The 288,358-nt window shown below is 43.4% G+C and overlaps 1 protein-coding gene across 2 annotated transcripts; it reads left to right on the plus strand.

The window, feature by feature from the left end:
- The first annotated feature begins 15,755 nt into the window (after positions 1–15,755).
- Positions 15,756–174,663, plus strand: plod2 (procollagen-lysine, 2-oxoglutarate 5-dioxygenase 2). 2 transcript variants are annotated; one of them, XM_067995027.1, is made up of 20 exons: positions 15,757–16,005; positions 71,098–71,189; positions 83,312–83,448; positions 122,238–122,401; positions 129,457–129,569; positions 129,769–129,832; positions 131,699–131,796; positions 133,231–133,332; positions 143,779–143,904; positions 144,173–144,291; positions 147,657–147,761; positions 152,280–152,405; positions 153,988–154,129; positions 155,784–155,846; positions 160,551–160,664; positions 166,359–166,424; positions 167,510–167,614; positions 168,730–168,876; positions 170,996–171,121; positions 173,454–174,663. In XM_067995027.1, the coding sequence occupies exons 1-20, from the start codon at positions 15,891–15,893 to the stop codon at positions 173,607–173,609; spliced, it is 2,280 nt and encodes a 759-aa protein (XP_067851128.1). In that variant the 5' UTR covers positions 15,757–15,890; the 3' UTR covers positions 173,610–174,663. The 2 variants fall into 2 exon arrangements, with proteins under 2 accessions (XP_067851129.1, XP_067851128.1); XM_067995028.1 differs by lacking the exon at positions 155,784–155,846 and having other exon boundaries at positions 15,756–16,005.
- Positions 174,664–288,358: the final 113,695 nt, after the last annotated feature.

Below are 288,358 nucleotides of genomic sequence, written 5' to 3' on the forward strand. Positions count from 1 at the left end.
ACCAAATTGCATCACCTCACACTTAATAACATTGAATTCCAACTGCCACTTTTTAGCCCATTCTCCCATCAGATCAATATCCCTTTGCAGTTTCCTTTGGTCTTCTAAAGAATTAACTATACCTCCTATTTTGGTATCATCTCCAAATTTCAATACCACTCTCAATAGACCTAAATCCAAAACAATGATATACACAGTAAACAGAAGTCACACATCACTACCCACTTCCAGTCATTTTGAGAAACTGCTCTTAACTCTTATTCTCTGTTTTCTCTCTTTTAATCAATGTTTAATCCAGTTTGCTATCCTTCCCCTAATTCAATACCCTTTAATCTTTCCTAGTAATGTCCCATGTAGTACCTTATCAAAGGCTTTTCATGAACACCACATCCTCTGCATTTCTGCATCTACCATGTCTGTTACCCCCTCAAAGAATTCTATGAGATTTGTCAAGCACGATTGTCACTTTTGAAATCTATGCTGGCTACTTCTAACTATTTTCTATCTAGACTTTCACGCAAAAAGACCTAAGTTAAAAAAAAATTAATTCACCGTGGGTTGAGTAACATTGAATTTGAAGGGGAAAAGACAAATTTTGGCAATAAATATACACAAATAGCAAATAGTTCCTCAAGGTTTGCATTTTTCCAAAATAACCCACCTTTAAAAAAACTGCTTTCAATTCACTTTATTCGCTGAGGTGCAGAGATGCAAAGCGTCTTGGATGTATCTGAACAGTTATCAGCCAGATATGTTGGTGTGACTAGGAACACAGGATCCAGTCTGACAGGTTACCTTCTAGTCTATAATCTTTGGAATACCACAGTGCTGTTAAAAGGCAAATTTCAGCTCCAGCATGGTGTCAGAATTAATAGGGTCTGACTGTATTAAATGAAAAACATAGAGTCATAAGAAACAAAACAAATCAAGGACTAGATAAAGCTATTTGTCTTATCAGAGCTCATCCCGAAAATACCCAAACCTTACTCCATTATAAAGAAAGAAAAAAAGACTTACATTTATATAGTGCCTTTCATGACCTCAGGATATCCCAAAACACTTTATGGCCAATTAAGTGATAATGGCCAAATAATCTGTTTTAGTGATGGACTTAATATACACCCCCCCTATCACTTATGCACTGTCACTACAGTGTGTATTATCCACAGGATGCACCATATGGATGCACCATAGCAACTCACCAAGCTCACTTGGACAGTCTCTCCCAGCCATGTGACCTCTACCGCTGAGAAGGACAACAGCAGCAATATCATGGGAACACCTTCACCTCCAACTTCCCATTCAAGCCACACACCATCTTGACTTGGATTATATCACCATTCCTGGGTCAAAATACTGCAATTCCCTACCTAACACCATGATGGGAGCACTATCAGCACAAGACTGTAGTGGTTCAAGTACCAGACCCACCATCACCCTCACAGGGGAACTAGGGATAGGCAATAAATGGACTGTGACACCCATATCCTGAGAACAATTTTTTAAAAAGCTCCTAGGGTATACACGTTGTGAATCTATTGCAACAGCACCAGGAAAACAATCCAGCCCACAGTAAATTTGCATCCTCGGCCATTGCCACCCTCCGCTCAACCCAGACCTTGGTCCTGCATGCTTACTCCCAATCCAGACCCAACTCTCTCTCACTTCCAAGCCCCAGCCCTGATACCCAGTTTATAACTAATTTGCTCTTTTTGCAGCAGCTCCCAATTGATCTTTCCCCTCTCTACCACGCTAGTGAACCCAAACTTCTTTCCACCTAGTCCCAGTACATACCTTCAATGTCTTGCTATGTACTGTGGCCTTTTAAGTAAGTAAAATATACAAATTGATTAAACCAATAAAGGATTCTGCATGATAGCCTTAACAGAAGGTGTGTGAGACATATAGAAGAGAAGACAGAGGAAAAAAGAAGTGTACAGAAAGAGAGAGACAGAAAGAGTGAGGAAAAGAGTCAGAAACAAAAAGAAATACAGGGACAGCAAAGTTTTTACTTTTTAGGGCTTTTGTAATCCAAGATTGAATGAAAAGGAATAACTTTATTGAGGTTAAAAAACAACATTATGTGCAGCAGAACATAACAGTTCAACAAACTCCATCTGGTTGGAGCAGCCTGTTTAAATTTGGTTAATTAATTGACACATTGTTAGATACTGATTGTTAATGGAATATCTTTAACTTATACAATCAAACTGATATATAACATTGACATTTAATGGGCAGGGTGTCTCCGACTGCTTAACCATGTTTAGACCTCTAGAATGCACCTGAATAACCATGGCATATCACCATGTGGTATCCGTCGGTTCCCGAGAAGCTTTCTGTAACCCCCTTGGGCATTGCAGAGGATTGAACATATTGTCTGCCTAATTTTGATCATTTCTATTTGAACATTCCAGGATATTGATTTTAGTATGGAGAGACTGTCCATTTATTTTATTAGTCGCATCTTCTTCTTATGGCGCACCTATAGTTTTTCTAGTGGGATTGGGCAAATCTGTACAAAACAGACACTGGAGTAAAGATTGCCAGGCAGGGTGTCACTGACTACAGTTGTAGTACATGTATGGGCAACCATGGAGTTTGACCACACGGTCTCCATTAGTTCACTAGAAGCTTTCCCCAACCAGTAATCACAACGTGGCATTAGAATCATAGAATCTTACAGCACAGAACAAGCTGTCCAATTTAGTCCCACACCCCAGCAGTTTCCCCATAACCCTGCAAATTACATGCACATGCCCAGTTGCTTTTTGAAAGTTCCTATGGAATCTGATTTCACTCCCTTTCAGGTAGAGGGTTCCAGATCTTAACTGCACTATCGATCCAAATTTGGCATTGTCATTGGAATTACCCACCATCGATTCTGATTTGAACAAACTACGCCTTGTTTTTCATTGGTCTGTACAAAAAAGTTCAAAGTTCCAGAATGAATAATATATTAATTTCCAGAAGCAAGTCTCTCTAACCCTTTCAAAGAATTCAGTCACGGGGTAGCAGTGGGACACTGAAATTTTAGGTTAATGAATCTTTTTGCATGTGGCACAGGATGGTTTGGACAGACATTTGTCTGTTTTAAAGGATTATGGCCCAGGTAAATGTTATAGTGCTCTGGTCAGAACGAGGGGACACAGGTTCAAACTAGTATAAGGTAAATTTTCTCAAACATAATTAGATAACAGAACTGACAACTGATGCCACGTTTTATACCCAAAACCCCTTGAGGAAGAGTCCCTGTTAGAAATGAAATTTCCCTTTATCAGATCAGATTCAGCAGTGCTCACAAGATTTTAGACCTGAGGCCAATGTGTCAGTCTGGAGTCTATGCTTCCAGTCACACCCACATACTTGACTGATATCTTTGAAGATGATCAAACTCAAAAGCTTTAAATTACTGGATCACAATAATTAAAGTGTATTTTTTTTTGGGAGGCTTTTTTTTCCTCCAAATTATAGTTATTTAAATTTCAGGGCATTTAACCAGCATCAAGAGCGAAGCCTACAATTTTATAACTATCAGAGATCCGAGATGTAACCGCTATTCTGGCTGAATTGTGCTAGTTATTATGGGACAATTACAATCAAAGCACATGCTCACAAAACTTATGTTTCAATAGAATATTTTTCACAGAGAAATTGAAAATTGCCTAAATGTCTTCTGTCATGATATAAACATGGAAAGAGTACAATGCATGTACTAGATAGTGATCAGTCTAACCTTGATATCTATTATGTGGAAACAATAATGTTGGTCAAAGTATTTGTGCATTTATTTTCAATCCGGAAGGAGGGGTGGATAATTTGCAAATGTATCGATATATCCTGTAATTTCCATGTTGTGTACTTTGACAGAAGTGAAATACTACAGAATGACAGAAAAGTATATTGAAATATAGTGAGCCTTCATTCACTGACAGTTAAGATGAGCTGTTTGTTTCTAATTTCTGACTCACTTTCAAGGTGAAAAATTCAGAAATATTCCATTTAAAAATGTATTATCTCTGATTTTAAGCTTCACCATAAATTAGTAGACATAATCGATCAGAACATAAGAACATAAGAAATATAAGCAGGAGTAGGTCATACGGCCCTTCGAGCCTGCTTCGCCATTCAATAAGATCATGGCTGATCTTCGACCTCAACTCCACTTTCCCGCCCAATCCCCATATCCCTCGATTCCCTTAGAGTCCAAAAATCTATTGATCTCAGTCTTGAATATAATCAACGACTGAGCACCCACAGCCCTCTGGGGAGAGAATTCCAAAGATTCACTACCCTCTGAGTGAAGAAATTCCTCCTCATCTCAGTCCTAAATCGCCCATCCTTTATCCTGAGACTATACCGCCCTAGTTCTAGATTCTCCAGCCAGGGAAAACATCCTCTCCACATCTACCCTGTCTAGCCCTCTAAGAATTTTATACGTTTCAATTAGATCACCTCTCATTCTACTAAGCTCCAGAGAATATAGGCCCATTCTACTCAATCTCTCCACATAGGACAACCCTCTCATCCCGGGAATCAATCTAGTGAACATTCATTGCACCGCCTCTAAAGCAAGTATATCCTTCCTTAGGTAAGGAGACCAAAACTGTACACAGGTGTGGTCTTACCAAAGCCCTGTACAATTGTAACAAGACTTCCTTACTCTTGTACTCCAACCCCCTTGCAATATACAAACATATGAATTAAGAGCAGGAGTAGGCCATTCGGCCCCTCAAGCCTGCTCTGCCATTTGATAAGATCATGGCTGATCTGATTGTGACCTCAACCCTACTTTCCCATCTACCTGCTATAACCTTTGACTCCCTTGTTAATCAGGAATTTATTTAACTCTGCCTTAAAAATATTCAATGACCCTGCCTCCACCGCTCTCTGGGGAATGGAGCTCCACAGACTCACGACCTTCTGAGAGAAAAAATTTCTCCTCATCACCATCTTAAATGGGAGACCCTTTATTTTTAAACTGTGGCCCCTAGTTCTAGTCTCTCCCACAAGGGGAAACATCCCCTCAGCATCTACCCCTTCTAGTCCCCTCAGGATCTTATATGTTTCAATAAGATCACCTTTCATTCTTCTAAACTCCAGTGTATACAGGCCCAACTTGTCCAACCTTTCCTCATAAGATAACCCCCTCATCCCAGGAATCAGTCAAGTGAACCTTTTCTGAACCGCCTCTGAAGCAATTATGTCCTTTCTTAAATAAGGAGACCAAAATTGCACACAGTATTCTGGATGTGGTCTCACCAATGCCCTGTACAACTGTAGCAAAACATCTCCACTTTTCCATTCCATTCCCCTTGCAATAAATTACAACATTCCATTTGCCTTCCTAATCACTTGCTGTACCTGCATACTAACTTTTTGTGATTCATGTACTAGGACACCCAGATCCCTCTATACCTCAGAGTTCTGCAATCTCTCTCCATTTAAATAATATACTGCTTTTCTATTCCTTCTGCCAAAGTGGACAAGTTCACATTTTCCCACATTATACTCCATCTGCCAAATTTTTGCCCATTCACTTAACCTATCTATATCCCTTTGCAGACTCCTTGGGCTCGAATTTAGCAGGCCTGCGGGTTCCCAGCGGGTGGTCCTCCGGGAGCGTCGAAAACGCGGACGGGTAATTGTTCGCGTCCCCCACGCGATCGCGGGATAATTGGACCCATTAAGGCCTGCTTCCGGGTTCTGCGCTCCCCAGCTGCGTGCCGGCCGGCTGCGCATGCGCAGTACCGTCGACGCGATGTAGGAGCTCCAGTTAAAGGGGCAGTCTCCCAAAGCCCCTCCTGCTGCAAGCAAGAGGTCTGGGAGAATGGCTCAACCAAGGGGAAAGGCTGCGCCCCGTTTTTCAGATCTGGCACTGCAGCTGATGCTGGAGGGTGTGAGGAGGAGGAGGGAAACACTCTTCCCTGAGGATGGGCGCAAGTTCCCTGCCGCCGCAACCAGGAAGGCATGGGCAGAGGTGGCGGCGGAGGTGAGCAGCAGGGGCAACACCCCAAGGACTTGGGAGCAGTGCCGCAAGCGCTTCAATGACCTGACTAGGTCTGGCAAGGTGAGTACACCAACGCACCCTCCCACATCCCGTCCCCACCATCACGCCAAGCAGATCACAACCCCCTCCTGCACAGCCACCACTGCGCTCCATCAGCAATCCTCACAGCCACTCATTCACCATCCTCGCCGTGCACGCAAGTACCCACCGTCCCTGACCCCACCCGAACACTACCACACACCCCAATCCCCATGCAATGGGATGGGCACGTGGCCCACACTTCCTCCCATCCGTTCCGCGCCACGCTCAACCCAACCACACCGATGCTCGATGCGTCTCACGATGCAAGACGCACCCACTCACACATCTGTGTTTTGCCTTCACAGGAGAAGAGGAGCAAGAACAACCGCGAAAGGGCACGCACCGGAGGTGGGCCGCCGCAAGTGGTGGAGCTCACCGACGCAGAGGTGGAGGCGCTCGACCTCGCCCGCACGCGACATTGCCTGTCGGTGGCCGATGGCGAGTGTGTCGCTGCCGAAATGGGCGGTAAGGGAAAGCTGACACTCAACACCCATGATCGCGAGTGACCGTATCATCACCTGCCATCAGGCGCACTGTCAAGTTGGTCCACATGCCTCAAAGTGCCCTCTGTTCTCTTGCAGGTGCGTCTTTGGATCAAGCGAGCATGGAGGGCGATTCCTCAGAGGACATGGCGGTCTCTGAGGGTGCATCGTCACATCAGAGCCAACCATCCACCAGCGCAGAGACACGCACCTCGGTGGGTCCCCCTCGCCAACTAGTTGGGGTAGCACTTGGTGAGTCACTGCGCACGAGTGAGCATGAGCAGACCCTGGTGGCAGGGGCAGCCGCGGAGGGTCCGCGACGGAGGGAGCACTCATCTCCAGGCTCTGCTCAGCTGGACCCAGATGCTGAACCCAGGGGGCCACCAGAGAAAAGGAGAGTCGTCGAGGGCCACCAGCTAATTGCTGAGGTGCTGGCAGAGGTGCCGCGCGCATTGTCCACAATAGCGCAGGCGATGGAGGAGTCCACCTCCTGCATGTGGGCATTGGTGGCGCAGGCACAGGAGGGTACCGGCGACACAGTGTCGCGGGTAGGTGCGGGACTGTCTGCGGTGGAGGACAGGCTGGCCTCCCTCGAGCGTCACGCACAGCTCCACTTCGAGTCCTTGCAGGCCCTCACAACGTCTGTACGGATTCAGGGTGAGCAACATTCCGACGCCACCAACAGGCTGAGGGATACACTAGGGGTGGCCTTGCAAGGCCTCACACATGCCATCCAAACTGCCGTCCAGCAGGGTGGAAGGGGTGATGTGGGCCGAGGCCAAGAGAGGGATGATGGTGACCGGGGACATGGAAGCGGGGACGCCTCTCAAGGCGTCCCCACGTCCCACCCGTCGCCCACCTCTCAACCAGCACCCGCAATGGTGCCTCCTCTCCAGGTGGCCGAGTCTGCCCCTGCCCCGGTGCAGGAGGAGCAGTCTGTGGAGGTGCCCTCACGGGCACCGAAACCCAGGGGCCGTCCGCCAAAAGCATCTACCCGGTCAAGGCAAGAAGACGAGCAACCTGCCACTACCTCTGCTGGAGCCACAGGGGTAGCACCACGTAGGGGTTCCCGGAGAAGAATTCCAAAGGCCTTATAATCACAAAGGGAATACACCAGGGTGTTTATTATTTTGTACTTTGTTTCTTAAATGATGTCACATTCCACATATTAAATAGTCTATTCTCACCACTCCTGCCACCTCTCGTCCATTCTTCCGCGGCTTGTGCAGTAGTTGCGTTCCGTGGAGGCCATCATGACGGCGAACACCTGCTGCCACCCATTGGGCACACTGCTGTGGGTGCAGGATTACTGGCAGCACTCTTCAGTGGAGGGGGCTGGTATGGCCGCTCGCATGTGCAGGTGAGGAGATGCGAGCGCCTCGCAGTGTCTGACTCTAGGAGAACCGTTGACGTATGAGTGCGTCCCTGGCCCGGCGACCATCCCGGTGAGTCGCGGCTCGGCGCATGGGTCGTCCAACATCCTCGGGCGCGTCCTCCTCCTCCTCCTCCGCCTCCTCCTCCTCCTCCTCCTCCTCCTCCTCCTCCTCGCCCTCGCCTTCCTCAATGTGGGTGGCGGGTGTGGATGGGGCCTCCTCCAGCGGCACCCCTCTCTGTTGGGCCATGTTGTGCAGGGCACAGCAGACAACTATGATTCGTCCCACTCTGAATGGTGTGTATTGGAGCGCTCCCCCAGAACGATCAAGGCACCTGAAGCGCATCTTGAGAAGCCCTATGGTCTGCTCAATTGTAGACCTGGTAGCAGTGTGGCTGTCATTGTACCGACGCTCCGGCTCGGTGATGGGGTTCCTCAGAGGTGTCATGAGCCACGTGTGGAGGGGATACCCCTTGTCGCCGAGGAGCCAGCCGTTGCCGGCGTTGGGTGCCTGCAGGATGGGCGGGACGGCGGACTCCCTGAGGACGAAGGCATCGTGGCAGCTGCCGGGGTATCTGGCGCACACGTGTAGGAATCTCTGGCGGTGGTCACAGATGAGCTGGGCGTTCATGGAGTGATACCCCTTCCTGTTGATGAGCAGCCCTGGCTCATGCGGAGGTGCCCGTATTGCGATGTGGGTGCAGTCGATTACACCCTGCACCCGTGGGAAGCCGGCCATGGCATGGAATCCAACCGCCCTCTCCATCTGGCTGCGCTCGTCCATGGCGAAGTTGATGTAGTGGGAGGCCCTGCGGAACAACCCATCGGTGACCTGCCTTATGCACTTGTGTGCAGAGGACTGACAGACCCCGGTGATGTCCCCGGTGGCACCCTGGAAGGAACCAGATGCGAAGAAGTTGAGGGCAGTGGTGACTTTGACGGCGACAGGTAAGAAGATGCTGCTTGGTCCATCAGGGAGCAGCTCGTCGTTAAGGAGGCTGCAGATGTCGGCGACTACCTGGCGATTGACTCTGAGCCTCCGTATGCACTGCTCCTCGGAGAGGTCCATGAAGCTGAGCCTCGCTCTGTACACCCTGTGCGGAGGGTAGTGCCTCCTGCGACGCATCTCTCTCTGCGGTTGCCCTCCCTCCTGCTGTGCAGGTGGGTGTGCCGCAGCACCGTGTTGGGGGGCCCCACCTCTCCGAGGCGGACGGCGTGGACTGTGAGGCTGCTGGGGCTGGTCATCCTGTTCGTCCTCCGACGATGTCAACGCACCACCCATCTGGCAGGTGTTGGTGTGAGGGGTTGTGCAGGGTAGGTGGGTGGGTCCTCGGACTGGGGCTGCGGTTTCGTGTCGGTCTGTCCTCTGGCTTGGCGGGGGTTGGTGGAGGGCAGGGGTTGCCCTATGTGACGCGGTGGCCTCCTGCGTGGGTGAGGGCGCTCCCCCGTGGAGCGCACCTTGGCACCTGGCACAGGCTGCTGGCTGCAACACGCCTGGTTTGAAGGGTCCTGTTTCCCCCAGTGTGGGAAACTGACTGCTTTGACCGTAAAATCCCACACTTCCTCTTTTGACAGCTGCTTCAGCTCATTAACTGACCACAACGAGCAAGTTAAGTGCTCTCAAGTGGAACCCCGCTGGCTTTAATTGCCTGCGGGATTCCCACCAGCGGGGCTTGCGCGCGCAGCCCCGCACGTCAGCGCGGTACCCGGAAGTGGCCGGGATTTCGTCCGAATCCGGTCACGTGATCGGAGATCGGGATTTTCGGGGCCCCCCCGCTGGAAACCCGCCGGAAACCCGACCCTAAAATCGAGCCCCTTGTGTCCTCTTCACAACTTACTTTCCTACCTACCTTTGTGTCATCAGCAAATTTAGCAACCATACATTCGGTCCCTTCATCCAAGTCATTGATATAGATTATAAATGTTGAGGCCCAAGCATTGATCCCTGGGCACTTTATTTGTTATATCTTGCCAACCTGAAAATGACCCATTTATGCCTACTCTCTGTTTCCTGTTAGCTAACCAATCCTTTATCCATGCTAATATGTTACCCCCTACACCATGAGCTCTTATTTTGTGTAATAGCCTTTGATGTGGCACCTAGTCAAAAGCCTTCTGGAAATCCAAGTACACCACATCCAAAGGATCCCCTTTATCCACGTTGCTTGTTACTTCCTCAAAGAACTCTAATAAATTAGTCAAACACAAATTCCCTTTCACAAAGCCGTGTTGACTCTGTCTGATTGCATTGAGATTTTCTAAGTGCCCTGCTATAACCTCCTTAATAATAGATTCCGGCATTTTCCCTATGACAGATGTTAAGATAACTGGCCTGTAGTTTCCTGCTATCTGTTTCCCTCCTTTCTTAATAGAGGAGTTACATTTGCAATTTTCCAATCTGATGGGACTCTTCCAGAATCTAGGGAATTTTGGAAAATTAATACCAATGCACCTATTATCTCTGCAGCCACTTCTTTTAAGACCCTAGGATGAAGTCTGTCAGGATTTGGGAACTCGTCAACTTTTAGTTCTAATATTTTTTTCAGAACCCTTTCCCTGGTAATTGTAAATGTTTTAAGTTCCTCCCTCCCTTTCACCTCTTAATTCACAATTATTTCTGGCATGTTATTTGTAACCTCCATAGTGAAGTCAGATGCAAAATATCTGTTCAATTCATCCGCCATTTCTTTATTCTCCATTATTAATTCCCCAGACTCACTCCCTAGAGGACCAATGCTCACCTTACTTAGTCTTTTCCTTTTTAAATACCTGTCGATACTCTTACTATCTGTTTTTATATTTCTAGCTAGCTTTCTCTCATACTCTAATTTCTCCCTCCTTATTATCCTTTTAGTCATTCTTTGCTATTTTTTATATTCTGTCCAATCTTATGACCTGCCACTAATCTTTGTGAAATTGTATGCTTTTTCTTTCAATTTGATACTATCTTTAACTTCCTTAGTTAGCCATTGATGGTACGTCCTTCCCCTAGAGTCTTTTTTTCTCACTGGAATGTATCTTTGCTGAGTGTAATGAAAAATCTCATTAAATGTCTGCTACTACATCTCTACTGACGTATCCCTTAACCTAATTTCCCAGTTCACTTTAGCCAGCTCTGTCTTCATGCCCTCATGATTGCCCTTATTTAAGTTTAAAACACTAGTCTTAGACTTACTCTTCTCTCCCCCAAACTGAATGCGAAATTCAATCATATTGTGAACATACCATTTGCCTTCCTAATTGCTTGTTGTACCTGCATGCTAACTTTCTGTTTTTCATGCACAAGGACACTCAAATCTCTCTGAACACCAACATTTAATAGTTTCTCACGATTTAAAAAATATTCTGTTTTTCGATTCTTCCTCCCGAAGTGAATAACCTCATATTTCCCCACATTGTACTCCATCTGCCACCTTCATGCCCACTCACTTAACCTGTCTATGTCCCTTTGTAGACCCTTTGTGTCCTCCTCACAGCTTACTTTCTCACCTAGCTTGGGAAGAAGTGCATGCAGAGATCAGCTGTGCTTGTCCTTCACTCATAATGTGCATGTTCAATTGGCAAAATCAACATCACAGAAAGCTCCCACCAGAAAGAGTCAGGAGCTTCATCACAATATTAAAGTGAATGTTAAAATGGCATCATGTAGCTATCCATGCTATTTCCTACAATAATCCCATTATTTATGATTTCAGGAGAACGAGCAATGGAGGGTCCCATGCATGTAGTGGGTGTGAGAAGGGTTGCTCACCTTGGTGCTCCAGGGTATCCACTCTATCACTCATCAGTTCAGCACACTTATAATAAATCTGACGGAAAAAAGGATAAGAGCTGAAGTGGCCTTCACAATTACGGGAAACTCCATTCCTCTGATAGAATTTGGCTTCAGGTCAGATTGCAGCATGTAGCACAACCCTGCCACTGCTAGATAAGTACATGAGGGAGCAAGGAATAGAAGGCTATGATGAGAGGGTGAGATGAAGTAAATAGAGTGGGAGGAGGCTCATGTAGAATATAAACACCGGCCTAGACTGATTGGGCTGAATGGCCTGTTTCAATGCTTTATATTCTCTGTAATTCTATGTAAAACAGAGGATCGGGTGCTGCATCACTCCATGACTTGACCCAGGTCTATATCGTGCCTCCACATTGGGTTTCCTTTCGCTTCCATTTGCCTGGTCCTTCTTTCCTCCTCCTCCTTTCAGCCCTACCAAAAGCTGCCATCAGTTTGAAACGCCTTTTGAATCTTTCTCAAGGCTGTAAAAAATCCCCCCTCCCCATTCTCTTAAGTGCCTTTAAGTAGTCACATACCTTTAAAGTTTACCTACACTGCGATTTTCCTTGGCCCCCCCATTTGGCTAGCTCTCTGCACAGGGCCCAAACCTGTTCTGGGAACTGTGAATACTTATAGGAAGAAATGAGCTAATGCAGAAAAATTTGCTTACAGTCAGCACACTACACTTTTTGCTTGATTTGCACTGGAACTTGGCCAGGACCAAAATATCTACCCCAATGACTCCAAGACCAACAAGTTAATAAGATTGATTCTTTATTGACTTATTTGAACGTAGTTTGCAACATAGGATAATTTAGAAAAAATTATGGTGATTCTTAAAAAATAATCTTGTTACCTGATGTATACATAAAGTTAGAAAACTAGATGATTCATACTTGCCAGAAACAAATTGTAGATTCCATGATTTGAAATAGCAGCTTTCTGTCAACAATCCTGAACTTTTAATTTATTAACTAATTTCACAATTGGTTGTCAAATTTCCTGTACTTGCTGATTGATCTGCATACCTTGGCATTACATTTACAACCCAGTGAGCTAGTTACCAAAACAAAACTAGCCAACATAAAATTCAACATTACACAAAGGGTTTTTTGCACACAGGATCTCTTTGGCTGATGTCACTGGAGCAGGTCTTTAATTGAAGAAATGAAGGAACCCTACAATTTGAATTATTATGAAAATGGATCGCTGAAGGAAAGAAATCTCTAGAACACAACTAGTATATTGTTAGTACTTACCCAGTAAATTACCTTCTCTCCAAAGTGAATTTTATGAAACATTACACATTAACTGGAGCGCTTCACAAGGCAATAACACATTGAGGGACCATTGGGCAGCATCATTTGAACCCCACAGTCTGCTGCATTCTTAAAACACACTCCATTTGGTATTTTTTCTTATAACCGATGTAATTTCAGTTTGTGGGAAATCATTTTATACTGTTTTTGGTCAGATTGATTTTTGCCAACAGCAATTGTCATTGAAGATTGTGATAGATGATAGACTCCCATGGAGATGCAAGGATTCCCATGCATGGAATAAAATCCAATATCACTAGAGTTCAAACCCATGGTGATTTGAATTGAAATGTCATTACCGCCATGGGTTTGAACTCTAGAGATATTGGATTTTATTCCATGCATGCTACAGGAAAACAGCATATCCCATATTTATCATAAGGTTAGCCAGTTATGATATGGATTAGGAAAGATAGTTAAAGATAGAGGAAGATAGTTAAAAGTTATTGAAAATGAAATAAGAAGTGAAACATAATGGCAGGGAAAGTTTTTTAAAAAGGTGAGTGACTAAGAAATGTTGGTATTCAGAGGGATTTGGGTGTCCTTTTACACGAAACACAGAAAGTTAACATCCAGGTACAGCAAGCAATTAGGAAGGCAAATGGTATGTTAGCCTTTACTGCAAGGGGGTTGGAGTATATGAGTAAGGAGGTCTTGCTGCAATTATATAGGGCTCTGGTGAGACCACACCTGGAGTACTGTGTACAGTTTTGGTCTCATTACCTAAGGAAGGATATACTTGCCTTAGACGGGGTGCAACGAAGGTTCACCAGATTGATTCCTGGGATGAGAAGGTTGACCTATTAGGAGAGGTTGAGTAGAAACGGCCCATATTCTCTGGAGAATTAGAAGAATGAGAGGTGATCTCATTGAAATGTATAAAATTCTTAGAGGGCTTGACAGGGTAGATGCTGAGAGGCTGTTTCCCCTGGCTGGAGAGTCCAGAACTAGAGGTCATAGTCTCAGGATAAGGGGTCGGCCATTAAGGACCGAGATAAGGAAACGTTTCTTCACTCAGGGTTGTGAGTTTTTGGAATTCTCTACCCCAGAGGGCTGTGGATGCTCAGTCGTTGAGTATATTCAAGACTGAGAGCGCTAGATTTTTGGACACTAAGGGAATCAAGGGATAGGGGGATAGGACGAGAAAGTGGAGTTGAGGTTGAAGATCAGCCATGATCTTATTGAATGGCAGTGCAGGCTCAAGGGGATGTATGGCCTACTCCTGTTCCTATTTCTTACATTCTTATGAGAGGGAAAAGAGAGAGAAAAAAAACAGAAGGAAAAAACAGCAACAAAAAACAGAAACAAGTCCTCTCTGAATTACGATTGTTGGAGAGTGCTGTCCATGGGAAATCTCTAACTTGTTCACTAGCACCTCCATGAAAATGTTCTAGGTCATTCTGTGCTGCTAGCGATTACCAGGGTCAAGACACCTAGCTTTGTCTTCAACTGCACCCTATTATCATTCTAGCAACATACCCGCCCCCCCAAAAGGCAAAGGAGAATTACAAGAGAAGCAACAACCATAAGAGGAAAGTGATATATTCTTTAGCAAGAGGTGCAATCGCGGCTCTATTATCGCAGCTACGTAAGCATGGAGTCACATTTTTGCTGCTTGCATTGCTATGAAATTTGGGAATATACACTCAAATGTAAGCACAGAACACTGGTTACTGGCCTCAGACTGTATGTGCAATGTTTATTGACTAAAGGTAGTTATCCCTTTAAAGATAAAAATGTGAATGGCAATGCAGTTGGTTGCCAGGGTTTATTTTTAACTTTGCAAATGTCCTATTATGGTGCAACGTTTGTGCATCAAATCTCGTGCAAGAATACCTCTCTGTGCATTTGCCCATGCTGTGCTATATTTTTGGCATTGGGCCATTGACCAAGAGAATGCTGCATTGATGTCAAAAAATGCACTATAAAAACAATACGAGAGAACCAGTTGAAAAAAAAAACAGAAAAAGACGAGGTCTGTCATCAAATGAAAAAAAAAGGAAGGACAGGTTAAAAGTTCCTGAGGACAAAGTATTTGTTGGGGGGAAATTCATCACTATTTTGGGGACTGGAGAGGATCAACAAGGTGTTCCCCCCCCCCCCCCATCACTTTAGTTTCAATGATATCATAGCCAAATAATTTGCTGACGATTTTGCAATGCCATTATGTTATCGAATGCAATTACATCACTGCGATGGCAGTTCTGTCATCGTCCCATAACTTGAGTGTCAAAGAAAACTTTAAAATAAAAATAGAAACTGAAAATGCCGGGGGAGAGGGGAACACAGCAGATCAGTCAGTACCTGCAAAGAGAAAAGACAGGTTATGACATTTCGAGTGTGTACTCTTCATCAGAACTGTGCATTTCCAAAAAAGAAAAGCTCCCATGCATTTCAACAGAGATAAGAGACTCATCAGTTATTTATTTGAAAGCTTTCTTTATTGCCCCCTGCCTCTCCTAAACCACTGACTGGCAGCTCCACCTATGTTTAATTTAGATTTAAAGCAAAGGTTTTTTTTAAAATAAAAGAAGAGATTTAGAGTGAGTGGAAGTTATTTAAAGTGCATGGTGCAAGCCCTTCTGGCAGTGAGTAGGTGGGACTGTCAGTCAGTCAGTCAGTATGCTCCTCCTTCAGTACTTCCAGCAGCAGCTCGCTGTGAAAAGCGAGACACATGGAGATTGGTGCGCAAACTCCCCGCTACAAACACAACAACTTCCAAACTTTGTGCTCTCTTTGGGTAAAGTTGGGACGCGCGTGCCCGCTGGTCTCGCGAGAGCGCGCGCTGGGCTGTCCGCCCGCCTCTGTCTGTGTCTGTGTCTGTCTGTCTGTCTCTCAGTCGGTGGAGCTGATGGAGATGGCGATGTACCGCCTCGGGCGCCTTATTCTTCCCTTCTTACTGAGACTTCTAATAACGCTCTTTCCAGTAAACTCCTCAGCTTCAGAACAACCGGCCATCACTAACGGTGAGCAACAATATATATGTATTATTTTCTTATTATTTTCTAAAAAAGGTGAACGAATGAATTTTTTAAAGAAGAGATTTGTGACCCCCCCCCCCAAACTCCTTCATACAATTTTGCTTAAATCCAAGCTGGATATTTGTGTGAATTCGTAAAGTTAATTTGGTTTGGATTTTTAAAATTTTGGAATCAATGTGCTATTGATTAATTAATTATGATTAATTTCTACATTTTTATAAGTTAAGTTTCACAGAATTGATTGATTATGATTGATTTCTCATTTTTATAAGTTGGTCAGAAAACTAGGATGAGCTAAAGTTTGCCTGCCAGTTTTGTTTTTTTTTTCCCTTTCTGCCAAAACGAAGTTTAAATGTTATATTTGTTATTTCCACGGTTGTGTTTTGATGAGTTATTTACAGGGATCTCTCCTTCCCAGAACTGACTTAAGGCTCTGTCCGTTTTTTTTAAACCAGATAAATAAGATCCCTAATTTACAAACTAGTTTCCAGCTGTACGTTTTAATGTTAAAGGTCGGGGCGGGCGGGATTTGTATGTTGGAATGATGCACTGCTTTACACCTGAAATAAAAAGCTCCCAAAGTTATGAATTTGCAAGTTAATTCCTTGTGGATTGTGGCAAAATCTACTCTATTCATTAATTTTCATCCTGGTCAGATGTTGCTTTTACAAGACGAGACAGAGTGTTTACTTTAGACACAAAAACTGTCCCGATTTATTTTTTTGGAAAAGATGGACAATTGAGCTGTCTCCATGAGAAGCAGCACATAATTCTGCTGCTAAATGTAGTGCTTCTCAAATTTTCCAAATCTTTATTCGTATACTTATTTGAAAACAATCTTGGCATTTTCATCACCTATGTCAGTAAAGCAAAATTTTCTGCTCCATATTTGCAAGAGCAAAGTATCTTTAAATGAACCCAGTGAACTTGTTGACCTCACAAAAGTATCTGCTCCTTCCCCCTCCCCAGGAAATGCTTTTGGGGTAAATCTTTTATTATTGGTATTTAAATGGCATGTAGACTTTAGATCAAGCCCAGAGCTGCCTTTAGAAGTTGTAAAAAAGAAGCTGTTTCACTGCTCGTGATGTCAAAGCACACAAACTGTAGTATTTACCCCCCCCCAAAAAAAGTGATATAACTTCCTGTTTTAAGCATTGATTTATTTATGTCATGGAATGGTAGGATATGGATTTGTATTTATCATTTCCTGCATGATATGCTCCTGACCTCGGCTGTGTACCTTGGGATCGGCGATGAGCAAAAGTGAATTAGTGTGTAGCTTTTATAATTGTCCTGATGTGTTCCTTTTAATTGAGGAATGATATACAAATGGGATGTTTGTGTTCAAAGAACTACTAGCTGATTTTGATCCTCGATCCATAATATGTTATTGCTGTAAGAGTGATTTTAACTTCTCTGCATATTTTAAGTATAATTTTTTTTGATTTAAGAATAAAAAAAACATATATTTATATAGTGCCTTTCACATCCTCGGGACGTCCCAAAGCACTTCACAGCCAATGAATTATTTTGAACTGTAGTCACTGTTGTAATTTAAGCAAATGTGGCAGCCAATTTATGCACAGCAAGGACCCACAAATAATGTTTTTTTTATAGTGGTTTTGGTTGAGGAATAAATGCATAGAATGTAACGATTAAATGAAAGCTCAAGTAAGGAGAAGTGTGGGAGGTGGTGAAGAGGAAAGATGATAAGGTGTCTGTAGGAAGGGATGGTGAGGAAAAGGTAAAGATATGTGGGCAGCTAAAGAGTAGAACGGGTGCTATGGATGAGAAGGAGGGTCTCTGTTTTCTTTTTCCACACATCATCCATATAATGAATCTTGCTCTTCTATTGCCTTTATTTCTGACTCCTAAGTATGAGTGATATTCTCGCTCTGATTGTGTACCCCACCAAATTCCACTTGTCTGGATAGATGCCAGAGCATTAAAATGCAAAGTGTCCAGTCTCTATAAAATGGTGCTATAAAAACTGTAATTTGCTATTCAAGCAAGTTGTGCAAACAAGTGTGCAGTGGGTTTGGACATTATTATGCTTTCACCTTTTAAGGTCTAAATTCAGCCCAGAATAATGGGATAAAAATATTGAGACTTGTAGCTCCGTGTGGATTGCCTTTATCTAGCTCCTTGTAGGTGTCATTTCACGGTAGAAATTTGTCTATAATTTGGTACTGAAGCATCAGTTTCACTCAGATGTGGCAGATGACATGTTTTTGCAACAGGGAACAGGTGTAAGGTACATAATTCAGATAGTATCAAAGGAGTATTCTGCATCTACCTTGTATTATACCTGATTTGGGAGTATTTGATGCTGATATTGAATAGAAAAAAAATGTTGAGATAAATGGAAATGTGATCTATTATGGAAACTAAATCAAAACCGTTCAAAAACAACTTGCATTCATACAGTGGCTTTATTGTAGAAAAACATTCCAAGGTGCTCCACAGGGGTGTAATCTGGAAAAAAAATGGATCCGAACCAAAGAAGGAGCTATTATGAAGGGTGACCCAAAGCTTGGTGAAAGAGATGGGTTTTAAGAAGAGTATTAAAGGAGGAGAGGGAGATGGGTAGGTTTAGGGAGGGAACTCCGCAAGCGTGGTGTTGACCGGAGGTCACCGGTTACGGGGGTTATTATCTTAGTACAAAGAAGAGAAGAGTCAATTGTCTCTTAACTCTCAATTCGATTTATTAATGTTGTTAGATCATATACATATAGCTTATATGTCTGGTTAGATATAGACATGCAGTTTGCACCAGGTTATACAGTTTTATATCCAAACTGGGATCTAAACGCACACGCACTAGGTTTCTCTGACACTCCCTGAGTGGTCACAGAATATAAAGGATAATATCCGAAAAGGAGATCTGATGCTGGCCAGGCGTTCTGTTCTCTCTCTCTTTCGACGTCGTCTCTATGTCCCTGACATAGGTTCTTCCACTTTTGCGATGGTTGGTCTCCGGAGTCTTCGCTGTGGCTCCACATCCCAGGTTCTTCATTCTTATTCTGAATCTTATCTCTTCAAGCTGTGCTGTCTCTCTCTCCCTTTGATTTAGGCTTGCTCGCTTAGTCTGTGTCTTCTCCTCATTGGCTCTGTCCCAAGGACTTAGGTCGCATTACCTCATTACTCCTTTTCTAAATAAGGACTTGTGTCTTATCACATCTCCTTTGTCTTTCACAAAACTTAGCTAATTCAAACCGGTTCCAGCCAGCTCAGGCCAGCGACTGAACTCAGGTTACTTCAGTTCAAAAGTTGCTTTTGCCTGTGTGTCAGCAATTCAAAATAAACTCAGTAGTTTCTGCAGCCCCTGGCCAACAGTGGGACCTAGATAGCTGAAGGCATGGCCGCCAATGGTGTTGGGACGTAAGAGAGGTCGGAGGAACAGAGAGTTTGGGGTGGGGGGGAATTTGGTGGAGGTTGTCAGGCTGGAGAAAGTTACAGGGAGAGGGGGGGGGCTGGTGAGGCCATGAACAGATTTAAACAGGAGGATGAGAATTATAAATTTGAAGTGTTGACGGACCAGGGGCCAGTGTAGATTGTCTAGAACTTGATGATGGGTGAGCGGGATTTGGGCAGCTCGATGGATCTTTCGAGAATGCCAAGAGAGGCCCAGAGGGTAGCTGTGGGCTTATTCAAGACAGATTCAAGCCTGGGATGACGGCAGGAAGGCAGAGTAGTAGTGACGTCCAATAGACAACAAGTTCAGTCTAGTATGCCGTTTAGGAGTTATGTAGCCCTTAGTTGCTGATTGGTTTATTATCCATAATTCAGTTACTCAGTACAGCCTCTCTGAAACAAAACAGCAGCGTGCCTAGGATTGTTGATCATGTTGTGACTGCGGCCTGATGTGTAATTTAATCCAAAATTCACATTTAACACTTCCAGAGCTTCTGTTCATGGAAACCAGGTAATCGGAGAACCATACTTATATTCTGATCTCTTATTTGCATTTAAAAGACCCAGCAAAAAAAAATCCCCCAAAATCTTCTTGTGGTCAACAGAGAATCTAACCTGTGTCACCATGAAATAATAGATACATTTTAAGAGGAAAAAAAAACATTAAATAAACTATTGAGGGAAACACTCCCTTTGGCTTTTTGCAATCAAATCAGGAAAAACTGGGCCAATGCTTTTGTGCTGTAGTGTTTATAGGATACAAATGTGGAGTCAGCCAGATATGGCTATGCAAAAATATGGATGGGGGTATAAGGTCAGTAAAATGACATCAGTGTAAAAGCATGACGAGGGGGAAACAAATACATGTGAAATGTAAGTAGGCAACAGGCTGAAGCAGTGGACGTGGCCAGACTCCCATCAGTAGGAAGATATATTTACTGGGACAGTGCAAAAATCTTTTTAAAACCAGTGCATGTATTTTCACTGGATTTGCGTGGTTTTCTCAAAAGAAAGAAAAAAAGAAAGACTTGTATTTATACAGTGCCTTTCACGACCTCAGGACACCCCAAAGCGGTTTACAGTCAATTAAATATTTTTGAAGTGTAATCACTGTTGCAATGTAGGAAACATGACAATTTGTGCACAGCAAGCTCCCACAAACAGCAGTGTGATAATGACCAGATAATCTGTTTTTAGTGATGTTGGTTGAGGGATAAATATCGGCAAACTAGTGTCTTTTCAAAATAGTGTCATGGATCTTTTATGTCCACCTGAGGGGGCCTCGGTTTAACATCGCATCTGAAAAACGGCAATCAGTGCAGCACTCCCTCGGTACTGCATAGGAAGTATCAGCTTAGATTTTGTGCACGTGTCTCTGGAGTGGAATTGAACCCAAAGCCTTGTGACTCAGAGGTGAGAATGCAACCAACTGAACCACAGCTGACAATGTGTGGGGTATATTTGTATGGGCTAGCCAGAATGCTTTGGATGGTGCGTTGGACCCGACGAGCTTAAGTTTGATTTATGAAATATTGTTTCACTAATGCTTTCCAAAAAATGAATCCTCATTTATTTTTTCGATCAACTTGAACCCTGAATTGAGAACAAAAGATAAAGTAAGCTATATTTTTTTTTAATCCACAAACGAGCTATAAAGAATTAGAAAGCATTGTTTAAAACACCAGTTAAGATGATTATTGGAGGGGATGAATCTGACTAAAGTAAGCAAGAATAGTATTCTTAAATATCCTTGAGCTCCATAGTAGCTCCGTATTTAGTGGTAATTCAAGGGTTAAATGTTGCCACCCAGATACTAAGAACATAAGAAATAGAAATAGGAGCAGGAGCAGGCCATACGGCCCCTTGAGCCTGCTCCGCCATTCAGTAAGTTCATGGCTGATCTACCTCAACTCCACTTTCCCGCCCTATTCCCATATCCCTTGATTGCCTTAGTGTTCAAAATCTAACAATCTCAGTCTTGAATATACTCAATGACTGAGCATCCACAGCCCTCTGGGGTAGAGAACTCTAAAGATTCACAACCGTCTGAGTGAAGAAATATTTCCTTATCTCGGTCCTTATCTTGAGACTATGACCCCTTGTTCTAGACTCTTCAGCCACGTGAAACAGCCTCTCAGCATCTACCCTGTCAAGCCTGCTCAGAATTTCATACGTTTCAATGAGATCACCTCTCATTTTTCTAAACTCCAGAGAACATAGGCCCATTCTACTCAATCTCTCCTCGTAGAACAACCCTCCTCATCCCAGGAATCAATCTAGTAAACCTTTGTTGCACCCCCTCTAAGGCATGTATATCCTTCCTTAGGTAAGGAGACCAAAACTGTACACAGTACTCCAGGTGTGGTCTCACCAGAGCCCTATATAATTGCAGTAAGACCACCTTACTCTTATAGTTCAACCCCCTTGCTTTAAAGGCTAACATACCATTTCCCTTCCTAATTGCTTGCTGTACTTGCATGCTAACTTTCTGTGACTCATGTACAAGGACACCCAAATCCGTCTGACTACCAACATTTCTTAGTCTCTCACCTTTTAAAAAAATATTCTGCTTTTCCATTCTTCCTACCGAAGTGGATAATTTCACATTCTCCCAAATTATACCCCATCTGCCACCTTCTCGCCCACTCACTTAACCTGTCTATATCCCTTTGCAACCTCTTGGCACCTTATCGAATGCATGTTGAAAATCCAAATATACTACATCCACTGGTTCCCCCTTATCTACCCTGTTAGTTACACCCTCAAAAAACTCTATAGATTTGTCAAACACGATTTCCCTTTCATAAAACCGTGTTGACTCTAACCATATTATAATTTTCTAAGTGCCCTGTTACTATGTGCTTAATACCTACTACTGATGTCAGGCTAACTGGCCTGTAGTTCCCTGTTTTCTCCCTCCTTTCTTGAATAGCGGGGTTACATGTGCTACCATCCAATCCACGGGGATTGTTCTAGAATCTAGGGAATTTTGGAAGATCCTAACCAATGCATCCACTATCTCTGCAGCCACCTCTTTTAAAACCCAGGGATGCAGGCCATCAGGTCCAGGGGATTTGTCGGCTTTTAGTCCCATTAATTTCTCCAGTACTTTTTCTTTACTAATCTTAGTTGCTTTAAGTTCCTCGCTGTACTATATGCCCTTTGTGAGTTTAAAAGTATCTCTTGTGAATGGGCAGTTGACTTTGATTACAAACGAGTATAGAGGAGAGCAAATCGTGTGTAGATTTCCCAGGCAAGGACAATAACTTGGTTTTGGCTGAGTGGCAATGTGTGAAGCAGCTTCATCTCACCAAAAGTATTCTCATCAACTTCTGCTACATGTTCAGTGGATACCTGGAATCACCATTTCCGGCTGTGAGGGTGTTATAGGAAACAATTAATATAATTACAGCAATCTTGTTTGAGGCACCTGGAAGGATTTTGCTGTCTACAATATCAGATTGCGTACAGGAGTGAACGGATACACTAACTGAAGAGTGAAAGAATCATTCATTTTCCAAAAATCCCAAACTAGTTATTACCGAACAGTGCTTATGTCTGATTACTGGGTTTCCAAATGGTGGACATTGATGTAAAGACACCGAGACTCGTTCTTCATGTTCTTGTTGCTCTGGCTTTACTCACAACACCTTCAAATTGAGTAAGAAATAAAGAACGTCTTTGCATTTATATAGGGTCTTGCATATCCCCAGGATATCCCAAAACACCTCGCAACCAATTAGTTACTTTTAAAGTGTAATCACTGTTTATATAGGCAAACATGCCAGCCACACAATTTGCACACAGCAAGGTCTTGCACACAGCAATGATTTAAATGACCAGATAATCCATTTTGATGTCTCACCTATGTTAATGTGGAGGCAGGTTTCAACGGATGAATTCTTGGGGACCATATTTATGGTCGCTAACCCTCACTGTGACATTTGCATGATCTTAAAACCTGACTTGGTTGTAGATTCGATGAGACAGTTAGAGCAACTAGAACCACCATAATGTATTTGCCATTCTCGATCAATGCTTTAAATGTTCAGATTGCTTTGAAGTAGCCCTCCAATGCGCACCACACAAACATATGAAAATGATGGAACAGGAAAAGACCAACTGGTCCACCTTACCTGTCCCGTACAGTTGTGATGCCTTATGCATCATGATACAGACACTCCCTATCCACCGCCATCTGCTGGAAGAGTCAAAATAACTGAGAAAAACCCAGGCCAATTAGAGAAAAAAAAATCTGAAAAATTCCTCTCCCAGCCATTTGGGCGATCAGAACTAGGCCAGGAGAGCACATTGACCTTGATTTTATATTACAGGAACCTACCTCTTGTACAAGGGGATCTCCGCCAGGAACAGGTCCAGCTCTCTCTTGAAGGAATACAGCGTGTCAGCATTCACCGCATGAGCTGACAACCTATTCCACATGTCCATTATTCTCTGGGAAAAGGACTGCCTAACATTCAAGCTAGTTCTGTCCTTGCGCAACTTGTAAGTGTGATCCCTGGTCCTCCCTAACCTATTAAATTGACATAATTGGTCCATGTAAATACAATCTAGTCTCTTCGTTATTTTATAAACCTCAATCAGATCACCCCCGAGAAGGGAAATGTCGGAGAAATTGTTTCAGCTGAATGCTAAACCTTTTACTTTTTATCCTTGAGTGTTGCTGCATGTAATAATGTAGCAATTTGACACAACATCAAAGATGCCTGAACATAAACAATGTTAAGAATGGAAAGTGTAATTCTGTGTTGAATCTTGCATTTAATGCATTTTGAGTTTTGTGTTGAGTACCACAGACCATGATTTACAAATGGTGAATTTACTTCAAAGTACGTGTCGGAATCACTGGTTGTTTCACCCACATCATAGCCTCAAAATTCTTCTTAATATATGCTCTCTAGCCTTTTATTAGCTTTTTCAGGATGTACAGTCCTCTTTCAGTGAACATTATGAGCTTGGAGATTTAGTAATGATTTTTTTTGCAGTACCTTTTAACATTGGCAAAAACATTTTTGGACATGTCAGACTTTTCAGTACAGTACTTACAAAGATTTCTAGGCTTGCCTCAGTTGCACAGCTTTTCTTACATTAGTACAGCATATAAAATGTTTTGCAACTAATTCACATGCTCCAGAAGTTTCTTTTGTGGCATCCATGAGAGGAATTTCAGAAAATAATAGAAAATAAAAATGAAAACCTCGTTAGGAGTTACATCATTTCTGCCTTAACTTTTAAGTATTCATTTTGATTCAATAATTTTTCTTAGCAGTTAATAAATGAAATATGCTGTCATGCAGCTACAGATGTTATTTTGAACAGTTCGCTGTTTCTAGTTAGTGTGCCAAGGACTGTCTGTTCAGTTGTACATGGCTTTGTTTCATGACATTACACAGTTCATACCAAATGCTAATGTTATGGCCGTTAAGTATGGAAACGTTCATGGAAATTGTGCCCCATCACAGTCCAAACTCAAAATAAGAACAATAAGCAAAAGCTTGCACTGCCTTTAGCTGCACTGGAGTTTTATCACAAAGGATGGATTGCAACTATAAATGTATCGTTTAACCATTTAACTTGTGGGATATGATAGATAGCTTACTCAGCGCTGGTAATAATTCAGTCACGACTTTGTTGCATGTGTTTTGGGGGCTGTCTTGTGGATAAAATTATGTCTGACAGGTCGTCATTATGCATTGTATATGCTTTAAATATTCTTTGGTGTCCATTGTTAGCAATCGTCGTATTTGATATCCAATTTCTTTTTATGCTCCCTCCTTGTTGTCGGTTCCTTTCTTTTCATTTGCTTTTCTTTTTGCTATTTTCAGTTCTACTTTTTGTTTGGCATTTTCCTGCTACCTTTTTTTTCCTAACTTTTGGAAAAGTTCTTTCTAAAATGAATGAAGGACAGGTCAGTTTGTCAGGATGTTTGTGCTGCACTGAAAAATTTAACATTGCATTTTTTTTTTACTTAACATTCAGATTTCAGATATCTGTGGTTAGTGACACAACTGTTGTCACTGGCATTATGGTACACCCCTCTGCTTATGAACAGTGCAAGATCCTTTACCAGCTAGTGACCTTTTTAAGAGTCATAAAGCACATAAGGTAGCCATTCAGCTCATCGTGCCTGTGCTGGCTCTTTGAGCTATCCAATTAGTCCCACTCCCCTGCTCTTTCCCCATAGCCGTGCAAATTTTTCCCCTTCAAGTATTTATCCAATTCTCTTTTGAATGTTACTATTAAATCTGCTTCCACCCTTTCAGGCAGTGCATTCCTAGATCACAACATCTCGCTGCGTACATTTTTTTCACTTCTGGCTCTTTTGCTGATCATCTTAAATCTGTGTCCTCTGGTTACTGGCCCTTCTACCACTGGAAGCATTTTCTCCTTAATTACTGTAGCAAAACTATTCATGATTTTTGAACACCTATCAATCTCCTCTTAACTTTCTCTGTTCTAAGGAGAACAACCCCGGCTTCTCCAGTCTCTCCACATAACTAAAATCCCTCATCCCTGGAAGCAGTCTAGTAAATCTCTTCTGCACCCTTTCTAAGGCCTTGACATCCTTCCTAAAGTTTGGTGCCCAGAATTGAACACAATACTCGAGCTGAGGCCTAACCAGTGTTTTATAAAGGTTTAGCATAACTTCCTTGCTTTTGTACTCTATGCCTCTGTTTATAAAGCCAAGGATCCCACATGCTTTTTTAACCGCCTTCTCAACTTGTCCTGAGACCATCAACAATTTGTGTACTTATACCCCCAGGTCTCTCTGTTCCTGCTCTCCATTCTATGATTCTAAGTATGTATCCAATTCCCTTTTTGAAAGTTGCTATTGAATCTGCTTCCACCACCCTTTCAGGCAGTGCATTCCAGATCATAACAACTCGCAGCATTTAAAAAAAAATTCTCCTCATCTCCCCTCTGGTTCTTTTGCTAATTACCTTAAATTACCTATATAGGTTAGATATGTGACTGTGAAACGCTTTGGGATGTCCAGAGGTTGTGAACAGTGCTATATAAATGCGAATATTTTTTCTTTTTTTTAATTTCTTGTTTTTTTGTGAACAGGTTCAAAGGTGTGTCACATGTTTGAAAACATTACCTTGAACACAGAGATAGACTCCTCAGTGGGAAAGTTAACTTTCGTACCAACATGTGAAATTGCTTTTTTTAATTTCAAAATATACTTTATTTCATTGAACTGTGTGTATCTTTAAATTCTATGTAAATATCACAAATCCAAACCAGTACAATTCAAACCAATACATTACAGATCGTGCACAAAGTGATCTCAATATTACAATTTAAATACAGTATTTCTTATGATTTATGGTGTACAATACAAGGTGGGGCAGCCTTACACGGTGGCTTTTCCCCATTGGGCCTTTGCGTAGGGCGCACCACGCTTCAGTCCGTCCCGTAGCACCTACTGCTGGACTTTGGAGTCGGCACACTGAAATTGCTCACCTCTGTTCTACAAATTCCCTACTTCAGGGGCATTGTCGTGCAGCCTGAGCCCTGGCAACGGAAGCCCAGGCAACTCACTCCTATTTATGTTTCATGTTTCTTTTTTGCTGGTTTGTCCTATTTGTATTTTGTGGCCCTGGAGGTTTGGAAAGGGCTACTTATAACGCTGTTGCCTAATTGGCAAATAAATTCCTAAATTAGTACACCAAGATGTGTTAGTTTCAGCAGTTTGAAATATACGCAAATTAAGGGGGACTTTATGGCCCAGAGTTTCCACTAGATTGCGCTGGCTTTTTCAGCGCAATGCAGCCGAATCAGCACAAAATATCGGAATTTCGATTTACACTGGGCATAATGAATGGCCAGCATAATTCGAGTTTCCGCAGTCTTTTGCGTGGCTCAAAAAAAATCTCGCTGAAGCCGGCCCAGAAAACTGGCCACGCCCCCCCCCCCCCCACATATCGAAATAACAAAGATGGTGAGTTTACGCCGATTACAGCCGTTCGATGAGAATCTCCATGGTGCATACTATATGGCCTAGGAAGGCAAAAGCTTGTTACACCCATGTCCTACTTCACCAGTGTCAGAACATGCTGCAGCTGCCTGTATGATGCAGAGTGAAACATGTTACAAGTTTGGTTAACCTGGTCTCTATGGGACAGAGAAGAAAGGAACGAGTTTCTAGTGACAGGTAATGAGAAATAAAGATTTGCCTATCTACCAGGCTAGTGACTTAAAAAAAAATTCAACTAGATCAGTCAGATATGACCCAGCCTTCACAAATCCACGTTGACTCTCTATGATCAGCTGATACTTGGCCAAGTGCTCAGCCACTCTGTCTCTGGTAGATTAAAATAATACATTTTTGCAGTTTAACAACTACAGCATTTATTTTAAGTTTCTTTCCAGTGGCAGAATTTCAGCTGAGGTTTTAAAGCTAGATGGCTCAAGAATTTTGCCTGATAATGCTCCTTTAATAATTGAAGTGGCTGATTTTAATCTGAAAAAGGCTCAGTGGTCGCTTTCTTTTTTAATAAGGCTGTAGACATTCCGTGAATCAAGTGTTTGACTTTTCTTGGCTAAATTTCTACAATGTCACTTGGTAGTGGTTAGTCACATCTGTTTGTGCTGCCAATGTTAAGTAATGTGCTGACTTAACATATTATCCCAAAGAGATGAAATAAAAACAGAAGATGCTGGAGAAGCTCAGCAAGTCAGGTGGCATCTGTGGAGAAAGAAACAGAGTTAACGTTTCAGGTCAGAACTGGAAGATGTTAAGAGTTAAAGTTTTTGAGCAAGGATAGAGCCAGGGAGGGGTGGGGAGGAAAGAACAATAGGGATGGTCTGTGATCCGGTGGAGGGCAAGAATGATTAAATGACAAAAGGGATGATGCTGCAAGACAAGGAAGGTGGTAATGGGACAGGTTAAGAAACAAAAGATTGATCAGGCGTAGCTGTAAATGGCAGCAGCAGAACCATTACCAGCTGACCGAAAAAAATGGGAGCAGTGGTTATGATCTGAAGTTACTGAAATCATTGTTGAGTCCGGAAGTATGTAAAGTGCCTAAACGAAAGATGAGGTGCTGTTCATCGAGCTTACATTGAGCTTCATTGGAACAGTGTACAAGGCAGAGGCCAGAGTAGGAGTGGGAAGGGGAATAAAAATGGCAAGAGACTGGCAGGTCTGGGTCATGCTTGCGGACAGAGTGGAGGTGTTCAGCGAAGCGATCACCCAGTCTGCGTTTGGTCTCCCCATTGTAGAGGAGACCACATTGTGAGCAGCGAATACAGTATACCAAATTGAAAGAAGTACAAGTAAACCGCTATTTCACCTGGAAGGAGTGTTTGGGGCCCTGGAAGAGAACGGTGCAGTTTCCAGCTCTCGCTCCGAACTGGAAAATTTTGTCAACTTTGTTTCCAATTTCCACCCTTCCCTCGCCTTCACATGGTCCATCTCCAACTCTTCCCTTCTTCAACTTCTCATTTCTGCGGATAGGTTGTCAACCAATATCTATTATAAGTCCACAGACTCCCACAGCTACCTTGATTAAACTTCCTCCCACCCCGCTTCCTGTAAGGACTCTATTCCCTTCTCCCAGTTTCTGTGTCTCCGTCACGTCTGTTCTGATGATACCACCTTCCACACCAGTGCTTCCGATATGTCTTCCTTTTTCCTCAACCGAGGATTCCCCTTCACTGTAGTTGACAGGGCCCTCGACAATGTCCGTCCTATTTACCACACTTCTGCCCTCACCCCTTCCCTTCCCTCCCAGAACCATGATAGGGTCCCCCTTGTCCTCACCTTCCACCCCACCAGCTTCCACACTCAAAGTATCATCCAACGCCACCTCCAGTGCGATCCCACCATCATCCCCTCCCCTCCCCTTTCAACATTCCAAAGGGACCGCTCCCTCCGCGACACTCTAATCCATTCTTCCATCACCAGCTCTCTTCCCCATGGCACCTTCCCGTGCGAGCACAGGAGATGCAACACCTGCCCCTTCACCTCCTCCCTTCCCACCGTCCAGGGCCCCAAACACCCCTTCCAGGTGAAACAGCGGTTTACTTGCACTTCTTTCAATTTAGTATACTGTATTCGCTGCTCACAATGCAGTCTCCTCTACACTGGGGAGATCAAACGCAGATTGGGTGATCGCTTTGCTGAACACTTCGACTCTGTCCGCAAGCATGACCCAGACCTGCCGGTCGCTTGCCATTTTAATTCCCCTTCCCACTCCTACTCTAACCTCTCTGTCCTCGACCTCTTACGCTGTTCCAATGAAGCTTAACGTAAGCTCGAGGAACAGCACCTTATCTTTCGTTTAGGCAATTTACAACCACGATTTCAATAACTTCAGATCATAACCACTACTCCCATTTTTTTCGGTCAGCTGGTAATGGTTCTGCTGCTGCCATTTACAGCTACTCCTGATCTATCTTTTGTTTCTTAACCTGTCCCATTATCACCTTCCTTGTCTTCCCTTCATCCCTTTTGTCATTTAATCACTCTTGCCCTCCACCGTATCACAGACCTTCCCTTTTGTTCTTTCCTCCCCACCCCTCCCTCCCCCCACCATTACCTGGCTCTATACTTGCTCAAAAACTTTAACTCTTAACATCTTCCAGTTCTGACGAAAGATCTTTGACCTGAAAGGTTAACTCTGTTTCTTTCGCCACAGATGCTGCCTGACTTGCTAAGCTTCTCCAGCATTTTCTGTTTTTATTTCAGATTTCCAGCATCTGCAGTATTTTGCTTTTGGTCTCAAAGAGATGATTGAAAGCCAGTATTTTGTTCCTAAGTAACTATATACATTTTTTTCCTATCGTGATAAAATACAGCTTTCAGATTTTCCAAATGCTTTCAAATGTCAGCTGAGCAACCATTGGGTTAGAAGTGTGCGTCAGTGGGATTAAGTTGGGAAAATGGTCGCAGGCATTTGTACTTCCTGTGAAGTACAATTTTTATTTTGGTAGTGAGAATGGCTGGATAACTTGCAACTAAATCACAATTTGATACACACATTTGCATGGCAGGGAGATTGATTTGTCAGTTTATTGCCATTCGTTCTGTTTTAAAATTAAGGTTCAAATGTGAAAGAGTGGAAGCAAACCCAGGGATGAGGTTACTGCTGTGGAATCACTCCATGTGCATATAATTACTTAGTGAAGAGTTCAAAGCAGTTTTGTTCTCTTTCCATAATACGTAACCTACTTTTTGCCATAGTGGAGGTCATTCAACGAGCCTTACTGAAAGTGCAAGTCTGTGGACATCCGGTCAGGCTCAATTGTGACCTTGAATAGTTGAATTGCCTGCTTAGGCTCACACAGGAATAGTGGTCACTTGGAGAAAGTACCAGGGAGTGTGGATGGTGCCTGTGAAATTTTAACCGAATTATTAGTTACGGCCTTTAGGGGAAGGGGTAAATTGAGCAGGTGGCTCCTTGTTACTGAAAAATTGGATGCGAGTTTGTAATTGTTGTTGATGACTTTGATCAAGATTTTAAAGTGGAAGCCAATCACTGAAAAATGGTACTGCTTTATAAGTACGTTAGGCTGAGACCAGATATTTTTGCATCTGGCACATTTGCCGCACCAACACTGACCAAATCAGGAACATATGGAAACTTGTTTTGGAATGCGCTTCTGGGATTTTGGAGAATGCATGGATGAAACTACATGTCGGGTATTGAGGAACAGCAGCACTTTTTCTGAGAACATAAGTCAAGGATAAGAAAAGACCAGTTAGCCTATCAAAGCTCATCCCTCTAGTACATTAACTCTCCCATCATGGTATATAGTTGTATCTTAAATGACCTCAATGTTTTTGCCTTTATTACCTTGCTTAGTAGATTATTCCAAATGTATCATTCTTGACAGTTTTTTCTTTTTCTGTTTTTACTTTTAATTTTATTTTTATGCCCACTGCTCCACTTCTTTGGCATACTTGAAGTAATCTGGTTATGTTATCTTTATCATTTAATATTTTGTATACTTTAAAAATCCCTCTCCTTAATCATCTTTTTTCCACACTGTAAAGAATGTAGAATCACTTGAGGATGAGAAAGTAAACTCAAGTATTTCAAAAGACCGGTTATCCTACCAAAGTTCATCCCTCTAGTACATTAGAAAATAAACTGTCGTATTTTCTCATAACTCATCTCCTATTACATTTGGAATCACTTTCTATACCCTTTGTATTGCAAACGTGGCGACCAGAACTGTAGACAAGATGGTCTAACGGATGCATTCTAGAGCCTTATAATTCAGTCAGAATGTGAAATAGTACTTTATAAAGTAAACGTTTCACAGAAATGGTCATCCTTCACATAAAGATGAACTTGGATATACTCCTTGGCTTGGTGGGTGGCATTGTGCCCTCCTGCAAGTGCTATTATCTCGTCTGCATAATGCATACCAATTTTGCCACTAGATCTAAAGTTTGTAGGCTTTCTTTCAAATCCTCAATTCGCCTACATTTAGCTACTGATGGAAAGGGAAAATGTAGTTGCAAACTTGCTGACCCAACTATGGAGCCATTGCCTAGACTTTTCTGCCTCTGCAGTTGTCTCTCTGCGATTCACTGTAATGGATGGAAAATTGCAGGATGGTGAGGGCAGATGCAGAAAACTCTTGCCACTGAGTTCATTTTGATCCAGGTGATGTATTGCATTGGTCAGTGTTACAAAAGCTCACTTATATGATCATAACCCAGCCAAGACATAGCTTCTACACTCAGTGCAAAATTCCATCTGTGCCTTAGCCCCTACTCTTGTTTTGGTTTTGCCTATTTTACTAGCTCTCTTTATGGTCACCGAGGGAGCATAGGATTTATCACTGCTATGTTATAACTTAGATTGCTTAATTAACCCAGATCCTGGACTTTTTAAGCATTGTTCTCGAGAACAAGGAAAGGTCTTGTCCTCATAGGGCTCTGCTGTATGAAACAGTCTTCCTCCATTCTCATATCCCGTGACCTGTTTTTCACGACACCACTAAATTTCTCAAGATATTTGGTGTGTGTGTGTGTGTCTTTGAGGCAGAAAAAGAGACAGGATCACCTAGTTTTTTTGTGTTTATGCATTCTATAAGGCAAAAATATGTATTTATAAAATGCCTTATCATGTGCTCAAGGCTACCCAAAATGCTTTGCAACCAATCGATTGCTTTTGAAGTGCACTCACTGTTATGTAGGCACATGTGGTACCCAATTTACACACAGCAAGGTCCCACAAACAGTCATAGGTACAGCACAGGAGCAGGCCATTTGGCCCATCGTGCCTGCTCTTTGAAAGAACTATCCAATTAGTCCCATTCCACTGCTCTTTCCCCATTACCTTTTTAAATTTTTTCCCTTCAGTTATTTATCCAATTCCCTTTTGAAAGTTAATATTGAATCTGCTTCCATCACCCTTTCAGACAGTGCATTCAAGATCATTACACCTTGTTGCGTAAAGTACTGGTAATTTATTTTATTGCTGTTTATGGGGTCTTGCTGTGCGCAAGTTGGCTGTCGTGTTTCCTACATTACAACTGTGACTACACTTCAAAAGTACTTAATTGGCTGTAAAGCACTTTGGTCAGTGAATCACCTAGTTAATATGGGAGGTTTCTTGTAGTGATTTTGATTGAGTGAGGAATGTTGGCCAGGATATTGGAAGAACTCTCCACTCTTGTTCAAATGGTGCCACGGAATCTTTTATATCCATCTGCCAGTCAGACTGGGCTTCGGTTTAATGTGCCATCTAAAAGATGGCACCTCTTACAATGTAGCATAGCACTAAGGTGTCAGTCTAGATTGTGTGCTGAATGAACAGGGGAAAGACTATTTCCCCTGGTTGCGCAAATTGCCACAAAGTGAGGGGAGCGGTTAGGTGAAATTTCTCTATGAACTTAGTTTTAGATTGCTCTAGCAATTCAGCTGACCTCCTTCTGTGCTGTAAACTTCAATGGATTTATGGTCTGTCATGCCAATTGAACTCAGAACATTCTGACTCTGTGTGAGAACTTCTGATTCAGCTGAGCCAGGATGACACTTAGATCTGTTTAAAAACTGACCTTTTATTCTAACTCAACATTCTAAATTGTGTATCTATTTTTAGCAAGGCCAATAACAGCCTCAACTACCGAAAGTTTAGTGATCAGAATTATCTTAATTCCAGTGTCAATACTGAAGAATATTAAATTCCGTCGAATTAATCTTTAAAATCCTCCCTTCAGATTTGGAAATATTGCAGCCTGTGACAGCAACTCATTAAACCCTTTGTGCCATCATCACCACTTGGACATTTTGACAAACACTTACAGCTTATTTTTCAAAATTAGGAAAGTGTTTGTAACAACTTCACTCAGACATTCTGTGAAGTGGAGAATGCTGTACCATGAAATAGAGATCACAGCTCCTAGGGATTTCTCCCCCCTATAGTTACTTGGCTTGTTTTCCCCCTCATCACTGACACATCTGCCCAGCATGTTTGTGTATTTCTACTATTAATAAAACAATTGTTTAAACAGCTGGTACTGTTGTCAGACACTTGCTATTGATGAGTGTTCTATAGGGCTTTCTGTTGTGGAGGCCCTTGTGTAGATTTGCCAAACTGCTTCAGGCTTCAGAAAATGGCTACTGCTTTCAGGAATCGTGTCTTGGTGGGCTAGAGTGATTGCCCTCTATTGATTTATTTTGATAAAGATGTGTCTTTCATGCACATTTCTTGTGGAAACTGCGCCAAAGCAGTCAATTTTCATTCACAATATTTTCTCTCCTTCTCTCTTTGATCTCCTAATCCCTAACTAAGGGGACAGAATGGGCAAAATGATTCTTGCTTTAAAAGTTTGATATTTATCACAGGAGCCTAAATGATGCAACGCAGTTAAGGGACATTGTCTATAGTTATATAAAAAGAAAAAGGGTGGCTAAGGCAAACATAGGTCCCTTAGAGGATGAGACCGGGAAATTAATGGTGGGAAACATGGAGATGGCAAAAATGCTGAACAAATATTTTGTTTCAGTCTTTACAGTAGAGGACACTAAGAATATCCCAACACTGGACAAACAGGGGACTCTCGGGGGGGGGGGGGGAGGAGCTAAATACGATTAAAATCACTCAGGAGATGGTACTCAGTAAAATAATGGGACTCAAGGTGGATAAATCCCCTGGACCTGATGGCTTCCATCCTAGGGTCTTGAGGGAAGTGGCAGTAGGGATTGTGGATGCTTTGGTGATAGTTTTCCAAAATTCCCTGGACTCAGGAGAGGTCCCGGCAGATTGGAAAACTGCTAATGTAACACCGTTATTTAAAAAGGGTAGTAGGCAGAAGGCTGGAAATTATAGGCCAGTTAGCTTAACATCTGTGGTGGGTAAAATTTTGGAGTCTATTATTAAGGAGACAGTAACGGAACATTTAGATAAGCATAATTTAATAGGACAAAGTCAGCATGGCTTTATGAAGGGGAAGTCATGTCTGACAAATTTGCTTGAGTTCTTCGAGGATATAACGTACAGGGTGGATAAAGGGGAACCAGTGGACATAGTGTATTTAGACTTCCAGAAGGCATTCGACAAGGTGCCACATAAAAGATTATTACTTAAGATAACAAATCACGGGATTGGGGGTAATATTCTGGCATGGGTGGAGGATTGGTTATCGAACAGGAAGCAGAGAGTTGGGATAAATGGTTCATTTTCGGACTGGCAACCAGTAACCAGTGGTGTTCCACAGGGGTCGGTGCTGGGTCCCCAACTCTTTACAATCTATATTAACGATTTGGAGGAGGGGACCGAGTGCAACATATCAAAATTTGCAGATGATACAAAGATGGGAGGGAAAGTAGAGAGTGAGGAGGACATAAAAAACCTGCAAGGGGATATAGACAGGCTGGGTGAGTGGGCGGAGATTTGGCAGATGCAATATATTGGAAAATGTGAGGTTATGCACTTTGGCAGGAAAAATCAGAGAGCAAGTTATTTTCTTAATGGCGAGAGACTGGAAAGTACTGCAGTACAAAGGGATCTGGGGGTCCTTGTGCAAGAAAATCAAAAAGTTGGTATGCAGGTGCAGCAGGTGATCAAGAAAGCCAACGGAATGTTGGCTTTTATTGCTAGGGGGATAGAATATAAAAACAAGGAGGTATTGCTGCAGTTATATAAGGTATTGGTGAGACCGCACCTGGAATACTGCATACAGTTTTGGTCTCCATACTTAAGAAAAGACATACTTGCTCTCGAGGCAGTACAAAGAAGGTTCACTCGGTTAATCCCGGGGATGAGGGGGCGGACATATGAGGAGAGGTTGAGTAGATTGGGTCTCTACTCATTGGAGTTCAGAAGAATGAGAGGCGATCTTATTGAAACATATAAGATTGTGAAGGGTCTTGATCGGGTGGATGCAGTAAGGATGTTCCCAAAGATGGGTGAAACTAGAACTAGGGGGCATAATCTTAGAATAAGGGGCTGCTCTTTCAAAACTGAGATGAGGAGAAACTTCTTCACTCAGAGGGTGGTAGGTCTGTGGAATTTGCTGCCCCAGGAAGCTGTGGAAGCTACATCATTAGATAAATTTAAAACAGAAATAGACAGTTTCCTAGAAGTAAAGGGAATTAGGGGTTATGGGGAGCGGGCAGGAAATTGGACATGAAGCTGAGTTCGGATCGGTCAATGCCCTGTGGGTGGCGGAGAGGGCCCAGGGGCTATGTGGCCGGGTCCTGCTCCGACTTCTTGTGTTCTTTAGATTTGTGGTTGGGATCAGATCAGCCATGATCTTATTGAATGGCGGAGCAGGCTCGAGGGGCCGATTGGCCTACTCCTGCTCCAATTTCTTATGTTCTTATGTCCTAGAAGTTCTGTGCCACTATGTAACTGCTGCTAAGTGATGCTCTAGTGCAGAAAGGGTGTTTCCCCAGTACAGTACACAAGCCACGGCTCTAAATGAATCGTATTATTGGTGATATCAATGACAAATGCTAACATGTTCCATTTGTAAACAATTTTACAACACCAAGTTATAGTCCAACGATTTTATTTGAAATCTCTAGATTTCAAATAAAATTGTTGGACTATAACTTGGTGTTGTAAAATTGTTTACAATTGTCAACCCCAGCCCATCACCGGCATCTCCACAACATGTTCCAGTGAGATCTTCTGTGGCCATTAATTTTAAATCAGTTAGACCTCTAAATGGCCTGCCGATCTATTGTCCATACGTTTGTCACGAGGTGTCGTGTTCCAGCTTCTTGCCAATATAAGCAAAAACTAGGAGAACATAGGGCCGCAAGGGAGCGTTCTGTTGTTGGAAACAGGCTAAGTGGGTATGGGGTGGTGTATGGGGCCATAATCAGTCCCATCATGGTCCTGGTAGCTCTTTCTTGATTTGAATCCAGGAGTGCTGGAGACAGGGAAGTAGCTAGTATGTGTGCAGCAGAGTGCTTGTTTGGTCACAGTTCAAACTGTGAGTTGGGTGGAATGTTTGGCATTTTTTCGGTTTTCATGCTTTGTACGGTTCATTTGACAAACATCAACTAAATTATACTCTTTGGGGGCTTTTCATGCATGACAGATTTTTCCCGTACAATCACGAGATTGAAATTTGGAATTTTTTGTTTGAGGGAAAAATTGTTGTTCTTTTAAAAGTTTGATATTTACCTCAGGGCACCAAAGGGCACAATACCTTATAGTTAAGAGACATTATCCTAGAAGTTACTGTTGCTGATCTTAGCAGATTAACACTTAACGTGGTCATATGATATTTCCTTAGTTGTCAATTTAGCAGAGGCATCAACTGATTTAAAATTAATGGCCACAGAAGATCTCATTGGAACATGTTAGCATTTGTCGTTGATATCACCAATAGTAATTTTGAGGCTTTATTCATTTAGTGGTTGATTCCCATACGTTTTATGTTACATAATTCATGCAACAGTCTTGAGTTTGGAGGAATGGTTAAGAGAAGAAATTGCAGTTCTTGAAGTAATTGTAGGTATTTCTACCCCATTTTTACATCACTGCAATCTACTCTTTTGTTGAGAAAATGAAACTAATGATTAAACTGCCAATCAAAGGAGGCAGTCCTTTGCTGTTGTTCAAGACTAATGCTAGTAGTGGTGATTCATATTGCCTGGGTGTCTCCCACTTGGCTGCAGCCAAGGGCAAAACTTAAGCGTCTCCCTAGCTCAGTGGTAACACTCTTGGCTCTGTGTCAGAAGGTTGTGGGTTTTAGCCCCACTATGACTTGAAACATAGTCTAGGCTGGCACGTTTGTGCAGTATTTAGGGAGTGCTGCATTGCCAGAGATACCAGGGGCTAAGGTTGGTATATGGAGTTAGTCATGATCTCATTGAATAGTGAAACAGGCACGAGGGGTTAAATGGCCTACTCCTGTTCCTATCTTTTTCTGTTTCTCTGTTCCTATACCATCTTCTGAATCAGTGGTTAAACCAAAGCTGTGTCTGCCTGTTCATAAAAGATCCCGTGCAACAGTTAGAAGAGCAGGGAATTCGTCCAGTGTCCTGATCACCGTTTATCCCTCACCCAACGCCACCACAAACAGGTTATCTGGTCATTTATCTCTTTTGCAGTTCTGGGCCCTTGCTATGTGCAAATTGGTTGCTATTTCTCCCCACATAACAACAGGGATATAGACAGGTTAAGTGAATGGGCGAGAAGGTGGCAGATGGAGTATAATGTGGGGAAATGTGAAATTATCCACTTCGGTAGGAAGAATAGAAAAGCAGAATATCCTTTAAAAGGTGAGGGACTAAGAAATGTTGGTATTCAGAGGGATTTAGGTGTCCTTAGACATGAATTGCAGAAAGTTAACATGCAGGCACAGCAAGCAATTAGGAAGGCAAATGGTATGTTAGCCTTTATTGCAAGAGGGTTGGCGTATAAGAATAAGGAAGTCTTGCTGCAATTACATAAGGCTCTGGTGAGACCACACCTGGAGTACTGTGTACAGTTTTGGTCTCCTTACCTAAGGAAGGATATACTTTCCTTAGAGAGGGTGCAACGAAGGGTCACTAGATTGATTCCTGGGATGAGAGGGTTGTCCTATGAGGAGAGATTGAGCAGAATGGGCCTATATTCTCTGGAGTTTAGAAGAATGAAAAGTGATCTCATTGAAATGTATAAAATTCTAAGAGGGCTTGACATGGTAGATGCTGAGAGGCTGTTTCCCCTGGCTGGAGTCTAGAACTAGGAGGCATAGTCTCAAGATAAGGGGTTGACTGTTTAGGACCGAGATGAGGAAAAATTTCCTCACTCAGAGGGTTTTGAATCCTTGGAATTCTGTAGCTCAGCGGGTTGTAGATACTCAGTCGTTCAGTATATTCAAGATTGAGATCGATAGATTTTTGGACACTAAGGCAGTCAAGGGATATGGGGACAGGGCGGGAAAGTGTGGAGTTGAGGTAGAAGATCAGCCATGATCTTATTGAATGGTGGAGCAAGCTCAATGGGCCATATGGCCTACTCCTGCTCCTATGTTCTTAACAGTGATTACACTTCAAAAATAGTTCTTTGGCTTTGAAGCACTTTGGGACATCCTGACAACATGAAAGGCGAGTCTTTCTTTTACTGGAATATGCTGAGGCTGGAGGCCAGGATGATCTGTTTTTATCAGGTCTTCCTGGACTCCAGCCATAGTAAAACTGAGCAAGTTTATTTTCGGGTTGAAAATAGCCATGCAAAAACCCACACGTCTGGAGTGAGCGCCACTAGCAGGGTTTTGCAAATATAAATGCAGACCTGATAATGGCATTTATTATTAAACCGTAACTCATTTTAATTCAGCGAGAGAAATTTTTTCAGATAGTAGCAAAATGCAGCTAGTGTTCTGCCAGAGGGTAAAAGGATTAAAGGACTAAATTATATCAAAGTTATATGGGATTTCTGAATTTCTTTTTACTTGTGTGGATTTTTTTTTTAATCACTTCACTCTTCGGGCGGGGGGGTGGGTGGTGACGTTATTGTTGCAGAATGCCTGCCACATTTGCTGAAATAAGTCACTGCACTGCAAAAGTAATTTATTGTGTGAAGCGCGTTGAGATTGGTTAACATGATAAAGTGTTAACATAAATACTAGGATTATATTTAACTTTTTGAAAGGTAGTCTTTGTGGTAATGCAGGCAGACAGCGTGGCTAATTTGCACACTGCAATATCCCACAAACAGCAAATGAGGTGAAAGACTAGTTAATTAGATGTTACTGGTTGAAAAAGGGATGTTGGCCAGTACACTGGGAAAACTCCCTGTTCTCCTTCAAATTGTTGCCTGGCATCTTTCACAGTAACCTGAAGCCCTGTCTGCCTGTTCAAGTGAAAGTTTCCCTGAAGGATTACACTTCTAACAGTGTAGCATTCGCTCCATACTGCACTTGCCTGGGAAGCAGGAGATCTGCACTCAAGGTCAAGGAGAGAGGGAGAGAAAGAGGGACTTAAGTTATGAAAAAGCAATCTTCACACTTCCTACCATTTTCATGCTCCTGGTTAGGAGCATCTTTTTGTTTCTGCCAACCTGGAGGAACTGTAGGCCTTAGTTCTTCACCTAGGTCTCTCAATAAAATCAAATGCCTGAATTTTGTACCTTTTTATAGTATGCTATAGCTTAAAATGCATGCAGAAATTTATTTTGAGCCAAATTCACATTTATTTATTTCATGTTTGAGGGTTTATGAATGTCAAGACTGAAATATTTGCTCCACAGATCCAAGGTAGAAAGATGATGCAGAGTGAGTGTCAAAAGTGTGAATGGGGAGGGAGAAGCAACAAGACAAGAGGAATGAGAGAATCAGCACTGCCACTCCACTGGATTGGCCTTTTTTCAGTACCATGCCAAAATGTCAAGTCTTTGTACATAGGCCTAGACATTATGGGTCAGAAAGCTATTCAGCTCTGGAGGACATCATAGCCAAGTCCGATTCTGTTCATACCCAACATCTACACACACACACACACACACACACACACACACACACACACACACACACACTCTCTCTCTCCAATAGGAGACCTTAGATAGCAGTCAGCAGAAGGGAACCTGGATGATTTTTTTTTGCCAGTATTGGGGGAGGTTACTGACTATTACAATCTCTGATGTGGCATAAACTGCGCCAATCAGTTTGAGACCCAGACATCATTAAGAATAATATTCTTGGAGTTTTGCCTCAGTGTTCTAATGGACATTTGTCAGACCCTGCCTCCTGTATAAGGACATTTAAATTCTCCATATCTGTTGAATGGGGGGAGATTACAATCAATGCCATATATCCTGGTGTTGATACAATCTTATCCCAAATCTTCTAGAATATTTTTGTTTTTACTTTTTGTGGTGGACAGTGAGCAGCTAGGTGCTGGAATGTTCAGACTTGCCCAGCTGTTTCCATTCGGGCAAACATCTCCCTATTTACTGAGAAACCTAAGCGACTGTCCGAATCCCATAGAGCAGGACAACACTAAGGTTGAAAACAGTAGGAGAGAAAACAGAGTAAATCTAGAAGTGGTCATCAGATCACGCTGAGCTCAGGTTTTCAAAGATTGTAGGGGGAAGGCAAGACCGAGAGAGGTAAGGACTCCCAACAGTTTTAAAGTCCTTGGGAAAAATAACTTGGATATTGGTGAAGGTATTGTAATTAACTACGAGATGCCAGAGCAGACAGAACATAATGTGCTGTCAGCTGTTTTTGGAAAGGATCATATTACAAACAAGCTCTCACTTAAAAAAAATTCTCAGATGTTGCTGGCATATATGTTCAAATCAGGATGATGTGTGCCGTTGTTCCTCTAGATGGTAGAGGCTGAGAGTTTGGGAGGTGCTTCCGAAGAAACTTTGGCGACTTGTTGCAGTGCATCCTGTAGATAGTACGCACTGCAGCCGCAGTGCGCCGGTGGTGGAAGGAATGAATGTTTAAGGCGGTGGATGGGTTGCTGATCAAGTGGACTGCTTTCTCCTGGATGGTGGAGTTTCTTGAGTGTTGTTGCAGCTGCACCCTTCTAGGCAAGTGGAGAGTATTCCATCACAGACTGACTTGTGCCTTGTAGGTGGTGGAGAGGCTTTGGGGCGTTGGGAGGTGAGCCATTTGCCACAATACCCAGTCTCTGACCTTCTCTAGTAGCCATGGCATTTATGTGGCTGTTCCAGTTGAGTTTCTAGTCAGTGGTGACCCCCATAGTGTTATTGATGGTATTGCTATTTTTTTTATTCGTTCATCGGATGTGGGCGTCGCTGGCGAGGCCAGCATTTATTGCCCATGAGAAGGTGGTGGTGAGCCGCCTTCTTGAACCGCTGCAGTCCATGTGGTGAAGGTTCTCCCATAGTGCTGTTAGGTAGAGAGTTCCAGTGACGATGAAGGAACGGCAATATATTTCCAAGTTGGGATGGTGTGTGACTTGGAGGGGAATGTGCAGGTGGTGTTGTTCCCGTGTGCCTGCTGCACTTGTCCTTCCAGGTGGTAGAGATCGCGGGTTTGGGAGGTGCTGTCGAAGAAACCTTGGCAAGTTGCTGCAGTGCATCCTGTGGATGGTACACACTGCAGCCACGGTGCGCCGGTGGTGAAGGGAGTGAATGTTTAGGATGGTTGATGGGGTGCCAAACAAGCGGGTTGCTTTGTCCTGGATGGTGTCGAGCTTCTTGTGTTGTTGGAGCTGCACTCATCCAGGCAAGTGGAGAGTATTCAATCACACTCCTGACTGTGCCTTGTAGATAGTGGAAAGGCTTTGGGGAGTCAGGAGGTGAGTCACTCACCATGGAGTACCCAGCCTCTGACCTGCTCTTGTAGCCACAGTAATTATGTGGCTAATCCAGTTAAGGTTCTGGTCAATGGTGACCCCCAGGATGTTGACGGTGGGGGATTTGGCGATGGTAATGCTGTTGAATGTCAAGGGGAGGTAATTAGACTCTCTCTTGTTCGAGATGCTCATTGCCTGGCACTTGTCTGGCACGAACGTTGTTTGCCACTTATCAGCCCAAGCCTGGATGTTGTCCAGGTCTTGTTGCATGCGGGCACGTACTGCTTCATTATCTGAGGTGTTGCAAATGGAACTGAACACTGTGCAATCATCAGCGAACATCCCCATTTCTGACCTTATGATGGAGGGAAGGTTAGTGATGAAGCAGCTGAAGATGGTTGGGCCAAGGACACTGCCCTGAGGAACTCCTGCAGCAATGTCGTGGGGCTGAGATGATTAGCCTCCAATAACCACTACCATCTTCCTTTGTGCTAGGTATGACTCCAGCCACTGGAGAGTTTTCCCCCCGATTCCCATTGACTTCAATTTTACTAGGGCTCCTTGGTGCCACACTCGGTCAAATGCTGCCTTGATGTCAAGGGCAGTCACTCTCACCTCTGGAATTCAGCTCTTTTTTGTCCATGTTTGGACCAAGGCTGTAATGAGGTCTGGAGCCAAGTGGTCCTGGCGGAACCCAAACTGAGCAGCGGTTAGCAGGTTATTGGTGAGTAAGTGTCGCTTGATAGCACTGTCGACGACACCTTCCATCACTTTTCTGATGATTGAGAGTAGACTGATGGAGCGGTAATTGGCCGGATTGGATTTGTCCTGCTTTTTTTGGAAAGGACATCCCTGGGCAATTTTCCACGTTGTCAAGCAGATACCGGTGTTGTAGCTGTACTGGGATAGTTTGGCTAGAGGCATGGCTATTTATGGAGCGCAAGTCTTCAGCACTCCAGCCGGGATGTTGTCAGGGCCCATAGTGTTTGCTGTATCCAGTGCACTCAGCCGTTTCTTGATATCACGTGGAGTGAATCGAATTGGCTGAAGACTGGCTTCTGTGATGGCGGGGATGTCAGGAGGAGGTCGAGATGGATCATCCACTCGGCACTCCTGGCTGAAGATGGTTGCATCTTGAACGTCAGAGAGATGGTTGGACGACTCCTTGTTGGAGATGGTCATTGCCTGGCACTTGTGTGTTGCAAATGTTACTTGCTACTTATCAGTCCAAGCCTAGATGTTGTTCAGTTCTTGCTGCATGTGGACGTGGATTGCTTCATTATCTGAGGAATTGTGAATGGAGTTGAACACTGTGCAATCATCAGCAAACAGCACCACTACTGATCTTATGATGGAGGAAAGGTCATTGATGAAGTAACTGAAGGTGGTTGGGTCTCGGATGCTGCCCTGAGGATCTCATGCAATAATGTCCTGGAGCTGAGGTGATTGGCCTCTAACAACCACAACCATCTTTCTTTGTGTCAGGTATGATTCCAGCCGTTGGTGAGTTTTCCCTTTGAGCCCCATTGATTTCAGTTTTACGAGGGCTCCCTCTGCCATACTTGGTCCAATGTGGTCTTGATTTCAAGGACAGTCACTCTAGCCTTACCTCCTGAAATTCAACTCTTTTGTCCATGTTTGAACCAAAGCTGTAACGAGAAACTGGAGCCGAGTGGTCCTACCGGACCTCAAACTGAGTATCGGTGAGCAGGTTATTGGTGTGAAAGTGCTGCTTGATTGCACTGTTGACGACACCTTCCGTCAGTTTTATGATGATTGGGAGTCGGCTGATAGGACGGTAATTGGCCAGGTTTGATTGTCCTACTTTTTGTGGACTGGGCGTACCTGGGAAATTTTAGATCTTTAAATGAAATAGCTCTTATAAATATAATAAATTAATATGTACATTGCTATCTTCAACCGCGGAAGCTTCTACTCCACTGCTGCTGCGAACTGAGGTATTGAGGACAGTCAGGAGCATGTTAAAATGCATGAAGCATTTTGTGTTATCTTTTGATGTGTCATAGGTATTTTATAATGTAACAAAAGCACTGGCCTTCAAATTACACCATGGGGTACCACCTTTGAATTGCTCTGCATATAAAGGAAGAAAGATATCACAAAGGGAACTGAATATGAGAGAAAGGAAAAACAAAGGACGAAGGGAATAGAAAGATGTAAAAAGGAAATACGCTTTTGTTGGAGGATGGGAGAAGACGAGGAGGGAGAAAAGAACAATGCAATGTTAAAAGTCTATTCTCTCTGCCCACGAAATGAGCGAGCCCTGGTCACCGCAGGACGTTGGACCTGCACTTGAAGATAGCCCTGTGACTCTTGACCACCAAATTCACGCCGGAACCTTACCTCTACTTAGAATCTTAAATGTTATAGTATAGACATAGCCAATCGGCCCATCAAGTCAGCACCAATTATTCTCTCCACATGAGCCATCTAATATAATCCCTATTCTTCTGTACACTTGCATGCCCTTAAACATTCCTCTTTTTCAAGCAACAATGTACAGTGAAACCTGTATAAATGAATACCGGATGAAATATACAACAGGCACTTTGAAACTATGGACAGCCTTCAGTGCACAAAGCCCTTTTGCAACTTAAAACATGGGACACAACCTGTTGCAAAGCTGCTGTATCTGGGACTTTCACTGAGTTGGGATCACTGGTGCTTCCCCTTGCAGCTTGCTTCCTGTCTGCCCCCAAATTCTCGTGAGGTCAGTGTATGCCAGCCAGCGCGAGGAGGCATCCGGTTTTGTGAAAGAAATGGCTTTAATGGAATGGGGAGCTCTTCAACTCGCATGCATAGTGGCAGAGAAATTTCTCTATCTCGAGGATTGAATGCTTGCACGGCTCGATCCCAGGGTTAGAGCGGTTTCTCTGGGATTGAATGCTTGCACGGCTCGATCCCAGGGTTAGAGCGGTTTCTCTGGGATTCAATGATTGCACGGCTCGATCCCAGGGATAGAGCGGTTTCTCTGGGATTGAATGATTGCACGGCTCGATCCCAGGGATAGAGCGGTTTCTCTGGGATTGAATGCTTGCACGGCTCGATCCCAGGGTTAGAGCGGTTTCTCTGGGATTGAATGATTGCACGGCTCGATCCCAGGGATAGAGCGGTTTCTCTGGGATTGAATGATTGCACGGCTCGATCCCAGGGTTAGAGCGGTTTCTCTGGGATTGAATGCTTGCACGGCTCGATCCCAGGGTTAGAGCGGTTTCTCTGGGATTGAATGATTGCACGGCTCGATCCCAGGGATAGAGCGGTTTCTCTGGGATTGAATGCTTGCACGGCTCGATCCCAGGGATAGAGCGGTTTCTCTGGGATTGAATGCTTGCACGGCTCGATCCCAGGGTTAGAGCGGTTTCTCTGGGATTGAATGCTTGCACGGCTCGATCCCAGGGATAGAGCGGTTTCTCTGGGATTGAATGCTTGCACGGCTCGATCCCAGGGTTAGAGCGGTTTCTCTGGGATTGAATGCTTGCACGGCTCGATCCCAGGGTTAGAGCGGTTTCTCTGGGATTGAATGCTTGCACGGCTCGATCCCAGGGTTAGAGCGGTTTCTCTGGGATTGAATGCTTGCACGGCTCGATCCCAGGGTTAGAGCGGTTTCTCTGGGATTGAATGCTTGCACGGCTCGATCCCAGGGATAGAGTGGTTTCTCTGGGATTGAATGATTGCACGGCTCGATCCCAGGGTTAGAGCGGTTTCTCTGGGATTGAATGATTGCACGGCTCGATCCCAGGGTTAGAGCGGTTTCTCTGGGATTGAATGATTGCACGGCTCGATCCCAGGGTTAGAGCGGTTTCTCTGGGATTGAATGATTGCACGGCTCGATCCCAGGGTTAGAGCGGTTTCTCTGGGATTGAATGATTGCACGGCTCGATCCCAGGGTTAGAGCGGTTTCTCTGGGATTACATGATTGCACGGCTCGATCCCAGGGTTAGAGCGGTTCCTCTGGGATTGAATGATTGCACGGCTCGATCCCAGGGTTAGAGCGGTTTCTCTGGGATTTAATGCTTGCACGGCTTGATCCCAGGGATAGAGCGGTTTCTCTGGGATTGAATGATTGCACGGCTCGATCCCAGGGTTAGAGCGGTTCCTCTGGGATTGAATGATTGCACGGCTCGATCCCAGGGATAGAGCGGTTTCTCTGGGATTTAATGCTTGCACGGCTCGATCCCAGGGTTAGAGCGGTTCCTCTGGGATTGAATGATTGCACGGCTCGATCCCAGGGTTAGAGCGGTTCCTCTGGGATTGAATGATTGCACGGCTCGATCCCAGGGTTAGAGCGGTTCCTCTGGGATTGAATGATTGCACGGCTCGATCCCAGGGTTAGAGCGGTTTCTCTGGGATTGAATGATTGCACGGCTCGATCCCAGGGTTAGAGCGGTTCCTCTGGGATTGAATGATTGCACGGCTCGATCCCAGGGTTAGAGCGGTTTCTCTGGGATTGAATGATTGCACGGCTCGATCCCAGGGTTAGAGCGGTTTCTCTGGGATTTAATGCTTGCACGGCTTGATCCCAGGGATAGAGCGGTTTCTCTGGGATTGAATGATTGCACGGCTCGATCCCAGGGTTAGAGCGGTTCCTCTGGGATTGAATGATTGCACGGCTCGATCCCAGGGTTAGAGCGGTTTCTCTGGGATTTAATGCTTGCACGGCTCGATCCCAGGGATAGAGCGGTTTCTCTGGGATTGAATGATTGCACGGCTTGATCCCAGGGTTAGAGCGGTTTCTCTGGGATTGAATGATTGCACGGCTCGATCCCAGGGTTAGAGCGGTTTCTCTGGGATTGAATGCTTGCACGGCTCGATCCCAGGGATAGAGCGGTTTCTCTGGGATTGAATGATTGCACGGCTCGATCCCAGGGTTAGAGCGGTTTCTCTGGGATTGAATGCTTGCACGGCTCGATCCCAGGGATAGAGCGGTTTCTCTGGGATTGAATGCTTGCACGGCTCGATCCCAGGGTTAGAGCGGTTTCTCTGGGATTGAATGATTGCACGGCTCGATCCCAGGGTTAGAGCGGTTTCTCTGGGATTGAATGATTGCACGGCTCGATCCCAGGGTTAGAGCGGTTTCTCTGGGATTGAATGCTTGCACGGCTCGATCCCAGGGTTAGAGCGGTTTCTCTGGGATTGAATGATTGCACGGCTCGATCCCAGGGTTAGAGCGGTTTCTCTGGGATTGAATGATTGCACGGCTCGATCCCAGGGTTAGAGCGGTTTCTCTGGGATTGAATGATTGCACGGCTCGATCCCAGGGTTAGAGCGGTTTCTCTGGGATTGAATGATTGCACGGCTCGATCCCAGGGATAGAGCGGTTTCTCTGGGATTGAATGCTTGCACGGCTCGATCCCAGGGTTAGAGCGGTTTCTCTGGGATTGAATGATTGCACGGCTCGATCCCAGGGTTAGAGCGGTTTCTCTGGGATTGAATGATTGCACGGCTCGATCCCAGGGATAGAGCGGTTTCTCTGGGATTGAATGATTGCACGGCTCGATCCCAGGGTTAGAGCGGTTTCTCTGGGATTGAATGATTGCACGGCTCGATCCCAGGGTTAGAGCGGTTTCTCTGGGATTGAATGATTGCACGGCTCGATCCCAGGGATAGAGCGGTTTCTCTGGGATTGAATGATTGCACGGCTCGATCCCAGGGATAGAGCGGTTTCTCTGGGATTGAATGATTGCACGGCTCGATCCCAGGGATAGAGCGGTTTCTCTGGGATTGAATGATTGCACGGCTCGATCCCAGGGATAGAGCGGTTTCTCTGGGATTGAATGATTGCACGGCTCGATCCCAGGGTTAGAGCGGTTTCTCTGGGATTGAATGATTGCACGGCTCGATCCCAGGGTTAGAGCGGTTTCTCTGGGATTGAATGATTGCACGGCTCGATCCCAGGGTTAGAGCGGTTTCTCTGGGATTGAATGATTGCACGGCTCGATCCCAGGGTTAGAGCGGTTTCTCTGGGATTGAATGATTGCACGGCTCGATCCCAGGGTTAGAGCGGTTTCTCTGGGATTGAATGATTGCACGGCTCGATCCCAGGGATAGAGCGGTTTCTCTGGGATTGAATGATTGCACGGCTCGATCCCAGGGTTAGAGCGGTTTCTCTGGGATTGAATGATTGCACGGCTCGATCCCAGGGTTAGAGCGGTTTCTCTGGGATTGAATGATTGCACGGCTCGATCCCAGGGATAGAGCGGTTTCTCTGGGATTGAATGATTGCACGGCTCGATCCCAGGGTTAGAGCGGTTTCTCTGCCACTACGGATGCTGGGTAAACAACTCTCTATGTTACTGAAATTTCTTACAGTACATACAATGACCATTTTGAAAATAAAGTCACCTGCAAAACAAAAAGACAGCTGATGCCAGGGCCTAAGGTGCCCGTAATTTACAAATTTCACTGTAATTCCCTTTTAAAAGTACTTCCTTACTCTGCATGGACAATGGTTTGTGGTGGAGAATTCCATAATGTAACCACAAATTGTGTAAAGAATTTTTTCCTAATTTTTAATTGTTTTTGTTGCTATCTCACTGACCAGTGCAAACTATCTGTCGCTATTTACCGTTATCATAGCCTTTCATAATCTTGAGGACCTCATTGGTCACCCCTTATCCTTCTCAATACGAGTAGAAAAAAGCCCTAATGTCTTGAGCCTCTCTTCATAACTGTAACCCCTCATCCCTGATAATATCCTAGTGAATCATGCTTTTTTTCTGATGCTTTTAGATCCTTCCTATTATGGGGTGGTCAAAATTGTAGACTGTATTCCAACTGCACCCTAAAGTCTTGTACAATTCAACATTATCTCCTTGCTTTTGTATACGGTGCCTCTGGTTCTTGTCTTTTTAATAATGCCACCTTTTAATGATGTGTGTATCTACACACCAAGGTTCCTCTACTTCATTTAAAAACTTACCTTTTGAGTTGCATTTCCTTTTCCTCTGACTTCCAAAATGTATGTTAAGAGTCTTACAACACCAGGTTATAGTCCAACAGCTTTATTTGGAAATCACAAGCTTTCGGAGCTTTCCTCCTTCGTCAGCTTGTGATTTTCAAATAAAGCTGTTGGACTATAACCTGGTGTTGTAAGACTCCTTACATTTGTCCACCCCAGTCCATCAGCGGCATCTCCACATCATTCCAAAATGTCGTACTTCACATTTCTCCACATTGAACTGCATCTGCTGGCCCACCTATGTTTTTCCTGCAGTCTTTCGAGATCCTCATCACAATTTGTCATGTCCCCTCAATTTGGGTCATTATCAAATTTCGATATTGTTCCCTCAATTCCTAAGTGCAGTTTATGATTTTTTTTATATTTATAACAGACTCCCGTGGAAGATCACTCACTGCATCTTTCCAGTTTGAGAAACCCTTTACTGTTTTCCCCGCTTTGCTTTTTGCCCTCCAACCATCTCTATTCATGTAGCCACATTCTCCTTAATTTCATGTGCCTTCATGTTTGCCTAAGTTTTTAATGTGGTGCCTTAGTAAATGCTTTGAAATAAAATGCAAGTCTCTGTCAGCTAATTTCAGTAGATATGTAGCCTAAATTAGTTAAATCAGAAATAAACACAAAACATTATCACCAATGTTCTCTGGACTTCAGAATTGATCGCTTCGGTCTTTATTAAAGAGGATAGCTGGGAGGAGGTAAATCCTTAAGTGACTTAGAGCGAGGTGAGAGATAATATGATGGATAGAAGGATTTTAGATAAATTATTTAAGCTAAGGGAAGACAAAGAGCCAGGGTCTGACTTGATACATCCTAGGATCCTGAAGGAGTTGCGCGAAGAAATTGCAGAGGCCCTAGAAATTATATTTCCGGGCTCTATAGAATGTGGATGTGTGCTGGAGAGTGGCCAATGTAGTACTCTTCTTTAAAAAGGGAGACAGAGCAAATCTGGGTAATCACAGGCCAGTGAGCTTAATATCTGTGGTAGGAAAAATTTTAGAGTCTTTAATTAGAGATGAAATTACCATGTATCTGGATGAAGAGAAGATAGTTAGAAGTAGCCAGGACAGATTTCAAAAGGAATGATTGTACTTGACAAACCTCATAGAATTCTTTGAAGAGGTAACAGACATGGTAGATAGGGAAATGCAGTGGATGTAGTGTACATGAACTTTAGGAAAGCCTTTGACAAGGTATCACGTGGAAGATTACTAGAGAAGGGGTATGGAATTGCGGGTTAACAACAAACTGGATTAAAAATGGGTTACAAGGGAGAAAACAGTAGGAATTAAGGGCAGTTTTTCAGAGTGGTTGGAAGTGGGTAGTGGTATTTATTGCCCATCCCTAATTGCCCTTGAGAAGGTGGTGGTGAGCCGCCTTCTTGAACCGCTGCAGTCTGTGTGGTGAATGATCTCCCACAATGCTGTTAGGAAGGGAGTTCCAGGATTTTGACCCAGCGACGATGAAGGAACGGCGATATATCTCCAAGTCGGGAAGGTGTGTGACATGGAGGGGAACATGCAGGTGGTGGTGTTCCCATGTGCCTGCTGCTCTTGTCCTTCTAGGTGGTAGCCTGAATGGAAGCCTGTGGCCAGTGGGGTACCACAGGGATCGGTGCTGGGTCCCTTGCTGTTTGTGGTCTACATTAATGACTTGGATATGAATGTAAAAGGTATGATCAGTAAGTTCGCTGATGATACAAAAATTGGTAGGGTGGTAAATAGCGAGGAGGATAGCCTCAGTCTGCAGGACGATATAGATGGGTTGGTCAGATGGGCGGAACAGTGGCAAATGGAATTTAACCTGGAAAAGTGCGAGGTGATGCACTTTGGAGGGACTAACAAGGCAAGGGAATACACAATGAATGGGAGGACCCTAGGCAAGACAGAGGGTCAGAGGGATCTTGGTGTGCAAGTTCACAGATCCCTGAAGGCGGCGGAACAGGTAGATAAGGTGGTAAAGAAGGCATATGGGATACTTGCCGAGGCATAGAATATAAGAGCAAGGAGGTTATGATGGAGCTGTATAAAACACTGGTTAGGCCACAGCTGGAGTACTGTGTGCAGTTCTGGTCGCCACACTACAGGAAGGATGTGATCGCTTTGGAGAGGGTGCAGAGGAGATTCACCAGGATGTTACCAGGGCTGGAGCGCTTCAGCTATGAAGAGAGACTGGGAAGATTGGGTTTGTTTTCCTTGGAGCAGAGGAGGCTGAGGGGGGACATGATTGAGGTGTACAAAATTATGAGGGGCACAGATAGGATGGATACTAAGGAGCTTTTTCCCTTCGTTGAGGGTTCTATAACAAGGGGACATAGATTCAAGGTAAAAGGCGGGAGGTTTAGAGGGGATTTGAGAGAGAACTTTTTCACCCAGAGGGTGGTTGGAGTCTGGAACTCACTGCCTGAAAGGGTTGTGGAGGCAGGAACCCTCACAACATTCAAGAAGCATTTGGATGAGCACTTGAAATGCCATAGCATACAAGGCTACGGACCAAATGCTGGAATATGGGATTAGAGTAGACAGGGCTTGATGGCCGGCGCGGACACGATGGGCCGAAGGGCCTCTATCCGTGCCGTATGACTCTATGAGGTAGCGGGTTTGGGAGGTGCTGTCGAAGAAGCCTTGGCAAGTTGCTGCAATGCATCCTGTTGATGGTACACACTGCAACGCCGGTAGTGAAGCGAGTGAAAGTTTAGGGTGATGGATGGGGTGCCAATCAAGCGGGCTGCTTTGTCCTGGACGGTGTCGAGCTTCTTGAGTGTTGTTGGAGCTGCACTCATCCAGGCAAGTGGAGAGTATTCCATCACACTCCTGACTTGTGCCTTGTGGATGATGGAAAGGCTTTGGGGAGTCAGGAGGTGAGTCACTCGCCGCAGAATACCCAGCCTCTGACCTGCTCTTGTAGCCACAGTATTTATATGGCTGGTCCAGTTAGGTTTCTGGTCAATGGTGACCCCCAGGATGTTGATGGTGGGGGATTTGGCGATGGTAATGCCATTGAACGTCCAGGGGAACTGGTTAGACACTCTCGTTGGAGACGGTCATTGCCTGGCACTTGTGTGGCACGAATGTTACTTGCCACTTATCAGCCCAAGCCTGGATGTTGTCCAGGTCTTGCTGCATGCGGGCACAGACTGCTTCATTATCTGAGATGTTGCAAATGGAACTGAACACTGTGCAATCATCAGCGAACATCCCTATTTCTGACCTTATGATGGAGGGAACGTCAGTGATGAAGCAGCTGAAGATGGTTGGGCCTAGGACACTTCCCTGAGGAACTCCTGCAGCAATGTCCTGGAGCTGAGATGATTGGCCTCCAACAACCACTACCATCTTACTTTGTGCTAGGTATTACTCAAGCCACTGGAGAGTTTTTCCCCTGATTCCCATTGACTTCAATTTTACTAGAGCTCCGTGGTGCCACACTCTGTCAAATGGTGCCTTGATGTCAAGAGCAGTCACTGTCACCTTATCTCTGGAATTCAGGTCTTTTGTCCATGTTTGGACCAAGGCTGTAATGAGGTCTGGAGCCAAGTGGTCCTGGCGGAACTTAAACTGAGCATCAGTGAGCAGGTTATTGGTGAGTAAGTGCCACTTGATAGCACTGTTGCCAACACCTTCCATCACTTTGCTGATGATTGAGAGTAAACTGATGGGGCGATAATTGGCCGGATTGGATTTGTCCTGCTTTTTTTTTGTGGACAGGACATACCTGGGCAATTTTCCACGTTGTCGGGTAGATGCCAGTGTTGCAGCTGTACTGGAACAGTTTGGCTAGAGGTGCGGCTAGTTCTGGAGCACAAGTCTTCAGCACTACAGCTGGGATGTTGTCGGGGTCCATAGTCTTTGCTGTATCCAGTGCACTCAGCCGTTTCTTGATATCACTTGGAGTGAATCAAATTGGTTGAAGACTGGCTTCTGTGAAGGTGGGGATATCGGGAGGAAGCCGAGATGGATCATCCACTCGGCACTTCTGGCTGAAGATGGTTGCAAACGCTTCAGCCTTGTCTTTTGCACTCACGTGCTGGACTCCGCCATCATTGAGGATGGGGATGTTTGCAGAGCCTCCTCCTCCCGTTAGTTGTTTAATTGTCCACCACCATTCACGACTGGATGTGGCAGGACTGCAGAGCTTTGATCTGATCCATTGGTTGTGGAATCGCTTAGCTCTGTCTATAGCATGTTGCTTCTGCTGTTTAGCATGCATGTAGTCCTGAATTGTAGCTTCACCAGGTTGGCACCTCATTTTTAGGTATGCCTGGTGCTGCTCCTGGCATGCTCTTCTACACTCCTCATTGAACCAGGGTTGATCCCCTGGCTTGTTGGTAATGGTAGAGTGAGGAATATGCCGGGCCATGAGATTACAGATTGTGCTAGAATACAACTCTACTGCTGCTGATGGCGCACAGCGCCTCATGGATGCCTAGTTTTGAGCTGCTAGATTTGTTCTGAATCTATCCCATTTAGCACGGTGATAGTGCCACACAACACGTTGGATGGTGTCCTCAATGTGAAGACGGGACTTTATCTCCACGAGTACTGTGCGGTGGTCACTCCTACCAATACTGTCATGGACAGATGCATCTGTGACAGGTAGATTGGTGAGGACGAGGTCAAGTAGGTTTTTCCCTCGTGTTGGTTCGCTCACCACCTGCCGCATGCCCAGTCTAGCAGCTATGTCCTTCAGGACTCGGCCAGCTCGGTCAGTAGTGGTGCTACCGAGCCACACTTGTTGATGGACATTGAAGTCCCCCACCCAGAGTACATTCTGTGCCCTTGCTACCCTCAGTGCTTCCTCCAAGTGGTGCTCAACATGGAGGAGGACTGATTCATCAGCCGAGGGAGGACGGTAGGTGGTAATCAGCAGGAGGTTTCCTTGCCCATGTTTGACCTGATGCCATGAGATTTCATGGGGTCCGGAGTCAATGTTGAGGACTCCCAGGGCCACTCTCTCCTGACTGTATATCACTGTACCGCCACCTCTGGTGGGTCTGTCCTGCCGGTGGGACAGAACATACCCAGGGGTGGTGATGGTAGAGTCTGGGACGTTATCCCTCAGGGTTAAGTTGTGGAGCCACTTCTGTGCACTGTGTACATCAATGATTTGGATAGAGGCTTAATACAAGCGGTGTTGAAATTTGGAGAGGATAACAAAAGAGGAAGTATAGTTAATTCTATAGATAACCAAAGACAACACCAACTTGCATTTATATAGCTCCTTTTAACGTAATAAAACATCCCGAGGTGCTTCACAGGAGCGTTATCAAACACAATTTGACACCGAGTCACAGAAGGCGATATTAGGACAGGTGACCAAAAGCTTGGTCACAGTGGTCGGTTTTAAGGCGCGCCTTAAAGGAGGAGAGAGAGGTAGAGAAGCAGAGAGGTTTAGGGAGGGAATTCCAGAGCTCAGGGCCTAGGCTCTAAGAAATATTGATAGGATGGATGAATGGGCTAAAAAGTGGCAGATGGAATTCAATGTCAGTAAGCGTAAGGTGATGCCTTTTTGGTTGAAAAAAATAACAGCAGTAATTATACTCTGGTGCTGCAGAGGAGCAGAGAGATCTTGGGGGTGGGGGTACAGGTACACAGAACATTAAAGGCAGCACCTCGGGTTAATAAGTTTTTTTTAAAAAAAAGCTAATGGAATTCTAGGTTTTATCTCTGGAACATAAAAGCCAAGGGGTAATTGTTAGAACATATTGATACCCTGGGCTTGACTGAAACTTGGCTAAAAGGTGGTGAGTCCGTTTTTCTTCTCTTTCACCACCCCCTCATGTCCTATTATACATTCCACCATGTCCTTACCCAACACTCCATTGCCATGGTATGGATCTCATTACCAGGTCCGACCGTGGCTTTTTCTCTTGCTCCTCTACTAACTTTACTTAATTTCAGCATCTTGTAAACACCCTCTTCCACCCCCTCCTGCTTTTGAAAAGATTTTTTTTAATATGAATTCTGTTTACACAATAAAAAGAAAAGCTTTGGCAGCCAAACTTTAGGGCCATCAAACTATGGGATAAGGTACCTTTTTGTTTAACAACTTTGTTGAAACAGTATTCATAAAGTCATGTTAAATCATTGAGCTTACTGGTGTTAAACATTTCACTACTCAGTTGGCTTTATTTGTTTTGTTGGAAAAAGTGTATTTTCACTGACTATTGGAAAATGTTAACTACCTTGGTAATTAAATACAATAAACTGGAAGCATTTTAGCACAACTGACATTTTTAAAAATTTGTTCATGGAATGTGGGCGTCGCTGGCGAGGCCGGCATTAATTCCCATCCCTAATTGCCCTCGAGAAGGTGGTGGTGAGTCGCCTTCTTGAACCGCTGCAGTCCGTGTGGTGACGGTTCTCCCATAGTGCTGTTAGGAAGGGAGTTCCAGGATTTTGACCCAGCGACGATGAAGGAACGGCGATATATTTCCAAGTGGGGATGGTGTGTGACTTGGAGGGGAACGTGCAGGTGGTGTTGTTCCCATGTGCCTGCTGCTCTTGTCCTTCTAGGTGGTAGAGATTGCGGGTTTGGGAGGTGCTGTCGAAAAAGCCTTGGCGAGTTGCTGCAGTGCATCCTGTGAATGGTACACACTGCAGCCACTGTGCGCCGGTGGTGAAGGGAGTGAATGTTTTGGGTGGTGGATGGGGTGCCAATCAAGCGGGCTGCTTTATCTTGGATGGTGTCGAGCTTCTTGAGTGTTGTTGGAGCTGCACTCATCCAAGCAAGTGGAGAGTATTCCATCACAGTCCTGACTTGTGCCTTGTGGAAAGGCTTTGAGGAGTCAGGAGGTGAGTCACTCGCCGCAGAATACCCAGCCTCTGACCTGCTTTCGTAGCCACAGTATTTATATGGCTGGTCCAGTTCAGTTTCTGGTCAATGGTGACCCCCCAGGATGTTGGTGGGGGATTCGGCGATGGTAATGCCATTGAATGTCAAGGGGAGGTGGTTAGACTCCCTCTTGTTGGAGATGGTCATTGCCTGGCACTTATCTGGCGCGAATGTTACTTGCCACTTATCAGCCCAAGTCTGGATGTTGTCCAGGGCTTGCTGCATGCAGGCTCGGACTGCTTCATTATTTGAGGGGTTGCGAATGGAACTGAACACTGTGCAGTCATCAGCGAACATCCCCATTTCTGACCTTATGATGGAGGGAAGGTCATTGATGAAGCAGCTGAAGATGGTTGGGCCTAGGACACTGCCCTGAGGAACTCCTGCAGCAATGTCCTGGGGCTGAGATGATTGGCCTCCAACAACCACTACCATCTTCCTTTGTGCTTGGTATGACTCCAGCCACTGGAGAGTTTTCCCCCTGATTCCCATTGACTTCAATTTTACTAGGGCTCCTTGGTGCCACACTCGGTCAAATGCTGCCTTGATGTCAAGGGCAGTCACTCTCACCTCACCTCTGGAATTCAGCTCTTTTGTTCCATGTTTGGACCAAGGCTGTAATGAGGTCTGGAGCCGAGTGGTCCTGGCGGAACCCAAACTGAGCATCGGTGAGCAGGTTATTGGTGAGTTAGTGCCGCTTGATAGCGCTGTCGACGACACCTTCCATCACTTTGATGACGATTGAGAGTAGACTGATGGGGTGGTAATTGGCTGGATTGGATTTGTCCTGCTTTTTGTGGACAGGACATACCTGGGCAATTTTCCACGTCGGGTAGATGCCAGTGTTGTAGCTGTACTGGAACAGCTTGGCTAGAGGCGCAGCTAGTTCTGGAGTACAAATCTTCAGCAGTACAGCTGGGATGTTGTCGGGGCCCATAGCCTTTGCTGTATCCACTGCACTCAGCCGTTTCTTGATATCACGTGGGGTGAATCGAATTGGCTGAAGACTGGCTTGTGTGATGGTGGGGATATCGGGAGGAGGCCGAGATGGATCATCCACTCGGCACTTCTGGCTGAAGATGGTTTGTCTTTTGCACTCACGTGCTGGACTCCGCCATCATTGAGGATGGGGATGTTTGCAGAGCCTCCTCCTCCCGTTAGTTGTTTAATTGTCCACCACCATTCATGACTGGATGTGGCAGGACTGCAGAGCTTTGATCTGATCCGTTGGTTGTGGAATCGCTTAGCTCTGTCTATAGCATGTTGCTTCTGCTGTTTAGCATGCATGTAGTCCTGAGTTGTAGCTTCACCAGGTTGGCACCTCATTTTTAGGTATGCCTGGTGCTGCTCCTGGCATGCTCTTCTACACTCCTCATTGAACCAGGGTTGATCCCCTGGCTTGTTGGTAATGGTAGAGTGAGGAATATGCCGGGCCATGAGGTTACAGATTGTGCTGGAATACAATTCTGCTGCTGCTGATGGCCCACAGCGCCTCATGGATGCCCAGTTTTGAGCTGCTAGATCTGTTCTGAATCTATCCCATTTAGTACGGTGGTAGTGCCACACAACACATTGGATGGTGTCCTCAGTGCGAAGATGGGACTTCATCTCCACGAGGACTATGCGGTGGTCACTCCTACCAATACTGTCATGGACAGATACATTTGCGACAGGTAGATTGGTGAGGACGAGGTCAAGTAAGTTTTTCCCTCATGTTGGTTCGCTCACCACCTGCCGCAGGCCCAGTCTAGCAGCTGTGTCCTTCAGGACTCGGCCAGCTCGGTCAGTAGTGGTGCTACCAAGCCACTCTTGATGATGGACATTGAAGTCCCCCACCCAGAGTACATTTGGTGCCCTTGCTACCCTCAGTGCTTCCTCCAAGTGGTGCTCAACATGGAGGAGGACTGATTCATCAGCTGAGGGAGGACGGTAGGTGGTAATCAGCAGGAGGTTTCCTTGCCCATGTTTGACCTGATGCCATGAGATTTCATGGGGTCCAGAGTCAATGTTGAGGACTCCCAGGGCCACTCCCTCCTGACTGTATATCACTGTACCGCCACCTCTGGTGGGTCTGTCCTGCCGGTGGGACAGGACATACCCAGGGATGGTGATGGAAGAGTCTGGGACGTTGGCTGAAAGGTATGATTCTGTGAGTGTGGCTATGTCAGGCTGTTGCTTGACTAGTCTGTGGGACATCTCTCCCAATTTTGGCACAAGTCCCCAGGTGTTCGTAAGGAGGACCTTGCAGGGTCGACTGGGCTTGGTTTGCCGTTGTCGTGTCCGGTTCCTTGTGGTCTGATGCCGGGTGGTCCGTCCGGTTTTATTCTTATTATGACTTTTGGTAGCGAGATTTTACAACTGAGTGGCTTGCTAGGCCATTTCAGAGGGCCTGGATCACATATAGGCCAGACCGGATAAAGACGGCAGGTTTCCTTCCCTAAAGGACATTAGTGAACCAGATGGGTTTTTACGACAATCCTGAGTTTAAGCAAGCTGTCATTTGCTTGGCTTTTAATTTTAGTTTTAAGTTTTCTTCCTGCAGTGGAAGATGTGGCAATACAAGAGCCAAGAAAACTTTTGGTTTTGCAAAAGGATTGACCTCACTGGCAGGGCTGTACCTGCCAGTGAATGGCCATCGTCTTTCCAGATTCTGTTTAGTCTACAGAGCTGTATCCTCCTCCCTCCCATACTTCTGGGTTTTTTTTTTATACTTTTCATTTATTTGCATTAAACAAACACAATTAAAGCAATGCTTCAATCAAAAGAACTTAAACACAGTTGAAACCAATATACCTTATTAACATACCAGTCACGATTGCAATGGGCCCTTGCCCTGGTGGTGATGACACATGACCACGCACAGTTCAAAGTTTATAATCGTGACTTTGTTTAGGAAATGCGGACCTTTTCAGAATTTGGGGGAGGGAGAGAAAGAATAGGAGAGCTCAGCTTGCCGACAACTAAATCAAAGTGATGGCCTTTGGCATCTAACAACAAATTGTAGCCATTTTGTTTGCTGTTGGTGGCACTTTGCTGCCAGTGATTTAGGGGGCAGAGGGAGGGGTGCGGAACTGCCTCTTGAGGTCGATAGCTGCTGGAGTCAGGGTGGTGTTGTAATATAAATGTGGGAAAGAGAGGTTTAACAAACACTCTGATTACCTTTCCCTCTTGTAAATTCTTTTCCCCCATTCCAATTACGTTTACTTTTGTTCTGTTAAAATGCCTCCCCCTCCCCCTCCCCCCAACCCAAAAAAAATTAAGAAGGAAACTAAAATCCAGAGTTATGGAACAAATTATTGAGGGCAAGAAAAAATGCATTTATTAATTTGTAGATTGAAAACCTAGTGACATTCTCTACACTTATGTTTAAGTAATTCTATCCTTTTTTTCCCTCTCTCGCTTCCTCCACGCTAAGCCTTCTAACTTGTCACCTTCAGTTCACAGTTCAGGTTGACAGATAGTTCCCTGGCTGTTTTTTGTGGTTGACCTGTTGGAAGGCACATGTGCAGTTTAGAAGTTGCCTGAATGCAGGCCACACAGCTGAGATAACAAACTTGAAAAAAGTTGGAGTACAAACATCAACCCAGAATGTGACCCAGCCTCAGGTTAGCCACTATTATACTGATTAAACGTCTATAAATATTAAGCTAAGGATTGTTAAGAGTCCTCCATTGCTTTATAGAACCATAGAAAAGAAACAGCACAGAAGGGGGCCATTCGGCCCATCGTCTCCATGCCGGCTCGAAGAACAACCAGGTGCCCATCCTAATCCCACCTTCCAGCACCTGGTCCGTAGCCCTGCAGCTTACAGCACTTTCGGTGCTTTTAAAAAGAGTTGAGGGTCCTTGCCTCTACCACCAATTCGGGCAGCGAATTCCATACATCCACCACCCTCTGGGTAAAAAAGTTTTTCCTCATGTCCCCTCTCATCCTTCTGCCAATCAGCTTAAATCTATGTCCTCTAGTTCTTGAACTCTCCGCTAGGAGAAACAGGTACTTCCTGTCTACTCTATCTAGGCCCCTCATAATTTTGTACACCTCAATCAAGTCTCCCCTCAGCCTCCTCTGCTCCAAGGAAAACAACCCCAGCATATCCAATCCCTCCCTATAGCTGCAATTTTCAAGCCCTGGCAACGTTCTTGTAAATCTTCTCTGCACTCTCCCCAGAGCAATTACGTCCTTCCTGTAATGTGGTGACCAGAACTGCGCACAATACTCCACCTGTGGCCTTACCAGCGTTTTCTTCAGTTCCATTATTACATCCCTGCTTTTGTATTCCATACCTCGGCTAATAACGGAGAGCAATTCCATATGCCTTCTTCACAACCTTATTTACCTGTACTGCCACCTTCAGGGACCTGTGCACATGCAATCCAAGGTCTCTCACTTCCTCTACCCCTCTACGTTTACTGTGTATTCCCTATTACTTTTTGCCCTCCCTAAGTGCATTACCTCACACTTCTCCGGGTTGAATTCCATTTGCCACTTTTCCGCCCACTCCACCAACCCATTGATATCTTCTTGGCGTCTGCAGCTATCCTCTTCACTATCAACTACACGGCCAATTTTTGGGACGTCTGCAAATTTGCCAATTTATCGTTGTCTTCATTTTTCTTAGTGGCTAAGATGCTCTTTTCACAGTGCTTGGGTTATGGATTAGAACCTTCCAGTTGTCTGGTTCTCAATCTACTAATTGCAAATGCAATGAGTTTCATACATTCTTGGGATCTGTACAGAAAATGCAACTCCTACATGCTAAGTCAAAGCCCTGCTGCTTACTTGTGTTCTTAGAATCGTACAGCACGGAAGGAGGCTATTCAGCCCATCGTGCCCATGCCAGCGCTTTGAAAGAGCTATCCAATTAGTCCCACTCCCCTGCTCTTTTCCCATAGCTCTGCAAAACTTTCTTTTTCAAGTATTTATCCAATTCCTTTTTCAAAGTTACCATTGAATCTGCTTCTACCACCCTTTCCAGATCAAGGCTGGTAGAAGTAGGGAACCTTGGATGACTCGGGAGATTGAGGCCCTAGTCAAAAAGAAGAAGGAGGCATATGACATGCATAGGCAGCTGGGATCAAGTGGATCCCTTAAAGAGTATAGAGATTGCCGGAGTAGAGTTAAGAGAGAAATCAAGAGGGCAAAAAGGGGACATGAGATTGCTTTGGCAGATAAGGCAAAGGAGAATCCAAAGAGCTTCTACAAATACATAAAGGGCAAAAGAGTAACTAGGGAGAGAGTAGGGCCTCTTAAGGATCAACAAGGTCATCTATGTGCGGAACCACAAGAGATGGGTGAGATCCTGAATGAATATTTCACATCGGTATTTACGGTTGAGAAAGGCATGGATGTTAGGGAACTTGGGGAAATAAATAGTGATGTCTTGAGGAGTGTACATATTACAGAGACGGAGGTGCTGGAAGTCTTAACGCGCATCAAGGTAGATAAATCTCCGGGACCTGATGAAATGTATCCCAGGACGTTATGGGAGGTTAGGGAGGAAATTGCGGGTCCCCTAGCAGAGATATTTGAATCATCGACAGCTACATGTGAGGTGCCTGAAGATTGGAGGGTAGCAAATGTTGTGCCTTTGTTTAAGAAGGGCGGCAGGGAAAAGCCTGGGAACTACAGACCAGTGAGCCTGACATCTGTAGTGGGTAAGTTGTTAGAGGGTATTCTGAGGGACAGGATCTACAGGCATTTGGAGAGGCAGGGACTGATTAGGAACAGTCAGCATGGTTTTGTGAGAGGAAAATCATGTCTCATGAATTTGATTGAGTTTTTTGAAGGGGTAATCAAGAAGATAGATGAGGGCTGTGCAGTAGACGTGGTCTACATGGACTTCAGCAAAGCCTTTGACAAGGAACCGCATGGTAGGTTGTTACACAAGGTTAAATCTCACGGGATCCAAGGTGAGGTAGCCAATTGGATACAAAATTGGCTTGACGACAGAAGACAGAGGGTGGTTGTAGAGGGTTGTTTTTCAAACTGGAGGCCTGTGTCCAGCGGTGTGCCTCAGGGATCGGTGCTGGGTCTGCTGTTATTTGTTATTTATATTAATGATTTGGATGAGAATTTAGGAGGCATGGTTAGTAAATTTGCAGATGACACCAAGATTGGTGGCATTGTGGACAGTGAAGAAGGTTATCTAGGATTGCAACGGGATCGTGATAAATTGGGCAAGTGGGCCGATGAATGGCAGATGGAGTTTAATTTAGATAAATGTGAGGTGATGCATTTTGGTAGATCGAATCGGGCCAGGACCTACTCCGTTAATGGTAGGGTGTTGGGGAGAGTTATAGAACGAAGAGATCTAGGAGTACAGGTTCATAGCTCCTTGAAAGTGGAGTCACAGGTGGATAGGGTGGTGAAGAAGGCATTCGGCATGCTTGGTTTCATTGGTCAGAACATTGAATACAGGAGTTGGGATGTCTTGTTGAAGTTGTACAAGACATTAGTAAGGCCACACTTGGAATACTGTGTACAGTTCTGGTCACCCTATTATAGAAAGGATATTATTAAACTAGAAAGAGTGCAGAAAGGATTTACTAGGATGCTACCGGGACTTGATGGTTTGACTTATAGGGAGAGGTTGGATAGACTGAGACTTTTTTCCCTGGAGAGTAGGAGGTTAAGGGGTGATCTTCTAGAAGTCTATAAAATAATGAGGGGCATAGATAAGGTAGATAGTCAAAATCTTTTCCCAAAGGTAGGGGAGTCTATAATGAGGGGGCATAGATTTAAGGTGAGAGGGGAGAGATACAAAAGGGTCCAGAGGGGCAATTTTTTCACTCAAAGGGTGGTGAGTGTCTGGAACGAGCTGCCAGAGGCAGTAGTAGAGGCGGGTACAATTTTGTCTTTTAAAAAGCATTTACAAGCAGTCTTTTAAAAAGCAGTTACATGGGTAAGATGGGTATAGAGGGATATGGGCCAAGTGCAGGCAATTGGGACTAGCTTAGTGGTACAAACTGGGCGACATGGACATGTTGGGCCGAAGGGCCTGTTTCCATGTTGTAACTTCTATGATTCTATATAAAGTATCCAGCAGAGGGGAGAAAGTCAATTCAAATTATATTGTTTAGGATTTTTTGATGAAACCTCGCCAGTCGTAATATTCAGTTAGCACACTTGGCGATCAAATAAAGAAAACACATGCAAGGAAAAATCAGGCCACTTTGCTGTGGTTGTTGCTTAAAATTATTCTTCCATAATGAAAAAATCAGGACCCCCTCAACCACTGGTGTTCATCAGTTTTAAATGGCTCAAAACTGGCCCTAAACCCACCAGAATGGTAAAGTGCGACTAGTACCCTTGGTCAGTCCATTTGCATATTTATTCACAGACCCAACATGCAGATTTGGTCAGGTGTGGAAAGCACACTGCTGGTGGCAGCAGAGAATTACACCAAGGTGAGGATAATTAAAAGACAGTGTCACTGCTAAGAAGACAAAAATTCTGAAAGCCTTTTGAAACAAAGAAATTGCACTTATACATCACTTTTCATGTTTTCAGAATATCCCAAAGTGTTTCGCAGCCAATGAATGACTTCTATAGTAGAGTCACTGTTGTTTTGAAGCCACACAGTGCAACCAATTTCTGCACAGCAAGGTCTCACAATGCAGTGAATGAACAGTTAATCTGTTTTTTGGAGGTGTTAGTTCAGGGATAAATATTGGCCAGGACACTGGGAGAACTGCCTTGCTTTTTTCTTCACTCAAGAGGGCAGACGGGGCTTTAGCTTAACTTTCCAACCGAAAGATGGCACATTCAACAATAAAGTGTTAGCAGTAAGAGTGATACCACTGAGCCAAGGCTCTGAAGGGGCAGGAGATTAAGAAATGATATGCCATAGGAATCTGTGTACAGGCATAAGTCTGCAGGTACATGACGGAGCAGCCCAGCACCTGAACCCCTGTTTGACAGTTGCAGAGGTGGAAGTGGAGTGGTGCTGCATGAAGTGCTGGTCAGGAGGTTCGCCCTCTGTGGCAGCATTCCTATAAATGTGCTTTGCAGTATACCTGAAAGGAGGTAGAGACAGGCTTGAGGCTGCAGCCACTGGCAGTGCCGGCCCTTTCATGCTTGTTAGCAGCAGGTGTCCTTAGAGGCATAGCCTGGACCCTGTGAAGACCGTTTCCCACAATCATTGATGGGTCACTGAGACAATGCCTAAACATGTGATTGGTGGTATCTTGGTGGATGTGGCCAATTAGACTTTGCCAGCTGGTCATTTTGGCACTGCCGTCTTTCATATTGTGCCACATAAAGCATGACTTATAATTGAGGTCCCTCTGAAGAAGTTTCCGGCATAACATTTAGTTAGACATGAATCTCTGCCAGAAAGCCTGCTGTCACAACCTACCTTCAGAGTTGGAGCCTTTGCCTGCCAAAGCCAGGTATGTTCACCTCAGTTTGCAAGAAGGGTTGTGCAGATGCCAGAGGGTGGACAGGGTTGTGTTCTTGCAGTCTGACCTGCTTGGCATCTGCTCAGTGTTTCTCCTATTCATCTTCCAAACACCTTAAATGGGGAGATTCCCATTGTAAATCCAGTAATGCAGCTGGGAGCGAAAATAACCAATTAGCACAAGGGATTATTAGAAACTATATGCCAACTGAAAAAAAAACAAAATTAAGATAGGCCAGAAATGGCCAAAAATTATTGAATAAATTTTCTTCGCCTTTAAATGTTCTTCTATACGTTGCTCAGTGCTTAGCGACCCTGCATACCCCATTTGTACGGACAATAATTAGAAATGATGTGTGCCCTGTGTACTCTGGAAAATAACATTATCATACTATTTACAGTATTCTGCCTGCTCACCCACAAAATGCAGATCATGTGTAAAAAAAAAAGACAGGAGTAGAAATTGATCTTGGACAGTAGCGCGAAACGGTGGGGAGAATCGCCTGTTACACTCCCCGCCCGTTACACGACTCCATTGACTTCAATAGAACTGAATATTGCTGGGCGGCCGGTGCAATGCCCCTTCCCTACCCCCTGTTTCGAGCTTCAGCCCAAGATCAATTTCTAGCCCAGATGCTGGTGCACAATGCAATGGCAGGAAATTAGCCCCCTTAACTTCTGAATCACGGATATTCCATTATCTTCTAGTAATACTCCCCGGACTATGCTGAGCAGGTAGTGCGATGTCTAATCTGTGCGTAGATACAGCTTGTGTTTTAGTGTTGCTGCCATTGCTCGGAAAGTGCCTAGCCTAGTGGCCATCATACCATTCTCTCTCCTGCACTATTTTCACATTAATCTGTTTATGAGACATGGGAAATGGTGAGTTTGTTGGCTGTTTTACTGTGACGGAGAGAAGGACACAGCAGTAGAGTTAGCTCTGCTGAGTACGTGCTGGTGCTGATCTACAGTTTCATTAGGTTCCTTTTTGGCGGAACACTGGTGACTGTGGTATGTCTGAAATGTACATTTGTTTACTGGGTGGAGGAAAGAAAATGGACCGCTGTCTGGAATTGAAACTTTTCTGAATAGGCCATTTGTAACCAGTTTAGAGGAAGTAAAATGCTGCAGGACTGCTGCATAGTTTATGTTTAGAAGATAATGAAAGTATTTGGGTTTTCAAAAATATATAATTTGTTTGAAATTACAAGCCAACATGCTTCAGTTTTCAGAATAATGTGTTAAGTGACTCAACAGTGAATTTGTGAAACTATTCTTTTGGGATAGAATTTTTTTTTCTGGAAGTATGAGAGGGTAGGGTATACTTTTCTTGTGCACACGCAGCTCGAATTTCCTTGAGTTGAAGAAAAGCCAATAGTATTAGTGAATAAAACCAACTACTGGATCTAATATGTCTTGCCTTCCTGTTAAATTCAACACAGGAGTTTTAAATGTGGAATTTTTCTGTACTGAGGAGGTACTTTATTGGTTGGAGAAGGAGGAAAGCTGTGTGTCACTTCAGTGCCAAAAATGTTGCAGACCACCAACACAGCGACGCATTTCAAAGTAATTTGTGCTGTTCTATTGCAATCTTTGGCCCAAAGCAATTTTCAGTGAATGCAGCAGTCCTTTAATAATTCAGCCTACTTTTCCAATTATTACAAAATTTCTCTTTTTTTTAATACATTTTTTGTTTGTTTGTTGTTACAGAGATGAGTTTCTCAGAAATGAAAATGACTGTGAAATAATATGCTTTTTTAAAAAAACTGCATGCTATTGAAAGGATGTGCTGGAATGTGCATGATTTAACATTTTCCAACAGCAGAATCTTTTAATTTAAAAAAAAATGCAACTTGACTTTTTTATATAAAAGGAAAGGCTCAATGATGAAATAGCTTAGCTCTTTGGACTGCAGTTTTCAAAATTTTTGTACTGGCAACATTTGGGAATCAGTTCAATTTAAACTTTATTTCTAAATTTCCACAATGGTTATACTGTTAATATAATGCAGTCAATCATTCCTCGTAAAATACTGTGCGCAGTTATAATCCTTTATAGCATTGAGTACATTGAACAAAAGCCTTATTTCTTACTCTCCCTTGCAGTTATGTATTGGTATGCTGCAGCACCTAGTCATATTTCTCTCCCTCACCCTCTTTCCACCCCACCTCCACTTCATTTTTTTAAGGTAAAATTTTGTGCTTATTCAGTTGAGTGAAGTCGGTGCTTAGGAATGGCATCCAGTGTCAGCATTAAAAGACACTTAAGGTTGTGGGTGAACAGAGAGAGCTAGGGGTTCAAGAACATGATTTCCTGGAAGTGTGAGTGCTGTTAAATAAAGGCTTAAAAAGGCCAACAGCATTTTGGGTTTTATAAATAGAGCCATAATCTACAACAGTAAAAGATTAATGATAAATTTGTTTTTTAAAAAAAAGCATTCCATAAGCCACAGTTATTGTACTGTGTACATTTTTAGATACCCCATTATAGAAAGGACATTAGTTATGAGGAGAGATGAGAAACTGGGACTATTCCCACTAGAACAGAGAAGGCTAAGAGGAGATTTAATGGAGGTTTTTAAAATTATGAAGGCTTTTCATAGAGTGAATACGGAAAGACTACTTAATCTGAGGTGTCAATAACAAAGTACATCAATTTAAAATTATAACAGAGAAAGGAAAGGAGAAATTTTATTGCACAGGGTTGTTGAAGCATTGAATGCTTGACCACAGGGAGTGGCTCAGGCAGTGACCATTACATCTTTTGAAGAAAAATTGGAAAATATTTGAAGCAGAGGAACTATTCTCAACAGTTCCTGCTGGGGAACGAGGTCCACTTATATCTCCTTTCCAGAAGCTGTACCTTTTCTATATCCTGTCCCCTCAGAGGTACATTCCCTGAGCGATTAATAATTACTGCACTCAGTAATTTGCATACTGAATTTAACATTGTCTCAAAATAATCTACCAAAACCTCTTTCAATTGGCAGATCTTACCACGTCGACTGTTGGCCCAAAGCAAATAATATCTTTATTTATAATTAAATTGCATGAATTACAAGAAGTGGCATACGAAAAAGTACAATAGGAATATAAATGCTTTGAGAAAATCTGTAATGGGCCAATTGCCTCTCATAAGAAGGTTTGTTTATGAAACCCGCAGGGAGGATTCTGCAGTCCATAGTTCCAGTTTCTGGCGTGGCAAATTCAGTTAGTTTAGTCTTGTAAAGCTTTCTGTGTCACCGTATCCTATCCCTCAAGCAGGGATTGAAACTGCCTTGTTCAGACCAGGCTCCACATTGCAGAAACACTCCTGCCCTGTTTTCATGCTCTTGGTTTTAACCCATTAGTTGTGAAATCTAGCATTTCTGCTAACTTCTTTTGATGAAGATTCTCAAAGAAACTTTAACAATACTTCATATATATTTGCAATACAAATACAATGATTCATATGTTCGAATACAAGTCTGCACCAATAATGCAAAACTATACAATGGGGCAAATACTTTCTCATCAAAGAAACAGTGCTTGAACTAGTTTGTTTTTTTAAGTGAATGAAATGGGATAGTTAAAACTGACGTAGAATTTGGTTGCAGATTTCACGATACTGGCTCTGCATCTGCACCATTAGCCAGCTTTGAAGTAGTGGCGGAGCCCTAAATAAAGTCAGTCCATGAGTCGTCAAACCCAGTAGGGATGCCTATATGATCTGCAAAAGACATTTTAGTTTCTCACTATATTAGCATTTCAACATAGTTTTCAATCATTACATTATGTAAGTTTCCGATTGAGCTTAAATACATCTTATAGGTACCATTTAGCTAGAGCTTTTTTCATTTATTTCTAAACACATGGCTTGGCATAAATCCTATTAAAATTTATCAGTATGTCATTTGCAACTGACATCACGATGCATAGCCACCCACGTCATCCTCCCCTGCAAAATTACTGTTGGTGATATTAGAATATAACACATAAATTAAACATTCCTTTGTCTGCTACTTCAACTGGGTTGTTAACCCGCTTAAATAGCAGATAAAGGAATGTCGTACAACAACAACAACTTGCATTTATATAGCGCCTTTAATGTAATAAAACGTCCCAAGGCGCTTCACAGGAGCGAATATCAAAAAAATTTGACACCGAGCCACATAAGGATATTAGGACAGGTGACCAAAAGCTTGGTCAAAGACGTAGTTTTAAGGAGCGTCTTAAAGGAGGAGAGAGAGGTTTGGGGAGGGAATTCCAGAGCTTAGGGCCTAGGCAGCTGAAGACATGGTGGCCAATGGTGGACCAAATAAAATTGGGGCTGCGCAAGAGGCCAGAATTGGAGGAGCTTTTATTCGTTCATGGGATGTGGGCGTCGCTGGCAAGGCCAGCATTTATTGCCCATCCTTAATTGCCCTTGAGAAGGTGGTGGTGAGCCACTTTCTTGAACCGATGCAGTCCGTGTGGTGAAGGTTCTCTCACAGTGCTGTTAGGTAGGGAATTCCAGGATTTTGATCCAGCGACGATGAAGTAACGGCGATATATTTCCAAGTCGGGATGGTGTGTGACTTGGAGGGGAACGTGCAGGTGGTGTTGTTCCCATGTGCCTGCTGCCCTTGTCTTTCTAGGTGGTAGAGGTCGCGGGTTTGGGAGGTGCTGTCGAAGAAGCCTTGACAAGTTGTTGCAGTGCATCCTGTGGATGGTGCACACTGCAGCCACGGTGCGCCAGTGGTGAAGGGAGTGAATGTTTAGGGTGATGGATGGGGTGCGAATCAAGTGGGCTGCTTTGTCCTGGATGGTGTCAAGCTTCTTGAGTGTTGTTGGGGCTGCACTCATCCAGGCAAGTGGAGAGTACTCCATCACACTCCTGACTTGTGCCTTGTAGATGGTGGAAAGGCTTTGGGGAGTCAGGAGGTGAGTCACTCGCTGCAGAATACCCAGCCTCTGACCTGCTCTTGTAGCCACAGTATTTATGTGGCTGGTCCAGTTAAGTTTCTGGTCAATGGTGATCCCCCAGGATGTTGATGGTGGGGATTAGGCGATGGTAATGCCGTTGAATGTCAAGGGGAGGTGGTTAGACTCTGTCATGTTGGAGATAGTCATTGTCTGGCGCGAATGTTACTTGCCACTTATCAACCCAAGCCTGAATGTTGTCTAGGTCTTGCAAGCATGTACTGCTTCATTATCTGAGGAGTTGCGAATGGAACTGAACACTGTGTCAGCGAACATCCCCATTTCTGACCTTATGATGGAGGGAAGGTCATTGATGTAGCAGCTGAAGATGGTTGGGCCTAGGACACCACCCTGAGGAACTCCTGCAGCAAAGTCCTGGGACTGAGATGATTGGCCTCCAACAACCACTACCATCTTCCTTTGTGCTGGGTATGACTCCAGCCACTGGAGAGTTTTCCCCCTGATTCCCATTGACTTCAATTTTACTAGGGCTCCTTGGTGCCACACTCGGTCAAATGGTGCCTTGTTGTCAAGGGCAGTCACTCTCACCTCACCTCTGGAATTCAGCTCTTTTGTCCATGTTTGGACCAAGGTTGCAAAGCGCAGAGATCTCGGAGGATTATAGGGCTGGAGGAGGCTACTGAGATAGGGAGGGGCGAGGCTATGAAGGGGTTTGAAAACAAGTACAAACGACTAAGTGTTGTACCCTGTTGTCGCAAACAGTTTCTAGGCTGTAGTATGTGTACTTATGTAAAAGACTATAGGAATTAGAAATTACAGCCTCACTACTGTGCAGATATTTTCCTATACCAGCATGTAATCAGCAATTTGATATTGTAAACATCTAAGAGAATAATTGGCTATGCAGGACCGTAGCAAGCCAGCAAGATGCCATGTGATGTGATCATAAATCCAAATAATTTTTGTACTTAATTTGCAACTTTCATTTGTGGGTTATAATTGGAATGTTTCATAATACTTTCAAATAAATGACAAATAGTGTTTTAAAAGAATAATACGAGAAATGTTTAGCCTGAAAAATGTCAGGTGAAGCAAGACTCTGTGCTGGTCAGAAATTTTCAATGTTCTTTTGCTGTTCTCTTTTCAAAAGGGATGTGGAGTAGCGAGATTGTTCGCTTACTGTTTAAAGCAATCTAGTATGTATTTGTAGTAATCGCATCTAAATGACCTGTAAAGCTAGAACTACGTTGTCCTCACTCAATTAAGTTTGCACAGCTGTTTTGTGACAGTAACTGCACTTGGAAAATGCAACTTTTTTTAACGTGTTCCTGGATATATCAAAGCAGAAACAACTAATTTTTAAAAATGTATGTTGAGGAACAGGGAAGAAGGAATTTAGAAAGTAGAATAAGAAAAGGAAAATTATGATGAAAATAGAGTGGAAAGAAGAATAATAAAGATAAAACAAGTAAGGAAATGTGATGCAAACGCAAACTACATTTTCACGTGGGATTTATGTTCCAAGAGTTCCAGACTTGTCAAAACTTCGTGATCACAGGTGCAGGGTGAAAATTGAAGGTTCTCAGTATCTTAACTGGACAACTATTTTAAAAAGCTTATTTTTCATGGAGTACCTATTTGGATGAAATACTCCACCTTCAACAATGCAATTCTAATGCTGAGTTCAGTCCTGATGGAGGGTCCTACCCAAAATGTTAATCATTCTTGTATCGATGCTGACTGGCTTGCTGTGCGTTGGCAACATTTCCTGGTTTTTATTGCTGAACACATTGCTTATTCTCATCCTTCTTAAACCAGATTTCTGATCTTTTGAATGTCTTCATTTCAGAAAATCTTCTAGTGCTGACCGTAGCAACGAGTGAAACAGATGGCTTCAAACGCTTTATGCAGACAGCAAAACATCTCAACTACACAGTCAAGGTAAGGGCTTGCTGTGCAGTTTCTCAAGAATGCTCAAGAGTTCTAAAGTTTCGAAGTGGTTTGTTGGTAACACAGTAGGCCAATCCATGTTTTAGGATATCGATCATCTGAAAATAATAGCAAAGGCGTGATCTAGATGATGTTAATGCTACATGTACACCTGCAATTTTCTATATATTTTCATATTTTTAATAGAACTTTTTTTGAATGGGAAGTGCTGAGCTGTGGAAATTGAGGGACTCCTTCTTGGAAGGGAGGGTAAATGGTATTTGAACTGGTGCAGTGCTCTGTCCTGTCAACATGCTTTAAGCTAAATGGCGAAGGAGGTAAAAATAATATCTAAAGATGAATAACTGCTTTAAATAGCTTTCCTTTATCCAAAACTTCCAATGCACAAGCTTTTTAAATGGCAATTCTGCAGCTTTTTTCTTGAAAGTTTGAGTTGGGCTGCATTTTTTCTCCAACTCCAACGGATTACACCTCAACAGGGCCGGGACCAATATCCTCAGGGGAAGGTTTGCTAGTGCTGTTGGGGAGGGTTTAAATTAGCTTGGCAAGGGGATGGGAACCTGAGCATTGATTCAGAGGGGAGAGGAAACAAAGGTTAGAAACTAGACAACAAAGGGGTTTGGCAGTGCTTAATGGTGTATATACCTCAATGCAAGGAGTCTAGTGAATAATGTGGAGATGCCGGTGATGGACTGGGGTTGACAATTGTAAACAATTTTACAACACCAAGTTATAGTCCAGCAATTTTATTTTAAATTCACAAGCTTTCGGAGGCTTCCTCCTTCGTCAGGTGAACGATGTGAAAAGGCAGATGAGCTGAGGGCACAGATAGACACGTGATACTTTAGCTATTTCTGAAACATGGCTTAAACAGGGGCAGGAATGGCAGCTCAACGTTCTTGGTTAAAGGGTTTTCAGACAAGATAGAGAGGGGGATAAAAAAGGTGAGGGGATAATATTGGTTAAAGAAACAATTACAGCTGTGAGGAGGGATGATATGTTAGAAGGATCATCAAATGAGACCATATGGGTTGAGCTAAAGAACAAAAAAGGGGCAATCACACTGCTGGGAGTGTACTATAGACCCCCCCAAACAGTCAGGGGGCGATAGAAGAGCAAATATGTAGGCAAATTCCTGAGAAGTGCAAAAACAATAGGGCAGTAATAGTAGGGGATTTCAGCTACCCCAATATTAACTAGGACATAACAGTGTAAAAGGTATAGAGGGCACAGAATTCTTAAAATGCATTCAGGAGAACTTTTTTAGCCAGTATGTGGCAAACCCAACAAGAGGGGGAGCAGTTCTGGATTTAGTTTTAGGGAATGAAGCTGGGCAGGTGAAAGGAGTATCAGTCGGAGAGCATTTTGGTGGTAGTGATCATAATTCAGTTAGATTTAACATAGTTATGGAAAAGGACAAAGATGGAACAGGAGTATAAGTTCTCAATTGGGGAAAGGCCAATTTTACTAAGCTGAGAAGCGATTTAGCAAAAGCAGACTGGAAACAGCTACTTAAGGAGTTCAGAGAAAACGTGTTCCCACAGGGAAAAAGGGCAAGACTGCCAAATCTAGAGCCCCTGGATGACGAGGAGCATACAGGGTAAGATAAGGCAAAAAAGGGAAGCTTATGTCAGATACAGAGAGCTCAATACTGTAGAAAGCCTAGGGGAGTATAGAAAGAGCAGGGGTGAAATTAAAAAGGAAATTAGGAAAGCAAAGAGAAGGCATGAAAAAATACTGGCAAGTAAAATTAAGGAAAACCCAAAAATGTTTTATGAATACATAAAGAGCAAGAGGATAACTACGGAAAGAGTAGGGCCTATTATTGACCAAAAAGGTAACCTATGTGTGGAGGCGGAAGATGTGGGTATGGTTCTTAATGAATACTTTGTGCCTGTCTTCACAAAAAAGGGGACGATACAGAGATTGTAGTTGAGGAGGAGGAGTGTGAAATATTGAATGGGATAAACATAATGAGAGAGGAAGTATTAACGGGTTTAGCATCTTTCAAAGTAGATAAATCGCCAGGCCCGGATGAAATGTATCCCAGGCTGTTAAGAGAAGTAAGGGAGGAAATAGCAGAGGCTCTGACCATCATTTTCCAATCCTCCTTGGCTACAGGCATGGTGCCGGAGAACTGCTAACGTTGTACTGTTGTTTAAAAAGGGAGAAAAGGATAGACCGAGTAATTACAGGTTAGTCAGTCTAACCCCGGTGGTGGGCAAATTATTGGAAACAATTCTGATAGACTGTATAAACCGTCATTTGGAAAGGCACGGATTAATGGCAAGGACAGTCAACATGGATTGTTAAGGGAAGGTCATGTCTGACTAACTTGATTGAATTTTTGAGGAGGTAACAAAGAGGGTCGATGAGGGTAATGCGTTTGATGTAGTCTACATGGATTTTAGCAAGGCTTTCGACTAGGTCCCACAAGGCAGGCTGGTCAAAAAAGTAAAAGCCCATGGGATCCAAGGGAAAGTGGCAAATTGGATCCAAAATTGGCTCAGTGGCAAGAAGCAAAGGGTAATGGTCGACGGGTGTTTTTGTGACTGGAAGGCTGTTTCCAGTGGGGTTCCGCTGGGCTCAGTACTAGGTCCCTTGCTTTTTGTGGTATATATTAATGATTTAGACTTAAATGTAGGGAGTATGATTAAGAAGTTTGCAGATGATACAAAAATTGGCTGTGTGCTTGATAGTGAGGAGAAAAGCTGTAGACTGCAGGAACATATCAATGGACTGGTCAGGTGGGCAGAAAAGTGGCAAATGGAATTCAATCTGGAGAATTGTGAGGTAATGCATTTGGGAGGTCAAACAAGGCAAGAGAATAGACAATAAATGGGAGGGTAATGAGAGGTGTAGAGGATGAGGAGCGTCCTTGGAGTGCATGTCCACAGATCCCTGAAGGTAGCAGGACAGGTAGATAAGGTGGTTAAGAAGGCATACTTATTTTCCTTTATTTACTTTATGTACTTTCCTTTATTAGCCGACTCATAGAATTTAAAGCAGGGAGGTTATGCTAGAACATTGGTTAGACCACAGCTTGAATACTGCGTATATTTCTGGTCACCACATTACAGGAAAGATGTGATTGCACTAGAGGGTTTTTTTAAAATTTATTCGTTCATGGGATGTGGGCGTCGCTGGCGAGGCCGGCATTTATTGCCCATCCCTAATTGCCCTTGAGAAGGTGGTGGTGAGCCGCCTTCTTGAACTGTTGCAATCCGTATGGTGAAGGTTCTCCTACAGTGCTGTTAGGAAGGGAGTTCCAGTATTTTGACCTAGTGACGATGAAGGAACGGCGATATATTTCCAAGTCGGGATGGTGTGTGACTTGGAGGGGAACGTGCAGGTGGTGTTGTTCCCATGTGCCTGCTGCTCTTGTCCTTCTAGGTGGTAGAGGTCGCGGGTTTGGGAGGTGCTGTCGAAGAAGCCTTGGCGAGTTGCTGCAGTGCATCCTGTGGATGGTACACACTGCAGCCACGGTGCGCCGGTGGTGAAGGGAGTGAATGTTTAGGGTGGTGGATGGGGTGCCAATCAAGCGGGCTGCTTTATCTTGGATGGTGTCGAGCTTCTTGAGTGTTGTTGGAGCTGCACTCATCCAAGCAAATGGAGAGTATTCCATCACACTCCTGACTTTTGCCTTGTAGATGGTGGAAAGGCTTTGGTACAGAGAAGGTTTACGAAGATGTTGCCAGGACTGGAGAATTTTAGCTATGAGGAAAAATTGGATAGGCTGGGGTTGTTTTCATTGGAACAGAGGAGGCTGAGGGGTGATTTAATTGAGGTGTATAAAATTATGAGGGGCCTAGATAGAGTGGATAGGAAGGACCTATTTCCCTTAGCAGAAAGGTCAATCACCAGCGAGCAAAGGTTTAAAGTAATTGGTAAAAGGATTAGAGGGGAGCTGAGGAAAACTCTTTTCACCCAGAGAGTGGTGGGGGGCTGAAACTCACTACCTGAAAGGGTGGTAGAGGCAGAAACCCTCATCACATTTAAAAAGTACTTGGATATGCACTTGAAGTGCCATCACCTAAAAGGTGACGCTCCAAGCACTGGAAAGTGGGATTAGGCTAGATAGCTCTTTTTCGACTGGCACTGTCTACAGACCGGTGAGCCTGACATCTGTAGTGGGTAAGTTGTTAGAGGGTATTCTGAGAGACAGGATCTACGGGCATTTGGAGAGGCAGGGACTGATTAGGAACAGTCAGCATGGTTTTGTGAGAGGAAAATCATGTCTCACGAATTTGATTGAGTTTTTTGAAGGGGTAACCAAGAAGATAGATGAGGGCTGTGCAGTAGACGTGGTCTACATGGACTTCAGCAAAGCCTTTGACAAGGTACCGCATGGTAGGTTGTTACATAAGGTTAGATCTCACGGGATCCAAGGTGAGGTAGCCAATTGGATACAAAATTGGCTTGACGACAGAAGACAGAGGGTGGTTGTAGAGGGTTGTTTTTCAAACTGGAGGCCTGTGACCAGCGGTGTGCCTCAGGGATCGGTGCTGGGTCCGCTGTTATTTGTTATTTATATTAATGATTTGGATGAGAATTTAGGAGGCATGGTTAGTAAATTTGCAGATAACACCAAGATTGGTGGCATTGTGGACAGTGAAGAAGGTTATCTAGGATTGCAACGGGATCTTGATAAATTGGGCCAGTGGGCCGATGAATGGCAGATGGAGTTTAATTTAGATAAATGTGAGGTGATGCATTTTGGTAGATCGAATCGGGCCAGGACCTACTCCGTTAATGGTAGGGCGTTGGGGAGAGTTATAGAACAAAGAGATCTAGGAGTACAGGTTCATAGCTCCTTGAAAGTGGAGTCACAGGTGGATAGGGTGGTGAAGAAGGCATTCAGCATGCTTGGTTTCATTGGTCAGAACATTGAATACAGGAGTTGGGATGTCCTGTTGAAGTTGTACAAGACATTAGTAAGGCCACACTTGGAATACTGTGTACAGTTCTGGTCACCCTATTATAGAAAGGATATTATTAAACTAGAAAGAGTGCAGAAAAGAGGATGCTACCGGGACTTGATGGTTTGACTTATAGGGAGAGGTTGGATAGACTGAGACTTTTTTCCCTGGAGAGTAGGAGGTTTAGGGGTGATCTTATAGAAGTCTATAAAATAATGAGGGGCATAGATAAGGTAGATAGTTAAAATCTTTTCCCAAAGGTAGGGGAGTCTATAACGAGGGGGCATAGATTTAAGGTGAGAGGGGAGAGATACAAAAGGGTCCAGAGGGGCAATTTTTTCACTCAAAGGGTGGTGAGTGTCTGGAACGAGCTGCCAGAGGCAGTGGTAGAGGCGGGTACAATTTTGTCTTTTAAAAAGCATTTGGACAGTTACATGGGTAAGATGGGTATAGAGGGATATGGGCCAAGTGCAGGCAACTGGGACTAGCGTAGTGGTATAAACTGGGCGACATGGACATGTTGGGCCGAAGGGCCTGTTTCTATGTTGTAAACTTCTATGATGTGCCGGATGGCCTCCTTCTGTGCCGTAAATTTTCTATATTTCTTCTCTGTTTCTAACTTCCTGCCCTATAAAACCAGACAAAACTGAGCTGAAACTTTCTTACGATGTGCAACAGCTACAGAGGTAAGTATCATCATTAAGTATATATGGGGCTATGTTATGCAAGTGTATCTGTGATGAATGCAGTGGAAAATAAGAACATAAGAAATAGGAGCAGGAGCAGCCCATATGACCCCTCGAGCCTGCTCCACCATTCAATCAGATCATGGCTGATCTTCGACCTCAGCTCCACTTTTGCGCCCGATCCCCATATCCCTTGATTCCCCTAGAGTCCAGAAATCTATTTATCTGAGCCTTGAATATATTCAATGAATCAGCATCCACTGCCCTCTGGGGTAGAGAATTCTAAATATTCACAACCCCTCTGTGTGAAGAAATTCCCCCTCATCTCAGTCTTGAATGGCTGATCCCTTATCCTGCGACTGTGCCCCCTAGTTCTAGACTCTAGCCAGGGAAACAAACTCTCAGCATCTATCCTGTCAAGCCCCCTCATAATCTTAGATGTTTCAATGAGATCACCTCTCATTCTTCTAAACTCCAGAGAGAATAGGCCCATTCTACTCAACCTCTCTTCATAGGACAACCCTCTCATCCCAGTAATTAATCTAGTGAACCTTTGTTGCACTCCCTCTAAGGCAAGTCTATCCCTCCTAAGATAGAGACCAAAATATTGTCGCAGTATTCCAGGTGAGGTCTCATCAATGCCCTGTACAACTACAATAAGACTTCTTTACTCTTGTACTTCAACCCCCTTACAATAAAGGCCAACATGCCATTTGCTTTCCTAATTGCCTGCTGTACCTGCACACTAACTTTTTTGTTTCTTGTATAAGGATACCCAAGTCTCTCTGAACACCAACATTTAATAATTTCTCACCATTTTAAAAAAGATTCAGTTTTTCTATTCTTCCTACCAAAGTGACTAACCTCACATTTCCCCACATTACACTCCATGTGACACCTTCTATTCGATACGGAGGAAGGACAGGCAAAAAGGAAAAGGAGGTGGGGTGGCATTGTTAGTAAAGGATGAAATCAGAGCAATAGTGAGAAAGGATATTGGCTCAGAAAATCAAGATGTAGAATCAGTCTGGGTGGAGTTAAGAAGCACCAAGGGGCAGAAAACACCGGTGGGAGTTGTCCATAGGCCTCTAAACAGTAGTGGTAATGTAGGGGATGGGATCAAACAGGAAATTAGAGATGTATGTAACAAGGGTACCACAGTAATCATGGGTGACTTTAATCTGCATATAGACTGGCCAAACCAAATTAGCAATAATGCTGTAGAGGATGAATTCCTGGAGTGTGCACGAGATGGTTTTTTAGACCAGTACGTTGAGGGAACATGCTATCCTAGATTGCCTGTTGTGCAATGAGAAGGGGTTAATTAATAATCTTGTGCGGGAGCCTTTAGGGAAAAGTGACGATAACATGATAGAATTCTTCATTAAGATGGAAAGTAAAATAATCCAATCTGAAACTAGGGTCCTAAATCTAAACAAAGGAAACTACGAAGGTATGAGGAGTGAGTTGGCTATGATAGATTGGGAAACTTCATTAAAAGGCATGATGGTGGATAGGCAATGGCTAACATTTAAGGAAGGAATGCATGAATTGCAACAATTACACATTCCTTTCTGGCACAAAAACACAAAAGGAAAAACGGCCCAACCATGGCTAACAATAGAAATTAGGATAGTATTAGATCCAAAGAGGAATCATATAAAGTTGCCAGAAAAAGTAGCAAGCCTGAGAATTGGGAGCAGTTTAGAATTCAGCAAAAAAGGACCAAGAGATTGATTAAGAGGGGAAATATAGAGTATGAGAGTAAACTTGCAAGGAACATAAAAGTGGACTGTAAAAGCTTCTACAAGTATTTAAAAAGAAAAAGATTAGTGAAGACAAATGTAGGTCCCTTACAGTCAGAAACAGGAGAATTTATAATGGGGAACAAGGAAATGGCAGAGCAATTAAACAAATACTTTGGTTCTGTCTTCACAGAAGAGGACACAAATAACTTCCCAGAAATGCTAGGGAACCAAGGGACAAGTGAGAAGGAGGAATTAAAGGAAATTAGTATTAGTAAAACAATAGTGCTGGAGAAATTAATGGGACTGAAAGCCAATAAATCCCCAGGGCCTGATAATCTGCATCCCAAAGTACTAAAAGAGGTAGCCATGGAAATACTGGATGCATTGGTTGTCATCTTCTAAAATTCTATAGATTATGGAACGGTTCCTGCAGATTGGAAGGTGGCAAATGTAACCCCACTATTTAAAAAAGGAGAGAGAGAGAGAAAACAGGGAACTACAGACCGGTTAGCCTAACATCAGTCGTAGGCAAAATGCTAGAGTCTATTATAAAGGATGTGATAACAGGACACTTAGAAAATATCAACGAGATTTGACAAAGTCAACATGGATTTATGAAAGGGAAATCATGTTCGACAAACATACTGGAGTTTTTTGAGGATGTAACTGGTAGAATAGATAAGGGAGAACCAGTGGATGTGGTTTATTTGGATTTTCAGAAGGCCTTTGATAAAGTCCCACATAAGAGGTTAGTGTGCAAAATTAAAGCACATGGGATTGGGGGATAATATACTGGCATTGATTGAAAATTGGTTAACAGACAGGAAACAGAGAGTAGGAATAAATGGTTCTTTTTCGGGGTGGCAGGCAGTGACTAGTGGGGTACCGCAGGGATCAGTGCTCGGGCCCCAGCTATTCACAATATATATCAATGATTTGGATGAGGGAACCAAATGTAATATTTCCAAGTTTGCTGACTACACGAAACTAGGTGAGATCGTGAGTTGTGAGGAGGATGCAAAGAGGCTTCAAGGTGATTTAGACAAGTTGAGTGAGTGGGCAAATACATGGCAGATGCAGTATAATGTGGATAAATGCAAAGTTATCCACTTCAGAAGGAAAAAACAGAAAGGCAGAGTATTATTTAAATGGTGATAGATTGGGGAATGTTGATGTACAAAGGGACCTGGGTGTCCTTGTACACCAGTCACTGAAAGCAAACATGCAGATGCAGCAAGCAGTGAGGAAGGCAAATGGTATGTTAGCCTTCATTCCAAGAGGATTTGAGTATAGGAGCAAGGATGTCTTACTGCAGTTATACAGGGCGTCAGTGAGACCACACCTGGAATATTGTGTGCAGTTTTAGTCTCCTTACCTAAGAAAGGATATCCTTGCCATAGAGGGAGTGCAGCGAAGGTTCACCAGACGGATTCCTGGGATGGCAAGACTGTCGCATGAGGAGAGATTGGGTCGACTCGGCCTGTATTCACTCGAGTTTAGAAGAATGAGGGGGGATCTCATTGAAACATATAAAATTCTGACAGGGCTAGACAGACTGGATGCAGGGAGGATGTTTACCCTGGCTGGGTGGTCCAGAACGAGGGGTCACAGTCTCAGGATACAGGGTAGGACATTTAGGACTGAGATGAGGTGAAATTTCTTCACTGAGGTTGGTGAATGAGTGGAATTCTCTACCGCAGAAGGCTGTGGAGGCCAAGTCACTGAATATATTTAAGATGGAGCTAGTAGATTTCTAGACACAAAAGGCATCAAGAGGTATGGGGAGAGAGCAGGAATATGGTATTGAGATAGGGGATCAGCAATGATCATACTGAATGGCGGAACCGGCTCGAAGGGCCGAATGGCCTACTCCTGCTCCTATTTTCTATGTTCTTGCCCACTCACTTAACCTGTCTATATCCCTTTGCAGACTCCTTGTGTCCTCCTCACAGCTTACTTTCCCACCTAGCTTTGTTTTGTCAGTAAACTTGGATACATTACACTCGGTCCCTTCGTGCAAGTCATTAATATAGATTGTAAATAGCTGAGGCTCAAGCATCAATCCTTGCAGCACCCCACTAGTTACAGCCTTCCAACCTGAGAATGACCCATTTATCCCTACTTTCTTTTCTGTCCTTTAACCAATCCTCTATCTATGCTAATATATTACCCCCAACCCCATGAGTCCTTACCTTGTGTAACAACATTTTATGTGGCACCTTATCGCATGCCTTTTGAAAATCCACATATACTACATCCACTGGTTCCCCTTTATCTATCCTGCTAGTTACATCCTCAAAAAACTCTTAATAAATTTGTCAAATACGATTTCCCTTTCATAAAACCATGTTGACTCTGCCTAATCATATTATGATTTTCTAAGTGCCCTGTCACCACTTCCTTAATAATGGATTCCGTTTTTTTCCCAACGATCGATGTCAGGCTAACTGGCTTATCGTTCTCTGTTTTCTCTCCCTCCTTTCTTGAATAGCGGTGTTACATTTGCTACCTTCCAGTCCACTGAGACCGTTCCAGAATCTAGAGAATTTTGGAAGATCACAATCAATGTATCCACTATCTCTGCAGCCACCTTTTAGAACCCTAGGTTGTAGGCCATCGGGTCCAGGGGATTTGTTGGCTTTTGGTCCCATTAGTTTGTCCAGTACTTTTTCTCTAGTGATAGTAATTGTTTTAAATTTCTTACTCTCATTTACCCCTTGGTTCCTCACTATTTCTGGTATGCTTTTTGTGTGATCTGCTGTGAAGACAGATACAAAGTATTTGTTTAACGCATCTGCCATTTCCTGACTCCCCATTATAATTTCTTCTGTCTCAGCCTCTAGGGGACCAACATTTACTTTTGCTACTCCTTTCCTTTTTACATACTGGTAGAAGCTTTTACAATCCGTTTTTATATTTCTTGCTAGTTTACTTTCATATTCTATTTTCTCCCTTTTTTGTCAATTTTTTGGTCGTCCTTTGCTGGTTTCTAAAACTCTCCAAATCCCCAGGCTTATTACTCTTCTTGGCAACATTCTAGGCCTCTTCTTCCAATGCCAATTTGGACTGGTGAAAAACATGAGCAAATATTCAAAGTAATAATGAATATTTAATTTTTCCCACTCTTTTCTACATAGTTCTTTATGTCATTGTGGTTTTTAATTCTTTTCCCCCTCTTCTACATACTTTTCTTTTCAAGCTCTACTCCCAGCTCTCTCTTCAGTTTCTGCTGCAGGGAGAAATACATCTCTCATTTAACATGAAATTTTATTGGAATTTAAGAAAAAAAATAGTCTTGGGGGAAGTGGGAGAAGAGAACAGCAAATTTACCCAGTGTAAGTTAAACAAATACTGCAGGATTAAGGACCTGCAATGATCTTGACAAACTTGTTCATTGGCTGGTTACATGGCTGAGATTACCAGCTTGACTGTTTTGAAGTTTAGGTTTGGGAACATGATAGGTGTTTTATAAAATATACATGGTCCCAGGAGAGTGGTCCTCACGAGACTGCAAGTGCCACTTTGAACAACAAAAACTTGAAATTCACAGGCAAAATTTGACACTGAGCCACATAGGAGATATTAGGACAGGTGACCACAAGCTTGGTCAAACATAGGTTTTAAGGAGTGTTTTGAAGGAGGAGAGAGAGGCGGAGGGAATTAGGGCCTGGACAGCTGAAGGCTCGGCTGCCAATGGTGGGGCGAAGGAAATCGGGGATGCACAAGAGGCCAGAATTGGAGGAATGCAGAGTTCTTAAGGTTGTGGGGCTGGGGGAGATTACAGAAATCAGGAGGGGGCGAGACCATGGAGGGATTTGAACACGAGGATGAGATTTTTAAATTTGAGGTTTTGCGGGACTGGGAGCCATTGTAGGTCAGTGAGCACAGTGGTGATGGGTGAACGGGACTTGGTGCGAGTTAGGATGCAGGCAGCATTTTAACACAGAAAAATGTCCCAATGTATTTCACAGAGGCATAATCAAAAAAAATTGCTCTCTAGTTTTGAGGGGCAAGGAGTTTTTAAAGAAAAAAGAAAAATGCAGCTCAATCAATCTTTCAAAAAAAAATGCTGCACAATTGAATTTTAAAGGTTTAGTTGGTGACACTGCTCAAAAAATATCTCACTAAAGAGTTCAACGAACACTGTACAGCAGTTCTCAGAACAAACAAAAGTTGGTCTGTGGAGGCAGGCCATTTTCTATTTGAGAGCTGTTTATATCTGAGTCAATGCCAATCTTAATATACCACCGTCCAATGTTTCCTCATTTAAGCTGTTGTCCCAACGACTTCTGCTGCTCCACTGAAAACAATGAGCAGCAGAGAAGCTACAGCTAAGCAGTGAAAAACTTGGCCCCGATATTGGCAGGGAGGGTGCAGGGGAGCCCGATAGCAGGCGAAGCACCCGGCAAGGCCGGGGATGTGGAGGCCCTACCGATCATAACGGCAGGGCCTCATTTGAGTACTTCTGGGAAGACTCCCGCCCTACAGCCGGCCAGATTGATTGATTGCCTGGCCAGTGGGCGGGATCGGAAACTAACAGCAGGAGGAGCCGCAGCCGGGGACCCGTAGGGACGGCCGGGAAAGGGGCTGGGTTGCTCAATCCCGATATTTTACCTCCCCCCCCCCCCCCCCCCCACTTCCCCGGCCCTCTCCTGCCTGTCGGAGGGTGGGGAGGGGGTTAAAATCGAGGCTTTTGTTTCCTCATATGATTAATAAAGTTTTCAGCAGTTGGTTTTAAACGTTTTTCTCCCTCTGTGCAGGTGCTTGGTGCAGAGGAGGAGTGGCGGGGAGGAAATGTGCCCCACTCAATTGGCGGGGGACAGAAAGTGCGATTGCTGAAGGAGGAGATGCAAAATCATGCAGATCGTGATGACCTTGTAGTGTTGTTCACTGACGGGTACAGTGTGTTTGAATCTTTTTCTTGATGTTCGGATTAGCTGCACGAGTAAACCTCACTGTTCTATGTCGCTCAGTGGCAGTTGCGCAGACGGTTTTGTGAAGCTATGTTCTATTGAATTCCAGACGTTAACTCTGGTTGTTTTAGTGTGTGGAATTACGAGTACCCCGACTACAGCGGCTGACTGACTGCCTGGAGCAGATCTGAACTGCTCTACCTAATCTGGCAAGGTTTGAAGTACATGTCCTATTTATGGGTCACCCAGCCAGCAAAACGAGGAAATCTTTATCCCGTCTGTGTCAGCTGGTTTCAGCATTTTAAAATACTTTTAATCTGATTTTTATTTTGATGAATAACTTTCCATGGCTTTATTTTTAGATATCATTGAACATCAAATTACAGGGTTGAAATTCTTGTAGGCTGTTTTTAGTGTATTAATTAACGCCTTTGTGCCAGATTTCTCGATGCTATTTTAGCAGTTGTTCTTGGGATAATAACTCCCAGATGGTTTCAGGTTTGTTTGACTAGTTCTTTGCTGGGTGCTGTTTCCTTCCCTTGAATTCACATTTAGTATATGCATGTAGTAAGTGTGTCTTCCTTGAAAACTGGCAGAGATTTTTCTGAACATTATTCAAAAAAAAATGAATAAACTCCTTTGGATGCAGAAGCTTTTTGACCTCATTTTAGTTAACCTGACTTGCTGTGCTATAGAGACAAGGCATAGGTACTTGCCACGGAGATAAGAACAGTTTGAGCAGTTAAAATATTGGAATTTGAAAGAATGCATTGTCGGCAGTATGTTTCTGGAGGTTGGGGTGGGAAGATTTCAAATAACGATTGCTGTACTCAGTTGCCATATTGTACTGCACTGTAATCTGTATTTGAGTCTAATGCGAACTGAATGATCATGTGTCCAAATGTTCGTTTCAGTCTGCTTCTGAAATTCAACTCCATTTCCAAACTCACTGAGACATTGGGCTCAATTTTGAAATGGTGGCTGGTTGGCAGCAGGGGGCTGAAGGTGCGCGTGGCAAACCCGAATTAAAAAAAAAGTTACCTTTTCCGACGTGACGTAATTGATGATGATTAAAGTTGTTTCCGGGTTTCGCCCCCGGCAGCCAGCCTGATAGGAGCTGCAACACCGAGGGTGGGGGGGGGGGGGGGTGGAGAAAGAGAGAGAGAGAATGAGTGAGATGTCATCCGGCGCTGGAACAGAGATTTGGGGGGGTGGGGTGGGGGGAGATCGTAGAGGGACATCGGGGTGGGGGGAGAGGGACATCGGGGGCTGAGAGGGACATTGGAGCAGGGTGGAAAGGTAGGTTTATTTTGTTTTTTAACTTTGTGCAATGTTTTTTTTAATTTAAGTTATTTTGTTTCTTTTTGCTTGATCCGACCCTTCACGTCTGGTTTCACCAGGTGTGAATCGGAAGGCGTGGGAAAGCTGCCCAGGTAAGTTTAAAATCGTTTTAACTATCGACTATGAGGTACATTTGGTTCTTTAACTATCATCCTGCCGGCTTTAATTACTGGCGGGACTTCTGGATTCGTGAAGCGCGCGCACAGGCGCATCTGCGGGGAACCTGGAAGTCGGCGGGTTGGAGCCGGCTTCTGAACCCGCTCAAGATTTTCGCCGTCCCCAACGCACCCGCAATTTGATTTCAGTCTACAGCACAGAAACAGGCCACTCAGCCCATCCGGCCTATGCCGGTGTTTATGCTCCACACGAGCCTCCTCCCACCCTACTTTATCTCACCCTATCAGCATATCCTTCTATTCTTTTCTCCTTCATGTGCTTATCTAGCTTCCCCTTAAATGCTTCTCTGCTATTTGCCTCAACTACTCCTTGTGGTAGGGCATTCCACATTCTCACCACTCTTTGGGTAAAGAAGTTTCTCCTGAATTCTCTATTGGATTTATTAGTGACTATCTTATATTGATGACCTCTAGTTTTGGACTCCCCCCACGAGTGGTAACATTTTCTCTACGTCTACCCTTTCAAACCCTTTTATTATCTTAAAGACTTCTATTAGGTCACCCCTCAGCCTTCTCTTTTCTAGAGAAAGGAGCCCCAGCCTGTTCAGCCTTTCCTGATAAGCATATCCTCTCAATTCTGGTATCATCCTTGTGAATCTTTTTTGCACCTTCTCCAATGCCTCTGTATCCCTTTTAGAATATGGAGACCAGAACTGATCACATTACTCCAAGTGTGGTCGAAACAAAGTTCTATGCAAGTTTAACATAACCTCTCTGCTTTTCAATTCTATCCCTCTGGAAATGAACCCCAGTGCTTGGTTCACCTTTTTTAATGGCGTTATTAACCTGCGTCGCTACTTTTAGTGATTTGTGTATCTGTATTCCGAGATCCCTTTGCTCCTCTATCCCATTTAGACTCTTATTATCCAAGCAATATGTGGCCTCCTTATTCATCCTACCAAAATGCACCACCTCACATTTATTTATATTGAAATTCATTTGCCAATTACACACCCATTCTGCAAGTCTGTTAATGTCTTCTTGCATTTTAACGCATTTTTCCTTTGTATTAACTACACCCCCCAATTTCGTCTCATCCGCAAATTTTGAAATTGTACTTCCGATTCCGGAGTCCAAATCATTGATGTAAATTGTAGACAACAGTGGTCCCAGCACCGAACCCTGTGGAACACCACTTCCCAGCTTTTGCCAGCCTGAGTAGCCACCCTTTACCCCGATTCACTGATTTCTGTTTTGTAGCCAGCTTGTTATCAATTCTGCTAATTGTTCCCTGACTCCACATGCTCTGACCTTAGTCACGCGTGAACAATGCAGTACCTTATCGAAAGCCTTTTGAAAATCTAAATATATGACATCTACTGCATGACCTCTGTTAATTCTTCAAAGAATTCAATAAAGTTGGTCAAGAATGATTTTCCCTTCTGAAATCCGTGCTGACTATTCTTTATTATATTTTCATTTTCTAGATGTTTTTCTATTACATCTTTGAGTAAAGATTCCATTATCTTTCCTACCATCGCATTAAGTTAACTCGTCTATAGTTCCCTGGACTTGTTCTATCTTCCTTTTAAAATATAGGAATCACTTTAGCTATCCGCCAGTCCACTGGCTCTATTCCCTTTTCTAATGACTTTTTATATATATGTAATAGTGCCTCTGCTATTTCCTCCCTAGCTTCTTTTAATATACACGGATGCAATCCATCCAGACCAGGAGTTTTATCCTCGCTAAATTTGATTGGTTTATCTATCACTTCCCCCCTTTCTATCTTGAATGCCTCCATACCTTTTTTGATTTCTTCTGATGTCATACCCACCATGTTAGTCTCCCTGGTAAATACTGAGGCAAAGTAACTATTCAATATTTCTGCCATTTTGCTGTCATTATGTGTGAGTTTATCTTGTGCATCCTTTGTGGCCCTATCCGTATCCTGATTTTTCTTTTGTTATTAATGTGTCTGTACTTTACTATTTCTTTTTGTATTGCTAAATTAATTTCGTAGTTCCTTCTTGCTTTCCTACTTGTTTTTTTTATATAACCTTCCCACCCTCTTCATATTTCTTTATGTCATCCTCTCCTTTATTGTCAATTTTATCCATGGTGTTTCATTATTGACTAGTTTGTTCTTGTTTTTTTAGAGGAATATATTTCTCTTGAACTCTCTTGATCACCGTTTTAAATATTTTCTACTACTGTTCTATCTTTTTACCAAAATGTTTTTTCCTGTTTACCTTCCCTAGTTCCATTGTCATCCCTTCACAATTAGCTTTTTTCCAATCTATTACTTTGGTCTTTGTCTTACTTATGTCTTAATCATTATTTTGCACTTTATTATGTTATGATTGCTATTGCCGAGATGTTCCCCTATTCTAACTTCCCTTATCTGCTCCGGTTCATTTCCCATTACTGATTCCTCACTTGTTGGGCTTCTCACATACTGGGTAAGAAAGGAGTCAAGTACACACTGTAAAAACTCCATTGCCCTTTCCCTATCTCTTGCCAGTTTATTTGGGAGTAGTTGAAATCTCCCATGATTATTATTTGATGTTTTTTACTCATTTCATAGATTTGCCTATATATTTCTTCCTCCACTTCCCTTCCACTATTAGGTGGTCAGTGGAATATACCTATTAACGAGATCGATCCCTTCTTATCCTTTATCTCAATCCATTTGGATTCTGTTTCTATCTTAATGTTACTTATGTCCCTCTTTTTCTATTGCCATTATGTTGTATCTAATTAGAACACCTACTCCACCCCCTCGTCTTCCTTTCCTGTCCTTGCTAAATAAGTTATATCCTGCAGTACTTAACTGCCAGTCCTGCTTTTTATGTAGTCACGTTTCAGTTATCCCTACTACATCTGGCTCCTCGCTACGAATTATTGCCTCCAGTTCCCCCGTTTTGTTTCGGATGCTGTGCACATTGTTGTATAGGCAAATTAATTTGTTTTTATTAATTGTTCCCCTCACTTTATTTTTAACAGTCACTTTGTACTCGTGTTCTATAACTGTATTTGTTCCCTGACCGTTATGTTACCCATGGTCTGACCTTTACTTTCATGTCCTATTTCTTTTATCTTGAGACAGATCTCTTTCCCCCCCCCCCCGTCTTACTAGTTTAAAGTCCTATCGACAGCCTTATTTAGCCTTTCTGATCGGGCCACTGGTCCCATTCTGGTTCAGGTGGAGCCCATTCCAGCGGTACAGCATTTACCTTCCTGATCTGTCTATACCTATGCCAATTAGCACATGGCTCGGGTAGTAGTCCCAAGATTACCACCCTTGAGGCCCTGTTTTTTAATTTAGTTTCTAATTTCCGATATTCCCTTAGCATGACCTCCTCCCTTTTCTTTCCTATGACATTGGTCCCAACATGGATCACGACAACTGGACCTTCCCTCTCCCCTTCCAAGTTCCTCTTCAGTTGCTACGAGATATCCTTTATCTTTGCACCAGATAGGCAATACACCCTTCTGGACTCTCTGTCGCAATGGCAGAGGAATAATTATTAAATCCCCTAATTATCGAATCCCCTAGGACTACAACCTTTATGTTCTGCTCATCCCCACCGCCCCCCCCACCAACTTGGACTGCCTCCTGCTCCACGGTGCTATGGTTAGCATTATGGCAATCCAGCTCAAAGACTCTAAGCTGGAGTGTCTCAAACCGGTGACATTTACTGTAGATGTGGCAATCCAGGAATATTTCGCTGTCCACAAACTCCGACATATTACAGCCCCGATTCATAGCCTGCACTGCCATTTCTAGTATGTATTCATTTATTTAGGAAATTGGACATGAATTTAGATTTGAGGTTAGGATCAGATCAGCCATGATCTTATTGAATGGCGGAGCAGGCTCGAAGGGCCGATTGGCCTACTCCTGCTCCTATTTCTTATGTTCTTATTTATTTATTAGTATTAATTTAGTTTAGATATAATAAAATTACTTGAGATCTAGATTATTTATTAGATGGATTTAGCTTGATTTCAAATTAATTTGTAGCTAATTAGCCTTGTTTTTTATTTATTAACTGCTTTATTTTATTTCCTTAATTCCTATTTATTTATACATACCGGATTTTAATTTAATGAAATTTGGAACCCATTATTGTTAGTATCCTCTGTTTAGTTAATTTGAATTTTGTCCCCTTAGATCTGATTAATCAATCAAACACTTGACTTAATTATATAATAAATTAAACACTTAGCTGTAATTTCTCAGGCTCCGCCGCTCCACCCTCTGCTCTGACGTCACTTTTTCAGATTCACATTTTTTTCCCCAGTTTTTTCCTGCATTTGTTTTATAGAGCTTCTCATGGCTGCTTCTCCCCTGCTTTTATAGTGCTCCTCTCAGCCGTGTACAAATTTATTTTGTTATATCTTTGCACAGGCACAGCTTCCTGGAAGTCCACAACATTGATTTGCCACACGAACTCCTTCAATGGTCATTGCCATTGGGGCATCCAGGGTGCAAACTCCAGCAGTCAGCATCTGCATAATCACTGCTGTCAGCACAAAAACTGAGGGAAAACCAGCACAAGGAAAATGAAAAATCTAAAAAACAAACATGAGATGCCTCAGTTACTTGAAGGGTATCTGACAATCACTTAAGTGCACTTGAATATAAATCCCACCTACATGAGCTCCCTTGAAGGACCTGTAGGTAAAGGCAATGCCTAGTACTAAACCATAGAAATCAAAAGGTTGCAGGCTTGATTCTCCATTTGTAACTGAGTTATTTGATCTCAACCAAGTAGCAGTAAGAGTGCTACAACTGGCCACAGTGACCCATGCTAGGTAGAAGAAAAATCAGCCATGGCTCCAGTTCTGGAGTGCAATTCAGTAATTCCCCCCCTCTTGCTGGAAGATTTGGCTGTGGTGCACTCCATGGTCAAGTAACCCACTGCCTCCCTGTGTAGGACACTCTACGAAGGCTAGTACTTGAAGGATTGCTGTTTGAATGGGTTGGTAGCATCCCGTCAATCCCTGCCACAGCAAGAGAAATAGTATATAATATCAATAACATACAACCACTTTTTGTTTGCTTTTCTCTTGATTTGTTTCACAAGGTGGGCCTTCTTCAAAAGAGCACTTCAGTTTAATTGATCTCATCCTTCCAGCATTCTAATCATTTCATCACATTCTCATTAAGATGTTCTCTGAAATCACCTTATTGTCCTGGCCTCAACTTACCTTCCTGCTAATTTAAGTTTTTGATCACCTCCTATGTAAAGAAATACTTCATCCACCCCTACCTAAATTCACCCTTTACCCTGAACTTGTGTCCTTTTGTCTTGGTACTTTGTCACATCTGAAAATGCTGTTTCAGGTTTATTTTGTTAAATATCTTGTATGCCTGTATAAGGTCCCCTTGTTTAGGCATTTCTAGTAACTCTTCCATCTGACCCCAGTGATCAGCCTCGTATTGCTCTGCGCTGCACTTGCAAGGTAAATAGATATAATAGAGAAAATGTATTTTTTACGCAAACTAATTTTAAAAATGTGAAGCCTATAATATAAAAAATGTTTTCCAGTAATTTTCACAGGAGTTGTCGCTAGTTCCCTCCATTTCTCCGCGTTTTCCGCTGATCTTCGCCAAAGTTACGGCGGGAGATCAGGAAACCCCTACAGGAATTCTACCCCTTTAATTTTCTATTAAACAATCCATTCTGGCCTGTTCATTTTCAGTTCAATGCCAGACAATGAAGGTCTGATTAATCTCTCCAAAAAGTAAAATTAAACTGGCTGCACTGGAAATATTCAAAGTGCAATTTGCTCTTCAAATGTGTTTCCTAATTCCAAAAAGCTTTGACAGCTACTTAGAAATATAAACTTCTCGAGTGTACATAAAAGAACTCCGAATGTATTAAATGTTCTTGTGAACAGTTCAATTAAATGCATGCATTTGCTCGGCTACGGTGGCAACATCCAAGTTTTTGCCTTTACATCGGAATAATCGACATGGCTTGGTTTACTGCCTTCTGGCGTGTCAGTGTAGTGTTCCAAATCTTCCCCATTTATAATGTACCAGAGTATGTAAATCACTGGGTCCACAGCAGGGAAACTAGCTTTAAGTTGGCACAAAGTTTTCTGTCAGCTCATTCACTCACCAACGCAGAGAAGGGCCATAACGATGATTTTGTGAGAAGTGTAAAATGTTACTCAGGTGTGATTTAAAGTAGATGGAACTTCACTTCACTTTCATTGTGTTGTACCTGACTGCCTGGCAGTGTTTCACGCTGCCACTGGTTACAAAAAGTGGGGCAGTGTTCCATTCTCCAGCACGGAGTTCTGCATTTTATTGAGCACAAATATTCAACTCTTTCTTTATTCCCACCCACCAGAATAATTTTTGTTTTATCTTATCTGTTTTTGTAGCCCTCGTTTTGGTATCTTCTGGTACCATTATAGATGTGGGTTATCCAACTTCCACTTGTCGCTCTCTCCCCTTCTCTCCTGAAGGTGCTAACTTGTTCAGGGGAAACAGTTCCACAGGTGCTAGCAACTTACCCAAATATCCATCCTTTATGGGTGAGCCTTGATTAGTGAGTGTCGACGGAGCATTCAGCAATGAGGAAAATCCACAACAACAACAACTTGTAGTAAAAACATCCTGAGGTGCTTCACAGGAGCATTATCAGACAAAATTTGACATTGAAGCACATAGAGATAGTAGGATAGGTGACCAAAAGCTTGGTCAAGGAGGGAGGTTTTAAGGAGCGACTTGAAGAGGAGAGGTTTAGGGAGGGAATTCCAGAGCTTAGGACCTAGGCAGCTGAAGGCATGGCTGCCAATGATGGAGCGATTAAAATTGGGGATGCGCAAGAGTCCAGAATTGGAGGAGCGCTGAGATCTCGGAGGGTTGTAGGGCTGAAGGAGGTTACAGAGATAGGGAGGGGCAAAGGCAACAGAGGTATTTGAGCACAAGGATGAGTATTTTAAAATCGAGGCGTTGCCAGACCGGAAACCAATGTAGGTCAGTGAGTAGAGGGACGATGGGTGAACAGGACGCACACCTGAATCCGATCCTGTCTACATATTCCTTCCAGAAGAGGCGACTGAACAGTGATTCGGCACCTTGGCTGCTTTATTTCCTGCCCCCCCATTCCCCCAGTCTAGGGATTCTGTGGCCAATTGTAGCACCTGTCAAACTGGCTGAGATCAGCAAAATCAGCACAGACTGGGATCTGGCCTGGGATTTTCCTGGTCTGTATAGCACAAACCAGCACCAGATGGAACATTTACCCAATAAAACAGTGGGGGAGTTAAGGACATGATTTAAGTATGAAGAATGCAGCACTCCGATGTATATTAAACTTTTTTCTGTGCTGTTTTTCAAACTACATGGCCTAGTTCCCTTGGTCACTGAAAGGCCAGGCACATGGCCTATCACTGACACCCTCAATAGCTAGAAAGAAGGAGGCACAGGTTTAACTCTCCGCTCAAATTGTCCCCACCCCGCAACCATCTTCAAGTTGAGAGCAAAGATTTTGGTTCTAAATAGACTACACCTGCAAAATGAATACTACGTTCGTGTACCAAGACCTTTTCAGTGCTTCTAATGCAGGAGATTTGAGAAAAATAATGCCAGATGCTGCAGTATCCCTTTTCAGCCCCCTAAAATTTGAAAGGAAATGTACCAGTAAAGGTTGTTGGGATGAGTATAAGCAGGGAAACTCCCTGGTTTCTAATCATATCTTTTTAAATGTTTGTTTGTAGCATTAACAAAAATCAAATAGATGACCTCAGTTTTAGGATTTATTTCATACTTTTATAAGATTCCTGGGATAGGAGAGGTTCATTTCTATTTGCTATTATCTGGGGTATGGTCTCTAGAAATACTAGAGTCTATTATAAAGGATGTGATAACAGGACACTTAGAAAATATCAACAGGATTAGACAAAGTCAGCATGGATTTATGAAAGGGAAATCATGTTTGACAAACATACTGGAGTTTTTTGAGGATGTAACTGGTACAATAGATAAGGGAGAACCAGTGGATGTGGTTTATTTGGATTTTCAGAAGGCCTTTGATAAAGACCCACATAAGAGGTTAGTGTGCAAAACTAAAGCACATGGGATTGGGGGGAATATACTATCATGGATTGAAAATTGGTTAACAGACAGGAAACAGAGAGTAGGAACAAATGGGTCTTTTTTGGGGTGGCAGGCAGTGACTAGTGGGGTACCGCAGGGATCAGTGCTCGGGCCCCAGCTAGTCACAATATATATCAATGATTTGGACGAGGGAACCAAATGTAATATTTCCAAGTTTGCTGCTGACACAAGACTAGATGGGATCGTGAGTTGTGAGGAGGATGCAAAGAGGCTTCAAGGCAATTTAGACAAGTTGAGTGAGTGGGCAAATACATGGCAGATGCAGTATAATGTGGATAAATGTGAAATTATCCACTTTTTGGAAGGAAAAAACAGAAAGGCAGAGTATTATTTAAATGGTGATAGATTGGGAAATGTTTGATGTACAAAGGGACCTGGGTGTCCTTGTACACCAGTCACTGAAAGCAAACATGCAGGTGCAGAAAGCAGTTAGGAAGGCAAATGGTATGTTGGCCTTCATTGCAAGAGGATTTGAATACAGGAGCAAGGATGTCTTACTGCAGTTATACAGGGCCTTGGTGAAACCACACCTGGAATATTGTGTGCAGTTTTGGTCTCCTTACCTAAGAAAGGATATCCTTGCCATAGAGGGAGTGCAGCCAAGGTTAACCAGACTGATTCCTGGGATGGCAGGACTGTCTTATGAGGAGAGATTGGGTCGACTCGACCTGTATTCACTCGAGTTTAGAAGAATGAGAGGGGATCTCATTGAAACACATAAAATTCTGACAGGGCTAGACAGACCGGATGCAGGGAGGATGTTTTCCCTGGCTGGGGGTTCCAGAACGAGTGGTCACATTCTCAGGATACAGGGTAGGACATTTAGGACTGAGATGAGGTGAAATTTCTTCACTGAGGGTGGTGAACTAGTGGAATTCTCTACCACAGAAGGCTGTGGAGGCCAAGTCACTGAATATATTTAAGAAGGATCTAGATAGATTTCCAGACACAAAAGGCATCAAGGGATATGGGGAGAGAGCGGGAATATGGTATTGAGATAGAGGATCAGCCATGATCATATTGAATGGCGGAGCAGGCTCGAAGGGCCGAATGGCCTACTCCTGCTCCTATTTTCTATATTTCTATGTTTGTCACAGGTTTGGACTAATATTTCAGAGAGCGTGAGTTCAAATCCCACCAACTAATTTGAATTCCATTTTAAAAACCTGGAAATAAAAAAGCTGGTACCAGTTAAAGTGACCATTTGGCTGCAGATTGTAATAAAAACCCAACTGGTTCCCTAATGCCTTTTAGGAAAGGAAACCTGCCGTCCTTACCCAGCCTCGCTTGTGTGTGATGCTAGTCCCACACCAATATAATTGACTCTTAATTGGCCGCTGAAGAGGCCTAGCAAGTCACTCAGTTGTATCAAACCGTTACAAAGAATACCACACGGACTGCAGCATTTCAAGAAGATGGCTCACCACCGCCTTCTCAGGGCAACTAGGGATGGGCAATGAATGCCAGCTTTGCTAGCGATGTCCACATCCCGAGAATTAATTTTAAAAAAGACCCCAAACTTACTTTTACGGCAACTTGCATTTATATAGTGCTTTTAACGTAGCAATACATCGGAAGGTGCTTCACAGGAGTGTTATCAAACAAAATTTGACACCGAGCCCACATAAGGTATTAGGACAGGTGTCCAAAAGCTTGGTCAAAAAGGTTTTAAAGAGCGTCTTAAAGGAAGAAAGAGAGGTAGAGAGGCGGAGAAGTTTAAGGAGGGAATTCCTGAGCTTTGGGCCTAGGCAGCTGAAGGCATGGCCGCCATTGGTGGAGCGATGAAAATCGGGGATGTATAAAAGACCAGAATTGAAGGAGCGCAGAGATTGCGGTGGATTGTAGGGCTGGAGGAGGTTTCAGAAATAGGGAGGGACGAAGCCGTTGAGGAATTTGAAAACAAGGATGAGAATTTTAAAATCGAGGCCTTGCCGGACCTGGAGCCAATGTAGGTCAACGAACACAGGAGTGATGGTTGAACGGGACTTGATGCGAGTTAGGATACAGGCAGCAGTGTTTCGGATGAGCTCAAGTTTACAGAGGGTGCAAGGTGGGAGGTCAGCCAGGAGAGCATTGGAATAGTCATGTCTAGAGGTAACACAGACAGAGTAAGGGTTTCAATAGCCCCCGCATATTGCACTCCATTCACATCATGAGGGTTTCCTGCACTGCCATCCTTTGCTGTCTAACTTTTTTTTTTAAATGGATGTTGTTATCCTGAACTTCCATTAGCACCAATGTCTTGCAAGAATCAAACTTCAATCACTTACTTCATACGAGTATTAATTTCAGGCGGAGAAAGAGAGAAAAAAATCCTGTCCAATGACATCTCAACGTTGAATTCGTTCTCAGGCTGTACCCTGCTGAGGTGAAATTCCACACTCTTTTGGCCTCTTGCAGCTCAAGATTCTAAATAAGATGCATAACTTGTTGCTGGTAATTGGCCAAGTACGTCATTAAACAGAAGCCAAATACTGCAGATGCTGGAAATCTGAAATAAAACAGGAAATGCTGTAAACATTACACATTACGTTGCTCTGCTCCTTCCCCTTTCTGTTGCTTTTACATTTTCCTTCTGTCTACCTCTTGTCACTCCTTGATGTTGGTTGCCCAGACATGGAGAAAATGAGCAACTGGTGTCTGCACAATTTAACAAGTGTCTGCTGAGATTGCCAAAGAAAACAAATTTGCTTAATCTCAAAGAATCTGAGGCTGTCTTAGAAGTTTATTGTTGCAGCAGAAACCGGGAAAAATGGGAAGTCATTCCTCTATGCATTTTGTAAATCAAACTTTAAATAACCCTGTCTCCTTGTGTGACCTGTTGGTTTTCTGAGTGGTCTCGGATCAGGGAATTTAGACTTCCTGATAACTCGGGTAAATGAAATTATCCTCTGACTTGTCTGAACTGCTACTCTTTTATCTTTGTTTTTTTAATTCTCTCTATTGAAGGCTAGAATAGAGTTCTTCTAATGCCAGCAACCTTGTCCAAGTGCTGTTCCTCATGATGTTCACTTGGTGATGAATGCTGGCAGACTATTTGTTTGGTTGGAGGGGGGGGGGGGAAGAAACACACTTGAGCCAGATATCTTGGTGTTGCTTGGTGTCGACATATGTTCTTTCCACTAGGCGATAGTGATGAGTAGTGGGAACCCAGGCTTCTTCCACCCTCCCCCCTTCTTCTTCATTGACCCTCCATCTTTCTCTTTCCTTCCGCCCTCCCCACCTCCTCAGTCATTATGTCAGTGCATTTACCCACTGAACCCTTGGAGCACTATTGCATATATATTGCAAGTTATTACTTCCTCAGGATATCCCAAAGCACTTCACAACCAATGAATTAACTTTCAAAGTATAGTAACTATTGTTATGCAGGCAAAGATAGCAGCCAATTTGCATACTGCAAATGAATGACTGTATATCTGTTCTTGCTGTTGTTGGTTGAGGGAAGACATCAGAATAACACTACTCTTATTTTTGAATTGTGCCATTAGATCTTTTACAACCAGCTGAGCAGGCAAACGGGGTCTTGGTTTAATGTCTCATCCAAAAGGTGGGACCTCTGACAATGCAGACTCCCTCAGTATGGCATCAAAGTATCTGCCTAGAATGTGGGCTAAATTCTTAATGGGGCTTGAACCCACAACCTCTGACCGAAGTGAGAATGCTATTATTGAGTAGAATGGGCCTATATTCTCTGGAGTTTAGAAGAATGAGAGGTGATCTCATTGAAACATGTAAAATTCTTAGCGGGCTTGACAGGGTTGATGCGGAGAGGCTGTTTCCCCTGCTGGAGAATCTAGAACTAGGGGGCATGGTCACAGGATGAGGTGGGTAATTTAGGACTGAGATGAGGCGGAATTTCTTCACTCAGGGTGGTGAATCTTTGGAATTCTCTATCCCAGAGGGCTCTGGATGCTCAGTTGTTGAGTATATTCAAGATTGAGATTGATAGATGTTTGAACTCTAAGGGAATTGAGGGATATGGGGATAGGACGAGAAAGTGGAGTCGAGGTCAAAAATCAGCCATGATCTTCTTGAATGGCAGAGCAGGCTTGAGGGGCCGTATGGCCTGCTCCTGCTCCTATTTCTTATGTTCTTATGTAACTGAGTTAAGCTGAATTAATTGTAATTTTCCAGTGCAAACTGCTGCTGAACGTGGAAATAAGAGGGTAGATTTTTCTCCGAGGGCGCCTGGCAGGTACTGCTTAACTGAAGTGGTGCTGCACCTGCAGAAAGAGAGACCCATGCATGTTTCCTATCCTGGGTCATTTGCATGGCTTGGGTACACTTTCTGGTTGGGCCTAGTACTGGAAAGTGGGGTAGGAAACAGGGGCCTGCAGGCTTGAGTGGTCTGCAACCCTGCTCCTGGTCACTGGTATTGGACCCTTCTGGCCATATCCCTCCAGCAGCAGACAAGGCCCTGAGACTCAAAGATTATTTGGGGGAAGGGCGTGGGAAGGGTAGGATGCTCAAAACTCTACAATTGCCTGCCTCTGATCATAATCTTCAGGCTGCTTTCAAGATCTCTGCAGGCCCCACGGTTTACAGGAGTCCTGCCGCAAGCTCTACCACCAGGTTTCTTCAAGCCCCCCCCCCCCCCTCCACTTGAGCCTGCAACGGTTGGCCAATGTGGAAAGTGAGTTGGGAGGCCAGGCACACTACCTCATTACCATTGCAATGCTGGGGCCTGTGCCTATACTTGGAACTGGGCTGGTCCCGATTACTTTGGAAAACCCCAGGAAATCCTGAACAGCACAGTGAGGCGGAAACCTGACATAACGGGTCTCTGGCCCTTTTTTCCTCTTCGCTACACGTGGGAACTGAACGTTCGTTCCCCAGGTGCTGCGATGAGTAAAATCTAATGTGGCCTCTGCCTGGCACCTGCCTTCTGGCTTGTAGCACATAAAAAAACAATTGCTTGCTCTACCCCAAGACCACCTCCTCTGTACAAATTCATTACTGAACAAAGTTAAATCTGTCATTTAAACAACTCGATGGGGCATTATGCTATTTGTTTTACTCTTCTTTCTCATCTTTTTGATGTAAGGAGTCTTACAACACCAGGTTATAGTCCAACAGCTTTATTTGGAATCACAAGCTTTCAGAGCTTTCCTCCTTCGTCAGGTGAGTGTAGGATTCCGTAAATGCACAGCATATATAGTCAGAGAACAATGCCTGGTGATTACAGATAATCTTTCCAACTGCTCGTTATCACACCTCTGCATAGATATAATCAAAGCAATCAAAGGAGTGGATGGTGATTATATCTATGCTGAGGTGTGATAACGAGCAGTTGGAAAGATTATCTGTAATCACCAGGCATTGTTCTCTGACTATATATGCTGTGCATTTATGGAATCCTACATTCACCTGACGAAGGAGGAAAGCTCTGAAAGCTTGTGATTCCAAATAAAGCTGTTGGACTATAACCTGGTGTTGTAAGACTCCTTACATTTGTCCACCCCAGTCCATCACCGGCATCTCCACATCATGGCTACTATCATCTTTTTGAGGATGAGACTCTCTTAAGTTCTTCTTGGTCTAGCTGTATGCTCCATGGACAAGCAGTCTTCACCTTAGCTTCGGCTAATGCCAGCGATTGTTGTGAAGCTGGTTGTGTTGAGCTGTATAAGGACAACCCAGGGTTCCCTTCAGTTTTGTGTCTCAGGGGGAAGAATGTGGCCTCTGCTTAGCACCTGCCCTTATGGCTTGCAGCACGTAAAAAGCAATTGCATGCTCTACCGGACTCTGAGATAGTTGAAGCAGAGACAAGTAGCAGCAGGGTTCCCTGTGTTGTCAGTGTGCGAATGTTCAGTAATTCTTGAAAAAAGACAGGGCCTGAAAACTGAATAGTAATTTTCCTTATCTATGACAGTGGGAATGTAATAAAAAAAATCTGTGCAAACATTTGAGGCACAGTAAGTAGTATCCATGGAAGGATTTTGTAATACAGCTTAAAGGATTTAACTAGAACAGCTGATCCTTGTCAGTCCAGGCTGTGTTACCTTCCATCCCCATCCTGCATTTCTCCTATTGAACAATGGACTTGTGTCTCTTCTCACACATCCTCTCACTTGCTTGACTACATTAGTTCTACCAAAAACCAGCAATCGGTTTCAAAAATGGAAAAAAAAATCACCCAGTCTTCCATAGGAGCTGATTTTTTTTTTCATAATACACAAGTGCTCAAAATAGAGTGTAAATAATTTCTTCATTCCAGTTTTCTTCTTTCCCCATCTCTCCCAAATACATTAGCTGTTTGCTGGGATATGATTCTATTGGCACTGGTCACCTTTGCCTGAGTGCTGATTATTTATACTTAAGGCTTTACCGTGAATGGCAGCAGGCTATTCGACCCGGGGGGAGGGGGGGTTCACAAGTCACTACGATCCAATCCGTAACTGATATTCCCACATACACATGTATTTCCAGCAAGGCTGTCGTTAAGAGTGGGGGAAAGTAGTGGATATGGTGCTTCCATAAATAATCTAGATTCAAAAACTCAATGCAAAGTGGTCAAGTTTGCAAAATGACACCAAACTAAGAGGGGCAGTAGGATTGGAAGAGGCAGCTCAGAAATTACAGATCGAGTCGGACAAAGTACGTACGTGAACAAATTAATGACTGGTGAAATTTAACACAGACCAGTGTCAATTGCTACACCATAGGAAGGAAAAATAGATGACGTACTCCCTGAATGGTGTTGAAATAGCAAAGGATGAAGCTGGAAGAGACTTAGGAGTCTTGGTAGATTTGATGCCCAACATATAGAACTGATGCAGAGCAGCAGTCAACAAGACCAAGGGAATGTTGAACTACATAGTTAAAACAATAGAACATAAGTCAGTGGAGGTAGTGATCAAACTGAATGGTGATTTGGTCAGACTGCACCTTGAATACTGTGTTCAGTTCTGATTGCCAAGAAACAAGGGAGACCTTCAAGTGTTCGAGGCAGTGTAGAGAAGAGCCATAAGGCTCATTCCACATGTCGGGGACTGGGTTACAAGGAAAGACTAGAGAAACCTGGCCTTTTCAGCCCAGAAAGGGAGCATCAGAGGGGTGATTTCTAGAGGTAAATAAGATTAAGGGAATGGAAAAGAAAAGTAAACTTGAAATAGTACATTAAATTAAACCGCGGAAGGAGAACAAGGAAACACTGGTTCAAACAAGTAAAACGCAATCAACAAATTTATTCTTCACACAGAGTGATCGAGACATGGAATGCATTTCCAGATAGGAGAAGGGAAAACCCTGAAATCATTCAGAAATAACTAGATGCTACATTGGGGGAACTTTAGGATCTTTCTGGATGGATAAATTATGATTGGTCAAAAGGTCTTCCTCATCAGTTATCTTGTGTGGCTCAGCAATTCACTGGATAAACTTGATGAGCCATTGGGGGGAGGGGGAGAAGAAGCCACGAAAATATTTTTTTTATTCATACATTAGAACTTAGTCTAATACAGACTTTTCACTTTCTGTGAACTCAATTTCTTTTTTTAAATTGTCTTTTGACACCTTGAAATGTTCTGTTTTATCGCAGTGGTGAGAAGCAGCAAATGTTTTCTTGTTGCTGTTACAGCTCTTGATAAGTGAAGCTAGCAGATTCTAATCTCTGTACAATGCTATAATCCCAGATGGCTGTCCTGACTTGTCCGATATCTGCCTGATATATGATGCATGGAATAGAGCAGACCATTTGTTTTAATGACAGCCTTTTTATCTGCAACGAACACTGATGTTCAGAACAGCTTGGGCAATTGCAGTCATGGAAAATGTCTTCAAGCCTTTTACACCTGTCCAGTTTATCAGGCATTTTCTAATTACTAAGTTGCCATCCTTAAATGGGGAGTCCAGAACAAGGGGGCATAACCTTAAAATTAGAGTGGGCCGTTCAGGGATGATTTCAGGAAGCACTTCTTCACACAAGGGAAAGTGGAAATCTGAAACACACACTCCCAAAAAGCTGTTGAGGCTGGGGGTCAATTGAAAATGTCAAAACTGAGAATGAAAAATTTTTGTTAGGCAAGGGTATTAAGGGTTAAGGAACCAAGGCAGGTAGATGGAGTTAAGATACAGATCAGCCATGATCTAATTTATTAGCGGAACAGGCTGAAGGGGCTGAATGGCCTACCCATGTTCCTAAATGTGTTTTGCGGTGATGGAAACAGAGGCCAGAGTTTACTATAGGTATGCTTTTTATATTGTCATTTTGGGCTCTATTTTCGCACCCGCGATCGGGTGCGTTCGTGGCGGGGGGGCTGCAAAAATCCTGGATTCCCGGGGCGGGTCCGGAGCCCGGCTCCAACCTGCCCCATTTCCGGGTTCCTCAGTAACACATTCACATGCGTGCGCAGCCCCTGCATGTGGGACTCCCGCCGGCAATTAAAGCCGGCGGGGTGCCACTTAAAGTACTTTAACAGGAACTTCAGGTTGTTTACAGACCTGATTGACCTGATATTTTAGGAGGGATCGGATTTGCAATTAACTGAGACTGTTTCCCATACTGGGGGAAACACTCCCAGTTGAAATGGACGTGTTGCAGCCACCAACCTGTGGCAGCTGCAAAGGTCCATTTGACAGGTTGGGGGGGGGAGACCCTCACTCATTGCAGGAGGCCACTGTCACTTTGGACAAAGTTTGGCCTCCTCCACCCTCCTCCTAACAATCAAATGCATAAACTTGCACACTTACCCTGGTGTCCAGACACATTTACCTACCTTGCGGACCCCCTCAAATGTACATCTTCTGGATGGGGGCCGCCGTAGCTGCAGTCATGACCTCCTCGGAGGGCGAACAGCATCACCAGCCTCGCCGGCCACACCGTCCACCTCTAACACGTGGAGCTCCACAACAGAGTGCTGTCACACATCCACCTGCACAGCAGGACGGAGGGCAACCGCAGAGAGAGATGCTTCGCAGAAGGCACTACAGACCGAGGCTCAGCTTCCGTGGATATGTAGTCGTGAACATCTGAAGCCTCCTTCATGCCGAGCTGCTCCCGGCTGGCCCGAGCACCATCTTCTTACCTTTCGTTGTCAAAGTCACCACTGCCCTCAACAACTTCTCCTCCGCATCCTTCCAGGGTGCCACCGGGGACATCGCCGATGTCTCTGTCGTCTGCACAAATGAGCCCTGCAAATACACTTACACCCACTCTGCAGTGACACAATGGGTGGCATCAGTTGTGCGTCTTCATAATGATCCTCAGGAAAGGGCAATATTGCACAAACCAGACAAGATTTGCAAAGACATGGCAGTAGTGGTGACAATATAATATGTTATGTGAGTTGATCAGAAATTAAATATAGGTAAACACCATGACAACCCCTCAAACACCCTTGTGCATCACCTTCATGCTCACGACAAGTTTGCCTTGTGCTTCCTACTGCACATATGTGATGCATGCCCTGTGGTTGAGTGAGGCTGACTGTGAAAGAGATGCACGAGAGGGTGAGTATGAGAGAGAGCCATGAGATTGTATGAGGATTGGGTTGAGTGGTAGTGGTGGGATGAGTACTGGCAAGGTGATTAAATGCAGGTAAGATGAGGATGAGCTTTTATTGGGTGTGAGGGGTGAAGTGATAGAGTAGTGTTGGCAGTGCAGAAGGAGATGTGGGGTGGGGGCGGTGATGTGGCAGACGGAGGAGAGGGGAATGAGTAAGTGTACTCACTTCGGCTGACCTAGTTAGGTCATTGCAGTGCCTCCTGCACTGTATGCAGGTGCGCGATATGTTGGTGCTGGTGACCTCCTCTGCCACCTCGAGCCAGGCCTTGGTGGCAGAGGCAGGCTGCTTCCTCCCGCCTGCCGGAAGGAAGATCTCTGTCCTCCCCGTCCTCCTCACCCCATCTAATGATACCTGGAGTGAGGCATCATTAAACCTGGGAGCAGCCTTCCCCCTGGGCTGCTCTATGCTGTAATTTTTCCTATTTTCTGCAGCATCAGTCAGTGGAGGACTGCCCCTTTAAATAGGGCTCCTCCAGCTGACAGACCTTGCTGCGCATGTGCAGTCCTCCCGCCGCGCAGCTTACCAGCGGGAAACCCGGAAGACCAGGTAAGTGGCTCCAATTATCCTGTAATTGCGTGCGGAGCACCCCGATTTCACCAGGCGCGTTACCCACGCGCTCAGTCGACCCCCCCGCTGAGAACCCGCCGCCCTGCTAATATCGAGCCCTTTGTCTCAGTTTTTAGCACTCCTGTCTCACAGCACACCGTCCTCCACCAGCGCCTTTCCTTTATTGTCTAATTCAATGGGACTGCTCTCGCTTAGTTCACTCTTGCATATCCAACCATAGCGTTATCTCTGGAGTTCCCCAAGGATTTATCCGTGGCCATCCTCATTTTCCTCATTTGCAGGCTGCCTCTTGGAGAGAACATCCTAAGACATGGGGTCAGCTTCTGCTAACAACACCCAGCTCCATCTATCCACCACCTCTCTCAATGTCTTCACTACCACTGTGTTGTTGTAAACTGCTTGTCTGACATCCTGTCCTGGATGAGTCGCAATTTCCTCCAGTTAAACAATGGAAACACCAAAACCATTATGTTTGGCCATTGTCACAAACTCCGTATCGGTACCACCGATTCCATCCCCCTCAACCCTCATGCATGCCTTTGTCATCTCCAGACTCGACTATTCCAATGCTCTCCTGGCCGGCGCCACATCCTCCACTCTCCATAAACACCATCTTATCTAAAATGCTGTTGCCGATATCCTATCCCACACTAAGTCCCGCTCATCCATCATCCCTGTGCACACTGACCTATATTGGCTCCTGGTCCGCCAACATCTCAAATTTAAAATTGTTATCCTCCTATTCAAATCTCCTTATGGCCTTACCCCTCCCTATCTCTGTAATCTTTTCCAGCCCTACAACCATCCAAGAACTCTGCGTTCCTCCAATTCTGGCCTCTTGTACGTCCCAAAATCTCTTCACCTCACCATTGGTGGCCATGAGGTGTCTGATTACGGTGTCAATTTTGTCTGATTATGCTTCTGTGAAGCGCCCTGGGATTTTTTTTACGTTAAAGGTGCTATATAAATGCAAGTTGCTGTGATTGTGTCAGAAGTTGACAATTCAGTGCAGTATTGAGTTTGTGCCCCATTGCCAGAGGTGTTGTTTTTCGGAAGAGATCAAGTAAGAAATACAGGAGTGAGTGCAAGGGAACAGTAAATGTTCCTGTGCCATTGAAGCACAGAAGTATACGAATGCAATAGATGGCGCTCAATGATCCCACAACCTACCAATCAGGTCAAAACTGCAACCCTGCCACACCCAGTCGTGAATAATGATGGACCATCAAGCAACTAACATGAGGAGGAGGCTTCATGAAAATCCTCATCCTCAACGATGGTGGAGCCCAGTACGTGAGTGCAGAAAAACAAATTTGAAGCGTTTACAACCATTTTTTAGCCAGAAATGCCGAGTGGATGATCTTTGATCTTCTTTCTTCCTAAGGTCCCCACCATCACAGACACCAGTCTTCAGTCATTCAATCCACATGACATCACAAAACGGCTGAATGAGTAACTGCCGTTAACCCCTACTCTCTGTTCTCAGTTTTTTTTTAGCCTACTAGAGCAGGTCAGAGGCTGGGTAGTCTGAGGCAAATAGCTCACCTCCTTACTCCTCAAATTCTCTCCACCATCTACAGGGGACAAGTCAGAACTGTGATGGAATACTCTCCACTTGCTTGAATGGGTGAAGCTGCAATAATACTCTAAGCTTGACACCATTCAAGACAAAGCAGTCTACTTGAACTGCACTTCATCTACTAACCTAAAGATCCACCCCCTCCAGCACCAGCATCAGTGTACTGTGGCTGCAGAGTGTACTATCCACAGGATGCACTGCAGCAACTCACCAAGGTATTGTTGGCAACACCTCCCAAACCCATGACCTCCACTACAAGGGCAGCAGATACATGGGAACACAATCATCTCTAAATTTCCCTCCAAGTCACATACCATTCTGACTAGGACATATATCAATGTTCTTTCATCACTGAGTTGTTGTCCAGGAAGTCCCTATCCAACAGCATTGTGGCAGCACCCTCACTACACAGACTGCAGTGGTTCAAGAAGGCAGCCCACCACCACCTTCCTATGGGTAACTAGGGATGGACACTTAATGCCAGCCTTACCAGCGACACCCACATCCCAAGAGTGAATTAAAAAGATCACACTTTTAAGTGCATGTAAGAAGCTAATGTTTGTTGAGTCCTCTAGCCTGGCTGAAAATGGCTTTTTTTGTATCTTGCAGTAGTCCATACACAAGGGAATTTTGTGTTTTAAACTGTTATTTGTTAAGCTTGTAAACTTGCAGAATGACAAAGCTACACTTGTATGGTCCTATAAATCATCACCATTAGGTTGAGAATGCATGCAAATCCTGCGGGTCATAGCTGGGTCGTGGCAATTGGGAGGGGTGAGGAATTTTATGGAATGCTGGTCTATCAAATAATCTCCCATTTTTGGAGATGGGGCCAGCTGCTACATCTTTACTGATTTTAGCAGAGCGACTTCTAGGGAAATCAAAATGATTCATTAACCATAACAAGATTTTATCCAAGTCTTCTGATGTGCTAATTAAGTTTTTGAGATGTGCAGATAAAGTACTATTCTGTCTTTTTAAGATTGCTCCGGAAAAGTATTTATACTTAACAGAACTGGACGTGACTCTTTTTCGGTTTGTGGCGGAAGGAGTTGGTACAATCACAGGCTCAATGCTTGTGCTAAAATTTCTGACAAATGCTCCAGTTACGGGTGAAAGTCCTAGTTATGAAATGCTGAGGGTCTGCAGTTTGTTCGCAGGTTCCAATATTTCAAGTGTCCCTCCTATCTCAAAAAAAGTAGAGAAGATACAGTGTGGGAAGATGCATTCAATTATACACTTACACTGAACAAGCTTTGTATAAAACAGACCAGGAAGAAGTGGAAAAGAAAAGGTCACTATAGGTATCTAAATACCAGCTGGAGCCCCTAATGTCTATTTCAAAAGAGCATTCTTCATTGGCTGCTGTACATGAACATTAACAGATGTTTCTGAAATCTATAGGGAACTTTTCTTTTTAAATAGAAAATGCTGGAAATACATAGCAGGTCAGCCAGTATTTTCAATTTTTTTATTTAACTTTCCCAGCATTTACAATTTGTCCTTTTTTATTTTCCTGTTAAATATTGTGCTGCAAATTTTGAAAAGGCTCATAAAAATTATCGGGAGGGAAGAAATTTCTTTCTCTTGAACTAGTATAACAAGTATCATAATGTGGCAGAAGGGGAAATTGAGGACAAGGCTCCACAAGAGTCTCAGGAGCAAGATCATGACCGATGTTCTTCTGTCCCAACCACCTCAATGTTGTTGGGCTCTCACGAGCTCCTTAAAAACTATCTCTTTGAACAAACTTTTGGTCACTTGGCCTAATATCTCCTGATGTGGCTCAGTATCAATTTTTGTTTGATAGTCCCAAGGCGTTTCACAGGAGCGATTATGTTAAAGGCGCTATATAAATGCAAGTTGTTGTTGCCCCCTGCGTCACTTGGTTTCTCACTCCCATGCACTTTCACCTGGGGGCGCTGGGGAAATTAGATTGTGTCAGTGAGGATGTGGCATTGGGTGATTCACAGAGTGCAAGGGAGCTGGAGTATTCGGGAGTGGATAAGGATGTACCACCTTTCCGTTGGAGGCAGAGGAGAAGGTTGCTCATACCTGCAGTTTTGGGGACCCAGATCTCATGGGAACTTGCCTGAAAAGAAGGATGTTCAAGGAACATCACACTGATGTGCAGGCTCTGAGCTCAGTCTCTGAGGGTATGCAGTTACTGACAGATGTGTCTCCAGAGTCTACTGACCTCATCTGTGGCAGTATCAGTGAAGCTTTTTCTTTGTTGCAGGCACCAAGGAACATTTTTTTTTATTTGTTCATGGGATGTGGGCGTTGCTGGCAAGGCCAGCATTTATTGCCCATCCCTAATTGCCCTTGAGAAGGTGGTGGTGAGCCACCTTCTTCTACCGCTGCAGTCCGTGTGGTGAAGGTTCTCCCACAGTGCTGTTAGGAAGGGAGTTCCAGGATTTTGACCCAGCGATGATGAAGGAACGGCGATATAGTTCCAAGTCGGGATGGTGTGTGACTTGGAGGGGAACGTGCAGGTGGTGGTGTTCCCATGTGCCTGCTGCCCTTGTCCTTCTAGGCGGTAGAGGTCGTGGGTTTGGGAGGTGCTGTCGAAGAAGCCTTGGCGAGTTGCTGCAGTGCATCCTGTGGATGGTACACACTGCAGCCACAGTGCGCCGGTGATGAAGGGAGTGAATGTTTCGGGTGGTGGATGGGGTGCCAATCATGCGGGCTGCTTTATCCTGAATGGTGTCGAGCTCCTTGAGTGTTGTTGGAGCTGCACTCATCCAGGCAAGTGGAGAGTATTCCATCACACTCCTGACTTGTGCCTTGTAGATGATGGAAAGGCTTTGGGGAGTCAGGAGGTGAGTCACTCGCCGCAGAATACCCAGCCTCTGACCTGCTCTTGTAGCCACAGTATTTATATGGCTGGTCCAGTTAAGTTTCTGGTCAATGGTGACCCCCAGGATGTTGATGGTGGGGGTTCGGCAATGGTAATGCTGTTGAATGTCAAGGGGAGGTGGTTAGACTCTCTCTCTTGGTGGGAGATGGTCATTGCCTGGCACTTGTCTGGCGCGAATGTTACTTGCCACTTATCAGCCCAAGCCTGGATGTTGTCCAGGTCTTCCTACATGTGGGCTCGGACTGCTTCGTTATTTGAAGGGTTGCGAATGCAGCTGAACGCTGTGCAATAATCAGTGAACATCCCCATTTCTGACCTTATGATGGAGGGAAGGTCATTGATGAAGCAGCTGAAGATGGTTGGGCCTAGGACACTGCCCTGAGGAACTCCTGCAGCAATGTCCTGGGGCTGAGATGATTGGCCTCCAACAACCACTGCCATCTTCCTTTGTGCTAGATATGACTCCAGCCACTGGAGAGTTTTCCCCCTGATTCCCATTGACTTCAATTTTACTAGGGCTCCTTGGTGCCACACTCGGTCAAATGCTGCCTTGATGTCAAGGGCAGTCACTCTCACCTCACCTCTGGAATTCAGCTCCTTTGTCCATGTTTGGACCAAGGCTGTAATGAGGTCTGGCGCCGAGTGGTCGTGGCGGAACCCAAACTGAACATCAGTGAGCAGATTATTGGTGAGTAAGTGCCGTTTGATAGCGCTGTCGATGACACCTTCAATCACTTTGCTGATGATTGAGAGTAGACTGATGGGGCGGTAATTGGCCGGATTGGATCTGTCCTGCTTTTTGTGGACAGGCCATACCTGGGCAATTTTCCACATTGTCAGGTAGATGCCAGTGCTGTAGCTGTACTGGAACAGCTTGGCTAGAGGCGCAGCCAGGTCTGGAGCACAAGTCTTCAGCACTACAGCCGGGATGTTGTCGGGGCACATAGCCTTTGCTGTATCCAGTGCACTCAGCCGTTTCTCGATATCAAGTGGAGTGAATCGAATTGACTGAAGACTGGCTTGTGTGATGGTGGGGATATCGGTAGGAGGCCGAGATGGATCGTCCACTCGGCATTTCTGGCTGGAGATGGTTGCAAACGCTTCAGCCTTGTCTTTTTTTTTTATTCGTTCACGGGATGTGGGCGTCGCTGGCAAGGCCGGCATTTATTGCCCATCCCTTTCGCACTCACGTGCTGGACTCCGCCATCATTGAGGATGGGGATGTTTGCAGAGCCTCCTCCTCCCGTTAGTTGTTTAATTGTCCACCACCATTCACGACCGGATGTGGCAGGACTGCAGAGCTTTGATCTGATCCGTTGGTTGTGGAATCGTTTAGCTCTGTCTATAGCATGTTGCTTCCGCTGTTTAGCATGCATGTAGTCCTGAATTTAGCTTCACCAGGTTGGCACCTCATTTTTAGGTACGCCTGGTGCTGTTCCTGGCATGCTCTTCTACACTCCTCATTGAACCAGGGTTGATCCCCTGGCTTGCTGGTGATGGTAGAGTGAGGAATATGCCGGGCCATGAGGTTACAGATTGTGCTGGAATACAAATCTGCTGCTGCTGATGGCCAGTTTTGAGCTGCTAGATCTGTTCTGAATCTATCCCATTTAGCACGGTGGTAGTGCCACACAACACGTTGGATGGTAACCTCAGTGCGAAAACGGGACTTCGTCTTTACGAGGACTGTGCGGTGGTCACTCCTACCAATGCTGTCATGGACAGATGCATCTGCGACAGGTAGATTGGTGAGGACGAGGTCAAGTAAGTTTTTCCCTCGTTGGTTCGCTCACCACCTGCCGCAGGCCCAGTCTAGCAGCTGTGTCCTTCAGGACTCGGCCAGCTCGGTCAGTAGTGGTGCTACCGAGCCACTCTTGGTGATGGACATTGAAGTCTCCCACCCAGAGTACATTCTGTGCCCTTGCTGTACCCTCAGTGCTTCCTACAAGTGGTGCATGTGGCATCATCATTAGAATCTATTATAGCACAGCCATTATGGGGCAGAAACCCAGCAGGAACAGGTTCCACCCCAGAACCCACCTGCAAAATTGCAAATATGCTGATTTTAAGACAGAAACTTGCCAGAAATATTGAGTAAATTTGGGGCCTCTATGGTTTGTATAGAATGCACTTATCCTGTAGAATCCCTGAAGCTACTTGAATTCTAAACAGGGAGCAATTTATTTCATAATCTCCTACAGACGGCTACACATCTGGCTGACTTGGTTTCACAGAGCTTCATGAGTGTGGAGGGGAAAAGTGCACATTCTTTTTTAAAAAAAAATGCACAGCCCTGTCTATATTTCAAAGCCTGCTGATATTCACAGTCTGGAACGAGGTAATACTTGTGCAAGCCACAAGCCAACTCTGCTCCGTGTGAGCCTCTGTTACAGCTCTAGAACTGGATTGGATCCAGTTCTATCATTCCTGTCCCAGCAGTGGTTGAAAGTGTGAAACGACCTGGTTCCTTGAACTGCTCCAGCTGATGCTGAAGAAGGTGCAAAGACAGCAAGTGGCTGCTTGCTGCAGCCCAGGAGGGATGCAAGATCAGACAACGCGATTTTATGGCCTGTTTGTGAGCGAGGCTTTCAAGCTCATTTGCTGCTTTGCGTTGTGGCTTTCAACCAGAAATTAGGGACTATCTCTGGTCTAGGCTCACACTTGATGAAATAGAGACTTAAATGAGGTACTGAAGGCCTGCCAGAAACGATGGAACTTTGCCATGTATGCGTCGTTGTTTTCAGGAAAGGAAGAATGAAAATGGGTTACATGTAATCATTTTTGACAATAGTGGAGTACGTTTGAAAGAAAAATTGTCTCATGTTAATAAACCACATACGCTGCAGGCATATCAGTCTAGACAAATAAAGACTTATGATCTGATCCTTCTAAGTTTGGGGCACCATGCATTTCTCTGCTGCAGTATATAGTCTCCTTAAACCCCTTCAGCTTTGTGTGAAATTGCCTATTGCTAAACACATGAGCAGTGCATACAGAGCTACAAATGGCCCAATAATCTGTGTAGTGAAGGTCTACGTCAAACCTAGAGGTTCGTACTTGGGGCCCTAACCAAATTCACAAACAACATTGTCTGTCTGTCATTGTGACTGTGGTTGCATTAACCTTCCTCATCCTCTCTACAGTCTGCGACACAGTTGGCCGCACCATCATCTTCCAGCGCCTTTCCTCCATTATTCAGCTCAGTGTGACCACCCTTGCTTGGCTCCACTCTTGCCTATCACCAGCAACAGCTTCTCTTCTGGCCCCTGCATGTTACCCTGAGAGTTCCCTAAAGATCCATCCTTGCCCTGTCCTTCTCATCTATATACTGCTCCTTGGAGAAAACATCCGCAGATGGGGAACAGATTCCAAATGTATGCTAATGAGATCCAGCTCTGTTGCTCCTCCACTACCCCCTCTGGTGTCAGACATACCAGTCTTGGATAAGCCACAGTTTTCTCCAACGGAACATTGGGAAGACAGAAACCATTGTCTTCAGGCCTGCCAAAAATTCCATATCCTCACCATTGACTCCATCCCCCTCCCTGGCTGTCAGGCTATTTGCAACCGTGGCATCCTATTCAGCCCCAAGCTGAGCTTCTAAACCCGCATCTTATCCATCATAAAGACCACCTACTCCATCTCTGTAACATTGCCCTACGTCAGCTCATCTGCTGAAACCCTCATCCAAGCCTTTGTCACCTTCAAACTCAATGGTCCCGATTTTCGAATCAAATTGCAGGTGCGTTGGGGGTGGGGGGGGGCTCCGACAATTGGGGAAATCTCGAGCGAGTTCGGAAGACGGCTCCAACCTGTCAACTTCCGGGTTCTCCACAGGCGCGTCTGTGTGTGCATGCGCGCTCACGAATGCAGAAGTCGCACCGGCAATTAAAGCCGGCGGGATGATAGTTAACACAGTTAGTTAGATACTTAAGTATTTGAACTAGGGGATCGGTTTTCATTCAGCCTCGGCGTGTTTCCCGTGCTGTGGGAAATATTCCATGTTTTAGGAGATGTGTTTCAGCCAGTTGGACATTGAAATGCTTGTTTGACAGATGGGGATAAAAGGTGAGTTATTGCAGCAGGGTACTCAATTCTCTCCGACAAACTTTTGGCTGGGAGATCTTTGTTTTTTCACTGAAAGTTCTTAGTTTCCACTCAGTTGTTCTGTTGACACATATTTACCAACTTTTCGGACCCCCTCAAAGTGACACCATGAGGATGGGGGACGCCATGGTTGCATTCACCACTACATCCGAGGACGAGCAACATCACCAGTCTCGCTAGGCATGGCGTGCACTTCCGCCACTTGCAGCTCCATGACACAATGCTGCGCCACAGGCACCTGCACATGAGCACAGAGGGGAACAAGAGAGAGCGATGTCGCAGGAGGCACTACCCCTGCCCACAGGGTCTACAGACCAAGGCTCAGCTTCATGGACCTCTCTGACGAGCAGTGCATAGGGAGGCTGAGAGTGAGTTGCCAGGTGGTCGCAGACATCTGCAGCCTCCTTCATGCCGAGCTGCTCCTGGCTGGTCCGAGCGGCATATTATTTACCCGTCGCAGTTAAAGTGACCACTGCCCTCAACTTCTTCGCCTTCAGATCATTCCAGGGTGCCACCGGGAACATCGCCAGGGTGTCTTAGTTGTCTGCACACAAGTGCATAAGGCAGGTCACCGACAGCTTGTTTCGCAGGGCCTCGCAATATGTCAACTTCCCCACGGACGACCTCAGCCAGACAGAGAAGGCAGTGGGATTCCGCTCTGTGGCTGGCTTCCCACGGGTACAGGGTGCAATTGATAGTACCCATATAGCAATCAGAGCACCTCCACACAAGCCAGAACTGTTCATCAACAGAAAGGGGTATCACTCCATCAACGCTCAGCTCGTTTATGACCACTGCAAAAGATTCCTTCACGTGTGTGCCAGATTCCCTGGCAGCTGCCACGATTCCTTCATTCTGAGGGAATCCAACATTCCGCCCCTCTTCCATGCACCAAACACCCTTAAGGGCTGGCTCCTCGGGGACAAGGGATACCCTCTGCACACGTGGCTCATGACACCTCTGAGGAACCCAATCACCGAGCAACAGCGTCGATACAACGACAGCCACATCACCACCAGGTCTACAATTGAGCATGCTATATGGCTGCTCGAGATGCGATTTAGGTGCCTTGATCATTCTGGGGGATCGCTTCAATACGCACCAGACACATTATAGTAGTGTGTTGTGTCCTCCACAACATGGTACAACAGAGAGGGGAGCCTCTTGAGGAGGTCCCATCCACATCTGCCATTCACATTGAGGAGGAGGTGGAGGAAGACGAGCCCATGGCCAGAGCAGCGGCTCACCTGGCTGCTTGTGAGGCCAGGGAGTCGCTCATATGTGAACGATTCTTCTAACATCAGAAAGTGTGAAGAGTGCAGTCCTCACACCACCTGGAAAGAGCAGCGCCAACACCAGCCCCTCCCCCTCCCCCCACCCCTCCTGCACAAAACAGTCCTGCAACTACATATACACCCACTGTAAAATGACACACTGTAAAGTGACCCATTGGGTGGCATCAAGTGTCGCCATTCACCGTGAAGCCCACAAAAGGGCCATATCTCAAAAAAAAAAGTAAAGAATGGGCAAGACGTGGCAGTAGTGGTGAGAATGATAACATTTAATGTGAATATAACAAAAAACAAATATAAATGAAAAACGTGAGTCTGTCAGACACCCTTGTACATTCTTGGTGGCAGGGGCAGGGCACTTTCTTCCGTCCGCGGGGTAAAAAGACTTCCCTCCTCCTCCTCACCCCGGCCAGTAGCTGCTGCAGTGAGGCATCATTAGATCTTGGAGCAGCCTTTCCCCGGGTGCTGCTCCATTGTGCATTTTTGGTGTTTTACTTAGCAAAAGCCTTTGGAGCAATGGCCCTTTTAAATAGAGCGGCTCCAGCTGACAGCCTGTCATGTGGGTGTGTAGTCCACCCACTGCGTAGCTTTCGGATGGCAAACCCGGAAGCTACGTCAAGGGCCACCAATTAACTTGCAATCGCGTGGGAAATGGTAAGATTTTATTAGTCGGGTTACCCGCTGACCCATTGACCCCACCATCCCACCACCCTTTGAAAATCGAGCCCAGTTACTCCAATGCTCTCCCATCCTCCGCCCTCTATACACTTAAGCTCATCTAGAACTTTGCTCATATTCCTTCCTACACCAAGTCCCACTTTCCCACTGCTGCCATCCTCACTGAACCTGCATTGGCTCAAATGAAAAATTCTATTCCTTGTGTTTAAATCCAGCCATGGCCTTGCACCTTCCTATCCCTGTAACCTCCTTCAGCTCTGCAATCCACCCACTCTGAACTCTCCGTTCCTCTGACTCTGGTCACTTGTGCATCCCCCTCCCTTTACCCTATCATTGGTGGCCATGCCTTCAGCTGTCTAGGTCCCACACTCTGGAATTCCCTCTCATAACCTCCTATGTATCTCCACTTCTTTCTCCTCCTTTAAGAGACCTCTTTAAAACTCAGTTCTTTGACCAAGCTTCAAGCTTTTGGTTACTCCTTCTGATCACTGCTCCTTTGGCTCAATACCTTTTTTTTTTCTTCTTAAGCCTCTGTGAAGCACTGTGTAAAAGGCGCTATATAAATGCAAATTGTTTGTTTGTTTGTTGTTGTAGTAACAAAATTGCTCAGTGTAACGCAGTAAGAAAACATAGATGTTGCTTCTATTGAGGGTGCTCAGACGTCACATAAACTTTGAATTAGAAGTCAAATATAAGCATGAAAGTTGTTTGCTGAGCAAGAATGATATTCAGCATGGAACCTAGTTTAAGCTGCCTCTCCCCCTCCCCCTGACAGCTGATACTTTCTGTGTAGTCATTAAGTAATCATAAACTTGGAAGTAATTTCCTTACATAACATAAAGCATGACTGCAGCCTAAGCTTGCTCCTCTTTATTCAGTACAGTTGAGATAGTTTGCTGATGATTACAAATGTTGAACAAATGTGCATCTTAGATGTAGAGCTTAGAGACCAATTTCTTTTGATAATTGAAGGCAGATCCAGCAACAACACTGGCCATGATCTCCAGGTAATGTGCAGGGTGGGACACAGGCTGTGGTTTGCAGTGGTATTTCATTCTAGAGGGTAATGAATTTAGCAGTGTAACAGTTTCCTTTTCTTGTACAAGTGTATATTAGCCGTTCTACAATCTCTTAAACATTTGAAAGAAAATGTGAGTTGTGTTTTTCAGTCGTAGACTTGCACTGAAACCTACAGTTATAATAATCAGACAACTACTTCTTTGTAATTTGTTGTTATGAAGAGTTTATAATCTTGAAAAAAATTGTGATTTGGCCTGTAAGCTCTTATCTACTGTGATTTGTGTAGATCATAATGTTTGTAAAATCCCAAACATTGAATTCCAAATGAATTGGCCAGCATGCAGTTGGCTTCTAACTAGTGTGTGGCATGGTTAAATCCCAGTCTTGGCAGTTGTTTTATTCTTGACATTGGTTGAGACAGGCCTGTTCATCTGTATGCCATTTCTTTCTCTGCCCTTTCCCCCCAAAAAAGTGAAATGCCACACTTTGTGACCACACAAGAGGACTAACTGGATCAGTCCTAACCCACAAAGCGCACCTCCTTTTTGCTGTGTCTTTGATGGGACAGGTGGAGCAGAGAGCGACCAAAAATGGTTCCATTTCCCTGGATGAAGGAAGACGTATTGTCGTATAAGTCTGAAGTGGTAAGACTACATCTACCAATGCAGTAGCCAGTTGGAAAAGGAACACCCAAGAATGCTCTTGCAAACCATAAATATGATGTCCAGTGGTCTTTGTAGGCATTTTGTATTTGTTGATTTAGATTGAGATGCTTTTAACTTCCTGCATATTGTTGTGGGGAAAAAATCACCACTCGGAGTCAGACTTAAAGATTCAACATGCAGTTTATTGGACAAAGTACTCTGGGAGAAGGCTGGACATTCCGCAATGTACGCATATACCTTCTCAACTTTAAAATGGTTGTCATGCTTTTTTATACCTTTGAAATACAGATTTCAGTAGCTTTTACATCATAAATCTTGATTACACACATTAACCAATTAAGTTTGCATAGCAACAACAGACTGCTTACGCATTAACCAATTAAGTCCGAACAACTATTATCACCTTAAGACAGCATGCCTTTGTTTTATGCAGTCTGGTGCTATAGTTTTTATCAGTTCGTTATGAAATGTCCATTGTATTCTCAGACTGCAAGCCAGTTCTGGAATGTACAAGCTCAACACTTTCAACTGTCTTTCCCACAGTCACAGAATCCATTTTATTTAATAGTGTCCCTTTGTTAATAGAATGCATTTTGTTTAATAGTGTCCATTTTATTAGTAGTCAAGCATTATATTTAAGCCTTTAATTAAGGTTAGTCTAATCTACACAAAGCGCATTTCAATGTGGTTTTAGGGTAAATACCACTGTCATGTACCCATCAGTCACTTCATCGTTGCCTTTAATTCAACAGTCCAAAATCCACGCTAACAGACCCCCCTGTTGGTCATGATTATGGCTTAATAATCATAGAGACCAATACTAACAAAGTCCATGCAACATTGGTCCGGCATTTAATACACAGCCTTTCGGGTATTTAACTTCCATGATGTTCTGTGCGTATGCCTAACCCGTAACTCTCAGGTTACATGTTACAGATTTTGGGTGCAAAGTGCCCTATCTTTATGCTATTCGGCTGTTGAGGCAGCACATATGCATTTCTGTTGTAAATTATCCCACCCTGTGCTTCTGGGCTGTGTCCACCAGTATGTGGACATACAGTGACAGCATGTCTAGTAACACATACCTTTAATTTTGTTCCAGCCAAATTCCCTTTAAATATATATTTTTTTCAGCATATGGTAACATATTGTGATGGGATATGTGCATTCCGTCCTTCATTACCCCAATATTCTTGGTACACCTCTCGTCCTTGGGTTTCGGGTGCCATTACCACTATTGCTAGTACCAACCCTAGGAGCCCTTCTCCGTCAGGTTTACACTCCACTTGAGTGGGGTACACCCGCACCATTGCCCTGAATTGGCAAGGGGTGATGTTCTTGTTTGGTAACAGCCGCTTGGAGGTACCACCTCCATCATGCCCACAGGTCAGGCTCACCCTCAGTTTGTTGATTCGTTATTCATAAGGGTACTTCCCCTGCCTGTATCTGGGCTAGGTTCTCTCGTGTCTGTTCCACAATCCAGTTACCATATGTACTGCAGATGTCATTAGCAGCCGCCTGCTAAGATACGTTATTCCTCTTTTATTAATTTATTAATGGTTTGGGCATGTGTTTCTAGCACTGTAGCTATCCTGTGCAAATGTATGATCAGTATTTGATCCTCAGACAATTCCTTATCTGTATTTTCATTTATTTTTAAATATATCTTTAATGCGAGGCCCTATCTCTGACCTTTTGATCTAATGTTGCCAAACTAATGTTACTGTCCGATACAATATTTACAGTCAGCTCCAATATCCCAAAATTTATTTATTTTACGTAATTTCTTCTTGAACCGCTTTTATTTCCCAAAATATCCCACTATATTGTGCCCGAGCCCCTTCTATCATTTCAGAATTATCCCAACTTGAGAGCAGTATTGTTTGACTGACAGGATTTGTCAATGTAAAATTTTTTTTTTTTTTTCGAAAAGAATTCTTGACACACAGCAATCAATAGGAACCATTTAGACTGGACTTCTTTTATTTTAAAATATAATTTGATTATCCCCTTAAATTACCAGTAAATTTTTCTCCCTCGAGTGCTTGAATAGCAACTCATAAATTTTTCTTATTAGTTCCAATTTCAGAAACAAATTATGTCCAGGCTTTGTGGTTTTACAGTAGAGATGAAGTGCTCATAATTAATTTTGGATGTAACTCCCATATCTTCCCACCTCGAGCACTCTGTCTCAGAAGACAATAAATGGGTTAAAACAAAACAAATCAAAATGTTTTCAAAGGAAGAGGATCAGGTTGATATCACCACGCTGTGACATTTGGTATCTGCTGATGTCTGCAGCTAAAGTCTTAAATCTTTAACATCACTGGATCGTTTCATGCACCAAATTTGTCCAGCAAAGGTTGCATCGTAACTTTGTAATTACTCTTGGTAATCAGGGTCACCTGTTTTAAAAGAAACACAGAAAATCCATTGCGGCTCTTCTTGAGAGCCCAAGGGGTTAATTTGTCAAATCATCTTTTATTTTGTCCAAAGGAATAATCCCTTTACCCAAAACCAAATCAAAAAACAAAACAGGAGAGAGGAATTGCCTAGTCTTTTTCTCTTTCTCTCTCTCTCTCTGGAGCACGCAGCCTGTCTGAAATAAAGACTGTCTCTCCCACATACAGATGTACGTGGGACTGCGGACTGGAATTCCCAACTCCAAGTCCTAATCTTTGTTTTCAAGATGTACAAATCTATCTCTTTTACGATTATCCACCTCCATTCCATGTCTCGCTTTGTTTTAAGACTTGAGTTAGGAGGTGTTAATATAATTGTTGAATTTTCTTAGCATTCTCAACGCAAGTTATATAATTTGTCAGGGAAGGTCTCCCCTCGTTGGTCAGATTTATATTGTATCTATTATTCGTGAATAGCCCCCGAACTTGTCGAACTTCGTTATCATACTGTGGCGGGGTAAAACTGATAGGCGTTTAGTACCCTGTGTCAGTACATAGCTCAAGTAATGGACTTCCAATTGTCTAACATATGCTTTCTTTTTGATACGATTTGTTTTACATTTCTTTCTTATCAATTTTTTTCACTGTAGCATTGTCTGGGTGCCTTTGACATTTCCAAGTAATTGGGTCAACTTTAATAATATAACCTATATCAATTGTTACCTCATGTTCATCTGTGTAATGGTTAGCCTCAGACAGTTCTCAACTGACTGGGTCATTTCTATCTGTTTGAACTGCTCTTGGCATGACAGTCTGGCTTGTTGGGATGGAAGGGGTTAACATTAACTTGCTCTTGTGGTCGGAGTAATTTGATACTACTCCCTCAGATTAAGTTTGCACAATCAAAATTTCTCTTCACACAGTTTTGACTAAATTTTTTTTTTCACTTCTCACATTTGTGGATTGCTTTCACTTTATCTTTTTACACTATTTTTGAGATTTATTTTAATCATAGTGTTTAATCAATCACAATAGCACAAAATGCTTCGAAGATCAGTTTAATTTATAACTAGAGATTGTAACTTTCCGAGTAATTCTTTAAATCTGCACTTTATCTCTTTTTTACAATTAAAACCTCATTTTGTCTTGGTGAATTGGAAACAGATATCGGTGTCCTTGGGAAGGTTAGACTTTTCTAAGCATACGTCAACGTAATTTTCACATAAATTCTTTTTTTTTAAATTCATACCGGGAAACAACATCTTCCATCGTACATTTTAGTTTATAGTTAGTCTTCGTAAGTTTTATAATTTGCTCGTCATACACAACTATAGCTTTCCAATTCATTTTTTTTTTTCACATAGTTTTAGTGGGTTTGATTATAACCAACTCTCTGAGCTGTTCCAGGTTTCCGACTTTTCCTATCACGGTGATACCAGATAGCTTTTTTTTTTATCTGTCCCGTTATTTTTTTTTTAACCCTTTTTTTAACCACAGCCAATCACAAGATAAAATTCAAAATGCCAATTTTTAGAAGATCCCATGTCTGGAATTTGACATGCTCACATTTTATAAGAATCAGAATTTAATCGGTCACTTAACCTCAATAACTCCAATTTTAATTCAGCAATCTCAGAATTAAACACAAGACAAAACAAATACATAAACATGTAAGACACAGTAGGAAGGGGCGTGGCCCACAACACCGAAAAAAACACTCACAATCAGGACAGGCTTTTTAAAGAGACAGTACACCCTTTCTTTTCCGGGTCTCTGTCTTTTAAACATTTTAATTGATTCTTTTTTCTAATTCCCTTATCCTAGTTTCTAATTCCCTAATTTTATCCTTATCTTCGCTCCACTTTCTAGTGGAGGTTCCTACTTGTCCTATTAGTCCAGGTAGTTGGTGGACTAGTAATACTCCTGCCTTTTTTGTTTTATCCTTCTTTTCCCTATCTATCCACTTTCTCTGTTGTTCTAAGGTCTGAGAAATATCCCAGCCATCCTTTTGCATCTGTTTAATTAATGAGTGTCTGTCTGTCATATACTTCTCGATGAGGGAACCTGCAGGTCCCCATCTAGGTTGTTCACTTGTCATCTTTACTATCGTGCTCTGTTCTCGCTATATCCTTCGGGTCACGGTCTAACCACCGGGTTTTCTTTTCACTCGAACCTTTCGTGTCCCGGTCTAACCACCGGATTTTCTTTTCTGATATCTCAGCCTCTCGCTATATCTTTCCTTCGGGTCCCGGCTTCTCGCCGGATTTTCTTTTCTTTCAGCTATCGGGTCCTGGCCCCGGGACTTGCCGGTACTTAATCACCGATCACTGTCGGTATGTGCTGGTGTACAGCCAGCCGTAATCACCGGTCACTGCCGGTCACGCCAGATTTGCTTTTCCCTCCCAAACTTTCTAAACTTTCTTAACTCCCAGCCCGAACTCCACTCCAGATTTTACTTTCAGTTGCAACTATATACTCACGGTCACAATTATCAGTTTGATAATGTGTTTCCTCCCATGGGGTTCGGTTCTAGGTTGTATGATCAGACAATACACATCGTAAATCAACTTATGCTTTAACTTATGCTCTAATCTCTGCGTTTGTTCGCCACTACAGAGTTTGGTACCGGATGGTTCTGGTTACTCGTGCTTCACAATCACAAGTGCCCCTGTTTTTGCATCCACTTCAAAATCCTGACCTTCACGTGGGGGATCTCCCCTCTTAACAGCCAGTCTAAGGCAGGATGCAAAAGAGACACTTCCTTGTCCTTAGTCGATCAGCACAATCAACCAGCTCTTAGTTATACCCAACAGTCCCATAAATTCTCTTAACTTATCCCCTGTGTTAACTGCACTGTTGGCTTAGTCTGACTCCCACAGTTCAATGATCTCTACTCCAGTTCGCTGATCGAGGCCAACCGATCAGCTCACCAGTAGTGAGATCCTGCCGACTACGCCAATTGTTGTGGGGAAAAAATCACCACTCGAAGTCAGACTTAAAGATTCAACATGCAGTTTATTGGACAAAGTACTCTGGGAGAAGGCTGGACATTCCGCAATGTACGCATATACCTTCTCAACTTTAAAATGGTTGTCATGCTTTTTTATACCTTTTGAAATACAGATTTCAGTAGCTTTTACATCATAAATCTTGATTACACACATTAACCAATTAAGTTTGCATAGCAACAACAGACTGCTTACGCATTAACCAATTAAGTCCGAACAACTATTATCACCTTAAGACAGCATGCCTTTGTTTTATGCAGTCTGGTGCTATAGTTTTTATCAGTTCGTTATGAAATGTCCATTGTATTCTCAGACTGCAAGCCAGTTCTGGAATGTACAAGCTCAACACTTTCAACTGTCTTTCCCACAGTCACAGAATCCATTTTATTTAATAGTGTCCCTTTGTTAATAGAATCCATTTTGTTTAATAGTGTCCATTTTATTAGTCATGATGTGGAGATGCCGGTGATGGACTGGGGTTGACAATTGTAAACAATTTTACAACACCAAGTTATAGTCCAGCAATTTTATTTTAAATTCACAAGCTTTCGGAGATTTTCTCCTTCCTCAGGTAAATGTTCAGGATCTCCTTGAAGCCTACGCATTTATACATATTGAATAATACATGGTGTTTACAGACTGCCCCTGCAACTGCCCGTTGCCAAGGCAATCACCGTCTGAACACGGTGATTGCCTTGGCAACGGGCAGTTGCAGGGGCAGTCTGTAAACACCATGTATTATTCAATATGTATAAATGCGTAGGCTTCAAGGAGATCCTGAACATTTACCTGAGGAAGGAGAAAATCTCCGAAAGCTTGTGAATTTAAAATAAAATTGCTGGACTATAACTTGGTGTTGTAAAATTGTTTACATTTTATTAGTAGTCAAGCGTTATATTTAAGCCTTTAATTAAGGTTAGTCTAATCTACACAAAGCGCATTTCAATGTGGTTTTAGGGTAAATACCACTGTCATGTACCCATCAGTCACTTCATCGTTGCCTTTAATTCAACAGTCCAAAATCCACGCTAACAATACTGAACTAGCAACCAACTAGTGCTCAATAGAAGTATTCCTTTTTCATTGATCTTTTTCAATGACCTTTAGTTGACCAGTTCAGAGAAATGCAAAGGCTTCACAAAATTCAATCTCCCTGAATAATTGTAAATTAGACATCCTTGAAGAGCAGTAAATGTTTAGTTTTGCTCCTATCCATTGTACCTGAGCTTTAATTCAAAGTTTATTTTCTCATTTTTAAATTAAACAAATGTGCATAGGAACATTTGAGCTTTTTGGTCTTTATGCTTATAATTTGGGATACAGTGCTGAACAGAGTTAAGTGGCTCTTGCTGATGCCCTACGGGTGAAGACAATGCTGAGTCCTGTTTAGTGGTAACAGTCATAAGAAAAGGGGAAGACCGAAAACCCACTCACGTGTATATACACACTGGAATGTTCATTTATTCCTTTCATTTTTTTTTTCCAGTTATGATGTTCTCTTTGCCAGTGGTCCTGAAGAGCTACTGAACAAGTTCCAGCAGTTCAATCACAAGGTGGTATTTGCTGCTGAAGGGCTTATCTGGCCGGACAACAGGCTTGCAGACAAGTATCCCAATGTTCGAAGTGGAAAGAGGTTCCTTAATTCAGGAGGTAAGAGTTGCTGTAACGTGAGAAACGTGTTATTTCAGACTCCTTAAGGACAGAAGTGGTTAGCCTTAGATTATATTAAAAGAATGCTGCCAGTTGACTGCAAGACATTTAGAAAATTTTAGTGGCTGCAAGTGACACCATTGCTTCAAATGGAACGGTAGGAGTTCTGGAAGGCCAGGCTAATGACATAGGTCACACCTGACTGAATACTGTGCCTTGGTAACAATATGAAAATGGTGACTATGTTTGGGTGGGAAAATATCGTACGGTAAAATGTATAAAGAAGTTTTTTTGCAGGTAAGTAGAGGAATTGTGACACCCAGCTTTGAATTCTTCCTTCTCTTTTCTCTCCACCCCTCCCCACCCCACAAATGCTGTTGACTCATAATTGCAATGGTGCTGCTATGGGGAGGAGAGTCATTGCCAAGCTGATTGTCATGGATGATCCTAGAGGCTGGTTGAAGAGCAGCATTAGTTTAAGCCTGGGAGCAGGTCACATCCGCTTAGAGATGCATGGATTACTGAGACCTAAATAAGGAGAAAAAGTGAAGGGCAAAGATATCTCTCAAACCCTTTCCTCTAGTCTTTCCTCCCTGCCCCCCGCAAAAAAAAATATTTCTGGGACAGAGCTGTTGGCTGTGCTTCTGTTAAGAATTGTTTTGAACCAAAATTATGAATAGGGTGATCTTTAGTTGGTTTTCTGGAGGGAAGATGTTATCCAAGTATCTTTTTATAGTATTGACCTAAATCTACACAGCTCAGTTATAACCATGGAAAGCACATTGTGTTGATAGGTTGCATATTATGCTTTGAAACTAATTTAATGATACTTCAGCACAATTGAAGACATCTTCACTTGTTAGTGCTAATCACTTCTGTAATGGGTACAGGGCTGAACCTTCCCAGTGGAGGATCAAGTGGAAATCATTTAGTTTGAACATTCAGGCAAGAGGCAGGAGAGAAGGAACAGTTAGAATTATATGCATCTGTGATGTTAACTGCCTTTCTTTGTAAACAATTTTACAACACCAAGTTATAGTCCAGCAATTTTATTTTAAATTCACAAGCTTTCGGAGGCTACCTCCTTCCTCAGGTGAACGATGTGGAAAAAAAAAAGCTTGTGAATTTAAAATAAAATTGCTGGACTATAACTTGGTGTTGTAAAATTGTTTACAATTGTCAACCCCAGTCCATCACCGGCATCTCCACATCATGCCTTTCTTTGTGGGCAGGCTTTGTTTATAATGTGGCCATTACCCCTTCTCATCACAGTCAACTTCTGGGCCACTTGTAAGACCTCCGAGCAGAGGTGGGATAACTGAGTACAGGTGGGGATCAGGCCTGAGACTTCCCTACTTTCCATGACTTAGTATCACACAATGTTCCTATGGAGACTTTTCTAATATTTTTGATCTGCCACTTTTCTTTCCTTACCGTAATCTTGTTCTGAATGCACCTCTGTTGATCCGAACAAACCCTACTACTTGAAATTCAGGGGCAGAGGTCAGTATGTCATCTTTTCCCTGAAGAGGTGCAAAATAAAGGCTTACTGCCTTGTTTTCCGAATACCCTATTCAAGCACATTGAAAGCTATTTCTCAATTTGTCTTTGTTTTGTTGTGACTTTTTCTGGTGGGAGCAGTGTGGGAGAGAATTTGAATTTCACTTTAACCTGGTAAACAAATATTAAATTTTTCTTTCCCAGTGCTAGATGTATCTGTAATCTGTTAGTTGAGGTGACTGGAATATGGTCGGTTTTTGGACCATTTTTTAGTCTGCCTCAATGGAAGCTAGGATGCAAGGTGCAAGACCAAAGCTTGAAAGTTCTTTATTCATTTTCTGTCCATATATAAAAATGACCCTCCATTCACCCACCAAATTTTAAAAGATTTTTTTTTTTCAAAAAATATACTTTATTCATAAAATTTGCAGCAGTACATACAAAACAGTTGTCATATCACTTTCCAAACGTACACAATACAGATTATACAATTTGCAGGTTACGTTAAGTGCAGTACAATGAACACATTGGACATCATTGCAGTTCATGACACTCTCGGGTGTCTCATTGCATCATACGTCAACACAGATTATTGCTTACAGATTAATTTCTGGTCCATTTCAGATTAATTACAGGTACATTACAGCAATTTGAATTTTACATTCTGCCCGAGGGGGTTTTTCCCTGATTGCAGCCCCTCGGTTTACAATGGCGGGAATTGTTTGGGACAAAATTCAATTTCAGCATGGTTGCTAAACGGGCAGTAGTCGATCGGCTGCCTCTTGTATACCCTGCCCAATTGACTTCAATGGAAAGGAATATCAGGCAGGGTGTATAACGTTCGGCCAACCCACCACCGCCCGTTTTATACCCCCTGCCGAAGTTGAATTTTATCCCATGTGTTTTTTATGGTTTGATCTTTTACCTCTTTTACTGGAGGTTAAACTTTACTTTCCCATCCCTGAAAGCAGTGGGAGATGAATACAAAATATCGCATGGTACTATTGGAGGAACAGAAAGTTCTCCCAATGTCCTGACCAACATCCCTACCTCAATCAAAGCCATCAATAACAGGTTTTCTGGTTGTTTCTGTGCAAAAGTATGGCTGCTGGTCATTTGACCAACCAAAGCATTTCTTTTTATCCCTTCTCCCTCCTTCCAAGGAGTGTGTTGTTGCACTATTCGCATTTGACTGGTACGATATGAGTAAAACTGGACAGTAGGATAACTTTGGCTGGGCAGACATGCAGTAACTGTATATTTGGGTGTCAATTTTGCACTCCTAATTAAACCACCCTCTTTTAGGTTTTACTCAGCGGGAATGAGAAATCCCAAAAACACAGAACCATGGACATTTGCCAGGCTCAACTCTATTTAAAAATTGTCGTGGCAAATTAGGGAATACAAATGCCATAAGAGACCAACCGGGCCATGTACACTGCATGACTGCAGCATTAGTTCATTAGCAAACTAGGTATTGGTGCTACAACTTCTATTGCAATAAGCAGTTGTTGCTATTGTAGTTGCTATCACAAGCGCAGTTCAAGGGTTAACATTTCTTTATATTGCTGCAAACATTCTAAAGGGAGAAGTTTGCTCTCAGTCTCCCTTCCGAATGCAAGATTAATTTCACCTTTATTATCAGTAGACTTTTTTTGTTCTTTATTGCATTTTTTTTTTACAAAGCCTTTGATATTTTTGTGAAAGCAAATCATATAATTTAGTTTATAAAGCTTGATTATAGTTACTTTTGTTGGCAACAAAAACTTTGGGAGTTAACAGATTTCTAAATGACTAAAGTTGAATAAATAGAACAATATGATTGCTACCGGTGGTTTTAATTAATCAAACACTACATCGCCCAGCTCGGAGTTTAGTTGGTTCTGGCAGCCTCTTGGCACAGGTGATGAGGAGTCAACCTCCCATGGCCATGTGTTCCAGTGCCAGGGCTGTCTGTCACTGCAGCCTACAGACCACTTTGGAGAGGGAGTTTGTTAGTTTCAAGTGGACCCATGGGATGGAAGACCTTGCCATATTTTGTAATGATTGAAAAACTAATGAAAAGTTGTCTCAGTCTTTCTTTAAATGCACTCAGTGCTGGTCAAATGTGGAGCAGCATTGATTGCAAGCCTTACAAATTGAGAAAAACATTTAAGAGTAAAGGCTCAGCTAAGCATTAAAGGTGGAAGGTATAGCCAATTTTGACGGGCTTTGGGAGCTTTAGATCCCTGGAAGCTTTGTGGTCCTGTGCAATTTGAAGGCTATTTGGGACTCTCAGATGCATGGAATTGATTATCTAGAATTATAAATGTGTGTGTGTGTGTGTGTGTGTGTGTAAAATAGCTATTGAACTTAAACCCTAAGTGTCAGCTTGGCTCAGTTGGTAGCACTCTTGTCTCTGAGTCCAATAGTTATGGGTTCAAGTCCTGCTGCAGTCTCGTGTACATAATCTAGGCAGGCACTTCAGGGTAGTACTGGGGGAGTGCTGCATTTTTGGAGATGCCATCTTTCGGATAAGAAGTTAAATATGGATAGAAAAGGAGGTGAATACAACAGACACCATGGCACTATTTGAAGAATAGAAAGTTCTCCCAGTGTCCTGACCAACATCCCTGCCTCAACCAACACCATCAAAAACAGATTGCCTGGTTATTTTTGTGCAAATTAGTTGCTGCATTTGCCTACATATCAGTGGTTGCACTTCAAAAAATAATTCATTGGTTGTAAAGTGCTTTAGAATGTACTGAGGATGTCTGAGGTGCTATATAAATGCAAATTTGTTTTTTTAAACTCCCTACAATTGAACAGCTAGGTAATTCAATAGGGAAACCTAAATGTACATTTTGTTTTTTTTTTTAAATTGCTCTGTCTGTCATCCTATTAAAGAAAATTACAAAATTAAATAATTTCAAATATCTTGCTCGCAGTAACAACCATTTGATGCTATCTGGATCTACCCCATAGAATCCCTTAAATCATTTTAAGACCTCAATTAGCTCACCCCTCAACCTTCTAAACTCAATGGAACACAAGTCAAGTTTATGCAACCTGTCTTCATAATTTAACTCTTTAAGTCCTGTTCTAGTGAATCTGTGCTGTACCTCCTCCAAGGCCAATATATCTTTCCTGAGGTTTGGTGCCCAAAACTGAATGCAGTATTCCAGATGGGATCTGACCAAAGCTCTGAATAACTCAATCATCACTTCCTCACTTTTGTATTCCATCCCTCTTAAGATAAAGGCCAACATTCCATTAGCCTTTTTGATGACATTTTGTATCCGTACACTAGCTTTTAATGATTTGTGCATATGAACACTTAAATCCATTTGCTCCTCCACAGCTCCTAGTCTCTCAGCATTTAAAGAAAATTCTGATTTGTCTTTCTCTGATCCAAAGTAGATGACCTGACACGTCCCCACATTGGACAAAACTATGGCACATGGAGTTCAATCACATTTTAAAAATTATTCATTCTCTGGCATCGTTGGCAAGGCTGGCATTTATTGCCCATCCCTAATTTTCCTGAGAAGATGGTGGTGAGCTGCCTTTTCGAACCGTTGCAGTCCATATTTTGTAGCGGTTTGATATAGCTGAGTGGCTTGCTAGGCCATGGCAGAGGGCAGTTAAGAATGAACCACATTGGTGTGGGACTGGAGTCACATATAGGCCAGATGGCAGATCTCCTTCCCTAAAGGACAATTAATGAATCGTTTGGGTTTTTAAGACAATCCGACAGCTTCATGGTCACTTTTACTGATACCAGCTTTTTATCTCTTTTTTAAAAAAAAACTGAATTTAGTGCCATGGTGATATTTAACCTCCAGTTCTGTGGATTGTTAGTCCAATAACATAACCTCTACCCTTCCATATCTTTAAGTCTGTCTTTAATAATTTATCATTTCCTGCTCCCATCTGCACAACTTACTGTGCCTCCTAAATTATGTCACTCATTAATCCAAATAGGTACAACTGAAGGAATATGGGATCTGTCTGTTAATTTCTAGACCCCTACAATGTTTGTCCTATGGATGTTTGCATCTCGATTCCTAGCCGTCATTAGAACGGTAGCCATATTTACAGTACACTTTGTTCTCACTCTGGTGTGGAATCATTTCAAGTGCACACTGCAGTACAGTCATATTACTCTGTGGCTACTGGGAAGAGCAGAATCCTAAGTGGACAACACAGAGTGTAAATGTGGATTTGTATCCCTATAGTGGTATCTGAAGACTGTCCAGCAAAAAGGGCAAAAGAGGACGCTGACCTAAGAAACAGACTTTTAATTCTAAATAAAGCTAAAGAAAACCCAGGAGACGACAAGCAGTGCTCGCTGCATTACTGGAGTTACCATTGTCACAAGGTCCTGTGAATCCTCCACACATTCCTTTTAAAATGATTTTGCACTGCCACATGTCTGTGCTATATCAGATTTTTGGCACGATTCCTAAGAAGTCTGCCTTTAATGTGAGCTCTCAGCCCCGACCCTGCACAAAAATTTCAAAGAAAAGTGGTTGCAGACATTCCAGATTCTATGGTGATATCAGCAATTTTGTAAATTATTGTTTAAATCTCGTGGCCCAAGGCATCTCCAGTCACAGTATGATGCAGCCTCATTATATTTAACAACTACCAGTTGCCTGATTGTTTTGATTACCAGTGGCGCATTGCTTTTGATTTCAGTTCATACAAAGTGACAAAATGCTGGCATTTATTAATCTAACACTCTTGATATCTTGATCGGAATTTGTCCATCATAAAAGTAAACAACTAGGCATTTGAAAACCAGTAGCCTTGATTTCCCACACGGACAGGGAAATTTACAATTTGCCACTGTAAATGTGGCAGACAGCTGACAGCATGCTATGTCTGTAGCAATAAAGCTAATTATTACAGTGTGCCAGATTAGGTGTCTATATTCCACGCCAAAAACTCTGCAGCCACGGTGTGAGTTTTTGATCACATTACAATGTGTGTGTTGTCTGTTCCTAATGTTAGTGTATCATATCAGCTATATGACAGTTTGAAACACTCCTGCCCACAGATTGCCAATCTGACTGAGATTGGCTAATGTGGTAAAGAATGTCTACATAGTTAATGTGCTGAATTCCTGAAGTAAGGTTTCAATCGACAACCTTCTGACGCAAAGGCAAGGGTGCTACTAACTGAGAAAAGCTGGCACCCAAATCCAATTGTAGTGTCCCAAATATTATCAGCTAACGTAGCACACGCTAAGGATTGAACCTGGCATCTTGTGGTCTGCATAGCTGAGTAACTACACTACATATTGCATTTATCTACTAAACCATCAGGGAACTATGACCAACTAACAAAATTGAGGGAATGCAAGGGTATTAAATATGCAGCTTCTGAGCATACAATTTTGATAGTGGATCATTTATTAGAATAAAACGGTATTCTATCATTCCCACTTTGTATGGGTGAGAATACAAAGCAATAGTACCCCGTTTTTCATTTACTGTTGAATACTTTATGATTTTATGACTGTTATATTTTTGTGGACGACTTTGTACTACAACCCTTGTACTTTTTTTCAGGTATTATTGGCTACGCTTCTTCCATAAATCGCATTGTAGAGAAATGGCATTTGCAAGATAATGATGATGATCAACTATTCTACACCAAAGTTTATGTGGATCCTTTAAAGCGAGTGAGTAAATTTTTAAGAAGAAATGATGGAGATCTTAAGGTTACAAAAGATCAAATTGCTTAGTGTTAATAGTTCAATAAAGGTTGGTTGCTCCTCAGGTGTTTTTACACACACTGAAAAGCACTTTTAATAACTTGTCAGGATTGTTATGGTGCATGAAGTTCTTTTAGGATTAATTTCCTTCTCTATATTCTTCCAGCTTTCTGTCAACATAACTTTGGATCACAAAAGCAGCATTTTCCAAAACTTGAATGGGGCTGTAGGTAAGCTCTAACCTTCTGCTTACAAAACCAATGCTGCATGTTTGTGAACTGCTAGTATTGATCGCCCAGTCAATTCCTTTTAAGTTTCTCTAGCAGTTTATATTTGCCACATAAACCTTAGTAGCATATTTTATGCTTTCGGTAATCAGGAAAAGTTACTAAAACAACATATACCTTGTTTAAATAAACTGCTTTTTGCTTTAAAAATAGGCAGTGTTTGACCCTGCAAACATTTCCTTTAATTGGTGCTGTGAGTATCTTTTAAAATTGCAGATAGCTTATTTATTTGCATCCTTTTAACCAAGAGACTTCTGGGCAAATTTGTCCCAGAATTGTTTCTAGTAATCCTAGGCTCAGTTTCTACTCCAGACAGAGCTAACTTTAATGGCACCTCATGGTAAAGGATGTATAAGTTCACTCTTGCTCTGCTGTCATTTGGAGAATATATACGGGGAGAAAAAGCCATGCTGATTCACCTCCCAAGGGTTGGTTGTTGGGTGATCTTAGCATTTATTTTCCCTTGTCATTTATTTAAGTTCATGTTAAATTGAACAGACCTGTAAATTGGTTTCTGGCCTGATCTCATGGTTAGATGCGGCATATGAAGCATTCTTGGGAGGGACACAGGACGGTGGTAGGGGGATGGAACAGAAGAATAACGTTGCTTAAAAAATAGAAAATCTTAGACCCATTGTCTTTCCAGACTTTTGTTAAATCATTCTTGCTAACTGAATAATTTAAATATGAACATTTTGAAATGTGTAAGTTTTGAAAGTTATTTGGCCACAGTTATATAAAAATGGAAATTGTCCAATAGAAACATCTGACAAACGCAGTTTTCATTTAAAAGGAATGCCTCTCTAATTGAATTAGGAATTAACCTTATTGAAATGTAGTACTTTTTGTGTCAGTAACACTATTTGCAAAATTCTTCATGTTCAGCTTTTACTTTGGTTTATCACTTAAAAGTTGTCAGACCTGCCAACCCACATGATTTCCTGAAATCTTGTGATTTTTGTCAGTCTCGGAAGATTTAGTTATGTGCAGTTCTTCCTGCTGCATGCGGAGTCCTACCTTATTAAAGGAATAATGGGTTTGTTATGGCCTAAATAAAATTATGGGGAAAAAAATTAAGCACTATATAACCAGTAAGATAAAACATGTAATTGTGTAATTTAAAAAAAATGAAGAGTCTCACTGACTCTTAATAAAAACAAAAGGCGCGGTTCTTATTGCTTCCACACATCAAAGTTTTATCTTACTGTCTCAGGAAATAAAATTCTAAAGAGTGTTGGGTTGCTGGATAATAAATATGAAATAATTCTTGACTCATTGCAAATTATCTGACTGTTGGCATCACCAGGGTTTTTAAAGTGCTAGTATTGCCTAGCACTTTAAGTCAGTTGGGTTTTTATGACAATACTTGAGAGGTATGTAGTGTAGTGGTTATGTTACTGGACTAGTAATCCAAAAGCCTGAGCGAATTGTTATGATCTGGAATGCATTGCCTGTAAGGGTGGTGGAAGCAGATTCAATAGTAACTTTCAAAAGGGAATTTGGATCTCGACCTAAAAAGGAAAAGTTTGCTATGGGGAAAGAACAGGGGAGTGGGACTAATTAGTAGCTCTTTCAGACAGGCACGATAGGCCAAATAGCCTCCTTCTGTTCTGTATGATTCTATGATAATCCAGAAAAGAACAGGCACAAGGACCTGAATGGTCTACTTCTGTTCCTATGCTCCAGCAGCTATCATGGTCATTTAACCATTACACTACTGTAACGTTTGTGCTTATATATTGAAAATGTACATGACTTGCAGTAAAGCTGGAGTTTATGTAATACAACATTTTTTTCTTTTCTTTACAGATGAAGTAGTGTTGCAGTTCGAACCAGCAAGGGTCAGAGTCAGGAATATAATATTCGACACGTTACCTGTACTAATCCACGGCAATAGACAGACCAAAGTATGAGTTAAATATCCATATTGGAGTGATTGACCTGTGTACTCATTTCTTCTTGTGCTTTCTTTTCATAAGCTATTCCCGAGGCAAGCAGGAAAGGATGGCCAGTCTGTTGCCAAGGTTCTGCCAGTGGCACTCAGGCCCCTAGGAGGTGTGGGAGAATAATGAGATGAACTCGTCATCCACTTCTGTGTTTATTTATTCCCTTTTCCACATCAGTATTGGAAACCAGTATTGGTTGCCTGAGATTGGAGAATAGCAGATGAGAACCTGCGTCTCACCATTCCATTATAAGAGTCTGCCTCGCCTGTTTATTTTATCATTCTGGTAGAATAATTTGTGTCCTGTTTGACTGACGGGAGGTGGAGTGATATAATCCAGGGATTGCTGCAGAGCTGAACAAAAGAACATGGAACATAAGAAATAGGAGAGGGAGCAGGAGTAGGCCATCCGGCCCCTCGAGCCTGCTCCGCCATTCAACAAGATCATGGCTGATCTTCTACCTCAACGCCATATTCCTGTGCTATCCCCATATCCCTTGATGCCTTTAATATCTCTAAAGGCTGGTTGTTTTTGTGCCGATTTTTGTAATTTGCAGTATTGCTATTTAGGATTGTTTGTTTTCGCTTTCTTAAATTAAATTTTTGCGTACTTAGTCACCTGAATTTTCAAGGAGTTCTCCCGATTTCCTGTTGTAACTTCAGCAGAATCTCCGGAGAAATAACGTAAACAGCCATTTTTAGCCAATCACACTGTTAATCCAGAAATTCCAGACAGTGGTCTCTTTACTGGTTACATAAATCCTAAGACTGTATAAGTCATGTAAATTTCCATACAACTTAGGTTTTTTTTAGAATGAAATTTTTTGTTTTGGAGATATGCTGGCTTTTAGTTCCACAAGTGATAGCAGCCTCTCATAACCCCTCACATTTGTCTATTCCTCTGGTGTGAGCCCAGACAATACGTGTTGGCGCGCTATTGAACAGTGGAGGAGAGGGGCCACTGTAATGGCCGAGCTGATCCTCTCCTTAAGTGACATCTGCAAATGGGCAGAATTCGCTGGGTAGCGGTCAGCAACTGGAACTCCGGCTTATTCCTTTTCTTCCTCTTCCCCAAGACCAAACTCAGAGATGCTGTCAAAAAGGTAGTACAGCCAGTACTGAGGATAAATACTACCACATTTAAAGACAAAGTTTGGCTTTGTCCCGGGGCCAACTAAACCATCTAAATAGGTTTTGCTTGGATATAAATACTAAATAAAAAGTCAGTGTTTTTGTATAAAATGCAGATTCAAAAGGCTTCAGTGCCAAAGTTCTCATTTCATAAATAGACTGGCATATAACAAATATCCCGAAGTTTTATTTTACATATTGAATGCCTTGAGTGTTTCCTTGTGTTCTGTTTTAGTATGTTGATGTTTGTATTTCGATTTCTTAGCACCTTCTCAACTATCTGGGTAACTATATTCCTGATGCCTGGACATCTGAAACTGGCTGTACTGTTTGTGGTGAAAATTTGTTGGCTTTATCAACACCGGATGTGAGTACTTGCTTTTGATTGGTTTCACACTTTTCTTAGTTTGGCCTATAAGAAACAAAGTATAGCAATATGCACGTTTGCATATGCGATTTTTTTTTTTTTAAATTGAGAAATAATTTGGCAAAATAACCAAGAAAATACGTGTGTGAGGAAGGGAAGTTTTTTTCCAGTGACATTCGTAGTCGGACAGACAAAGATAATGGCATGACTGTGGGCAAAAGTAATCAAGACTACTCCTAACTTGGGCTAAAACAAATTTCATATTTATTTTACAGCAAAACAAATCCCAACAGAACATTTATTGTTAAACAGCATGAGTGAAAATCTTTTTTTTGAGTGCTATCAATATTTCCTTCCACAACGAGAATAAGCACAGAGCATGTGGAATGTTGTTTTATGGGTATAGTCCTTTTGCACAATTATTTTGCCAGATTATTTTAATGAACTGGAAAAATGTCAATCTAGTCTTTGTATTGGATGTGACATTTAACCACTACTCCTAAGGGTTATGAACAGGGGGATTGGACAAGGGCATATTTAAAGATTTACAGTCGCACTGAATCACATAAACTGGGTGAAAGATGGACCATTTTCTCACATCTGCAACAGGGTGATTTAGGCAGGTGTCTGTGTTAACTCCTATACGTTTTCAATGTTAGTAGAGAAGCCAAAACAAGAGCAGGGTAAATTGAGTTAGCAACATGTAAATGGTGTAGCACCTCTCACCTGACCCTATAAATGACACGCATGTTCTGTGTGCATAGTATGTGTTTCTTGTAAAAATGACGTATGGCTCTGTATGACTGGGTATGGTTACATAGTGGTAATGTTACTGGACTAATAATCCAGAGAATAGGAGTTCCAATCCCACCATAGCAGTTTGAGAATTTGAATTCAGTTTAAAAAAAAAATCTGGAAATAAAAAGCTGGTTCCAGTAAAGAAAGAAAGACTTTCATTTATAAAGTGACTATGAAGCTGCCAGATTGTCATTAAAAACCCAACTGATTCATTAAAGTCCTTTAGGGAAGGATACCTGCCATCCTTACCCGATCTGATCTATATTTGACTCCAGGCCAACATAGTTGTCTCTTAACTGCCCTCTGAAGTGGCCTAGCAAGCCACTCAGTTGTATCAAACATGGGCAACTAGGGATAGGAAATAAATGTAAGCCTTGCCAGCGCAGCCACACACCATGAGAATTAATAATAAAAATAATGATGCACATAATTGTTACTGTAGCTTGCATGTAGCAGACGTACAGAAATATTTTTGAAACAGTGAAGTTAGAGAAATTTTTGATCTCTTCAGCTCATGGCTGGACCTAGAGAAATGGAGAGCTATATGAGATAATGAACAGTTCATCATTCTAGAAACAGACAGCACTATACATTTGCCTTCTGTACTGGACCCTTTTAAGGTAGACTGTTATTTTGGAGTGAGTACAGCTTATAAATGTATCATTTTGTAAACTTAAGGTAATTGCTTTTAAATCTGTGTTGAGTTTTCAGCCAAATCTATCTGTTAGAAGTTTGAAGTTCATTGATCCCAAGAGATTGGTGTAAATATCAGCAAGTACCTACTGAAAGTGGGGCAAGTGAAAAAACAGGTGGTATGATTGTAATGTCAATAAGGTCATTTATAAAACATGGTTCAGAACATGTCTGCCCAACAAAGAAATTTAAAACCTAATAGCATCTCCATATATTAGAGGCTGTTCAAATATTACATTTTTAGTTTGCAATAAAAACCCAATCTTTATAAAGTGTGCAGTAGTGTGAATGTTCTGTTTAAATGTTCGTTTGCTTAAATATGCAGTTATGAACTGAAATTGAATTGACTTCATCCCAAATGCAAACTGGACCCTGGCTACCTTCTATAAAATGAGCAGCCACAATAGATTTGATTTTTTTTTAGGTAGCTTTCACATTGAATTGTTTTGGTGGTGGGCAGGGGATGGGGAATGGGAAAAGCACATTGTAGGTGTTCATTACATGTTATTTCTTAAAATTAAAAAAAATAACAAACAACAACTGGGCCACCCAAAGAGTTGTCCCATGAGAGGGCAGAGTTGATGATCACTAATTGTTAATACTGTTTGGAGTTCTTGGAGGAAACTCAAAGGTTACTGGAGTGGAGAGTAAGCAAGCACACTTATTTAAATCGTTCTCTACATAGAATCATAGTGATACGGCACAGAAGGAGGCCATTTGGTCCATCTTGCCTGTGCTGGCTCTTTGGTAGAGCTATCCAATTAGTCCCACTCCCCTGCTCTTCCCCCATAGCCCTGTAAATTTTTTCCCTTCAATTATTTATCCAATTCCCTTTTGAAAGTTACTGCTGAATCTGCTTCCAGCACCCTTTCAGGCAGTGCATTCCAGATCACAACAACTCACTGTGTAATTTTTTTCCCCTCATGTCTCCTCTGTTTCTTTTGCCAATCACCTTAAATCTGTGTCCTTTGGTTACCCTCATGTCCACCTTTGTTACCCTTGTCCCCAGCAAAACCTTTACTATCTCCCTCAAGTCTAAGGGGCGCAGACTTGAGCATATCTGGTGCATATCTGGTTTAACCATCCATCACACATCTGGCTGGATCACATCGAGTGCTATCGGGCCGCGCCTTCCTTTGCCAAAACCGCACACTACTCCAGGATCATCCTGGAGAGCAAAGAAAACACCCAGCTTCTTTTCTCCATTACCTACTCTCTCTCCTTAAACTCCTTTCCCCTGCACCCTCCACCTTCACCTCCAACAATGAGGACATCTGCAGTCAACCTGTCGATGGGAGTGAAGGTCCCCACCGACCACCTATCTCCACTTCCTTCCAGAGTAGCATAAGGATCATTTACAGTATCAGTTGATGTGCTGCCCACACATACAATAAACAGGTGACTGATGCATCAATTTTATCTTTTTTTTTATAAACTCAATAGCAACATCCACATGACAAGGCTGTTCAATGTCACAGTACTACTGTGTTTCCCAAAGTAGAGGGGTAACTGATGGCAGCCATCTGGGCAGCAGGTTCCTACTCCTCCTCTGCCACCATCACCTGGTTCTGATCATCTATGCACTGCGACTCACCTGGTGCTACCTACTCAAGATAACTAATTGTGTCCTGAAGGATGTGCTTGGCTGTGCTGGTGCTTGCACACTTTGTTGAGAGAGACACAGGATGCCATGAGATGCTTCTTGTTTTTGACCAATGGTAGTGCTGTCAGGCTGCTTTTCCAGGCCTACACTGATATAATAGGAACAAATGTTAGAATGCTGGTTTAAAACATAATTTCAAATAGAGGTTGAATTGCAATACTGCATATGAGGCCTGTGTGGTTATATGTACGCCTACGGTGGTTCCTGTGAATGAAAATGGGGAAAAGGCATAACAAGAGTAGGATGGTAGTCTTCCTCAGTTTGGGGAAGGCCTCCAACTGCACCTTCCTCTATTTCCTTAATACTCACATAGGCAAAGATGTCCACAGTAGCCTCATCCAAGAGAATCAAGAGCTTGTGAATTCAAGGTCCCGCAAGCAGTAATGAGATAAATGCCAAGATAATCTGTTTTGGTGGAGTTGGTTGATGGATAAATATTGGCCAGGACATCGGGAGTACTTCCTGCTCTTTGAATGGTGCCATGGGATCTTTTACATCCACCTGAGGGGCCACAGACAAAAGAGCTACCATTGAACCAAGACTGACACCTAACTAGCATCTAGCCATGTAACACGCAGCTAAATTTTATTATACTCATTTGCTGTGTGGAGCATTTTTAAGATGTCAGTGTGCCAAGGGTAAGTCTGCGCTTGAATGTGTGTTGTGCTAGAGTATTGGTATGCATGGTAAATAAGGTTGCCTGAGAGCTTTGCAAGGATTAACAATGAATGCGCTGCAGATTTCCAAGCGTATTTTGGCCATCTAACTGGTATGTAAAACTTGTGTAACCACAAGACAGTGGCTTTAAGGTCTGACATCTTCTAAACCCACAACAGTGACTGCACTGCAAAAATTACCCACTGATTTATAACGTGCATTGGCACATCCTGAGGATGTGAACGGCATTCTATTAAAGGAAGTCCTTTCCTTATCTGTTCCCAGGGCCTGTGGATAGTGAACGCAACATTGGCCCTGGCCATTGCAAGGCATGCTGCTCTGCTCTCCTCTGAAGAGGGCAGCCCTGGAATGCCAAGCATCTCATGCAGTGCATGCACCACATTATCCATCAAACGGGGTTCGGGTCCTGTGCCACTCCCATCAGTTAGCTAGAGACTCCTTTCCGTGCCTCCACAAATTTTTTGCCACCCACAAACTCTGTCTTTCCTTTGGTATGCCCGCAGTGGGAAGCCAAATCCAGGCCCAGAGCTCACAGCTCACATATAATTAAAGTTGATCTAAGGGGGCGGGGTGGCCATTCCTATTCCTTGCAAATGTGAAACTCACTGCACTGATCCTGCAGCGTAAGTGCCAAAACCAGAAAGTCCACCCAATGGTCTGTGACCAGGTTCAAAACATGCTGGCGGCTGAATAAACATATCTGCACCATAATATATATGTTTTGCTTTTATGTCTGTTAGCAACGTTGCTGAATGTAACCATAATAAAGGCCTCTTAAAGACATTGTGATTATTGAACAGGCTGGGGCTCTGTTCTTTAGAGAAGAGAAGACTGAGGGGTGACCTGTTAGAGGTCTTAAAGATTATGGAAGGGTTTGATAGGGTAAACATAGAGAAGATGTGGGAGAGATCAGAACTAGGGGCCATAAATATAAGATGGTCACTAATAAATCCAATAGGGAATTCAGGAGAAACTTCTTTACCCAGAGAGTGGTTAGAATGTTAGTGGTTAGTAGTTGAGGCGACCAGCATAGATGCATTTAAGGGGAAGCTAGATAAACACGAGGGAGAAAGGAATAGAAGAATATATTGATAGGGTGAGATGAACAAGGGTCGGAGGAGGCTTATGTGGAGCATAAACACCAGCTTGGGCCGACTGGCCTGTTTACGTGCTGTACATTCTATGTAATTATTTAGATTTTATTATTTCCACTGGGATTGAGGAAGTAGACCCAAGGCCGGATGTGTAGAAAGTTGAACTTTGGAGTATGAATGAGGACAGTGCTGTGAAGCTGGATGAGGAAATGCAGCTGAAACATTGGAATGTGTATCGTACTTGACCTGTTGAACTGTTAAGATGTATGAGTGGAAAAATGTGTCTCCTTTTCAGCATCGACGATTCTCGTTCTTACAAGCTGCTTCATGAAGTAACCCCTCCCAGCATGACATTTCACATTAGCTGTGATGATCAGCTGAAAAGGGGTTGCAAATAGCATCAGGAATAATATATCAAAATCTGTACAAAGTAGTTTGATGGAACAGTTTCAAGTGGGAAAGGTTCAAGTCGGTTACATTCTTTGGAAAGAATGTGGTGACAAAATCATATTGGGTGTCTGTGGGCTTTCAACTTGTAAGATAAATTGTAAGATTATTTGTAAGATAAATTGCACAGAAGTGAGGTTAGCCAAAGCTCAGATGCTGCAGTATGAAACAAAACAATTTTTTGATCTCACATAAAGAGGGTAGATTTTAACTCCACGAACAAGTGGGTGGGAGGGTAAAAAAACTAAAACCAGCCTCCAACCCGCCGGCTTCCATTTTAACAGAGGTGGGTCGAGATGCGGGTGACCAATCCCCTCTCGGGAGACGGGTCGGTCAGTGAAAGCTCTTAAGGAGGCTGCGGGCTTCCATTTTAACAGCTTTTTTATTTTTAACTCCTGGGGGCCAGGATTCCCAGGCCTTCTGATTCTTGCCACGTAAGAGGAGGCAAGAAGGCCCGGATCAACAGTTGAGTGCCTTCACTGCACTGCTTGTGGGCCTAGAGCAGCCGGAGTGTTTCCTCCAGGCCCAACAAGCCTCTCTGCCGCGAGTCCACAAATACGATCTCCGACCCTCCCCAGCCCCGCCGTCTCCGACCTTCCCCCCCCCGCCCCCCCCCGCCCCGCCGTCTCCGACCTCCCCCCCCCCCCCCCCGCCCCGCCGTCTCCGACCTCCCCCCCCGCCCCGCCGTCTCCGACCTCCCCCCCCCGCCCCGCCGTCTCCGACCTCCCCCCCCCCCGCCCCGCCGTCTCCGACCTCCCCCCCCCGCCCCGCCGTCTCCGACCTCCCCCCCCCCGCCCCGCCGTCTCCGACCTCCCCCCCCGCCCCGCCGTCTCCGACCTCCCCCCCCGCCCCGCCGTCTCCGACCTCCCCCCCCCCCGCCCCGCCGTCTCCGACCTCCCCCCCCCGCCCCGCCGTCTCCGACCTCCCCCCCCCCGCCCCGCCGTCTCCGACCTCCCCCCCCGCCCCGCCGTCTCCGACCTCCCCCCCCGCCCCGCCGTCTCCGACCTCCCCCCCCGCCCCGCCGTCTCCGACCTCCCCCCCCCCCCCCCCTGCCCTGCCGTCTCCGACCTCCCCCCCCCCCCCCCGCCCCGCCGTCTCCGACCTCCCCCCCCCCCCGCCCCGCCGTCTCCGACCTCCCCCCCCCCGCCCCGCCGTCTCCGACCTCCCCCCCCCCCGCCCCGCCGTCTCCGACCTCCCCCCCCGCCCCGCCGTCTCCGACCTCCCCCCCCCGCCCCGCCGTCTCCGACCTCCCCCCCCCGCCCCGCCGTCTCCGACCTCCCCCCCCCGCCCCGCCGTCTCCGACCTCCCCCCCCCGCCCCGCCGTCTCCGACCTCCCCCCCCCGCCCCGCCGTCTCCGACCTCCCCCCCCCGCCCCGCCGTCTCCGACCTCCCCCCCCCGCCCCGCCGTCTCCGACCTCCCCCCCCCGCCCCGCCGTCTCCGACCTCCCCCCCCCGCCCCGCCGTCTCCGACCTCCCCCCCCCCGCCCCGCCGTCTCCGACCTCCCCCCCCCCGCCCCGCCGTCTCCGACCTCCCCCCCCCGCCCCGCCGTCTCCGACCTCCCCCCCCCGCCCCGCCGTCTCCGACCTCCCCCCCCCGCCCCGCCGTCTCCGGCCTCCCCGCCCCGCCGTCTCCGGCCTCCCCGCCCCGCCGTCTCCGGCCTCCCCGCCCCGCCGTCTCCGGCCTCCCCGCCCCGCCGTCTCCGGCCTCCCCGCCCCGCCGTCTCCGGCCGCCCCGCCCCGCCGTCTCCGGCCGCCCCGCCCCGCCGTCTCCGGCCGCCCCGCCCCGCCGTCTCCGGCCGCCCCGCCCCGCCGTCTCCGGCCGCCCCGCCCCGCCGTCTCCGGCCGCCCCGCCCCGCCGTCTCCGGCCGCCCCGCCCCGCCGTCTCCGGCCGCCCCGCCCCGCCGTCTCCGGCCGCCCCGCCCCGCCGTCTCCGGCCGCCCCGCCCCGCCGTCTCCGGCCGCCCCGCCCCGCCGTCTCCGGCCGCCCCGCCCCGCCGTCTCCGGCCGCCCCGCCCCGCCGTCTCCGGCCGCCCCGCCCCGCCGTCTCCGGCCGCCCCGCCCCGCCGTCTCCGGCCGCCCCGCCCCGCCGTCTCCGGCCGCCCCGCCCCCGGCCGCCCCGCCCCGCCCCCGTCTCCGGCCGCCCCGCCCCGCCGTCTCCGGCCCCGCCGCCCCGCCGTCTCCGGCCCCGCCGCCCCGCCGTCTCCGGCCCCGCCGCCCCGCCGTCTCCGGCCCCGCCGCCCCGCCGTCTCCGGCCCCGCCGCCCCGCCGTCTCCGGCCGCCCCGCCCCCCCCCGCCGTCTCCGGCCGCCCCGCCCCCCCCGCCGTCTCCGGCCGCCCCGCCCCCCCCGCCGTCTCCGCGTTCCTGGGCTTTGGAAGTACTGAGGAGGGAGTCCCGAGGTTGAGGGTGGTGGGGTTGCGGGATGCAGGAATATTGGGAGCCCTCAGGCTTGATGACATTTGAGGTGGTGACATTAGGAGGCTGGGATCTGATGGTATTGAGGGAAGGGAACAAGGATCTGGCAGGTTTGAAAGGGAGGGAGGGTGGGAATGCATCCTTGTGAGCATTGAGCATCCTCTGACCTGTCTCCACCCCATTCTAGGACACCATTGCCAGCCATGTTAGTTCTTCGATTTCACTTTAAAGCTCGCAATGCATTTTCACATCATTACTACATACATTTGACACATTTTTATATATATTTGTTTTCGTGATGTAGGTGATGGCTGGCAAGGCCACATTTATTGTCCGTCCCTAGATGACTCCCTGAGAAGGCTAGAGATGCTATATAAATGCAAGTTATTGTTGTTTTACATGTTTATTGTACTTAATCAGTAATTAATATTTTACTTATATTTGACGTTTTTATGAGACTGTATAAATGTGCAAATCATTTGACCCAGGTGTGAATGTGGACTAGACTGGTTAATGATCAATTATCAGCAAATAATGTCAACCTTGCAAAGCCATTCCTCTTTATGAACTACCATCCCACTAATTTTCTTCAGTGTGTGTGACATTATGTAAATATTTCTGTTTTTCATAACTGTACTGCATTACTGGTTTAGATTAACTTGAAGAAACCCTGGGGGAAAAGTTGGATAAGGGTCCATTTCGGGCGGGGGTAGTGCGATGCGCTAGTACCCCAGCCCGATGGACCCTACACAGGCAGGACGCAAGTTTGGACCCACTGAGGACTTACCTGCAATCAGCGTTCCTTTCGAGGCCTTGCATGTGGAATCAATGCAATTTGCACTTTCCACCACTAGAGGGAGCTCAATCTCTTAAAGGGAGGATGTTTCTTAAAAATCTCTTAAAGGTAGCTGGTACCTGTTATTTGTTGAAAATAACAGTCTACTGTCTGCACGGAGTCTGAATGGAGATCAGACATCGCACACGTAAAACACAGATGCAGGTTCCCTCCCTATGTTTACACACTGACGAGTTACGTTAAAACATTGAATGTGGGATTTAGTAGTTGCACACTACTAAATCCCACATCCTCCAATCTGCACGCCACACCTCACCAATCTGCCAATCTGAGTTGGTACCAGGCCTGCAAGAGTGCATGCACCAATGTTCTCTGCTGATGCACTAGAGACCTTGAGTGCAAGAGGTGGACAGAAGGAGGGACATCTTATATCCGTAGGGTGGTGATGGGGGCATGAGGCCCTCCAGAAATATACTCAAAAGGCAGTGGGAGGCAGCGGGGGACGAAGTCAATGCCAGGCTCACAGCATCATGAACATGGATACAGTGCAGGAAGACGTTCAATGCTTTGACATGAGTGGTCAAGGTGATTGAGGTCAACTGTCAAGTGGTGTCTCATACCAACTGCACCAGGCACTACACCCCCCATCCCCCACATACCAATAAACTCTTTCCATCAGTACTCAACTCTTCCAACCAGATGCTTTCTCTCACCCTTACACATTACCACTGTTTTCAGCCGCCCACCCACAACTCACAGGCCACACACACCGGCATCTATTCAACCATGACGGGCACATCACCCAGACACACGTCCTGCTTTCTTGCAGGAGAAGGTGGCGCATATCAGGAGGCAGCAAGTGGCCGTGGCATTTAGCCCCTCGAGCCTGTTCCCCCATCCAATGAGATCATGATAAACCTGTGACCTAATTCCATATACCCGTCTTAGCCCCATATCCCTTAATACCCTTGGTTCACAGAAATCTATCAATCTCAGATTTAACATTCACAAGTTGAGCTAGCATCAACTGCCGTCTGCAGAAGAGCGTTTCAAACGTCTCCCACCCTTTGCGTGTAGAAGCATTTTCTAACTTCACTCCTGGACGCCCTGGCTCTAAATGTTAGGCTATGTCCCCGCGTCCCAGTATTGAAGTCTAGGAGACCTCCAGAAACAGTTACAAGTGTCTTGGCAGCCAGAAGCAATAATCCAGCCACTAACCTGTAAATCCTGCATGGTCCCTTTTTAAATAGCGCTGGTCCTCCAGGCACTCTAAGACACTTTCAGATGGTCGGGGTTGAGTTGAGTGTTAGACACCATTTTGGGACTTATCACTTCAAATCAGCTTTGTACACTGATTGAAGCCATTACCTCCCTACTCTACATGATTCCAGCATTCGTTATCTGCGTCTGCTCTAACTCCTATACCAAGATGGCGTCTGGCGCACGTCGCACAGGAAACGTGCGAGTACATCCAAGATGCCATCTTGGATGTCGGAGAGGCTACTCTGCCCAATTTAGCTCCCCATTACTTTAAGCCTTTTAATCATGTGGTATTTCCGTTCCACAGGGTAAGGGTTAAAATAAAACTTTTGAGGCAATTGCATCCTGTAAAGAAAATGTTATCTCTATTTTGTCAGTGTTTTGTAAAAATATTAGCAGTAAGTTTAAATTTTTGTTAAGCAATTCACTCTATTTTGCAGGGTACAAAAATGAATGATGCCTGTTTGATTAAAAATGTGATGGGGTCAGATGTGATGTCATGTAAAGTAATTTGATTGGCGTCTGTCTGAGCGTCTTGCGTTTAACCTATGATTGGCAAAAATAGGTTTTACATAACTAATTCAATTCAATGTATTTGTCATTTAGGAGTATCCCAGTGTGACTGTCGGCATATTCATTGAACGGCCAACACCGTTTCTTCCGGAGTTCCTGGAAAGACTACTGACCCTCGATTATCCAAGAAAGAAGCTTACTTTCTTTATTCACAATAACGTGAGTCCTCCATTAGTGGATGTGCACATCCCTTTTGCTCTCAACTCCCTATTGTTGATGAAATGCAAGTTGTAATAAACTTCAAGCACTCTGCAGTTCAGTTTAAGCCAACAGTTTTACATCTGTTCCTTTTTTTAAAAAGAGGTAATAAAATGTGAAAGTTAGCTTTCCACCCATAAGAATAGATTTTTTTTTTTGTCCATACTTTGGTGTACAGTGGTTTTGACTTAAACATTAATTCTGTTTCTTAAACTCTGTTCTGCTCTAGGAAGTTTACCATGAAAAACATATTCACAAGTTCTGGGAGAAACACAAGGATGAATTTAAAGTGAAGTTTGTGGGTCCTGAGGAAATCCTGAGCGAAGGAGATGCCAGGAATATGGGAATGTGAGTTTCTGCATTCGTGTACTGTAATTTTATGTTCAAATGGAACACATATCATGGGTGAGGTGGGGTGGGAGATAAGTTACACCGCGATTCATCTGCGATCATTAACTTGTCACCTCAAAAATTCCAAAACTTCACCTCAAAAATTCCAAGCATTTTAGTGTAACTGACTTACTGTGGGTAATTTTAACCTGGTTTTTGGTTGGGGGGGAGCTGTTTAAAAATCCAAAATTGGAAAACCTGACCCCAACCCACCTCCAACGTGTCCACGGAGGCGGGGTGGGGGGCAGGCGACTAACCTGCTCTCCGGAGGCGGGTCCCTAATTTAAATATTTTAATGAGGCTACGTGACTCAAATTTTAGCTGTGTTTCAGATTTAACACTGGCCGGCTGGGTTTCCCAGGCAGCTGAAGGGAGGCAAGTACGGCCGGTTCCAACGGGTAAGTACTTTTCCAGCACTGCTTGTGAGCCAGGAGGAGCACGATCTCTCCGACCCCTGGCCCACCTCTCTGGCCCTGATCAATCTTTCCGTGGCCCTACCCACCGCATCCCCCCCACCCCCAGTTGTCCCCCGCGACCCTCGATCTTCCATATGTATTTCCTCAATCGAGCAAATTGGCTGCTTTTTAATTGATTTATACAAGTACTTTTGAGAGGATTTCAGTGAATCGTTGCTATTTGTTTGCATTGGCAATTCGGAATCTATAAAGAAAAAGAAACGTATTATTGAAAAAACACATTTAAAACAAACATTAAGGTATGATGTATTACTCTGAAAAAAGTTACTGAAATTTCAAGACGCTTACTTTTGAAATGTAAATTGTAAACTCATTCCATTCACTTTTTTCTCCTGTTGATTTTAATTTTTCAATTTTTTTTTGTATTCCTCATTTTATTAGGATATCTGAAAGATCATACCATTTTTCCCTGTTATAAATTCTGGTTAAATTATATCACAATGATGTCTATGGAAAGATTGCTTTCATTTTATAAATATCTCTTAAGTTTTAAAAAAAACGGATGTCACATGAGGAGATGGCGGCAGACATTACACTGAAATCAGAGGTCTTGATTGCATCTCCTGCTTTTTAGAGGGAATAAAGTGACCTGGCAATCAAGGTTGTTTTAATAACAAGGGCATAGTCTCCTGACCAGTAATTAGAGAGAAGAGCATGTAATGTAATGGGAGGAACAACTTCCTGACTGTAATGACATCATTTCAGCTCACTGTTCCAGCAGAGCAAAGCTGCTTTTAGCAATAACTACATTGAATGTTAAACCAGCAGTTCACATCTCACTTTATCATTGGGATTCCAAACCATTATTTTGTCAGAACCTCGTGGTGAATATTGATGGAGAAATCTTTGGTATGTTTCTTCAACTGACTTTTAAATTTCTAGTTTTAGATCATGTTCTCAAAACACTGGACCAATGGGAATATCCACAAGTATAGGCTTTTGCTATTGGAGCATTTACTCAGAGGCTAATAGCAGAATTGTCATATTAAATGCTCACTAGCCATAATCCAGGATAATATGTGATGTTGTGATTGTATTTTCCCAATTTTTTTGTTAAAGGGAAGGAAAGTTTAGGGGATTGGAACAACCGGTTAGTTGTCTTTTGGAACAACAATGAATGTCAAGATATAGCCAGATGTGTTAGGGTAATATGTCTTCTCCCTCACACCCCTGAACGGCTTATTATTCAGTTATATGAGAGACAGATGTGACCTCATTTAGTACAGCTGAATTCAAACTTTGTTGAAGTTTGGTTGCCAGATTTTTTTTCTCTTTCCTTCCTTTGTCTCTCTCTTTCATTCCTTTCTCTCTCCTTTTTCTCCGTCTCCTTTCTCCCTCTTTATCTCTTTCTTTCCATTTCTTCTGTGCAGCTTCAAACATTTTGCCCCTCAAAGTGGCATCTGTGTTGATTAAAGGCAATCTGCCAGCTGGCTGTCGCAAGATGCTCCTAGGATTCCAGATTTTTAGGCTCCTTTTGAATGTGTCCTTATGATGCTTGAACTGCCCTCTGGCTGCCAAAGATTACCTTCTACTTGCAGCTGATCAGCAGACATTCTCAATACACATGCCCAGATTATCCTCTCTTGGATCTTGACCAGTATGACTGTAATTCCTGACAAGCTAGCATGAGCCAGGACTTGAGTGTTTGGAACTTTGTTTTTCCATCTGATGATCCAGAAGTTTAAAGTTTCCACGGTCTTTGCAGCATCTGTAAACTGACCAAGTGTCATGACAGGAGAAGAGAGTTGGTCATACCACACTGGCTTATACAATTCAGGCTTGATCTTGTTTTTAATGTACTTCCCCATTGTCATTTTTTAAAATCATAGTTATAAAATTACCATTTTTAAAATTAAAAACTCAAACTATGTACCACTGACAGAAAGCCACCCTTTTGGGTTTCCTTCCCTGTCGGGGTTGCCCCTACCAGGGAGGAGTTGCTGGTGCAGATCCATTCATGTCAGTGTGAGTTACAACATTGGATGTCATGAAAATTCTAAAGGGACTAGATAATGCAGACCATGATGAGCTGTTTCACCTTATCCAGAATAGTAAAACCACAAGACACAGCCTGCGCTTGAATCGGTGTAAATTCCAAAAGTAAGCTGCAGAAACATTATTTCAGTGAGCGACTGGTCAATCTATGGAACAGGCTCCCTAAGGTGACAGTGAAAGCAGTTAGTATTGCTTCATTCAAGTATAAATTGGCTAGATTTCTATCAGAAAATAACATTTTAGGATACAGTATATGAGTAATTTGAGACATGACATGTGGTAAGTTAGGATGCTTGGGAGGAACAGGTGACTTTGGACCTGTGGTTCCCAAAGCTCTCCACCACTGGGGTTTTCCTCGCTTCAAGTCCGTCTGTTGTAGACTAATTGATAGAGATTGATAGCTATGATTAATCAACAACTTCATTCTTGTATCATGCGACTACCAGGATAGTAGAAGGCAAACTAGACAGAGTCGTCTTTTCTCGTCTAGCAATTCCCATGTTCCTATGTACCAATAAATCATGTAGGGAAGAGAGAAACTAAAAATGACAGGTCTCTGGACAGGAAATATGACCAGTTATAAAAATATTCGCCCTTTTTATAGATTATATTTTTTTACAAAAGCATTGGGGGAGCAAATTCCTTTGAAAGATTTTTTTTTTTAGAAGTTCGTTTGTAATTCTTTTTCTATTTTTAAACCTGCCAAAATAAATATAACGACTTCAGCAAAAAAGGGAACTTTGTGATTATTTGTTTTACTAAAGTCAGTGATTTAAAGTAGGTCAGCGCTGTGGTTACAAGCAAAGTATAGTTTTTTGGTCTCTTACTGCCCTTTGCCTTTTCTTCATATAGGGATTACTGTCGCCAGGATCCAGGATGTGATTATTACTTCAGCCTTGATTCAGATGTTGTACTGACAAACCCAAAAACCCTGCAGCTTTTAATGGAGCAAAACAGGTAATGAGTTTACAAAGGGATATATATTTATGTTCTGATTAAAATTGATTCACTGCAATAATTATATCAGTTTATCTATTAATGGATTTGCTGAATGTAAACAGGACAAAATATTCATAATCCTAATCTTAAAAAACATCGCCATCTTTTTTGTGACTAATTCCGTGAAGTTATGATCCCAAACCTGGAAAGTGATTCTGAAGCTGTAAGCAGCTTATCATCTAATGATAAATTCCCCAATTATAGATAAAGAGGGGAAAATCTTATCTACAATCAGTTGAGTCTGATCAAATACTGAGGCCCCGATTTTAACTTCCTCTCCTCCCGCCTGGCGGAAATCAGGAGGGTGGCCGCAGTTAAAATGAGGGCAGTCACTTCCCCCCGCTGATCCCGCTGCCTTCCAATGTTAACAGCCAGAGGACAGCAGCACCCAGAGGGGTCCTGTTTAAATATGCAGATCAGGGCCCGATGATGTAATCCGGATCGGATCTGCAATTTTAGTTGGCGGTCTGAGCAGACGAGCAGTGATGGCTTCCCAGTCAGGCCAAACATGTTGGGATAGGGACCGTGGGCCAGAAGAGGCCCAGGCAGGTACGGTTTAAAAAAAAATGTAGGCTTCCTTATGGACCAGTGCTCCTCCAGGCCTCACAAAGAAGCTTTGGGCCTCCCTTCCCCTCGGACTTCCAAGCCCCTCCCTCCGATTGTATCCAGAGCCCCCCTCTCCCCCAATCCCTTCAACTGACTACCGGGCACCTTTCCCACGGGTCCCCATCTGTGGCTTCCTGCCACCGAATTCCCACTCCCGCCCACCGGCTAGGTAGTGGATTTGGCCAGGTTCAGGTGGGACACCGGGAAAATTTATGGAAATGAGGCCCGGCCTCCCAAGAGATTATTAGCAAAAATGAAAGCGGGCGGAATTGGTGGTAACCTTGTGACATGGTTTAATAATTGGTTGGGAGGTAGGAGACAGAAAGTAGAGATAATAAAGGGAATGTTCTCTGATTGGCAGGATGTGACAAGTGGTGTTCCCCAAAGATCTGTACTGGGGCCTTAGCTTTTCACCATATGTATTGATGATATAGATGAAGAAATAGAGAGTTATATATCCAAGTTTGCAGTTGGCACTAAGTTAAGAGGCACCAAGTTGTAGGAGCAGGAAGTTACAAAGCGACATAAACTAAGTAAGTGGCAAAACTATGGCAAATGGAATTGATTATGGGGAAATGTGAGATCATTCACTTTTTATCCGAGAATGACAAATTGGAATATTTGCTTAATGGTGAGAGACTAGGAACCGTGGAGGAGCAAATGGATTTGGGTGTCTATATGCGCAAATCATTAAAAGCTAGTGCACAGGTACAAGATGTAATCAAAAAGGCTAATGGAAGGTTGGCCCTTATCTTAAGGGGGTCGGAATACAAAAGTGAGGAAGTGATGCTTCAGCTGTATAGAACCTTGGTCAGACCCCATCTGGAGTACTGCGTTCGGTTTTGGGCACCAAACCTCAGGAAGGATAAATTGACTTTGGAGAGATATTGTGCAGATTCACCAGGCCTTAAAGGGTTAAATTATGAGGGCATAAACATGGTTTGTATTCCCTTGGGTTTACAAGGTTGAGGGGTGATCTAACTGAGGTGTTTAAAATGATAGAGATTCCATACTTTTGATACAGAGAAACAATTTCCTCTGATTGAATCTAGAACAAGGGAGGGATAATCTTAAAATTAGACTAGGCCATTGAGAAGTGAAATCAGGAATTTTTTCCACACAAGGGGTAATTGAAATCTGAAGCTCTGCTCCAAAAGGCTGTAGATACTAGGTCAATTGGAGCTTTCAAGACTGAGGTGAATAGGTTTTTGTTAGTAAGGATATCAAGGGAAATGGAACAAAGGTGGGTAAATATGCTTGAAGGACAGGTCTAAAAGAATGGAGGAACAGGCTCGAGAGGCTGAATGACCTACTTCTCTTCCTATCTTTCCTTTGAGTTTAAATAAATGGTTGGTACTTTTTTCCGAAAGTTCTTTCTAGATATACTGTTCCTTATAGTCAATCCCAGTTTGTGATGGTTTACTTTCCATATAGATTATAGATATTTACCATATAGGTTATAGATATTTACCATGTAGCATATAGATATTTACTTGTTATAACTATTTTGAAAAGATTGCAAGTGTTAAACTCCACCCAACCTTTGTAGTCCTTTCTTTAATTACTGATTGCTCCTTAAATTTGTGCAAACTCTTCCCATCTGTTTTTTATTTCTCTAATCAAATATTAAGCAGAAAGAAAGCCCAGTGGGACTAATATCAGTACAACGTACTCTCCATCTGCTCAATGTTGTTGAAAACTTGGATATTTTCCGTCTTATGTGAGATATCTTCATTTAAATCACGTGTTCCCTGCTGCACCCAGTGGAGGGCCACCATTTAGGTTTCTACTTGCTCCTGAAGTAGCTCTGTTGAATTAACTGAAATGCAGTGCTTCAGTGCTCAGGATGATCCTGACATGTCTGAACAGAGAAAAGCTATTACCAGTTTGGCCCTGCTTACTCAACTGGTGCAGCCTTTCCCTGGCAGCTCCACATCAGTCTGAAGTGCCAACTTCTGAGTAATTCAGTAGATCTGAATTAGGACACCTTCCTGGCCTAAAACAGCATTAGGCAGGAGTGGAGATTGAATTGGGGACACAGGGTGGCATTAAATTGAAGCAGTCTCCTGCAAGGTAAGAGATACGTTTTTTGAAATTAAACTAATGGCTATGTTATGCTTAAATTGAATAAACATTTAAAAAGCTTAAGGAGATTAACTTGGCTTTTAAATGTTGATTTAATTTAAGCCACCTGAGGTACAATAAACTTGTGTTGTAAAAGCACTCACGAAATTAAAAGCAGAATATTGGATATTAAACTACTCTCCTCATTGCCATGTACACAGGCTGTTTTGAATTAGCCACTCAAAGCTTCAACACAGTGTGGGTTACTGTACAAAGCTCAGGAGATCCCTGTCCTCAGTCTATGTTTAGCCCAATACTTATATCTACTATCATGCTATAGGCACTGACAAAGGATTACATAGCAATTCAGATTCCCATGGCCCATTTTTCAAGAGTGAGAGTCAAAATTGAGAATTAAAAACCAGTAGGTTAATGTTCCAATACAACAACAACAATTTACGTTTATACAACACCTTTAGTTTGGAAAAATGTCCCAAGACGCTTCACACAGGCATAGGGAAACAATGGACTCCGAGCCAAAGAAAGAGAGATGAGGAGGAATGACCCAAAAGCTTGCTCAAAGGGTTTTAAGGTGGGTCCCACAACCAGCGCCCAGCAGGGTCCCACAACCAGCGCCCAGCAGGGTCCCACAACCAGCGCCCAGCAGGGTCCCACAACCAGCGCCCAGCAGGGTCCCACAACCAGCGCCCAGCAGGGTCCCACAACCAGCGCCCAGCAGGGTCCCACAACCAGCGCCCAGCAGGGTCCCACAACCAGCGCCCAGCAGGGTCCCACAACCAGCGCCCAGCAGGGTCCCACAACCAGCGCCCAGCAGGGTCCCACAACCAGCGCCCAGCAGGGTCCCACAACCAGCGCCCAGCAGGGTCCCACAACCAGCGCCCAGCAGGGTCCCACAACCAGCGCCCAGCAGGGTCCCACAACCAGCGCCCAGCAGGGTCCCACAACCAGCGCCCAGCAGGGTCCCACAACCAGCGCCCAGCAGGGTCCCACAACCAGCGCCCAGATAAATAATCACATAATTTGTTTTAGTGATGTCAGTTGAGGGATAAATGCTGGCCAGGACACCGGGATAACTGCCTTGCTGTTCTTCGACCAGTGCCCTGGGATTTTTTATGTCTACCTGAGCAGAAGGGGCCCTCGGTTTATTATCTCATCCAAAAGACGCAGCGCTGGATGACGTCTCACGCTCTCTCTTTCTCTCCCCCCCCCCCCCCCATCCCCCCCGCCCCACTCGCGTTGCAGCTCCTGTCCGCAGCCAGCCTGTCAATCAGGCTGACTCCCGGGCGCAAAACCCGCAAAGAACTTTAATCACCATCAATTACATTGTGATCGCGTTGGGGACAGTAAGTTTTGATTATTCGGGTTTGCCACGCGCACCTTCACCACCTCCCCCCGCCCCCCACTGCTGCCAACCCGCCACCATTTCAAAATTAAGCCTGTGATCTTTTGACTCCGGTGAAAGTAGTACCACTGATCCAAAGCCGTAGCTATTTGAACTTCCCAAGTATACAAAAGTAGCCATCTGCCGACCGTAATATGGGATAGTTTTGCTTCCTTCCCCACCAATTGTGACATTCAGACCATTGTTTTAGCAGAATTTCTATTTGTTTTGACACAAGATAGTTAAAATAGCAAATATAGCTTTTATAGTTACAAAGCAGAATATGAATAAATCTGTAAAAAGGAAAATGACTTCTTAAAATGGTCAAGTGTCAACTTCTTTCACTGAATTAATTGCAGATTATTTTTTTGATTAATCATTTTTTGTCTCTGTGATCCTAACAGGAGGATAATTGCACCAATGGTTAGCCAGCATAAAAAGCTGTGGTCCAATTTCTGGGGTGCGTTGAGTCCCGATGGTTTCTATGCACGCTCTGAGGATTATGTTGATATTGTCCAAGGAAGCAGAGTGTGAGTTTTATCCACTTTCATTACGTACTAGAAATTGTCTGTAGTGTTGCCCATTGTCGGTTGATGATATAGAGAGAGTGATGGATATAACTAAAACGGAGTTGGGAGAGAGACTTCAGAAAATTACTCCAAACGGCTATCTAGTAGCCAGAGCCTGAAACTACATTGTGACAGTTGACACAGCAAAATTGAATGGAAATGTTGATATAGCAATTTAAAATGGTAAATGTTGACAGCAACGTGTGAATTGTCCTGCTTTTCAAATGGTTCAGAAAGGTTAGCTTAAAAGTTTTGAAGGGTCAATATAAATAAAGTGAGATATGCTATTTAAATGAAATGTGGGGACCATATATTTGTTGTGGGATCTTTTGGCCAATTTGCTCACCATTTGTGCTGAAGGCAGTGACTCCTGTTGGGCTATGGTTCCACAATTGCTGGCGGCCCTCCAGTACCTTGCCCTGGCAGCCGTTCTTCATTTGACAACAAATGCCTGCATGCTGTTCCGCCATGTGGAGCATCATCTTCAAACTCAGTCCTGCTCTCATCCCTCATCCTCATGCACTTTCCAGCAGAGTACACTGAATAGTCCTCCAAAACAGGAACCCTGATTGTTTAATCGACTTACTAGCCAGAGGTGATTGAGCTTTAACATAAATAGGAGTAGGAGTAGGAGTAGGCCACATGCCCCTCGAGCCTGCTCCGCCATTCAGTCAGATCATGGCTGATTTTCAACCTCAACTCCACTTTCCTGCCTGATCCCCATATCCCTTGATTCCCCTAGAGTCCAAAAATCTGCCTATCTCAGCCTTGAATCTACTCAACGAATCAGCATCCACAGCCCTCTGGGGTAGACAATTCCAAAGGTTCACAACCCTCTGAGTGAAGAAATTCCTCCTCATCTCAGTCTTAAATGGCCGACCCCTTACCCTGCGACTATGCCTCCTAGTTCTAGACTCTCCAGCCATGGGAAATGTTAAAAATATTTTAGCAGCATTGCTGGGAAAGAGCACTTGGTCACTTTGGAGGAGGCAGCACAACCAAATTATTGAGGGTGGGCAGCCTCAGTGCTTAGTTGAAAAGGCACATTTTGTTTTTTTTTTAAATAAAGCACAATTTAAAAACTATTTATACTTCTATGTTGGTATACGTTTCCTCCCTCCCATTTAGTGCAAGTTAATAGTTTTCTCCCTGTATTTTTAAAAAAATTGTAAGACTTAATAATGGCACATAGCCAAGTAGAAAATAACATGTCTGTGCTCCCAAGATAGCAAGGGGCTCATAGTGCTGATGCTACAAGTCCTTCTGGAGCAGGGCCTATAATCTTAGGGAAGCCCTACTCTTATTGCAAGATACTTTGCTTCACAGCGAGTGTGTGCTGCCTCTGGAGTATATATTTTCATGTCCGTAAAGATTGATGAAATGCTGTTAAAGGAACATTTGGAACAAATAGCTTTCTGTGTTTAGGACTATTATTAAACACTGTATATATTGTTTGGCTATATGCCAGCAGTATGTTTGACTTAGGACTTTTTTTAGAAATTGTTTTGAAATGTTCACATTCCTTATGATGTACCTTTTATAGAGGTGTGTGGAATGTCCCATATTTGGCCCATGTGTACCTTATTAAAGGAGCGGTCTTAAGAACAGAGTTAAAGGAGAAGAACTATTTTAACCTGGACAGGATGGACTCTGATATGTCACTTTGCAGAAATATCAGGGAACAGGTAAGGGATTGGGCATGTGTGTGTGTATTACTTTTTTACAAAAATGGATTCTTACCATATTCATTTTGGCAAGTTGTTTGTACAAGAATTGATCTCAAATAAAGCCCATATACAAGTAAGACAATACCCTGAAGAATTTGTAAATTAAACCTTTTCTTATAATGTCAATTATAAGGCCATACTGAATTAACTTTAATGAATAAGTAATTTAAATGCAGTGACAATTGCTATACCAATTTTGATGGCACACCAGTTATAGCAATGCAAGTAATGCTCAGAACCCTTCAGTGGAATGGGCCCTTAAACTAATTAGGATTTTGTATGTGTCTCAAAGTGCATGTTTCAGTGAAAGGTCACTGTTCTTTATACCTCTGAATGTATAATGCCCTGTATCAAAAATGCAAATGCTCTACCTAAATATAATATGAAAAAAAAACATTCTTTCAATGCTTAGTTGAATATTATGAAGTAGTATTGGGAAAAATCTATTGAATAATTGATTTTATTTTTTAAATCTTGTATTTTACTTCTTATTTTTGTTGTAACATTGTTTCTGCATTTCTCAAAAGGTTAAAACAATACTCTTGTAAAACTTGCCAACTTTTCTGTTTGAGTCAGCCAAAAGGGACTCTTCACTTTTATGAATAGGGAATAACTTGAAAGTAAATTATTTTTAAAGAAGCAAAATATTTCAGAAATTTGTAGTTTGTTGGTCTGTTTGAGTTTACATTGGCATACGGATTAATAATTTCAGCCAGTTTTATGTACACTTCTTTATGGACCCTGTTATGAAGGGGAGGTTATAACCCTCAATTCAAATGAAGAATTACCAAAAGAGACTAATATGTTAAAAGTCCTGTGATTCCTGTAAGAAAGTTACCAAGGTTTTGCATGGGGGCATCGCTCTCTCATTTTTGTTTCTAAAACATGTATTTTCTACTGTTAGAAAACAGTAATACTGTGACAGTTTATCATTTTTACTGTATCTATGTTACATTTGTTTAAATCGGAACTAAAATGTGCAGATTTCAACATTTTCATTCATGAGCAAATAGGTGGGAGAAAAGCCTACTGACCTCAAATCAAGAGAGTTGGCAAGTACTGTCCTACCTTTGATGTGGCACTGACTGTACGTGTACGTGCTGTACCCTATCAGGCACGATGCTCTTGTTTCTATTTAAGATATCTCTGTTGTCTCTTCGATTACCTGTTTGCCAATTTATTTTTTTTCCTTTTCGGTTTTGACCCACAACTGGAAGCGATTGATTTTGTTCTGTCTGTTTGCACCATATTCCTGAACCAATTGGATCATGTGGCTGATGTTGCACTTCACTTAGTTTATTAACCTTTCTTTGCCTGTATTAACCATCATTAACTATATTCCCGCATTACTAACTAGCCGAGTTTATGTTGCGGTGATCAGTTGAAGGGGCTGGGCTGTGTATTTTTTTTTATCAAGCTAGCAGGTTGTCTGTCACTTGTTTTCTGCAGCTTTGCTATGCACCTGCCTGTTGGTGTTAGCCAGGCAAGCTTTGTTAGTGACTGGTCCTGTAAATCTCTGGTGTCTACTCTTGTCTGTCTCCTCACAAGATATGTTCCCGGTGTTTTGTAAACAAGATGATGAATCTTACCCAGTGCTTCTCCTTTATTTTAGACTATAGAAAAGGAAAAAGGCTCCCCTACTCCGGAAAGTTGCCATATGTTCAAGCCCCCAAAGGTTTATGTTTGTTTCCTTCATTTTTTTTTTAAAACCTCGTGATTTTGATTTTTTTCAACTTGAAGGACTAGCTGTATTAAGTATCTGCTTAAATCCTGTACTTGTGTAAATGTATTTGGTTTATTGCCCATTCCTCAGCATCAGTTGCACAATGTGCTCATTGCCCCATTGTTCCTTAGATGATCGGTTTTGGCAAGCTACAGAAGACAAAAATGTAATTTGAATCGGATGACTGTTTTACTTAAACAGTGCAAAATTGACCCAAAAATATAAGAATTATACTTTTTTTTAAGAGGCCAAATGTTGTTGTCCTTTTGGTTTTGTCTTTCTTACTTCGCTGTATTTTGTTAAGTTAGTGATTAGAATAGCCATGTTGTCTGTGTTTATGTGTGTAATAAATAGGATACATAATGGAGAGCCCTGGAATCCGATCAGTTCACAAGTGAGGAAGACCTTGGTACACAGTAGAGAATTCTGGTACAGTGCTTTATTCTATGTGAGGAAGACTTTGAGGATACGCAGTAGGGAACATTGGGATACAGTGCCTATCCTATAAGTGAGAGAGAACATTTTTTATTCATTCTTGGGATATGGGTGTGGCTGGCACAGCCAGCAGTTATTGCCCATCCCTAGTTGCCTTTGAGAAGATGGCGGAGAGCTGCCACCTTGAACCGCTGTAGTCCGTATGGTGAAGTTAATCCCACAATGCTGTTAGGTAGAGTGTTCCAGGATTTTGAACCAGCGATGATGAAGGAACAGTGATATATGCCCTTGTCCTTCTATGTGGAAGAAGTTGCAGGATTGGAAGGTGCTGTCAAAGAAGCCTTAGCGAGTTACTGCACTGCATCCTGTAGATAGTACACACTGTAGCCACGGTGCGACAATGGTAGAGGGAGTGGTTGTTTAAGATATTGGATGGGCTGCCAATCAAGCAGGCTCTCTTGTCCTGAATGGTATTGAACTTCTTGAGTGTTGTTGCAATGAGAATGAAGAGGGGGAAATTCTGGGATACTATCACTTATCCCATCAGTGCGGAAGACCTTGAAGATGTCCTATAGCGAATCCCGGGATACAGTGCTTAAGACCTTGTGGATCAGTAGAGAATTCTGGGACACTGTGGTTTATCTATAAATGAGGAAGACTTTGAAAACACTCAAAAAAAAAAAAAAAAAAAAAAAAAAAAAAAAAACTCTAGGGTGCTTGTCATATAATTGAAGAAGATCTTGCAGATGTGCTACGACAAACTCTGGGATATTGTGCTGATCATGTAAGTGAGGAAGACTTTGGGGATACATGGAGAACACTCGGATATTATGTCTTATCCCATAAACAAGGAAGTCTTTGATTACATCATAACCAAAGACCTAGAGGATGTAGAACACAGAACTGTAGGAATACTATATGTCATCTTTTTGAAAAGGACCACACGCATACAGTAGGTCGGTCTTAGATACACCTTGGGATTCTGTGTTTATCCCACAAGTTAGGAAGATCAAGGTTACACAGTGAACCAAATCTATGTTGGATATGCAGTGGGAAATGCTGCACTGCTTTGTTTATCTTACAAGTATATAACACCTTCTAACGTATGGGATGATGTGGAGATGCTGGTGATGGACTGGGGTGGACAAATGTAAGGACTTGCACAACACCAAGTTATAGTCCAACAGTTTTATTTTAAATCACAAGCTTTCGGAGCTTTCCTCCTTCGTCAGGTGAGTGACTAAGGAGGAAAGCTCCGAAAGCTTGTGATTTAAAATAAAACTGTTGGACTATAACCTGGTGTTGTGCAAGTCCTTACATTTAACGTATGGGAAGTGATGTTACAGCTGTATTTATGAACAAATTATGAATGTGTATAAACTCAATTGTCTACTGATTCTTGAAGTGGAGTTTTGTTTATATTACACACCAAAATTTAAATACAGACTATTTTAAATTTCATTTTTATTGCATGTAAATTTGACCTCCACATATTATATGCAGCCTAATTAAATGATAACACAGACAAAAACCGTGAGATACAGTATATTTGACAAGTAAGGTGAAGTTACAGCCTGACCATAGAAGTCTTGTCGACTGAAGTAAAGTTCATTTTCCACAGTTTCTCGTTGTAGATGGCGTTTTGTCTATGGTATATAATTATGATTATGCTAACTAGTATTGCATTTATTTAAGTTATTTAGATTGTTCCAATTTATAAAGCCTAGCAATTCTCAATTACCTTAAATAAAGGGAATAGGCACGTGGCAGATTCTTAGTACAGTACTGTTATTGTCTTATAGCCATTCAGTGTTCAGGTAAATTTCCAAATGCAGAGGGTAGGGGAAAAGGGAATTATGTAGCTGGAGGTTTACAGAAAACCACTGATTTGATAGCTCACTACATAATTCTCAAGCTAAAAATGGAAACATGTTACACAGTCCAAAGCCAAAAGGCAACCTAGTTATGAGATCCTGTGTATAGTTTAGTACACATATATGTTGAATAGTATAGGAAAGGAGGCACGAGAAAAGATTTGAACGTCTGCTGTATTTTATATTTTGCATCACAACAGTGTAGAATTCTAAAGGTTTATTTTCAACGTTTGCTAGGAGATATATGCAAATATCAGTGATTTAACCAGACCTTCCCCCCCCGCCCCCCCACCATGTTCCCTGCGGCTGCTATTTACACACCCCTTTTGATCATTAGTTTTGAATCTCCATCCCGTAACATAGAATAAAACACTGGTTCAGTTATATTCTACCTGATCAGTGCACAGCTTTCATAAATTTGTTCCATTATCAAATTATATATTTCACAAATAAAACCAGTGAGGAGGGGGGATGGAGGGTGGGGAGATTCTCTTGCGTTTGCAATTCGTTGATGGTGTGACAGTAGATTTGGCCCTCCCCGTGGCAAGTGTTGCACTTGAAAAACAAAATTAACTTGCGCAGTAGTGTGCAACTGAGATTCCTGCAAGCTGTGCTTTAAATTGGTAGGATATTGAACTATTGTTAATGTCCTATTAACATGCTTCCCCTTTTATAGATTTTTTTTCTGCTAATCACGAATGCAAGTGTTCTCTAGAACCTTGCATAACGCCAAAAAATGCGCAACAGATGCATTTTGAAAAGAAATTGTTCTTGTTCTTAAACTTAACGACTGGGGTTTACTGCACTTGCCAGCCTATGATTCCCCCCCCCCCACCTTGTTTTAATTGACTCAAAACCAGCAGGCTGGCGCGCACACTAGCAGAAAACCCAGGTCAGCAATGTTTTAATGAAGATCAACAGGACCATTGTCAATGCCTCGGGTGATGCAAGGCCACTTGTGAAAGGATGACTTTAATTGTACCAAGGGAAGACTTGTGTAATTGCACCCCTGAAATCTGGTCTTTTATGCAATTGAAGTTATTATCACCCTCTCGATTCTTTCATTTCCAAATTCACAACAGGATTGAGTCCCGTTTATTTTCATCCTGCCCGAGTCTTGCCACCTGCAGTATTGTTCCGCTCAGCGGGGTAAGACTCTCAGAAGTAAATAGCAACTGTCAACGATGTTGCACAATCAGTGGATAGAAGGCACGACGACCTCAGTTCAAGGGATCCACCCCATGGAGTGTTGTAATGGAGAATTGTTTAAAATCTACCCAACTGAAACAGGCAGGTTTTTTTTTTAACAAACTGCTTCTCTGAAATCGAACCCTGCAACCTCCTATTACGAAGGTGGGTGGAGGTTGTATTGTTTTATCACCCAGATACGGTAAAGCTTTCTTGGATGTTTGTACAGACAGCCAATATGCACAGTGATCTTTCAACATATCTGGGATATCCCAAGCTCAGTAGGGATGCTCAGTGTTTCCAATATATAGGTTAGTATTATGTTTGCTTCAGTTTACACTGAGCTTCTGTCAAATTATATGGCAAAAAGGGTAAGTTCAAAAGGTCCTTTTTAAAAAAAAAAAAATGAATTACTTCTCCCCTCATTTTATTTCCAGAAAGTTGATCTTAATGTCTAATTGTCGTGCCATTCTTTTTTTTAAAAAGTTGTTTTAAAACAAGTCAAAATAACTGTCTATTTCCAGGTATTACTAGGTTGCAACGGGAATTTGGCAAAACCTTCAGGACCAAGTTCCCTCAAAGATGACTGCAGCGATCGATGTTCAGAGTGTATTTTGCATGAAAATGCACTGAATGTGCAAAAGATTATTTCCTATGCCTGAAATAATATTTGGAGAACAAGCACTAGCTAGGCATTCTCAGCGAGCACTATGTGAAGTGGGGTTGGACATCCATACAAGTTGGATCAAGCCTCAAAATTAATGGAGTAAGGAAGCTCTTTACAAAGGGCGCTTTAAGATGCATGTGACAGACTGGACATGCAGGCATCTTACCTGATCTGCATTGCCCCCTCCAGAACTGTTTGGTAATGCAACCTTGAGGGGGGGGGGCAATGCAATCTCTTGCAAGAATTCTGCTGATCAAAATTGCAAAAAATATTCAGTGTTGTGGAGAATAAAAGAAGTCTTGTATTTTTGTCTAATTCTACATTGTATGCTGAGTTAGCAAGAGGGTCACATTACCTCCAGTTTTCAATTGTTGGAACACAAAAGCTCATTCAAGAAATGCATAGATCTTTTCAAGTTGATTTTTTTTATAGTGCAGTTTTTTGTAGTGATAGTAACTTTCAAGTGGTAATTTTAAAATTTTTAATATTTAGGGCATTTTCATGTACGTTAGCAACGAACATGAATTTGGACGACTTCTTTCAACTGAAACTTACAATAGCTCACACTTGCACGGTGATCTATGGCAGATCTTTGACAACCCATTGGTGAGTCTTTGCAATGTATTAATAAAGTCTAGAATCTGATGTATACATTTTTAAAGTCTGTTTTTAAATGATGATTTTATCCTAACTATTTACAAATATCTATACTTGTCTTCTGAATTCTCTTCCGGTAACCAATTGTGTTCTGTTGTAAAATTTTCATTATTAATTCAATAATTTGAGAAAATGCCTTGATCAAGGTATAACCTATAACATGAATGTGTTGCATATATGATGATCAGTACTTATGAATTATGTAACAAGGCAGTAACTAATCGTGGCACTTTAATGAAATAATCAAATGGCATTGAGAGCTAGAACTCAAATGATTTATACCTCGAGATACATCAATGCCTTGCAACACCCTATTTGTTTTGACCTGTAACACCAACACACTGCTGTATGGCATAAATAGTGGCTAGGCTATTTTGATATTTAGTCATAGTTATGGTACTTGTAAAGCTTGCTGCAACTGCACAGTCTGCCAGTATAGTCTAATGATAATCCATTGTAGACATCAAGGTTGTTACGACAAGATGAGATTCCTTTGGTGTCTTGTGTCCTGTGTTAGGAAGGATCAATGCTAACAGTGCAATACTCTAGGCTGTTTAGCCACAGTATAATGTGAGACAGCCAAGCAACAGTTGGAATGTATTTATTATGGTTTGACGTACTGTCATATTGAGATCTAGAGTGCACATTCCACTTGTATTCAAGTGCTGAGAAAAGTCTTAAGTATCATACTGGAAAACCTTGCACATTGCAAGGATATATAGGATAGAAACATTTAAGCATTTGAAAATTGGCAGGAGTTGTATTTCACTCATGGCTCAGCACCTTTTTCTCTTGCTATCAGTTATGAAGCTGACTAAAAGACATTTTGTTTTACTGTAATGCGGCGATATTTATGATGGCATGTGAGGCTTGTTTCATGGTTCACTGGCTTTTTGTTAACTGTTGTATATTTTATGTTCTTAAATAAATGCTGCAATCTTGCAAGCCGGCTATGGTATGAAAAGAATAAGAAGGTGACAAAATAAAAGACAAACATGCATCATTTTAGCAGCCAAGCCTCCAAAACTGAGAAGTTATAAAATAAACTGCAAGGACCATCATCCACTAGATGAAAGCCAATGGGTAATGTGGTGTCTACAACTGTATTATGATGAAATAAAGTCTGGTAATTTTCATTGTTAAAAAACAGAAAATAGTTTTAACATGTGCATTACACAGAGGATACAGATTTACGGTAATGGGCAAAAGAGCCAGACGTGAGATGAGGAGAATTTTTTTTTTACGCAGCTAGTTATTGTGATCTGGAATTCACTGCCTGAAAGGGTGGTGGAAGCAGATTCAATTGTAACTTTCAAAAGTGAATAGGATAAATACTTGAAGGGGAGAAAGTTGCAGGGCTATGGGGAAAGAGCAGGGGAGTGGGACATAATTGGGATTGGGCTAGCTCTTTCAAAGAGCCGGCACAGGCACGATGGGCCGAATGGCCGCCTTCTGTGCTGAAAGATTCTATGAAAACAAGGCTACCAACAGACCGTTAAAAGGCATTTCTGACAGGTGGTATTGGAGAACTGGGGAATGGAGCCTTTTTACCCTGATTTTTAAATTTTAAATGTATAGTTCAATATTTGATGCAGTCTCTACATAAGCATATCGCCATTGATTAAAGTCTACATTGGATTAGAATTTTGTTATGCTTCTTACAGCAGAAGTGTTTGGTACAAATTGCTAGATTTTCAAAAATCTAAGAAGAATAACAGAAGTCTGAGAACTGGTGCAGGGTTTTTTTTTAAAGGATGGACAAACTGATCAGGGTTATATGACAGCCACATTTCAGGGGGTGACAAAGCTGTAACTATTATTGAGTTTTATGAGGGATTAAACCCCATGACGTAGCCTCTGAGATCATATTATTTTGTTAATATGTAGTTTTTAATTAATTATTATACGTCAACATTCCTGTGCAGTACTGTTTTTCAGCATCTGATAATTTGCCGCAAATAGGAAGAAGTTTTGTATTCACAAAATTAATTTTGTTTAATAGGCATTTGTCGTAAACAAAGTTTAAGGCATGAACTTCGATTCATTTTAGGAACAATTGTCTGTCTTTATTTCTCCTTTTATTTTATGTACTGGTTGCAATTTGCAACAGTCACTTTAATACAAACAGTTTTGGCCTGATGTGCTCCATTTAATCAGCATTTGTGGAGTGGAGCACAGAGAACAAAAACTTCTTCATAATGAGACAGGGTGGGAGAACCAGATGTGAAGCTGTAACAGTACAGTTGTGTGCTCCATAACTAGTTAATTCACTCTCCTGTGGGGTCTTACTGAGAAAGGGAGGAAATGGAAAAATTGTGGAGTTAAAAAGTAATTAATGTTAAAAGAACTGAGTTTCATATTACACCACATTATATTTTATTTACATGTATGATTTGGCACTATTTTAAATGCTTTGGGAAATGCCTTTATAATGTAAAACAACAACAACTTGCATTTGTATAGCTGGAAGTAGTGCTGGATATTAAAACTAGAGCAAAAATGGCATGGTGACACTGAAGAGTGATTTTAACCCTTTGCACCTGGCAGAAATCAGGCAGGTAAGCAGTTAAAATGCCCCGAGTTATTTTTCCCCCCTGGAGCCGCCAGGAGCACGCCATCCAAAATTTTAGCCTGCTTTCCTGGGAAGGGTCACCCATCCAAAGCCATCGGGATCCTTCTTTAAATGTGCATGTCGCACGCCGATGACACATTCGAGACACCGCTGTAATTTTAACAGCTCTGAGCCTGGGCAGAAGAGGCCAAGAAAGATAAGTCTTTTTCTTTCCGTTTGTGGGGCCAAGAGGGGCAGGAGTATTCCTTTAGGCCTCCCCTAATGAGGTGCCAACCTGGTGAAGCTACAACACAGGACGATATACATGCTATAGACAGAGCTAAGCGATTCCACAATCAACGGATCAGATCAAAGTTCTGCAGTCCTGCCACACCCAGTCCTGAATGGTGGTGGACAGTTAAACAACTAACGGGAGGAAGAGGCTCTGTAAACATCCCCATCCTCAATGATGGCAGAGTCCAGCACGTGAGTGCAAAAATAAGGCTGAAGCTTTTGCAAACATCTTCAGCCAGAAGTGCCGAATAGATGATCCATCTCGGCCTCCTCCCGATATCCCCACCGTCACTGAAGCCAGTCTTCAGCCAATTCGATTCACTCCACGTGATATCAAGAAACGGCTGAGTGCACTGGATACAACAAAGGCTATGGGCCCCAACAACATCCCGGTTGTAGTGCTGAAGACTTGTGCTCCAGAAATAGCTGCGCCTCTAGCCAAATTGTTCCAGTACAGCTAAAACACTGGCACCTACCCGACAATGTGGAAAATTGCCCAGGTATGTCCTGCCCACAAAAAGCAGGACAAATCCAATCCGGCCAATTACCGCCCCATCAGTATACTCTCACCTTCCATCACTTTGCTGATGATTGTCGTCGACAGTGCTATCAAGCGGCACTCACTCACCAATAACCTGCTCACCGATGCTCAGTTTGGGTTCCGCCAGGACCACTCAGCTCCAGACCTCATTACAGCCTTGGTCCAAACATGGACAAAAGAGCTGAATTCCAGAGGTGAGGTGAGAGTGACTGCCCTTGACAACAAGGCACCATTTGACCGAGTGTGGCACCAAGGAGCCCTAGTAAAATTGAAGTCAATGGAAATCAGGGGGAAAACTCTCCAGTGGCATACCTAGCACAATGGAAGATGGTACTGGTTGTTGGAGGCCAATCATCTCAGCCCCAGGATATTGCTGCAGGAGTTCCTCAGGGCAGCGTCCTAGGCCCAACCATCTTCAATTGCTTCATCAATGACCTTCCCTCCATCATAAGGTCAGAAATGGGGATGTTCGCTGATGAATGCACAGTGTTCAGTTCCATTCACAACCCCTCAGATAATTAAGCAGTCTGTGCCCACATGCAGCAAGACCTGGACAACATCCAGGCTTGGGCTGATAAGTGGCAAGTAACATTCGTGCCAGACAAGTACCAGGCAATGACCATCTCCAACAAGAGAGAATCTAAACACCTCCCTTTGACATTCAACGGCATTACCATCGCCAAATCCCCCACCATCAACATCCTGGGGGTCACCATTGACCAGAAACTTAACTAGACCAGCCACATAAATACTGTGGCTACAAGAGCAGGTCAGATGCTGGGTGTTCTGTGGCGAGTGACTCACCTCCTGACTCCCCAAAGCCTTTCCACCATCTACAAGGCACAAGTCAGGAGTGTGATGGAATACTCTCCACTTGCCTGGATGAGTGCAGCTTCAACAACACTCAAGAAGCTCGATACCATCCAGGACAAAGCAACACGCTTGATTGGCACCCCATCCACCACCCTAAACATTCACTCCTTCCACCACCGGCGCACAGTGGCTGCAGTGTGCACCATCCACAGGATGCACTACAGCAACTCGCCAAGGCTTCTTCGACAGCACCTCCCAAACCTGCGACCTCTGCCACCCTAGAAGGACAAGGGCAGCAGGCACAAGGGAACAACACCACCTGCACGTTCCCCTCCAAGTCACACCCCATCCCGACTTGGAAATATATCGCCGTTCCTTCATCGTCGCTGGGTCAAAATCCTGGAACCCCCTACCTAACAGCACTGTGGGAGAACCGTCACCACACGGACTGCAGCGGTTCAAAAAGGCGGCTCACCACCACCTTATCGAGGACAGTTAGGGATGGGCAATAATTGCTGGCCCTGCCAGCAACGCCCACATCCCATGCACAAATAAAAAATCTCAGACTCCTGCCCCCCCAACCCCCCCATCACCACCAAACACGGGACCCTCCCCCAGGCGAGACACCCCCAGAACCTGTGTTACCAGTTACCTTGTGTCAGCAAGCATCCATGAGCTGCCCGATTTTCGGCAAGCCATTTTGGAAGGTGGACTGGTGCCATGTTAATGAGGCCTGGGACTTAAAATGCCCCGGGCCTGGTTTCTGCAGCAGTGGGTAAGTTTCCAACTCACCCCTCCACCTACCTAGAGTTAAAATCCAGGCCCTTGTAGTGGAGCCCCACTACATTGTAAAGGCAGTACCAAGCCAAGGTTCATTCTATAGGTGCAACCACTGGGGGAATGGAGGTTATGGGAAAGAGTTTTTTCCTCTTTTTTTTCCCACCCCACCCAACACCAAAATTTTTTTTTGGCAAGGCTTATTTCCCCTCAACTCCAAATCATGGAATTGGCCCTAATGTCTACATCCTCTTTCTCTCTTTCCCCCCCCCCCCCCACCCCCCACTGTCAAACTCTTTGTATATGGTTGCACCTCTAGTTTCTACCATTGTTATATTATGAGGCTCACAATCCATTAATTTGCTGTCCTCTGGGGTTTTGCTGAGAGATTGAGTGATGAGCTGATCTGGGGTGTTAAGTGATGAAGAGGCGCCTGATACAGACTAGGCACTAACCTCCAGCGAGGGAAAGTTGGAGGGAGAATCACCTGCCTGCTTAATCAACTGAGATGATGCATGGCAGATCAGACAGAGAGAATGAGGAGTGGGGGAAAATACTTCGAAACAGGATGGCACAATAATACCTGTTGTGTAACTCTGCCATTTCAAAAGCATGAGCTGGCTTTATCTTTTGCTTTATCCTGATGATCACTATTTTTGTTTTCCAGGATTGGAAGGAAAAATACATTCATCCAAACTATTCAAAGATATTCACAGGGAATGTGGTTGAAGAGGTATGGAATGGTTCCCTGATAGTAATCAAAGCACTGTCCATTCAAACATTTGGTGCTCTTTACAGATCGCCAGATGGTAACATTGAAAACTGTTGGAACTTTTCCACTTGCTAAGGCAGTGCCCAGTTTATCTGTATACACTGAGGCACACGGTCCTTTCCTCAGTGCACGATATATTCCAGACACAGAACCACTAAGCCTATCTCCAGCAGCACATTGTAAAAGCTTTCTAATACGCCCGTCTTGTCCTTGCAAATTATATCCCTCTTATCTGAACATTCTTGTCAGAAGATGGTTACTATTTCTCTGTCACTTCTCACATCCAGCATCTCTCACCCATTGTGATACTGCAGCTAAGATGTTACGGCTGGGGTTTTCCACTCCAGCGCTTCTAGCAAGCGCCTGGATTGCAAATTGCAAAATTGCCTACACCTAGTTCATGATTATCCGTTCACTAAAATTATTAGTCGGAATACCATGGACTTTGGACTGCGCAGTTTTATGATATGTGCTCGGAACGCTGAAGCAGAAAATCCGGCCCCACACGTCCATTGTTTTTCACTATAACCCTGCTGTATATCTGAAGTTTCTTTACATTAACAAACAGTTGAACATTTTGGTAAAGGAAAATGGTCATGAGCGGGGGAAATAAAGCCTGTATTTTTGGACAGAAAAACTTGTACAGTATAGTGTCTGTCACATAATGCCATAGATCTTCAGGCCACAAATCACTGTCCTTTTTATTATCCTTTCACGTATGTCACACCATCTCTACTGTGCTTAGCATCCCTGCTGCATTTCAGTAAGAAAACTGCAGTTTCTTTAAAATATACTCCAGATATTACAGTTATAAAAAATGACTCATACCCAGCGGCAAGCTTAGGCAATAATTCGGTCTTACAGATCTGATTGCAAACTGTTGTTGCTGCATTGTAACTTGCCCACTGTATGTGTTCTGCCATTTTGATCTGAGTGGTTGCTTGAAGGTTAATTTGTTTCTGCATCCAGTGGGGAATGCAGCCTGTATTTCCACTCCACCTATTTAAGAGCTGATTAATGTAGTCTTTTTTTTATTTATTTGGCAGCCATGCCCAGATGTCTTCTGGTTCCCCATATTTTCGGATACAACATGTGATGAACTCGTAGAGGAAGTAGAGCACTATGGCGATTGGTCTGGTGGAAAGAATGAGGTGAAACCTTGGATTGGTTTGCTACAGTTCCATTAGGCTACACTGCTCTTCCTCCCTCTCTCTCTCTCTCCCCCATTTTGTCTATATATTTTAAAAAGCGAATATCGGAGTGGGCAGATTTCGCTTCTAGTTCCTAACAACTACTTTGACTTATTAAAAAAAGGAGCACTTAGTTTTTGTGAAAGCTTTAATCTTTCTGTTCCTCCCCTCCCCCCACACCCTTGTGTCTTGCTCACTTTACAGTATAATCACTAATTCATATGAGCTCTGGATATAGATTCCAATTTTTAGCAAATTTTGAGCTTTAAATAACAAGTCTTACGCACTTCCAGGTCAGTTATAGCACAGCTGTTTGTAGAAGAGCAGCTCCCTCTTATCTGCCCCAACAACATGCCAAAGCCCCAGTCTCAGGACAGTGCAGTTGTGTAACATTTCGATTTCCCACACAAATGGGCCTCTCAGAATGAGACAATCTAATTAATGCCTATTTATGATGTGAGCCAATGCACACCAAGAACTGTGTTGCAACTGTCCAAACTTATTTCACATAGGGCCCTAAACAGTGGTGGAAATTTTCATCTCCAAGTATGAAGATTCAAACTAAGCTATCAGAGGTGAAGGGCGAGAGACTAATCCATAATTACATCACCCAGTCCGGCTGCCTGGGTGTTGATCATGAGCCTTTACTGTAGAAAACAGATACAATTTTTTGTGTTCATGGTGATGATCTCTGTATTGTCTTGTTACTGTTCTGTGAAATAATACGAGAACAGCCTTTTGGGACTATTTTTTGTTTAAATTTGATGAGGTGAAAGGTGACTTCACCGTGTTTTAAACCAGGCTATGCAAATCCGAAATCCAGGGTCTACGGTCTCATCTATCTTTACAATATGGCCCTATTTATCAATGGTGATGATCAAAAGAGAAAGCAAGCTTTTAGAAATTACTGACTGGTAAGATCACAGAAACTGAGGATTTTTTTTGGTCCCAATTTAATCGTGGATCTTCCTGCAGGAATTCAGAGGTCTTGGCATGTTTGCTTTTTTCTGTGTTTTTCTTTTAACTTTCCTGAAGCTGAAAGATCTCAGCCTATTGGCACATCTGTTCTGTTTTAGGATAAGCGGCTGGTTGGCGGATATGAAAATGTTCCTACTGATGACATTCACATGACCCAGGTTGGACTGGATCACGTGTGGCTGCACTTCATTCGGGAGTACATTGCACCAGTGACACTAAAGCTTTTCTCTGGTTATCACACCAAGGTACGGCTCAACCTTCACAATGTTTAATGTTGACAAAGCAAGTGTAAATTGTGCCTTGTGCCAACTCCTAGTTTTTGCTCATCAGTTAAAATAAACAAAATGAAAGTGTGACAATCAGTCTGTGCTGCAGTGGAATGAGCTGACAGTGCATGGTCGAGTAAGCTAAAACATTTTCTTATATTTGTATGTTATTCAGATGTTCTAGGGAGTGATTTCTTATCAGTAATTTTTACACCAATTTACCATTCAGACAGTGGTATTCCAGGTGTTAATTCACACTTGGCTGGCATGGTATTGTCATCCAGGTGTTAAGTCACCCTTCGTGGGTATTACTGCTCATTCATGGATTCAAACGTAGTTTAACACGTTGCAATAGTGGAATCCAGAATAACTGAAATCTGATTTTCAAAACTACATAACTGCAGTTGTTTATAGTGATCAATCCAGTTTGGTTGCACTAATCATTACTGGCTGATCCCATTGTTTAAAGACCGTTCTCTGTTGTAACTTTGTTAATCTGCAGAAGTTAGTATATCAATGGATGCTGAAGATCACTTATTGACTGTACCACTGAGCAATGCTGTCAACTGTTGATTTATCAGCTGCTCAGCCTGTCCCCCCAACCCCCAATGTGTTTCCCAGATCCTCCTTCCCATCGAGCTGCTAAGCATGATAGTACTTCTGATATTGGTGCTTTTCATTTCCCCATTCTAAAACTTGTCACTCTTGCGTGGAGCACTGCTTAGACTCACTGGCCTTTAAACAGGTGAGCAGGACATCCAAGAGGAGAGGTTGATTAATCAGCTGGTTACTGCTCAGCTGTTTAAAGTGCAAGTGAGCACTGAGGAGGGTTGCTCCACAGTACAGTTTAGGATCGCCTGTACTGATCAGTCAGTTATAGTAATCCTTTGGGCTACTGACCACATCGACCACTATAACTGAATTCCAGTCTAAATATTTTATTTCAGAGGAGTGGACCCAGTTAGGTTAGGTAATGCTACAAATTCTGAATTCTACAAGAGGGTCATAAATTGTACTTTGATCCAACCTTAAACTAGTTCAGCAAACAAAAAGGTCCTTGATGGAAGACGGTCAGTATAATCTAGTGCTGTAGCCATTGTACTCTTGGAAGTTGAAAAGTATGAAAGGGAGGTTTAGAAACACAAAGAGAGAACAAGCATGGGATGGTATTATCCTAGGGCAGTGTTGAATGCCACAATGCCAATCAGTGTCTTGCCCAAATGTCATTTTTTAGAATGCTGCAACGTGCTAAATTATGGAGTGATGGGATAAAGTCAGCACCTGTGATTTCCCCTTGCAGTGAGCTCTTAATTTCAATCATACCAATGGGCAATTGCCAAGTTGATGGGCATTTCTCTACAGGAAGAGAAAGGGAAAAAATAAAGCTATAGGACCAATAGCTACATTTGCTCTCAAGCTACGAGAGTAGTCTGAAACACAGAAGCCAGAAATACCTCGAATAGAAATTTTCAAGAGTTGCTCTGTTTGGAAGTTTTTTTTTACTGGTATAACTTGCTGCCTCTCTTTGTTGCCTGCAACTAATCATTCTTTATTACTGGAACTTACTAAAATGCTTCCACATGTTTGTTAATATGGCCCCCAACGAACATATTGCCGACTAAAGCATTGTCAATAGAGTTGTAAAATTGACTCTGCTCACTTCCTGCTTTCTAGGCAAGAGGCAAGAGGGAAGAGGCACATAACACAATCCATTTCAAAATGCTTATTCCATTGCCCTTCATGGATTTATAGGAGACAAACCAGTATCAACCTAGAACTGACTAACAAGGCTGGGCTTTCCAGTTGATGTTATTTTAATGCCAGTGCTAATCCATTTTGCTTTACAGGTTATGTTAAAATAGCGCTCAGCAGAAAATCTAGGCCACATTGTTAATGTTTAACTCACAGCTTGTGGGTTTTGATTGTTTTTTCAAATGTATTTTCACATTTTTAGCAAGCTAGAGGTTTTAAAAAAATGAATTCTGTTTGGACACAACTAAAGGGTGATGGAAAGGCAGTTGATGTGAACACCAACATCACAAAAAAATGGTTAAGCAGCTCGATAGTTTTCATTGCCATTGGTTTATTTTCTTTCCAGGGTTTTGCCATGCTGAACTTCATTGTAAAGTATACACCAACAAGACAGCCTTCTCTAAGGCCTCATCATGACTCCTCGACATTCACTATAAATATCGCCTTAAATAGAAAAGGAATAGATTTTCAGGTGGGTTAGTCATGTCCCTTGTATTATTTGATTTTTGTCTGTGAGTCAGCTAGTGTCTTTTCACTTAAATCTTGAGTAAAGGCCTTACTTTTAAGTACGTTTAGGTCTCTACTTTAATTTCGACTGCTGTCTAGTTAGGGAAAGTTAGAGAAGGAGTTGGATTAAGCTTTTTATCTCACTCTTTAACACACTGTTCCTCCTTAAATGAGATCTGGGAATGATGTTAGATGCAACATTTACTCCTCCTCTCTCACCTCCCCCAACCTCCCACTAATTTTTTTTCAGCAGATCTGGGATGAATAATTGAGGAAAAACACTCCGAAACATGTGTCACCAAGTCCCTGCCACTGAGCGCCCCCCCCACCCCAATTTCCCAGGGACCAGTCTCTTCAGCACACAATACACCCGCCGTTGTATGAACATTGTGGAAATGGAGGCAATATAGCCTCCGCCATATTTACCGACATTTGCTTTGTGTGCACTCGAGGGCTGCATGTTTGGCCCAATCCTCCAGCTTTCAACAGTAGGGGGAAGGGGAGTTCCTAGCAGCCAGGACCTATACATACTCAGAGTCACGACCTACCGCATGGGAACCACCCTCTTTGAGGTGAGATTTCCCAGTAGAGGCCTGGAAGCCTTCCTTCAGTATGCTAATGACCCCAAAGCCAGAAAGTTGGTTGGGGACAAGGGCACATCTCCATCGAAGGCAAAAGTCACACTCTGTCCCCACCCCCACTGCCTTAAGATGTGTCCCAAGGAGGTGTAAGGCAGAAAGCCTAAATCATCGTGTTGAATCATTGTGGAGTAGCAATCAACATAGCAAACAATACTGAGCAATATTGCTAAATCAGTAGAGCATAAATCCTCCTCCAGTGCTCTGGTCAGGTTGCACTTTGAATGGTGCTTTCAGTTTTTGGCACAACAGAAAAATTCAAACTCTAGAAATGGTGCAGAGAACGGTCAATGAGCTGTTCCCTAGTGTCAGAGATTTGAATTGTGAGGAAACTGAGATAGTAAGTGGAATAGAAAAGCTTAATTTGGAGTACAGTTTCAAATTAATTCAGGAGGTCTGGGGGCGTGGGTATAAACTGATGAAAGGCAAGTTGCGGACTAATATCTGGAAGTACTTCTTCACGTAAAGAGTGATTTAATACCTTGAATGATCTTTAAGGTAGAATAGTCGAATCAAAAGCTCTGGGACCATTTAAGAGGACAACAGATGATGTGATGAGGAGGAGGTGAAGGTTTCCATAGAAAGATGAGCTAGATGGGCCAAATGACTTTTCTTATTGATGATTACTTTATAAATGTAGATAATAAGGTGTTTTTGCAATCCCTGTGCCTCTTGGGTGCTGTTTTTTAAAGTAATTCCTATGGATATGTAAGAAGCTGTTTGCGGATGTGCTTAAACTTACAGGTCACTTTGGAGCCTCCAAGCCATGACTCAAAAGGTGTTCTTATGTTACACACGTGTAGTCAATTGCAGATGTGTTGGTCTCGATCTGCTATACTCCGTAGTGTAAAATAACTCAAGGTTCCAGGAACCCCCAAGCATTTGCTTTCTTTGTTCTCCATTTTAAAGGTGGAACCTATGTGCTTACAAAATCCAGCCATGATTTTCCAATCATGTTGTTTTAAGGCTGGCATTAACCTGTTTAAAAAGACTTCTGGATCCTAATGGGCAATGTAAAAGCAGAAAAGTGGTATGTGGATGTCATTCTCCTGAAGTAGAATTCTAAACCCAATGGTTAGAAGCAAATGGTGAAAGAGCCTCTTCCCTCATGTATAAAGCTCTGGTAGATTGCCAGTGACAGCCATTAGAATTTCCTGATTATCAATACATTTGCAGCATTGATATCACAAACTTTAGGCATTATCCCTGAAGAATGTGGAGCTCCAGGATAGTTGGCATCATCTGCTAATGGTATAAAGGCTAAATCAACCTGTAAAGCCTTCAGAACCTAGTCAGATCAACTCAGTCTCCTGCCAACAATAGCTAACTTCTAACTAATGTTCCAATGTGGTTTATTTTTGCTTGTATAAGGGGCAAAGCTGATCCTCATAAAAACAGTTTATTCCAGCATTAAACATTTATTTCTAAGGTCGATATAAAGATATATTTTATGCATTGTGTCCACTACACAAATGGTCACATTTTGTTACAAATACAAAATAGTCTTGGAGAAAGACAGAAACTTAGTGCTTGGTTCTTCTGACCATATGTACGTACGATGCTTTACACAGACTCTAGTAGTAGTCTGTTTTCAGTATTCAGTGGGATAATTTTTAGCTGTTCAAAAACATAGAAAAATAAATCCTGTTCTCATTCCAGGGTGGAGGCTGCAAATTTCATCGATATAACTGTGCCGTTGAGTCCGTGAGAAAAGGATGGAGTTTCATGCATCCAGGAAGACTAACTCATCTCCACGAAGGGCTCCCAACTACAAATGGAACAAGATACATTGCAGTGTCTTTTGTTGATCCGTAGAACTTTAATGACCATGCACCCTAATGAACACACAAAATATGACTAGAGGCTTCTCTTTTGAACCTTTCGACCTCCAGTTCAAGATATAATATTTTTAAAAAACAGGCGTTAAAATTTCCTTTTGATGACCCAGATATGAGTTTTTTTTTAAATCACAAATTTCTATTAAATTTGAATGATTATTTGTTGCATTAAAGGCAAGTGTCAATGAGAAGAGGTACTTGGCGGAAATGTTCCGGCATGTTGGTTATGAATTGCCTCTTGCTGTTGAATAATCACCTGTTGAAAGGCTCCTTATAGAGCTCTATGGGCCAGTGTCGTGTTAGAGTCTTATGTTAAGATAACGCCAAGGACAGATGTCCTGAAATCTGCATAGTCAGTCTGTTTACAGATTGAATAGAAGTATTTTATTCTCTTTTCCTACTAGTTTATTTTGACTGCTAACTAGCAGCTAAACTTGGAGAGGACAAGTATGACAAGATGCTCTCAATGTTGATGTGTAAAACAGACCAACCAGGTGCAATTCAGCAGCAACAGGTAGGCCCCTCACCACTATGATCAGAGGAACACTTGTATCAAATATCAGCCTGCATCGGACACCTTAAATAGAGAAGACTGCTCACAATGAATGTGCAGGCACAGAAAAGGCAAGTATCTTGTACTTAAACTGCTTCCCCCCTCCATTCTAGTTCCTTTAAGTGACCTTCTCAAGTGACAACCTGCTCCAATATCACCAAACTAGAAAGTTGCTTTTAAAGGCTGTTGCAGTGCCACATATATTGTACAAAAGAATTGTCTTCATTCTTGGTCTTTTACATGTACACACAAAAACAAATTGTACTGTTTGAAGAAATAAATCTCCGTGAAGTTCAGCTTCTGTCATAGTGTTAGACTGGTGATAACAAATCGGAACAAACCTGCTCAGTGGAACTACAAAATGCACGACAGCGGCCACAGTTCAGTGTACTGTGTGCAACCTGCCTGTGGAGGGCAAAGTTAACTTATTCTGCCAAGTGTTTTTAAGTTTAAATAAAAGTAATGTTTTGGAAAAGTAGATCTGGCTGTGTTGGTTGATGAATCGAAACTGCTCAAGCAACAAGTGATTGTGTATCTGTGACTGTCACAGTGAAAGCTGTATAAAGTACACAAAACTAGTGACTAGCAAACAACAGATTGAGGATTTAGCATGTTATCAGTATCATGGGCACATTTTTAATATGCCGGCGGGAAAAGTCCGGGGTTGGGGGCGTGATTTGTGGGCACCAAACCCGGAAGGGAATGAGGCCAATCAAAGCCCCTTCTGGGTTTTGCGCCCGGCAGCCACCCTGATTGACAGGCTGACTGCCAACAGGAGCTGTACATCCGAGGGGGGTGGGTGGGTGGGGGAGAAAGAGAGAGACACCTCACTGGCAGTTAGGATAGAAATGTGGGGGGGGGAAACAAAGATCCGAGGGCGGACATCGGGATCAGAGTTGGGGGGGGGGGGAGGGGGTCCAGGCAACATTGTTTTTAAGGTACGTTTATTTAATTTGTTTGCAATGGGAAATGTAATTTTATTTATTTAGTTTATCTTTCACTGATCCGGCCCTTGCTGCTTGCGTTCACCAGGCGTGAATCGGAAGCCGTGGGAAAGCCGCCCAGGTAATGTTAAAATCTTTTTAATTATCCAATACACAAAAAATAAACTATCTTAAGTACCTCAATGAGGTACATTTGCCCCTTTATCAGCCAGTTGGATTTAAGTGGGGTGGGACTTCCTGGTGACTGCTGCACGCACACAGATTTGCCTGCACCTCATTCAAAAGTGTGCGGGTTCCAGCCAGGATATCTGGCCGCTCCCAAAAATGACAATTTTGATTGCCCCCTGCCCCCAACCCACCTGTTTTTCCCTTTTTAAAATCATGCCCTATATGTTTACTTCAGGAGTCTATAGTGTCTTTAACTGAAACTTTGCATTGCGATCCTAATCTGTCTGAATGATTTAGTTTAATAGAGGCTACATTGGAGACTTGGTGGAGCAATGGATTTGCAAACTGTTCTTTCGTTTCTGGGATCTGGGTTTCACGCTAGCCCCAATTGAAGGGATTAAAGCCTTCCCTATCAGACTGCTATAAAAACCTCGAGAAGTTAGCCTGAGCAAGCACCACCCACTAAATGGTGACCACTTGTCTACACCACAAAACAACCCATAATGTAGGAGGAATTGGTGGTCTCATTTAGGTCACAAGGATAGCTGAGGTAATGTCATATTTGCACAAAATAAAAGTACTCTTTGAAGATTGGGATAAAGATAGCTTATTGGTGTACTTTGCATTTCTGAGCCCATACTATATATGATCTGAAAATGCTTGATGTTGACGTCAACAAAAAGAAGTTTAACAGGCGGCCAATGTGGTGCCACCCGTTTTACGCCCCCGCTGAATTTGAACATTCTGCCCATTTTCTTTTCCACAGAGATGCCATTCCTCTTGATAAGCACAAAATTACCCCCTCCAAGAACTTCTTTAATCAAATCTGCACAATAAATATTCATAGATCACCCATCTTAAACTGCAAGACTGAAAAATGTAACTGCTAAGTTGGTGCATGGCCAGTACAAGCATGGATCAGTTTGTGCATTGGTGCCAGTATCTATCTGTACACATGCTACATGCACACAGAAAGATGATTAAATTCATTCGAAGGTTAAAATTTGTTGATGGGATTTCGTCCAAACTGAAACTGATGTTTATAAATACGAGCCATTGTCCTGTTTCTCCACACGATTTGATCGTGTCTACACGCATCGGGCCAGGTATTTCTGAAAGAAGCCGTTCAGACCAATGAAAGAGTCTTTGTTCACAGTCTCCTGTGTGCATTCAGTAGGATTGGCATGATAACTGGCACAGTTTGTCCTCTGACTACTGAGGTAAACTTTCAGGTTTGTGGCAAAGTAATTTCAATTCAATCTTCAGGGCCTGTGAAAATTGCCTGAAAGGTAGGTCCTTGAGAAAATGGAATAAAAGATTAAAGGTCACATCTTTATTCACTGACAGTTTTGTTTTCTACCTTTCTACTTGCAAACGTATCACCAAGATGTCATTCAGGCTAGAAATTCCTGGTCTCTGGCAATGTAAAGTCGCTGTTGTCTGGGAAGACGGGAGAAATCTGGGGATGGGAGCTGGTCTTGCTGGGTCTTCATGCCTTTTTTTAATCCTTTGTAAAATTCTGATTTGGGGGGGAGGCGAAACAGTTACTTGCATCTGCCTCTTTCCCCCCCCCCCCCCCCCACTATGTCCCCATCATTCATCACTACTGGAACTATTTTACCAGGTTACTGGGCAAGCCCTAATTATTGTTCACATGCTAGCTGATGGTTGATTTGCTTTTTAAATGTATCTTTTTATTCAAAGAAGCTACTTATTTTATTAACCAGTTTTCAGCTTGAGTTCCTGCATTACTGGGAGGAGACTTCTCTGACTGTTGGCAGTAAACTTTCTTTATCATTTTAAAGAATTTGGTAGAGGGAGAATTAGAAATCACATCTCTTTTACTGGCATTTTATTTATTTTAAAAGATGTTCCTGCGTCCTGGTAAATTAGCCTGCCACGTCTTCCAGCATTTGAAAATACACTTACTGTGGATTGTACCTATAATATAAGGACATAAGAATTAGGAGCAGGAGTAGGCCATATGGCCCCTCGAGCCTGCTCCGCCATTCAATAAGATCATGGATGATCTTCGACATCAACTCCATTTTCCCACCCAATCCCCATATCCCTTGATTCTCCTAGAGTCCAAAAATCTATCTATCTCAGCCTTGAATATACTCAACCATTGACCATCCACAGCCCTCTGGGGTAGAGAATTCCAAAGATTCACAACCCTATGAGTGAAGAAATTACTCTTCATCTCAGTCTTAAATGGCCGACCCCTTATCCTGAGACTATGCCCCTTAGTTCTAGACTCTCCAGTCAGGGGAAACAACCTCTCAGCATCTACCCTGTTAAGCCCCCTCAGAATCTTATATGTTTCAATGAGATCACCTCTCATTCTTCTAAACTCTGGAGAATATAGGCCCATTTTACTCAATCTCTCCTCATAGGACAACCCTCTCATCCCAGGAATTAATCTAGTGAACCTTTGTTAGACCGCCTCTACGCAAGTATATCCTTCCTTAGGTAAGGAGACCAAAACTGTACACAGTACTCCAGGTGAGGTCTCACCAACGCCCTGTATAATTGCAGGACTATAACCTGGTGTTGTAAGATTCCTTACATTTGTCTACCCCAGTCCATCACCGGCATCTCCACATTCTGTATAATTGCAGCAAGACTTCCTTACTCTTGTACTCCAACCCCCTTACAACAAAGGCCAACGCTCCATTTACCTTCCTAATTCCTAGCTGTACCTGCATGCTAACTTTTTGTGTTTCTTGTACAAGGACACCTACATCTCTCTGAACACCAACATTTAATAGTTTCTCACCATTTAAAAAATATTCAGCTTTTCTATTCTACCTACCATAATGGTGCACTTTCTCCTGTGCTGGTGCTACTGGTGATTGTTGTGGTGCTACTGGTTCTTCAGTTACTCTCAGAATCCTTGATGGTGTCGGCTGATCCCAGAGAAAAAGTAGTAATGCAGAACTGTCTAATAAAGTTAAGCTTTTGTCACCTATGTATGAACAATGAAAATGCACTTACACAGTCGCACGTTACATGTTATGCATTTAGCAACATGCTTTAATTGTTTGTACGCTTGTGTACAAAGACAAAACAGAGTTAATGCAGTCAGGGTTCAATAAGTGGGTTTCACCAATGCCATAGCCACTATATCTCCCTTCAAAGAATTAACTGTGAAAAGTTTTGCTACTCTTTTCTCTGTGGAAATTATGGGTCTCAGGTTATGAAATCTTTCTCCAATGATTTCACCAACACAAGTTGTATTATGTGCTGATCTTTCCATGCTGTAAGGTACTGGAGAGGGGCAGTCAGGACTCTTACTTCCAGCTTGTTAAACTGTTCGAAGTTATTATTGAAAATAACTTTGATGACTTGACTGAGCAGCAATAAATTGTCACTTGAAACAGCAGAAATTAGCATTCTAACAGTAAGCAGTAACTATTATTGTGCAGTTACTGAAAAAAAACTTTGACGCAAACAGACAAGACAATCCCACTGATGTGTAATTATGTCAATGTGAAAACGTGAGTTTATTTCCAATTTGTAGGGTCATGTGAGGTCTTTTAGGTATTCTCTCAGGGTGCGTTTATACGCAACATTAAGCATTGCGATGAAGTGGTTTTCACTTTGCAGCAACATTAAAGTTGTGCTCTGACTCCAGAACAGAACAATATGAAATCTCCAGAAGGAAGCAGTCTCACACCACTTGGCAATGCACTCCAATGCTGTGTCGAACTGGATTTTACAGTGTCATGTGACATCAGCACTCTTTCTGGGTCTAGCTATGTTGCTTGCTGCATTTCCTTTCTCACTGGTATAAAGTAACATTTCTATTGTGATAATGGAGACTTTGGAACTGAAAATTAGGCAATTCGAAGTCTGAATCCCATCTGGTTAAGAAGTATCTCATCTTAACGACTGCTCCAAACTAATGCCTCAATCAAATAACATCAAGCATTAAAGAATAAGGAAATTAATTCTACCAATCCCACAAGAAGTGATTGCCATGCCAATTCTCCCCCCCCCCCCTTGAATTTCATACTGCACAGCTGTTCAACAAACACCCCAACATATCTCATCAAAGTGGTCGTTATTCACATATGTGCAGGCGAATCCATCATTGTCAAAGCTATCCCCGTACGAACTTCCAGCAGGGCTTACTGGATAGCATTGAGAGGCTCAATTATCTTATATTTTCTTCCATCACAGATGTACTAAGGTTAATTTTAGCACCTCTACTGCCAATCTGGCTGAATCAGCTCCCTTGGCATAGGCTGGGCATTGAACCTGGTACCTTCCTGCTCCATATGACTCAGCAACTCACTGAGCAAGTCCTAGACTTATATCACTTATACCATGAAAGTGCCATGAAGTGCAAGCACTTCTCTGATGTATGTATCTTTTGAGGGGGAGGACAGAAGGAGATGGTTACTTGCGCTTAACTGTTCGAATGGGCGTTCTATTCCACGGCTCATTTAAAGCTGAATTTTAATCGCAGTAGTTTGTCCACTGCTGCCATCAGGTGGACAGACTAAGTATAACAGATTTAATATGATTCATGATTAATATGTACTAAGACTATCAAATGATTAAAAAATTAATCACAATTAATCGCGCTATTAAAAATGTTAATATTAGATAATCTTATACTTAAAGTGGATTAAACACCAACTCCCTTCACCACCGACGCACTGTGGCTGCAGCGTGTACTATCCACAGGATGCACTGCAGCAACTCACCAAGGTTTTTTTGGCAGCACTTCCCAAACCAACGACCTCCACCATGTAGAAAGACAAGGCCAGCAGGTACATGGGACCACCACTACCTCCAAGTTTCCCTCCAAGTCACACACCATCCTGATTTGGACATATTTTGCCGTTCTTTCATCGTCGCTGGGTCAAAATCCTGGAATTCCCTACCTAACAGCACTGTGGGAGAACCTTCATCACACGGACTGCAGTGGTTCAAGAAGAAGGCTCACCAACACCTTCTCAAGAACAACTATGGATGGGCAATAAATGCCGGCCTCGCCAGCAGCAGCACTCTAACTGCAGACCATGAATGGGGATCCATGGAGCAGCAGGCCCATTGGAGCCTATGGCTGATAGAGAGACAGCCTGCAGCCGGCATCAGGCTCTATGATGAACACCACCGACAAACAACGCTGCACTCATACTCTACTGCCACCCTGACAATGAAGCACATGCGTAGAACATGACTTATGCACATGCGCAGAAAAGGGATAATGTTCGCACATCTGCAGGATATAATGGTCGCACGTGCGCAGAAGAAGATGAATTTGGCACATGTACAGAAGCTTATGGTAAGGAATGCAAGGTGTACTAAATGCTACAGGTGGCTCCGAGGTAGTCTCTGCATAACGTCTACGATTAACACGCATTAAAAAAATTAATTGTAGGAGTTAACTGCGATTAACTGACAGTTCTAATATGTACTCAGAAGTCGTTTAAAAAAAATCATAATTATCTCATGTGAAGTGGAACTTATTTTACATTTATTTTTTTTAATTCTCTTAGTTTACGTCCTTCTTCCTCTCCTGAGTCGTTCTCGGGTGCAGCCCCACGGGCAACAGCAGTCTTTCGGTACTGCCCCCAAGTGGCCATTCTTTGGGTGTGAACCTTGACATTGATTGCTGGCAGGTTACTCAACCATTGAGAACATCGTAGCTGAGACCAATCCTGTCCTCATCATTCACACGCATGTACTTTCCTTTTTTGAAGAGGGTGTCACATTTGCCAGCCTCCAAACCTCTGCCACCATATTGCTTTCCATAGAATTTTGGAAATTTATAGTCAGCGCCTCCATTATTTCTTTCCTTGAATGTAAACCAACAGATCCCAGATCCTGGTGATTTATCTCTTCAGACTATTTCTCTTTGAATAATAACCACCATTAACATCCACCTCTGGTGATTCCACAATCCCAGCATCCACTTCCTTTGTGAAAATTAAGGGAAAGTACTTGCTTAGTATCTCTGCCATTCTCCCAATCTCCACAATAAACTTGCCTCCTTCACCTCATAGTAGACCTACCCCTACCTTGACTGACCTGTGCCTGACGGAAGCTGTTTTATTGACCTTTATTATTCTTGCTCATTTTCATTGATACTCCCTTTTAGCCCACTCTTAATCCTCTTTCTATGTGTTGACGTGGATTTCTGTCCTTTCCTTTTTTGCCTTCCCAAAAATGTAATTTAGTTTGTGTGCTGGAACTTGACCGATGTTTGTTGATGATGCTATTGGCAATGCTGGCTTGCCATACAGATCTATAAATAATTCTTCAATCACAATACCGTCGTCCTGTATCACTTATCAAAGTTACTTTTCTTGTCTCCCCAAACCATTAACCTGTCTTTTTTTTCTTTTTATATGCTGATGGCCATGTCATGCATGTCCAGCATTTTCTGTATGTGCTTCAGATTTTCTACACTTGCATTTTATTTTTGTCTTCGTGACTTCTTGCGGGTAATTTTCACCTGACCCCCCTCCAACGGGAAGCTGACGGGATCAGATTGGCTGCCCGTTTTACACCCCGTCCAATGTTACTTTCCGTTGACTTCATGGGCAGGGTGTAAAATAGGCGGCCGATCCCATCCCATCAGTTTCCCAGGCAAGTCCCTGTCTGCATTGTAGGCCCCCTTTTAAGGTAGTGACTTTCCTGTGCAGAACTGTCATAACCAATGCAGTGCAGCAGTGCACACAACCAAGTGGATACAGATGGCACAACTGAGATATTAATAGACTGGACACAGCTGCTTTTTCACAGATGGCACAGCAGCTGGTTGGCACCAATCAGACATGAGTTGCAGTTGCCAAGGCTATTATACATGCCAAAGTAAGCACGATCGGACCAGAAGGCACATCAGGCTGTGCTGATGAAGGTACCATGATTGACACAGACAACCACAAAGTAGCTTTTGTACATTGAGGAAAGCTGACAGACATGGTATAACAGCAGTATTGTAGAGAGTTGGTCTCTCGGTTTGGCCAGTGGAGATTAAACCACCAGTTCAGATTAACCTTCTTGCTCTAGCACCTGCTGGAGGTCTAAAGGTGGAAGAAGAGAAAATAGACCCATAGAAGGAGACCATCCTTTCCTGCCCATTCCATTTAGGTCCTCATTCAGAACCTACGTACAGGCCATCTCATCTCCTTCCTAACTCAAAAAACTTCCAGGACAAATTTTAAAAGTATGGACAGTTAGTACATCAATTTCTTTCAACAGGATATCTTCAACATATACTCATTTGCATAATGCAGATTAATTCACTATTTTAACTCTAGCTCTGTTCACACAAACCTAGGTATTCTTTATTTCTAGTCATTTATTTGTTCATCAAAGAGTGCTAAAGGCTCAATGATAGAGGAGACTGAGCTGAATGGAGTGCAACTCAACAGGTCACATGGAACTGGAAGATTCACTAAGATGGAAGAAAACCATTATTTTTTTGCTTTTAGGAGGTTCTGATTCGCAGAGCTGCTGTCTTCATAAAAAAAAGTTATTGGTTTCTTTTTTGGTCAACTGGATATCTGACATATTCAGAAACCCATCGCCATATTTAAGAGTCTCCAACCAAGAGATCTACCATTGTAAAATTTCTGCCTGCCTGATATGAAGTGCACGCTCCCTCCCTATAGGGTTACATCCCACTTATCTACGTCCAGAGAATGTAGGCGTGGGTTGGCAGAGCCAAGTCTTGGAGACCCCAAATGTGTGTAGGAGTAGTGCTAGAGATTAACCAGCTAAAACCACTCAGTTTACTAGTGCAGAGCTCTGGTAAGCTTCCTGCTGCTTGTCTAACCAGGACCTGTTAGTGCATTGGCCTGCAGGGTTATCTGGAGCTAAGTAGGAATAATCCCACACGCAATGGCAAATCTAACCCTCCAGATTCCATTAGTGAGCCAGAGTTGCTGGTCAATCATCAAAGTGCCCTGGAGTACTATGGCCCTGCCTGGTTCAAGTATGGGATTACTGAGTCTAACACAGAATTTGGTTTCAAACTTCCATCTCCAGGCCTGTCATCTGGGAACCAGCTGGACACCAAAGAGACCATGTTTACCGCCCCTCAAAGAGGATAATCACCAGTTCATCATAAAAAAAATCACTGACAAAATTCATTGTTCTGTCCACAAATACATAGTGAAATTATGCTAATTATGTCAATATGAATCATCACATAATTTTCATGCAACATAATCATCATTAAAATTATGCATTACTCTTCATTCTTCCCAAAGAAAATGGTTTACCAAACATTTTGTCTTGAAGACAGTACTCCTTTTGGTATCACCGATAAATCCTTCCCATGTACACACACACACACACACACACACACAGCTGTGCACACTCACACACGCACACACCTTGCTTTGTGCTTGATGCACCCAAAGTGGAAGCAAAAATATTATTAAGAAATTCAAATCTGTGATTAGTTTACAAAATTAAAATCATGTAATCACACTTCGTTAAAATCTAAGGTATTGAAAGGTCACACTTATCTAAATCTGAATTCTTTTGCTAAATGAGGGCATAGTGTACCCTTTTCCATATAACTCAGGACTTCTGTCTGAGCATCCCTAACCAGACTTGCCTCTCTTTATATCATCTAGACTGACAGATGTGCTAGTGATATTGTTGCGTCTGTCTGTGTCTCAGGCAGCCTTTGAAAAAGGGTCAAAATGCAGGTGGGTGGGAAAAACAGTCTGTTCAAAGTGTCCACATTGAACATGGCAGTCCCGGCAAACGAGCAGGAGTGGCATTCCGCTGGAAATTGAAATTCAAAAAAAAAATTGAGTGACATTTCCCTTAGTGGAGTTTCAGAGGTTGAATTACAATATTAGTGTTTCTACTGCCAATGATCACTGATACAGATACAGATACAGCATAATTTTTGAAATTACTGTTCTCTTTTTCGTGTCTTCATACTTGAGTCTTTTGCTTCCATCTTATACTTGACATAATTTGAGAGCCAAGGTCGATTCCCTACAGAGCCACAATCCATTCACAATCTGCATTCTTGTCTTAGAAAAGGAAAATAAGTGCAAATGCTGGAATTCTGAAATTAAAACAGAAAAATAGCAGGTCCATCAATAGACAAAGAGTCTCTACCCAAGGATTAGCCTTCTCTCTTGTCAGCACTACGGCATTTTCTGTTTTTATTATGTATTCATTATGATCAGCGCCCTTCTGAACTTTCCCCTCTTTCTCCTACTAAGCTGTGAGTGTGCTATCCTATATGGTCACTCTCCTCCCTGCACCCTCATGTGTTGAAATCATGATTTAGCACGCTGAGGCAGATTCTCCTGTTCTGCGCCCGGGGCTAATGGATCGCCCGGGGGCAGCAAATACAGGAAAATCAGGTAGGGAGGAGCACACCACACCCCTACCTGATGACAGTGACTATACTTCAAAAGTACTTCATTGATTGTAAAGTGCTTTGGGGCATCCTGAGGTCATGAAAAGCGTTGTATAAATACAAGTTCTTTCTTTTTACTGGAGCTTGTGTAATTTTCTGTCCATTAATGGGAATGGACTGGACATCAGGTCAGTCATGAGGGCAGGCTATTGAGCTCCTGTGGAGGAAATTCACCTTGAGTGTTGTCAAAGGCGAGGTCAGTGGACCAGTGTCAGCTGCAGGTGAGTGGCTGCAAAGCAGAACCTGCGCCAGTAACAATACTCTAAAGATCTAAGTTGCTATAAAACTCCAAGCGGTCTCTATCTCTGCAGCCTCTTTGAGTGCTGCACACCCACTCTTACCTCATTTCCTCTTCTTCCACATCTGTAGCACACCAAGGGGGAACCTGAAAAGGAAGAAGATAATGATGAAGAGGAGGAGGAGGAAGGAGATAAGTACTTTTTGGAAAATGGGGATGAGGAAAATTCACCGGTTAACTCACATAGCACGAAGGAGCCAGAGGAATGGGAGTGGATGAGGACTCGTCCGTTCCCCAGGAGATGCTGTGGAGATGGTTCCCCTGAGTTGAGAAGACAGCAGACTCAGATCTCTTCAGTCCTGCTATGAAAGGAAGGAAGTTCAGTGAATATCATACCAATGTGCAGGCTTTGAGAAGCCTTTTCCAGGATATGGAGCAGATGACAGGAGTCATGGAGAAGATGTGAATAGAGCATGTGGCAGTTTCATTGGAATCTGCAACTATCCCCAGCCTCATCGGAACTACACACTGCAGCCCTGGGGGATAGGCTGGAGAAAGCCCTGCATTCCAGCTTTCCGACACTTGGGGTAGGCTTCTGGGAGAAACTCTCTCGGGGCTTTCAGGATCTGGTGAGGAACATTAGATCTGCCGTCCCACCAATCAGTGGCCATCCTAAACCAAGTGGCTGCTGCGTTTCCTACAGTACAAGAGTGACAGTACTTCATTGGCTGTAAAGCGCTTTGGGACATCCTGACGTTGCGAATGGCAAGTCTTTCTTTTCCCTCTTCTTTCAAGTGACGCAGCTGGAGTTACCCAGCATGAGGCTGCTGTTTCTCAGGATAGCAGCTCATGCTAGGCCTCCATCGCATCCCCTCAGAGACCTGCTCAACAAGCACATAGGGTGCAGGACCCAGGCTGCCCTGGCAGTCGCGCGAGAGATGAAACCCAAAGCGAGGCCTTCCCAAGGCTCAGCTGTCATGGGATGAGACCCACCTCAGTGCCAAGAGTCTCTTGTACCAATTCAGCAGCCAATCACCTCTCACTATACTGGCCCTCAGCTGGTTCCTCGGCACAGTAGCAGGGTCAGTGTGAATAAACCATGTCCAGGCACCGAGGGGAAAAGCAGTGATCAGAAATAGGTATGAGCACTTACTGTCAAATAAATATCGGGGGCAACTTTAATCTAACTCACCGGGCGGGTTTGGGTCAGTCGTCTGTTTTACACCCCGCCTGATTTTACTCTCCACTGACTGTGTGACCAGAATAACTGAAACCCTGGCCATGCCTTACCCTTTGTACAGTATATGTACAAAATTCAGTGTTTAAATAGTCACAGCTCCTATTAACATAGGCCATAAACATCAGGGACACTACATTTTACTTTACACAGTAGTATGAATATTCAGCTCACCGTTAACTCTGTTTCTTTCTCCACAGATGTTGCCTGACCTGCTGAGTATTCCCAGCATTTTCTGTTCTTATTTCAGATTTCCAGCAGCTGCAGTATTTTGCTTTTGTTCAAATAACCTAACATTGTTTGCACTTATTTATGTGCTTCTAATGATTTTAACTCAGTTTCCACAAATCCAAATACAGATAAAGAGACTTTCAGTCAATACGTGCTTAATTTGTTATTTTACACTTTACACACCTCAATGAGAGAATTATTGTGTTTTAGTAGAATGTAGTTTAATTATCAAATTAAGCACAAGCCATACTATTTTTATCCTGTAACTCAGGAAAGAATTCTTGAAGGTTGCAATCATCTCAGGAATGTTTTAAAATTCAGGAATGCCACTCTGAAGTCGGGACAATGGAACATGATTGAAAATGACCTGCAAAATCAGGACAGTTGAGGGGTATGGATGTGGCAGAATGTTAATGCACTTCCACCTCCATAGAAAACACAACAGACAGCACACTGGAACTCATTGAGAGAATGTGAAAGCAGCAAAAGTTCCGAGCTCTGGAGTAACTGGCACATTGAAGTGTGTGGATTTTAGATAAAGTGGATTAAACTGTTGACACAAGATCAATTCTGTGGTTGAACTTGCATTCATGTGGACTAGTAGAAGTAGCCCATGCCCTCGGGGTTCCTGACACCAGATATTGATGTTTTGTGATGAGAGCTGAAATTGGTCCAGAATAGTAAATCTGCTTTCTAATTCACCGGCTTTATAACACTTCATTGTTAACGTAATAGATGTTGGATAGTATACCATGGAGGATAAAACTAATACAAGACAATTTAAAACAACATAATTAACCAAAAGGGAATAGATTATTTGTGAAATTAATTTATTTTGTTTGATCAATATTGTTGTACAACTCAATATTGTTATACAACTCCTCCCCACACATTAAAGAGGTACATTCACCATGGACTAAGTGTCTTCCAAGACACATAATGATGTTTATGTAAAAGAGGGCATAATTATGCCATTACATGATCAATCATAGCTGGTACTACACACTAATCCACACCCAAACCTTGACCCCTCTGTCCTTACAAACTACTGCCCATCTCCAACCTCCCTTTCCTCTGCAAAGTCCTTGAATGTGTTTTTGCACCTTTCTCGCAATTCCACGTTTGAATCTCTCCAATCAGGTTTCCAGTCTGCCAACCAGTCTGTGTCGGCATTTACCACCCTTGTGAACAAATAGTTCTACTCACATTTACCCACCCTGTTCCCATAATCCCTTCAACCCCTTTTCCTTCATCCATAATTTCTCTACCTCCCTGATCTCTTTGCAACCTTTGACACAGTTAACAACAATATCCTCCTCCAACGCCTCTCCTCCATTGTCCAGCTCAGTGGGACTGCCCTCACTTGGTTCAACTGTTACCTATCTGATCATAGGCAAAGCATCTCCAGCAACGGTTTCTTCCGCACCTACATCGTTACCTGTGGAGTTCACCAAAGATCTACCCTTGGTCCCATCCTCCTCCTTACCTACATGCTGTCCTTTGGAACATCATTTGAAGACATAGGGTTAGCTTCCACATGTACACCGACAACACCTAGGTCTATCTGTCCGCTACCTGTCTCAAACCCTCCACGGCCCCTGTGTTGCCAGACTGCTTGTCCAACAGCCAGTCTTGGATTAGTCACAATTTCCTTCAAGTAAACATTGGGAAGACTGAAGCCATTGTCTTTGGCCCCTGTCACAAACTCTGTACCCTTGCCACAAATGTCAACCTCCTCCCCAGCCATTGTCTCAGGCCGAACCAGACTGTTTGCAATCTTGGCATCCTATTTCAATCCCAAGCTGAGCTTCCTACCCCATATGCTCGCCATCACAAAGACCGCCTACTTCCACTTCCATAAAATCACCCACTTCTGCCCCTATCTCAGCCCATCTGTTGTTGAAACTTCAACCATGCCTATGTCAACTCCAGACTTATTTATTCCAATGATCTCCTAATTGGCCTCCCATCCTCTACCCTCCATAGACTTTAGCTCATCGAAAACTCTGCTGTCCGTATCCCACACCAAGTCCTGCTCACCCATCACCCCGTCTTCACTGACTTACATTGGCTCCCAGTCCATCAGCGCCGTAAAATTCTCATCCTTGTGTTTAAATTCTTTCATGGCCTCGCCTCTTCCTATCTCTGTAGCCGCCTCCAGCCCTACAACCCTTCCCCAAGAGCTCTGCATTTCTCCAACTCTGGCCTCTTGTGCATCCCCCTCTCCCTTCATCCCTATTTTTGGTGGCCATGCCTTTAGCCACCTAGGCCCCATGTTCTGGAATTCCTTCCCCACCTCTCTCTCCTCCTTTACAACACTCCTTAAACCCCATCTCTTCGGCCAAGCTTCCGGTCACCCCTCCATATGTTTCCTTCTTTTGTTTGCTGTTTTTTATTTCAGTCTGGTTACGTCACTTTAAACGCCTTGGGATGTTTCTCTGCGTTAAAGACGCTATATAAATGGAAGGTGTTGGTACCGATGTAATACAAATCTAAGATTAAGAAGCTGAAAAACCCACAATGGCATGGCAGCTTTGTAACAAAAAAGCTCTCAACAGTTCTTTCACAGCAAATGTGGAACAAGAGGACTGCTGGGACCTAATGCAGAATCTCCACAGTAGGGCAGATTAAATAAAAATATAACATGCTGGAAATACACAGCAGATCAATAAGAATTGCCTAATTTCTAGAATATGCATGGCCTAATTTGGTTGGCAGATCATTTATGTGAGAAACTTTAGTACTTTGATTGACCTTGCGAGAATGATTTTGCTGGCGGTGTGATTGGATCATGGAGAGGGTCAATATTTACAGTCGAAAAAGAGGATAGCTTGCCGGAAATCCCAAGAAAACTTACATTGAATCGGGGACAGGGACTCGATAAAATTAACATAAGTAAAGCAACAGTAATGAAGAAAATAATAGCACCTAAGAGTGACAAATCCCCAGGACCAGATGGTTTCCATCCCATGGTTTTAAAGGAAGTAGGTGAGCACATTGCAGATGCCCTAACTATAATCTTTCAAAGTTCTATAGATTCAGGATTTGTCCCTCTGGATTGGAAAATTACACATATCACTCTGCTTTTTAAGAAAGGAGAGAGAGGGAAACCAGGGAATTATAGACCAGTTAGCCTAACATCTGTTGTGGGGAAAATGCTGGAGTCTATAATTAAGGATAGGGTGACTGAACACCTTGAGAATTTTCAGTTAATCAGAGAGAGCCAGCATGGATTTGTGAAAGGTAGGTCGTGCCTGACAAACCTGATTGAATTTTTTGAAGAGGTGACTAAAGTAGTGGACAGGGGAATGTCAATGGATGTTATTTATATGGACTTCCAGAAGGCATTTGATAAGGTCCCACATAAGAGACTGTTAGCTAAGATCGAAGCCCATGGAATCGAGGGAAAAGTATGGACTTGGTTAGGAAGTTGGCTGAGCAAAAGGCGACAGAGAGTAGGGATAATGGGTAGGTACTCACATTGGCAGGATGTGATCAGTGGAGTCCCTCAGGGATCTGTCTTGGGGCCTCAATTATTCACATTATTTATTAACGACTTAGATGAAGGCATAGAAAGTCTCACATCTAGGTTTGCCGATGACACAAAGATTGGTGGCATTGTAAGCAGTGTAGATAAAAACATAAAATTACAAAGGGATATTGATAGATTAGGTGAATGGGCAAAACTGTGGCAAATGGAATTCAATGTAGACAAATGTGAGGTCATCCACTTTGGATCAAAAAGGGATAGAACAGGGTACTTTCTTAATGGTAAAAAGTTAAAAACAGTGGATGTCCAAAGGGACTTAGGGGTTCAGGTACATAGATCATTGAAGTGTCATGAACAGGTGCAGAAAATAATCAAGAAGGCAAATGGAATGTTGGCCTTTATATCTAGAGGACTAGAGGACAAGGGGGCAGAAGTTATGCTGCAGCTATACAAAACCCTGGTTAGACCGCACCTGGAGTAGTGTGAGCAGTTCTGGGCACCGCACCTTCGGAAGGACATATTGGCCTTGAAGGGAGTGCAGCGTAGGTTTACTAGAATGATACCCAGACTTCAAGGATTAAGTTACCAGGAGAGATTACACAAATTGGGGTTGTATTCTCTAGAGTTTCGAAGGTTAAGGGGTGATCTGATCGAAGTTTATAAGATATTAAGGGGAACAGATAGGGTGGATAGAGAGAAACTATTTCCGCTGGTTGGGGATTTTAGGAGTAGGGGGCACAGTCTAAAAATTAGAGCCAGACCTTTCAGGAGCGAGATTAGAAAACATTTCTACACACAAAGGGTGGTAGAAGTTTGGAACTCTCTTCCGCAAACGGCAATTGCTACTAGCTCAATTGCTAAATTTAAATCTGAGATAGATAGCTTTTTGGCAACCAAAGGTATTAAGGGATATGGGCCAAAGGCAGGTATATGGAGTTAGATCACAGATCAGCCATGATCTTATCAAATGGCGGAGCAGGCACGAGGGGCTGAATGGCCTACTCCTGTTCCTATGTTCCTGTAACAGCACTTTCATCTCCTGCCTCCACCCTCCGTAAACTTGAACTCATTCAAAACTCTGCTGCCCATCCTAGCTCGCACCAAGTCCCGTTCTCCCATCACCCCTGTGCTCGCTGACCTACATTGGCTCCCGGTACGGCAATACCTTGATTTTAAAAGTCTCATCCTTGTTTTCAAATCCCTCCACGGCCTCGCCCCTCCCTATCTCTGTAACCTCCTCTAGCCCTACAACCCTCCAAGATCTCTGCGCTCCTCCACTTGCGCATCCCCAATTTTCATTGCTCCCCATTGGCAGCCATGCCTCCAGCTGCCTAGCCCCTAAGCTCTGGAATTCTCTCCCAAAACCTCTCCGCCTCTCAACCTCTCTTCCCCTCCTTAAAGATGCTCCTTCAAACCTAACTCTTTGACCAAGCTTTTGGTCACCTGTTCTAATATCTCCTTATGTGGTTCAGTGTCAAATTTTGTTTGATAATCACTCCTGTGAAGAACCTTGGGACGTTTTACTACTTTAAGGGCGCTATACAAATGCAAGTTGTTGTTGTTTTAAATATCATAGGCCTATAATCAGGGCCATTCTTGAATTGTCATTTTTGGGGCCTGTCAGTTGTCAGTTTTTGCTAGTTTTGTATGGGAGGGGAAAAAATCACAGAGCGAGAGAGAGAGCTAAAGAACAGCAGAGGCCTGAGAACAGATGTCCAATCTCCTCCTGTGAGGGGTGTGTGACATAAGAGATCCTAAGGGGGAACGAAATAACTTCACAAATTAAAGGTGAAAGAAATAAGCAGGAACTAATTATAGTTTCCCAGCAAAATACAGGCATCTGCTTGCTGGAGTATAATAATGCAGATCAGTTCTGTTTAACGTCATTCAATACAATGGGGAGGACAGTATAGAGATTTGATTTGCTCATGCTTCCCCCCGTGTACCCCACCAGTATCCTCTGTTTTGGCCACAAGGTGGCAGCAGTGTGCTGTTATGTTGGAATCTCCTCCAGTGTCCTATTTCCCTGCAGCATCATGATTGCAAACTCTTAAAAATTCAAGATTTATTCTCGTGGTCAGGTTGCTGGTAAAACAATGGTTCTGATTGGATGAGTAGTGTTGCAAAGCCCAGACTAACTGCCCATTTTCCCCAATATGCCGAGTAATTGGTTTACATCTGAGCACCTGTAAAATTGAACATAAAGGCAGTTTAATACGATGTCTCCATTTTACCTACATTTTACCACAAGGTCAAGAAGCAACATTGATTTGATGATTATAGAAAGCCCTCTTCTAGTTATTTGCTCCCCTTTTCTCTGGTCTGTTCAGTTTTCGTACCAATTGCAGCCTCCGGAGATGCACCCTCAGGCCTCTGACACTACTACTGCTAGGACATCATCATTCTCCTTCTGATCTTCCTGTGATCTTTAAGACTATATTATATAATTACATATGTCTCCAATAGAGAGACCCTAGCCTTGGGGTAATGCTATTGTTCATTTGGTAAACTCTTGGAAGCAAGGGAAGATACAGAGGTCTGGGAAGAGACAACAACAGTAGGATTAGTTTTGGATTGCTTTAGCAAAGAGCTAACACAGACACAATAGCCTCTATGGTTCTATGGATTAGAAAGAACAAACAAGCTAGAACATGGCTGCTGAATAAAGAAAGAACTACCTTGCATTTTTATAGTGCCTTTCACAACCCCAGAATGTCCCAAAGCACTTTACAACCAATGAAGTACTTTTGAAGTGTAGTCAGTGTTGTAGTGTAGGAAAATGTAGCAGCCAATTTGTGCACAGCAAGTTCCCACAAATATCAATGAGATAAATAACCACATCTTTTTGGAGATGTTGATTGAGGGATAGATGTTGGCCAAGACACCGGGAGAACTCCCCTGCTCTTCAAAATTGTTCCATGGGATCGTTTACGTCCACCAGAAAGGGCAGATGGGACCCCGATTTAATTCTCACCTGCAAGACAGCACCTCCAACAGTGCAGTGTCAACCTAGATTATGTGCTCAAGTCTCTGGAGTGAGGCTTGACCCATGACCTTCTGACACGGAGGTGAGAGTCCTACAACTGAGCCAAGGCTGACACCAATTGACACACAGATTGTGTGATCCTGTAAAACAATTGACATTATCCAACGTAACATTATGCAAACCACACACCCCCACCCCCCCCAACGAGGAAACATCTTGGTTGAATTTACATATCTGATGGCCTGAAAGATTGCCACCACAATCAATATCTTAGCACCCTGGGCCACATTGGTAATCAAGCACTCTGCAACACCATCACAATGGCAATTAAAACAGTACTTTCTAGATAGAAATACAGGTCAAACAATACTGGCTGAACAATGTAGAACAATCATCAATGTGAGGGGAAAATAAATGAAGTAAGTACTGACGCCACTGTGTCAGCCAGCGAGTTGGAGGAGGGGTGGGACTTACAGCAAACAGTCTATTTACTCAGCAAACAGCAGAGTCTATTTAAACAGAGTATCTACAAACTACAGCAAACAGAACTCATAACCCAAACTACAGCAAAGTCTCCTGATAAAAACAGGATTATTTCTCCAGAAAAATGCAGAGAGTGGAGGATAGTTACATGATACAAATTATGTGCGTAAAATCAATCCCAGGCATTCACAACAGTGCGGGCTCCAGGCGTGATTGACAGGGGAATTATCTCCATTCTGGTCGGGACTTGTGGTGTCACTATAAGCAGCCAAAAATAAAAGCAGCTTCTGCTCAGAAACTGAAAAAACAAGTGAACAGAAAGCAGATATAAAGTTGGGGGGAAAATCTCCTCACTCTGTCAAAAGGCCCCACGTTCATGGAAAATAAAAATAAAAGGAAACTGATAGAAGAAACCAGACATTAGTTTAAGTTGGATGCTGCTATAGGATACTTGCCATTCTAGCTGTGGAATACAACACAGGAACATGTCAGCAGGGAATAGAAAGAGTTTGCCTGCACATTACAGTGCAAATACAAAGTATAACATCACTGGAGAAATCAGAAGCTTAAAGAGCTGTCTGTACAACATGACATTCAGAGCAATCCGGGTGGTTTTAATTAAATAGACAGTAGAGCGCCTTGCCTGGGTTGCTGAGGTAGATGAACCTGTCTTTCAAAAGCAAACTCCAAAATAAACTTCCATCTAATACACCGAACACTCCATAAGTGTCTGGTTCCTAGAGGTAACTCTTTATCATTCCATCTACACAAGAAAGATGAGTCTGAAAGGGAATGTTTCCATTCAGTGCTTTAGGTCGACAGGAATGGATAACCTGTTGTAGCTCTTATCAGGCGATGATGTCACGCTGATTGCTGATAACATAAGAAAACTGTAAATGTCAATACAGAAGGGTTACTGCTGATTAAATGGAAGGCCCTTGTGTGTTCGTGACTATCCTGTGCTGCGATGAAAGGAATCGTAGAAAGGGGGAAAGAAAACTGAATTAAACACAATGTGCCCAGGATTCCGTGTAATTTCAGCTCACGGCAAGCATCACAATCTGTTGACCAAGGGCTTCAGCAATCTCTACACAGCAACAACTTGCACTTCTATGGCACCTTTGATGTCGAAAAATGTCCGAGGAGCTTCACAGAGGTGCAAGGGAAAAAATATGAATACCCAGCCAAAGGAGATATTAGGAGGGGGTGAGCAGAAGCTTGGTCAAAGAGCTGGGTTTTAAGGACGGTCTTAACTGAAGAGGGGAAGGTGGAGGGGTTTAGGGAGGGAATTCCAGAGTGTGGGGTAGGGTCAGCTGAAGGCACAGCCGCCATTGGTGGGGTGAAAGGAGGGGGGATGTACAAAAGGCCAGATTCAGAAGAACAGAGAGTTCATGAGGGGGTGGTGGGAGGGATTGTAGTGCTGGATAAGGTTACGGAGATAAGGCAAGACCATGGAGCGATTTAAATAGAAAAAAAGGTACAATCTGAGGCTTTCAATCACTGTGCAGATGAAACATTAACAACAAATCTTTGCTAGGAACTGGGTAATCACGAGGAGCAGCATTAAATGTGAGTTTAAATTAAATTAAATGTATGCGTGATTCAGCCAGTAGTGTCACGGACAGATCAGGCACTTTAAGGGTGAATTTCCATGGGGTCCTTCTGCTCATCTGCCGTAACTTTGGCAAAAGAGCTGCAGAAACCTGGGGGAAAAGACAGCACCAATGATGCACAGGCCAACATTCCAGGATTTCTGTGGCTCTTAGAATCACAGGAAGGAGGCCATTCGGCCCATTGTGTCTGTGCCGGCTCTTTGACAGAGCTATCCAATTAGTCCCATTCCCCTGCTTTTTCCCCACAGCCCTACAAATTTCTCCTTTTCAAGTATTTATCCAATTCCCTGTAGAAAGTTACAATTGAATCTGCTTCCACCACCCTTCCAGGCAGCGCATTCCAGATCATAACAACTTGCTGCCAAAGTTATGACAGAAGAGCAGGACAACCCCATGGAGATTACCCCCTCTGACGTCCCATTATGAATTTGGCTGGTTCTAATGGATGGTGTGTATTATATCTTTTCCGTTCGTTCCTCTACTCTCTTTTTGTCTCTTTGTCTCTCTCTCTCTCTCTCTGGGCATGATTTTGACCTCGAGCCGGGAAGGGAATGGGGGTGGAGGGGGGGGGGATTTTCAGGTGCGAAACCCAGAAGGTAAGTTGGCGGGTCGTGATCAATAAATTTTACTTTCAGGCTTCGCGCCCAGCAGCTAGCCTGACTGACGGGCAGGAAGGCCTGCAGTAGCAGGCCGCAGTCAGGGTTCAGAGGGAGTGAGGGATCATTGGCCGGGGAGGACATTGGTGGGCTAGGGAGAAGATCGGGGGGGGGGGGGGGTGCGGGGAGAAGATCGAGGGGCCAGGGAGAAGTACAGGGGCCGGGAGGTGGAGGTCAGGGGGTCTGATGCCAGGACTTGGAGATTGGAGGTCGCTGCCGGTCGGGTGAAGACTCAGAGGTAGGTGGGGGGGCACCAACTATGGGGGGGATCCACCATTGGGGGGTCCACCATCGGAGTGGGGGGGGCGGCCGATCGTGGGGGCCCTGTCGGTCAGTTGAGCTTGTTGGGCCTGCTCCTCCGGGCCCACATGCAATGCAATAAAGGCACTCACCTCATGGATCTGGCCCTTCCTGCCTCCTTTCACCTGACGTGAATCAGAAGCAATGGGAAACCCAAACAGGTACAGTTAAATTAATTTAAATTTTCCAATACACAAAGAATTAAGTGCCTCAAATATTTCAATGAGGTGCATTGCCCCTTTAAATATTGACCCGTCGGCTTTAAATGGGGGTGGGACTTCCTGGCGTCTGTTGTCCACACCCATACAAACCTGCCTGGGTTAAACCCAGAAGTCGGCAAGTTGGAGTCCCGCTTCAAAAAGCTGTAATTTTAACCTCCCACCCACCTGTTCTTGGGGGTTATAGTTATCCCCTCTATCTCTCTACGTCTCACTCCCTTTGTCTCTGTGTGTGTCTCTCTCTCTGTCCCCTGTCTCTCTGTCTCTCTGTCTCTGTCTGTCGTTTTCTCTTTGTCTCTTTCTCTGTCTCTGTCTCTTTCCCTTTGCCTCTGTCTCTCATTTTGTCTCTCTCTCTCTATTAAATAAACAGACTTACAAAATGGGCATTTTCTCAACAAACCACAAGTCACAGATAGTAAATAATCTGTCTTACTGCTTCCTGCATGCTTAAAGATTCAAAATACAATGTTCTGAAAAAAAACTCTTTATAAAATCAAATCTCTGAGTTAAAGCTAATAAACAACAAAGGCTCAATTAGAGGAACAAAGCAGGAGTGAATAGCGAAGAACAGAAAAAAACCCAAATATAGCTGCAATTCTTCTCCCATCAGGAAAGACTGGAGAAAAAGATTCTGACAATATGTTGAAAAGCAAGCATTATGTCCCCAGGGAAGGTAAAATAACAGAAAGAAAACACCAAAAAAAACACATTTATATCTGAATGTGATGAAGCGGCTGTCCTGAAAGAACAATTGGCGGATGGTGGGGTGAATGAGGGAAGATATAAGGTGCATGCTACTCAAGTGGATGACACATGGGTTAGTTTTAACACATGATCAGACTAACTCCAATGGTCTCCTGATCTGGGGGTATTCATGAATGAAACTATTAATTGGAACAGAAGCTGCTGCCACATGGGAATGGTAACCAGGTATCCATCTGGAATGCAAACCTCAAACCTCAGCCTAAACAGATGGACTGTTAAATTAAGAGCAGAAACGACAAGATTAATTAGGTAGAGGTAAATTAAAACTGTCGCAACAAATCGGCAGCTTTGAGAAAAATAAACTGATATGCATACAAGGAAAGTGAAGGAATGTACATCCTTTAAAGATAGACTTTACAACAGTTGGAAGAAAGAACAATGAGTTCTCTACGTAAACTCAGATTAGACCAATCAGTAAGATAATTCCAATAGTCAAAGGCGATAATTCTTACTTTCATTCTGGGCACAAGCTGTGCCAACTGGCCTAAAGCCATTGGAGCTCAGTGGGAAAACTCTCCAATTTGTGGAGTCATACCTGGCACAAAGGATATTGCTGCAGGTGTTCCTCAGGGCAGCATTCCAGGCCCAACCATCTTCAGCTGCTTCATCAGAGACCTTCCCTTCATCATAAGGTCAGAAATGGGGATGTTCGCTGATGATTGCACAGTGTTCAACTCCATTCGCAGCCCCTCAGATAATGAAGCAGTCCATGCCTGCATGCAGCAAGACCTGGACAACATCCAGGCTTGGGCTGATAAGTGGCAAGTAATATTCATGCCACACAAGTGCCAGGCAATGACCATCTCCAACAAGAGAGAGTCCAACCACCTCCCCATAACATTCAATGGCATTACCACCGCCGAATCACCCACCATCAACATCCTGTTGTTGGAGCTGCACTCATCCAGGCAAGTGGAGAGTATTCCATCACACTCCTGACTTGTGCCTTGTAGATGGTGGAAAGGCTTTGGGGAGTCAGGATGTGAGTTACTCGCCGCAGAATACCCAACCTCTGACCTGCTCTTTTAGCCTCAGTATTTACGTGGCTGGTCCAGTTAGGTTTCTGGTCAATGGTGACCCCCAGGATGTTGACGGTGGGGGATTCGGCGATGGTAATGCCGTTGAATGTCAAGGGGAGGTGGTTAGACACTCTCTTGTTGGAGATGGTCATTGCCTAGCACTTATCTGGCGCAAATGTTACTTGCCACTTATCACCCCAAGCCTGGATGTTGTCCAGGTCTTGCTGCATGCGGGCACAGACTGCTTCATTATCTGAGGGGTTGCGAATGGAACTGAACACTGCAATCATCAGCGAACATCCCCATTTCTGACCTTATGATGGAGGGAAGGTCATTGATGAAGCAGCTGAAGATGGTGGAACTTCAAGGAACTTCTTCCCCACTAGGCATACAATAATGTTATTAATCAATGTTATCATTTGGTTCTAAGAAATCTGACCAGCAGGCTTCCAACCTTTCTTTGAAATGGAGACTTTGAAGAACTACTAGGTTCTTTGCCAGTAGGTCAATAATGAGCATGTTAATCGTTTGCTGTTCAAGTGAACAAGGCATAATCAGCGATTCATGGTGACAAGTTCTGTCTTCTCCCATTTTTGCATTCTTACATACAAGAGCCCAATTTTTTTTTTGTGGGCTGAAAAGGGCAGATTTCCAGTGCACTGGCATCAAAGGGGTCAGAATTTGGGACAGTCCCCAAATCCGCCAAAGTCCTCCCCCTTATTAGCCTTGTTGGAAATCCTGGTACTGGTCGGTGCATAATATGCCAGCACACAAACATATAATGTGACAGAGGGCAATAAATCGCATGACATGTTTTCCTCATTGATGCCCTTAGCAACGCTGGATGCCAGTGATGCCTATGAGTTCCTGGTCTCAGTGCTGCTAGGCCGATGAGGGGGAGAAATTTTAAAATTCAAAGGCTGGATTCAGCCCTGAAGAGCATTGGTGAACCTGCCAGATTTTTAACAGTTTTTGCCCTCACTTATGGGCAAAGAGCAGCAGTGAAATTCCTCCCCCTGCCCCCCACAGTTCAGATGAGCATCCCTGTTGCATCGGATGCAGATGGGCGCCCAGCCAAAACATTAAATGACCCTGTCCCCAAGATGGGGTCAGAGATATTGGCAGTGGAGGCACAGAAGATCTCTGCCCCACCCCAGTTTACCCCAGGAAGGGCTGTTGTGATTTCAATCGAATGAAGTAGTGGCCAAACAACCTTGACCTGGTTAATTTCTGGATGGACAATCCAATATAACGGTCCCAGAAATGCCGGCAGCCTCCAATACTTCACTCAAGTGGCCTGGGCAGTGAGAGGTGACAAATTAGTCAATCATAGGGAGCGTTACACTGAGCCCAGATATATCTTCCTCCACCATTCACACATACATTACACTGAGTCCAAACATACCTCACCCAAGATTCACATATACACTGAGTCCAAACATACCTCATCCAAGATTCACATATACACTGAGTCCAAACATATCCTCATCCAAGATTCACATATACACTGAGTCCAAACATATCCTCATCCAAGATTCACATATACACTGAGTCCAAACATACCTCATCCAAGATTCACATATACACGGAGTCCAAACATATCCTCATCCAAGATTCACATATACATTACACTGAGTCCAAACATACCTCATCCAAGATTCACATATACACTGAGTCCAAACATATCCTCATCCAAGATTCACATATACACTGAGTCCAAACATACCTCATTCAAGATTCACATATACACTGAGTCCAAACATACCTCATCCAAGATTCACATATACACCGAGTCCAAACATATCCTCACCCAAGATTCACATATACACTGAGTCCAAACATATCCTCATCCAAGATTCACATATACACTGAGTCCAAACATATCCTCACCCAAGATTCACATATACACTGAGTCCAAACATATCCTCACCCAAGATTCACATATACACTGAGTCCAAACATATCCTCACCCAAGATTCACATATACACTGAGTCCAAACATCCCTCACCCAAGATTCACATATACACTGAGTCCAAACATACCTCATCCAAGATTCGCACATACATTACACTGAGTCCAAACATACCTCATCCAAGATTCACATATACACTGAGTCCAAACATACCTCATCCAAGATTCACATATACACTGAGTCCAAACATATCCTCATCCAAGATTCACATATACACTGAGTCCAAACATACCTCACCCAAGATTCACATATACACTGAGTCCAAACATATCCTCATCCAAGATTCACATATACACTGAGTCCAAACATACCTCACCCAAGATTCACATATACACTGAGTCCAAACATACCTCATCCAAGATTCACATATACACTGAGTCCAAACATACCTCATCCAAGATTCACATATACACTGAGTCCAAACATACCTCATCCAAGATTCACATATACACTGAGTCCAAACATACCTCATCCAAGATTCACATATACACTGAGTCCAAACATATCCTCATCCAAGATTCGCACATACAAACAAAAAGGGTTGTTGGGTGATGGGAACCCTGACTTTTTTTTTTGCTCCCTAGCCCAGCAATGCTGAGTCCAATTGTAGCATTGTCATCAGTCAGCCATATCAGATTCTACGCTGGCCATTATTGTTGTGCTTGATTCCATTTTCTCCTGCTTATTTTACTATTGCACCTCTCTGCACTGTGTCAACTCTGCTTTTTAAATATTAATTTACGAAATCAAAGGCACGGACATTGAAATTAGGAACTAATTCACGAATAATACAACAAGAACAATAGTATCATGCGTGGGAGGTCCTAAAGCAGCTTACTAACATTGTAAGAGCTTGCACTAGTAGGTTTTATCTATTTTACAGTGTAATTACATGATAAGAACTGGCCTGGATACACTTAACATCGTAAAATTCTAAAAGCCATCTGTAACTGAAATTCAATGTCAATACTGCTGTCTTAATTAAATAAACTGCAGTGATAACTGCATGAAAGGAAACTGTTACTATAATAGAGCTTCTTACCATAACAGAAAGAGCTATTATATTAACACACACAGCCTTTGCGATACTGTACTCTGTGTAGAACATTCGTAATTCCATGTTAATTAGAATTTGAAAACAAAATGCCCCACAGGGGGACTATCTCTTGAACAATTCACCATCTTTTGTTGCTGTAGCAACACCTTAAAATTTGCAACCTTGTTATATTCTGGTGCGCCACACTGCAATGCAAGTTTCTGCGACACAAGTACAAGTGACAAAGGCTAGACAGCTGATCAATTGCTCTTTGATAAAAAAAATGACACGCCAATTGTATGCTGAGTATTCGTGGGCTGGGCTGGGCTGTCTGCCAGCGGTGCATGTACAGCAGTGTCAAAAGCTGAAGAACCAGAGGGAGATGAAGAGAATTTTTTTTACTCAGCAAGTTGTTATGATCTGGAATGCGCTGCCTTAAAGGGTGGTGCAATCAGATTCAATAGTAACTTTCAAAAGTGAATTGGATTTATACTTGAAGGGGAAAAATTTGCAAGTTTATAGAGAAAGGGTAGGGGAGTGGGACTAATTGGACAGATCTTCCAAAGAACCGGCACAGGCATGATGGGCCAAATGGCCTCCAGCACTGTATCATTGTACCGTTCTATGATTTGTGACATTTTACATTCAGTCTCAGTTTTTGACGCAGGAAGTGGGAATTCTCGGATTGACAGCTTTCAAAGCATCCACTGAACCCACACAGAGACACTGTGTGCTTGTTATTAGAGCATCTGAATTCTTTTAGAGAGGCAAGATCAGTGTTGGCACGGTGGCCATTTTGAGGAAGTTAGTTTGGGTGATACAAATTTAATGGCAGTAAGTGCATGCATGTGGAGGTGGATCGGATGTGGTCCTGCTGCTCGATAAGCCCACTGTCTAGGCTGGCACATAAAGAAAGTCACTTGGGCTGATGAGTCAGTAATGGGCGGGGGGAGGGGGGGAGCGGGAAGGGTTGCCAACTCTGGTCGGACATTTTCCTGGTGGTGTCATCAATGACCTCCTGTCTCCAACCGCCCCGCCCCCACACTCCTGTCATTGGTCACCCGACACGTCCATCCTCACAGTGCACTGCCTTCTCCCGCCAACCGGAAAGCGAACAGACTCTTCGTTACCCAATTGGATGATTCTTGACTTTTCATCAAACAGCCTTTTTCCCCATCTCCAATATTTTTATAACTAATAAACAAAAGTGTTCAAAGAATTTATTTTTAAAAACACAATCTATTTTACGCCCCTATGATTTTTCTCCCAGGTTTTCCTCGCAGCAGAGTCCTGGAAATTAGTCCTTAATTCCTGGAGACTCCAGGGCAATCCTGGAGAGTTGGGTTCTTGAGGGGGAGAATACAGAATCCAAACCAAGGTCCCACTGTGTAATTTAGAGTGATAGAATTTGATATTAAATGTTAATAAATTAGAAAATTCAGCTACATCTTAACAATGGGATCAACTGAAGTTTTTCTTAAACCTAAAACAGCTCTGGCACTATGAGACTGAACTGATGTCAAATATGCCACTTCATTCACACCCACTAAGTTAGTTTTGGGTGGCACTCTGTCGCACATGGAATTTCACACTGTCACACATGGAAGTAAATAATTGACTGGCCGGAGTGTGTGGAGGAAAATCAGGATTTACACCCAAAGAGGAACCTGCCTGATTTTCTGTCTACTTTAATGAATGGATGGAAAATCAGGTGGGCTCTGTCAAAGGGTGTGCGATCCTCCCTGCCTGAATTTCCTCTCCGTGTCCCATCCAGGTGGTTAGTTACCTCCCCAACCGCAATAGAGGAAAACCTGACCCCGTTCTTTCTGATATTCAGAGCACCACTAGACATGTGCAGCCACTCATTCCTGTGCATGTAGGTTGGTGCTCCTAATTTCAGAGAGAGCCAGACCAGCCAGTATGTGCAGTCTGGGGATCCGAACCGACATCTACTTACCCAGTGATGTCTGCAGGTCTGGGGGAGGGTCGGACTTGCATCATTAAATAGGTTTGATCAGTGGTCGTGAACACTGTGTGAATGTCAGCCGTTATACTCTGGCCAGCACTATGTGATCATGTAATTAGACCATGAAGGGGTAAAGGGACATTGGTTCCAGGTGAAACAGCGAACCCTGGTGTTATACAGCTGTCAGCCGTGGCTCAGTGTTAGCACTCTCACCCCTGAGTCAGAAGGTTGTGGGTTCAAGCCTCACTCCTGGGGCTTAAACACAAAACCTAGACTGACACTTCAGTGCAGTACTGAGGGAGTGCGACACTGTCGGAGGTGTCGTTTTTCAGATGTGACGTTAAAACTAAGGCCCCGTCTGTCCTATCAGGTGAATGTAAAAGATCCCATGGCACCATTTCGAAGAAGAGCAGGGGAAATTTCCCTGGTGTCCTGGCCAATATTTATCCCTCAACCAACATCACTAAAACAGATTATCTGGTCATTATCACATTGCTGTCTGTGGGACCTTGCTGTGTGCAAATTGGCTGCTGTGTTTCCTACATTACAATAGTGACTACACTTCAAAAAGTACTTAATTGGCTGTAAAGTGGTTTGAGATGTCCTGAGATATGATAAGTCTTTCTTTCGGTCTTTCCCACCAGGATTAATGTTAATTCTAAACCAAAGTGGTAGTTGAACAACTGGATAAAGCATTGCAGCCTTCTCACAAATCATTCATAGCACGACACAATGGTTTCAAGACCAAGATCAATATCTGGCTAGGTATGAAGTGGTGCGTATACTACCTTACTTGTAGGTTTTACTTAATAAATGGCTGAAACACAGCTCCACCAAAGTATACCAGACAGCTGTTGATGTTTTTCGCACATCCTTACATGAAAGTTCCTCAGGGGAATATCCATAACATCCTACCTTTTGAAGGAGAGCTGAAAAATACAATCACCAAGCAAAATTAAGCAGTACTAAGTTGATAGCAGGACTGTGAATGAATGGGAGCACCAACATCTGAAAGTCAAGAGAATGCTGTTCCCCCATCCTGCCAGTACAGCTGCTCTTATATTGGTCTAAAAGCCACCCTAGTGTCGTCAGATCCCAACACATGCAGCCAATGGCAACAACCAATGTAGACTAATCAGATTCTTTAGGCCTGCGGATGGCAAGTTCAATGAACACAATGATTCAGCAGTATAAAAGCAGCCATTATTATGAATGTATAGAAAATCATGGCTACGAGTCCACAAATTCCCAAGGTGCACTCTCTGTGAGCATTGCTCCTTACAGTGAGCACCATGTCACAGGATCACCCTTACCTCTGGGACCTGGCTTTGAACACAGACCAGATTGATGGAATGACAATGTCCTGTCTGCCAGCCTTTAAAAGTTCGACATGAAGCATGAGTTTGGAGCTGCCTCCACCCATTGCTTAGTGGGCATGAGTGCAGAGCAGAAATATGTGCTATAATGAAGCAGCAATTGGCAGTCTAACACAGGGAGGCCACAGGATGGCTGAAATTAGAACTGCAAATGTCACACTGGGTACGGTAACAGGGTGCTCATTTGAGGTACATTGTTGGGATAAATTAGATGGAGCACTACCAAAGGTTGAAGTGTTCCGTTTTCCAGCATTGATATCTATCACCTCAGGGAACTCAAATTCCACCCCGCCCCCCTTCCCACTTCTCCCCTCACCCCACCCCCCGCCCTAGATGTATATTTTGTGATGACTTTTTTCTGTGCGTCTTTGTGATTGAGGTTGGGACTGCTGTGGAATGGAGCACTATTCACTCTGGGCACCTGGTGTCAGCACCAAGCACTTACGCAGAGGGCTCATGCCCACCTATAAGAACTAGTGACAAAGACAACCCTAAAATTTATATTTAAAGTCTAGATTCTTGCTGATGTCACGTGGATGTGAGTCTTTAGCTGAGCTGAAATCTGCCTTCTGCTTATAAAGGAGGAGGCAGGGGAGGGGGATTGCTTTGAAAGGCTAGTTTACAATTCAAAGTTGGTCCTAATATAGGATATTTCTAAAACAATATCTCGAAGATCCAAAGCAGGGTTTCTATTGTGTGCTGAAAGTTTTTCCAAAATGTCAACATGTCTAAAAACATATATTTCATCTGACACCCAAAGGTCAGTGGGAGCTGCCTGGTGGATTTAATTTAACACATTTATTTTACTTTCCAGCTCAAGTAACAATTTAAATGATCTGTTTTGTAAACAGTGCCGAAGGCTGATCCTGTCCAAATTGCACACAACAGTAAATGATCTACAGTAAATTAAATTCCATTGGAAGGGTTATATTGATTTTAAAACACTCTGCAACTTTTTAAACATTTCTAATGGAAACTGCTTATCTCCACATTTCCTCTCTTTACACCAATCGTTTGTTTTACATCGTCTCATTTCCCCCCTCCCCCTGTTTTTAGAAACTTTTTCTTTCTGGTGCATTCAGTGGCCCTCCCCTTTAAGTGAGTTCAAAAAAAAACTTTGTTCCAAAATGTCAGCATGTCTGAAAATGTACATTTCATCTGACACCCAAAGGTCAGTGCAAGCTGCCTGGTGGATTTAACTTAACTCATTTATTTTACTTTCCAGCTCTAGTAAGAATTTAAATCATCTGCGTTGTAAACAATGAGGACCGCTCCTCCCAACCTGGCTCCACATTAAATTCACGGGCCGCTGAGGGCCACCAACCCCCCTTCCCCGATTGCCTCCTTCTTTCCCCCCACACCCCCACCCCGAACTCTGAACATAAGAACATAAGAAATAGGAGCAGGAGTAGGCCAATCGGCCCCTCGAGCCTGCTCCGCCATTCAATAAGATCATGGCTGATCTGATCCTAACCTCAAATTTAAATTCATGTCCAATTTCCTGCCCGCTCCCCGTAACCCCTAATTCCCTTTACTTCTAGGAAACTGTCTATTTCTGTTTTAAATTTATTTAATGATGTAGCTTCCACAGCTTCCTGGGGCAGCAAATTCCACAGACCTACTACCCTCTGAGTGAAGAAGTTTCTCCTCATCTCAGTTTTGAAAGAGCAGCCCCTTATTCTAAGATTATGCCCGCTAGTTCTAGTTTCACCCATCCTTGGGAACATCCTTACCGCATCCACCTGATCAAGCCCCTTCACAATCTTATATGTTTCAATAAGATCGCCTCTCATTCTTCTGAACTCGAATGAGTAGAGTCCCTAACTACTCAACCTCTCCTCATATGTCCACCGCCTCATCCCCGGGATTAGCCGAGTGAACCTTCTTTGTACTGCCTCGAGAGCAAGTATGTCTTTTCTTAAGTATGGACACCAAAACTGTATGCAGTATTCCAGGTGCGGTCTCACCAATACCTTATATAACTGCAGCAATATCTCCCTGTTTTTATATTCTATCCCCCTAGCAATAAAAGCCAACATTCCGTTGGCCTTCTTGATCATCTGCTGCACCTGCATACTAACTTTTTGATTTTCTTGCACTAGGACCCCCAGATCCCTTTGTACTGCAGTACTTTCCAGTTTCTTGCCATTAAGATAATAACTTGCTCTCTGATTTTAACTGCCAAAGTGCATAAACTCACATTTTCCAATATTGTATTGCATCTGCCAAATCTCCGCCCACTCACCCAGCCTGTCTCTATCCCTTTGTAGGTTTTTTATGTCCTCCTCACTCTCTACTTTCCCTCCCATCTTTGTATCGTCTGCAAACTTTAATATGTTACACTCGGTCCCCTCCTCCAAATTGTTAATATAGATTGTAAAGAGTTGGGGACCCAGCACCAACCCCTGCGGAACACCACTGGCTACTGGTTGCCAGTCCGAGAATGAACCATTTATCCCAACTCTCTGCTTCCTGTTAGATAACCAATCCTCCACCCATGCCAGAATATTACCCCCAATCCAGTGATTCTTTATCTTGAGCAATAATCTTTTATGTGGCACCTTGTCGAATGCCTTCTGGAAGTTTAAATACACTACGTCCACTGGTTCCCCTTTATCCACCCTGTATGTTATGTCCTCAAAGAACTCAAGCAAATTTGTCAGACATGACTTCCCCTTCGTAAAGCCATGCTGACTTTGTCCTGTTAAATTATGTTTATCCAAATGTTCTGCTACTGTCTCCTTAATAATAGACTCCAAAATTTTACCCACCACAGATGTTAGGCTGACTGGTCTATAATTTCCAGCCTTCTGCCTACTACCCTTTTTAAATAAGGGTGTTACATTAGCAGTTTTCCAATCTGCCGGGACCGTTGCCGAGTCCAGAGAATTTTGGAAAATTATTACCAAAGCATCCACAATCCCTACTGCCACTTCCCTCAAGACCCTAGGATGTAAGCCATCAGGTCCAGGGGATTTATCCGCCTTGAGTCCCATTAATTACTGAGTACCAATTCCTTAGTGATTTTAATCGTATTTAGCTCCTCCCCCCCTAGAGCCCCCTATTTGTTCAGCATTTTTGCCATCTCCATGTTTCCCACCATTAATTTCCCGGTCTCATCCTCTAAGGGACCTACGCTTGCCTTTGCCACCCTTTTTCTTTTTATATAACTATAGAAACTCTTGCTATCTGTTTTTATATTTTTTGCTAATTTATTTTCATAATCTATCCTCCCTTTCTTAATCAATCCTTTAGTTACTTCTTGCTGTCTTTTGAAGACTTCCCAATCTTCTATCCTTATATGTCCTTGTTTTTAGTTGGATACTATCCTTAATTTATTTACTTAGCCACGGATGGCTGTCATTTCTTTTACACCCTTTTTTCCTCAGTGGAATATATTTTTTTTGAAAGTTGTAAAATAACTCCTTAAATGAACACCACTGTTCATGTACTGTCTTAACTTTTAATCTATTTTCCCAGTCCACTTTAATCAATTCCGCTCTCATACCATCATAGTCTCCTTTATTCAAGCTCAGTACGCTTGTTTGAGAACCAACCTTCTCACCCTCTAATTGGATATGGAATGTAACCATGTTATGGTCACTCATTCCAAGGGGATCCTTAACTAGGACATTATTAATTAATCCTGGCTCATTACACAGGACCAGGTCCAAGGTTGCCTGCCCCCTTGTAGGATCATTTACATACTGCTCAAGAAATCCATCCCTAATACACTCAATAAACTCTTCCTCAAGGCTGCCCTGCCCAATTTGATTTGTCCAGTTAATATGATAGTTAAAATCCCCCATAATTATAGCTGTTCCCTTATTACATGCCCCGACTATTTCCTGATTAATACTTCTTCCAGCAGAGTTGCAACTATTAGGAGGCCTATATACTACGCCCACCAGTGTTTTTTTCCCCTTATTATTCCTTATCTCTACCCAAACTGTTTCATTGACCTGATCTTTTGTCCCAATATCATTTCTCTGTATTACCGCTCCATGCCGGAACCGGCGAACTGCCACTGGCGCTGCGATTGAGGCTGGTGGCCTCACCCCTCCCTATCTCTGTGACCTCGTCCAGCCCTACAACCCTCCGAGATCTCTGCACTCCTCCAATTCTGGCCTCTTGCGCATCCCAGATTTTAATCGGCCCACCATTGGCGACTGTGCCATCAGCTGCCTAGGTCCTAAGCTCTGGAATTCTCTCCCTAAACCTCTCCGCCTCTCTCTCTCCTCCTTTAAGACGCTCCTTAAAACCTATCTCTTTGACCAAGCTTTTGGTCACCTGTCCTAATGGCTCCATATGTGGCTCGGTGTCAAATTTTGTTTCATAACGTTCCTGTGAAGCGCCTTGGGATGTTTTATTACATTAAAGGCGCTATATAAATGCATGTTGTTGTTGTTGCAGCGGGCAGCTAATAAACAAATTGCGCCCCACTCAATATTCAGTCCCATTGACTTCAGTAGAATTGAATATTGGGTGTGTGGTATAATGGATGTGATTCCAGCTGTTTTGCGTCCATGCCCATCTTCAATTTCACCTGCAGTAAATATTAGCCGTGCATGTGTTAGGGACAGTAAATACTAGTAACCTGTCTGTTGACAGACAGCAAATACTAGTTGCACATGTGTTAGGGGCAGTAAATACGAGTGGCCTGTGCGTTTAGCAATGTGAATAAAAAATACACAAAGGAGCTCTGATTGTGATGTAGTAATTGGAGCTGCAATGTTACTGAAAATTGAGGCAAATTGGTTGAACATCTGGTGAGGTGCAGTCTGCCGAGGCAATTCACCAGGAGCCTTCATTCCGGATTAGGGCCGGGGATCATGATGACAAATGTAAAGTAGATGCAAAAAACTAAGTGCCAATTCTAAAGGGAGTTATTAAATTCTGTCTCGGTAGGTATTTGCTTTCCTTGTCTCCTGTTTTTCAGAATCTATTCACTTGACGTCCTAATCCCATTACTCCGCTTTTGACATTTATTAGGTAACAACAAAGAAGGGTGAAAAACAATCAGGAAGGAGCGAGTGTAAACAATTATTAACAGCGCGTCAAGGCTAACTTTGATGCCTTTATGTATTTATCCACGAACATCCTTTAATCTAATATTTATGCAAACTGATCCCAGCCTTTTACCAACGGAGACTTTTTTATCATGTTGGGCTGAATTATACATTTCATCACCAAAGCAAAGCAAGTAAGAGAGGCCTAAGACACAGGCTGCAATTAGTTAATGGTGAAAGGATGACAGATTGTCAATTGGAAGAGGACAGATATTTAAATATCTATTTATCCTTCAGTATGGGTTTATATTCTGGTTGTGGGTTACTTCATATAGTTTCTTTTTTTAAAATAAGGCATAAAGCTGATATTGAGGCTTGGAGCTAAATCAATTGATCTAAAGATGAATTAAAATGCAAGGCACATCGCCCGGGAGCAGTAATAAATACCAGCGTTGTCCCATTCATCCACTCGGTGATGCAGGCATGGGAAAGGCTCGACAGCACCTTGCTTTCCCCAACTCTACCACACTCAATTAGTCTTTACTGCGTCGCTTATTTGGCATGAAATTGTATACACTCACAAGGATCCCTGTAAATAAATAATATAATGTAACTGATGACCAATAAATGGAACTATTCTCAAGGCTTCTTTAATTTGGCTGTCTAAAGTTTGGCCTACTTAATAACTGTTGCAATCTTTTCACATCCTGAATTAAGAGTTTTTTTTCTCTTGTGTCCTGTGTATACTGTGAGCTGCAAATTAACATGCGAAGCCAATTTTCAGCTGCTGCAAGTGAGAGATTCACGAATGCAAATAGTCCTGATAGTAAGTAATGTGTTTGTTAACCCCCAAAGAGTGGTGTTCTGTCAGTGTGAGCCTCCTTCCCTCCCCCTCCATATTTGTTGTGATTTAGCTCTGATCCTATCTGTGTAATGTGCCTAACACGGCATCTTCTGTATGTAGATTAAATAGAGCTAGGTCATGGCTAGCTGTGAAATGTAATTTATAAAGTGAGATTGACTGGATCGGGTACAAACTGCAAATTACAAAGTCAGCCACACAAGTGGAATATAAATCATATTTTATGGCTGGCCGTGACATTTTCTTTTCACACTCTATGTTTAAGATTATCATAAAACACATCGTTGCTGGTTTTAGAACATTATTTTTGTATTGAGTCACTTTGGCTCAGTTCGTAGTGCTCTGTCTATTGGGTCAGAAGGTTGTGAACTCAAGGCCTTGCACCAGAATTGGACTACACGGTCCAGGCTGGCAGTATTATACTGAGACAGTGCTGCACTGTCAGAGATGTCGTCCTTCAGATAAGATATTAAACTGCCTGTTTAAGTGAATTTTAAAAGCTGCAACAGGAAGACTGTAGGGTTGGTATTCTGAAAGGATGAGATCAAATGAACTGTGGGGCCCTCCTCATCTGAACCGATGTTATAAGTTGATCTTAGCTGAGATGTAGAGGTGCTACAACTATCCTCAGCAACAGTATTCTTTGATGAAGTAACAGAGAGGGTTGATGAGAGTAGTGCGGTTGATGTTGTGAGTATGGACTTTCAAAAGGCATTTGATAAAGTACTACATAATACTCGTTGGCAAAATTAAAGCCCACGGGAGTAAAGGGACAATGGCAGAGTTGGTACAACATTGGCTAAGGGACAGAAAGCAGAGAGTAGTGGTGAACGGTTATTTTTCAGACTGGAGGGAAGTTTACAGTGGTGTTCCCCAGGGGTTGGTATTAGGACCTCTGCTCTTTTTGATATATATTAATGACCTGGATTTGGTATACAGGGTATAATTTCAAAGTTCGCAGATGACACGAAACTGGGAAATGTAGTAAACAATTTGGAGGATAGTAACGGACTTCAGGAGACATATACATACTGGTGAAATGGACAGACACATAGCAGATGAAGTTTAATGCGGAGAAGTGTGAAGTGATACATTTTGGTAGGAAGAATGAGGAGAGGTAATTTAAACTAAATGGTAAAATTTTAAAGGGAGTGCAGGAACAAAGAGACCTGGGGGTGTATGTACGCAAATCTTTGAAGGTGGCAGGACAAGTTGGGAAGGCTGAAAAAAAAGCATGTGGGATCCTAGGCTTTATCAATAGAGGCAGAGTACAAAAGCAAGGAAGTTATGCTAAATCTTTATAGAACACTGGTTAAACCTCAGCTGGAATATTGTGTCTAATTCTGGGCACCCCACTTTAGGAAGGATGTCAAGGCCTTAGAGATAGTACAGAAGAGATTTACTAGACTGGTGCTTTAGTTATGTGGAGAGACTGGAGAAGCTGGAGTTGTTCTCCTTAGAGCAGAGAAGGTTAAGGGGAGATTTGATAGAGGTGTTCAAGATCATGAACAGTTTTGATAGAGTAAATAAGGGAAACTGTTTCCAGTGGTAGAAAGGTCAGTAACCAGAGGACACAGATTTAAGGTGATTGGCAAAAGAACCAGAGGGGACACGAGGAAACATTTTTTTTACACAGCGAGTTGTAATGATCTGGAATGCACTGCCTGAAAAGGTGGTGGAAGCAGATTCAACAGTAACTTTTAAAAGGGAATTAGATAAATATTTGAAGGGGAGAAAATTGCAGGGCTAAGGGGAAAGAGCAAGGGTATGGGACTAATTGGATAGCTCTTTCAAAGAGCCGGCACAGACATGATGGGCCGAATGGCCTCCTCCTGTGCTGTACCCACTGTGACATTATGAACACTAAGCTAGAGATGGAGAAGAAAAAGAAATCAACCCAGGTTCCTAATCCTAATTGCTATCCAGTGACCCTAGTTGGAAAGTGTGCATGAGTGGATATCAGGTGAGCTCAGCTGTGGTGCATTCCAAGATTAAATAGCCTGCAACATTCACTGTGTGTGATGACACATGAAGAATGTCCACTTGGGCAAAGTACTGGAGGGTTTGCAGCAGCTGTGGAGCTTTTCCCCTGTATGAATCGGCACCTTCAGGAGAAGAGGGGAGAGACTGGAGCTGAAACTATTTTAGTCCCTCTCTCCTTTTTGTTCTGTGTATATTTTTTGAGGATAGGTAAAGACTGCTCTTACTCCAGTGCCAGGCTCTCCTTGAGCAATACATCTCCTAACAGGATGGACAGGCAACCTGCAGTCAAGCGCCCATCAATATTGCATTTGCAACCAACAGCAGGTGATCAAGAACAGGTAAGAGCGAGCCTGCTGCCACAGAAACCAGAAGTAGCACTAAAACTGTCCAAGCTGACCACTTGTTGGGGATCAGTCCTGGGTTTTTTTTTGGCATTTCTTTTTCATTTGTTGGTATTGCAAAATTGCTCGGTTTTTTTTGATTGACTTCAATTTTACTGCTGGCGCTCATGTTCAAAGCATTTCGCCTGAGATAGGCTGTCCTGCCCATCCTCCGGTTATTATCAGTCTCCCATCTCATCTCATCTCAGCATAAAAAAACAGCAGAATACGCCCAAAAGCACCAGCATATTTCAGCCCCTTTCAGAGGATGACTGCATCTTAACAGTAACAGAATGATGCAGAGGGGGGCAGGGTGCAAACAGCAAGTGATACACAATGGCAAGAAAATACCACCCATTTAATTGGCCACTCAAGTATCAATAGTGTTTCAGAATCATTGGCTAATGTAACAAATGGACAAAAAATGTAAGGATTTTGCAAAAGTTTTTCTGTATCCCACCCAAAATCCTGAAATGACTTCTCAGTCAATGGTGTTTTTATAATGTTGGTAGGGTTTGGTTTCAATTGCTTTTTTTAATGTTCAGTCCAAAAAGTTGGATGAAATATTTTGGTGATTCAGTCATAGAGGCACTCACTTTGTTCTTAAAGAAAAAGCACTGGCAACATAAGTGAGCGTTGAAGTGTTATTCTGTGTGAAGGCCAACGTACACTCTCGGATGATAATAGTTCTTTTGCGACCGATTGAATATTTAGCTCCACAACCTCATGATAATCTGAAATTTCAACATTGCATAAGTTACCACTGGCCATGGAAAGAAACAGGAATTCTGCTGCTTCAGTTCTGTACAGCCAGCCATAAAAAACAACCAATTGTGACAGAATTTCTGAAAAGGAAATGTACATCCTGCTCTGATGGTACTGTGATAAGTTTCAGACCATGCTGCAATGAAGTGTATGAGAGTATTTAGATCTGACATGGTTTATGATAACACACATGGGATACATTTAAAATAATATTTGTAATAAACATTCCAACTATTACCAACAAATCCTTCATGGATCCCTTACCAATATACAACCCATATAAAAGCATCTTTCGATGTTGTGTCTTTGCTAGAATACATTTTTTGGTACGACTCCCAAGAAGAGTCTTAGTGAGTTGGTCTTCTGTAATTTAATTTATACAAAGAACAAAATGTAATTCTTTCTTGGTAGGAATAGATGAGGTAGAAAGAAAATCTGTTGCACAATGTATCCATTCACGGAGAGTAATTGCAGCTGTCAGTGCGATTATGAATTGCTTGTTCGCAAATTAAATGCTAAGAAGAATGTAAAGGACAATTTAATACTGCACAGCATTAAACACAGTGGGTTGAAATTTAAAACAGATTCTATTCCATAAAAAGGAAAAATTGTATTCTGAGTTTTATATATAAGAGATAAAAGCATGGAGATGATGATAAATTTGTACAAGGCAGTGTTTAGACTGCAGTTGGAATACTTTGTGCAGTTTTGGGCATCCTATTAAAGAAAGGAGATTAAACCCATGAAAATGGTGCAACATAGATTCAGTGGGATGATACTAGGGATGAAAGGGTATAGTTATGATGAGAAACCTAAAAATTTGGACTGTATTCACTGAAGGAAGCTGGCCACTTGGTCTTGCAAGAGCTAAGTAGAAGGTAAGCATCTTTATAGATAACTCTTGGTCCATGTGATCTCCTGGACTAGTTTTGATCACTTGAGGGGTCAGAGAGGAATTTTCCAGAGCATTTTTTCCCTTATTGGCCCTGTTTTTTTTCTCTGGGTTTTTTGGTAACTCCCAGGAGATTACATAGGAACATAGGAACAGGAGTAGGCCATTCAGCCTCTCGTGCCTGCTCCGCCATTTGATAAGATCATGGCTGATCTGTGATCTAACTCCATATACCTGCCTTTGGCCCATATCCCTTAATACCTTTGGTTGCCAATAAGCTATCTATCTCAGATTTAAATTTAGCAATTGAGCTAGTATTAATTGCCGTTTGCGGAAGAGAGTTCCAAACTTCTACAACCCTTTGTGTGTAGAAATGTTTTCTAATCTCACTCCTGAAAGGTCTGGCTCTAATTTTTAGACTGTGCCCCCTACTCCTAAAATCCCCAACCAGCGGAAATAGCTTCTCTCTATCCACCCTATCTGTTCCCCTTAATATCTTATAAACTTCAATCAGATCACCCCTTAACCTTCGAAACTCTAGAGAATACAGCCTCAATTTGTGTAATCTCTCCTGGTAACTTAACCCTTGAAGTCTGGGTATCATTCTAGTAAACCTACGCTGCACTCCATCCAAGGCCAATATGTCCTTCCGAAGGTGCGGTGCCCAGAACTGCTCACAGTACTCCAGGTGCGGTCTAACCAGGGTTTTGTATAGCTGCAGCATAACTTCTGACCCCTTGTACTCTAGTCCTCTAGATATAAAGGCCAGCATTCCATTAGCCTTCTTGATTATTTTCTGCACCTGTTCATGACACTTCAATGATCTATGTACCTGAACCCCTAAGTCCCTTTGGACATCCACTGTTTTTAACTTCTTACCATGGCTGAGGAGGGGGAGGGGGAGGGGAAAGGGAGAAGTGCTAAGTCATGATCATGGTATGGGGCAGGCTTGATGGACCAGCTGGTTTTATCCTACCCTTCAATTTCGTATGTTCATATGTTCATAACTGGAAGAAAACAAAAGTCCAGTCACTGAGTGACTTTCTCCCAAGTCTCCTCTATCTGGAGACTGCAGGTGAGACTGTGGAATGCGTGGAGCAGTTTACATATCTGGGATCTCTGACCCGCAAGTCACGTCAAAGCACCCCAGAAATGTGGCGCAGAATTGCGCTGATACACCAGGCGATAATGGACCCGGACAAGAATGTATGGTCCATTGCATATCCTGCTTCCAACAAAACCTCACCTGTATAATAACTTCCATCGCTCCGATTCTCCTGTATGCATGAGAGACTTGGACTGTCTCGCATTGGACCAATGGTGGTTCGTTGCATCTGCCGCAGTCAATGATATGACTGTGTCACCAATAGTCAGGTCAGAAAGATGAACCGCCACCTCCCCCCACCCCCCCCACACCCCCCAAATGTCACAATTGCCAAAAGGCATTTGTTACTGTTTGGGCAGTTTGCCAAGTTGTGAAACTGAATTTAATAAATCTGGCAATTTGTGGGTTAGTACCAGAAAAGTGACCATGAAAGGTGCTGGGTTGTTGTAAACACTCTACTGGGAAGGGAAGCTTCCCCCCACCCCCCCAATCAATCTGGCCCGCATGTGACTCCAAGCCCCTATGTGGTTGATTCTTAATGCCAATGTTGCCCACATCCCAAGAACAAAAGGGGAAAAAAAATAATATTTTTGCTGAAGCTGCTTTAACACAGTAGTTAACCAGTTTAAATTAAATGGGTTATGGACTCTGCATCTGGCCTCTGCTCAATCCTTCCCAGAATTCAACAGTGTGAACAGTTACAGGCACAAACCAGTGCCACATCATTCATAGTCCACATAATAGACCTCCAGCACATGGCTCAGCATCGTGGAGTTTTATTTCTCTTGCGTTGGTTCAGAAAGAGAACTTGGCAAACTGCCCAAACAATAACAAATGCCTTTTGGCAATTGTGATATTTGGGGGGTGTTGGGGTGGGCGGTGGGGGGATATGGCTCGTTCATCTTTCTGACCTGACTATTGGTGACACAGTCATATCATTGACTGCGGCAGATGCAACAAACCACCATTGGTCCAATGCGAGACAGTTCAAGTCTCTCATGCATTCAGGAGAATCGGAGGCTTCAATGAATTGAAATTTCCTTCGATGCAACATTGCAAAGTGAGGTCATTCTAGCTCCAGCTTTCAGCTACAAGTCTCTGGCACTGACTCCATCAACTTCCCCTGGCTGCCTTCTACCTTTTGTATTCTGTTTGACCCTCAGCTGAGTTTTCTACCCAGTTTATTGCTGAGACTGCACTGCTTCACCTGCAGAACATTACCAGCTCACACTATTTGAGGAGGTACCAAGGCATTCTCCTGCATTGAGAAGGGATAGCAAATCATAGAACATGATAAGCCCTGCCACTGTCCTACCGGTCTGCTCTCAGGTGGCGAATGATGCACAAACTAGAGAATCTAAGCAGGCTAGAGATAATAGAGTGTAAAATGGGACTCTGGGGTGAATTTTATTTCAAGAAAAGAATTAGGTGAAGGTGCAGTCATTTAAGGAAGAAAGATATGCTTACTTGCATTTACATAGCGTCTTATCACATCGAAATATTTTAAAGCAGTTCACACAGAGCCTGAAATATTAATCTGTTTTTCTTTTTATAGAAGCTGACACACTTTCTAATTTATTTACAGCATTTTCTGTTTTTATAAAGAATTTCTTTTGTATCTCAACAGAATGAAACACGTGCTTTGAAAAATCAATATTCCTTTCAGCTTATTTAAACCTTGAAAAACATTTATATTCCTTTCTGCTCATTTAGACCCGATATACAAATATAAGAAAGCTCCCAATGTGATTAGCTTGCCAGTTTGAGATCGTCCCTGTGGAAGCAAAGTATTATACCTTAATTGTATTTTCAGCATCAGATTGCACCCTGGCGACAGCTAGGCACTGCTTCCTTCTCAGACGGGTTTTCTTGCCAACTACTATGATTTATTGCCTCCTTAAAGAGCAATGCTCTGAAATCTGTCATTAGGAGGCAAGGACTATTAGGGTTTCAACTGCTGGAATATTCTTGCTGAGGTTCAGTCAGAGCTGCCTGTAAATAAGTGAATTTTGCTTTTAGATAATATGCCTATCAGTCTGTTATCATATAATAAATTAGCCTGCTTCATTCTTCTTCCATTTAAGACTTATAAGAGGCGATTTTAAACCCTAATCGTCCGATGGAAGCTGGGCGGGTGGGTAGTTAAAATTGCCCAGAGGGAGACATACCCGCTGTCATCCTACTGTCTTCCCAAAGTCTTCGATTGTTATCTAAAAAGAGATTGTTATCTAAAAACAGAATTCACTTATTTACAGGCAGTGAACTGGAACTGGAGCTCTGAATGAATCTCAGCAGGAATAGCAAGACATTTCGAGTATTTTAAACTCTAATAATCCTTCCCTCCTAAAGACAGATTTCAAAGCACTGCTCTTCTGAGCAGGTGGGAAGGACGCCCGTTCGAAACAGTAGGGTCCTTCTTTAAATAGGCAGATCTGGCTCCAATGACACCATTGGGTCCCATCTGCTATTTTAACCATGAGCTTGAGTGAGGGATGTTGTTGTGGCTTTCCCACCAGGTCAATCCAGTGGGAAGAGGAGCCGTGGCCAGAAGAGGCCCATAGTTAAAAAGTCTTTTTAACTTTTTTAAAAAACTTTTCTTGTGGGGCCAGAAGGAGCAGGAGTGTTCCTCCGGGCTCCATAAGGAGAGTTTAGGCCTCTCCGCCTCCAGGCACCCGACCCTCGGTTGCAAGGCCCTCCCATGGGCGCCCTGCTCCGTAAAACCTGGCGGGAAAGAAGAAGAGGCCCTCCAAAGTAAGTAAAAACTTTTCCTAAGTGGGGGCAGGAGGAGCATGAGTGCTTCTCTGGGTCCCACAAGGAAAGTCTGGGTCTCTGCTGCCCCGGGCTCCCCCCCTGCTTCCCACCCATGAAACAACTCTGATCCTCCTCCACCCCCACCGTGACTTAACTCACTACCGGCGGGCGGCCTCTGGGGCCCAAGATTCTGACCTGCCCAAGGCCAGCCAGCTGCTTCTTTCCATTCATTTAGGGAAGGCTGCTGACCTGCGGGTTGCAAACGAGGCCTGGGAGTTACAATATCCTGGGCCTCAAACTGGTGACATTGGGCGGGTTTAACGCTTGCCCCGCAAACCCCTACCCTCCTGAAACCCGCTCCCAGTTAAACCGCCCCCCTCACCCCCCCATCGAAATTGTGTTTTTGAAAAACTCTCAACTAGGTACTTTTAACTGAAATATTAGTTCTATTGACATACGTATTGTGCAAAGAGTCAGGCACTATTTTTAGCCTGTGCAAGCTGAGTCAAAGAAAGACAGCACAGATCTAGCTGTTATTTCACAGCTAACAGTATCTGTTAGCAATTGTCGTATACCTTTTCTCTTTATTGCTCATCTTCATCATGCTACAGCTTTGTGAAATACATATGAGTTGCCAACTAGCCATGAAAATGCAGTTGTAAAATTATTAATGCTCTCTTGTTGAAAACAAATAATCTCCTCTTCACAGTATCAGTGACAGTTTATGCTGCTATTATGTGTCTGTTGTAAGCTGGTTGCAATTAAGATGATAAGTTTGCTAATTCATTTCTTGGGAAACAAAATATTTTTAGAATGGTAACTTTGTACCTGTCGAGATAGTTTGGTTTCCTGAAGAAACAATGGCGATTATTAGTACCTGCTGCCTCAGCTACATTGTTTGTTCCCCTTTGACTATGTAAGGAGCTTAGATGAGATCTCCATCATGCAGCTTAGGATGCATGGGAGACTGGAGGGGTTATTGTAATCAGTTTACTTCACTTAAAATTAAATAAATTATATCTTGACCTGCTTTAAGGGTTTGCTCTCTAAGCTAACATATAGAATTACACAGAGTTTACAGCACAGAAGCAGGCCAACTGGTCTATGCCGGTGTTTATGCTCCAAAGCAGCCCTCTCCCACCCTTCTTCATCTAACCCTATCAGCATATCCTCCTATTCCTTTCTCCCTCATGTGTTTATCTAGCTTTCCCTTAAATGTATCAATGCTATTTGCTTCAACTACTCCTTGTGGCACTCCTTGGATTTGTTTATTGAGTTTCTCCAACTTTGATCTCGACCAGTACAGGAGTCACCTGATTGTGACCCCCTCTTGAAGAGAACAACAGCACATGTACAGAATGGGGCTGTAACACTCGACTGCCTTAGAATGAAGGCACCATGGGATCTTCCAGGGCATTGGGCATTGTCATGCATCATGCAATGTTGGTGATCACAGTTGAATATTGAAGGAGTGGAACCACTTTCTGTTCATACATGATGCCACATCAGTAAAAGGAGGTCTTATAGTAATGCGGGTTCTGTTGATGGCACCCTGTACTCCGGGAAAGCCAGCCACCCTGTAGAAGCCGAAAACCCTTTCATGTTATGAAAGTGGGACACCCGTGAGCTTCTCCCTATCTATGCAGAGATTTGATGAAGTAACCAGCATGTTACTTCATCACTACCAAGCTGCAGCCAGAAGATAATCTTCCTTAAGACCAGAATGTAATGAGAAACTTGCCACAACCAATCCCTGAGAATAATGCACAGAAGAACATTATGGGACAACCTGGGCACAGTGCAGGAAGTTTAAATACTGATAAGTGTACACCAGATCTGAAACACTGACTGTCAGCGCGAAACATTGACAGTGGCATGTATGTGAGGTGGCCTGACTACATGGCCTATCATCATTGTCGAATGGTCCCACTGAGTTCATTTTCTCAATATCCCACACAGCGATCTCCTGAACTTGATGAGGGAAGTGGCCACTAAGTGTCCTGTTTTCCTTTTAACCATATTATAGTTCACTGTACTTCCTCTCTCATATGTGCATGGATTATTTTCCTCCCACTTCATTTTGTTCTTTTCCTTTTTAAATGTTGTTCATGTTTAATTTTTCTCCAGTTCTGAGAAAGGGTTAGACCTGAAATGTTAGCTTATCCGTTCTCTCTCCAGATACTGACTGACCTGTTGAGGGTTTTCAGTATTTTCTGTCTTTGTTTCAAATTTCCAACATTTGCAGCTTTTTGCTTTTTAGTCATCTCATTAATATGGGTTGGGTCCAAACATAAGTCCCACAGTTAGAAGAGTGTGCTAACATACTGCAAATGTTATGTTCTCTTAACACAAACTGTTCTACTTCTCTTAGAGGTAACACTGTACCTTACAAAGTGTGTGGTTCAGAGCTTGGTGGTAATATTTTAAAAAGCACATTATAGATGGTGTTTTATATGATTTGGTAACTAGTGGTGGAATCAGAAATATGTATTATATTTTAGCCTATAGTGTACAGTACTGCATCAAGAAAGTTTTATATAAGTCTTGGTTCTTTTCTAATTGCTTTTTGGTATGAGCCTAGAAATAAACATAGACATGCTTGAGAACACGGACAGCACTAAAGAATCCTTTTTACTCACCCCAGATGGTTTCTTTACAAAAGAAACTTATGTGCCATGAATGCGTTTTGAAGGCAAAAGCAGCGTATTCAATAAATGTTTATGAAATTAGGGGATACGCATTGTCACATACATCATGTTTAAGAATGTCATGTTAAAGATTCAAGACTAGGTAGGATGATTATTCAGTTCAGATGAGTCTTCAGTTCTAATGAATGTCATTGCCCGCCTTTATTCTTTACAGATGCTGCCTGATCTGCTTCCAGCATTTTCTGTTACGATTTTCAGCATTTGCTGTTTTTCCTTTTTTATTTTTCGGATGATTATTGTTCTGTTACTGAAGGAGCTGTAAACAACATGTGTTGTTGGTTTCTCAGATTTACAACTGAGAGGAACTATTGTACGTCTATATCTAAACTCTCAGATGGGCAGCTGCTAGGAGTTGATATGATGTAAAAAAATGATTCTGCTTCTAGACTACCTCCAGGAAACTCTTCTTTGTTTTTGGTATCTCCTTTATAAACATGAGCACCAATATGGACATGGATTATGAGGCAGTTCCATTATTCAGTAATGAGTTACAGGTATCCTTTAGTAATTAGATTTATTATCTCCCCTAGTGCATGGGTAATGATATGCCCCCCTCTTCTCCCTTCTCAGCCGCGATCTCGAACCATGTATACATAAGTGCAGTCATTATGGAAAAATTATTGAAGCCTTACAAAGTAACACTGTGAATAGAATTTATTTTTCTGTGCGGAAACATGAAAGAATGATCTTAAATGTGACATGACACTTACATTGTACTTAATAATGGGAACAGGAAAGGTGAACTCTCTCAAGTAAATTGAAACAGGCAGCACATAAAATCTCCTTTTTGGCAGAGTCAGAGAACAGCGTAATTATTTTTTGCAGTTATATTTTCCATTACAAATGACAAAATATTCATAAAGCCAGATGGATATAATTAATACAGCTTTTCCAAGAAATTACAGAGCTAATTAATATTTTACACAGTGCATATTATGGCAGATTAAATTCTTTTTCTATGTATAATGTCATTATTGCTTTAAGGCTTTACTCGTAGTGACATAAGTAACCTTAGGAAATGAGTCAATAATATCCAAAACTACAAAAATAGACTTTCACCAGCCGAGGGTTACATTAGCCTGGTAAGTGTAAAGGATTTTTAGCTTGAAATGAATAATGTGTTTAGTTAAAAAAAAATTATGCAGAGCAAATAATGCTCAGCAACCAATGCCCATGTCTAAATGTCTGTTAATCCCTTGTTCACATTATTACATGGTGATAATAAGTTATGTTTTTATTTGCACTGTTTTGGGATTTAAATGGTGCTTTTTCACATGACTTTATTGATGAGCATGCCCAGTGGGAATTATAGAAAAGTGGCAAAGGAAACTACATCAAGCAAGAGTTCCAAAATCAAAATATCGGCAGCTTCAAAATGTCTGAATTAAGCTAATTAAGAAACTTACATAAAGCTTGAAGATAAAGATGGACTTAAAGGAATGCCAAAACCTCAAAAAACCAAACGGTTCATTGGGTTTGCACAGTATTGCACTTACACAGGCTCAGCCTCTTGCCTATGTTGAATTATCTGCTCCGAGGTAGCTAGGAAGCCCTATCATAAAATAGGTAGAAAGAATCACTGTTCTTTTGTCCATTATACCATGCAGAATGAGTAGTTTGGATTGATCATCAGTCTAGTGAGTACATTAATCCTCAAGCAATTGTACTAATGGACAAACATACAAAAATGCCAGGCAAGAAAAGACCAGCTGGTCTATCAAGCCTGCCCCACGTTCATGATGACTGGAGCATCATGACTAGACACTTCCTACCACAAATGAATGATGTACTTGAGTACTGTTTGTTTTGTGATTTTATATGTAAAAATGTAGCTATTTTCCCTAAAATTACTTCATATTGTGCTCCGAACAGCAATCGATGGATAGAGTTGGCACAAAAATGTTTCAATCGGGTGCTGGGGTAATTTTAACCTAACCCACCCGGCGGGAAACCAACGAGATTGGATTGGTCACCTGTTTTACGCTCGCCCAAGTTTATGTTCCATTGACTTGAATCAGGCGAGGTGTAAAATGGGCGAGTTAGGTTAAAATTACCTGCCCCCATCCGTTGTGTACAGAGCTCTGACTGGCCTTAGAAAACTTGGCTACAAAAGAATAGCTGAGCTGATACAATCTTTCTATATGAGACAAGGCTCATCAGTTGCTCTGCAGCTTATGAGTTTCACCAAAGCTAAGAAGCTAAGATGAAAAAGGAACAAGAATATATGAAGTGGACAAAGTGAGTGAAGGTGGAGAACGGCAGCGATACTCCAGGGAAAGGGAGGACAAGCCAGGAAGAGCAGTGGAGCAAGAAGATAAGCCTAGCATTAGAGCAGAATGAGTGGCAGTTATAATGGCCCAGGATTTACTGGAGTGAGGCATGTCCTGTTAGTCAGACTCCTTCCCTCACCTTTCAGCTCGAAATTTTTTTGTGCTGCAAATTACTGGAATTGCAAGCTGACAATGGCACGACAAGGTCAACAGGGCATCTGGGACCTTGGTGAACGATGGGACTCAACAGTCTATCTCCTTAACCAAGGAAATTTAAGGGTTGAGAAAGAAAAAGGGACAATGGAGAAGGAAATAGGGTGAATTAGAGTCAAATCGGATACAGAAGAAGAAATAAAGAGGGAAAGAAAGATTGGATGAAGAGAGAGAGAAAAATGAGTCAGAAAGGAAATGTAAGAAAAAATAAATTTAAAAAAATCTCTGAGAACAAGGGTGGGAGAGGTTGGATGGCATTGCCAGAACATAAATCTCGTCCTTAAAAGGATCCTTATGGTGTTAAGTACCAGCCCAAACTTTCTGCGGCGAGTTTAATTAGCAATCAATGTGCAAATGCAGCAATTTCTCGAAACTCATAGGGAGGTCGAGGGCAAGATGCCGTTTTCACGAGGCTAACGGCAGAGCGACGCAATTAGTCCAGCAACATGTGGAGATTCACAGCTCACGGGTATCTCTTGCTCGCCACAGGTTGCTGGACGATTTACACACTAATAACAGCGAGTGCCATTAAACTCGTCATTATTTTGCCAGCAAATTCTGGCCTAATATGGTTGTCGAAAATTGGAAGGAGAATGGCGGCCAAGGCTTATGATAAACAGTATACATTAAGAGTCAGAGTGAAAACTTCTGACACCTCCCATAGAGAGGGGGAAACATAACTTTTTAAAATAGAAGAGGATTATAATGCAGGATTAGTCAGGCACTTCAATGGCTCAATTCAAAAAGGCATTGCTCATGTAACACTGATGGTTAGAGACGAAGAAGATCCTATCTTTGGTCACCGTGTCTGTGCTTAGTTGACTGATCTCCGCCAGGGCAATAGTTGGCACAACGAGGTTCCCGATCCTGACTGTTATCCAGTGAACCCTGCTGACACTGTTTGGTCAGTATTGGGTTAAGACAGGGTCAAGTTGAGCTGTGATGCCCCCACAGTTGAGCAGCATGCTTACACTCACTGTCTTGGCTGAAGAAAGGCCATTTGGGTGAGGTACTGGAAAGTATACAGCAGATTACGGCAGGATGCTGTAAAACAGAGCAGAGTCTCATAATAAAACACACAGAGGTGTAAAGAGAACAAAAATGAGAAACAGGGGAGAGATACAAAGTAAAGGAACAAGCCAAGTCAAAAAATAATAATCAGAAAGAAGTAGCAGATGGTCAGGATGGTGGGGGAGGGGGCAGAACAGAACAAATTGGGACAGTGAAGGAGACAGTAAATGAGAACTGAACAAGGAGAGAAAGGTAATAATTTAAACAGCGCCAAAGTTATCTTTATTTATTACCTTTAGCTATTTATTATTCCCTTATGCACTGCAAAGTACTTCAGCTGAAGCAGCTGAACTGTTACCATTTTATTTTTAGCTCAATATTTCTCGAAGGGGACATGGCATTTATTTGAAATATATGTTGATTTTTACCATCCGTGCCCTCCATGAATTATAGCTGAAATGTTGTTGGAACCTGGTTGTGTGGAAGAGGCCCAGGGAATAGCAGTCAAACCAGAGATTGCATTACCGGGACAATTTCCTGAATGTGAGCTCCAGGCACGGAGCCTTGCCCGTTGGGAACGCCCATCTGAAAATCGTGCGAGCATTCCTCATGATTATCCATCCAATCATTTCCTAGTACATGTTCCTGACGGAACCACATACCGTTCACTTACCCTTGCACCATGGTCAATTTGTATAATATGCAATATCCATGTTCTTCAATAACAATGAAAAAAAAAGGTTTTTGTCCTCATTACAAGGTGCATTAACCATGAATCAGCTGTATTACAATATCGGGTAACTCCGCCTATCTGCTCTATATAATGAAAGCGTCACAGTCTATCAAGTAGATACGTCAATTTTTAACATTTGTTTTGGGGAATTTTTCTGGTTATCAAGATGATGGGTGTTATAACACTCTCAGTTCAGGTACATCACAGTGCCAAAAGCTCTTTCTGTTGAGTTCCAATATTTGCCTTAACCTCAACCTTAATAGATCACCAGTACAGCATTCCTGTTCCGCCACCAACCACCCTTGTGTTTTCCCAGCCAATTAATTGCCCTTTAGTGCTGAAATATAGATAGTTTATGATGTGGACACATGCCCATAGCACTGAGTTGAAGCTGTCTAAGCTCATTGTAAAGAGTGACCTTACCGTGGCAGAGAGAAACTTTTATCCCATAAAACTGGCCTTGATTCTAAGCCAGGTTTCCGAGGAGTCATCTGTATTACAATATTTCGTGAGAGAAGCTTACCGTAGTTAATCCTGCCTATTTTCTCAGTATAGTGAAATCATCAGTGCAAACCACCTGTGCCACTCATTTCCAAGGACATACAATTCACTTAAAAGAAATTGGAGAATCCAGGTAAGTGACTAGTAGGATTAAACCCTGTTAAGAGACCCACAGTTGCCCAGAATATGATTTAAACATCAATGGGGATCATGTGCTATGGAACACAGAGGGGGTAAAGTTCAACTTCAGCGGGAGTGCAAAACAGGCAGTAACTGATTGGCTACCGCCTGTTTTGCGCCCCTGCCAACGTTGAATTCTATCCCCGTATGGGACAGTTTCAGCCTGCTCCAGTGGGTGAAAGTGGTGCAGTACCGCCCTGATGGCACAGGCACGGTGTCTGCCGCAATTCTGCCTTTATTTAGGACCCAAACGGTTATTGCATTAGGCAGCGGTACTATTTAAATATTTAAATAGGGGTCCTATCATGCAGGTAGGAACCCGGCGGCGATTTTAACAGGAAAACACCAGGCAGTCGCTAATTGCAGGACCTGCCCAGGAAACTGGACAGTACAGGAAGACGAGGGGCCACATTTTAAAGGGGCACTCACATGAATTTTTTTGGATCACTGCAACTAGCTGGAAGCTAGTTTATTCCACATTGTTTACTTGGCATAAATTTAAATTTGGTTGGTTTTTTGAACCATTTGCAGGCTTCTCAGAACCTGCGAGTCTTCTTGACAATGGGAGCAGTTCTTGCAACACCTATCTGAGTGGTGGAGGAAGAAGAACAGGAGCAACAGCAAAGAGACCAAGAAGCTGCAGGAAAACTGCCATGGGCGGGGGATGGGGCAACGAAGGTATCCTCCAAACGGGGTCTACAGAAACCAGGTCACGTACCTCAGTTTCACCAAGGGACGATGTTCTAGGAGGCTCTGGTTCAGCAGCGAGACAGTCACTGCACTGTGTCACCTGCTGCAGCCAGACCTGGGGCCTACAACGAGAGGTGGCCGTACATTGCCTGTGGCCGTCGAGGTCATGAAAGCTCTGAATTTTTTCTGCCTCTGGGTCATTCCAGGCAACAACAAGTGACATGGCACACTTCATGGCAAACTGGTCAACCACTTGCCTGTTATAGGGTAATGAGGCCCGACCATCAAAATTGGTTTGGGCCTCTCGCACATTTCATCAGATCACCCCACCCTCGGTGCCCAAAGTTAAAATCGGCCCTATAGACTCTATCCTGGAATAAGGATCCTTGGGGGTTAAATTGGTTAACCCCCGAATCCAGGCGCGGACATTGCGGTACGTGATTAGCCTGCGCCCGGTGGTTCTGAACCAGGCGGCACGTTAGATTCACGCTGCCTCCTCATTTACCTGATCGTAGCGCAGCATCGAGGCCTAGCTGTGACGTTCTCTCCAGCTTCGCACTTCTCACCAGCAGGGGAGCCCAAATCTCACGTGAGCTGCTCGCACCTCTTAAAGGTAGCCTGCACCATATATATAAGTGCAAAATATAAGATACAGGTCTGCACAGAGTCTGAACGGAGATCAGACATCGCACATGTAAAACACAGATGCAGGTCCCGTCCCTATGTTTACAAACTGATGAGTTATGTTAAAATATTGAATAAAGGTTGCAGACTACTAAATACCACATCCTCCAATCTGCGTGCCAGACCTCACCAATCTGAGTTTGTACCAGGCCTGCGAGAGAGCGTGCATCAAGGTTCTCTGATGATGCACTGGAAACCTTGGTGCAAGATGTGGATAGAAGGAGAGACGTCCTGTATCTGCAGGGGGGCAAGAGGCCCTCCAGGCATATGCTCAAGAGGCAGTGGGAGGCAGAAGGGGAAGAAGTCAATGCCAGGCGCATAGCACCACAAACATGGATGCAGTGCAGGAAGAAGTTCAATGACTTGACACAAGTGGTCAAGGTGAATGAGGTCAACTGTCAAGTGGCATCTCCTAACAACTGCAATACTAGCTGCATCCACTGCACCACGCACTACACCCCCATCATACCAACAAACTCTTTCAATCAGTACTCAACTCTTCCAATCAGATGCTTCCTCTCACTCTCACACATTGCCACTTTTCAAGCCACACACCCACAACTCACAGGTCACACACACTGGCATCTATTCAACCATAACAGGCACATTACCCAAACATTCTGAAGGACACTCACTGACACACTTTCTCGCGAGAGAAGGTGGCACACAACAGGAGGCAGCAAGTGGCAGTGGCATTTAGCCCCTTGAGCCTGTTCCGCCATTCAATGAGATCATGGTTGATCTGTGACCTAACTCCATATACCCGTCTTAGCCCCATATTCCTTAATACCCTTGGTTATCAAAAATCTATCAATCTCAGACTTAAAATTAACAATTAAGCTATCACCAATTATCATTTGCGGAACAGTGTTCCAAACTTCTCCTACCCTTTGCGCATAGAATCGTTTCCTAACTTTACTCCTGCTAGTCCTGGTTCTAAATGTTAGGCTATGTCCCCGCGTCCTAGTATTCAAGAATAGGAGACCTCCAAAAACAGGTAGAAATGCATCAGCAGCCAGAAGCAATAATCCAGCAACTAACCTGTAAATCCTGCATGGTCCCTTTAAATAGCGCTGGTGGGGGATCCTCCAGACGGTCTAGGACATGTTTAGCTGGTCGTGGTTAAGACAGTGCACTGGCTGCAGCTTTAAGTGCCAAAATGGTGTCTATCCCTTTAAATCAGCGACGCACACTGATCTAAAGCATATTCTCCTTACTTTACATGCAGCCAGCGTTCATTATCAGCACCTGCGCGAACCGCTTAACCAAGATGGCATCCTGCGCATATCACGCTAGAAGCAGCATGTGCATCCCGGACGCCATTTTGGAACTTCAGGAGGCCGCAATAGCTCCGAAACAACGGGCGCTACACGGCCGAATTTCTAGCTCCTTAGGTTTTAATTACTCTCTGTGGTTTATTCCAGCAGGAGCGAGGGCATTCCACTGTAACCAGCCAGTTCAATTCGTTGTTCCTCAGTTGTGGTTTTCTAACTCAGCCCCACTTAACCGAGAAGACCCCTAAGTGGTTATATTTTTCCATACTTTACATTTTATAAAAAAAGCTGCCAATTTTGTTGAGGGAGAAGGGAGAACAGATTACTGTTAGATTGGGCATGATTTTATCTCGGAGCTGGGTACCCCACCAGTCCATAGATTTTCACATGGGGAACTCGGAATGCCAATTGAGTGCACCGCAGTCTGCAATCGCAACTCAACTGAAGGTAAGTATTTGTGCGTCCGGGTTTCCCACATGTCAGGTGCCATGAATCAAAGAGGGAGGCAGGAGGGAGAGAGAGGTTGTGGACCCTAGAACAAATTGGAGTGGGGGTGGTTTAAGTGGGGGTCGTGGAGGACATCGTGGGTCTAGCCAGCATCGGGATTGGCGGGCGGGGTTGGGGGGTGGTCAGCCAGCATCAGCATTGGGGGCGGTCAGCCAGCATCGGGGATTGGAGGGCGTCCAGCCAGCATCGGGGATTGGAGGGGGTCCAGCCAGCATCGGGGATTGGGGGGGGTCCAGCCAGCATTGGGATCGGAGGAGGGTTCCAGCATCAGGTGGGGTCCCCCTTGGGGGGAGGGTGGCTGATCATGGGGGTCCTGTTGGCCAGGTGAGTTTGTCGGGCCTGGATGAAGCACTCCTGCTCCTCCAGGCAGTGCAATAAAGGCACTCACCTCATGGATCCGGCCCTTCCCATCTGCTTTCACCTGCTATGATTCGGAAGCGATGGGAAACCCGAACAGATAAGGTTAAATTAATTTTACGTGGGTGCAATGGAACCACCTCCCTTGACCCCTCCACTGTCTCTCATTTGTCACACTGCTTGCCCAACACTAGATGAGCAAAAATTTCCTCCAACTAAATATTGGGAAGACCGAAGCCATTGTCTTTGGTCCCCGCTGCAAACTCCATTCCCTCGCTACCAACTCCATCCCTCTCCCTGGCCACTGTCTGAGGCTGAACTAGACCGTTCGCAACCTTGGCATTCCATTTGACCCTGAGATGAACTTGCGACCACATATCCGCTCCATCACCAAGACCGCCTATTTCCACCTCTGTAACATCGCCTATCTCTGCCCCTGCCCCAGCTCATTTGCTGCTGAAACCCTCATCCATGTGTTTGTTACCTCCAGTCTGGACTATTCCAATGGTCTCCTGGCTGACCTCCCATCTACCACCCTTCATAGACTTGAGCTCATCCAAAACTCTGCTGCCCGTATCCTAACTCGCACCAAGTCCCGTTCTCCCATCACCCCTGTGCTCACTGACCTACAGGTCCAGGAATGCCTCGAATTTAAAATTCTCATCCTTCTTTTCAAATCCCTCCATGGCCTCGCCCCTCTCTATGTCTGTAACCTCCTCCAGCCCTACAGCCCTCCAAGATCTCTGCGCTCCTCCGATTCTTGCCTCTTGCGCATCCCCGATTTTAATTGGTCCACCATTGCCTTCAGCTGCCTAGGCCCTGAGCTCTGGAATTCCCTCCCTAAACCTCTCCACCTCTCTACCTCTCTCTCCTCCTTTAAGACTCTCCTTAAAACCTAATACCTCCTTATGTGGCTCGGTGTGAAATTTTGTTTGATAATCGCTCCTGTGAAGAGCCTTGGGATGTTTTACCATGTTATAGGCGCTATATAAATGCAAGTTGTTGTTGTTATTGGATGCGGTCCTACTCCAAAAAGCTATTATTTTAACCTCCCACCCGCCCCCAACCCACCCATTCTTGGGGGTTAAAATTACCCCCATTGTGACTGTTAAGCATGACTCAACAGCTGCATTTTAAGCACAGGAGTATTTCTCATATGGAAGGCTCTTTCTCTGAAACTGGCATAATGCTATCCTAAGAAATGGATGAAAGTGGTATTTAACAAAATATGCTGCTAATTTGTTCTGTGTGGAGGGAATGTATTCTGTCTTCACATCACTGTGTTGTGGTTACAAAGAATTACATAGAATGTACAGTACAGAAACAGGCTTTCAGCCCAACTGGCCAATGCCGGCGTATATGCTCCAAACGAGCCTCCTCCCACCCCTCTTCACCTTATCCTATCTACATTTTCTTCGATTCCTTTCTCCCTCATCTGTTTATCTAGCTTCCCCTTAAATGCATCTCTGCTAGTCGCCTCAACTACTCCTTGTGGTAGCGAGTTCCACATTCTAACCACTCTTCGGGTAAAGAAATTTCTCCTGAATTCCCCATTGGATTTATTGGTGAGTATCGTATATTTATGGCCGTTAGTTTTGGTCTCCCCCACAAGTGAAAAGATCTTCTCTACGTCAACCCTATCAAACCCCTTCATAATTTTAAAGACCTCTATCAGGTCACCTCTCAGCCCTCTCTTTTATAGAGAAGAGAGCACACTGAGATTATCAACTGTAGCCAGTCCATGTTTCCTCCTGGTGTTATTCAAGCCATTGGAACTTGCCTGGTTATTTCTGCGATTATTCCAGTTTACTGCTCTTCCATCAGATATGCCTGTGGATTCCATATCAGCTTGCATAAGAACCCTCAAAGTTTCAGGACAACTCAGTAACGCTGCACCCTTTCAGGTACTCCCTGTTCCTGAATTCCTATCGCAAGAAAAAAAGTCTTGCATTTATACAGCACTTTTCACAACCTCAGGTTGTCCCAAAAGGCTCTACAGCCCACTAAATACTTTTCTTTTTGAAGTGTAGATACTGTTGTAAGAAATGCAGCAGCCAATTTGCACTCAGCAAGGTCCCACAAACAGCAATGAGATAAATATTGGCCAGGACACCGGGGAGAACTCCACTGCTCTTTTTCGAATAGTGCCATGGGATCTTCTACAACTACCTGTTAAGGCAGATGAGACCTCAGTTTAAAGGTCTCGTCCGAAAGATGGCACCTCCAACAGTGCAGCACTCCCTCAGTATTGCACTGGAGTGTCAGCCTAGATTTTGTGCTCAAGTCACTGGAGTGGGGCTCAAACCCACCATCTTCTGACTCAGAGGTGAGAGTGAGCCATGGCTGACATCGTAGGCCAAGGAGTTGGATGGTTTATAAAGTTTTGGGCATGATTATCTGAAAGAAATATCCTCTTCTCCTTAACCCCTCCCACAAACAAAACAAAATCTGTATGAACAGAATAAACAGAAGGCTCTGATACGGATATGTATCTTGTAACAAATTAAACTGGCAGTATCTGTTTCACACTTCATTACCAATTTGTCTGTGTGCTTCCCCCGTGATTTTTAAAAGGTAATTGCAGTATTTAACATTGCAGAAATCGGTGCCAAAAATAATCAAAATAGATACCTGGGACTATAACGAATGCACTGAGTTTGTCGGCTTCTTTCAGTTTGTCCACAGTGGCTGATTAATTTATTTCCAGGATATAGGCAGTGTGACAACTGCCATATTTAAAGCTGCATTGCACCAAAGTATTAAAATCTAATTTAAAATCTACTTAGAGAGCACATTTATTCTGCAAAACTAATGATGTTAAATTAAAAATTGAATTTGTGGTTTGGCCTATGTCTGTGCAACCACAGACCTCCTGTAAGTCAAGGTTACACTTTTAATTTGAGCTAAAATGAACTCTGATATGAATTGTTTTATTTGAAATAGCCAACATTTTCCTTCAGTACCTTCAAATTGTATTTTAATATCGTTTAGCAAAACTGTTACAGGCTTTATAAGAAATGGTCATCTTTGCAAAGCAAAGAGAACAGTCACACTGGCTGATAAAGATAGAGGTGCAGTGACAGGGATAAGGATAAATAGATGACACACTGCAGGGAACAGTGAAGGAATTGGAGAATAAACTATGGGAAATGTCTTCACATACAATAAATTACTTTGAAGTGTGCTGACTACTGTTTTATAAGCAAATATGGTGACTATTTTACGCACAGCAAGATCCCTTTAAATGTCAGATAATGGGTGTTTTTTGTAACCTGTCGAGGATTATGAGAGAGAGGTGTAAGAAGAATCTGTTACGTATGAGTACTTCTATCACTAGCTGTTACCTAAGGCTAATGTTTCTTTTCTATTGTGTATCATACATAGGGTGATCCATGGTAAATTCAGTCTTAAAGCCAACTTCATCCAACACTTATCTACTGTTCCCATAACTGTGAAGGTTCTTGTAATACATCCCTCGCACCTGAACAGGGGAGAAGAAATGAAGGAAAGAAACATTTTAAGGGACAAGGAATTGGACATATTTAGAATTTAATGGCTACAAATTAAATAATTTATATTCTGAAGCCTTGGGGATAATGGTACATAAAGCAAAGTGACGAGCCACGAGTTATATGAGTTTATTAGTGCTTGGGAATGGTCTGTGGCCCAAGTTGCTCAATTTATTCAATTATAAATTGTTGTAGTGATGCTATATCACTTTTTGTTTTCTTTTGTGTTTTTTGAAAGAGGCTTCTTGAGCCGTTGTCTGTTATATGTTTGAATGTGATGGTTGCTTATTGTGGGATGGTGCAGTTGCCATTCTTAAAACCTTGGCTAGCTGCCCTTGCTCTTGTGATTGGGTTTTGATATGTGACACAGAGTGACTCACTATCACCCGTTTTACACTATCGCACAAAGTCCAGATCTACCCCATTATGTGTTCCTGAGATGTCCTCTCTGTTATCTGAGGACTGACTGAACTGGAACATGCCTTAACCTCAGTTCTTATTATTGAGAAGCTTCTCTTTTTGTGTAAAAATGTGGTTCTTGGTCTCCTAAAAAGCAATCAATTTTCTTTCAGACATTTGTGACAGTTTGGGGTTTCACTCGTAAATGAAGACGTGATCCATTATTGAAGGTTTGTTTTGATGCTTTTCCTTTTTTGAATTCTGTCACTCGAGTGCTGTTCTATGTGGTGAGGAGATTTTGAGGTCTGCGCGGCGGTGATATTCAGTGGTTTGATTTGCTGCTAATGGACGTATGGTGCTGGAAACATGGAGAGTGCTCACAGTCTGGCATTTCCCATCACACAGTGGAAGACAGATGACAATGTGCTGTCATTGTGTGGATGTGAGTGTGTTATGTGAAGCATCACACACTTTCAGGGGGGATAAAAAAGTGACAGTTTAGAAATAATTTGCAGTGGGAGATGATGTTATTTGTGCACTATTTGTAGTGAAATCGGAAAGGCAGCCATGTGTTTATGATTTAGCTACAAACAACTACAGGAAATCTTCCCTCACATATAAACAATCGATGCATACAATACATATGATGTATATATAATAGACTTTCATTTTATAACAGAGGGTATAGCAGGCTAGTCTTTCACAACATCTTGACATTGTAGCATATTGGTTCAATCTAGAAGATCATTGGAGGAAGCAGCAGAATTGTTTTACAGGGCTTGATGAATAACTTGCCCGTTCAAAGCCCAGGAACCACACCCTCAAGTCCACAGTGCTCTCGGTAGGGGTTTAATTTCCCCTTTTTCCATTCTTGGAGGTCAAATGCATTAGAAGTGACACATGGATGAGCAGCCAAGCAGATTGCACCTGCAAGATTGCTGCTGAAACACCCAATAACCCCCTTTTCAGGCACATCAATGCCATAAAGAATGGTCATTGCCTGAAACAGGTGGGAGGCACATGTATATATGATACAGTTAAGACCACCAACACCATTTTCATCTCTACTCATCTGACTACTGCCAGTTCCTGCTCTCGCCCACCGACCATGGGCAGTACAAGTCGGGAGGTGGCCATTTCCAGCAACAATTAAAGGGATTCTCAGCTTCAGTCAGGGAAAGCTGGAAGGAGCCCTGGAGACATTTTTATGCTAGTCTCTTTTGGGTTTTGCTCCTTAAAAGCTTTCACGTTTAGTGTATTTTGTGCTGTAAGTTCTGCACACATGTTGCCTGCTGCTCTAAACTCTTGCTTCTTTTTATTTCTGATGTTCATACCCCTCCCCTTTGAGGTATTACTGGAGGCCCTTCACATTTGGCTGCCCTGCCCAATTTCTTGCCACCAGATTGGTGAGCTGACTATTGAGGAGGGCATTTCGTGCTGGGAGTTTGTCAACCATTTGATAATTAGGACCCAGGACTAAAATTGATTGGGTCCTAGGCTGACTCCTCTGGATGACCACCCCTAAGGCCCCGCCCACCAACTGCCCAAATAACACTCAAAATGAATATCGACCCCCCAAGTATGTGCCACACTTGTTTATTCCCAGGAGCAATTTTTGGGACTGGGCTAAAGTTAGCACCCATCGTAATAATGGTAACTAACAAAATGATGACACCTTAATGCACAATTCGTGTGTGCGCTAGCTTTAATGCTCAAAGCAAATTAAACCCTTTTGTCAGTCGTCTAGGCTGACCGTGTCTACGCTATATGGGGACAATTTTCAGGCCTGTAGTTAGCCTACCATTTTATTTCCAATTGTTTACCCTGAATAGATTCAATGGCTTACCACATGTGCGGGTCAATTGAAGTCAAGTCAGTGGTAATTGCCCTGCCCTTGACTTTCCAATCAGAAGGGGTGCTAAGAGCAACTCAGAACCTCCCAAATGACTCCGCCCAATATCTATGCACATATTTTGAAAAACAATCCCATCATCCCTCAAAATGTCTGCAGTCCTGTCCTCAACAGAGCAAGATTCCAGCTATATGGACTCCCTTCAATAGAAGAACGATTAAATCTTTCTTTCCATTCTAAAAGTCCTTTTAGTTTACAATGACCTGACCAGTGTGCACCTTGAGGCTTCCTGACAGCAGTGAACTTATTCCAGCTGTTAAAATGCCTGAATACCAATTAATGCAACTACCATATATAAATTCATGTCTCACTGACTAGAAAATAGCTGTGGCAGAGATCCTAACTGATATTTGATGAGGGTTAGGGCCTCACAGCCTGCAATCAAATTTAAATTAAACAGATTTAAGGTAATTCGGTAAAAGAACCAAAGGGGAGATGAGGAGAACTGTGAGTTCTCCACTGCGAGTTGTTATGATCTGAAATGCATGGCCTGAAGGGGCGGTGAAAGCAAATTCAATAGTAACTTTCAAAAGGGAACTGGATAAATAATTGAAAAGGAAAAATTTGCAGGGCTATGGGGAAAGAGCAGGGGAGTGGGACCAATTGGATAGCTCTTTCAAAGAGCCAGCACAGGCATGATGGGCCAAATGCCCTCCTTCTGTCCTGTATGATTCTATGATTCTATAATCCCAATATTGGCCCTGGTATAATCTATAGTTGGAATTTTCCATTATGCACAGACCCCCTGCACAGCTGCTCTGTTTAGCAGCTCCCATGAAAAACAAAGTTATATTTCATGAAAAAATGGCTATCCTCAAATCTGCAGTACTGTCACACTAATACACAAGTTGCTAATAAACCTTTGGCAACATTTTTTCCTTTTACCACTGTGTGTATTTGTGTGCTGCAGAATCTAGAGCCTCACTGTAGTGCAGATTGTTTAAATGGATTGTGGCACCGTCCATTTCTGTTAAAGTGTCTGGAAAGTACAGCCAAGGTCTTTCTATAAGGTAAGAAAATTGCTGGAAACGTCTCCAGTTGTACTCCACTGGTCTATAACTATCTCATTTGTCTTTAGTGACTGCATTACGTGTCTTCACTGGCAATGGCCCCTTTTGGATTTCATTTCAAATGATGCGAGCTGTTCCATTTCATTCAACAATGAAACTTTTTGAAACGCGGAGGAAGATCCCGCAGAGACCCCAGCATACACAGTGACACAGACTATCAAGATACCGTCGAGTGGGTTAAGAACATAAGAAATAGGAGCAGGAGTAGGCCATAGGGCCCCTCGGGCCTGCTCCGCCATTCAATAAGATCATGGCTGATCTTCAACTTTCCCGCCCGATCCCCTTTTCCCTTCATTCCAAAAATCTATCTATCTCAGCCTTGAATATATTCAATGCCTCAGCGTCCACAGCCCTCTGGGGTAGAGAATTCCAAAGAATCGCAACCCTTTGCGTAAAGATGTTCCTCCTCATCTCCTTCTTAACTGGCCGACCCCTTATCCTGCGACTATGCCCCCTAGTTCTAGACTCTCCAGCCAGAGGAAACAACCTCTCAGCATCTACCCTGTCAAGCCCCCTCATAATCTTATATGTTTCAATGGGATCACCTCTCTTTCTTCTAAACTCCAGAGAGTATTGGCCCATTCCACTCAAGTTGCAAGGCTGAGAGTATCAAAGGACCTGTAAAGTGATTCACTAAAAGAGCTGGAGCAGGTTCATTTAATAACAATTTATGTAAATTTAATCTTATCCTCATTCCTTAAAAGAACATGGATTTTTAAAAAAATAAACTCCTTTTCAAAACGTTTCTGATAGCATTCTATTAACAGATGGATTCCCTATTTTAATGCAGCTAGTCCTGCCAGCCTCCTGGTCAGATAGAACACTGCCCCAGGTGGTTACTGGACAACAGTGCCAGGCCGTAATTGCAGAATGAAGGGAACGTACAGGGGTATAAATTTGTCGGCGACCAGTTTAGGGCACGAAAGCAGTGATGTGGCTGCAATGCCCACCTGAACCAGGGATTGGGCCTCGGGCCTCATTAACATTAATTGGGCAAGCTTCCGACGCCTGTCAAGCCTCCCACTTGAAAACATTAAATTAGGGCCACTTGCAACTCTGGCAGCGGCCCAACGGTAAGTCCCACAAGGAAAGGTGGAGGGGTGTGGAACAGCAATGGGGGCAGGACGATTGGTATGGAGTCAGGGCAGAACTCCTGCTCCTCTTGGCTCCACTTACCTTTTGGTGACGTTCACCCAGCGACCGCTTAACATCCCGAGTGGACCAGGCCCAGATCTGGCTCATCAAATATCAGCGTTCGGTCCCCCATTTATATATGTAGAGAGCCTAATGCCTCTCCATGTTTTAGATGGCCGTCCGGGATGACTGTAAAATTGCCCAACCCAATACCGGGTCGGACATCCTTCAGGCGTCCTTTGGGCAAGGGACGTTATTTTCCAAAATTGGCCATCGTTGCGCCCATTTTAAGCCTGTAAGGCAGGTGCAACGAGGTACAATTTCACCCCACACACTGCCCAGCCTGCCTATTTACAACACAGCAGCCCCAGTGAGGTTGCATGAGTAATCCATTGCCTCAAACTCAAGTTGGAACGCAACACTTCTTGAAAAAAAATGTATGTTTTTACTTCGAGATTGTAAGTGACAGAATCATAATATCAGCAATTCCACCACCAACAATGCTAGAATAAAAGCTCAGTTGGAATTGGTTGAGGGTATGGTGAGGAAGCAGACTAGCTGACATCCTGAGAGAGGGCAACAGGTCACGCTCCCGCTGTGCCACTGCCACTACATGGGGCTGGGGCTCAGCACCTCCACTCCTCTGCAGGAGAGCAGACTGCAAAAGGTGAGTGGCGCCTTGAGAACCCCTATCCATTTGCTCCATCGAACTGTCCACGGTGGACGTCTGCTTTTCAAGGATGGAGGACAGGTTTGGGCCCAGAGACTGCATGGCAGCCCCTTGAGCATGCACCAAAACTGTTGAGGGCCCGGACACAGTTCCCTGGAGGTGGCCACACTCTCCATGGTAGACTTCATAGATCTGATGCCCTGGGAGATGACAGCACACAGGCTGGGAGTGGACTCCTCCACACTTTCAGACACATGGTGAAGCACCTTCCAATACCTGATATAACTGCTTGTGTGAAGCAGATCGCCCGTCCCTTGTAGAACCTGCCCGATTTTCAATTCCACAATGAAAATGAAAACCAGGCAGGTTCCATAAGGGGCCAGTGATGCACTCCACCAGTTTAAGTGTAAAATTTCCACTTTCTATTTCCAATGCAAAATGATTGCAAAATAGAGTTACCAACTCTGGTCGGACGTATTCCTGGAGATTTGATCACATGGCATTCGATCACTTGACACCGCTCATTTGATGCTTAATCACATGACAAATGATCACATGACATTTGCCCACAGATTGCAAATGTTATTGGATTTATCTCAGTTGAGAGTCTCAATGTCACCATGCCCGGAAAAAAATACTTGACTTTTTGTTTTATTGTGAGATGAATAATATAATTTATAAATCAAAGAAAGAAGACAAGAATAGAAAGATTGGAGGATAAGTAGGGGGTTAAATTGGTTAACCCCTGAAACCGGGTGCGGGTATCGCAATCTGCTATTAAACCTCCCCCGGTGCTTCTGTCGCAGGCAGGATGAGGCATTTGTCCTGCCTCAGCTCTTACCTCAGCCAAGTGTTAAAAACCTGTGTTGACACAAGGATTCAAGGACATTCACACTTTCCATCAGCAGAGGGAGCCCGAATCTCTTAAAGACAGGCTAGTTCTCTGACAGCCAGCCAAAATCTCTTAAAGGTAGCAGGTACCTGTTATTTGCTAAAAATAAGGTACGGGTCTGCATGGAGTCTGAACAGAGATCAGACATCGCACATGTAAAACACAGAGGCAGGTCCCATCTCATGTGGGATTTAGTGGTGCTCAACCTTTATTCAATGTTATTTTAAAACATTGAATAAAGGTTGAGCACCACTAAATCCCACATCCTCCGATCTGCATGCAAGACCTCACCAATCTGCCAGTCCGAGTTGGTACCATGCCTGCGAGAGTGATTGCACCAAGGTTCTTTGCTGTTGCACTAGAGGCCTTGGTGCAAAAGGTGGACAGAAGAAGGGACGGGGGGGGGGGGGGGGGGTGGGGGGAGGCAAGAGGCCCTCCAGACATATGGCCAAAAAGGCAGTGGGAGGCAGTAAGGGACTTGGTCAATGCCAGGCGGACGGCACCACGAACATGGATGCAGTGCAGGAAGAAGTTCAATGCTTTGACACGAGTGGTCAAAGTGAATGAGGTCAACTGTCAAGTGGCGTCACCTACCAATTATACCACGCACTACGCCCCCCATCACCCACATACCAACAAACTCTTTCCATCAGCACGCAACTCTTCCAATCAGATGCTTCCTCTCACCCTTACACATTACCACTGTTGCAAGCCGCACACCCACAACTCACAGGCCACACACACTGGCAGCTACTCAACTATGACAGGCACATCACCCAGACACACGTCCCGCTTTCTTGCAGGAGAAGGTGGCGCATAACAGGAGGCAGCAAGTGGCCGTGGCATTTAGCCCCTTGAGCCTGTTCCGCCATTCAATGAGATCATGGTTGATCTGTGACCTAACTCCATATACCCGCCTTAGCCCCATATCCCTTAATACCTTTGGTTCACAGAAATCTATCAATCTCAGATTTAAAATTCACATCAACTGCCGTTTTCAGAAGAGAATTCCAAACTTCTCCCACCCTTTGAAAGTAGAAACGTTTTCTAATTTCACTCCTGCACGTCCTGGCTCTAAATGTTAGGCTATGTTCCCTTGTCCTAGTATTCAAGTATAGGAGACCTCCAAAAACAGTTACAAATGCATCAGCAGCCAAAAGCAATAATCTAGCAACTAACCTGTAAATTCTGCATGGTCCCTTTAAGTAGCACTGGTGGGTGTTTCCTCCAGGCACTCTAAGACATGTTTAGATGGTCACGGTTAAGACAGTGTGTTGAGTGGAGCGTTAAGTGCCAAAATGGTGTGTATTACTTTAAATCAGCATTGCACACTGATCAAACGCATGCACTAAACCCTTTACCAAGATGGCGTCCAACGCATGTCACGCTAGAAGCGTGCGTGTGCATCCAAGACGCCACCTTGGATCTCTGGGAGGCCGCATAGCGCCAAAACAACAGACGCTACACGGCCCAATTTAGCGCCCGTAATGTTTAACTAAAAACTACTTCTGTGATGTTCCTACAGTACCGACCACAATGAGAAACACCAAGTAAATTCCACTGATTCAACAAAAACATCATCAATATAAGTAACTTCTAACTAAACTTTTTGTACAATTTTGTGACTTCTAGAATACACAGCAAGTTATAAAAAATAATAAATAAAACCAAAACCAAACCTAATTCAATTCACTGACTCCCACATCCCACCACTGAAGCCCAGTTTCAGGGAGGTGAGCCCAAGTCCTCAGAGAACAGCACCTAAGCTGCCCAACTCCCATAATAAAACATATTGTACAACAGAGCACATCACAGGCTGATATGAACTCTCCCACTCTCCCCAGTTTGTGTTTCTCTCTTCCTCCCCAGTTTGTGTCACTCTCTCCCTCCCTCCCTCCCCAGTTTGTGTTTCTCTCTTCCTCCCCAGTTTGTGTTTCTCTCTTCCTCCCCAGTTTGTGTCAGTCTCTCTCCTTCCCCAGTTTGTGTTTCTCTCTCTCTCCCTCCCTCCCCAGTTTGTGTTTCTCTCTCTCCCTCCCTCCCCAGTTTGTGTCGCTCTCTCTCCCTCCCCAGTTTGTGTTTCTCTCTCTCCCTCCCTAGTTTGTGTCGCTCTCTCTCCCTCCCCAGTTTGTGTTTCTCTCTCTCTCCCTTCCTCCCCAGTTTGTGTTTCTCTCTCTCCCTCCCTAGTTTGTGTCACTCTCTCTCCTTCCCCAGTTTGTGTTTCTCTCTCTCTCCCTCCCTCCCCAGTTTGTGTTTCTCTCTCTCCCTCCCCAGTTTGTGTCGCTCTCTTCCTCCCTCCCCAGTTTGTGTTTCTCTCTCTCCCTCCCTAGTTTGTGTCGCTCTCTCTCCCTCCCCAGTTTGTGTCGCTCTCTTCCTCCCTCCCCAGTTTGTGTTTCTCTCTTTCCTTCCCTCCCCAGTTTGTGTTTCTCTCTCTCCTTCCCTCCCCAGTTTGTGTTTCTCTCTCTCCTTCCCTCCCCAGTTTGTGTTTCTCTCTCTCTCCTTCCCACCCCAATTTGTGTTTCTCTCTCTCTCTCTCTCTTTCTCTCCCCAGTTTGTGTTTCTCTCTCTCTCCTTCCCACCCCAGTTTGTGTTTCTCTCTCCCTCCCCTCAGTTGCTCTCTCAGGACTCCGAAACTGTCATCTTCTCAAGCGGCAATGAAGCGGTGTGTTCCGAATAGCGGGGTGACCAGCAGGGCCCAGACATCGTGCTTTGGTTGCAAGCCACGACAGCCAGGGTTCTGTGCAAGCATGAACCTTTCTCCCGAGTAGCCAGCAGCAGCGCTCGGGAGTCCAGTTGTCCATTCTGGGAGACTCCCGCCCAAAACGGGAGGGTTGGGTATCCTAATGGAAAATGAAGGGATGCAGGCACAGGATTTCCCGACTGGTGCTCTCACCAGGAAATGCAGAAAACACCGAAAATGTACCTTTTATTCACTGAGCCACCAGAGGAGCTCAGGATTACCAACCTCGGAAATCATTATTTACCACCAGAGGTGAATTTCCGCAAGGTTCCTCCTGCTTGTCCCCTGTAATGAAGAGCTTTGGAAACTCTGGAAAAACGGCATTTTTCTGGGATTTCCGTGGCTCTGCCGACGATATTATGGCCGATGACCGGGAGAAATCCCACACAAAGTGGCTCCCTATATACACAATCTCTGGGCATTGTTAACCGGTCACTGCTGGCTCTTCAGCCACATTTTGATGCTTATTAACAAAAATAAATGTAAAGAGACTCTGACTATATATGCTGTGCCTTTATGTAACTCTTCACTTCATCTGACGAAGGAGCAAAGCTCCGAAAGCTTGTGATTTCAAATAAAGCTGTTGGACTATAACCTGGTGTTGTGCGACTCTTTACATTTGTCCACCCCAGTCCATCACCAGCATCTCCACATCATAACAAAAATAAAGTATTAAGCAGTGGTAGGAGACAAACAGTTAAAGAACAGGACCCATTTTCATGTGGGCCAGTGTTTACTGTTCATACTGCTGGCAATCCAAAAAGCCATTTTTCTTCTTTATGTAATTCACTTCTAAAAGCTAGTGATAACAACAAATAAGATGAGATCGCTTTATCTGGAGGGTACAGGGTTATTGATTGCAAAGCATTGTTGGTGTGTATTGCATTAAGACAGCAGCTCCATATTCCACTTGCTACTGTTATCGGAGCAGAACGCTTTGATACTAAAGTTATTTAAATGCAGTTAGGTTCGGGTAAATGCATATACGGATCATGTATAAAATCTAGTTTCTCTTGAGAATCATCATGACATCTGCCATAAATATGGGAAGCAGAATTTATTTTCCCCAGATGAGAGATTTGCCATACCAAGTAGTGGTGCTACGTGTCGCCCTTTTATTGCCAACCATTTACATAGAATTACATAGAATTTTACAACACAGAAACAGGCCATTCGGCCCAACTGGTCTGTGCTGGTGTTTATGCTCCACATGAGCCTCCTCCCACCCCTCTTCATTTAACTCCATCAACACACCCTTCTATCCCTTTCTCCTTCATGTGCTTATCTGGCTTCCACTTAAATGCATCTATGCTATTTGCCTCAACTACTCCATTTGGTAGCAAGTTCCACATTCTAACCACTCTTTGGGTAAAAAAGTTTCTCCTGAATTCCTTATTGGATTTATTAGTGACTATGTTATATTTATGGCCTCTAATTTTGGATTCCCCCACAAGTGGAAACATCTTCTCTATATTTACCCTATCAAACCCCTTCATAATTTTAAAGACCTCTATTAGGACACCCCTCCGCCTTCCTTTTTCTAGAGAAAAGCCTATTCAATTACTCCTGATGGTTATGCTATAATAATGATAGCATCAGTGTGGTGAAAATATCTATAAGGCACAATTTAAATGCTTGTGCGGATGTGATGGCTCAGATGATTAAGTCAGTGAGTAGCTAAGGCCTACGGATTAGGGAAGTGACAGGTTCGCTCCCCAGTCTGTGCTGCGTTACCTAGTCACAGCTGGGGTGGGAGGCGAGAGCGATACAACCTCAGAATCCTTGGATTAGGGGGGAAAATTTGCAAGAGTTCCCATGGCTGATCACTATCCAACGACCCCCACTCCCCCCAACCAGGAAGTGGGTACTTTCGGGAGTCAGATAAGGACAGGCTGAGGCATAGCCATGATGCGCCAACTGTCGATACTCGCAGTCTAGGCTCACAAATGAAGAATGGTCACTTGGGTGAGCTACCAGATACCTGTTACCTGTAGATCCCCAGCAAGGAGCCAATGCCATCAGTAGGATAAAAAGGGGTTTAAATTATTTTTATTATTTATTATTTTTTAAATTAAATTTTCATCAATTTGATCATATAATTCTGTATCTCGTATGCAAAGTAGTTTTCGGCACAATGATGCATGTTGCCGTTAGCACCAACAGATAGTGTGAAATGTAACCTTGCCTCACTGAATGGAAAAACTGAAGGGCTCAAAGGAATTCCTCCTACTAATTATGCATTATTAGGAAGCCCCCCGCAGAGCCCTTCAGTTTTATCCATTTATCATTCAACTTAATAATTCTGTGGAAAATTCTTTAAAATTATTCAGAAAACATTAATGCTTCAAGCAACATTCTTCATTAAGTTTTATTGAAAGTGCCTATTTTTGGAGTTAATCAGAAAATGTACTTCTGTTAAAGGGAGCATGCATTACCCTGCCTCTCCATGCACAGGAACACACACATACCACTAGCCCCTCTGTATATAAAAAGCACTTTGTGGTTTTTCTGAGACTCTTTGTATTAGTAAAGGAGGTCATAAACAATAAGTGTTACCATAGATCCATTTAAAATCATGACCATGTACGGGGATGGAGAGTGCATATTTTTACAACAAAAAAATTCCTCTCCAAACTCTGTCTGTGTGGTATGTTTATTTTCACGGGCTGGGTTTCTCTGCAAAAAAGCACAGATTTTCTTTGACAGTGCTGATTATTAATTCTGCATTACTATGGGGTGTTCCACTGAAAGGCACATTATTAAATAGGAACATTCTTGGGGGAGAAGGCAAGGAAGTACTTTGGAGGAAAAATTGGATAGGGCCTGTTTTTGGGCGGGGGTAGCGCGATCCGTTATTACCCCATGCCCAATAGCCCCTGTGCAGGTAGGGCGAAAGTTTCGTCAGGCCTGAGGACTTACCTGAAATCTGCAATGAACGAGGATTCCATGCAGGAGAAGGTGCTGCATATCAGGAGGCAGCAAGTGGAAGTGGCATTTAACCCCTCGCGCCTGTTCCGCCATTCAATGAGATCATGATGGACCTGTGACCTAACTCCATATACCCGCCTTAGCCCATATCCCTTAATACCCTTGGTTCATAGAAATCTATCAATCTCAGATTTAGAATTCACAATTGAGCTAGCATCAACTGCCATTTGCAGAAGAGCATTCCAAACTTCTCCCACCCTTTGCTTGTAGCAGCTTTTCCAAACTTCACTCCTGCACGTCCTGGCTCTAAATGTTAGGCTACGTCCCCGCATCCTAGTATTCAAGTCTGGGAGACCTCCAAAAACAGTTACAAATGTCTTGGCAGCCAGAAGCAATAATCCAGCTACTAACCTGTAAATCCTGCATGGTCCCTTTAAATAGCACTGGTGGGAGGTCCTCCAGGCACTCTAAGACACGTTCAGATGGTCGGGGTTAAGACAGTGCGTTGAGATGAGCGTTAAGTCCCAAAATAGTAACTATCACTTTATATCAGCTTTGCACATTGATTATATCCATTTTCTCCTTACTTTACATGCTTCCGGCATTTGTTATCTGCGCCTGTGCTAACCCCTATACCAAGGTGGCGTCTGGCGCACGTCATGCTGAAAACATGCATGCCCAGCCAAGACATCATCTTGGCACTTTGGGAGGTCGCGTAGCGCGAAACAATGGGCGCTACACGGCCCAATTTAGCGCCCGTACTATTGAATCTGCTTCCACCACCCTTTCAGGCAATTCATCCCAGCTCATAATAACTCACTGTGTAAAAATATTTCTCCTCATCTCACCTCTTGCTCTTTTGCCAATTGCCCTAAATCTGAATCCTCTGGTTACCAACCCTTCTGCTAGTAGAAACAGTTTCTCCTTATTTACCCTATCAAAATCCCATCATGATTTTGAACGCCTCTATTAAATCTCCCCTTAAACTTCTCTGCTCTAAGGACAACAATCCCAGCTTCCCCAGCCTCTCCATGTAATTGAAGTCTGTCATCCCTGGTATCTTTCCAGCAAATCTCCTCTGCACACTCTCCAAGGCCTTGACATCTTTTCTAGAGCCCAGAATTAATAAAATATATACTTTTTTTATTTCTTACAACTTTCCCTTGCCCCGTTGAGCATAAAATTCATACATGCCCACTGTTTTAAGCAACAGTCAGTAGGTCTCAACTATGTGTCAGCTTGTTAGTGTTTCACAAGAAAAATCAACCCATGTCCGTTGGGATTGGAGCTTACCGCTATCAACCGAGCAGAGCAGTTGAAAGGCGGGCCTGCAGGCTATCAGAGCCAATCACACTAGTGGGAGGGAGAGGCTAAACCCCAGTAGAACAAGTCTGAAGCCCAACAGAACCAATCTGATATTATTTTTTCCCACTGTACAAACATGAGGCAATAAACCTTTATGATAAGCTGATGATTTCTGAGAGTCACAGTTACAGGTGCGCTATTTAATGTTTATTCCCAAGTAATTTTGTAAGAAAAAGTAACAGTAGTAACTATACTCTGAATAGAAGTAGGCTCAGTGTTGTGGAAGTGCAGAGGGACTTGGGGTACAAGGTTGGCAGAACATCATAGGCAGCAGCTCAGCTGGATATGACTGTAAAAAAAGCCAATGGAATTCTAGATTTTATCTCAAGAGGTATAGAATATTAAAGTCAAGAATTAATGATGAGTCTAACCACCTCCCCTTGACATTCAACAGCATTACCATCGCCAAATCCCCCACTATCAACATCCTGGGGGTCACCATTGACCAGAAACTTAACTGGACCAGCCATATAAATACTGTGGCTACAAGAGCAGGTCAGAGGCTGGGTATTCTGCGGCGAGTGACTCACCTCCTGACTCCCCAAAGCCTTTCCACCATCTACAAGGCACAAGTCAGGAGTGTGATGGAATACTCTCCACTTGCCTGGATGAGTGCAGCTCCAATAACACTCAAGAAGCTCAACACCATCCAGGACAAAGCAGGCCGCCTGATTGGCACCCCATTCACCACCCTAAACATTCACTCCCTTCACCACTGGCACACTGTGGCTGCAGTGTGTACCATCCACAGGATGCACTGCAGCAACTCGCCAAGGCTTCTTCGACAGCACCTCCCAAACCTGCGACCTCTACCACCCAGAAGGACAAGGGCAGCAGGTATATGGGAACAACACCAACTGCACATTCCCCTCCAAGTCACACACCATCCTGACTTGGAAATATATTGCCGTTCCTTCATCGTCGCTGGGTCAAAAACCTGGAACTCTCTACCTAACAGCACTGTGGGAGAACCTTCACCACACGGACTGCAGCAGTTTAAGAAGGCGGCTCACCACCACTTTCTCAAGGGCAATTAAGGATGGGCAATAAATGCCGGCCTTGCCAACGCACCCACATCCTATGAACGAATAAAAAAAAATCTTAGTAAGACCTCAGTTAGAGTACAATGTATAGTATTGGGCTCCACACTATTGGAAGGAGATTGAGGCTTTAGAGAGGGTGACAATGTCAATTCACTAGGATGCTGCCTGGAATAAGGAAATAGGATATGAAGAAAGACTTCTATGTATAAATTATATGTAACACATAAGATGCTAAAATTGACTTTCAATATCTTTTTATTTTCCTCAAAAGAATTTTCTAGGGTGTGCACAGCTCTTGTAAAACTTTACTTTCTTCAAGAGTAGTTGCAGCCATGTTTCTCCGTTTTGTTTGAGTACTCCCGTCACTGATAGAATTGCCAGGGTTTGGAAATAAAATAGTGAATGATGTTAGAGTGATGCTGAACTTTGTTTAATTTAAAAATTGAAACTAAGATTCCCCCATTTATGATTTTATTAGTGTACTACTGTGATGTTTGATTTGGCCCATTGGCTTGTTTGTGTGTGACTGATGCCTGATTAAGTTCTGTAACCTTGAAAACTACCTCCAGTTTGTTTATGCACCAATGGTGGAGTTCCCTTTGTTACCGCACAGTAACTATGGAGAAAATCCACATCATTCCTACTTTATAACAGTGGCTACACTTCAAAAGTACTTCATTGGCTGTGAAGCACTTTGGGACGTGCTAAAGTCATGAAAGACGCTATGTAAATGCAAGTCTTTCTTTCTTTCTTTCTCTCCTTTCTTTCTTTCTGTCTTTCTTATCAGTATTAGAGTGGTCAACATAGAATTACATAGAATGTACAGCACAGAAACAGGCCATTCGGCCCAACAGGTCCATGCCGGTGTTTATGCTCCACATGAGCCTGAAGTTTTTTAACAGCTTCATCAACTTATCCTGTCACCTTCAAAGGTGGATAGGTGGGGTAGGTCTGTTAAAAAGAAGCACATTGGGCCTAATGGCCTTTTCTTGTTCCAGTAAATTCTTCTGCTCTCAAGCATGAATCGTGCAATCACTTCCCTGCCTCTTGGAAGAATATGGAGTGGCTACATCATTTGATGGCCATTTTCAGGAACACAATTCAGCAAGGCAGACCTAATATCAGTAATGAGTGTAGACATGACCGACAAGCACAATCTGCTTACAGCCAAAGAGAGAACCAATTTGATGCTTCACGGAGTCTTCAGATTTTGCATTGCTTTGCATTTTTGCAAACAAATTCAGAAAAAAGCATGAAGACAGTCCCATTCCTTCTTACATACTGATGAAGTGATTTTTTTTAAAATGGCTGATGAAAACTAAAATCTAATCAAAGTTGATTTTCAGTATCTGAACTGCTGATTATGCTGCCATATGTTCTGTTCATAGATGAGTGTTCTGACCATTACAGTTCTTAGAAAGTTGCAATGAGCAGTGACAGGCAGAATTCAATATTTGGCACTTAGCACACTTGTTAGCATTACTATTAAGCCCCATTTATTTAAATTTCAATGTCCAGTCTGTAACTTTCCTTTAAGTGCATATTAATCATTTGTTTCTTCTTCTGTGTTCAATAATAAGGGTGATTTTTACCCAGATTTCTGGCTCACTAATACACATACAATGGACAATGGATTAGGCAAAATAAAGGAAGGTTCTGATTGATGAAGAACCATTGGCAATGTTCAAATGTTGGCACTAAAAATGGATAAAGATAACCGTCCATAAAATCTAATGGTGATAATGAATGACAAGGTGTGTAATCATCTAGATTTTGGCACAGTGGGGTCCATTTTAATGGCCAACTTTGATTTATGCTGAAAGAGTCTCTGGAGTGGTAAGATCCACAATAAATGAGCACTTCATTCATTACTGCCTAATTAATGCCCTACAATGGTTCACTTTTATAAATGCAAGTCTATTAATTGTTGCTGGAAAGGGGATTAATTTACCCATTCATTATTCCTTATCACTGCAGCCTCCTCCAGCCAGTGTGCATGTCTAAACTCACTCATTTGTATAGCTATAAACCAACGCATTTGTACACAAATGAAATTAGAGCAAGGATAGAAAGCGCAATGTGCAATGCACGGAGTCAGGGTATAGCCATACTATACTTTACACAGGACTGTCATGTTCCTCAGTACTGTGAGCTATTACCCTATAGGAATAATTTAATGAATGTTAATGTCAACAGTGTGCCTAATACATCATCTAGAAATACGGCTAGCCATAAAAAGGATAAATTCAGGAATATGTTCTATCCTTTTTGGACAAATTACAATAGCGTTACCTTTCAGAGTCCCCAAGAGAATCTTTAATGAGACCTTAAATTCCAGTCCCTCCACGTAGATGTGCCTTTAAACAGTTCCATTCACAATACGAATAACTGTAAAGGTTAGAGTTCCCATTCACGAAGAGGAAATAGTTTTAGCAGATTATAGTTTTCATGGTAGCTTTCATCAGCTATTTAAAAATAAAGCACATTGGTAACAAGGAATGAGAAGTTGCTGTAGCTTGTTCACATTTGTATCTGCCTTTCTTTGTGAAAATGCAAAACAGTGCAATTCTTCTAAGGCTCTAATCTTTCAGTGAAACATTTAACATTGAATTTCTATTTGATTGTGAGCAGATTGTAGGGGTCAGTGCAGTACCAGGTGTCGAAAATTTTACATCAACCCCTCCCAATTCTTCCGCCAGGATATGCCTGCTTCAGTTTTGTTAGTTTGCAATTGGACTTCATTCAGTGAGATTCAGAATTCTCAAACGTCAAAAGCATGTATTGTTCGTCAAAAGATGAGAACCACTGTTGCTAAAATGTGGCTCCTCCCCAAGGCTAGAAGATTGACTGTGGTTCCTCAAACAGTTAGTATGCCAAACCTCAGTGTGATACCAGGAATGACTTTTCACTGAATTGAGACTGATTACAAACCTATTGAAAAATAGAGAGCTAAGTTTGATTGGAATGCAGAGAGATTACATTTCACAGTATGTCTGGTGTTTTTTTTCAGGGTGACCTTTGGTGATCATTGTGGTGTCCTCTCAATTTGAGTTAAAAATAACTTTTTCTTCTGGAATCTGCATATGTGAAGGAAATATGAAAGGAAAAATATCACTGATGCTGCTTCTTCCAAAAGACCGTGTACAAATTGCACTGTCATGGACTCTCTCCAAACTATTTAACTTCCTGAGGGAAGCAATAACCATGTGCAATACTTCCAAGAAGAAAACATTTTGTGAAAGTCCCCAAGGATCCCAAAAAACAATCAAGCGATGATATCATCCACATTATTCAACCATGCCCAGATCTACAGCTAACATTCCATTGGTCCCAATGGAACTTATCCACCAGATCACGTAGCTTAGGGTAACCACTAAATAAATCTTACAGTGCAGTTAATTTTAAGAAGCATTAGTAAGAACTAATATCATTAAGGGGTGAAAGAAATAATGAAGGAAATACAGGTAGAATGGATTTGCTGGTAGGGTAGTGGAGACAAAAATCCTGGAATCATTTCAGCAAGAATTAGATGCTGCGATGAAGCAGTGTAGGTTATTTCCTGGATGGATGAGGTAAGGTGGGCTGAATGACCATCTTCTTCCATATCTATATTGTGGCAAATAAAAGTGGGTCGGCCATTTATGTACGGTTCAGATATGGGTGAGTTTGATGGGCTGGGTTTGAAGCCAAAAATCGAAAGCAGGAACAGTTTGCTTTGCTGATGCCCTAACAAATTTACACTGCTGAGCCACAGATTTTAATTCAAGCAGCTCTCAATCTGAAAGCCTACCCAAGTTTCATTATGAACACTAGTCTTTAGTAAAAGATTCTTTAAATCTGGATTCCAAGTTGGAGATGACAGCCTCAGGGCTGCATAAGCATCAAAAGCTGAACAAAGTGCTAGCTGTTCAAATTGAGCTCAGCTTATTTGTCTTTTTCATTAAATGTAAATGCAGAAAAAAAAATATTTTGATAGTTTTATTTTTGAAGAAAACGAGAAGCCTGTCTGTGATGGCAATGGCTGCCAGATCAGATGGTTCCTTGGCTTAGCCCCAAAGCTGTTGGTCACTCAAAAGAAAAATCATCATTAGGTGTGTTTGCTTGACATTAAGGAATTTCCTGATTGTATGCCACAAGTTCCTGAATATCGGCAAATCAGCTACTCCACATACCTCAATGTGGCAGCAGAAAGGAAGCTTGTCTCAGTAATTTTCACAGCACATGATCTCTTATGATACTTATAGTGTAAGGATTTACAATGCCAGATAATAAAACACTTTATTGTCAGCTGTAGTATATATACATTCTAAACATATATAGCCCAACATTCTCTTATCTGTCCTTATACCACACCTCACACAGCTCTCTCATCTTCCAAAACCAACATAGCTCCCTCGCCCTACATAACTGAAAAGCATAAAACCACAAGCTTAATACTACAAACACAAATGTCTGCTATTTATGATGGACTCTTGAGGCACTTTGGACGTTGGCGCTTGTTTAGTTTGGACTGTGGGAGACTGGGGCCAAGCACCTGCTCTCCACATTTACATTGCTTAAAAAGGGTCTCCTTTATCCCACAAGAAAGTCCATTACAATCCTGTCATTGGGAGAGACAGTTTTAGCAATGCAAGCATGGGGAGCTGGGACATGTCGCTGTTCTACGGTGATCAGGTACCAATGTAAAAGGACCTTCAGTTTATTCTATCTTCTGACACCTCCAATTATAATACTTGCAAGTCATTTTAAATCAGTATCACAGTATAGCATCAAAATGTGTGAGATTTTAGTAATCAAACATATCCTGGTAAGAGTCAAGTGCCATCATTCTACTTCAGTAAGAATATCCACTAATAGACAATCTTCTCCCAGTGTCACAACCCCTCTCACTGCCTCCTCAGCCAATTCTATGTCAGCACAATGTTATTAAAGATGTGCAGTGTTGTTGCATAATGTGAGCAAATAAATTCGATAAAACACAATCTTCGGATTGAAGATTCATTGATAAGTCATTCATGAGGCTTCCAATCTGAAGTCTTAATTGTATTGCACCAATGTACCACACTCCTGAGGCATCCAGCTTATCGTATCATAGTGCTTTTACCATGGTAATCTGCCATCAGTAGAACCCGTGGGGCACTCCTTCTGCCACCCGCACCTGGCAACGTAAAGGACCTCCGACAGCTTTCACCGCCTGAATTTTCACAGGCACTGAGAGCTGCAGTTGGAGGCAACGCAAATAAGAGGTCCAATGGGAACCATCAGCACACTGCAGGCAAATACAGGGACAGCAGCATTTGATGCTCAGGTTGAGCATCTCTTTCCCTGTGCCCCAACCTAAGAACAGTATTAAACATACGCTGGCAATACAAGTAATTCTTCATGCCAAAAATGTTAATTGCTTCATATTTGATACTGCAGTTTTTTGTTTCCAAAAAGGATGATTCAGAGATTGCCCTGCTACTGTTTCATCCACTGTAGCATGAAGGCGCTACGAATTAACTTCACACTTCAAAAGGTTTGACTGACTAAAGATCAATCAGAATGAGATCTCATGAGCCTAAGGAGACAAACATTCTTGAAACAAGCCATATTTAATTATTGATTTGGACTAGTATCTAGAGTAACTTCAAGTGTTCCAGTACTTTAATCTACTAGAAACTACCATTCAAATTCAACAATGAATGCAGCGAATGGAGGCAGTGATTTTGATAGCCAATTTATATTGCGGAACTTCTCCCACAGTATGATGTTGATGCCTGTGTTTGTATTTCTCCCCGTTTAAACTGTAGGGTGGTAAAATATTGGTTTTGTGCACTTGCAATTAATTGTATATCAGGATCAATTCAGTCTGGGATCAATTGCGGATGTGCAACAATAAAGGAACTGTCAGGACCGTAATGGAATTCAAGGATACTGAAAAGCTCTGTTGTGACACAGGCTTGTAACATTAATCGGAGGGAACTGTATAGTAATGAAACAAAGAGGAACAACTTAAGTAGATATCAATAATCAGTCTAGTTACATTACTCATCTACATTTTTGCCTCTTGTCCTTTATCTGCAAGGTATGATCTCAGCAAACACCACCAATTGCCTTCTGTTTGTATTATGCCTGATAAACCTTCTATATTGTTTCCAAGCGCCCACAGTGTACAATCGTCTGGCAACCACTCTCCACAATAATCACCAGTTAGCGATTCATTGCTGCTTCTCATGCATAATAAGAAAATAAAAGGGGAAAACTGACAAACAAATGTTATAAAAGGAGATATCTTTACAGTTATCAGTATCTTTCAGCCCTCTCTTATTTCTACTTTTTGTACTTTGAAGCAATAGACATGGCCTGGAATTTCCTTGGAGCTGTTTCTCCTCGAAGAACAAGGCTGCTTTTTTCAGTTGTAACTAATGACACCACTGCAGCAGCCACAATGGGGATGCAATGAGCTCCATGTAGCTGCGAAGGTCATCATGGAGCATATCGCTGACATCTTGAATCAGCATTTCAGAGGGTTAAATTTGTGAAGCCTTGGCTGCCAGGATGGAAAATCACAAGCAGCACACCCATGATTTTTCAACAGTGTGGAGCTATGCAAAATTTACTCACAATATTCAACAGATGAAGAAGCTGCCCCATTAGAGTCTCCACCACTTTGCAATACAAAGGAGCAGAATCATGGAGAAGGAAGGTACCAACCCACAAATAAATACAGATTGGGACACAGATACTAATTAAGAGAACATCATCACAGAAACACCACTGCAGTCAGGAAGACTGATGTGCTGAGCACTCATTCAAGAAACATTCAGCTAATTGTCCGAGCTTCCCTTTTAATAGACTCTGCTGTCCATTTGGAAATTGGCTCCATGCACCTTCTGTAACACTGTTCTCTGCACTTTCTCAATTAACATTTATGCCCATCCCTGTGCTATGGTGTTACCTTCTTCCATACAATCAGAAAAATATTCTTTGGACAGAGTTCAGATACAGTCCAACCAATTTTTTTTAATGTACTTTGTGTTCTCTGTGACTGATGTTTATGGAAGAGAATTTCCATGATGTTCTCCCGATCTCCTGTCATGATTTCATTGGAAGATCATTGGAAACTCTGGCGGATGGCATGCACCACCGTTTTTGAGTCATTTACGCATTTTCTCCAAAGGTTCCACTGATCTTTCCCAAGAGACTCCTTGCAGACTATGGCTTCCCTAAATGCTAATGTACTCTGTGTGGCTTTGAACCCCTATCCTGTGACTTCTTCTAAATGATTGTCTGTTTCATGCCCTTCTGAACTTTCTACATTCAGCCTGGTTCTCACTTGTATTTTCAACCTGACATTTGTCATACGCCCCCTTTTTCTGCTTCATCTTACTCTCTATCTCTTTCTTCATCCAGTTGCCCTACCTTTCCCCCTTGTGGGAATATACCTAGATTGTACCCGAACCATCTCCTCTTTAAAGGCCACCAATTATTCGATTACAGTTTTGCCTACCAATCTTTGTTTCTAATTTACCCGGGCCAGATCCATTCTCAACCCCAATTGGCCCTCCTCCAATTAAGTATTTTTACTCTAGATTGCTCCTTGTCCTTTTCCATAGCTAATCTAAACCTTATGATACTATGATCACTGTTCCATAAATGTTCCCCCACTGACACTTGCTCCACTTGACCCACCTCATTCCCCAGAACCAGATCCGGCAATGCCTCCATCCTCATTGGGCCAGAAATGTACTGGTCAAGAAAGTTCACCTGAACACACTACAGAAATTCTTCCCCCTCTCTATTACATTATTACTATCCCAGTCTATATTAGGATAATTGAAGTCCCCCATTATCACTACTCTATAGCTTTTGCACCTGTCTGTAATTTCCCTGCAAATTTGCTCCTCTATATCCTTCCCACTAGTTGGTGGCCTATAGAATACACCCAGTTGTGTAATGGCACCTCTATTGTTTCTTAACTCTGACCAAATAGAGTTGACCTCTCCAGAATATCCTCTCTCTCCAGCACAGCAATATTCTCCTTAATCAATACTGCCACCGCCACCCACCCTCATTTCTTTCCCTATTTGGCTTATCCTACAAAGTTATGCATTCTCCCTTTATGGCTTGGAATCAATTATTTCTTTTTTAAAAATGCAGCTAACCAGGCCTGCTTAATTTATCTAGAATACGCAATGCTTCCAGATGGAGATGTATATTTTGCTTTGCCTATATGCTCTGAAACTAAGGCCAAGAAAATCTTGGCTTTCCTTTTAAATATTCCAGTGTCTAGACCAAGCTACAAATTCATATAAAAATAATAATGCAGCATTTACTGAACCTGGATGGGTCCTAGCATCCACCATAGCAACATTGTATTCAGAGCCACCAGCCTCATCCATGCCTTCTCCAGACATGCCCTGCTGCTGGGCACCCCTTAGCATCACCATTGATCTGTCTGGGAACAGACCTGAGATCTGTGAAGCTATGAGTTATTGCTCCCTCCATCCAATCCTCCAGCAAGACAAAGAAGAGCACCTCTTGCATATTGGAGCCAAGGCCTCTATTGAAGCAGTCTGAATATTCATAAGAGATACTCCAACTCAGCTTAGAGCCTGTGCTACTGGATACTCCAGTGCAGATGACCCTGTAGTTACCACATGATAAACGGTGGACTTTAGCCTAGCAAAGCCTTCCTGCATAACCCATGTCCCACGCCATCTCTGCAATTTCATCCAATGTCCCTTCTGAGCACTGTGTTCCTCTGATTCTGGCCTTGTCATCATCCCACCTCTCTTCACCCCACCCCTTCAGCTGCCTCAGTCCTACTTCCTTGAATTCTCTGTCTAAACCTCTCCACCTCTGTATCTCTCTCTTGACCTTTAGAAACTTCCTCAAAGCCTCGCTCATTAATCAAATATTCAGTCAACCTTTCTAATCTCTTCCTTTGCAGCTCAACTTCTGTTTTCCTTACATCTATTTCTGCAGCATGTTGGATTGTTTCTTTAGATTAAAGATGCTATATAAATGCAAGTTATTGTTGTTATTGTTATATTTCACCTTGTCATCCAGACAGAGAAGTATTGTTGAGAGGGCGTGCCATGGCGGAGGTGGTAGGAGAGGTGACCAAAAGCTTGGTTGAAAAGATGAGTTTTAAAAAGGCTTTTAGAAGTGGAGAGAGAAGTAGAGAGATGGAGAGGTTTAGGGATGGGGTTCCAGAAAGCAGTTGAAGGTTCTGCCACCAATGGCAAGTCAAGTAGGGGGGGGGGGTGGGGGGGAAGGGGGTACACAGAAGGTGAGAGGCAAAGGGGTGTGAGAGGGTATGTAAGGTTGGAAAAAGTTGCAGTGGTAGAGTGGGGTGAGGCCTTGGAGCAAGTTTAAGTAGCACACACAATGGCACATAATTACATGGGTCAGTGAATGAACATGCATTATGCAACTAGGTTGTGTTGGAAGGATTTGCTGTATGAAGTCTCTAAGATTTCAGATGTAAGTTGCTTTTGGTATTTGTGCCATGCTGCAGGATGGCCAGGCATATTCAATGGATTTTAAGGTTCCTTGAGTGCTCTAACATGATGGATCAAATGGCCTCCTTCTGTGTTGTAAACTTCAATGGTTTCTATGGAGAGTTTTGATGGGGGTTGCAGTAAAAGGCTAACCTGTGGTGAGGAAACCTTTTCCAATGTGCATTCTTGGGCAGCTACTTAGGAGAGGAAACTGCTGGGTAGCCTTAGCTTGGCTGCTTTCCTCAGACCTGCCATCTGCTTCCTCATTTGCAGTCATATCCATTATGTATTGCTGAAAGCAATCATCTTGTCAGATATCTCTTGCCAGGTGTATTGGAGCACTGGGAAAGGTGTTCCTCAGTGTCAAAGAGGCCCGCCCTCCTTTCCTTCCCTTCAACCAGCATGATTTCAAGCACAGCATCTGTGACTCTGAGTCTTGTCTGGTAGGTGAAAATCCAGCCCTTTAAATGGCTACAGGAACCCTTTAAATTTCTGCTGGCTGTGCTCATTGTGCGAGTACTCCCTCAGTCGGTCCATTATATGAGTGGAAAATTATACGAGCGGAAAATTCATACAGACACTGACGATAGAACAGAATCACTCCTGCAAGTCCAGTCAGTGGGAGCAGTCACATTGCGGCATTCCCACCCAAATTGCACTTGAACAGGAATTTTTAACCTTATGTACAAACCTCTCCTGTGGTGACGTGATGAAGTTTTCCTCCAGTCACATGATTGGGTAGAAGGAATCAAAGACAGTCATCAGAAGGCTGCCCCTTATCAGGTCCACCATCTTTGGACTTGGAGTTGTGGCCATACATATCTTTGCCAGCCCACCCCCTCCGCTTCTTGTCTGACTTCACATTTTTGGTAGTAAAAGGAGAGAACACCACTTATTACCACTTCGGATCCTGAAGCGTACAGAATCTGAAAGAAATGGTTACTGCTCAGTAAAGGCCCATGTCATCATCGGACCTTGGTGCACCACCCAGATTTAATTTGCAATTAGGAACAAGAACCTGCCTACAGGTAGGCAAAGGGCCTATCAAAAACCTTGTGGGAAAGATTTACATTTATGGCTGGTACTTAAAATCCCAAACTGCTTGGGAGAGTTTTTTGAGTGAAATAGTTTACAAAATTTCCTTACCCAAAGTGCAGAAAGAATGTGGACTGCGTTACCACAAGGAGTAGTTGAGGCAATAGCAAAGACGCATTTAAGGAGAAGTTAGATAAGCACATGAGGGAGAAAGGAGTAGAAGGGTATGGTGGTAGGGTTAGATGAAGTAGGGAAGGAGGAGGTTCGTGTGGAGCATAAACGCCAGCATAATCTAGCTGGTCCGAATTATCTGTTTCTGTCCTGTAGTTTTGATGTAGCCTGATGTAATTTCCAATATCCGTTTAGGACTAAAGCAAATAAATGCACTTCTTTATCGGAGAAACCTAATCTGTTACTCCACAAAAACCAGGCCTCTGGTGACATCAATTATTAACAAATAATTTATTATTCAGTCGAATTAATTATTTCTTTAGTCATTGTCATTCAACCCAGAGATTCCCAAAGCAATGCACCACCTTCAATCTTTTTGGCCTCAGCAGGCTAATAGCTGCTTTGCAGCCAGGGATTGATAGTGGTTGAGTTGCAAAGGGAAAGTCTGGCAGACCGAGCTTCGTCATACTCAATACCAGAATGGGTCTTTTCTAACTTTTGAAATTTTACCTTGCTCAATAAGCTATCGGCTCAGTCCTGAAATTAGCTGTCATCTAGTTTCTTAAAATCACAAAAAACAAATCAGTATTTTTATTGATTTTCATCGCTTCACCATTGGTGGCCATGCCTTCAGCTGTCCAGGCCCTAAGTTCTGGAATTCCTTCCCTAAACCTCTCCGCCTCTCGACCTCTCTCTCCTCCTTTCAGATGCTCCTTAAAACCTACCTCTTTGACCTATCCTAATATCTCCTTATGTGGCTCGGTGTCAGATATCGCTCCTGTGAAGTGCCTTGGGACGGTTTTACTACGTTAAATGCGCTATATAAATGCAAGTTGTTATTGTATTAGGTTGGAGTAAACTGGAGACTAATGCTACCCTTGGTAAACACAGCATTGTGAAAACCTTACCACTGTGTATTCACCAAAAACATTGTATTAGAATCTTTAATGATGTCAGGGGCGCTTATCTATTTAAACATTCTGCCCAGTTCTGCTGCACTTATTCCAGATTCAAGCATCCTTTGAAGGTGTATTGTACCGCAAGGCTGGCTTCTATTTACAATATCATATAAATTGGTTAAAAATTTGGATTAAACTTTTCACAGCAGGTAGGTCGTGTTGCTCCAGTGCTAATATGTAAATGAGTTGGCTCCTGTGCAACCACATAAAGAGCCCACTGGGCCTCTTTCCTGGCTGAATACATGAACAGGCTCCAGTGTGCTGTCATGCACAGCTTAAGCAGCTAAAGCCAGGATAAATCACAACTGGCTAGATGCCTAGACCACATCTTTAGCCCACTCTCACATGCTACCCTTTGGGTAGGTCATGGTCCGCTGGGGGAAAAAAGGCAGCCTCAACAAGATAGTCACAGCCATGGTGGCTACTTGATACCCACCTGAGGGCAAAAAATAAACAAAATATAAATATAGTAAATTGAGCCATTGGGAGCCATGAAACCTCCAAAGTTGAAAATTAAAACTAGACAGAAGGCTACCCTGGGATCAAAGACCCAGCAATTCTAGGCTGGAAGGTGCAGAACCAGATGTCACATCAGACAAGTTGGAAAGACATACAAGCATCCTCCTGATGCCCCCAGAAACAACTTACTTGTTCCTTATTCAAGTGGCATGGAGTTTACCCAGGGGCATTTCAAATGGACAGGCTATGAACCTGAAACTAGCAGACATATTTTACAATTAGGAAATTGGGAGTAAGTAGGTAATTCAGCTAGAAACATTCCACACAAAGGTTACAAAGCACATGGAATAAATTACCAGGTAGCCCCATTGAAGCAAAGAGTGCAAAGCAGTTAAGGAGATAATTAGATGTGTTTCTGGAGAAAGGAAGGACCAATAGGTATGGTGAAAAGACAGTTATATGGGGATAATATCAGTCATAGAATTACATAGAATGTACAGCACAGAAACAGGCCATTCGGCGCAACTGGTCCATGGTTTATACTCCATACGAGCCTCCTCCCACCCCTCTTCATCTAACCCTATCAGCATATCTTTCTATTCCTTTCTCCTTCATGTACTTATCTAGCTTTCCCTTAAATGCATCTCTGCTATTCGCCTCAAGTACTCCTTGTGGTAGCAAATTCACACATTCTAACTACTCTCTGAGTAAAACATTTCCTCCTGAATTCCCCGTTGGATTTATTAGCGACTATCTTATATTTATAGAATATAAAATATAAAACATGAAAGAGGTAGTCTTATTGGATCAAATGGCATTTTCTTGTTCCTAACATTTTCTTCTGTTCCACTTTAACCACAGTTCCAATATTTAGAATTTACTATTTAACCTCTCACATTTCAGCCTCTTTCCTTCTCCTTACTGTGGTTTCAGCCCTAGCACTGATTTCCTTTGTGCTGTTATGTTTTGTTCCTTTCTCTCTGCTGTTTCTCTCTCCTTTTCCAGTTTCAATTGTTCACTTGCTTCTCCCTGCCATGTGTTTTTTCTCCTTTTTTAGTTGCTTCCTCTTCATTGCTTCTCTCTCTTCTCCACTAACCTTCATTAGAGCAGGGAAGGTTAAGGGGAGATTTGATAGAGGTGTGCAAAATCATGAGTAAATAAGGAGAAACTGTTTCCAGTGGCTGAAAGGTCAGTAACCAGAGGATACAGATTTAAGGTAATTGGCAAAAGAACCAGAGGCGACATGAGGAAAAATATTTTTACGCAGCGAGTTGTTATGATCTGGAATGCACTGCCTGAAATAGTGGTGGAAGTAGATTCAATAATAACTATCAAAAGGGAATTGGATAAATACTTGAAGTGGAAAAATTTGTAGAGCAATGGGGGAAGAGCAGGGGAGTGGGATTAATTGGATAGATCTTTCAAAGAGCCAGCACAGGCATGATGGGCTGAATGGCCTGCTTCTGTGCCTTATCATTCTAAGATTCTATAACTTTTCTTATTCTTGTTTCCTGCTATTCTGATAATCATCAGCAAAATGGCTTCCAAAATTCTCAGAAACGATGCATAATTTCTCAAAAATCTTGTCAACTACTTTTGTAGTTTCCATAGGGACTGGGGAGTCCACCGATTGAGCAATCTATATTCCTATTGAGGATGAAAGCACCAGTGCAATACGTCACATGTAAGAGATTTGACAGCAAGATTATGCTCTTTCCGTTAACAGTTCTTACTGAGCATACCAAAGGAAAAGATGGATTGCTCTATGTTACATAATAGAAAAGGAACAGAATATAACATACACTCCTAGTATACTTTGATTATTGCCACTTTTTTTATTCCAAAACAAATAACAGTTCTCCAATAGCCCAACTGCAATTTGACAAAAGTCATATCTGTCAAAAGAAAGAACTTTAATTACAAGAATACAGGCTGTGGTGTAGTTTTGGGGTGTAATTTGGTTTATATAATGAAAGCAGTTGCAAAATTGTATCTGCCAAACCCAATGTTACATTTCTGTTCTTTTAACTGATGCCTTTGGACAGTTCCTGTGAGCATTTACTCAAAGGGTGAAATGACTTCTCTCTTCAGGTTGGGAAAGGCTGTAAATAATTTAATAGAGGAAGAATCTTTCCCAGAACAGCTTGAAATAGGAAACAATGTTCCACAATACTTTTGCTGCTGCTGTGGACAAATTGATGTTTGTTTTGCCCTTTATTCTAATAACATTTCTTGTTGTAAATTTCTATCTTTTCCCCCACCTACACGATCATCCTGAATCAGAAAGTGAAGGGTGATCACAAAATATATATGGTTGAAAAATGCCATCCCACCCACTTTAGCTCAACCATCCAAAAAATAACATACAGGCTAGAATCTTCTGCTGTCTCTCTCCCAATTTCTAGCTAGAAATGGGGTGAGTTGGGGCACAAAATTGGAGGGGATACAGTATGCACTCCACCAATTATTTATTTATTTATATGGACTTCCAGAAGGCATTTGATAAAGTCCCACATAAGAGACTGTTAGCTAAGATAGAAGCCCATGGAATCGAGGGAAAAGTACGGACTTGAATAGGAAGTTGGCTGAGCGAAAGGCAACAAAGAGTAGGGATAATGGGTAGGTGCTCACATTGGCAGGATGTGACTAGTGGAGTCCCGCAGGGATCTGTCTTGGGGCCTCAATTATTCACAATATTTATTAATGACTTAGATGGAGGCATAGAAAGTCTCATATCTAAGTTTGCCGATAACACAAAGATTGGTGGCATTTTAAGCAGTATAGATGAAAACATAAAATTACAAAGGGATATTGATAGATTAGGTGAATGGGCAAAACTGTGGCAAATGGAATTCAATGTAGGCAAATGTGAGGTCATCCACTTTGGACCAAAGAAGGATAGAACACGGTACTTTCTTAATGGTAAAAAGTTAAAAACAGTGGATGTCCAAAGGGACTTCGGGGTTTAGGTACATAGATCATTGAAGTGTCATGAACTGGTGCAGAAAATAATCAATAAGGCTAATGGAATGCTGGCCTTTATATCTAGAGGACTAGAGTACAAGGGGGCAGAAGTTATGCTGCAGCTATACAAAACCCTGGTTAGACCGCATCTGGAGTACTGTGAGCAGTTTTGGGCACCGTACCTTCGGAAGGACATATTGGCCTTGGAGGGAGTGCAGCGTAGGTTTACTAGAATGATACCCGGACTTCAAGGGTTAAGTTACCAGGAGAGATTACACAAATTGGGGTTGTATTCTCTGGAGTTTCGAAGGTTAAGGGGTGATCTGATTGAAGTTTATAAGATATTAAGGGGAACAGATAGGGTGGATAGAGAGAAACTATTTCTGCTGGTTGGGGATTCTAGGACTAGGGGACACAGTCTAAAAATTAGAGCCAGACCTTTCAGGAGTGAGATTAGAAAACATTTCTACACACAAAGGGTGGTAGAAGTTTGGAACTCTCTTCTGCAAACGGCAATTGATGCTAGCTCAGTTGTTAAATTTAAATGTGAGATAGATAGTTTTTTGCTAACCAAAGGTATTAAGGGATATGGGCCAAAGGCAGGTATATGGAGTTAGATCACAGATCAGCCACAATCTTATCAAATGGCGGAGCGGGCTCGAGGGGCTGAATGGCCTACTCCTGTTCCTATGTTCCTATGTTCCTAATTCCCCGCCCATTTTTCCACCTGTTAGTTTTCCTGCCGATTATCTTCAATATGCCCATATATATACAACAACAATATACTTCAAAAGCATATTTTCCAATAATACGCAAATGAGGAAAATACATCATCCAGCACATATCCTGTAATTTGCACCATAGCAACAATGGTTGCCAGGGGTGCTATGGCATTGGGGCAGGATTAAAAATGCGGAAAGCCCGTGCAATCAATCAATTTTTTAAAAACAGAAAATGCACATTTGACCTGCGGCTCAGAAGCTGCCTGCAATATTTAAATTAAGGTCATGCTGTGGGTAATGTTGAACTCTATCTTCAGATGTCCAGCTTGCCATCACTGGGCAGGAAGATTCCCAACTGCCACTTGGGCCTGTGCCAATCAACTGGAGACAGACCGATATGGTATGGCACAACAGTGGCATGTGACATGGTCCATTGCTTCTCAGTTAGGTCCCAATAAAAAAATATTTGCACAGATTTAGGAGAGGTTTGGATCAATCCAAGGACCTTTATTTAAAGATTTTAAACATTAAGCACTTTTCTTGAGATTCTTCTGACCTAAACTAGATAGCGGAGATAATGGTCTGCCTTTCTTCTGTTACTGATAATACAGTACAAAAAGACTTGCATAAAGTTGGATAATTTGACTAAATTTCGGAGCATACAGGCTGTACTGTTGAGCTAACTGTCGACTTCTTTTTCCTAAATAAGAATCATGCTATGTCCTGCCAATATTTCTAAGTAAACAGGAACCAAGCTGAGAATGAATGGGCCTGTGCCAATGTTTCAAACTGAATGAACCAAGCAAAGAAAGAATTAAACATGCTTGTGTTTTGTCAGCTAGATTGAGTCACGCCACAAATCCTTCCCTTATCTGTTTGGTTCTTGTTCACTCAGGTATGTTGCTTTCAGGACACAGTCCCCTTTCAGGACACTATCCTACATTTCATTGGGGCAGAAATTGCTGGCGAAATAACGGAGAGCTCAACAGCGCTCTCCGTTGTTAGTGGCAAAATGGAGGAGTAAGTTCCGGCATTCGCGCATGCGCAGTGAAACGCGGAAATCCGCAACGTGCTCCTAGTGGTTCGCCAGCACTATGACAGTTTTAAATTAAAGGGACATCGCACGCTGCAATCAGAGAAATCATTTAAAAAGTGCAAACTTGCTTATCTGCCCAGCTAGAAAATAACTAATTATGCCACCAAACAGATATGCTTAAAAATACAGGTTTAAACTAACAGCACGGTAAGTCTTAATGACTGCCAAACAACTAAAAATGAACCTTTAAAAATATGGAGTCGCCTTACCTCTTATTTTAATAGTTTTTGGTCATCAAAAAAATTTTTTTTTTAATTAAACAATTAAAAACATTTTTTTTTTACTTTTCCCTTCAGTCTCTTTTATTTTGGGAATCAGGGGGAAAACTCTCCATTGGCTGAAATCAAACCTAGCACAAAGGAAGATGGAAGTGGTTGTTGGAGGCCAATCATCTCAGCCCTAGGACATCGCTGCAGGAGTTCCTCAGGGCAGTGTCTTAGGCCCAAACATCTTCAGCTGCTTCATCAATGACCTTCCCTCCATCATAAGGTCAGAAATAGGGATGTTCGCTGATGATTGCACAGTGTTCAGTTCCATTCGCAACCCCTCAGATAATGAAGCAGTCCTTGCCTGCATGCAGCAAGACCTGGACAACATTCAGGCTTGGTCTGATAAGTGCCAAGTAACATTCGCGCCAGACAAGTACCAGACAATGATCATCTCCAACAAGAGAGAGTCTAACCACCTCCCCTTGACATTCAACAGCATTACCATAGCTGAATCACCTACATCAATATCCTGGGGGTCACCATTGACCAGAAACTTAACTGGACCAGCCATATAAATACTGTGGCTACAAGAGCAGGTCATAAGAACATTAGGAATAGGAGCAGGAGTAGGCCATGTGGCCCCTCAAGCCTGCTCCGCTATTCAATCAGATCGTGGCTGATCTTCGACCTCAACTCCACTTTCCCGCCCAAACCCCATATCACTTGATTCCCCTAGAGTCCAAAATTCTATCCATCTCAACCTTGAATATATTCAATGACTCAGCATCCACAGCCCACGGGGATAGAGAATTCCAAAGATTCACAACCCTCAGAGTGAAGAAATTCTTCCTCATCTCAGTCTTGAATGGCTGACACCTTATCCTCGACTATGCCCCCTAGTTCTAGACTCTCTAGCCAGGGGAAACAATCTCTTAGCATCTACCCTGTCAAGCCCACTCATAATCTTATACTTTTCAATGAGATCACCTCTCATTCTTTTAAACTCCAGAGAGTATCAGGCCATTCTACTCAACCTCTCTTCATAAAACAAACCTCTCATCCCAGGAATTAATCTAGTGAACTTTCGTTGCACCACCTCAAAGGCAAGTATATCCTTCCGTAGATAAGGAGACCAAAATTGTACGCAGTACTCCAGGTGAGGTCTCACTAAAACCCTGTACAACTGTAGTAAGACTTCCTTACTCTTGTACTCCAACCCCCTTGCAATAAAGGCCAACGTGCCATTTGCTTTCCTAATTACCTGCTGTACCTGCATATTAACTTTTTGTGTTTCTTGTACATAGACACTAAAGTCTCTCTGAACACCAATATTTAATAGTTTCTCACCATTTAAAAAATATTCTGTTTTTCTATTCTTCCTACCAAAGTGAATAGCTTCACATTTCCACGTATTATACTCCATCTGCCACAATCTTGCCCACACACTTAATCTGTCTCTATCCCTTTGCAGACTCTTTGTGTCCTCCTCACAGCTTGCTTTGCCACCTAGCTTTGTATCATCAGCAAACTTGGATACATTACACTCGGTTCCTTCATCTAAGTCATTAATATAGATTGTAAATAGCTGAGGCCCAAGCACCGATCCTTGCGGCACCCCACTAGTTACAGCCTGCCAAACTGAGAATGACCCGTTTATCCCTACTCTGTTTTCTGTCCTTTAACCAATCCTCTATCCATGCTAAAATATTATCCCCAACCCCATGAGCCCTTACCTTGTGTAACAACCTTTTATGTGGCACCTAATCAAATGCTTTTTGAAAATCCAAGTATATATTACATCCATTGGTTCCCCTTTATCTACCCTGCTGGTTACATCCTCAAAAAACTCTAATAAATTTGTCAAACACGATTTCCCTTTCATAAAACCATGTTGACTCTGCCTAATCACATTATGATTTTCTAAGTGCCCTAATAATGGATACCAGCATTTTCCCGACGATCGATGTCAGGCCGATAGTTCCCTGTTTTCTCTCTCCCTCCCTTCTTGAATAACATTTGCTACGTTCCAGTCCACTGGGACCATTCCAGAATCTAAAGAATTTTGGAAGATCATAACCAATGCATCCACTATTCTGCAGCCACCTCTTTTAGAACCCTCGGACGTAGGCCATCAGGTCCAGGGGATTTGTTGGCTTTTACTCCCATTAGTTTGTCCAGTTTTCAGTTTTTCTCCAGTGATAATAATTTTTTTAAGTTCCTCACTTTCATTTACCCCTTGGTTCCCTACTATTTTTGGTATGTTTTTTGAGTGTTCTACTGTGAAGACAAATACAATATATTTGTTTAACGCATCTGCCATTTCCTGATTTCCCCATTATAATTTCTCCTGTCTCTGCCTCTAAGGGACCAATGTTTACTTTGACTAATCTCTTCCTTTTTACATACTTGTAGAAGCTCTTACAACCCATTTTTATATTTCTTGCTAGTTTACTTTCGTATTCTATTTTCTCCCCTTTTATCAATTTTTTGGTCGTCCTTTGCTGGTTTCTAAAACACTCCCAAACCCCAGGCTTATCACTCTTCTTGGCAACATTTTAGGCCTCTTCTTTCAATCTAATACTCTTCTTAATTTCTTTAGTTAGCCACGGGTGGATCACTTTTCCTGTGGAGTTTTTATTTCTCAATGGAATGTATTTTTGTTGAGAATATTGAAATATTTCTTGAAATGTTTGCCATTGCTTTTCAACTGTCAAACCCTTTAATTTAATTTACCAATCTACCTTTGACAACTCGCCCCTCATACCGATGCAAATTGCTTTATTTAAGTCAAAAACTAGAGTGTTAAACTTAAGTACATTACTTTCACACTCAATGTGAAATTCTATCATATTATGATCACTCTTCCCCAGAGTTTCTTTTACTATGAGATTACTAATTAACCCTACCTCATTACATAATACAAGGTCAGACGCTGGTATTCAGCGGCGAGTGACGCACCGCCTGACTCCCCAAAGCCTTCCCACATCTACAAGGCACAAATCACAGGAGTGTGATGGAATACCCTCCACTTGCCTGGATGAGTGCAGTTCCAACAACACTCAAGAAGTTCGATACCATCCAGGACAAAGCAGCCCATTGATTGGCACCCCATCCACCACCTTAAACATTCACTCCCTCCACTACCAGTGCACCATGGCTACAGTGTGTACCATCTACAAGATGCACTGCGGCAACTCGCCAAGGTTTCTCCGACAACACCTCCCAAATCCGCGACCTCTATCACCTAGAAGGACAAGGGCAGCAGACACATGGGAACACCACCACCTGCAAGTTCCCCTCCAAGTCACACACCATCCTGACTTGGAAATATATCATCGTTCCTTCATCTTCGCTGGGTCAAAATCCTGGAACTCCCTTCCTAACAGCACTGTGGGAGTACATTCACCACACGGTTCAAGAAGGCAGCTCACCACCACCTTCTCAAGGGCAATTAGGGATGGACAATAAATGCTGGCCTTTCCAGCGATACCTACATCCCATGAATGAATAAAAAAAAAAATTGAATTCAATTATTTCTTACCCTCTCTTTTTTTCGTTGTCGATAACTGTTTTTACAATTGATTTAAAATGTTGTACCTTTCACATCCTGGTTTAACGCTGCAAGCCTGCAGAGACAGTGGGGGCTAAATTGAGCTGCGTAGCGCCCGTTGTGCAGGCACTACCAGGACTCCTAAGCCCCGAAAATGACGTCCAAGATGACGAACGCAGGACGCCATCTTGGTAAAGGTGGCTGCGTGTGCGCATCTAACGAACACCGGCAGCATGTAAAGTAGGGAGATTATGATGTAGATCAGTTCGCAATGCTGATTTGAAGCAGCTGCGCCATTTTCGAACTCCCCGCTCCAGCCAACGCACTGTCCTAACCTCCCACAACTGAACAGGAGTTAAAGGGCATGAAGGACACCCCCACCCCGCCCACCACTCCACCACCACCAGCGCTATTTAAAGGCAGCATGCAGCAGTTACAGGTTAGTTGCTGGATTCGTTTTTCTGGCTGCTGCGACAATTGTGGGTGTTTGTGGAAGTCTCTATACTTGGAGAAAGTTACAATAGACAGTGTCGGGTGGTCTTGCAGTACTGTCAGTGGCATTTAAAATAGTGAGCTGAACAAGGTGGCCTGCTAGGGTTTCCTCTGGGAATTAAACATGACAGGGAGCATTACTGGCCACGCAGAGCAGGACAAGCTGCTCGGAGAGGGAGGAGGAAGAGGCGCAGGGCACTCAACAGGAGGCCATATCCCATGAGGGCCTTCAGGGACCAATTCCCCTACCTCGACTTTAGCGACGACCAGTGCATCCGACGGCTGCGGTTCACGAAAGATGTCGTGACTGAGATTTGTCAACTGCTGCAGCCACAGCTGCAACCTCAGAGCAGGGCAAGAACAGCATTTCCTGTGGTTGTCAAGGTAACCGTGGCGCTTAATTTTTACGGCTCTGACTCCTTTCAGGCTGCTGCTGGCGATATAAGCAACATCTCACAGTTTGCAGTGCACTGCTGTACAAGGGAGGTCACTGAGGCTCTGTACACACTCCGAAACAGATTCATCATGTTTCCTCTAGACAGAGACAAGCAGCGTGAGCGAGCACGAGGGTTTGCTCACATTGCAGGCTTCCTCATGGTGCAGGGTGCCATTGACTGCACACATATTGCTGTGCGTGCTCCACATCAGAATTCAACCATATTCATCAACAGAAAGGGATTCCAATCCCTCAATGTTCAGTTGGTGTGCGACCACACGCAGTGCATCATGCAGGTCAATGCCCACTATCCTGGCAGCAGTCATGATTCCTTCATTCTGCGGCAATCCAACGTGCAACTTATATTTCAACCAGTAAGACAAGTCAAAGGCTGGCTACTGGGTGACAAGGGTTACCCCCTCATGAAGTGGCTCATGACTCCGGTCCATAATGCATGCACACATGCACAGCAGGCATATAATGAGAGCCATGCTGCCACATAGAACATTTTCGAGCGCACCATAGGTGTCCTCAAGAAACGCTTCTGCTGCCTGGACCACTCTGGAGGAGCCCTGCAGTACTCAGCTGAGTGGGTGTCAAGATTTGTCATTGTATGCTGCACGCTGCACAACCTCGCCTATCTGGCGAGAACCTGAGCAAGAAGCAGAGGAAGAGGAGGAAGAGGCAGAGGAAGAGGAGGAAGCAGCAGAGGAGGAAGTGGAGGAGGAGAAGGAAGTGCAACAGGAAGTGGAGGTAGAGGCAGGGAGGCACCAAGGTAGACAGGCCTATTTGCCAGGCCTGTGCGTGATCAGATTATAAATAAGAGATACCAGTAACCTCAAGGACACCTCCCCATTCACCAACAATCTCACACTCCTTATCTTTCTGCCCCCACATAGAATCATAGAAAGGTTATTGCACGGAAGGAGGCCATTTGGCCCATCGAGTCTGTGCCGGCTCTATGCAAGAGCAATCTAGCTGGTCCCACACCCCCACCCTATCCCCATAGCCCTGCAAATCTTTTCCTTTCAAGTACTTATCCAGTTCCCTTTTGAAAGCCATGATTGAGAACAACCCCAGCTTCTCCAGTCTATCCACGTAACTAAAGTCCCTCATCCCTGGAATTATTATAGTAAATCTTTTCTGCACCCTCTCTAAGGCCTTCACATATTTCCTAAAGTGCGGTGCCCAAAATTGGACACAATACTCCAGTTGTGGTCGAACCAGTGTTTTATAAAGTTTCAACATAACTTCCTTGTTTTTGTACTATCAAATCATCCTCCTTATGATTACACATTGATTCCTCCCTCAGCTCATCGCAGAAATGAAAGCCAACACCAAATACAAAATCAAATCCAAATCCAAATTTATCAATTAACAATTGCAATAAAGCAAACAAAATGAGACTATTCATCTTTGTACTTTCCCTTAGTGCCTGTTCTTTGTGTGTCTTTACCTATCATGGTGCTCCTATGAGGTGCATCTCCAGTGGCTGGAGCATGGGTGGTGGAAGGTTGCTGACCTTCAATTGAGGAGCGTGCAGATGGCCGAGGGGGACGACCTCGAGCAGCTCTGGGCCAGGAAGGTCCGGCTTCAGACTGTACCATCTCGGCCTGGGCTACAGCAGTCTGAGCTGACTGGCTGACAGGCAACGGCAAGGGCACTAGCGGAGTGGCAGGGGTGGGTGCAGGAATGCTGTCACCCTGAGAGAGGACAACATGTTTGTCTCCCATGGCGCCACTGCCACTCTCCTGGGGCGGCCCCTCAGCAATCCTGGTGACCTGTTGGAGAACAGATTTTGGAATGCTGTGATGTCCTGGAAGCCCCGTTCCACAGTAGTATGCAGAGCCACAATAGCAGCAGTCTGAGCCTGTAACGCAGCAGCCTGAGCTTCCAAAGCAGCAGTCTGAGCCTGTAACGCAGCAGTCTGAATTCCAATTGAAGCATGCAGACCTTGGATAGCCGCTGTTTGTGCTGCAATGGAAGCTGAGACTTCAGTCATCAGATGCTGCATCATGGTAGGTTCTACAGGTGTGCTGAAGGAAGTGACCACCCGTTTCATGTGGGAAAGGATGGGCTCAAAGCCCTGTGTCAAGTTCGAGCTGGTCTCCTCCATGCCCCTTGTCATTGTGCACAGACTTTCTGGCAGGCTTTCCAGTGCCCCAAGCATTTGGCTGTTTGTGCCCATCAGCCTTTTTCTGTAGCCTGCTCCATCAAAGTCATCATCTGACTCTTCAGCAGCTGAACTGGTGTGTGACCTCATCCTCCGGTGAGCTGGCACTGCGGTATCCGTTCCCCCTGCCCCGGCTATTGCGCACTTGTGCCTGGTGTCTCACCTTTTTTTAAAATTTGTTCATGGGATGTGGACGTCACTGGCAAGGCCAACGTTTATTGCCCATCCCTAATTGTCCTGGAGAAGGTGGTGGTGAGCCGCCTTCTTGAACCGCTGCAGTCCATGTGGTGAAGGTTCTCCCACAGTGCTGTTAGGTAGGGAGTTCCAGGATTTTGACCCAGTGAAGATGAAGGAATGGCGATATATTTCCAAGTCGGGATGGTGTGAGACTTGGAGGGGAGCATGCAGATGGTGTTGTTCCCATGTGCCTGCTGCTCTTGTCCTTCTAGGTGGTAGAAGTCGCGGGTTTGGGAGGTGCTGTTGAAGAAGCCTTGGCGAGTTGCTGCAGTGCATCCTGTGAATGGTACACACTGCAGCCACGGTGCGCCGGTGGTGAAGGGAGTGAATGTTTAAGGTGACGGATGGGGTGCCAATCAAGCAGGCTGCTTTGTCCTGGATGGTGTTGATCTTCTTGAGTGTTGTTGGAGCTGCACTCATCCAGGCAAGTGGAGAGTATTCCATCACACTCCTGACTTGTCCCTTGTTGATGGTGGAAAGGCTTTGGGGAGTCAGGAGGTAAGTCACTCGCTGCAGAATACCCAGCCTCTGACCTGCACTTGTAGCCACAGTATTTATGTGGCTGGTCCAGTTAAGTTTCTGGTCAATGGTGACCCCCCTCTATCCTAGCCTCTAAAGTACGCATAGTGTCAGTCTCTGAGCTGGTGGCTGCGAGTGTAAGATCAAGTGATGGTGTGTTTGCATCATTACTATTGTCTTCCTCTGCCTCCTCTGATGGTGTTGGTTCCAGGTCTTGGGTATCTGAAATGACAAAGGGACATGGGTTGAGTTGTGGTGAGGGAAGAGGAGGAAGTCAGACGTTCGTGCTTACACCATCTGCAGAACGTGAGTCAGAAAATATTGTGGGTGAGGGAGAAGTTGGGGTGTGAGAAGGAAGATTAGGTAGGCAGAGACCCTCATCATCGATACTTCCATCACTGCCAGTGTCCACGGCCGCAGCGACGGACCGCCCAATGATCACAAATACAGTGTCCTCCATGGGGGTGAGGACGTGTAGGCGTGCCTGTCCTCCTCCAGGTCTTTCCTGCTGCCTAATGTTATGTGCCACCTTCTCGTGCAAGACAGAGGGAAGTGTGTCAGTGAGTGTCCTGCAAGATGTTTGGGTGATGTGGCTGTCATGGTTGACTAGCTGCCAGTGTGTGTGACCTGTCAGTTGTGGGTGTGCAGCTTGCAACAGTGGTAATGTGTGAGGGTGAGATGCAGCATCTGATTCGCAGGGTTGCGTACTGATCGAAAGGTTTATTGGTAGGTGGGTGATGGGGGGTGTCGTGCGTGGAGCAGTGGATGAGGCTAGTGGTGCAGCTGGTAGGATATGTCACATGACAGTTGAACGTACTCACCTTAACCACTCGTGTCAAATCATTGAACTCCTTCCTGTACTGCATCCATGTGCATGGAATGATGCTCCTGGCATTGACCTTGTCCGCCACAGCCTTCCAGTGCCTCTTGAGGATGTGTCTGGAGGGCCACCTGCCCCGCTGTGGATATAGGATGGTCCTCCGTCTGTCTACCTCCTCCACCGTGGCGGCCAGTGCACTGTCTGAGAATCTTGGTGCACGCTCTCTCGCAGGCGCAGCCATTCCTCAATATCTTCCAGCCCAGAAATCACATCACACCACTTCCTGCAGCCACAATGCACCTTCCCTTTAAAAGGTGCAGGCTGCCTTTAAGTAGCATTAGCCACATCCAATATCGGGGCCCCCTGCTGGTGCGTGCAGCTAATCAACAGCGCAGGTGGCGCTGGCTGCACTCAGCAATCATGTAGATCATCAGGCAGCACGAATGTTACGTGCTGCCTGCATCTCAATGACTGGGCGCAGATAAATCACGCACCACGAACCCCGAGCCCGTTTTCGGGGGTTAACCAATTTAACCCCCACCGAACGCAGCTGTCAAAAATGCTGCAATCTGATTGGTGGAGGGGAGAGATCGATTCTCTCACCGGAACTGACACAGGGCTCTTCTCCGCTTCCTATTTGAGGAAGTGGCCGACAAATAGACCGCAGTCAGTTTGTGGGTTAGTATGAATCTATGGAGCGGCGAGGAGTGTTGTTTCGCCTCTCTGAGCGATTTCAGCCACGTTGATTATTGAAAATCGTGGAAGAGGGTGAGAGAGAGCGAGAGAGAAATGGAGGAACTCGGCTTTTAAGCTGTATTCCTGCTCAGTTCCACCATTGGAATCACGCACTGTTCACTAGCCATCTCCTGAGTAGAGGCGCAGTAGGACTTTTACAAAGTCAATTATAACATCTATAATCATTTATAATCATTTATACATACACTCTGCCAGAATTTATAAGCTAAAAGCATGCAGCATGTGCACCGACAACTCAAGCTGAAAGTCCTTCTCTTTGGTTCTTAGCATTTCCAGCAAATCATCATGGACCTGGAAATATATGGGGACAGGAATTGATAATCAGAAGCAACCAATATTGACTCAGAAACAGAACTGTGCTGACTTGCTTCATTGGACTAGTACATTTCAGGGTTATCAAAGCGACAACAACAACAACTTGCATTTATATAGCGCCTTTAACGTAGTAAAATGTCCAAAGGCGCTGCACAGGAGCGATTATCAAACAGAATTTGACACCGAGCCACATAAGGAAATAAATTTAAAACAAAAATAGACAGTTTCCTAGAAGTAAAGGGAATTAGGGGTTACGGGGAGCGGGCAGGAAATTGGACATGGAGCTGAGTTCGGATCGGTCAAGGCCCTGTAGGTGGCAGAGCGGGCCCAGGGGCTGAGTGGCCGGGTCCTGCTCCTACTTCTTGTGTTCTTTAGATTTGAGGTTAGGATCAGATCAGCCATGATCTTATTGAATGGCGGAGCAAGCTCGAGGGGCCGATTGGCCTACTCCTGCTCCTATTTCTTATGTTCTTAGGACAGAGGTAGGTTTTAAGGAGGGTCTTAAAGGAGGAGGGAGAGGTAGAGAGGCGGAGGGGTTTAGGGAAGGAATTCCAGAGCTTAGGGCGTAGGCAGCTGAAGACACGGCTGCCAATGGTGGAGCGATTAAAATCGTGGATGTTCAAGAGGCAAGAATTGGAGGAGCGCCGAGGGTTCGGAGGGTTGTAGGGCAGGAGGAGGTTACAGAGATAGGGAGGGGCGAGGCCATGGAGGGATTTGAAAACAAGCGGACTTAAACCCACTTAAAATAATTAAAGTGACCTTTAAAAAACGATTTTTTTAATGTATTCCTTTCACTTTTTCCCACCATGCCATAATGATTTAGCTTTTACAAATTCAAATGGAGAATTATCTATCACTGGCTTAAACAGAATATATATTATATATATATTATATATATATTATATATACCATATATTAGGCATCAGAACCATCCCTGGCATAAGTCACTTTCTTCAGAAAAGTTGAGGGAAAATATTAGGGGATAAGTTAGAACAGAGTAAACAAATGCAAATACTGTACTCTACTATGTGACCAGCATTGCTGGAATGTGTCTACGTGTCTGTATATTTTTGTAAAACCGTTGTCACAGAGCATATGTCCATGCTTTGACAGTTTGATTCATATTTGGTCCACTATAAACATTATCATTGGCACCGACCTATTTTCTCTCAGTTTCACTACCATTTGCTCAATTAGAAAAGTTAACTTTGGACATGGGGTAAAAGTCCATTCTCTTTCCAGCCAGGTTCACTTTAACTCAATGAGAAGTCTCGGTCCCTTCTCTGTGGACTACAGGGCTGCTATCCAGCAAAGGCAAAGCTCTATTATTGTATTTTTTCCAATTGTCCATGTTAATAGGATTTTGTCAGAAGTACAGACAAATAACAAAGCTGGTTTGGTTCTTTTCACATTTTTTGAGGGGAGATTTTTTTTCCGCTTGTTAGGTAAGGGATAGCAATGCTGCAGAACATTATGGCCCGAAAATTCCTAGTGTCAGAGAGGGCGCAAGTCTCACTTCCACCCAGAGGGTCAGAATATGGGCCGTAACCCAACTCTGCTGGCATTCCTCCCTGTTTAGATGGAACCTTTAAATTCCAATCAGGGGGACCATTGGCAAATCTTTCTCCCACCTGCCCCCCCCCCTTACATCAAGGGATCATGTGAAGTGTGGGGGGGTGGGGAACGTACCCTGGGAAATTCCTGTCTTTGCACCCTTGAACGGTCTCAATGGAATTCATGCCAGTCGAGGGCTGGAGTGAGCCCCTTTGAGGCCTTCTGAAGGCCCCAAACTTTTAGTAGAATAAGATAATTGAGCCTGGAGGAGATCAATTACCTTCTATAGTGTCAGCGAGAGCCAAACGCTGTAGAAAGTGCTTTTATCAGCCCATTTGGGCCTCAGGAGGACTTCAGGCAGAGTGACAAGGCATCACTCCACCTTAGAAGGGCGGAAGAGCTTGGGAAAAGTGGCCACCACTGATGCGCCCTTGCAGATGCCAGCAGTCTACCCCCGCTGTGTAATGACCCCGTCCTGGAATTTGAGATGGGGTTTCTGGCATTGGGGAAGGGCGGGCGGGTGGGGGGGTTCCACACTGCTACACTTAAACCAGCAGAGCAGGGCCCCAGGAGTTTCCAGATGTTTAAGGTTTTCATTTTTGGCAGCAAAAAGTGCTGCAAAGCCAGGCTGTCTTGCCTACAAGTAACATTACCCAATCAGTTCTGGAGCCAAAGAGATCAAAAATTATAGGTTTCTATGAAATATACTTCATATTGCATATTTTTTTCAGATAAAGTTCGAGGGAGTATTTCGAACATAAAATACTCTCCCCAGGTTTTCTTTACTTTTTAATAACTACAAAGTATTTCCTCAAATCGTCCATCACATGTGAAATTTGGCTTTGAGAGCCAAGCTAGAATCATACCTTGGAAATACATGTTCTATTTTGCATCTTTACTCTGTATCCTTCCAGATGGGCAGATAGAGACATCATCAGGACATTACATGACCTTTGATTTTAATGTCAGTTTGAGATGCTAATGAGTTCCCCATGAGGCAAATAGCGGACAGATTGGTTAATAGCATTCTCATTTATTCCAGCCAATGATTTATTGAGCAAGAAACTTCCTTACGGCCATGTAATACTGATGGATTGTCAAATTAGTCAAGTGAGTTTTCATCAATAATAGGGCAGCCAAAATAACAATAAGATGAAAAAGAAAAAAAGGAAGACTTTCGTTTACAGAATGCTTATTCAATTAATTATTTTGAAGCACGGAGATTGTTGTTCTGCAGGGAAAGGTGGCAGTCATTTTGCTTACAGCAAGACCCCATAAACAGTGATGAGATAAACAGCCAGTTAATCTGTGGTCTTTTATCATGTAGGTTGAGGGAAGTATGTTGACCAGGACCTTTCTTTTTAAATCAGGCTGGTCAGCCAATCTCCGTGTCAGTTCAGCCACCACAAGGCCATCAACTGGTCACACATACTGCTGAATTGGGAGTTATTGAACGGTCACATAACAAGTCACCTGATATTGTAGAAATGTAATTCAGACATTTTAAATGTTTCAGAAATTGCTGCCAATTCTCTGGTGCTTTTAATATTAATGCCACCATTTCCTAAATATAGCTGAATCCTAAGTGATGTGATATAATTAATGTCATCACTGTACTGCATAATTTATTCCTATAACAATGATTTTTTTCCTATTCTTCTACCTATTTGGAGTCTTTAAGATGAAGGAGCAGTAAGAGGCTTAACCAATCTTAAAATTCACATTGCATAGCCTTATCATAATTATTTCTTTCAAGTGTAATGAAGATGTATCGTAGTTGATTTTATCTGATCACTCTCAAGTGCGAATCCTCTATTTTTTCTCTTGATTATCATTCTATCATTCCTACAGCTAGAGCTTCCCAACAGCGAAAATATTAATTAAACAGTATTATTTAAAGGTCAGACAAGACACATAGCATTTCATTTTTAGAAAGACTAATTAGTGTCGCCACAGTGACAATAAAATGACATTTCCTGACATCCAATTAAATGTGTAGAGTGCAAAGGAACATTCCCCGTAACTTCATTACTTCATTACTCACATTCTAACAGCAAGCTGCTGTCACGCTTATTAAAATTGTCATAATTTAGAATCACCTATTCATTTTGTACCCTATTAAGTAACAAATTTTTGTCAGTTTTTTCCTTTACTTCATCTGTAAAATCGATGTTGACTTTGCGTCTGACATTAATTTTGTCAAGGACATAATTTATTAAAAAGAAAGCTTTGAAAGATAGTAGATACTATTTCTTCTGTCTAAATGGGGTTGCTTCGATCCCAAAGCCAAATAATCAAGTAATGCTCCGTTTAACAGATTTACTGGACAGTTAAAGCTGAATATAGTTCATTGTGATCTTGAGGAAAGCATTAATGAAGATTCTGAATGTTAGGGCTACAATTTAAGAATCATAGAACAGAACAGCTCTGCATTGTAGGAAAAAAGACTGAATGCTCTGAAAATGCTGAATGTCATGGATAATGTATATGTAAGCAGGTTATTTTGACTTGGTCTCCCAGCACGGAACTAGAGGACATGATCATAAATTAACCAGCCTCGAGCGAGACTAGAGATTAGAAGAAAGTCCTCCCTCCAGGTAAGGAAATTGGCAAAAGAAACAGAGGCGACATAAGGAGACATTTTTTTTTATGCAGCAAGTTGTTATGGTCTGGAATGCACTGCCTGAAAGGATGGTGAAAACAGATTCAATAATAACTTTCGAAAGGGAATTGAATAAATATTTGAAGGGGAAAAATTTGCAGGGCTATGGGGAAAGGGCAGGGGATTAGGACTAATTGGATAGCTCTTTCAAAGAGCCAACACAGGCACGATGGGATGAATGGCCTCCTTCTGTGCTGTATCATTCCACGAGTAATGGAACAGACCTCCAGCAAAGTCACTTAACAGTGTGTCAATTAACTCCTTCAAAAAAAAAATGGAGAAATATTTGGTTAGATGTAAGGTTGAAGTGTAGAAGGGAAAGGTTAGAAATGATCAAGTACTCTGTGGAACACATTAATTCCTGTATTGCTGTTACCATGGAAATCTCATACCATTGAATGCAACCAATCAAGGATGAATAATGTTGGTTGTAAGGTTAGATGGATATTCTGGGGATTTACTGGAGTAACCTTAGAACGCAGGTGAAAACTTTGCCAAGCCTCCTCTCTAGATATTAAATAATTTGTGGGAAGCAAATTGTTGATGGCCAGTGGAAGGAAGAGGATTGTTCTGGTTCTATACTTCCTTACCTTTTTTTGACATCTTTTGGCGTAATAAAAGAATAAAAAGAAAGACTTGCATTTATAAAGCGCTTTTCGTGACCTCAGGACATCCCAAAGCACTTTACAGCCAATGAAGTATTTTTGAAGTGTAGTCACTGTTGTAATGTAGGAAACGCAGCAGCCAATTTGTACACAGCAAGCTCCCACAAACAGCAATTTGATAATGACCAGATACTCTTTTTTTTTAGTTATGTTGGTTGAGGAATAAATATTGGCCAGGACAATATTGCAATATTTAAAGGGTTCTTGGAGTAGCCAGCAATTGGCTGCTCTGAGAATTTCATTTCAGAGCCCCTACACTGGCTCTAGCACAAATACTTTGTCTATTACAATGGGGCTTTTCTACCTGTATGTTGACTTAAAAAAATTATATAAAGCAAAGGCAAAAAATGGGCGCTGAAAGGTCCAATATGGCGTGCAACAAGTGCACGCTCATTCCACACTGGGTATGAACTGCACGCCACATTGGTTAGGGTATCCTGTAGTCGACCAGGGCGCCTGTCTAAAACTGGCATTTGGCCCATTACATATACAAATCAAGAGCCTAACACCTATTTCAGGCCCCCTTATGAAATTGCTTCCCGACTGACCACTGCATGCGCCATGCTTAAAGCAGCAAAACCAGCGGACTTTAAAGGAGGCTGGCAGCAAAACGGTAAGTAAAAAATGTGCTATTTACCTGAAAGATACTAGGGCTAAAAGGGTTAAATTATGAGGGCAGGTTGCACAGACTAGGCTTGTATTCCCTTGAGTACAGAAAATTATAGGGTGCTCTAACTGAGGTGTTTAAGATGATTAATGGAGTTGCTACAGTAGATAGAGAGAAACTATTTCCTCTGGTGGGGCAGTCCAGAACAAGAAGGCATAACCTTAAGATTAGAGCTAAGGCATTCAGTGGTGATGTCAGGAAGCACTTCTTCCTGTGAAAATCTTGAACTTTCTTCCCCCAAAAAACTGTTGAGGCTGAGGGTCAATTGAAAATTTCAGAACTGAGATTGATAGATTTTTGTTAGGCAAGGGTATTAAGGGTTCCGGAACCAAGGCAGGTAGATGGATTTGAGATACAGATCAGTCATGAGCTAATTGAATAATGGAACAGGCTTGAGGGGCTGAATGGCCTACTCCTGTTCCTATGTGGAGCCAAGAGGAGCAGGAGTGTTACTCCTGGTTCAAACTGTTAAAGCTGTACATGTTAAAACTGCGCGCCATTCAACCCTCCTCCGATCTCCTCCCCAGCCACCCACCCGATCTCCTCACCCAGCCCCCACCTCCGTGATCTCCTCTACGATGGTTTGTAGTTGCCATTGAGTTCGTGTCTGAAGTCAGGCGTGAACTAATTTCCAGGCCAGTAAGTGGCTTGATGACATCAATGAAGCATCAATTATGCTACTTCACCAAAATGAATGGGTCCTTTTAATGTCAAAGGAAGGCGGGGTATCTTCTAATTATGCATCTGGGGCCATGATTTCTATTTTGTTCCCTGCAAACTTGAAGGTCAGTTCTTAGGTTAGGCAGCTGTGGCATCTAATACTGCGGGTTAATAACAATTTCCTTTGCAGTTACCTGCTACAAAAAATAGACTGAATGATGATGACATTTTTTCCAAAATCAGTCTCTGCTAGTTGTGGTCAACATCACACAGTTCTATTGACACAGACTTCCTACAAAAACTCAGTACCCACGGACCTGTTGAACCAGGAACACTTCTCACCACGATGGACGTCTCGGCACTCTACACCAGTATCCCCCATGATGACGGCATCGCTGCGACAGCATCAATACTCAACACCAACAACAGCCAATCTCCAGACGCCATCCTACAACTCATCCGCTTCATCCTGGATCACAATGTCTTCACCTTCGATAACCAGTTCTTTACCCAAACACACGGAACAGCCATGGGGACCAAATTCGCACCCCAATACGCCAACATTTTCATGCACAAGTTCGAGCAGGACTTCTTCACTGCACAAGACCTCCAACCAACACTATACACCAGATACATCGACGACATTTTCTTTCTATGGACCCACGGCAAGGAATCACTAAAGAGACTACACGATAACAACAAGTTCCATCCCACCATCAAGCTCACCATGGACTACTCCTCAGAATCACTTTCTTTCTTGGACACACGAATCTCCATCAAAGACGGGCACCTCAGCACCTCACTCTACCGCAAGCCCACGGACAACCTCACGATGCTCCACTTTTCCAGCTTCCACCCTAACCACGTCAAAGAGGCCATCCCCTATGGACAGGCCCTGCGAATACACAGGGTCTGCTCAGACGAGGAGGAACGCGATGGACACCTACAGACGCTGAAAGACGCCCTAGTAAGAACGGGATATCACGCTCGACTCATCGATCGACAGTTCCGACGGGCCACAGCAAAAAATCGCATAGACCTCCTCAGGAGACTAACACGGGACGCAACCAACAGAGTACCCTTCGTCGTCCAGTACTTCCCCGGAGCGGAGAAACTACGCCATGTTCTCCGCAGCCTTCAACATGTCATCAATGACGACGAACACCTCGCTATGGCCATCCCCACACCTCCACTACTCGCCTTTAAACAGCCACCCAACCTCAAACAGACCATCGTTTGCAGCAAATTACCCAGCTTTCAAGAGAACAGCGTCCACGACACCACACAACCCTGCCACGGTAACCTCTGCAAGACATGCCAGATCATCGACACAGATACCACCATCACACGAGAGGACACCACCCACCAGGTGCATGGTTCATACTCCTGTGACTCGGCCAACGTTGTCTACCTCATACGTTGCAGGAAAGGATGCCCCAGAGCATGGTACATTGGCGAGACCATGCAGACGCTGCGACAACGGATGAACGGACACCGCGCAACAATCGCCAAACAGGAGGGTTCCCTCCCAGTCGGGGAACACTTCAGCAGTCATGGACATTCATCCACCGACCTTCGGGTAAGCGTACTCCAAGGCGGCCTTCGAGACACACAACAACGCAAAATCGTCGAGCAGAAATTGATAGCCAAGTTCCGCACCCATGAGGACAGCCTCAACCGGGATCTTGGGTTCATGTCACGCTACACGTTACCCCACCAGCGAACAAATGTTATCTGTTTTTAATATAACGGGTCAGTTGCTGTCTTTTCTATGTTTCTACCTCTCTATCTCTGTTTTTTTTGTTTGTTGTTTTTTTTGGTGATTTGTATATTCTGAGAACTTGCAGGTAACACCTGTCTGTCTGCACACTGATTGCCTTGGCAACGGGCAGTTGAAAAAACTGTCTGTAATCACCAAGCATTGTTCTGTGAATTATAAATGCGATTTCATTTCGAGGATTTCATTTCCACATCGTTCACCTGAGGAAGGAGGTAGCCTCCGAAAGCTTGTGAATTTAAAATAAAATTGCTGGACTATAACTTGGTGTTGTAAAATTGTTTACAGTTCTATTGAAGAGATAAACTGATTGCATAAAGGCACAAAGAAGCAGTGCTTGGACATATCGACATCTCTTAAGTAGACAGAGGATGCAAAAACTATTGTGTCTGGACCAATTAAACTGTAAGAATAGCATCTACTTTTTAAGTACAGTAGTTAGATACCAAACATGGTAGTGAATCAGAATACGGCCACCCGGCCTCCCACCTTCCACCCTCCATAAACTTCAGCTCATCCAAAACTCTGCTGCCCATATCCTAACTCGCACCAAGTCCCGTTCACCCATCACCCCTGTGCTCGCTGACTTACATTGGCTCCCAGTCCCGCAATGCCTCAAATTTAAAATTCTTATCCTTGTGTTCAAATCCCTTCATGGCCTCGCCCCTCCCTATCTCTTTAGCCTCCTCCAGCCCTACAACCCTCCAAGATCTCTGCGCTCCTCCAATTCTGACCTCTTGCGCATCCCCTATTTCCATTGGCGGCCCTGCCTTCAGCTACCTAGGCCCTACGCTCTGGAATTCCCTCCCTAAACCTCTCCACCTCTCTACCTCTCTCTCCTCCTTTAAGATGCTCCTTAAATTCTACCTCTTTGACCAAGCTTTAGGTCACCTGTCCTAATATCTCTTTATGTGGCTGTTTGATAACGCTCCTGTGAAGCTCCTTGGCATGTTTTACTACATTAGAAGCTCTATATAAATGCAGGTTGTTGTTGTTGAATAAAGTGTAGCAGTTGTGCTAACTGTGAGTTCCCTCACAAATACCTTATTTGAAATGAAGTATTCAGAGTGTAATAAAGGGTAACATAATAATTGATGAACCCTTTTATCTATATATTTGTGTTATTTGAGCGAGGGCAAAAAAGGATTCTCTGGACAGTACATTATGATAAACTGTTGGCTTCTCATAAAACAAAGACAAGGGTCTAGAATTTTCGCAGAGCCTCAGCAAGGGAGTGAAAGTGTGTTTAGGTGAAACCTAAGAAACAATATACTTGCCATATACTTGCCATAGAAGAAGTGCAACGAAGGTTCACCAGACTGATTCCTGGGATGGCAGTATTGTTGTATGAGGAGAGATTGAGTAGACTAGACCTGTATTCTCTAGTGTTTAGAAGAATGAGAGGTGATCTCATTGAAACATACAAAATTCTTACAGGGCTCGACAGGGTAGATGCAAGGAGGATGTTTCCCCTGGCTGGGGAGTCTAGAACAAGGGGTCACAGTCTCAGAATAAGGGGTAGGCCATTTAGGCCTGAGATGAGGAGAAATTTCTTCACTCAGAGGGTGGTGAATCTTTGGAATTCTCTACCCCAGAGACTGTGGAGGCTCAGTCATTGAGTACATTTAAAACAGGGAATCAATAGATTTCTAGATATTAAAGGCATCAAGAGATATGGGGATGGTGCAGGAAAATGGCGTTGAGGTAGAAGATCAGCCATGATCTTGTTGAATGGCGGAGCAGGCTCGAGGGGCCGGATGGCCTACTCCTGCTCCTATTTCTTATGCTCATATGTGCTTATGTAACTTCTGCCTGCTTCGTTGGCCTGACCGTAACCCTGTTCTAAATCGCAGGGACAGGAACATTAGAATAATTGGGTTGGACAACTTCTGCTATACAACAGAGGTGCCCACCCCACTGTGCCACCAAGCTGGTCCAAGCGGAAGAGCTCTAGTCCTTTATTGAGTTGAGGAAAGAGGTTTAAAACAATTGTTTTCTTCTCCAAAAGAACGGTAGGGTCCCTCTGCAAAGGTAATCAATCCCTTTGGGTCCTGCTTTTAAGTCTTTTATAAGCCCATAATGGGCATGGGTACTGTTGGATGTAAGTGGAATATATCAGGTGGAATCCCTGGTGGATCGCTGGAATGCCTCAAAATTGGTGTTGGATCTTTGGTTGGGTGGGCTGAAGATGAGCCTGCCACTCTACCCTCTCCCCCAGGTCGGAAACTCTAGCTTAATTTGACGGGGCAGAAACCTGATGGATCCAGGTTCCACCCCAAATTCCAACCTCTCCATCACAGCCCCTCCAGAAACCCCCCCCCCCCCCACTCCCCCCCCCCCCACCCTCCATCCATCATCCTGCGGCAGAATCCTTAGGCTAAAACCTTGAGTGCCAAGATATTTGGTTCTTCCATTTAATACTGTCTCCATAGGCTACTACTACAATAAATCACCTCCGTGTGTGACTTTGATAGCAGCCATAATTCCTCAACTTGGACAAAATTTGGTGGTGTCGTCATTTATTATAAATTTAAAGCAAAATTCAATTTTCAGACAATTCCTGACTCTGGAAGTTACAGTGTGGCAATTTGTGTCACTAGTATGGTGCTCAGGTCATAAACAGTTAAATCCAATTTAAATAGGGTACATCATTATCTTAGCAACTGAGATATTCCATAATTATCTTACTGACATTGCATTAAGAAACTATGTTATCATCAGCAGCAATCCCCATTCTTTGAACGTATCTTCTCTGCACATGATCAAAGGGTTATATATTTCCTCAACTGGCCTTAATCAGAAAAATCGCACAGCAGTTCTGTTGGCCTTGAAGCCTGATTTAATCACACTAATTCCCAGTTCAACGCTGTGATTACCAAGAAAAATATAAATAGTGTGAAGGAGGCAGAATTTCTTTTGTGCAAAACTCGTTATCATTCGGAAGAATAAGGATTACAAGTATCGGGGCTGATTTTCACTTGATAACATTGGCGTTAACAGGACGGTAAGGGCCCAAAAAATGGGGCCAGGTGCTTTACTGCTCCGTAAACCCCCGACAATCGGCCTGGTTCGACTTTGATAGGGGCCTACTGCTGAGCGCACAAAGCACCTGCCTGTTTTAGGCAGTGGGCTACTTTTAATATATAAATCGGGGTCCTATGATGTCAGCCAGTAGCTGACCGTTATAATTTAATCAGTATCTCAGTAGGTAGCACTCTTGCCTGAGTCAGAAGGCTGTGGGTTCAAGTCCCATTCCAGAGACTTGGGCACAAAATCTAGGCTGACACTCCAGTGCAGTACTGAGGGAGTGCTGCACTGTCGGAGGTGCCATCTTTCAGATGAGACATTAAACCGTGGCCCCATTTGCCCTCTCAGGTGGGCATAAAAGATTCCACGGCACGATTTGGAAGAAGAGCAGAGGATCTCTCCCAGTGTCCTGGCCAGTATTTATCCCTCATCCAATATCACTAAAACAGATTATCTAGTCATCATCACATTGCTGTTTGTGGGACCTTGCTGTGCACAAATTGGCTTCTGCCTTTCCTACATTACAACAGTGACTACACTTCAAAAGTACTTCATTGGTTGTAAAGCATCAAGGGACGTCCTGAGGTCATGAAAGGCGTGATATAAATGCAAGCTCTTTCTTTCTTACATAGGACCCCGATTGCCATTTTAGAATTGAACTGATTGGAGTGTGCATTGATCAGTTTCACAAGCAATAGAGCCAAAAAGGACCTGATAAACTGAAATTATTTTCTGAGGTGCCCAGAGGAGCATTTCTGCTGACAGTCCGGGCTCTAACCAGAGGCATGCAGGATATCGAGAAAGGAGCATGAAGAAATACCTGAGCAACATAAAATTTAGAAACCACATTTTTAAAAAAATGCGGATATTCGAACAGCCCATCATTAAGGGAAATTCGCAGAAATAATGAATGCCAAAAAGGAAATCTTTCATGGCAATCACAAGACGATATTGTCACAAGAAAAGGACCCTTAATTTAATGGAGAATCCACTTTGGTATCAGTGCTTTGAGAAAAGGTTTCAAAAAAAGATTTGAAGAAACTATCAGAGACCATAATGGCTTCTACTGCAACCCACGTCACTGAGGATCAAGGAACAAGACGTCCCTGTCCAACCTAAGCTTTGAATCATTGCTCGGAGGAAAAGCACATGAGAGACAGCTTGGCCTGATCGACAAATCATCTTGTGAAAGATAAACTTGTCTCCACATCCTGAGACAGAGTGTTGGCACCTGAGTGATAAACTTGGAAACAAGCAAGTTGACATTTGGAACTCTGAGTCTGAGGAATAACTTAATCAATGTACGATGCAATCAAGGGAAGAGATGACTTGATTCCTGACAAAATTGGCCAGCTTACTGACCTTATTAGAAACACAACAGGCTTTGTGAATGCACCGTTACCAAAAGGAGGTTGTCAACCTTCTGATTTTCTGCCTCATGCTGTTAGAATACAGCTTTGTGAGCCTACTGTCCATGTGAGCTATCATTACACGTCACCATAGCTCAGAAGTGACACAATACTTCAAATATGGCAGACTCCGAAATGAGTTCCGCACCCTGACCCAAGGAACATTGGTGAACAGAGATTTCTTTCTAAAATGTATTAAGCAGCATAGCAACAGGAGGCAACTGTGCCAATGACAGATGTTTCACAATTTGCTGGGAGCATAGCAAGGCTTGGAAAAACAATACATTTCTCATAATCTAGCGTACATTCCAACAATCCTGAATAAGCAAGTCACAGCTCACTCTGGGTTTATATTTCCGTGTAAAAGAGGCAAAGCCCCCATCAAGGACCTGGTCTAGGAATGAGGTTCACAAACAAGTAAGTGAAGTCTGACTACTGATATTCTATGCAGACTTTTTGGATTAATTGACATTTGAGTTGCAGTTATTCTTTTATTCATTCATGGGATGTGGGCGTCAGTGGCAAGGCCAGCATTTATTGCCCATCGCTAATTGCCCTTGAGAAGGTGGTGGTGAGCCGCCTTCTTGAACCACTGCAGTCCGTGTGGTGAAGGTTCTCCCACAGTGCTGTTAGGAAGGGAGTTCCAGGATTTTGACCCAGCGACGATGAAGGAACGGCGATATATTTCCAAGTCGGGATGGTGTGTGACTTGGAGGGGAACGTGCAGATGGTGTTGTTCCCATGTGCCTGCTGCTCTTGTCCTTCTATGTGATAGAGGTCGCAGGTTTGGGAGGTGCTGTCGAAGAAGCCTTGGCGAGTTGCTGCAGTGCATCCTGTGGATGGTACACAGTGCGCTGGTGGTGAAGGGAGTGAATGTTTAGGGTGGAGGATGGGGTGCCAATCAAGTGGGCTGCTTTGTTCTGGATGGTGTCGAGCTTCTTGAGTGTTGTTGGAGCTGCACTCATCCAGGCAAGTGGAGAGTATTCCATCACACTCCTGACTTGTGCCTTGTTGATGGTGGAAAGGCTTTGGGGAGTCAGGAGGTGAGTCACTCGCTGCAGAATACCCAGCCTCTGACCTGCTCTTATAGCCACAGTATTTATGTGGCTGGTCCAGTTAGGTTTCTGGTCAATGGTGACCCCCCAGGATGTTGATGGCGGGGGATTTGGCGATGGTAAGCCCCCCGTTGAATGTCAAGGTGAGGTGGTTAGACTCTCTCTTGTTGGAGATGGTCATTGCCTGGCACTTGAATGGCACGAATGTTACTTGCCACTTATCAGACCAAGCCTGGATGTTGTCCAGGTCTTGCTGCATGAAGGCACGGATTGCTTCATTATCTGAGGGGTTGCGAATGGAACTGAACACTCTGCAGTCATCAGCGAACATCCCCATTTCTGACCTTATGATGGAGGGAAGGTCATTGATGAAGCAGCTGAAGATGGTTGGGCCAAGGACACTGCCCTGAGGAACTCCTGCAGCAATGTCCTGGGGCTGAGATGATTGGCCTCCAATAACTACTACCATCTTCCTTTGTGCTAGGTATGACTCCAGCCACTGGAGAGTTTTCCCCCTGTTTCCCATTGACTTCAAATTTACTAGGGCTCCTTGGTGCCACACTCGGTCAAATGCTGCCTTGATGTCAAGGGCAATAACTCTCACCTCACCTCTGGAATTGAGCTCTTTTGTCCATGTTTGGACCAAGGCTGTAATGAGGTCTGGAGCCGAGTGGTCCTGGTGGAACCCAAATTGAGCAGGTTATTGGTGAGTAAGTGCCGCTTGATAGCACTGTCAACGACACCTTCCATCACTTTGCTGATGATTGAGAGTAGACTGACGGGGCGGTAATTGGCCGGATTGGATTTGTCCTGCTTTTTGTGGACAGGACATACCTGGGCAATTTTCCACATTGTTGGGTAGATGCCAGTGTTGGAATAGTTTGGCTAGTTCTGGAGTTGTAGCAGTTTTGGTGTTCCTGGTATAAAGACAGAGGTTTGAAATAAACTCAGGAACATGAAAAACATGATCTTTTGTTGGCTAAATAAATGTCTTCTGAAACAAACCTGGCATGTTAAGCATCGGTCATCTTCAGAGATCATGTCAAAAAATTCTTGTACCCAGTATTCGCATTAAGCATCCTTAGAACAGGTTAGATGTAAAGTCAAGTTCTCTCTAGTCTCTCTCAATGTCCCTCAACCCCAATCTCAGAAGAACCTTCAGTTATACTGCACAACTGCGACATTTCCATTTCATCAATCCTTTTGATCGTTCTTAGTGAGATCACCAATTAATGCGAGAAAGGAGATTACAATCGCATTACTTTATGTGGGATTGATTGAATCCAGGCTTCGGAGGCTAAAGGATATTATTCTGATCCCGTATACAGTCCAGTCCCTACAAAAGATATTTTTAAACGCAATGTTACATCACAGTATATTCATCAACCATGGCTGAAAAAGACAAGTTTATCTGCACAACCAATCAAATATTGCTTTGATATTACTTTAAGAATATTAAAGATATTTGATCAGGCCATGAAGGGGTGGGGAGCAACTGATTTCTGAGCATTAAACGTCAGCCTTGTTGGTTGACAGGAAGGTAATTCTGATCTGAAATTGGAAAACAAATGCTTCTCAGCTCTCAAACTGACTGAATTATGAACAAAAATAATTTTTAAAATGTGAAAATAAGCTCCACTATGTGCTCCAC

Source organism: Heptranchias perlo, chromosome 13 (assembly GCF_035084215.1).
Source record: "Heptranchias perlo isolate sHepPer1 chromosome 13, sHepPer1.hap1, whole genome shotgun sequence".
Classification (NCBI taxonomy): Eukaryota; Metazoa; Chordata; class Chondrichthyes; order Hexanchiformes; family Hexanchidae; genus Heptranchias; species Heptranchias perlo.

Coding starts and splice junctions, on each gene's coding strand:
- plod2 (XM_067995027.1), top strand. CDS start 15,891: ATGGAGATGGCGATGTACCGCCTCGGGCGCCTTATTCTTCCCTTCTTA. Junction 131,797..133,230: donor ACGGCAATAGACAGACCAAA/GTATGAGTTAAA, acceptor TCGATTTCTTAG/CACCTTCTCAACTATCTGGG. Junction 166,425..167,509: donor CAGGGAATGTGGTTGAAGAG/GTATGGAATGGT, acceptor TTTATTTGGCAG/CCATGCCCAGATGTCTTCTG.